Here is a 259071-nt window from a genome sequence, read left to right as displayed (position 1 = left end):
GAAATGCTTCTGGTGGCCAGGTGTATACAAGCAGACAAAGCAATACGTCCTTTGTTGTGACATTTGCCAGCAAATAAAGGGCTATAATATCAAACGCCCACCGCAGACATCCCTCTTAGTGTCCAGCAGGCCACTACAATGTGTGTACCTTGACCATTGCGGTCCACTTCAACCTGATGGTGCATACAAATACATCTTAGTCGCTGTAGATTCTTGTTCTCGATTCCTTTGGGTATGGCCTCAGCGGTCAGCTGACGCTCAAACTGTTATAAAAGACTTGGTGATCTTTACAGATATATATGTGGTTGCAGCATTCCATGCGGACCAAGGCCCTGCATTTGCCTCTAAGGCATTCAGGGACACCATGGGGACGATGGGTGTGGACCTCCATTACTCCTCACTATACCATCCCGAGGGAAATTCGGTCATGGAGAGGCAGAACCGTGATCCAAAGCAGTCCTTAACAGCTAGAGTATTAGGTTCTGGCCGTGTTGGCTTCATCACCTATATGGGGGCCAGAGAGCACTGAACAATCTGCCAAGACGGTACTGGGGAGGACACACTCCTTATGAGGTTCTCTTTGAGATACCTATGAATGTCCCAGATCTTGATGGCCCTGGTTTGGTGGAAGCAGACACACCTTTTAACATAAATGAACGTCTCACTGTCTTACAGGAGCTTCAGCAATTTTGTGATGATAAATCATCCGCCAGTGCTGCCACCTTAGGAATAAGGGATTTACCAACAACTTCCACTGGCTGGATTCCTAGAGTCAGGGATCTGGTTTGTGAGAAGAGCGCTGTGAAAAAGGAATTCGGTCCATCTTACAGAGCACCTGTCCCAGTTTTGGGAGTACAAGGTACCAGAACTGTCATCTTACCACCATTGCCTGGTTCCAAACCAAAGAGATTAATTTCCATTGATGACGTCAAAGTTCACCATGTGGTCGAACCTGCACTATAGAACCCGGAGGTCCCTTGGGTAGTTCACGATCCCCTCTCACTACCCAACAGGACATACCTCTTCAAAGTAGAATTAACAACACTACTTCAGACTACACAACAATGTCCAACAGTGCTATAAAATACCTCCTCGATCGTTGGAAGGGAGGAAAATGAGCTCTTGCTTATTCCAGTTAACACTTCAACTGCCGCACCTGTCCAATATTTTGCTGTTTTTTTTACAACACTTCACAGAGGGATAATACTGTCTACTATGAGCCTCCATGTGAAGTGGATCAATCCACCAGTAATGCACCTGCTCCTGCGGTTGCAGAAACTGCCTCTGCTTATTTCATCGACATTGATGACTTTTCTTCAGACTCATCCACTCCACTGATTGAAAATGTATCAAGGACACGTAAGCTGTATCTATGGCTTACAAATAACTATTTAATCCACCCATGGAACTATTTATGGTTCTGCTTGACATGTTTTGTATTATTTATATGGATTGGTTTTGTGACTGTTTTCCTTTTTCTTATAAATGGTCATCACCTTCCTGAACGCTCTTCAGTTGAGCTCGTGGATGAAGTCTTAACTCAATATCATTCCTCACATAAGGTCCGAAGAGACTTGTCCCTTGTGAACATTTCAGCTGTTCCAATTCCTGAAAGGACAGTGTGGGACAACGTTACATGTGATATATACTGGCCTACTGAGGTCAGTCAAATTCCATATGTATTTAAAGTCTCTATGACAGATGTAATTACACCTGGTGTTGTATCTGATGATTGGGATGTTCAGACAGTTGATTCCATCTTAACGGAAATGAAGGGCTATTCAGTGTTTGAAAGTGATGATGTATATAGACATACAATGAATTATGGGGAAATGTTCTGTTATAATAACTGGGGACATTACTACCTGCACCGTACCACTAGGCACAGACCAGTACTTAACTACACACAGTGGGAACACTGTTCAACACCACTTGTGGGGAGCCCAAAATGTTATTCAGATAAGTTTACTTAATTTTCTGGGCATGACACAAAATTCAGCGTCATACTATTTCAAATTACCTTCTTCAAAATTTAGGAACATTTTGCTAACTGATATAAAGCTGATTTATTCAGACTTCTTTTGTTTCCCATCTTGCATTTGAAGGTTACGAATACTGGAAGAGCATTATTGATTTAAAGAGTGTATGGGGAACACACGATTGGCAAATACAGGGTAGGAAAGCTTTATTTAGAGCATGCCTGATTCCTGTGCAAATGTTTTTTTCTGAATGACACCATTCAACAGCCATCCGGTCTGGGGTTAGCAAAAATAAAATAAATGAACATACCAAGTATCCCCACACTGGCGAAGTTTAATGATTGGCAATTCTTCCCGAATGTCACTACGGAAGAGCTAGATGCGAAGGTTCAGGCTGGTACCTATAATTCTTCACTTTCCAGTCCTGGCGGGGGTTTGAATTGGCTAATAAACACCAATGGATGCTTTTTTAATTCCTCTGGGGGTTTCAAGATTAGCCGGCCAGACTCTCGCTTTGTCTCAGGTCAACACACAGGTATAGTTACAACATACAGTGTGGGTAAACTGCACCAACACTGGGTACAGTCTAACACGTTAGCAGCAGTTTAAGAACATCTTAACACTCTTTCTGTAGATGTAGACTTGCAGGACTTTTTGCTAGGTCCTAAAAAGCTACCTGGTGGTTTCTGACAAATCTCCATGAGATTAATTTTAGTCTACTAGTACCTTAATAGCGACTGCTATATTTCCAGCCAACGAGTCAAGATTGGTATTTGCTTGTGCAGTGGCTGCTGCATTTTATGACTAATGCTACAGGACTATACCACAAGATCAACCTGATTGTGACCATTTCTTCAAGATTCAGTTTGTCCTTGTCAGAGATCTATGTTCCAGGAAGGAGAGATCTGTGAACGAGTTTCTGGTCCTGTTCAAGGGCTTTTTTGTTTTCAGACAATACATTCACAGATACAGAGCAGGATATAATATTAAGTTATGTATGATGTGCATAAGTGCATCTGGGTGTGAGTATAATTTCAGGGGGTAAACAAGTAGAAATTCTTCAATTGACTGCCAGGTTGCCCTTCAACTTTTGAAGTCACTGAAAAAAAGGGTCTGGGAACTTGCCATAGGACTTTTTAATAAAAATTACCATTTATATGTGGACTATTTCTTCACAGGTGTGCAATTATTTAAAAAATAGTTCAAAATGGGCACTGTGGCATGTAGTCCAATCTGCTCTAACCATAAATGTTACCCTAAAGAGCTTGTGTGTAAAACAACATGAAATGAGACAGAGCACTGCTTTGCGTAGTAATGAACTTTTTTGCTTTGACATTTTCAGACAGAAGAGATATCAACATGCAAACAACTATTCATGATGAAAGCATTTCACCTGTGACTGGTTGGCGTACGTTAGAAGGAGTGTGCAAACCTGTGTGTATTTTGGACTACAACAAGCACATGGGTGGTGTAAATAGAGTAGCTCAAAGGATGGAGTCTTGCAAGTCTGCTCAAAAGTCATACATCTGGTACAAGAAGTTGGCTGTTCATTTGATTCACTTGGCTTCATTCAATGAGTATGTTGTTTCCAAAAATTGTTCTCCAGATTCCAAGATGATCTTTATACAGTTTTAGCAGTCTGAAATGGGCATTTGTTCCTAGAATTGGAGTGGTGGAGAATGTAGCTAGAATGTAAGGATGACCACTTTCCTGAATACATTACTCCAACACCACAAAACAAAAACCCTTTCCTTGCTGGAGATGTAGAGTCTGTGTCTAAAGTAGAGTACGAAAGAAGAGTCATATATACTGACCAGTGTGTCCTTCTAATCCTGGCCCATGTGTGGCCACGTTTTAAATTGTATCATACGCAACTCAAGTATTGGGAGCAACCATAAGAGTAAAAGGAACTGACTATAGGCGGAATATTTTCTGTTTAGACTGAATGGTTGGCAGTAGTTTGATGTGCTTAGTTACACATTGTATATGCAGTCATAGTTGGCATTTCATCTTCTACTAATAGGTTTGTTCTTTTAGGAAAAAATAAAACATATCTAAAAACAGCACAGTTTTGTGTCTGTACTTTGTGTATGTGATTTGTTTATTGTGGGAGTGTTTAAGAAATGAAAGCTTCATGGTGATGCGAGGGTCATTTGGCTGGCGGTGTATATGCAGTGGCACGTGTGGACTGGCAGTGACTTGCTGCTGGTCACTACACACACTGGCAGACATATGGCAGGGCCCAAACACCTCCAGCCAAATGCCAGCCCACACACTCTGCCAGCCACCATGTGGTGTGATTGCAGTGTCTGTCCTGTGGGTGAATGAATGTGATGGGCCCTTGGATGACACTGTTTCTAGATGAGAGTGTTGTAGTGTGTTCAACCTGTGACTGGCAGTGTGAATGGGTTTGTGTGAAAGGTGTGTGAATGGCCTGTAAAGCGGGGGTGCCTTTTCATGACTTCACAGCTGTGAGTCACTGATTCAGTGTTCCATCATTTAAATTATATTATTGACAGTGATTTCTATGTTTTCATTTTTGTGAAATATTTTAATAAAATGTACATTCTGAACTTTTCACTCATCCTCGTGCCAAATCAAAGCAGTAGGTGTATGTATTCGAGTAGTAGGTGGTTGTGCACTAACATTGGCCTTCTTTGTCTTTCACTGCCTGGGTGTATATTGTCTGTAGGGGAAACAAAACAATCCCAGATATTTTGTAAACTACGGACCAGGGGACTTGAGGGTGGTGTCTTGCGTGGATCCCATGTTTCCTTATCCAGACACCCTTAACAATCTTAACAATCTCAAACATAGGCTAAAAATACAAATTTTCTTCATATTTCTGAGTCAAAATACTGAAACCTATCACTCTGGGTTCCCACGTCTTCCAAGAAACACAGTACCTTACTTGTGTGGGTGGACCTCGCCCCCGCAAAAGGAGCCTAAGGCGCAGTGTGACAACATCAACAAAAAAAGGTAGCTGTGGTTTTGGTTCCCTGGCTCAGTGATCACCTAGGAAATTCTACCAAACCCAGGCATTCCTGAAAACTATACAACTGGGGCAGGGCAAGGTGGTGTGCCTCATGTGGACCCGACAAAGTTATTTTTCCCGACAATGCCCTGAAAACCTCAAAATTTGCCTAAAATTGCAAATCTTCCCTTCATTTCTGTGATGTAAGCATCTAGAATCAGAAGGAATCCATACAATTCCTACTACCCAGCATTTCCCCCACTTGTTCCGATAAAAATGATGCCCTACTTGTGCAGCCGGACCTAGTGCTTGCAACAGGAACAAATCAAACTAAGGTCAATTGGAGTCCTCACAAAGGGAATCTCATTTACCTTTTTACAGGTTCACCTATGGGTCTCACCCCACTTTCCACCACAAACTGGAAGTAGGCTGAAAGCATATAAAAATAGGAAAATGGGCTCCCTCTTTGAAAAATACCAAAACTGTGGTAAAAAAAAAAACTTTTTTAGATTCAGCTCTGCATGTTCCTGAAAGCTGCAAAGATGGCGACTTTAGCACAGCAAACCTTTTGTTGATGCCATTTTTAGGGAAAAAAGATGTTTCTTTGGAGCATATCCTATTCCCCCCTACCCCCCCCAAAAAAAACATGTAGCTGTATTTTGGCTATTTTGTCAGTCCCCTCCAAGGGAATCCACAAACTCTGGGTACCGTCTTGCCGGGTTGTTGGAAAAAAAAGGACCCACGTTTGGAAAGCCTACCTTATGTAGAACATTGTTATGGAGGCCTAAGCAAGAACTGTCCTTAATAGCCAAAAAGGGACATCGCATTCTGGGGAGAAAAGGCTTAGCAGCCAAGGGGGTAAGGGAAATGGGATGTGTTTTAAACAATGAAATGTGTAACTTTCATTTTATTAATGGTAGGCAGTGGTCCGTAAGAGGACAGCTCCGCTTTTGACTCACTAACCAGATCATACAGCGCTTGTATGCCTCGAAAATGTTTGAAACATGAAGTCTTATTGTGTTTATCAATCGTTACATTTTATTTACAATTGAAAAGTGTAATCTAGGCAAAGGATGACGGTATGGGTAGGTGCGGGTGAGTCTCAGGATATTAACAGTTAGAAGTGTAATTGAAATCCACATTTAGAGCAGGAGACTATAAAATATGCAGGAATGAGGAAAAGTCGCAAAGGAGTTCCTAGAACTCCTAACACTAGATCTTAATGAATGAATGTGTGAGCGAAAAAGGCACCTAGGTGCACCCGATACTCTGCGAGCCCCAGCATGCGGTGAGCGGGGGCTTTCAAAAGCAAGAGGGGTCGACGGTGAAACGTCAAACGGCTTTCCTACCGCCCACCACAAGCGCAGCCAGGAAAAAGCCGTCAGTTCCATCCTTACCCTTTTCCCTCCTACTCCATCCTCTCTGTGGGATGAGCTCCATCATAAGGCTGGCAGGAACCAGAATGTTTTCCTGGTTGCAAATGAGGATGTAGACCATGGAATGGGGGCATAAAAAAGAAAACAGCCAGGCAAAGTGACTTCTGCCCATGCCCTGAAGCCCCTGTATGCAAAAAATACATGCAAGTCTATAGAAAAATGGATTAGACTCACTAATGAGAATGGGAATAAGCCGTTTCCAGAGATACCTATGACACAGAACTTATAAGTAAGCTTAAAAAATATGGATTAAAAAGCTATCTGATGCATATTAATGGGTAGATTGCCTAAACTAGCGCAAACAAAAAGTCTCAAATGCAGAGTATGAAAGGAACCCATGACAGACTGAAATACCTGATTAACCATCCGAAGGTTAGGCTAAAGCTGGTAAACTGCTACTAATACGACGACTCCATATTTATTTCCCACATTACGCCCAAGAAAACAGAATTAGCATAAGGAAGAGGATATGTTAGCTATTTCGAACATACCCATGGCATCCGAAGACGCCAAGGGTGCACCAGTTGTCTTACCCAGATACAGGGCAGCGCTTGCGAGGCAGCCTGTCAGAAGAACAGGCAAATGAAGTGCAAACACGTGCAGTGGATGAGCGAGTACAACAGGCAGTGAAGCACAAGAGAACAACGGCATGAACGCAAGATGAGATGATTACTCTACGACATCAGAGTCCTCCACTGAAGCTTGTTCTCAGTTGGCACCCTACTACTCCGATTCCTGACATTAGTGCAGCAATACAGTAGAGAAAGCAGGCTGATTAAAACTTGGCACAGTCCAAGTCATTCAGAGGCACAGAGTGAATAATTTAAAGAAACTCTCAAAATACGCCCGCCTCAAGGGACATAGGCATTGACAACTCCCAGTATGCCTTTTTCCAACTACAGATGCCCTCCTTTCCTTATGAGGGTTCCCTGGCCCTGGGGCAGGGGGCCATGTTACCCATTATTTCCCATGATCCTCGCCTGATCTAGTAAATACAAAACATCACTTCCCCAAAATTCTTGATAATGCCTAGAAATTCTGTGATGAATTACAGACTGCATTTGAATGTAATAAACCTAGGTGAGCTTATGTAAACCAGGTGTCTCTTATTGTGAAGTGTGAATTTAAAGACCGTGTTATTGAAAGGGGTTATATGCCTTGACAGTCCCCTGCTGATGCAGCTGTTTCCACTGCTGCAACGAATGATCTGATGAATGCTGTAAAAGATGTGTGCGTGGTTGAGACTAACAGAACTAAAATTAATAATTGTAAACAAAGACTAAAGCTCCTGCTGGGTAACTTGCGTCTGAAACACTGTCTGAAGTTATTCTTGTACTGCACAAGCCGCGGAGAACGCACTGCGGAACGTTGGTGCTGCTTTTCTCCAGGGGTTCTTGAACAAGCAGCTCTGTCTGCAGCAGGTGACACACCTAGAGCCTTGCTGAGCTGTTTCAAATTATTGTGTAATGATACAAGAAAGAAAAAAGTCAAATGAATCAAAATTGATGTCTACAAATGTAATCATTTCAACGAGGAACAGGACAGGGAGCAATCGGTAGACAACAAAAATAAAAGTGGCAAAGGCTCAAATGTTGATGCACTGGGAAATTGGAGAAAAGCCAAGGGAGGGGTCCAAAGAGATTCAGCTCTAGCAATCGACTCCTCATATTTAATTGTGGACAGCTCTGACAGTTGAAACAGAACTACCACAACTTACTGTTATAACCTGATGGTGTGATGCATCCTCTCTATGATTACCTAGTTCCAGGCTGCTCAGCCAGCGTGTGTGATGTAATGGAATGTTGATGAGTGCTTGATTGAAGAGTGGTCAGTTTGTGAGAGTGGGCTGAGCAGTAGGATGCTGCTCCTTGTGGGGGCATTTACCCATTTACTTAATTATTTGTAACCTAAGATGCTTTATCTCAATAAACCTACATCCTAACCAATGTAACTGGCAATGTGACTTCCTGCCTACAAGAATGGTATCTTCATTTACAACACTGGTGGCGACTGGAAAATGAACGTACGAGTGAGGAATAACTTGAAGAGAAGGTAGATTGGAGATCAAGCACTTTTAAACTGATGAAACAAAAATAAATATATATCAGCAAACGGAAGCATAAGAAGTGTCTCTGCCCCATCAGAGTTTATTACAACAGACAGCCTACAGACAGATTTATCAAAGACAGAAAGCCTAGAAATGATTTATTGTTAATTTCTGTATGTTTACTGGGCATTGAAAGGATCGCTAATGAAGTGCTCGAGACCCAAGGGTTCCTTTGGAAGTGTGCTTAGAACCCAGTGTGAACGAGAGGCCCCTGAAGTAATCTACAGGACATGGGAGGTACAGATTTTAATTTTGGAGAAGTTTGCAGAAAACAGTGGGAGGCTTTGAGGATTGTGGTGTGGAAACGAATAATGCAAGAGAGCACTTAGTTGTATGAGGTGTGTACTGCTTTTAAAAGTAAACATGAGGAATCGCAGACGGCGATCCAAGTTATAACTGTGCAGCGAGAGCTTAGCTGTTCTTAAACGTGAACGGCGACCTAGGCACTGTGAAAAGGAGAGTTCTAGTGCGCGTGGAACAGGCTGTGCTGGGAGATCAGAGGTGCGAGAATTCAGATGGTGTGCAGTCAAACACCAAGTGTACAGTTTGTAGTGACCCCATAGCTGGGTGACATCTGACGTAAAAAAAAATGGGGGAGGGGCTTGAAACAAGGACTAGAATTGAAAGCGGCATCAAGGATTATAACAGCGTGTAGCAGTGCGTTCCATCAGACAAGGCAGCAAGTACCAATTTGGTGTGTGCTTTCCTGGTAAAACCATGAGGGTCCCTGCTTGGACAGAATGCAAACTGACTGCCAACCAGAGACCCCATTTCGAACAGTCTGTGTCCAACATTTTCTAAGATATGGTACATTAATCTAATGTGCGTCAATCTTTTGGAGGCGATGGGGAAAGTTGTTGCATGTATGGGTTGTTCTGTTGGGAAAGATTTGCAACAGTGCAGCAGACATTTTACACCGCAAATCTTTCCCTCACAAAATGGGAAACCTCAATTTCATGAGACAATGTGTCCCAGGAATAAGACACCTCCTACCACATCAGCAATACAATGAATGTAGTAACAGCCCAGCAACTGAGTTCTAGATCAGTGAAATACATTCAACGATTTTATTACAATTTTTGTTAATGATGCAATACAGTATTATCGTATTATCATAAAGTCATTTATGATCTTAGCAAATAGGGCATTACAGAGTAGTGGAAAATTCAGAATATTTCAAATCCCAAGTAGGCAGCAAAATCAACAGAGTAACAAACAGCATCCCTAGTAGAATCAGAAAGTCTCCAGACTCACCCCCCCAAATCAGGGGTTTATGCAGTATATCTTCTAATAAAACAGATTAGAACGTGCAGATTCTTAATGGTCTGAGACAATGTATCATCTTATTAGCAAATCAGAACATATTTCTATATAACGTCATATTGTTTAGCAAATAAGTACTATCCTACTACATGTATACTGATTCTGCCCACTCTAGGCTAATGTCATCAGTAGATTGTTGGACAATCTTGATACATGAACAACACAATCTATATGAATGAATAGGGTACAGTGAACTAATGGAAAATCTTTGCAAAAAAATACAGTATTAGGATCTTGCGAGAAATATTTTATCAAGAACAGCAAAAACAATGTAAATGGAAATAAACAAACATGACTCTTCTTGACTGTATGCTGTAGAAGTAACAAACAGTGAAATGTGCATGGGGAAAACATAAATTTTGACAAAGATGGCAGCCAGGCCTAAATGAGGTCTAGTTAGCTAGAGTCAGATAAACAGACTTATACAGGTCATAGAAAATGTGCTTCAAAGCAATACTTTATGCTGTTAATGATGCACAAAAAGATTAATGCACACAATTCTTTAACAACTTCCCACAATTATTCTATTATCACAAAAACTCACAAGTACAATATTTATTCCAACACCTATAACAGGCTGCATCACTTTCTGCTTCTTTTGAGTAGGTTCTTCCATTAATTTCAGCTGATTGTAAACACAATCTTTGGCTCCCTTCATCTCAAATTCTCGTCTTCTCCTCTTAGATGGTTCTCTTTTCTCCTTACACTGACATTTTAAAAACAGCAACTCAGAAAATTTGAAGAAAAGAAATAGGGCAATTGCACAAATCAACTCAATAATTATAGGGGTTACAAACAACTAAACATACCACCACACAAACAATAGAACCATTCACCAACCAATCTCTCCGATCTTAGTATTGAGGATCCTGCTGTTTTCCACAAGCCAGGCTCCTCTAAACCTTGGACTTTGTGAAACATATTAGTAATAGCTTGAAGAAAGGCATTAATAGCCCCACTATTATTGGGTGTGAAGGTGCAACACACACCTTCAAAATGCTGAAAACACAGCATTCCTATGCAAGAAGGATGGATACCCAACGCAAAGCGGTTTTGCAAAATCATTGCTTGCACTGGTATTAGTTCAGAATTATTCTGAGCTAAGACCCTGGTGGTGTTAGAAGCAAGCCGGTCCACAAATGTTACATCATTCACAGCCACATCAATAGATGGAATCATAGCTCCTCATATATGTAATACTATCTGCCCAAGACCACATTTTACTCTCTTCAAATCATCCTAGGAGCAGTAAAGCTAAATAACAAAATCCAGTTGCCAGGTAGATTGAAATAAGTAGGCTTACCTCACAAATCATAAATCCCTCTCAAAATTGGTTCTTCACCAACCAGAAAATCACCATTAACAACATAACTTCTTTCACACTCACCCACATTTTCTATAAACATAACTCTAGTAGGTCCATGACGCACCTTATACAACTCACCCTTTCTCTTGTGCTCCATTATTGATCTTGGATGCAAATTTGAACGACTATAATTTTTTTCTTAGCCTTAATCATTTCTCTTGTTTTCTTATCTTTACAAGCTCTATTTTCACTATTCTTTTGTTGTATTTCCTAATAAATTCATGCTCCTTTTCACTCAAACTACATACATCCTCCTGTTTAGTCTTGTTAGTATCAGAGTTAGTTTGTGCATCAGTATTTACAAATTTACTCTATTTTACTTCACTTTTATCATCCTCGAAATAGGAAGCTTTTAAAGTGAGACGTTGATATCTGACCAACATGGTGATAGAAAACCATGCTTATTAAATATACTAATAAACACATTACAGGATAACACACACAAAACTGAAAGCAAAAGTCACACCTTCACCTACAGAAGGGAGAAAAGTACACGCCAAGCAATTTTTCACTTCCATTACGCCACATACTCACCCAACATTTTAGTAGATATTTTCATGAAATTCACTAACAACATTTTCCACAGGTATCAATGTATTAGATACGATTCCATTATGTACTGAGGTTAGCTCAACTTTTGGGGAGTCATTTCCACTCAGAGAAATGAAGTACAACAATAAACCAACCAGGACTACTGCTATCATTATCAAAGAAATAAACCTAAGAATTTTTAAGTATTTACTATATGCCATTTCTGTTGAGAACAAAAACAACAAGCATTTGCAATGCAGTAGGTCTCGCATTTGCTATGCAATAGGTCTCGCATTTGCTAGAATTAGAGCTACTGGTGTTGTAAATGACAATGTTTTTTCCTCATGTGTTTTGGTTTGGAATGGAGTGGATGTATGTGGTGTGGCGTGGAATTATGTGGGTTATGTTGTGTCACATTATGCTATGCTATCTTATGTTGTGTTATGCTGTGTTGTCTTATGTTATGTTGTGTTACATTGTGTTGTTATGTTATGCTGTTATATAGTGTTATGTTTTTTTTAATAAAGATTTTTATTGATTTTGTAAAAGATAAAGGAAAAACTTGGAACGGGGAGTACATGATAATGGACACAAAATAAATAATAAGACACAGGAGCGTGTCTGGGGACGGCTATAACGTAACAATGGCCTGAGGGGCTACACAATCATTGAGTACATGTGCATTGTCATCACCTGGAGCAGGCCAATAAAGCAACAACCAACTTATTTTTAACATGGGTATCATGTCAAGAGGGCCCTGGGCCCCTGCGACAGGTAATCTGAATGGCCTACAGCCGCCACCAATTGCCCAGTCCACGTATGCGTTGGCACCCATGAAAGGCCCCGCCTCCCGACAGGCCACCCACTCTACCCATCTCCCCACCTCCCCCAGATCTTGCCGTACTTGCTTAAGCATCCCCTGGCTTCATATACCGGTTTTTCACATTGCGCGCACCAGTCCACGCCCCTCCTCTATTTGGCAATTGTGGGTGCTGCTCTGGTTTTCCATTCCACCATAATATCTCTTGTGGCAACCAGGCAGGTCACACCTAAGAAGATACGGTCTGCCCTTCTCAGCCCAGTCTCCCCCATAGCCCCTAAGAGGAGCGGCAGTGGAGCCACCTCCAACCTCGATTGCAGGACCCTCGACACCTAACCCATGACCGTCCTCCAATAAGTTGCTATGGCTGGGCAAGCCCATACCATGTGGAAAAAGTAGGCATTAGTTGAGGAACAACGGGGGCAGTCGGGGGATGGTCGGAGACCTGCTTTAAAAAGACTCTCCGGAGTAAGGTATGCCATGTGCAGATAAAAGTCCTGGAGCACTCGAAATTTAGATTACATGGTCAGGGTCCTGGGGGCCATCAATGCCTCCCTCCAGTCCTCCTCCTCTATGGGGCCCAACCATACCTCCCATTTCTCACGCAAACCGTCAAGAGAGGGGGTAGTGTTATATATTGTGCTATGTTATGGTATGTGATGTTATGATATGCTATGTTGTGTTATATTGTGTTATGTTATGCTGTGTTATATTGTGTTGTTATGCCTTTATATTGTGCTATGTTATGCTATGCTGTGTTGTGTTATATTGTGTTATTTTATGCTATGCTGTGCTATGTTATGTTAGGTTATTTTATGCTATGTTGTGTTATGTCATATGTTACGTTAGGTTATGCTAGGCTATATTGTGTTGTGTTATGCTATGCTGTGTTATACTGTGTCATGATATGCTATGTTATGTTAGGTTATGCTATGCTATATTGTGTTGTGTTATGTTGAGTTACACTGTATTATGTTATGCTATGTTGTGTTATGATATGTTGTGTTGTGGTATACCATTTTGTGTTATGTCATACTATGTGTTAGTCGTAGTTTACTAATGGCACACCAATTCCCGGAAGTCATCACAGGGGTCAAAAGACAACTGAGACAACCCTTGAAAGTGACAGCAAGAAAATTCTTAGAGACAATACAACAGATAGTGAGGTGATCCAGGTTCACTTTCTTTAGGTATTAAAGCTGAACATTCAAAATATAAAGACCTTGATTAACAACCTAACCTGTAGCAGCCACGCTGGGAGATGTAGCTATGGTTCTAGCAGTGGTGCGTGGGTCAATGCAGTGAGAGCCATTGTTCACTCTCGTGCCAGTATCACAAATCATAGAAACACCTTCAGTGAGCGAAAAAGAGGATGGATAAAGAGCAGATAACATGCATACGCGTCAACCATTTCCTCCCGGAGGATCCAATTGACCAGCATCATGTGGAGGGCTCAAATGCCTTCATTTTCTAGAAAGCTCAATGTTAGTGGTTGGATCCGTACCGTCAGTCACGGTAAATGGGTAAGGTGAACACAAATCATTCCATCCTCCTGTGAATAGCACATTTAAACAGGCTACATCCCAAAGGGGATTTCCTCATGGAAACCAGCTGTAGAGGACCAACAGAAACTGGGGGGATTTGCCAACTTCCTAGCACCCTGTATGAGCGTCCAAAGCATGCACTCGGAAACTGTATTAATGTTTTCAAGAGGCTGTGACAAAGATTGAACCTGTAAAAGCAACAGCAAAACTCAACACAGCAACTTCACTGCCAAGGAAATCATCAACCTAATTAGCAGTAGCAAAATGAGCAGCATGAAATATAGCCAAACACGAAAAGTTAGTGCGAAGTGACAACAAACTAGGACTAAAAAAAAGATGGACTAGCACTATGAACGCTGTTTGCAAATTATTTTTGAACTGAAGAGCTTCAAAGGAAGGCAGAAGCGGTTGTTTTCTCCTTTGCATGGCAACTGATAGTTGCTCCGTCTGTAAACACATTAAGACAAACTGTCCTGTGTTTTAAAAAAATAGAACGCTTCTCATTTTGTTGAAATTTGAGCGTTGTTCTTGTTTTGCTTCACCAGTCCTCTCACAAGGCGTAAATTAGATTCATGTTCAATGAGTGCCTGCCCAGAGCCAAACAAAAACAAGGAGCAGAGCAGCCTGAGAAGATTTATGGCCCCAACAAGGGAGATAAGCAGTGCCCTGTGTGCAATGTCCTGAGTGCTGGCAGAGAGAGGCCCTGGAGAGAGAGAGAGAGAGACGCAAAGTGATGCGGTGCAATGCGATGTAAGGGCATATTGTGGCTTCAGTGAGCAGTGAGCTAAATGACCAGGGAAAATAAGCTTATTTTAAGAGCCTGAGGTAAACGAGGACAGCATTGGAATAAAGCCAAAACAAATGTCAGCAAAATGCGAGGAGGTGGGAGGAATGGAATGATGCAATAAAATGCAGGCAGCTACCAACCTAAAACACTTAATAGTGACAGGGGAGCACCAAAGAAATAACAAAAATAGTCCATCACAGCAACAGATAAAGAAACCAATGTGGAATAAATACAGTAGATAGTCACAGCTCTGAAACAGAAAAAGGAGGGAGAAAAAGGCAGAACTGACCACTAGTGAGCAAGACTTTTTACAGGACACTGCAACCAACAAATGAGATTGCTTTAAACTCAAAGTGTAAATATAATGAAGTACACACCAAGTTGCACGCTAACGTTTGACCCAAAAATGAACGTGGAATGTCAAAAAGCAGTAGGACTTCTTTCTATTTTTAAAGTAATAACCAAAATAGACTGTATTTAGCTCTCTTGTTCATTGAATGCAATTCCTATTCTGAGAATTATTTTCTTCATGTGAATTATTTTTAAAGTCTCTATTTCCCCGCTGTTATTTTTTTCTCTCATAGTTCCAGGTAGCTCTTCCTTTCTAGCTCATTCTAAAAAAACTTTTGGCAACAATTTTTAAGGAATCAGTATCTGGCTCTTCATGTTCATCAGACACAAATGCTAAATACAACTATTCAGTTCAAGAATTCTTCCTATTTGGAATTCTCTTTCTTGTTGGGTCTTTTGCAACTTCAGAAACTATTTAACCAGCAACTTCACCGGTTTCACAATGTTCTACTCACCCTTACAGAGCTACACTTCGAACATGAGCTTGACTTTGTAAATTAGTGGTTGTTGTTGCCACTTCTTAGTCCACCGGCTTCAATCTTTTCTTGTGGGCCATGTGGATCCACTGTGGGACTCTAGCACACTTTGCAGCACGGTTAGTCACAAGTATGACTTGGAAAGGGCCTCTCCACCGTTCTTCTAGACAACTTTTACAGACATGCTTCTTCACGAGAACCCAGTCCCCTGAATTCAGTGGGTGGCCTTGAATTTGTTTGTTCATGCTGTTGCCAAATTCACCATATCAGCCAGACATCTGCAGAAATTTGTTTTGACTTGCACTTCATGAGGTGAGAGACCTATCTTATTATCTAGGGTACTTCTAATGCTCAGTAAAACAAAAGGAAGAGTGTCTGGCCACTTCAGACTAGTGGATGCACACACCTTGGCCACCTTATTTTTTATTATTCCATTCACCCCCTCCACAATAACTACAACAGAACCTTTGATCAATCTGGAGGGCTGTACAAATCAATTTCAAATCATAAGTCTTAAAGTGGGAGACGCTGTCCTCAATAAAGCCTCACATTCCAAAACAAGGTATTCATTCCCTCAACAAAAGCTTGGCAACCGTCGAGCTGTCTGATCTCTGGGTGCAATAGGCCTTGACCCATTTAGTGAATAAGCAGACAATCACAACAATGGATTTAGGACCATTGTAAACTGGCATCTCTATGAAATCTGCCTGACTTCTTGTTAGTAGGCACTCTGATTTGCCAATGGGGTTCATAAGAATAGTCTTCTTACCCTGATTATTTCTCTGGCAAACAAGGCATCTCTGGCATAAATATTCTGCAACACTTATGAATTAGAACAGTGCTTATTCCTTTCCCCTATTTGACTTATTATGCAAATACCTGGCTGTGAAATTCAACATGGCATCTGGTAAGATATATTTAAACTCAGGAGTGAGCCACACATATTGAAACCCGGCATTTTCCACCTCCTTTTCTCATCCTCCTGCACTTCCTCCTGGAGATCCCTCAATTTACTGAAGGAAGTCAGTATTGAATTCAGCAAGAAAAAAAAACAAATGTCTGCTCCTGCTGCAGATAACCTTGCTTGATTCCTTCCTCCAGTCTCTTGAATTGTAACATGTCCATTTGATCTCCCAGCTTCATTTTCCAGTGCCCAGCACCTTGCTACCTGGTCCGCATATTCATCTCAAAGTATGACCAAATCTCTTCCAGACTTACTGGCAGTGCACTTGACCACTGCAGTTTCTTTTGGTAATGGTATGGCCACAAACAAATCAAAGAAACAAGAACCAATTCCTGAAAGGGGTTTCAGAGGACGTCCTAAATTCCTTTTATAACGATAATTGTCAAAAGTCATGGACCATTCGAAAACCATACTGGCTCTCTGTATAGATTGCCAAATTCAAATCATTTGCAAAGGCAACAAGCTCGTGTCAGTGAAATCAAATATGCCACTTATGCTGAAGTTACATCAGGCATGAATGGTACCAGTAGAAGACTGGAAATTGAACATACTAGGTAGGCTGCTAATGGTTTCAAACAAGAACCATCCACAAATCAAGTCAGATCAGCCATTTCAAGAGGGGTTTTACTGAAGTCTGGTCTTGACACATAACTCTGTGACCTTAATGCATCATTAACATCAGTACTCCGGTCCCTGTTTCCATTGCTGTCCAAGAAATGAAAGAGCACTGCAGGATTCAGAAAACTACACTTTTTGGTAGAGATATTCTCAGCAGCCTGTATGGCTTGTTCATATCAGCTCAGCAGATTGTTTGTCATGTGCAGAGTCCAGGAACAGGTCATCAAAATCTCAACTGAATGTGCAACAAACATAATTAGTGTATGTCCCATCACAATTCCCTCACCTTGTTGAGTCACAATGTAAACTGCTTTCAGACAACCAGAAAGTGCTACAACTACTGGACCTAACACAGCTGACAAGCAATTAGTCTCATGATCCCACCATGATTTTGGGTAAGAACTGACAGAGCACACCCACCTCTCTCATGACAGAAGAGAAAAAAAACTCTTGTACTATAATCAGGCATTCCAAGGGAGGGTGCATTAAATACATTTTCCCTCAAAACTCAGAAAGCCTCTAAGCATTAGTCATCAAATGGTACTCTCCAATATCACTATGGGTTAGCCCTAGCAAAGGCTTTGCAATCAAGGACGTTTTGAACCCACTGACAACAGAGCCTAACAATTCCTAGAAACATCCTCACCTCCCTCTGAGTAAATGGAGGATCCATCTTCAGAATTGCAGAAACACTTTATTGTGAGACTTTCCCTGCCCGCTTTTCTGTGCGATGACCCAGATAAATCACTTCTTTCTTACAGTACTGTGTCACGGACCCATCTTGAGCCCTCTGTTCAGTCGGTTTTGAGCACAGGGCTCATGTCATCTTTCCTCGGTGGCACTTCACAACTCTTGTTTCCCCTCTCAGACCCTTTCACCCCCTTGAACCTCCTTTACCATTGCTTTCCCTTGTAACACACCTGCAAGAGTATAACATGTTTCCTAACTATTGTAATTATTGTGTAACAGGCACCCATCCACGCATATTGCCTGGGAATGTTGTTGTACCTTCTGAAAATGTACCCACTTTAGAAGATTTTGTACAACATTTGTCTGACTCTCAACAGGAGGTCTTAAAACACTTACAGCAGGGCACATCCAATATTGAGAAGAATGCTAACAAACATCGCCAACAACAACCAGCTTACAAGGAGGGTGATCAGATTTGGCTAACAAAAAACCTGCATTTATTAGGTCCCCGTAAACTGCAACAAAAATATGTGGTCCATTCCCCATTGAGAAAATCATTAACCCAGTTGCAGTAAGACTCCAACTACCTGCGCCCATTCACCCTGTGTTTCATGTGTCTCTTCTGAAACCTTATGCCCAAACCCATCCCACTCCTCCTCCACCTCCAATAAACCTGGATGGTCATCCTGAATTTGAGGTACAGAGAATCCTGGACTCTGACTCTTGGCAGCTTGTTTTATCTTATTTTTTGGACAGGGTATGGTCCAGAAGACAGTCTTGGAAGCCTGCCAGACCATGTCCCTCACTTGGTTTGTTCCTTTCATGCTAGACTCCCAAACAAACCACAACCTGTAGATCGTTCCGTGTGGGGCAAAACTGTCATAAACCCCTCTTGTGCCCTCAGTTCAGTGGATTTTGCGCACCTCACAGCCTCCTGCAAACCCCTGTTTCCCTCTCAGAGCCCTTCACCCCTTGAACCTCCAGTACAGTTGCTTTCCTTGGTAACATGTCTTAAAAAGTATCACGTTTCATAATTATTAGCTCAATCATCCTTTATCTGTTGCATGTAGCCATTAGGTGTATATTTCCACTTGCTTTGGATATTAGCACCAACTGGTGTGACCTACTGACTCAGTTCCAGTAGTTAATGAATTGGTTTCCCACAGTCATTTGCACTTGCAAGGGGACACATCAGATAGGTTAACACGTGTTTTCTCCCAGGTTTCCATGGGAACTTTCCAGCTCTTCCATGTGAGCCATATACCCTTCTGGAACAGTCTTCCCATTATATGTAAATCCCATCAAACCCAGTTGGTGCTTGGCCTCGTTCCAGTCCTGAGTAAGCTTGCACTCACCTAAGTTGCCTGGAACCTCCAACGCAGCAGTCTTCCAAGCCTTCTTGTGATCCCATGTCCATGACTTAACCCTTGTCTCCAGTATCTTCACATTTTGAGCTACGATTCAACATCATCCTGTAATTTCTTGCTCTTCAGCATTCCTCCGGATTTCTGTAGAAGAATCTATTTCTCGGATAAGTAGTGTTTCTCAAGTTAGTGTCACTAATTCATCATTCAGGTTTGAGCATGGTCTATGACAGAGTTCCTTAAAGGAAATTCAACCCGTTCCTGGAATATGAATGAATGTGTGCCTATGTTTTAAAAGTCGTAGTGCTCCTAACACTTTACCTCACGGGCACTCCAAACTTTATTTGACTCCGATCTAATGGTCTTCAAGTTTGTACTCTCGAAAAGACTGAGTATAATTGTGATTCTTAAACTTTTGAACTGGATTTTGTTATATTGGACAATCAGTTGAGTGGCAGAAAACTCAAAGTTTTTTACCTTTTGAATTTGTATCTGCTTTCAAGCCTAATTTATGATGAAGACTGTAGGTGTTATTGTTGTAAATAACTGTTAAAACACCATATGCTCACTACCGACTTTAAAGTGCTCAGCAAAGCACTGGCCACTAGATTGCTCCCCTCCATGCAGACCCTCATTCACGAGAATGGGTTCATACCTGTTGTACGTCACACAATCTACGACGGTTCTCTTCGCTACCGTACGCCAATTTATATCCGCCAGACCCAGAAGCAGTGATAGTATTGGTAGACCTAGAAAAGGCCTTTGACAGTGCGTTGGGACTACCTCAATGCTATCATGCTGTAAATGGGACTTGGGCCTTGAGGGGTAAGATGGATCAATTTACTTTAATCCCACCCCACAGCAAGAGTTAAGACCATGATGCATGATCTCAGGCAGCTATGAAATACACAGGGGGACCAGGCAGGGTTGCCCACTGTCGCCACTACTGTGTGCCATTGCCAAAGAACCACTGGCTGAGAGGTTCAACGCAATGGGCCACAAATGGGTAGTGCTCAGAGGAGGAATGCTGCACATTATTTCCCTCTACGTGGACAACCTAATTATTTATCTACGGAACTGGGACGCCACTCTGCCTCGGGTGCTCAAGCTACTAGAGGACTATGATAGCCATTTGGTATATGGCTGAACCCACGGAAGACCTGTGTTTTCCCAATGGTGGAGGGGGTGCCAATCTTGCTCTCCTGCTCAGAAGATGTGACCTGGGACCCTCGAACGTTTCGCTACTTGGGAATCCAGATTTACCACGACACACAGGATCTTCAGGAGGGCAACCTGGGTGAGTCGTGCTGCGCACTGAAGGCGGCGGTGACTTTCTGGCACTTGTTGAGGCTCCCCACCATGGCGCAGATCGCACTTTCAAAGATGGTGATGCTCCCCAGACTCTTTTATTCTTTTACTAACCTGCTGGCAGCCATCCCGGTGTCATGGTTCCAAACCCTGGACGTGCTCCTGCAAGAGTAGTCGTGGGATGGGGGCGCCATTGTGTAGTGCTGGCAATGCTTCGCCTCTCTCCGGAAGAGGAGGACTAGGGGTGCCTGACTTTGATTTGTACTACCTGGCAGCCCAGATCCAGTGGCTGGTGCGTGGCTCAATGGGTTGGATTTATCGGCGATGACCCCCAGACAGGGAGGTTGCGCGGGGAGGTTTTTTTTTTGGCACGTCTGCTACGAGGGAGACTGGTACAACCCCCCAACCCCCAGACCACACATATTAGTTTCAATGGCCCTCACTGCCTGGTGCAAAGCCCTTAAGAGAACGTACACTGTAGCTCCATATGCCCCGGCACTGCCACTAATCAGCCTGTCCCATGGAGACCCCTATTCTTGTTTTACACCCAGACAACTAACACTCTGGACGGATGTGGGACTGCAGACTGTGGGAGATTGCCGATACCGCTTGGGGACCTAATGGAACAGACGGGCATACGCCCTGGTCTATTCTTAACATATGAGGCCCTAGTATGAGACCTGAGAGAGCTCTGGAGTGACAGTGATGAGGATCCCCCCCACAGTTGCGGTCCTTCAACAAATTTTGGCTGTTTCGGGAGGGTGGAGGGGGGAGAGGAGGGCTGGGGAATCCCACATGGATCTATAGAGCCTTGAACAGGATTGGTAAAGAGGTCATTGGGACAACTGAGACTTAAATGGGATACAAACTTAGGGAGAGACATGACAGATGCAGAATGGGCCAGGACACTAGACTACGCCCACAAGGTCTCACGAAAAGCACATCTTAAATATATCCAATACAATACAATTGCACTCACATGACCTACCTCATCCCACATAGAATTCATGTGATACATGGAGGGAATATTAGGGCATGCCCCCTGTGCCAGCTGATGGATGCTGGTTTCTGCCACATGACATGGGGATGTCCAACACTGAGCCAGCAGTATTGTCTGCTGAGCTTTTTTAGTAGGCCATCCCCCAAGGAGGTGGGGAACAAGTTTAATGACCTCGCCTTGGTACTGGCATGCAGGAGTGATGATGGCCTAGAAAAACAAAAACGGGACTAGGCTGGACACGTGGGCGACGGATGTTACGCATTGGGCAAGGGCTGAAAAAGAGCAATGCAGAAAGAAGAAATGAGGAGAATCCGACAGACCGTTGGACCCCTTATGGACAGAGGTGGCTGGGAAACACTCGACTCAACAACAGATGAGGATTCTGACTGGAGCATATCCCAAGGGGGACTGATAAATGACGTCCATACACTCCCATCTCCCTCGTAGGCACACAGTGGGTGACCCACACAGCTGCGACCGCACTAGACATATACCCATGGCGGGGACCACCCTACATTCCCAATCGACACCCCCCCCCCCCCCCCCCCCACACACACACAAGTCGACATGGACATACCGTGAGGAACACACCATGTTGTGGCTTGGCAAAAGCACCTACTCATACCACAGACAGGTCTGACACAAAGGGCAAGTTAATCAACTAGTTTATTGCCCTTCTTCGGAGAGAGAAAAAGAAAAAACTCAGACACTTGACACTTAGATCCTTTTGTTTTACATATTGAGTAAGATGTATCTGTTGGAATATGGCTCCCCATCCCAGGCACCAGTTGGGCTACTGACCCGTGGCTTCCAAGGCACCTACATTGATTTCTACCAAGTGTGAGTTTGGAAAATGCAGCCAATGCTGCACCAAACATGTTGAATCCTACTGTATGTGCCTTTAGATCACTTGCAGACTGAGATGATGCATTGGGTTTACACACTATGTTAGTACGCTATGAATAGTAATATGTATCATTTGAAAAGCCAATATAACAAGTGTTAAAAAAAAAAAAACTGTTAAAACACCGTTTGCTATGGACTGTTAGTAAACTACTCTTCCTGTTGTTTCTAGTGCACCACATTCGCACAACGGCCCAGGGAGTTCAGATCCTCATGTGCAGTGTTGCAAGTCAGTGTTGAAGATACTGTGACACTATTCCATCTTTTTTTCTTGTTTCACTCACTGCCCCAGGTGGGATCAGAGGTCTAGCATAGTCTACATGTTCAGAACCAGGTGAGTGTGTGACATACCATATTTTTTGTGGGGGACATTGTGTGACTATTGTCAGCTAGATGATTCAGAAGTGCAGTAATATCCAGTTAAGAATCTTTTTTAGTCTTAGATGCCACCAATAGGTCATCTATGTATTGCAACAGGATTGAGCTACAGGACAAGAGCAAATTATCCAAGTCTTTCTTTAACCCCTTCGCTGCCAGGCCTTTTCCCCCTCCTGTGCCAGGCCTTTTTTTGTCTATTTGGGGCAGTTCGCGCTTAGGCCCTCATAACTTTTTGTCCACATAAGCTAGCCAAGACAAATTTGCGTTCTTTTTTTCCAACATCCTAGGGATTCTAGAGGTACCCAGACTTTGTGGGTTCTCCTGAAGGAGGCCAAGAAATTAGCCAAAATACAGTGAGAATTTCGTTTTTTTTTTTAAAAAGGGAAAAAATGGCTGCAGAAGGCGGCTTGTGGTTTTTCCCCTGAAAATGGCATCAACAAAGGGTTTGCGGTGCTAAAATCACCAGCTTCCCAGATTTCAGGAACAGGCAAACTTGAATCAGAAAACCCAATTTTTCAACTCAAATTTGGCATATTACTGGGACATACCCCATTTGTAAAAAAATGTGTGCTTTCAGCCTCCTTCCAGTCAGTGACAGAAATGGGCGTGAAACCAATGCTGGATCCCAGAAACCTAAACATTTCTGAAAAGTAGACAAAATTCTGAATTCAGCAAGGGGTCATTTGTGTAGATCCTACAAGGGTTTCCTACAGAAAATAACAACTGAAAAAGAAAAATATTGAAATTGAGGTGAGAAAAAAAACAATTTTTCTCTACGTTTTACTCTAACTTTTTCCTGCAATGTCAGATATTCGAAAGCAATATACCGTTACGTCTGCTGGACTCCTCTGGTTGCAGGGATATATAGGGTTTTTAGGTTTATCAAGAACCCTAGGTACCCAGAGCCAATAAATGAGCTCCACCCTGCAGTGCATTTTCATTCTATACCGGGTATACAGCAATTCATTTACTGAAATATAAAGAGTGAAAAATAGCTATCAAGAAAACCTTTGTATTTCCAAAATGGGCACAAGATAAGGTGTTGAGGAGCAGTGGTTATTTGCACATCTCTGAATTCCGGGGTGACCATACTAGCATGTGAATTACAGGGCATTACTCAAATAGATGTCTTTTTTACACACTCTCTTATATTTGGAAGGAAAAAATGTAGAGAAAGACAAGGGGCAATAACACTTGTTTTGCTAATCTATGTTCCCCCAAGTCTCCCGATAAAAATGATACCTCACTTGTGTGGGTAGGCCTAGCGCCCGTGACAGGAAATGCCCCAAAACGCAACGTGGACCCATCACATTTTTTGAAGAAAACAGAGGTGTTTTTTGTAAAGTGCCTACCTGTAGATTTTGGCCTCTAGCTCAGCCGGCACCTAGGGAAACCTACCAAACCTGTGCATTTTTTAAAACCAGAGACCTAGGGGAATCCAAGATGGGGTGACTTGTGGGGCTCTGACCAGGTTCTGTTACCCAGAATCCTTTGCAAACCTCACAATTTGGCTAAAAAAAAACATGTTTTCCTCACATTTTAGTGACAGAAAGTTCTGGAATCTGAGAGGAGCCACACATTTCCTTCCACCCAGCGTTCCCCCAAGTCTCCCGATAAAAATGATACCTCACTTGTGTGGGTAGGCCTAGCGCCCGCGACAGGAAATGGCCCAAAACACAACGTGGACACATCACATTTTTTCATAGAAAACAGTGCCTACCTGTGGATTTTGGCCTCTAGCTCAGCCGGCACCTGGGGAAACCTAGGAAACCAGCGCATTTTATAAAACTAGAAACCCAGGGGAATCCACGATGGGGTGCCTTGTGGGGCTCTGACCAGGTTCTGTTACCCAGAATCCTTTGCAAACATCAAAATTTGGCCAAAAAAAAACTTTTTCCTCTCATTTCGGAGACCGAAAGTTCTGGAATCTGAGAGGAGCCACAAATTTCCTTCCACCCAGCGTTCCCCCAAGTCTCTCGATAAAAATGGTACCTCACTTGTGTGGGTAGGCCTAGCGCCCACAAAAGGAAATGGCCCAAAACACAATGTGGACACATCACATTTTTTCACAGAAAACAGAGGTGTTTTTTGCAAAGTGCCTACCTGTGGATTTTGGCCTCTAAAATAAATTTGTCCCCCACCCCCCAACCCCTCCCCCGGGAGCGACCCTTGCCTATGGGGTCACTCCCCCTGCGTGACATTGGTGCAAAAAAAACAAATCCCCGGTGCCTAGTGGTTTCTGCCCCCTTGGGGGCAGATTGGCGTAGCAAAAATCGTCCGATCTGCGCCCCAAAAAAAAAGCCCCGGTGCCTAGTGGTTTCTGCCCCCCTTGGGGGCAGACTGGCGTAGCAAAAATCGGCTGAAATGGCCTAAATACAATTTTCCCCTCCAGGGGAGCGACCCTTGTCCAAGGGGTCGCTCCCCATCTGTAAAACAAAAAAAGACAAAAAATCTCTGGTGCCTAGTGGTTTCTGCCCCCTTGGGGGCAGATCGGCCTAATCAAAATAGGCTGATCTACCCCCCAGGGGGGCAGAAATGGCCTAAAATCCCCCCCCTCCCCCAGGGGAGCGACCCTTGCCTAAGGGGTCGCTCCCCTTGCCTGAAATTCACGTAAAAAAAAAAAAACTCCCTGGTGTCTAGTGGTTTCTGTCCCCCTTGGGGGCAGATTGGCCTCATCAAAATAGGCCAATCTGCCCCCAAGGGGGGCAGAAATGGCCTAAATATAATTTGCCCCCTAGGGGAGAGACCCTTGCCATAGGGGTCGCTCCCCACACCTAAAACAAAAAAGTAAACAAAAAACAACAAAAAATGATCCCTGGTGCCTAGAGGTTTCTGCCACCCCCTAGGGGCAGAAAAGGCCTTCCAAAAAAATGCCCCCCCCCCCTCCCCCCTGGGAGCGACCCTTGCCCAAGGGGTCGCTCCCTTATGACAATATCCCCCAAAAAAAAAAAAATCCCTGGTGTCTAGTGGGCGTTTCAAAAGACGGATTGCAAGCAATCTGGCTTTTGAAACGCTTGGAGAGACTTCAAAGGGAAGGAAATACATTTCCTTCCCTTTGAAGCCTCTCTGGCCCTTCCCCACGTGATCGAAAGAAAAAAATGCAAAGCATTTCTCTTTCGATCGCGCTGGAAGCTGAGCTTCCAGCGCGATGGGGGAGGCTCTGTGATTGTGATCCCCTTCCATCCCTGCCTTTTTTTGGGGGGGGGGGGAAGAACACAGAGGGAGCGAGAGCACTCCCTCTGAGCTGTGTGCCGAGGACGTAATGGTTACGTCCTCTGCACAGCAGCACTGTGCCGCAGGACGTAACCACTACGTCCTCGACACAGAACCGGTTAATATCTGACCAAAAACAAAAACAAAAAAAAATCAAAGGACTTTTAGTGTACCCCTGTGGAATTCGACGTCAAATGAAAACTTGGAACTGAATTGCAAATCAAAATTGACTATCTTAAATCAAAAGAGGGTGCTGTTCATATAGAACAGGAGGAAAGACAAACACATTGTAAAGGAAAGGATGGCAGGGAACCCTTAAGATCAAAGAAAGGTTTCCAGGCAAAGTGAGTCAGGGTAGGCCACAGTCACACGTTGCGCCGGACCACCTTTTCTGCAGCAGTGTGCATGACTTTGACCTAAAGGGCATAACAAATCAATCCTATTGGGCTGGGAGATATTTTAGTGAGGTACTGATCTGTTAAGGAACTTAACTCACTATTTCACATCCCATCCAGGTGTAGGATAGGGATTATTATGGTTGTGAAGAAATGCCACAGATCCGTTGTGACCTCTAGGTGAGAAACATGTCTACTCTACATTATACAACATGCATGTAGGCTATCTATGCACCTTGAGCCTTCAAGATAGTACTCTTTTTTGCTTTTAACCTTTTAATTAAAACATATCCGGTATCCCTGATATAGTTTTAATTTACCTTTTCCTTCTTCACCTACCCCACCCTATACATCCCATCCCCTCACACACTCATTATTACGGATTATATCTTAAAAGATGTCTGTTAAAGAGCCCCTTCACGTGGTCCGTCAGGCACTGCAGTGCCGGCCCGACGAGAAGCTTGCCCTATGATGAAGCATGACACCCATTTGGGTGAGTGAGGGCACCTTTCTTTGATCCTAAGGGTTCTCGCCATACTTTCCCTCCCAACACAATCTTCCTTCTTCCTTTACTATAGTAACAGTACCCCCTTTTGATTTAAGGCCCATGATCTTGGAGCACAGGTGCTGGACCTTCCTCTGTTCCTGGTTCCCACCCCCCTCTTTTGTGCATAAAGCAAAATTGACTAACCTCATGCAGATGGAGAAGAACATTTGGTTTAAGTAGGGGACTGTATACCACTCTGCAAATGTTGGAATCTGCAACAAAATTACAGCAGGATTCAATACCATTGGACAACATGGAATCATTATTTCATTTATTTTTCAAAGAACTTGAACAATTTTCCATTTATCACTGTTTATTAATGTCCATCACAGGAAAACTACAAGGACTACCACGTACTTCCCACATAATGAAGTGTTCAATCATTTTTTCAATAACTGGTTTCATTTCTTCTCTTGCCTCTTTTGATAGTCTGTACTGTTTAATTCTAGGAGAAACTGCATATGATTTTCCATTAATCTTCAAAGACTTTGCACTTTGTATTAATCCTATCTTTTATTAATCCTATCTCTTTTCCTGTGAAATCCCATACCTCTTCTTTTACAGTGTGTCTTAAATCCAGAGGTAGGTCATCTTTAGTAAGAACTGAAAATAACTAAACTCTTGAATCTTGTGATTTAATTTCAACATCAAACTGTGTTGGGTTCCAGTGTGCAGCAGATCACAAAGTTTATCTTGCAAAGGAAGTCACTGTCCAACAATCGGACAGGGCTCAAATCACACAGTATGAAACTATTAGTTTTCTCAATTGATCAATTTTAACAGGAACATCTGGTGTAACCTGATTCACAATCTGTTTTTTGCTAATGTCTACAGCTTGGAATTCTCTTCCAAAGACAGGTAGGTTTGAGGACTCTACAGACCAAATTGTAGAGAGTAACTCCTGTGTTTATGAAAAATAACATGGGATGGCTATTCATCTCACCATCTACATAAGGGTCACTTTGGTCTCCCTTCAGGTCTACACCAAGCAGGCAATCCTCCTTTCCTCCCGAGTACCATCACTGGGAATTAATTTCTGTAAAAAACTGAGGAAAATCATTGATCAGTATCAATGGATTCGGCTGGTACCATAGATTGTATGGGATATTTGCTGCCTCATCGTAGCAATGGACAATTTCATGCAAGCTGCCCTTGATTTTGCACATTCTGCACAGACCCGAGTTGTGATGGGGGTGCTGACTGTGTCTGCACCTGATTCGCATTCCATTGCAACTGAGGAACAATATAATTCTGGATTCGACCTGGATTTTGTCTGCATTCCTGCTTCCAGTGCCTGGTTTCAACACAGAAATAACAAGCAGTGCTCTCCTTCAGCAAATTCATCTGCATTCAGTCCTGGAAATATTCACAACTCCTTTTTTATGGCCTTGCATCTGCACTAGCTCATTTCCCATTCTCACACTTTGCGTTGGATGCATTCCATTCATTTCAGAGTAGTCACACAAAACTCCACATCAGAACTTACCATCTGATTCCTGCCATTTCTCTGAAACTACTTAGTCTGGGCAACCATTCGCTATTTTCTATATTGCATCAAATTAATCACTTTTGTTCTTGACATACTTCAGGATCTCATTGATACCCTTAGTCTGCCAGCACATTACATTCTACTAAATATGAATAGATATAAAACTGCCAGCACCATCTTTCTCAGGATATTTGCTTCTACTGTGCTTCTTAAACATCTGCATACGCCTCTCATAAGCATGCACTGACTCATTCGGCTCTTGAGTAGACCTCAGAATCTTTGCTCAATAAATTTCCTTCTCTGGCACCTTCTTTAGCAAATGCTCTACAATTTTCCAACATTCTGTTCACCTCAGGATGATGTAACAGTTGTCTTATGCTTAATTCCTCTCTTTCTCTCACAAAACTTCAGTTTCTCTTGAGGTAAACTGTACCCATTCTTCAATCATTGCCATTGAAATGTTCAATCTGTCATTGGTTTGCTATTCAGTAACAACCTCAGTCAATTGTATCTTTCCCCTTCATCCAGTACTCTCCCTTCAACTGACCTCCTAATATTCATATCACTAACCAAATTACATCATGTTCTAGGAATGCCACAGTGATGCACTTGCTGGCCAATGCAGCAACAAAGATTAACTTGGTCCCTCTGCAGAATTGGTTAGCAGCATTACACTACTACTTTTTACAGTGTTTGTTCAGAAAACCATATTGGAACAGCAGCTTTTCCTCACTTATATCTGCAAAAAAATAGATTTTTTATATATAGAGTGTCTTTATATAAGTGTTAAAGGCACTATAGTAGTTTGGTATTATTTTCTAATAGAATTATTTGGTATTTATGTAACACATTTAGCAAAAAATGTTTAATGCATTTAGATATTTACATCTTGTTTAAAGTAACCATTTGTTTACGATGGAATGTGTTACTTTTAGTGGGGAGAACCTTGTTTTCAAGATGGCTTCTAGGGTCAACAAACAGACACAGTCAGCTTCTGCTCCTAAAAACCGTGCACCTCATGCATTGCATGAAAGTTCTTCATAGGGAAACACAAAAAGCACGAAGGTGGGCGAGCATGACTAATGGGCTGAATTAGAATGTGCGAGAGAGTACTCTGTTGCAATGTTGATGGAGTATCCTCTCTGCCAAACTGAAGGTCTGCCCAGCTGATTTACACTTGAGCAGATCTTAAGTATGTCAGTGGTGGAGACTACTCCGGCTCCGTCGCTCCCATCGGGTAAGGGTCATTAGTTTTTGTTTTTCCATAAACAAACTCCTGCTATGGGATTTTGTTTTTGAAGAAATAAAAAAAAAAATAAGAGTTTGACTGGTGTCTATCACGTTTGGCAGAACTAATCGTCAAACTTTTAACTCATTGACAGGAACTGCTGTGACAGCAGTTCCTGTCAATGACTAGAGTTGTCCACTGGGTCGGCAGACAACTTTAAATTCAGAGGACAGGTAATCTGTCACAGCAACAGAGTATTTTACTCCGTCACCCTGACAGAGTAACTACTATCCTTCGAACTCTAAGTCAGGCCCGAAGTATTGGTGGCTTTAAAACAAACAAAAAAAAAGGAAAAAAAGAAATAGGAACTGAAACATTTGTTTCTGGAAAGGGTTTTAGGATCCTGTCCTCAGGCGGAGAGATATTAGAACATACAAATATTACTGAAAATCCGTGGTCGAGAACCCGCAAACCAGGTTGGTGTCATGGATAGATACTCAGATACCTATTGATCACTTATTTCTGTGTGGCCAGTTCTATTTCCTGAGGAGAAACGAAGTAGCACTGAGCAAAGTTTACATCTTCATCATTTTCAGTTCCTTGCATGATCAATACAAAAACGGCTTAAAACTAAATCAAGTTCTTCCCTGGGTCGGAGTGCTACCATAAATGCTCAAATAATAATAATTGCCAGAATGGCATTTGTGAGGTTTTGCTTTGGATTACTATGGGCAAAAGGTATACGTTCCCTAGCAAATGTGTGCATACTAAGATCTCTTGCTCGTACGGTAATACTGTATTGTGAATCTCTTGATAATGTGTTAATGAATAGTTTACTATGGGGAAATTGCTGTTAATGAACATAGACAACACAATTTTGAGGGAAAACAGTTTATTTTTCAATGACAAAAAATAAAAAATAAACAAGCAGACTGTGCAGAAATGGAAAAGCAACAAAAGGCTCCAAGTTATATAAATTCCATAGTTACAAAGGTTATAGGCCGTTATTTGGAAATTGAAGTATATTGTTTGAATTCCATGCCATTCACAAAATGCCAAAAACTAAAAATGCACACATTAAATTCTAGAGTGATCTGTCAAATGACATCTTCCTGAAAACAAACAGATAGTTTAAAACTGTGTGTGTGTGTTTGAGGGGGGGGAAGGTTTTTGTGTGTGTATGTGTTAACTGAGGAGAATTATACAGGAGTAGATCATTTCAGATATGTTTTCCTTCAGCATTTTATTACTGCATTAATCACTGGGTACTCACTTGTACTACTTCATTCGTATACAGTAAATGTCAAACCTCTATGCAAGGAGAAAAGAAAGTATTTTATTTGAAAATATAAAACTTGTTTGTCTGTAGGACTTTGTCAATACTTGAAAAAAATGCAGAAATTTCAAAGGTGAAATAATTTCATCATGACACTCATGCCGTGAGAGAATAATGAAATCATGCATCATTAAGAAACACATAAGAGGGGTTCATTTTTTAGGTTCTGAGCTCCGATTATGGACTATAGTTAGCAGAGGAATATTGTCTTATATGGTTCAGTGTTCTCACGGCAGGTGCACGGTCCTTGGTCCCAACTTGTCACCATCAAAAAAGGATTTTGCCTCCACTGTCTCGAATGGACAATCTGTGCATGCTTCTACCATATTGTCCTGTGTCTGCTGGGGGCATGGGTTTGGTAAAGGAGTGCACCATTAGCTAATTTATAAAATAAAAAAATAAAAAATAAATCACTCAATCTACCTGAAAAAACATGCATTTTTGTTCATCACTGGAGCTAGTGGTGAAAGTGGCATATTAATTACCACATTATAAATCATAAGCACTTTCGATTATGCTTCTGAAAAGTAGAAGCCACAAAGAATGTGAACACGGCCAACGGTGCCCGTTCATTCCATCTTAATCACAGTTATGTTACGATCTTTAACTTGCCCTGCTACACATTTGAAGGAACAGTTAATGAAGACCTAAGAGCTGCATTATTTTGCAGAGTTGATGATTTCTACAAGGTGCACTCAAATTGATTTATTGAGAAATGTAGTACAGCCTACGCATTTGATAAATGGACAAAAGCATACTTTTTAACATTAGATGTTTTGTTGTACATGCTAGTCCATATAGAATTCTGATTTCATGAAACGTTTTGGCTTCAGTACTTGCATGTCAATAGTGGCCTTGATTTCCAAGAATACCAACAGAAATAAAATAATGAGAATCACTCAAGGGAAGACACCAAACCCCCCCATTTTATTGGTGTATAATCCGCCTACTGACTGCAAAATGTTTTTCCTCGGTTTAAAAGAGATATACTCCCAAAATGCCACCCGAATCTGAAGGTTGCTCAAAGAAACCGCTAAAACATTCTTACATTATGACGGTTGTGTCATATCTTCTGCCAATTATATCAATCTTCATATGTACAGCAGTACCAAGTAGCAAAGTCTTTCATTACAGGAACGGCTTTGTCCTGGGTAATAAGTTCCACCGCTCACCAAGTGACTGATACTTTTTCCTTGCCCAATTTCACGCAAAATCATACTGCTGGAAATATTGCATTGAGAAACAAAGAGGCCTAGAAAGTTGTGGTTCCAATGCCACAAAGACTTTGAAAGCCATATTTGAGCCCACATCAACAATTGTGTGTGTGTGGCACTAGCAGAGTCAAGTTTCAGTAGGCCACATTAACATAGTATAGTTATGAAACCTTCACAGCTGAAACGATAAAACTTACTAAAGCGAAACCTTGCTGTATGATTTCCGCTGAATCAAAAGGCAAAAAAATGAAGTTGATAAAAGAATAACTGCGTGAAGGGACGTCTACCTCTGAAACCGGAAAAGCATACTTCTATGCTAAAGAAGTTAAAATATATATTTTAGAAGTGCCTGGCAAAATGTTGGGTGCTTCACGCACTTAAAGGACACATTGTTTATGATGTAAACTGGGCAGGTTCATGGTTCGAAGTCGAGGAGTATTCAAAACTAAACAGTTTGCAAAGTCTGTTTACATGTGTGCATCCCTCACTTCAAAATGGCATTTCTCAAAATTCTGGAATTAAAACAATATAATTACAAAAAGGCATGGGGAAAACCTTAAAACAGGTTAAATGTGTTTGTCATTGTAAAAATTGTTCTTGTTGGAAAAACATACTGTTATATATTTGTGATATTAAATACTTTTTTGTATTACTTTATGACTTCGCTGAAATAGTTCAAATTGGACTCATTCCTCAGTTTACCACACAAATGTCATTTTGAAAATCAAAGCATGTGGCAAATTTCCTGGAGTTCATGTTTTCCAAAAGAGCGGGTTCTGCGTCATTCTTCGTTGAAAGTTTTCGTACCTAGAAAACAACATGTTTATTAAGGTTTTGCACTGTATACATGTATACGAGTCTTTGAATGTATGTGTTGCATGGTAGCAGGCATAAACAACTATGACTGTGAAGCACAAGATAATGTTCAAGGCACTATCACACATTCAATGCCGTTCTTTTTAATTAATAAAGCGATCAAGCTCAACAATCATAATTAAAAAGTGAATCATGTTACATTAGGAGGAGGACAATTCCAGTGGCGGCTGGTGACATTTGAAACTGGAGGGGTGTAAGCATTGTGGATGAGTGTAGTGTCACGAGTGAAGCGACCGTGCCAGACTGACAAAAGGTGAGCTGGAGGGGCTCTCGCCCCAAGAAAGCAGCTTTCAGAAAGCCAGAGTATTAATAAAGTAATTGGGAATGTGTAGTCTTGAAATAATTAAACACATTAAAAACTGTCCCATATATTACTGCATCCCTGCTTCCATCCAGGCTATCCATTTAGCCTGATTGTAATATTTTAAAATAGTAGGGTTGAAAGTAATCGCCCGATGAACATGTCACCCTTGATTTAGCAAAACAAAGGCTCCTCTGAAGCTAAAAAGTAGCTCACGAATGTCATTGGCGCTCCCTGTAAACGAACCAATGGCCAACATTTTAAGGTGACCTACCTGGAACTAGAAGAAATTCCCAGTGGGCCCTTCACAGCTTATGAGCCCTGCTGAAATCAATAGCCTGTTTTCTTTGAAGCAAAGCATACACAACAACAAAGTGCGGGCCAGGCCAGAGATTTAATTTCAATTAATGTGATGACGGCAGGACTCCACCTGGAGTAGGCAGCAGTATCGGCCTGAGTGGTGAGGGTGCGGCACTCCCCTTGCAACCTCCCTGGGTCTTCTCCAGTGTGGGGAGCAGCAGCAGGGTACAACTGCTGGTCCTGGCAGCCTCTCACCGGGGACTGGGCTTCAGCTGCTGGGACCTTTCTTATTCCACAGGGAGGAGAGGTCACAACAGCGCCGTCGTTGCAAGGAGTGGAGGCCGCCGAGTGTAGGCAGAGCCTCCGGCGCCTTTCTTTGAGCAGAGGCCGCTCCTCTGGTGGCCTTTCAGTGCCAGCCTCTCAGGCGGGCCAGGACACAAGTACAGACTGTCATTCCCTTCACAGGGGTGACACTACAGAGCTCTAGGCAGCTTTCCTCCGCTCGCATCTCAGGCAGGAGACACTGCTGCTACTGGAAGGGACCAGGCCTTAAGACAAAGCAGTCTCTGGAACATGGTCTGCCCAGCTCCCTTCTGAGCAGGGGGTGCCTGGCTACAGTCTCTTTAGGGGGCCGGTGAGGCAGGGAGGAACTGACCCAAGAAGTGAGTCTGTTTCTGCTTCTTCTGGGCGCTAGAACAGGGGTAGCACTGCGAGTGATGAGGGGCCCAGTCACTCATAGCGCTTTCTCACCCTTCCTCTGTACACATAAGAGTTGGCGCTTTGGGAAGTTAAGTGAGTGGCAGAAGCCATCTATCCGGCCCCTCCATGGGGCAGTTGTGGGAGGAGAGAACCAACAGGAAAAACAGTAATTGGCAGGATGACCAGTCGCTGCTGGATCGCGTGTTTATCTACTTGGGCTCTGGTGCGCTGCGCACAGGAGTTCAGCCTGTTACCGTCCATTTTAGAAGGACGTGAAGTCCACTTCCCCATCCTTTCGGTTGTTACCAGATGAGCAGTGCTGAGAGAAGATCTCAGATGGATGTGACAAGCGCTGTGGGGACACACTCTGTGTCAATGCTGTGCCCTGATCCTGTACTTCCCTGGGATGCTTGAAAATATTTGTAGGTGGTAGCCTTCCTACAGCTCCCACTCTTCCAGCCCTTGCCTCTTGTGCTCTGGGGCATACCCAGTGACACTCCTGTGCTCCTCAGAATCCAATATCGAAGTCTGAACATGTCAAATTCAGCAAACACCACCTGAGCCATTAGTGTGCTTTAGTTGATGCTGGAACTTGTGTATAATCAGTGGCCATACTATACTGGTGTCTATGTGACTCCATAACCAATGTCAATCGAAAAAATAAGAACATGCAACAGAAAGAGCACAAATAAATAAAAAATATATAATAATCCTAAAATGCAACATTTAGCGGGAGAGTTAAAAAAAAAAAAAAAAAAACATGCCTTAGAAAACACTGCTGCCATTCTAGGCCCCTTCAGATACCTCCATAAAAACTTGTTGTACAGAGATTTTCATTTTTGATTTGTGTTTTTGTATCATTAAAGAAGTAATTTAGCTTGGGTAGACATTGCTAATCCAGACCTAATTTTTCCTCAATGACATTTTAAAAAATGGCAGATGTGTTGCAGTGATGAAGCAATATTTCAAGAACCATGAGACCCATATACTTTATTTTGGTGTCAAAACATAGGTTTTGGGGGTCAAGTAGTCTCAGAGAGACAGAAAATGACTCCTCAGAGCAACCCTTCAGCCATTTCCCACAATGACAGCTCTAGAATGATATGTTTTAGCCATCATACTGGTAATTTATTTTAATATTGTTTTTGTTTCAGGTTTTCCGTTAATTCAAATTTGGTACACATTTCATAAATATGAGCTAAGTAGGCGGTAGCAGAGAATCTTTACCTCCTGACAGTTGCTAACTACAAAATCTGAGGACTCCTCCAACAAAGAAAAATGTGTCATATGCCAAACTAATTCAAAAGAAAAGCTAATATCAACTGCGGCTGGGAAGAAGAGAGTTTGAGATGCTGCAGAAATATGACATGACAAACTTCACACAAGACTGAAACTGACAAGTGAAGAGGATCAAATATTTTGCTACAAGTTGTATACAATGGAAAAAGCCTGGGGTTGGGGGACTGAGGGGATTGGCAAAAAATAGCAGGAACCAGTGAATCATATCAAGAATCCGAGTCTTCTTAGAAAGTGACAACAACCAAACCCAATACCTATCCACTTAGAAGATCGATGGGTACCCCTCGTCCACCTCTAACAACTGATCAGAAAGCAGAGTATCTTCAATGTGTTATATGTGGTTAAACTAGAACAAGGGCCAAAGGGATTGACAAAAGAACAAAGTACAGGGTATGCGAGTCTCAAAGGACAAACATGTTTTTATCTGCAGATAGTTTCTTCCAAGATGAAGTTTTCAGCCGAGTAGCTGATCTAAACAGCACGGTGAATGTATTTGAAACGGATTTGTATGCCCATCCAAACTACATGCGTGCATACTTTAGAAAATATGAATGTACAACGTGTGCCCAGCAGCAACGTAACCACCAGCTTTCAGTTACTTTTGCACTCTTTGAAAAAGCATATTAAGTTTTAAAGCCACTTTTGACTGATGACTACGGGTTTACACTCTGTGAGATCATAGAACTAATGGTCAACATTGATGACACTGTATTGATCCTTAACAATGACATTAAGATTTTTCTGGTTAGAATGTACTACAGAATTTGTTTTTGTTAGTCTAACAAAAAGAATGAGCCACTTATGGTGCTCTCCGCTGATCTGACTCCTGAAATTCTTGTTGCCAAAATAAGATCACAGGATGCAATAAAATCTGCAGCAACCATTTTAAGAAACGCCCTGAAAATATTTAGATTTTGGACTCAATGACAAATTTTGTGATGACCCAGAGCTCCACAAATCACGGGAGTCAACAACATTCAGCACACGATACTGTCATGGTGCTTTTTCAAGACTGGCTGAGGACATGGATCTTTTTCTACCTTATGCTGCGGTACGCAAAGCTGATTTAACTGAATTTATCATATTGCTTATTTGGTGCGGACTAAGGGATGAAGAAAAGCCACTTCCTCCATGAGCTGTAATTCATGCTCTGATCTCCTAGAAAACCCTTTTACTGAAGAAGGTTGGGTTTTTACCAGTAAATCCATCTCCAGTCACAAACTATGCAACAGTATACACAGCTCTAAAACATTTCCAAAATGTGCATGCTCAGCTTGCAGACCAGCCTATCCTGCCAATTTTCTGCGATTAAGGTGTTTTCCATTCTGTAGCTCACATTTTTATGACCAATCTAGTATAATTTGCTGATCGTTATCCAATGATGGGTGTTTTCCACATGACAAAAGTTGTGTTGTGCAGGAAGTTCTCAGTGCACGTGACAGACGATGCACTTATTGAGGCTGAAATCTTTGGAAGCAAAACTGTCCAGTCAGTACTGAGCAGAACTCATTATGTTCATTCGTTACAAGCTCATCATATCTGAGGCTACAGAAACATTGCATTTGAATGCTTTCTGAACAAGAATGACAAATTAGGCTTTGCATATCTTAGCTCAGAAGTGAACAAGGCATGGCGTGCACTTCATTCGAAAGATATAATGCAAAGCTAGGCAATGTTCATATAGAGTTCAAAATCAGAAAACCAAGTTCGTGGAGTTTGTCAAAGAATGTGAAGAAAAATCAGAACTTTGCAAGTACTGGGGAAATGTTTTTCACAAGATAGAGCTAGTGAAAAACTTGGTATATGCCGATAGGGAATGTGATTGGGAGCTGCGCATGAAGACTGTGGAGTCAGTGATTACTGTGTTTCACTAGTTTGAGTCCATAAAATAACTGAGATACACTCCTGGTATTTGGAAAGAGAGAAGAAGCTAGAGGTGGAAAAACCATAACTCTACAGAAAATTCATCCAAAGACATTTTGTGGTGAAAGACAGCAAGGAAAGGTTCAATGCTGTGGCTCTAGATATGAAACTGGAACTGACGATCCAGAGATCACAGAAAAGCTCCAAGGGAATTGTTGTTTAGACACATAAAAGTGAATATGTTGCTCAATGACAGCTAGTTTACCATGAAGTTCTTTCTATAGGCAGTGTTTTCAGAGAGATGACAAATTCAAAATTAATGGACCATCGTTAAACTGTTCCTCACCACAAACTTGTGGGAAAGAGAGGGGAACATTTTAATAAACATGTTGACAGCCTCCATCATTTCATGCAGCAAGAAGGAAATCCCTTTGAAATGACTGAGCCTGTACGGCTACACAACTTCGTATCCAAACAATATGTGGATACTGAGATAAAGACACGTCTACTACCTGGAACATGTATCAAAACTATACGCAGAACTGAAGCAGGAGATATTTGTATTGAAAGAGAAAAAGCTGTTTGACATAATCACTAAAGCTAAACTTCCACGCTTTAGTTGCCATAGTAAGAATTTTGTCCAACCAGCAACCACAAAACAGGTTATAAAAAAACAACTTTCACAAGCACATAGAGAGATGGATGTAGCAAAAATAAGGGCTGAATTTATCAAGGACATTCGGTTGCATGATCTTCTACCAACAAACACATTATCTGATGGAGTTGGTGCAACCAAACCAGTGAAGCAGAAGCGCATATAATAGCTAAAAAAAAAAACACTTTCACCTGAAGAATTTCAATTTGAAAAGGTGTCCTCATTGAAAACTGCTGTTGTGGACTATATGTCACAATTGCGAAGTCAAGATTTCATCCATGTAGAACTTCAGAGAGGTCGTTCAGACTGTTCTACAGATATCAAAGTCAGTGTGCACCTTTCAAGAACTGCACATTGTCTTACCTTGCCTGCATCAAAAATGCGACATCTATACCTCTGCGACTTGATAAATTCTGGTCATCAACATTGAAGAAGCTGAACTTGGAAATGTTAACTCGCCAAAGCATTGCTGATGCTTCAGTGAACACTGAATTTCCAATTATTGCAAGCAGAGTGATTGTCAATGAGGAGTTGGTGCCTGCAGAGATATATTCAAAAGGTATGGGCCATACTGTTAAAGAAGCAAATTGGAGGAACCGGTTCTTTGTGTTTGAGCGACATGTTAAGTGGGCTGTTGGAAATGGTTCCAATCAATGTCATTGTACTGGCAAATGACACAGATATTATTGTGCTGCTTAGATTTCTTGCAATGTTCATAAGTCAAGGATTGTCAGTTATGGAACAGGTGAGGAAAGACACTTAATCCTGCTTCATATTCTGTACATGAAACCTGACCCAGAGATGCTCAATTTTCTTATCAAGGCACGTATTCACACAGGAGATGACACTATGAGCAAAACTGGAACAAAGCTTGGAGCTTTAACTGCTGAACCTGTAAGTTTCTAAAAGGATTTGCTGAGACAGAAGAAAAATGTGCTTTTAAAGACGTAGAAAAATACCTTGGGCGTGTGTGGAAAATGAGTTCTGAGTGTCAAACATTTGATGATCTTCAGTACAGTGAGTTCAAAAGATCAATCCCACTAAGTGACCTTCCACAGACGTCCTAGTCTGTGCGTGGAAACATTAAAAGAGCGTTTTACTTGATCAGAAGATGTGTACAAGTTTTGGATCATGCATATGTAGAATAAGATCTGTGTGAATTTGGTTGGAAAAGATATTGATGGGGTGCTAAAACCTACCAAGTTTCTAAAGCCCACAGAACTTACACGTACATGTACTTGTAAAGCCTTTTATACAATAAGTTGTTCCTGTCGATATGCTTTTCTCAAATATTCAACATTATGCAAATGTACCATGAGCGACTTCAGAAACAAATAAATAAAGTGAACTATGAAATATATCTAAAACAGGAGTGATAAACATTATTTTTCATAATCATATCATTAACATTGTTTGGTGTGTACATAAAATGATTAAAAGCCATTATTTTGTTGTTCCATTTCTATATATGTCTCTTCTTCCTCTATTACAGCTTGCATTTTGGAAAATGGCGGAAGGGTTATTTTCCGTCTCTATGAGACTACTTGACCCCCAAAACCTATGTTTTGACACCAAAACGAAGTGTATAGGTATCATGGTTCCTCAAATATTACATCATCACTGCAACACATCCGCCATTTTTAAAAGTGTCATCAAGAAAAAATTTGCCCAAATTAGCAATGTCTACCAAGCTAAATTACTTCTCTAATGATACAAAAACACAGTCACCAGCAGGATGCCAGGTAGCCTCAGAGTCATTGTCACCGAAATTCAGCATAGAGGCTGAAATATCGGTATCATAGCCTGAATATCCTGGACTCACCGTTCAGGAGGATAAACCTGAAACTGCCCTGTGTCCAGAACAACTCTGATGAAAGGGAGCATCTGAGGGAATCAGGTTTGACTTCGGTATGTTTATTGTGAACCCCAGTGGATGCAGGAAGTGCGCCACAGTCTTAAGGTGGGAAACGACAGCCTGGGGCAAGCCCGCCTTCAGCAGCCAGTCATCAAGATAGGGGAAGACTGAAATCCTTGATCAGCGCAGATAAGATGTGACCACCGCCACCACTTTGCTGAACACCAGAAGGGTGCTGGTAAGGCCAAAGGTGAGAAAAGTGAACTGAAAGTGCTCTTGGCCTACTGTGAACCTCAAGTAATATCTGTGGTAGGACGAGGATATGGAAATATACATCCTGCAAATCCAACTCTACCATCCAGACACCTAGGACCAGGGCAGATATAACCTGAGCCAGAGTGAGAATTTTTAACTTCTTCTTGAGAAAGAGATTGAGGGACCGATGGTGTAGGATAGGGTGGAGGCCCTTGTCCTTTTTGGGTACCAGAAAGTTGTGGGAATAGCAACCACAACCTACTTCTGGCACAGGAACCCTCTCTATGGCTCCCTTGGCCAAAAGAGCCGTAACGTTTTCTCAGAGAAGTGCCAAGTGATCCTCCATCATCCTATCATCCTATCATGGTGGCATGGATGGAGGGGTAGTCTCGAAGGAGAGGGAGTAGCCCCTCTCTTCTTCGCAAAGCCCACCTGACATCACAGACTGCCAACAGAGCAGGTGATGGCAAATCCAGCCTCCAACTGGTCCCTGGTGGGGAACAGTTAGATTAAGAAGGTTTGGACACATCTTTGGGGGGAGGGAAAGCTGGAGAGGGGCGGGCTGGCCAGACCGCTGGCACCCTGATCCATGAGAACGGTGGATCCCACGTCCCCAGCCAAGCAGAGACTGGGTAGTATGCGCAACACGGTGGCTGGAGGTCAATGGACGTGGATGGGCACCCCTTCCACAGCCACAAAAGGGACAAAAAGCCGACCTGCGAGGCCCAAGGACCTGCCCATAGCACGAGAATCATTTAAGTACTCTAACGCAGAGTCTGCTTTCTCCTCAAAGAGACGGGTGCTATCAAAGGGCATGTCCATAAGATTTACTTGGACATCCCCCGAAAAGCCAGACACCCTCAACCAGAAGGGGTACCTCAAAACCACTGTTGAAGCAACTGCTCTGCCCAGTAAGTGTTGTGTCTAGTTCACACTGGATCGTAAACATTGCTGTGTTTCTCCCATCAGCAACTGCTTGGGAAAGTACAGCCTGGGCCTCCTATGGGACTGGTGACAGCATCTGCGCAACCATATCCCACAGGGTGTGGGAATAACAACCCAAAAGGCATGCAATGTTCACGGCTTGCAATGCCAGGCTGGCAGAAGAAAACTTCTTCCCTAGTGTGTCCAGCATTTTGAATTCCCTCTCTGAGGGTGCGGAAGGGAACGCGCCCTGGAAGGTGAAGGCTTGGATGACCAAGCTCTCAGGGGTGGTGTGCTGCTTCAGGAAACCCGGGGTAATTCAGTGCAGGGTGATGGCGGGCAATTGTCCTATTCATAGGAGCGCCTGCACTGGGTTTGGACCAGGTACCCGACAGAACATCAGTAATGGCTTCATTAAAGGGGAGCAGGTGTTCCGAGGAGGAAGCTCCAAGGTGAAGCACCTCTGTCAGGATATTAGTCCTGACTGTCAACAGAAGGCAGCCGGAGGTCCAGGACTTTGGTTGCTCTCCGCACCACCACTTAATATGACGCTCCCTCCTCTGCAGTTACTGTAGGGGAAGACAGCATGCCAGTATCTGTGGAGGTATCCAGTCCACTGGCTTCACCCAGGTCCGTACGCCAGTCAATGGGGTATTGGTGCCGGTATTCTAAAGGGTCCAGTGACCCCTACCATTCCTCACCGTAACCTAGCCCATAGGAATAAGGCTCAGGTTCTGCCATGGGGGTAAGTCCTGTCTGTGCCAGAGCCGGTGTTGTACAACATCCATCCGGCTCAATGTCAAAGTCAGTAATGGGGATGGGACAGCACTGCCCGGGGAGCATCAACACTGGGAGCGCCAGCGTCTGGACTGGAACCAGGGAAGGTTGAATGGGGGCAACCGACGTCAATCTGGATCCAGTAACAGGCCCATGGGTCCCCCTCGGTGCCGAAGCAGCTGCTGCGGAACCCAAATGTGCCCATTCCAACTCCACAGGGCCCGAAGGTGCACCAGCAGAGTTGTAATGCTCAAAAATGAGGTGCCTGGCCTCATAAAACTCCTTAAGTTGGGCAGGGGTCGCTCAGGCTCTCGGAAACCCGGGGAGGTGCGGACACGGCACAGACGCAGGCTCTGCAGATGGAGGCCTCGATCAATGGCATTCCCACCCCCTCATCTCGTTGGCCGATGGATGAGGTGAAGTCGAAAAATTATTCCCATTCTTCAACTTCTTATGGCTCAACTTACCCGATCGTCCCGAGGACTTGGAATAGGATGCCGAAGAGCGGGCCGGGGGACTCCACGACCGATCCAGAGACCTTCCTCTCGACCGAGATTGGGACTTGCAGAGCTGAGCGACGGGTCTCTATCAACTTTAGGGACTGCTCCCTCAAAGCCTTCGGATTCACGGGCCAGCACTGGGAGCAAGACTTCAGGTCGTGGTCACACTCCAGACAAAGACACAGTAGGTGCAGATCTGTCACAGACATAGCCCGATGGCAGGATTCGCAGAGCTTGAACCCAGTCTTACGCAGACATTCTCAATGCACCAGGAGTAGATATACTCAAAAAAGTTTTGACAAAAGTTGAAAATCAAAAAGTCACTGCGGGGTAGATCTTTTTTTCCGAGGAGCCAGGGTGGCACCTAGCACCTATATAGGACCCACAACGTCATATCTGGCACTGACGCCGACGGACAGGAATCCAACTGACACCAACCAACAGTTTCTCAGAGAAACTGCTCGAGAAAAATCTCCAGATCCAGACTGAGGCCTGGGGAAAATTCTAAGATAAGGAATCTGCAACTAGATCTTTCTAGCAGAGATAAGAATTTCACAGTGAAAACGTAGAAGTTTGTAAAATAAACATTCAAAACTAAATCCTAGAGAAAGGGGGTGATTGTTACGATTCAGCGATGGAGATTATGGGGAAAAACAATCTAGGATCCCACTAATATAAGTGACTATGTAGTGCAAAAATGTGTAACAGTCTGGTTCTGTTGTAAAGTGGGCCAGGTTTGCAGTATTAAAAAAAAAAAAAAAAACCTACAAACAAAACAAAAATGCCTTAAGATACATGCATTTTATTGATAGTTATATTTTCAACCCTACAACGGTGAAAGTTTGAGACAGCGCAGCCAGTATTAATTTTTGTGGTCTGTTTTTCGCTGGACAGGTTTTCAGGTAAATGGACTGTCTTGCAGACTAGATCAGGGAGTACAGATCGGGCGCAAACGATGGCAAAGAATCTCTAAATACCCAAAACCATGCATGAGCCTATGTGTGGTGTTATGTAGTGTACGTTTGAGTACCTTCTGGGCCACTGGGGTGTATATAAGCTACTTAAGAGCAACTGGACTAGCCATCACTGATCTTAAAATGACCTCTTGATAACACCTTAAGTCGTCTCCACACATGTCAAAACTGGGCTCGGTTCATTACCCTGACCGCAAACAGAATCATTTATATTCATTTGTACTAAGTACAGCCCACAACACTATGGAAAAATCAACAGATCCAGGCTACTAGAGTACAAAAACCTACAAATTCCACCCCTAACATGCCTGTATTAGGCAATACATTGATCAAATTAACAAAAGTTAGCTGAATGCCACACACTCCCCAATTTATTGGAAGGTTAATCAATTGAAAGATTGGCTGTCAAGAATGTGTAGCATCCAAAACATAATCTAAGAAGATGTCACAGCCTATTTCACAGCTGATTTCCTGTCAATACAGTGGAGGAGCCACTGAATATCACAATTAAATACAATTAGATAACATTGCAGGGCCCTCATTCAAGTCATATGAATACTCACTAATAAAATCAACTACCTTTTCTGCCCCCTTGACATGTGCTAAATTATTACTCTCCAACAAAGTGCCTCTGCACCATCCCCACTAGTCCTTTTGAGTACAGTGCTTACCAACAACCTTCAGGTTTACTTTTGTTTTGGACAACTTGATCATCTGGGTTAAAGGCAAATCCAAAAGAGAAGAACACTCCACTTGGGCTCTACCCAATTGTCTGCACAACCTACTCGCTCACAAAGCTGTTTCAATGCTGAACTCCACACATTAATGTGCAGTTTAGGAACTTCAGAGTCACTAGACCAATTTACGGGAGAGCGCACAGTATGTACGATACACTCCTGCAGGTAAAAAAAAAAAAAAAAAAAAAAGCATGTTCAATGTCCAAGAAGTTCTACTTCATACTAATATCAATGAACCATATATTTTTCAACAAATGAACTGCTCCAGGTCTACAAAGAGTGCATATCCTTCAGCATCCTCATCCACCATGACTAAAAATGCTGTAATTATTCAACAACAAAATGGACACATGCATGCGTAGCGCCACCTGGCCCTCTTAAACCCCATAAATTCAGACCCAAATCTCGGCACATCTTTGCTGATGAGCACTTCAAAAACATCCTACCTTTACTAAACAAGCGTTTGCAAAGCCAATAGGTCTTGTCTATGTGACAGCTACTGGCTTTGCCAATGTCTTTAAGCCATGTTGTACATTACCGGTACTGCTGTTGCGCATGACTAAATGTTAGTGGCGTTGCATAGAGCAAAATGGAGTAGAGTGGCTTAGCGTGCCAATGAGTGGAGTGATGTATACCACAATGGAATGGCACAGAGTGGAATGGCGTGGAATAGAGTGGTATACAGTACAGGGGCACAGAGTAGAGTGGTATAGATGGAGTGCTATAGAGTAAAGTGGCGCAGAGAGGAATGGAATGGCATAGGCTAGAGCGGAATAGAGTGGGGTGGAGGACAGTGCATGGCGTAGAGTACAGTGGCAAAAAGGAGAAAAGCGGCGTGGAGAAGGGTGGAGCGGCGTAGAATTACAGAGTAAAGTGGAGTGACAGAGTGAAGTCATATTACGGAGAGCAGTATTGTGTAGAGTGGAGTGGCATGGAGTAGAGTGGCATAGATTAGGTTGGTACAGAGTGGAGTGGGGTAGAGTAGAGTGGTGTGCAGTAAAGTGGAGTAGAGGGGTGCAGAGTGGGGTGGAGTAGAGTGGCGCAAAGTGGGGTGGAGTATTGTAGAATGGTGTGGAGCTGGCATAGATTGTCATAGCGAGGAGTCGAGTGCCACAGTAGAGTGGTGTGGTGTAGAGTGGAGTGGAGTGGGGTACAGTAGAGTGCTCAGAGTGGAGTGGCAGAATAGGATGAAGTGGGGTGGCGTAGAGTGGCATGGAGTTGCATAGAACAGAGTGGTACGGAGTGACAGACTGCAGTGGTGTAGTGGATAGTGGTATAGAGTAGCATGGATGACCTGGAGAGATGGGGAGTGGCATGGAGTGGTGTACAGTAAAGTGGATGGCATAGAGGTGTGGGGTGGCATAGAGGTGTGGAGTGGCACGGAGTGGAGCTGAATAGCGTGGAGTGGTGTAGAGTGTCAGAGCTGTAGAGTGGAGTGGCATACAGCAGGGTGGAGTGGTGAGGAGTAGGATGAAGTGGCATAGAGGAAGATGGAGTGGCGCAACAGAGTGGAGTGGAGTAGAGCAGTACAGTTGAGGGTGTAAGTAACTAAAGTCTCAATTGAGATGGCAGATAAGGTGAAAGCAACATAAATAAGAAGCCGTATGCCTATGTTAAAAGCAGGAAAGCGTAGTGCATGTCCAGAGAGGATGGCAAAACACTTTAAAAAATTAAAAATAGTTATTTTAGCAAAATGATGAGGAAGCACAATACGAGTAAGAAAATATGTACTTGGTCCATGCTCCTCGGAGGATCCAAGACAGAAAAGGAAGGAAAGCGTATGGAAGCTAAGCAATCGAAAGATTGGAAATGAGCGTGACAATGAAAACAACTGATGTCATGCTGTAGTGGAGTTGGAAGCCCACTGAATTGTAAACAATAGTCTTACAGCACAGTGCATGCACTGTGTAGGGGAGACCTAAAGAGCAGCTTTCACCAAGATATCTACAGTGGCTGAAACACGACCAACAACAGTAAGATCATAGTTGTGGGACAGTAGCCTTACTTAGATGAAGACCTCTTTCTTTCAGGTAACATCTTGCAGTGAAAGAAATCACTCAATATAATATTGAAGTGTCTGATCACTGCATTAACAACTGTAGCTGGAACACCATCTGATTACAGGAATTCTCTACATCTGGGTCTTTCCACAAAAATAATATGTTTTCTGCAGCCAATTTGAAACGTGGCGGCCTGTTCTAGCACCTAAAGGCAACATGTAATATACTAATTTATTCCTATTGCTAATCTCATGTCAGTAATTCATTTTAATAAACATTTCTTGGAAGATATTTAGAAGTCAAATATTGCTTCTCACCAAACAACCTAAATACCTTCAAATTATACCATGTCAGAACTACACATTGTTAGTTACATAAATGAACAAATAAAACTCGTAGATAACCCATCATTATAGTTGAGCCTACGACAGCGTTTACGCTTTTGAGACACAATGGTTTACAAAAATGGCTTGTACCCTGCCTATCCTGCACCTTTTGTTGGCTTCAGTATCACTCAGCTTTACTTCATCCTAAGTGGCCAGTGCAGGCCAAGCGTCACTTCTGTTCCTTTCTGTGGCACATGAACCAAGCACAGATTGATTAATCTTAATTGGTGTCCATTATTTGCCCATGCTGATTGAGGTACTATTTTTCGCCCCGTGTTGATGCTTCATCTCCCACCCACCACTTTTACATGTTGCTGCCTGCCCCCTTCTCCAACAAACAAATCATCAAATTCCAAGACCTTCACTATCAATCACAAAATAAAAAAATAAAATAAAAACTTAAAAGTAACTATAAATATTACAACTACGTTACTTATCCCTACACTAAGGGAAACTATTAAACTACTACACTACAATCAACCTTGGTACCACCAAACAAGACCAGAGCAAGTTCAAAAAACAATTTCTTCATGTTTTAGGATACTTCAACTGACTCACAAGAGGAAGAGACCAACCAATTGGAGTAAATCACTACCCCAAAAACAAAATATTTAAAGAGGTGCCCAGGGGGGGCGTGGCTAACCACCCAAGATGGTGGACGCGCACTGGTGAGGCTCCCGGGCCAGCCCCGGACAAACTTATGAATATGTTTGCCTAATCACATTTCTGCCCCTGCCTGTGCTGCCACACAGAGCAGAATGTGTGGTGGTCTGGGAAGAGAGTTAAGAGCCGCTTGGAACTCTGGGAAAATGACTGGGCTGCGGTGCTGCAACTAAGCGTGACACAGCCCGGACTGTGCTGTGCGCGGAGGAGGCAGAGGCCCTGGAAGACAAGGACTGAGGCTGGGGCCGCTGCAGGACAACTGCGGTCAGAGCTGCTGAGGGGTGGGGAGTCCCTGTGGCCCCCTGGAAGACCCTGGACCCCGCTAGAGAACAGCCCAAATATTGCAGCTGCTGGAGCCCGGAGGTGAGTGAGTGGGAGCCGGCAGGCCATAACACGTTTAATGAGCAGTGCCTGGACTCTCTTATCGGGAGCCTGATGGTGCAGCCTTCTCTTCCTCTGTGGGTGCAGAGTCGGCTGGGGGAGCAAACGGCTGAGGCTGTTGTTTGCGTACTGGAGGTGGTTGACTGCAGTGGCGCATAAGCCTGACCGAATTGCGTGCATCAATCGCTGAATACATTCCTGCGAGACGTGCACATCTCAGATTGCCCAACACTTTAGCTCCCATCAATAAACCCTCCAACAGACGCTCATCCGAGTAAGCCAACTGGTTCACCCCAGCCCTCAAGGAGTCCAAACAAAAGTGCAGATGCCTCAAAAGGAAATGACGCACCGACAAGACCCCTCCACCAACCACGATGCCTTCAAAAAATCCTTAAACACCCACCATCAGCTCATCAGGACCATCAAGAGAAACGCCTTCCAGGAACGCATCAACAACAACGCACACAGCAGCAAAGAACTCTTCACGATCTTCAGCGAACTGACCAACCCCAGCACGATCTCCACAGACATCCTCCCATTACAAGAACTCTGCAACAACCTCTCCACCAACTTCCACTCGAAGATAGCAGACATCTATGGCAGTTTTCTGACCCAGGACCACCTAACAACGTCATAGCCCCCACCAAAGCTCCACCAAACCCCCACCATCTACTCTGCTACTCCAACATCTCCGACAAGAAAACCCTCAACATCATGAATTCCATCCACTCCGGCTCGCCCTCCGATCCATGCCCCCATCACATCTTCAACAAAGTAAGTAGCACCATTGCACCCAAACTCCGGCACATCATCAACCGCTCCTTGGAACCTACCACCTTCCCAGAAATCTGGAAACACGACTAAATCAAGCCCTTACTGAAGAAACCAGCCGCCAACCCAAACAACCTCAATAACGTCCGGCCCATCTCCCTATTCCCCTTCCCAGCCAAGGTCATCGAAAAGGCTGTCAACAGCCAACTCACCAAACACATCAAACTCTACAACTTCCTTGACCCCTCTCAGTCTGGCTTGGATCACTTCCTTCCTCTCTGACAGAACCCAAAGAGTCCGACTCTGTCCCTTCTACTCAGAGGCCACAAAGATCATCTGTGGCATCCCGCAAGGCTCCTCTCTAAGCCCCACTCTCTTCAACCTCTACATGGCCCCTCAAGCTATCATCGCCAGACACCACGCACTGAACATCGTCCCATACGCCGATGACACACAACTAATCATTTCCCTCACCAACGACCCGCACACAGCCAAAGCCAACTTCCACAACGGAATGAAAGCAGTTGCCGCATGGATTAAGGAGAGCTGCCTCAAGCTAAATACCAAAAAAAATGGAAGTCCTTGTCATCTGCAACAACCCCTCAGTGTGGGACATCTCCTGGTGGCCCTCAGAAGCGCTCCAGCCCTCACCGATCACGCTCGGAACCTCAGATTCATCTTGGACTCTCAATGAACCACCAAGTTAGCGCAGTCTCCTCTGCCTGTTTCAACACCATGCGTATGCTTAGGAAGATCTTCAAATGGATTCCCACCAAAACCAAAAGAACAGTCACCCAGGCCCTCATCAGCAGCCGTTTGGACTATGGCAACGCACTCCTCTACGCCGGAACCACCACCAAGGTACTAAAAAGACTACAGCGCATCCAGAATGGCTCCGCCCGTCTCATCAACAACACCCCCAAACACAGCCACACCTCTACCCTACTGAGAGACCTGCACTGGCTCCCAATAGACAAGAGAATTACTTTCAAACTTCTCACACACGCATACAAAGCCCTTCACAACGCCGGACCAGAATACCTCAACCAAAGTCTCCACTTCTACACGCCCACCAGGCACCTCCGCTCCGCCGACCTCGCACTCGCGCCGTCCCACACATCCGGAAGGCCACAGCAGAAGGAAAGTTCTTCTCCCACCTCGCCAAGACCTGGAACTCCCTCCCGATCCACCTCAGAAGATCTCCCACGCTTTCCCATTTTCCCAATTCAGAAAGGACCTCAAAACTTAGCTCTTCACCTGATCTCCTCTGACCTTCAATTACTGCTCCCCCACCAACCCCCCAGCACCTTGAGACCCTAACGGGTGATTAGCCGTGCTCTACAGTATTAACTGTTTGAGTGATTGATCTAGGAAGCCGATCAGTGTTGCCGCAGCTGGGGCCGCAGGGGCTGTATAAAGGGCAGCATAAAAATCTCAAAAAGCACTGTTAATGTCTACTTGTGTAGTGTCCAAGTTCTGCGTTTGAGAGTGTACGCCCGTTATGGGGGTCAGGAAATGGGGGGGTGGCATATAAGGCAAGTTTATAATGTGCTGCATCTGTCAGTGTTGGTGTGCGTCTGTTGTACATGTGCGTAATAGTCAGTTAATCTCGGATGTTCTAGTCCTTCTGCCTGCCCCACTCTTACCCTCCTGTACCTTTGGATCTACCTCCCCTCTGGCCACTGCTTGTTCTATTGTGGACATATTATTTTAATTTTTTTAAGAGCCGCCAAAGCCTCATTCCAAGCGCCCACCATTGTGCCAATTGTGGCACCACGAATCACTACCTTGAAAGCCTCCCACTCATGTAGTAACAATGTAGCTATTCCTGTGTTTTCCACAAAGTAATTATTTATAGTTTATGCCAACGAGTCTCTAAAAGGGGTATCTCCTAAGTAGGTGGGCTGCAGTCTTCATGTGGGTATGGGTGTCTGTATTTTACCCCACTGCATGTCAACTCCAGGGGGTTATAATCAGACAGTATCTTCGCGAGGTAGGTTGTTTGTACCTCCTCATGCAGGAGCTGCAGGGAACACAGGAATCTATCAGTGAGTGTATGTAGCCTGTGGGGGTATTAGTAAAAGGAGTATTCCTGGTGTCCCACATTTCAGGTGCGCCAAGCATTCACCAGTGACCAACCTGACACCCACTGCTTTAAGGTCGCCACTTGATGGACTGCTGCCGCGCCCAGTAAAGGAGGATGGGAGCGGTCAAGTGTTCTATCCAATATCTCATTGAAATCTCCCCCATCGCCCATGGGCACCGCTGCCAGTCAGGACCATTGACAGGTGTGTCCAGTAGGCCTCCTGACCTGTATTAGGTACGGATATACAGCCCAGTATTAAAGGTTCCCCATCCAGTGTACCCCTCATGAGGACATATCTGCCCTGTGTTTCTATTTGCACCTCCAATGCCATAAAGGGATCTCCCGTCTTAAGCCATATTGCAGCTCCTTGGGCGTAGCCCGAGTAAGACGTGTGAAATAGTTGACCTCTCCACTTCCTCTGTAACGTTTGCGCTTCAGGTCTCAGTAGATGTGTCTCCTGCAAAAAGACTATCTGTGACTGTCTCCTAGGCATTTGTGCTAGTATTCTATGCCTCTTATGCAATGTGCCCAATCACCTTATATTCTGGGTCAGGATCTTGTATGAGGTCACATCAGATGGCATAATATGATGTATAGAGTCCCATTAATGGAAGAAATCCCTCGTACAGCCCCGTGTCCACCTTCTTTATCAGGAGTATCTGCCTCTTGCCTTTTAACATATAACAACCTAATTCTCGGTCCAGCGCTGTGTGGCCGTTTGACCAAACATAGGGGGTCATTACAACCCTGGCGGACGGTGTTAAAGCGGCGGTAAGACCGCCAACAGGCTGGCGGTCTTTTATTCCGTATTATGACCATGGAGGTTACCGCCATGGTCATCCGCCGCTTCACCGTTCCGCCCGCCAGCGCGGAGACGACCGCTGGGCTGGAGACCTGGGTCTCCAGCCCGGCGGCGTCACAATACCGCCGCCGGTATCCCGACCCCCACATCACATAACTCACACACACACAACACGCACGCAGGCACCACCAACACACAAACACGCACACACACCAACATACATGTCTACATCCACACACTCACTCAGACACGCACACCCATATACAGACATACACGCACACATCCATACAGACATACATACAGACATACACGCACTCATTCCCAACACACGCAACACACCCGCAAGCATACACGCACTCACACCCCCCCTCTACATACACAGACGCACACCCCCATGCACCCACACAACACACAACACCCCCAGACCCTCCTCCCCTAACGGACGTTCGACTTACCTTGTCCGTCGATCCACCGGGAGGGGACGGGAGCCATGGGGGCTGCTCCGCCGACACCACACCGCCAACAGAACACCTCCGCACGGAATCACAGGACGTGATTCGCTGGGTGGTGTTCTGTTGGCGTGGAGGAAGAGCAACCTCCACTTCCCCGCCGCCCGCCAGTATGGCTGTTGGCGGCTCTCCGTCGTAAAAAGGAGAGCAGCCAACAGTCATAATACGCCGAGAAGCTAACCGCCACTACTGGCGGTCTTCCGCACGGCGGTCCCTCGGCGGTCTTGTTAAAAGACCGCTGAGGTTGTAATGACCCCCTTAGTCTGTAACAACAACAGCTTGTACAACAAACAATGCCTACGCACATTTGGGGGTTGTTAGCCAGCATTTACGTTTCCAAGCTTCATTCCGTGGGAAGTGGCCGAGCCCAGGACCCAACAACACAATGCACACCTGCCCATGCCGCCTAATACCATGTGAACTTTTCAACCTTGAGGATGGCAGTGTACTACTATGAATTACCGGGCCATCAACACACTCCCCCTGCGCCTCATTAATGGTGAATGTCTGTAGAACCAGTTTGAGAGTTGCAACAGTACTTAGCCCAAGTCTATCCCGGAGTTAAAGATCTCAAGCCAGCTGAGGAGTGATAGAGGGGAATAAGGCAAGGCTACCTGTGGAATCAGAGTCAGTACCCCATCCTGTGACCTGCTGGAGCCTTCTCGATCAGCACAGGCACAAAGCTGTGAGGCCGATCTAAGTGCCACCACACAGCCCATCAGGGCTTGCAGTGAAGAGGGCGCCAGGCCGCAGGCACCCCCCCTCCGAGCAGCTAGGCGAGGGTGACAGCGCCTCCTCTGGGGCTGTGGGGGATTCCAGCTCCCATCTCCCCGCCGGTCAAGATCTGGGAAGGTTTGGTCCAGCCATTCGCGCGCCGCTTCTGAAGTAAAAAAAAATCACCCTCTTGTCATGTCGAATTCGGAGCCTTGCCGGGAATATCAGCGCATAAATGAGCCCAGCCTCTCTCAGGTCTTGCTTAAATCGCTTGGAAGGAAGCACGCCTTCGTTGAACCAACATTGTGTAGTCTGGAAACAGTGAAACCTTTACATTATTTCCTAGGATTGGGGACTCCTCTCGTGCACCCCTGAGCAGTGCATTACAGTCTTTCTAATTCAAGATTTTTGCCACTATAGGTCTGGGTGGCGCTCCAGGGTTAGGCTTTTTGGTTGGAACCCGATGCGTCCTTTCAACCACAAATATATCCGACAGGCCCTCCAGTGCTACCACCGTACGGAGCCAGTTTTCTTTATATTGTGTTTGCAATTGGCCTTCTGTGCCTTCCGGCATACCCAGGATATGGATATTGGTTCTGCTAGCGCGTCCTTCAACATCTTCTGCCCGTGCCTGGAGCCGCCCCAGCTGCTGAGTTAGATTATAGATTTTTGGGGCTTGAATATCATTAGCGGGTCCCAAAACAAAGAGCGTGGTTTCACTAGTTTTGACACTGTCTGCTAGTTTGCGATCTTAGTCCCTGAGGAAAGATACGTGGGTGTAGAGTGCTCCCATCCATGGCTCAGTGGCGAGCCGGGACTCACAGATTTCCTGCAGGATGAGGTCTAACTTGTCCTGGGGTTGTACATCAGCTGTGGGAGGCACACTGGACATCGAGACTTGAGACAAGGAGCCTTCTGAAGGTAGGGAGCTGGAGGGTGCCCAGGATTGTCTGCCTTCAAACTTTGTTTTTGTTTTCCCCATGGCTGTTTATGGTCAGGCCTATCAAGTGTTCATTAGGAAGTGTATCAATAAGAGAGAGACGCTGCACCCTTTGACTGCCACGTTGTACTTCTCCACACATGGCAGCCAGTTGCGCAACTCCAGGGGGAGCGCAGCTGCGATGGTGTCTAGTGGGCATTGCCCCATTTACTGGTGCCAGGTAGATATTGGATAGGGAAGCCCTCAGGCGGTCACATCATGTCACCCACTAAAGAACTATCCGGTGCATCATGCCAGCATGGCGCGTAGACCTCCCACTAGTCTTTGACCAGCTTCAGTGGTTGAGTGGGGGCCGCTCCGCTCTCCTCCCACTCCCGGGTCAACCTCACTGCTGGGTGGTAGGTGAGCGGGATGTCGGTTGGGGGATTCGTTGAAGGTAAAGTGGATTCAGTGGTGGCCGGTCTATTGGAGTTCGGTGATGTGGCTGATGGAGATGTGGTTGCTGGCGGGAAAGATGGGGTCGAGTGTGTGTCCGGCAGAGAGGGTAGGTGAGGTGATGAGTTGCTTGAGTCCGAGGTTGGCGAGGTTTTCGAGCAGTGTCGTGGAGTTGATGTCATTGGTGTTCGCCAGGTGGAAGTTGAGGTCCCCGAGGAGTAGGTAGTCCTTGGAAGCGAACGCGTGGGTGGTGGCGATGTCAGCAATGGTGTCGAAGAGTGGGGGGCGGAGACACGCCTGCCTGTAGATGAGGGTGCCTCACAGAGTGGTGTTAGGGTTGGTTCCAATCTGGAAGTGGAGGCGTTCTATGTTGGTTACGGAGCCTTCGGTGCTGGAAGAAAGGCACAGGGAGTCTTTGTGGACGATGGCGATGCCTCCCCCGGGGCGGTTCGTGCGATCTTTGCGGATGATCTTGTAGCCGTCTGGGATGGCGATGGCAATGTCTGCCGCCAAAGAGGGATTAAGCCAGGTTTCTGTGAGGAGGGCGATGTCCGGGGTTGTGGTGTCGATGAGGATTCAGAGTTCGATGGCGTGCCTGTGGATGGAGCGAGTGTTGATCAGGATGCATCTGAGGTTGTTTTCTGTTTAGTGGGTCTTCGGGAGAGGGCTTGCGTGATGGTTCGACAGGTGAATGGTCCCTTGGTGTTGCCTGGTGATGGGTGCTTACAGTTGTTGTTGTGTCCTTGGTTGAGTGCGATGAGTGCTGATGAGTAGCGGTGGTGGGCGGGAGGTCCAGTGGTCCTAGCTCTGATCGCGGTCGGGTCACGGACGGGTGCAGACGGGCTTGCCTGAGGCATGCCTTTGGCGCCCCAGCAGTCGCCATTAAGTAGGGAGGGGGAGGAGACGACAGCTGGGAGGCAGGAGCAGGAAACAGCATGAAAAAAAGGGGGGGGGTGGCCATAGGGGCAGCAGCGGCAGGAAGAGGAAACGAGAGAAGAGGGGCGGGACGCAGGGGCAGGGAGAGGGGGGAGAGTGAGAGGGATAAGCGAAAGAGCGGAGTAAGGGGGAAAAAAAAAACAAGGAAGAGAGAGTTTAGTATTTAGAATTTATAGAGCGCATGGCGACCCGAAGGCATCCCAGCGCTAAAAGCAACAAGGTACGAATAGGTGGAAGAATCGATACTAATTACAGAATAAAAAAGTTTTAAGCTTTTTCCTGAAGAGGCGCTCAGAGGGTTCATAACGGAGCTCCATAGGAAGGGTATTCCAAAGGTGGGAAGCCTTGCTGGAGAAGGAGTTGATGCCCCAGGCTCTCTTGGACCGAGAGATGTGTGCATACCTAAGAGAGGAGGAACGTAAGTTCCTAGAAGGAATATGCAGGAAAATACGTTTCCTCAGAGAGATGGGACCTTCACCGTGTAGGGCCCTATGGACAATGCAGAGAGATTTAAAATGGATCCGTTCTTTGATGGGGAGCCAGTGGAGATAGCCAATTTGGCGGATTAATATTTTGAGGAGTGAGTGAGAAGCCTGGCAGCTGCATTTTGCACTCTTTGCAGCTTCTTTATAACATTAAGAGGAGAGCTGAGGAACAGGGAATTTCCGTAGTCCAGCCGGGAAAGGATTAAGGCTTGAATGAGAATCCTTCTGGTTGTAGGAGGGAGAAGGGTGAGAATCTTTCTGAACATGCGCATGAGACCAAAACAGGTGGAGGAGACTTTACTGGCTTGGGAATCCATAGTAAGCCGGGGGTCAAGCATCACACCTAGAGTTTTAACTTGAGGCTTGGGGAGAGGAAGAGTACTGAAGGCGTCTGAAAGCGAGGGGAGAGGAAGAGCGGGGGGACCATTGCCCAAGACCAGGACTTCCGATTTTCCATCGTTAAATTTGAGTTTGGACTCAGTCATCCATTTGGCGATGTCACTCATACAGCGGGAGAGGTTAGCCACTAGCTGAGTGTCATCTGCATACGTGACCAGTGACAGATTATGAGGGGCAATTACTTTAGCTAAAGGTGACAAGTAAACATTAAAGAGAGTGGGGCTAAGGGACGAGCCCTGGGGGACTCCACATGCCAAAGGGAAGCGGCCAGAAAAGAAGGTGCGGTCCAAAACTTGGAAGGATCTGTCTTTAAGGAAGGAGGAAAGCCAAGAGAGGGCGGAACCTCCTACCCCAATATCTGATAGAGAGAAAGCACAGAAAGCGAAAGGCACAAAAGAAACTGCACACAAAAGATTAAAATGAGGAGCAAAGAGGGCAGCCTAGCAGAAGAGCAGAGCTCTCCCACTAGACACCAGGAATGAGGCGCAGGCAGACGCCTGTGGGTGGAGGAGGGCCTCGAACTACTGACAGAGGCCAGAGTTTAGGGAACGGAAGGGCTTCACTTGCCGGTGAACTACGCGGTGGCAGAGCAATTCACTGACCAGGTCAGTGAAGTAGATAGGACAAACTTGCCATCAGCCGATCGAGATGCACTGGGTGCTGAACTCACTATAGGAGAAAATAAGGGAGCCATTGGAGAGATGGCCCGCAATAAAACTCTGGAATCGGATGGACTCCCTATTGCGTTCTACTTAACGTATATGCACAAATTAGCCCCTCAGTTAGAAAAATTATGCGGCGTCCCTACAAGTGGGATACTTACCCCCTACAACGTGACAAGCCATTGTTACATCATTGCTGAAACCTGGCAAGGCCCCCTTGAATTAACCTCTTACAGACCACTGTCCCTTTGAACATAAAATACAAAATCCTGAGTAAAAATCTGTTGAGATGCCGAGAGGCCCAAATATTTCATTATATGCAGACGATATGATTCTGTACCTTAGGGATGTGCAATGGGATCTAACCATCGTAGCTGATAGACTGACAGAGTGCATGCAAATGTCTGGCCTACATTTGAATGCTGCCAAATCCTGTATTTTCATGTTTTCTGCTGACTTGGGGCGGGAGGCGGTAGCGTATGGAAGTGCTCAGGTCCCAGTGGCGGCACAAACCTTCCGTTATTTAGGCATTTGCATATACCAGGACCCCCCCAGATATATTAGAAGGGACTCTCTTACGAGCAATTAATTCCCTCAAGCCACAAATAGCCTTCTGGAATACATTGCCCCTCTCTGTGGCGGGCAGACTGGCACTGGCAAAAATGGTCCTCCTCCCAATTATTTTGTTAATCTGCCGGTGGTGGTTTTGGCCTTGGTATTCCGCCAATTGAACACTTTACTGACTGAACTGGCACGGGGTACAGGGTGTCGCAGGGTTAGCCTACCAAAATTGCAATTACCAGTGAAGGGCGGAGGTATGGGAGCCCCAGATCTTAAGGCATACTGTATAGCCACCCAGTTGCAGTGCATGGCATACTGGCTGGCAGGACAAAACTTGCATGAAGTGGGCTTAACGCCAACACAGATGCAAAACTGACACCTACATAAGTTGCTGTGTCCGAATATATCAGCCCCTCATAATGCTCCTATATTATTACAAGTGGCCACACCATACTGGCAAATGGCATTGCGATATACAAAAATACCCATTCCTTTTGACTCAAAATATACAACTAAAGGGTATCCCGCCTGCCTCTGGAAACTGTAACAGCGCAACGGCTGGAACCTTGGCAACAATCGGAAACAATGACGCTGTCCAAGATGTTTACTGATAGAATGCTAATGTCACACTTAGACTTTATACATACGAATCGATTACCTGACACACACTTTCTCATACATGCAGGACTGATTCGCTTCATTCAACAATATTGGGTTCCAGAGGGTACAGAACCTGCTACATTTGAATTCCTGAGTGTATTACATACAATGGGGTACGGCACCCACTTAATTCGCTGGCTGTAAAGGGGCCTGGGGACCCACTTGAAATATCTCTACACGCTCTCCACATACATTGGGAAGCAGACTCAGATCATGCACTAACTAACTGATACCGAATGGAATGCTTTGCTTAAAGCCCCTAAAACGGTATGGAGAAATTCCAGATTCAAGTTTATCCAATTTTCAATACTACAGACAGCATACCTCACCCCAAAAAAAATTAATGAAATGTTCCCTGGTGCCGAAGTGGATTGTCCTCGCTGTCACCAGAAAGACACTGATATATTGCATGTGTTGTGGAATTGCCCCAGGCTGACGCCATACTGGGCAGAAATAACGTGATCCCTTGAGGATTTAACAGGGCATGCACCCTGGCTGCCACCAGACGCGTGCATATTGGGACTTTATTCCCGACCTCGAAAGGCGGGGGTAGCCACAAGCTTTACAGACATGGCCTTACTGTTGGCTAAACGTGCTATTACACTTTGCTGGTAGTTACCAGTTTCCCCTCTGGCATCTCAGTGGCGTGAGGCGCTGGGGGAGTGGAGCTTGGCCAAAAGCGGGGCGTTGCGCCGAGAGAACTACAGAGGGCTGCATAGGACTCCTATTTCCTTAGAATGGGATCTGCTCTTGGAGAGATTTAGAGAGCAGTCGCAGGTGAATGCGGACAGAGGACCCTAAATGAATTACTAATGGTGGGGGGGAGGAAGAAGCAGCAATATCCAGCACACGGCTCTCTCCACGACCCTCTCCCCAAAGTGAGATGCTGTGTATATTTAGTTTACATGGGGCAACATGTGACGGCTTACATACACACTTACTGGCTAATCCTGCAGACTGTTACTTGGTTTCATAACCCTGACATACCTTGGCCCTCATACACTGGGCTTCAGGTACAGACTCCGAGACCACATAAAAAGTGAAGATGGACTGCTCTTGCTAGTTGTTTGGGGTAGAGGTTTATACCATAACGACAGGGAGTGATTATGCAAGGGACAGTATGTCAATTTGTAGCCACATCCTATGATATTGTATACTGAGTCATAATGAATGTCATTGCTTCATGTGCTGATGTATACTAGCTATTGTTAAAAAACAGGGAAAAAAAATGTGTGAAAGAAGAGAACTATTTTATAGAGGAGCCCCAAGAAGGTTGGGGGAAAAGGAAGGCAGCAATTTAATTCAGTGGAAAGCCAAACACAAGCAAGTGGCCACTAGTGAGAATCCGATTTACAATTTTTTAAAATGTCAGTAACAGGCAGAAAAAATCTGTACTTAATAAAGGATTAACAATTAAATTAGCCAATAAAGGCCGAGGGATTGTAATAAAGGATGCAGAGCAGTAAGCATGTAGGTGGATGTTTCGATGGTTGGGTTGCAGAACAACTCATCTTGACTGACGGAGAAGGTCCGGCGTGAGTGGAAAGTGAAGCGGGAGAAGTGTAGAAGCGCAGAAGGTCCACATACCACACTCTTCTTGGTCAATCCGGAGCAATAAGAATGTTGTGAGCCCCATCTTGGCAAATCTTCAAGAGAACTCAAGGAATCAAATGTATTGTGAGAGGAGGGGGTAGAAACACGTAATGCAGCTGAAAAATCCATCTCAGCTGAAACACACCCTCCAAAGCTCCCCTTAAAGGATATTGGAGAACTGCTGGCACTGAGCCTTTCCCGAGGAGGTGATTAGTTCCGACAGTGGACTGTCCTACTGGGCAAATATGTCTTGGACTATTTCTGGTAGGGGACACCACTCATAACTGGTAAGATGACACTGGCTCTGGTTCTGACATCCAGAGACCCTGCTAGCTGATTGGCCCATGGTATTGTGTCCCAGACCACAGTCTTAATGTTTCCAGGCAAAGGTGATGAGAACCTACACCCCCTTGCTTATGTACAACATCTCAGTCTTGTTTTCATCAACATCTGAACAGACTGACCCACGAGGATAAGAAGTAATTTCTTAGGCGCCAGACGAATCACCTGCAGTTGCAGCAGGTTGATGTAAAGCACCTGCTCCTCCGGAGACCAGATGCCCCTGATCGCCAGATGAGCTCCCTAACCTACAGTAGTGACATTCATCAATACCACAGTCAGTGGGGGACTGAGGTCCATCCTGTGAGTTAGGTTTGCCTTGTTCCCCCCACCAAGTCACTTCTGCTGCAGCACTGAAGGAGATCCAAATGGAGACTGAGTGGTCCTCCCCCAGTACTACAACCACTGCCTGCAGAGCAACCATTGCACAGCACTTATGTGTGAACGTGCATGCGTGACTAGGAGACTGCAGGAAGCAAGCAAACCTAGGAATTGTGCCTTAGTGGAAACATGGAACCCTCTTGATTCTCTGTGGAGGAGGAAAGGCACAGAGAAAATGGCTGTCCAGTACTGACCCTATGAACTGGAGTCATTGGGAGGGCCAAAGATGAGATTTGTACTTGTTAATCGAAAAGTCCAGACTCAACAGCAGGGATGCTGTTGCCCGTAGACTGTTCAACACCATCTCCGGCGAGGTGGCTTCGAGGAGCCAGTCATGCAGGTACGGGAAAATGGAGGAAATCAGATCCTTCTAGATGGGCTTTAACCACTGCCATTCACCTTTTTGAAAACTTGAGGTGCCAAAGTCAAGTCAAAGGGTAGAAACCCAAACTAGTAGTGCGTGGAACCTACCATAAATCCCAAGTACTACCAATGTGACCATAGGACAGGGATGTGGAAATAGGCATCCTGCAGGTTGAGGGACACCATCCAGTTTCCAAGCTCCAACGCCAGTCGAACTTGAGCTAGGGTCAGCTTTTTGAAAGTTTCCTTTTTGAGGAAGAAGTTTAGGATCCTGAGAGTCAGTATTGGGTACAGTCCACCGTCCTTATTCAGCACCATTAAGTAAGACATCTAACAACCCTAGCCATCTTCCCCATTTGGCAGCTACTCCACCGCTCTTTTGATAAGAAGTGCTGCCACTTCCTATTGGAGAACAGTCAAATGGTTGGGAGGCAGAGAGGAATATGGGGCATTTTTTGTTTTAAATATTTGTTTGCAGGGTGGGTCCTCTGGGAATCCCTTCAAGATCTGTGGGGTCAGGGTCCCAGTGTCCTGTAACTACTATGCTGCTTCTAGATAGTGACTGATGTTTCTATGGAGAGGCAAAGGGTATAAAAACTTGATCAGATTTTCTAAATAGTTTAGTTCTCTCACTGTAGAATTGTAGGCATCTTTTGACATCTAGAGTATAGAGTGCTCTTTGGTCCGATTTCTAAAGAAAGTTTTAACAATTGTTTCTTTAAATGAAAATCAGAAGGGACTTGAAGAAAAACATGAGGATCTATCCTCAAAATGACTGTTGTCTTGAAAGTTGAATTGAAGGTACAGCTGCTTAATTTTAAAAGCTTGAATTTCATTAACTCTTCTGGCGGAAATGAGAGCTAACAAAGCAACTTTCGAAAAAAGATGCTTTAGATTAGCTTTTTGAATGGACTTAAAATGTCTTCCCATTGTTAGAACTGGATTTCTGACTTGTAGAGGTATGCACCGTGTCCATGCAGGAACCACAATCCTAGCCAGGGTAAATCAGATAATACACCATAAATTAACCTGTGCTCACCCTCTGTTAGCCTGGTACAGAGCAGTCAGGTTTAACTTACGAGGCAAGGGAAAAGTATTTGTGCAACACTTAATACGGTAAAACAGTGAAAACACCACACACAAAAAAAACACACCTGGTTAGTTACAACACAGCTTTTTTTTATGAGCAAAACAAAGACCATAATGACAAAAATCCAATATGTCGAAATCGAGATATGAATCTTGAACGAATAAAATGCATTATGGTGCTTAAAAGCATAAAGTGCCAACCAGGGATAACTGGTTGCACTTGACCGGGTGAAATTCAAAAGTTCAGGCCTACTGTGACTAGGAGTGAGTTGGATACAGTCTCAGACAAGTCCCGCTGAAGTTTTACTTTCCCAAAGTTGAGCCAAGAAGGCCGCTCACAAGAAGAAGTTTGTTGGGTGCGAGGAGAGCATCGTTGGTATGCAGGGGCAGGGAGTAGACCGGACATCACAGACAAGCGGACTAGAAACTCGCAGTTTCAAGGTGCAAACCCTCCTGTGTGGAGAGGCACTCTTCATGCAAGCGGCTGGTTCCGGTGCGAGCGGGCCCATTTGCGGTCATGAAGAGTCCAAAAGCTTGATTTCTGAAGCCACAAAACCATTTTTAAGGGCCCAGGACTGGAGTGTCGCTGGCAGCGGTCCACGGGCGTGACTCAGCCAGGCGTGCTAGAGCTGGCGATGCTGACAAAGAAACAGGCTTGTGGGCCAGTCTGTGGTCGCAAAGAGCCCAAAAGCTCGATTTCAGGAGCCACAAAACCAATTTTAAGAGCCCAGGCCTGGAGTGGTACCTCTTTGGGGTCAGGAGCTGGTTGAAGACGGGTCCAGGAACTGTAGCAGAGGTGCTGGAAGTAGATTGTGTACCCGAGACTCCAGAAGAACACGAGGCAAGTTAGCAAGCCCTTCAAGTCACTCTGGTTCTGGACTGGAGAGATTCAGGTCCAGTCCTTCCCACTACCAGGCAAGGAGGGCATCAGATCAGTACAGCAGCACAAGAGTCCAGCAGAATGACAGTCCTTTCAGCAGCACAACAGTCCTTCTTCATGGCAGAATATCTACAGGTCCAGAAATGCACTGAGTTGGTAAGGTCAGAAGTCCAGTTCTTATACCCAGAGGTGACTCTGAAGTGCAAAGGCTTCGAAGAGAAGCCGCTGAAGTGCACAGAGTCCTTGCCCTTTCTCCAGACACACTACAGGAGGGTATGCACCCCTTTGTGTGGGCTCAGTACACAGCCCTCTCAGGTGTGTCAGCTCCTCCCTCCCATCCTGCCTAGAATGGGCCACTTAGATTTGGATGGCTCATCAGTCACACCTATGCTCCCTATGTGTGTGGCTGTCTGTTGGGAATGCACGCAAGCCCAGCTGTCACCCAACCAGATATTTATTCAGAGACAGGCAGAAGGGACTAAGGGGGTTATTCTAACTTTGGAGGAGGTGTTAATCCGTCCCAAAAGTGACGGAAAAGTGACGGATTTACCACCAGCCGTATTACGAGTCCATTATATCCTATGGAACTCGGAATACGGCTGGTGGTATATCCGTCACTTTACCGTCACTTTTGGGACGGATTAACACTCCTCCAAAGTTAGAATAACCCCCTAAATGTTTAAAGTAAGAAAATGCCAACTTTCTACAAAGTAGCATTTTCAGAACTGCAATTTAAAATCTGACCACCAAAAGTTGCGATTTTAAATTGTGATTCCAGAGATGGCAAACTTTGGGGGTGGGGGGTTGGTCCCCATCTTTTACCAAAAGTGAAATTTCATTCATAAAAAGAAACAAGTCAATACCAATGTTACCTTATGGAAGAGATAGGCCTTGCAGTAGTGAAAAATGAACGTAAGAGATTTTCACTGCCTGGACATGTAATACTTAAAAGTACATGTCTATCCTTTTAATTAAACTGCAACCTTCCCTTGGGGCTACCCAGGGCCTATCTTGGGGGGGACCCTTTATGTATAAAAAAAGAAGGTTTGGGCTTGGCAAGTGTGTTAATTTGCCAGGTTGATATGGCAGTTTAAAACTGCACACAGGCTTGGCAATGGCAGGCCTGAGTCCTGTCTGAAGGGCTACTGAAGTGGGTGGCACAATCAGTGCTGCAGGCCCACCAGACCAGTAGCATTTATTTTACCAGCCCTGTACACAGGTAGTGCACTTTACTAGGGACTTATAAGTAAATTAAAAATGCCAATTGTGGAAAAGGCAATGCTATCAAGTTTTAAGCAGAGAGCACATGCACTTTACCTCTGGTTAGCAGTGGCAGAGAGCCCAGAGTCGTAAAGCCAGCAAAAATGAGGTCAGCAAAACAGGATCTCAGAAGGCAAAAAAGTTAGGGAAGCCCATCAGCAATGCCTTGGTCTGTTCCAGGACAGTGCTCCACTGTAAAGTCAATTTCCTGTAGGGAGATGGACCACCTCAACAGCTTAGGATTCTCACCCCTCATCAGCATAAACTGTCTGCAGGCCTGTGGTCTGTCAGAACCCAGAAGTGAGTACCAAATAGGTATAGTCTGAGCCTCTTTAGAGCTTAGAACACAGCAAAGGTTTCCCTTGCTATTGTGCTTCACCTCTATTCCCTGGAAAGTAGCCTCCTACTGATGACTGATCCAGGCCCGATAATGTCAGAGATTCCAACATTGGATTAACCCCTTTGCTGCCAGGCCTTTTCCCCCTCCTGTGCCAGGCCTTTTTTTGCCTATTTGGGGCAGTTCGCGCTTAGGCCCTCATAACTTTTTGTCCACATAAGCTAACCAAGCCAAATTTGAGTCCTTTTTTTCCAACATCCTAGGGATTCTAGAGGTACCCAGACTTTGTGGGTTCCCTTGAAGGAGGCCAAGAAATTGGCCAAAATACAGTGAAAATTGTGTTTTTTTCAAAAACATTTGAAAAAGTGGCTGCAGAAGAAGGCTTGTGGATTTCCCCCTGAAAATGGCATCAACAAAGGGTTTGAAGTGCTAAACTCAGCAGCTTCCTAGCTTTCAGGAACAGGCAGACTTGAATCAGAAAACCCAATTTTTCAACACAATTTTGGCATTTAACTGGGGCATACCCCATTTTTGCAATTTTTTGTGCTTTCAGCCTCCTTCCAGTCAGTGACAGGAATGGGCATGAAACCAATGCTGAAAAGTAGACAAAATTCTGAATTCAGCAAGGGGTCATTTGTGTAGATCCTACAAGGGTTTCCTACAGAAAATAACAGCTGAAAAAGAAAAATATTGAAATTGAGGTGAAAAAAACATAAATTTTTCTCTACGTTTTACTCTGTAACTTTTCCCTGCAATGTCAGATTATGGAAAGCAATATACTGTTACGTCTGCTGGACTCCTCTGGTTGCGGGGATATATAGGGCTTGTAGGTTCATCAAGAACCCGAGGAACCCAGAGCCAATAAATGAGCTGCACCCTGCAGTGCGTTTTCATTCTATACCGGGTATACAGCAATTCATTTGCTGAAATATAAAGAGTAAAAAATTGCTATCAAGAAAACCTTTGCATTTCCAAAAAGGGCACAAGATAAGGTGCTGAGGAGCAGTGGTTATTTGCACATCTCTGAATTCCGGGGTGACCATACTAGCATGTGAATTATAGGGAATTTCTCAAATAGATGTATTTTTTACACACTCTCCTATATTTGGAAGGAAAAAATGTAGAGAAAGACAAGGGGCAATAGCACTTGTTTTGCTAATCTTTGTTCCCCCAAGTCTCCCGATAAAAATGATACCTCACTTGTGTGGGTAGGCCTAGCGCCCGTGACAGGAAACACCCCAAAGCGCAACGTGGACACATCCAAAATTTTGGAAGAAAACAGAGGTGTTTTTTGCGAAGTGCCTACCTGTAGATTTTGGCCTCTAGCTCAGCCGGCACCTAGGGAAACCTACCAAACCTGTGCATTTCTGAAAACTAGAGACCTAGGGGAATCCAAGGAGGGGTGACTTGCGGGGCTCGGACCAGGTTCTGTTACCCAGAATCCTTTGCAAACCTCAAAATTTGGCTAAAAAAAGACATGTTCCTCACATTTCTGTGGCAGAAAGTTCTGGAATCTGAGAGGAGCCACGAATTTCCTTCCACCCAGCGTTCCCCCAAGTCTCCCGATAAAAATGATACCTCACTTGTGTGGGTAGGCCTAGCGCCCGCGACAGGAAACACCCCAAAGCGCAACGTTGACACATCCAAAATTTTGGAAGAAAACAGAGGTGTTTTTTGCGAAGTGCCTACCTGTAGATTTTGGCCTCTAGCTCAGCCGGCACCTAGGGAAACCTACCAAACCTGTGCATTTCTGAAAACTAGAGACCTAGGGGAATCCAAGGAGGGGTGACTTGCGGGGCTCGGACCAGGTTCTGTTACCCAGAATCCTTTGCAAACCTTAAAATTTGGCTAAAAAAACACATGTTCCTCACATTTCTGTGGCAGAAAGTTCTGGAATCTGAGAGGAGCCACAAATTTCCTTCCACCCAGCATTCCCCTAAGTCTCTCGATAAAAATGGTACCTCACTTCTGTGGGTAGGCCTAGCGCCCACGAAAGGAAATGGCTCAAAACACAACGTGGACAGAACATATTTTTTCACAGAAAACAGAGGTGTTTTTTGCAAAGTGCCTACCTGTGGAGTTTGGCCTCTAGCACAGCCGGCCCCGGGAGGGGGGGGGGCAGAAATGCCCTAAAATAAATTTGACCCCCCAAGCCCCCCCTGCCCCTGCCCGGGAACAACCCCTGCCTACGGGGTCGCTCCCCCTGCATGACATTGGCGCCAAAAAACAAATCCCAGGTGCCTAGTGGTTTCTGCCCCCTTGGGGGCAGATTGACCTAAAATCGGCCAACCTGCCCCCAAGGGGGGCAGAAATGGCCTAAATACAATTTGCCCCCCAGGGGAGCGACCCTTGTCTGATGGGTCACTCCCCATCTCGAAAAAAAAAAAAAAGAAAAAAAAAAAAACACAACAAAAAAATTTGCCCTGGTGCCCTGAGGGTTCTGCCCCCCCCCCTGGGGGCAGAAATGGCCTAAAATAAATTTGCGCCCCCAACCCAACTCCCCCCCCCCCCCGGGAGCGACCCTTGCCTACGGGGTCGCTCCCCCTGCGTGACATTGGCGCCAAAAAACAAATCCCCGGTGCCTAGTGGTTTCTGCCCCCTTGGGGGCAGATTGACCTAAAATCGGCCAATCTGCCCCCAGGGGGGCAGAAATGGCCTAAATACAATTTGCCCCCCAGGGGAGCGACCCTTGCCTGATGGGTCGCTCCCCATCTCGAAAAAAACAAACAAACAAAAAAAAAAACACAACAAAAAAATTTGCCCTGGTGCCCTGAGGGTTCTGCCCCCCCCCGGGGGCAGTTCGGCCTAATATTAGGCCGAACTGTCCCCAGGGGGGGCAGAAATGGCCTAAAATAAATTGCCCTCCCCCACAGGGAGCGACCCTTGCCTAAGGGGTCACTCCCTTTGCGTGAAATTCACGCAAAGAAAAAACTCCCTGGTGTCTAGTGGTTTCTACCCCCCTTGGGGGCAGATTGGCCTCATCAAAATAGGCCAATCTGCCTCCAAGGGGGGCAGAAATGGCCAAAATATAATTTTCCCCCAAGGGGAGCGACCCTTGCCTAAGGGGTCGCTCCCTTTTGTCAGTTTCAATAAAAAAAAAATCCCTGGTGTCTAGTGGGGTTTCAAAAGCCGGATTGCAAGCAATCCGGCTTTTGAAACCCTCGGAGGGACTTCAAAGGGAAGGAAATACTTTTCCTTCCCTTTGAAGCCCCTCCGGGCCTCCCAAGTGATTGAAAAAGAAATGCTTTTGCATTTCTTTTTCAATCGACTAGGGAGGCCCCTGTGACAAATCAGCGCGCGCTGACGTCACAGGGGGGGTGGGGGGTCGGGGGTGGAAGGGGAAGGTCTTCCCCTTCCATCCCGACTTGGGGGGGGGGGGGGGGAAGGGGGGTGCACGGGGGGCGCGCTAGCGCGCCCCCAAGTTCCCCTGTGCCATGGACGAGATGATCTCGTCCAAGGCACAGGGGAACTGTAGCCTTGGACGAGATCATCTCGTCCAAGGCACAGAACCGGTTAACAACCTGAATTTGTTCATTATGAGCATTTCTGGGAGTGGCTTGAAAAGAATGTTGTTCTGACAGGAGAATTAGTTCTGTGATCCAGGAGCTTTCTTGACCTTGCTAGAGTTACCAGGATAATTCAACATGGCTCTCTTATCTTGTTGGGTAGTCTGGGCACCACGGTTGGAGGAGGGAAAGCTTAAGTGAATATCCCTGTCCATGCTATCTGAAAGGAATCACCTGATGATTCATTTTTAGTTATTATTCAAATTGCTAATTGATTGTCTATATCTGGGACATATTATTTCTTCAGCATGATTTGATTTTGCAAAACCCATTTCCAAACTGTCTGAGCTTCCATGGACTGTAGTTGTGATTTTGTTCCTCTTTGTTGATACAGGACATATTGGTTGCGTTGGCAGTACAAACCAGGACCATGGGTTTCTTAATCCTCTGGAGGAAGGCTTGAAGGCCTAATGCGACTGCTTTCAATCCCAAAAGATATATATGCATTGTGCCTTTCCTGATCTGTCCATTTACCATTTACTTCCAGATTCTGCAGATGTCTTCCCATCCTTGTAGGGATGCATCTGTGGTCATTATATTTTGAGACAGAGAACAAACAAAATTTAGACGTGAGGATATGTTGCTTTTCTGCATCCACGGCATCCATGGCTAATTTAATTTCTGGAGTGATTTTCATTATTTGGTGAAAATATACTTGTGTCTGAATCCACTGTTTGTCTATTTCTTTCTGCAGTGTTCTCACCTGGAGGCGACAACTCAAGAGGACATCATCTACAAAAAAGACTTATATGTTCGAACTAAAGTGGTCTTTCTTTGTGAAAGGGAAGAAGCCAGATTCATCAGCCTCTGATCTATTTCTCTTGTATGGAAGGCTTAACATGATGGTGTATTTTAGGATAGCTACCTAAAATATTATCTGTCTGGACGGCTGAAGATAGGATTCTTCTTTGCTGAGTTTGAGTTCAACCCCAGATCTCTGAAGTCCTAGGGCCTTGTCTAGATCTTGTCAGTAACAGTCCTCCTGTAGTATTTTCAACAGAAATCCCTTCCACTTACTAGGCGGTCTGCCCGCCCGATTTAGATGTTGGTGGGCCCACAGGTGAAAGAGTGCCCGAGTCCCGCAGACTTCGCCAAGACTCTGCCAGAAATCTCCAGCCGCCTCGACAGCGGCATTGGGATTAGGGGCTAATGGCGTGACTCCAGCCACCTTTACCGCTGAGCAGATTTGAATGTGCCTTACCGCCAAGCTAACTGTGATGGTCTGACCTCCACACCGAGTTGGCAGAGGGGGGGGGGAGGGGGAAGGGGCACAAAGCGTACCTTTTTCCAAGTTTCCGCTTCCAACTGGACAGCACCTGCCTTCACTGCTGCCACTGGACCATGGAGGACACACAACCCCACCCTGGCAGGACTCGAAGGTAGGGATACTGCATGTACTGTGTACATTGTGTGGGCATTGCAGAAGTATACATGCCACAGGTATTTTGTTTTTAAGATACCTCTGACATTCATATGTCGGGAACACATATGTATCAGTGATTGATGGGCACACACTAGTGCAAGACATATTGCACATACACAATAATGATGGCATCACACTTGTCACCATGTCTATGTGTGCACATTGCAAGTGAATCTGTACTTGTGATACTGTGAGTCCGGCAGTGTATGAGTCAGTCTGTGTGTGTGTGTGTGAGACTGGATTCTCTAGTTGAGGTGGAGGGAACTGGACTGGGTGATGTGGTTGTGTCTGTATGTGTGCCACATGCATGTGGGTCTGATGTCTGTTGTGCGTTTTGGGTTGTGTGCAACATTCTGGTGTTGTTGTGCAGTGGTCGCTGTTGTGATGTGTGCAACTATGCTTTTATTTGTGGAGGTGGGTGTGTCATTGTATTGATTGTTCTGGTTGTATTTTGTGTGTGTGTAGTGTCAGTGATGTGTGTATGCTGTAACATGGATGTACGGCAATGTGTGTTTTCTGTATATAAATGTGTTGTGGTGTTATTGTGTATGTTGTGCAGGTGGACGCATATGGGGGTGTGTCTGACAGACACACACTGACAGTGTGTGTGTCACCTCCATCAGCAATCCGCCACCAGTACACCGCCTGCAGGACTGTAACATCTCAATACGGTCACCGGGAATCTGCCACCCTGACAGCTAGGTAGAGCACTCTGTTGTGGTGGTTTGTAGCTCAGAAACAATACATCTAAATACAGCAGGCAGAACACCATCGACTTGATTATGTTTTCGAGTATGCCTCTGTAGCACATTGGCGGTAATATCGCCAACATCTAAATCAGGCCCTTAGACTTGGAGGTAGGCTGCTGTGAAAAGCTTTGCAGCACTGAACAATGAAATATTTTATGAGGTATTCATTCAGGTGTGGAAAAATCTGGTGACCGTTTCTCCTTAAGTAAGCTGCTACAGGTGCCCTGCATATGGCAAAAACCAAAGAGCAGACTTTAGGTAAAAAAAAAAAAGAACTGATAATGGCATCCAGTCACCTGGTATCTTAGATGTTTTATATGAATAGAGATATGGAAATATGTCTCTTCAAAATCTAGTGACCTCACAAATCGCCTAAATTCACCAACTGCAGGACGTCCTAGAGAATAGCCATCCTGAGTGATTGTTTCTTTAGATATTTGTTCAGCTGTTTGTAGGGAGCCTTTCTGGAATAAGTAAAAGTTGGTGGAGCTCTGCACTTCTGTGGGCATTGCTGGAGGTATCCATGTTGAACCTGGTGGGTATGGTTGGTGTCTGGATATTTTGGTAGTTTCCCCTGTATGAATATTGTCCTCTTACTCTGGCTCCACAAAAGGGTTGAAAAAGACGTTGTTGTAATATCCCCCAGGATCTTGCAATTTATTTTCTGTTTTTATTGATTCTAAGATATCATTGTGTTTTCCAAAACAAGACCTCTCCATCACAGGCTATGTCTGAATTTTTTTGCCAAGTCTTCTGGTCTAAAAGAAGTCATTTTCAGAAATCCCTGGCGTCTTAAGACAGCTGCATCTACGATCTGTCTAAATCTCGTTGAGGCTATTTCCATAGCCAAGTTCTTTAACCCTCCTGCCAGATTGCCATTGCTTCCTTTTGCTTGTCTTCTGGCAAGAATTCTATAAAAGTTCTCAAATCAGACCACATTTGGCGGTCATATCAGTCAAAGATCACCAGGACATTGGAAGCCCTAATGGTTGTGGTAGCCATAGCAGAAAAACACGCCCAACGTTATCTTAACACCTACCCTCTTTTTGCAGAGCAGGGCGTAGTAGGATTCCTGGAACATCTCTGCACTGCCTGCATGACCACCGAGACTGGCTTTGGGTTACCAATTAGGCAAACTGGAGGGTCCTCTTTGGCCTTGTAGTTTTGTCAAGCCAGGGTTCCGCATTAATTAAACCTTCCATCCTTATTTAGAATTAACAGATTTTCTAGATGACTTGTTGAAGTGTTAAAGAAGAGTCCGTCTGTTTCACTGGCGCAGGAAGATCAAATCCCTTGGATGCCCTTTCTAATAGAGTGTGGATGTGCCCGATATCTTCCACTCTTTATGTGACTCCTCAGAGAATAGTGAGTTTATCCAGAATATTAGAGCCCTTAGACATGATTTTTCCTGTCAGAACTCAACAGCCCAGTTGTTATAATTAACAAGTAAAGTCCAATCAAAGTTCAGCAGAGGATGGAAATCAGTTGTCAATCTGAAGGAAACTGAGCATAGTTCGAAGACTCCCTTTACATAACGTGGGGTAAAAAAATCTGAAGTATGGTGGCCATGGAGGGGAAGAGTTATCCAAGTGCTGCGTCCCGGTCAGCTGGTGTTTGGTTCTATACAGAATGATGTGAATAGATTACCTATGTCAAATTTTGAGCATTGCTGTTTAATGTTTTGCTCTGTTCTACTTATTTTATTTATTGTGCGGCTCCCAACTCAATAATGGGAAGATTCAAGCATGTCAATCTATTCAAGATGTAATACGAGACCATAAGGAATTGCTTGCTCTGTATTTCCAGATCCCGATTCAGAAAAATAACCACAAATAAGCTCGCTGTAATGGACTTTTACTAGATGTAGTTTTAAACTGCTATGTATCGTCTCTTTAAAAATTCCTTTAACATGAACAAAATAAAGTGTTTTTCACAAGAGATTGTTCTCATCGGTGCATTACAGGGAGAACATAAGAATGGTTCACCTTTGTAACCAAATATACCTATGCTTTTGTTATTTGCCTATATTTCCAGATCCTGTAACAGGAAGGAGTTTATACAGGAGCTCCTCCATGAGCATGAAAAGAACACGTCTGGGGGGGTGCACAAAGTAAGTCTTTCAGACTTTGACACTTTCCGGATACGTCAAGCAGCCCTTTTAGGTTTACGATTTTGAACAAGTCTTTTAGACATGTAAGGCACAGGGAATTATTAGAGTTGTACTTTAATCATCATATTAGACTGAGGTACCTTTCTTCAAAAGAGATACATTTTTTGTAAGTTTAATATGGTTGTAAATAGAATGTAATCAACACATGTAAATAGAATGTAATCAACACATTAAAGAGGCTACATACAATAAAGAGGGGACAGGAAGGAGGAATGGAAAAGGAAGTAATGAGGGAATAACAATGGTGGTCTAAATACAAGTGGAAACTCAAAATTCTACTAATTTCTACAATGCAATTAACATAAATTTAAAATTGTTGCTGTTGTGCCACAAAGATTTAACACACAGCCTTCCGATTTGCTTAAAACTCTTACTAAATAAGTTGTGTTTATGCATACATATATTGTAAATTGCAGAATTTTAAACAAAATATGAATTGATAAGCCTTTTTCAGCACATTATTGAAAACTGACACATTGTATAGGATCATTTTGATAAGTTACATAAAGGTTCTCCAGTGTAAGAAGAAATATATAAAGCGTATGCTTTAAAGCATATGCAGTGGTTCAGTCATAAAGATAAGGTCAATTCTCTTTAATGATGATCTGAAACTCATCATCAGAAAAAAATATTCTTGCACAAATAATCCAATATTTAAAGAATTAGCAGGGCCAAGTAAGCTCTCCTTTATTGAGATCAGAGAGCTGTCTACTGTCACCCTCACTTTCCTAGGGATTCTTCAAATTGCTGTGCCAGCACTGCATGTTACGTATCTCAGGTGGACATGTCATCTGATTCTGAAGAAGAGATGTGGCATTGAAGTAAAAAGGGTCATATAACAGGATAAACACAGAGCCACTGTGGGTTGTGCAGACACCAGAAACTAACATTTTTGCTATGTACCCAGGAAGTTCAATATTTATATAAATATTAATTACTTTCAGGAAACAGTGCCATTTTTGTACTACCGTGTCCTACTGAAGACACAAGAAACATCAGAAAAAAGAAACACCACCATCACGGACAGGGAGTCCCTCTGAAGGAAATGTCTGAGCATGCCAGATTAGTATACTGCACCATGCTCACAAATTAGATGGCATAGCCTACTGACACCAGAGATACCTTTCACATACGGTTTCTCTTACTCTTTCCTTTCCCACTATTCCTAGTGATACCATTCCAGAAACTTTGGGAGCTGCCACTCTCAATTTTCCAGGGATCCTCCAACTTAATGCATAACTGCTGCTGCATATTCGGTATTATCAGTTATCGGTTTCTTCTCTGCCAGAAGCAGAATCATGCTGAAACGAGCCTGATAAGAAAGTGATTATGCTCTCCTGTGCACTCAAAGGAACTCAGATCAAGTACAGATCCTTGACGCCGCAGGTCCATTCGAGCCCTTAGGCTGGTAACTGCACACAGTGGCAAGCTGAGGGTCGGGAGCAGACCCTGATACAGTATCTGAGTAGCAGCCTTGTGCTACAGCTGACCAAGATGGAGAAGGCAGGCTGTGGCACTTGCAGAGAAAGCATGGGTCTGCTGATTTCAGGCCTGGAAATCAGATGGATGCCCTTACCAGGAGCAAGATAACACAATCAATACCCAATCACATAAAAGGATGAGGGAGTTCTGCACCGGGACAGGAAATATTCCTGTGGGCTAACTAACAACTTCAATGACACTTTCAATAAGAAATGGGTGGAGAAGGCTGACCCAAAGTCAGGTTTTCTAGAGTTCTTTTTGCCGATAAACACTCTGGAAAACAGCAAAACAATCTTTATCCTAAAAATAACTGTTTGCAACACTATTGATTGTTATTTGAAAGCTGGGTTATTGCTTCCCAATAGTATCCAGAAACTGGGGTGATGAGGTTCGGTCATATCTTAGGTGCATGATAAAAATTACATCAAGTATTACCATGAATGGATATCCAAATATGTTTTCTATCGTCCCTCCACAATTTGCAAATCCTTCAATTTGTACACTGTCAACTCTTGTGAGAGGCAACAATAGCCAGGGACTTTGGAGTTATGTAATTGAGATGGCGGCATTTTACACAAAATTATGGATGTACTGAACTTCCCACACAATCCACCATCTGCTGCATAATACACAAAGTACAGCGACAAAAAATAAAATTAATTTGGGTTGTAACTCACGCATATCAAACATCATGCAGAAAGCACCTCAAGGGGTACTGTCCAGTGGCAGACCCTTTGGAAAGGTAAGGTGATCACTTTCCAGTTGCTGCAAGATGTATTCAGATGTGAAACCGGTACTAATGGGTATTAATATTGCTGAAATGGAATTTGTGAGTGTTGAAATGACTACTGCAAAATAATACTGCCACAGAATGTGCAGCAATAGACCACAAAATGTGACTTTTCTTTCTCCATAATTTAGTCACCCCTTCTGCATGCTTTGGTTCTCTAAGGCGGCACAATTCCAACGACCTTGATTAAAGGACTAAAACAATAGCATCTTCGCTAGCACTACACACTGAAAGGTATGTATGTGTAAGAAGCTGCACCCTTACCATTTTAAAACTACATTTGCCGGGATGAACACTTCAGAGGGGTTTGGTGTCATCTGTGCCTGGGATACAGCAAACGATGTAGCAAAATTGTAGAAGTTGTCCAGCATTTTTTGTGTGAACTGAAAAACAGAATTGGTAGGCCAATCAGGATCTTCCTAACCACACAACAATAATTACACTTGTTTATCATCCATGTTATTGTATATAATTTGAGCTACACAATAATAAAACACAATATATTTTTACAATGTAATCAGCAGTTGCTGTAACTAAAATATTTTGTTGACTGAACTAAAATATTAAGGTAAGAACTTGGTGGCCCAGTCTTGTGCAAATAGTCAACACCATACAAAATATAAAAACAGAAGTAATATCCCCTGGTTTTGCTAAAAAAACAAAAAAACTGCACTTTGCTTTAATCATTAAACATCACTCACATAATTACCTCACTAGAGATAAAAACAGCTACCATAAATACTCTAACAGAACCATTTGTTATGTACAAGCCGTTCACACTGATCTAATATTTTAGCCCAAATCTATGGCAGTTTACCAGATGACAAAAGAGAAACAAATACTGGTTTGACTGTTTGTTGGAGGGAGTTGTTTGATATTAGTTGGGCGATATTGTACGTGTTATCCTATGCTGCCCTAAAAATACTTAGCATCTTGGGCCACAACTTATGAACAGACAACATGAGTTGGGGTAAGCTGTACCCGCAAAGAGAAGTGTTAAGAAAAGGAGCCAGAAAACTGTGTATAAGCTATGAACTAAAAAGGAATGCAAAGCTTATTACTCTGGTGTAGAAACTTTGAAAAACAGCTGGCTGCTGGTGTTGAGTTATTCTCGCTGGAGACTGCAAGGACGACTGTGAGGTACCGTGGGATGACAGAGATACCGTGGGAGGCCTGTGAGGTGAGTCTACGTAGACTTATGTGTGCACCTGCAGGAGCCAGCATGCCACTCCCCTATGGTCCTGGGGACCAAAATATTTAAAAAAAAAAGGAAAATGTGGGTTGGTGACCATGGGAGGGTGGCTGCTCATGGGGCGGGGGGGGGGGAGGTAAGTTGGCCATAGGACATGTGCAGCAGGCGCTCCTTTGTTAACTATAAATTGCGGATTTCAGTTTTTTTTTTTGTTTAAAATATTATGTTTAAACTGACATTTTCACCTAACTATAACGTCCCTTTAACCTTTAGTTTGTTATTCAGTTAATTTTGTAAGGTTTTTTTCAAATGTAAAGTGAGACATTATTAACATACCTAATTATAACGTCATCTTAACCCTTGGTTGTTTTAATGAATTTGTAGGATTTTATCGATCTAAAGTAATATTCTAATAACATACATAACTCTCTATGCCAACCGCCTGTACGCAGTATCCACTAAAGATACTTCTAGCCCGTTTCTTAGGCCAGGCTTAAAGACAGCTTTCCCTGTTTTACCAACATATGGCATAAAAATAAATACCGATATAGGGGCTTACATTTCGCCACATTTTGTTCAAACGTCACTCAAATTGTGCTCCCTCCCACTACCGCACAAAGTATAGATCAATGGACCAGCCGAATTCAGTAACTGGATGCTTTCACTCTGAGTGACTAGATTTTTGCCCTTGCACTTGTATAGATACTTGCATGAGCCCAGGAGTCACTTGCTGCTTTCAGCCCTAAACAGAGCAGAGGTGTTTTTTTAATTAAAGTTTTAAATAAAAGTATGTTCTAATTTTAAAAACATGGCACAAATCCTTTAGTACATTCTGTAAACAAATGGCTGCCTGTCTTATTATGCAAGTGCGTTGTGCAAAGGTAAATAATTTTTTTGAATGGATCTCAACAAACAGATAGCTGTGCCAGCAACTGGACACACGTTAAAATGGATTTCGGTCTCTTCGGAACGCCTGTCTGTGTTCGCTGTATGAGCTGTGACGCTCATAGCTTCAGGCTTTGTTTGCGGAGTGTGCGGGAGGCTTGGCTCCCTGCCATTTTCCTCCTTCCCCTCAGCTCCCTCTCTTCCATGTACCAGGGATGGCTTCCTATAGGCGAGAAAAAAAGACCATTTTCTGCTTTAGAGATTACGAAGACATCATACCACTTTTTTTTAAGGAGGGCTGAGTTGGACGTTTATCTCGATTTAGCCATGCTTCATGCTGCTGTACTGCATGACCACAACAAAATTTACAGGCAATACGTATTTGTTGTCATGATTTTCTGTGACACTGACTGGGCCTCAAGAACGGCTGAGCGCTGCAGTGTAGATAAAATGGGTAACATTATCAATGATGACTAAATGCAGAAGAATACAAATCCACAGCCGAGCTATTGTCTACAGTGAGGCGTGCAATACTTACAGATGTGTTAAATAGTAGCACGAACATGTTCATGCATACACGAGTAATTTGAAATATACAAATAGGTAACATATCCTTGCTTGGGGAAAATATTCCATCCTGAGTACAAAACCTGAAATATTTGTCAATATAAGGCAAAAAGAAATCATGACAATGCAAATGAACGAATCTGACTGTGTAACAATTTTGTGGATTAAGTGTGGTTCTCTGGGTTTCATGAAGCATAATTTATCTCATACGTTTTTTGGTGTCGCTGTGAGGAGGACCCTTTCCTGGCCATACTAATCAGCAACGTCATTCTTTCCAACGTCTCACCCCATTTTATTCAATAAGGAAGGTATATTTCAGTCCTTTTGGATGTCTGGTCTTTTGAGATCGCCTCAACTATCAAGCTAGACTAACTGTCCCCCTCAAAAAATCATAAATAATAAACATATATAGAAGGAATTTTGGTCAGCGAGCCGTTAAACGGTCATTCACATTTACTAATTCTGCCCACAACAACATGAGGAAAAGAGTCAAGTCACTTTACCCAGTGGCCCTGTTCACGGCGCCAGAAAAAGTTTATTTTACTTCAGTAACAAGGTTGGTACAAAGTGCACTTTTTATTCAATGTACTTATTAATATTAACTTTAAATACCTCCTATTTTTCCTCACTCCTTGTAACAAAATGTTAAAAATAGTTCAACTTACATTGTAGATGCCTGAAATGAGGGATTTGTTTAAGTGGTAATTTATTCTGCTGTGCGTCACACATATTAAAACAATGCACAGTGGAACTGAAAGGCTGGTTACTTTAAAAGCATGCATTGGCAAAGCCAATAAGTCTCGGCAATGGCCGTGCACCGAGCTTTTGGCATTGTCAATGTGAATGTTTTTATTTGCCATATGTTTGTGAGGTTGCGGATGTGTTGTGTGCCTGTGTTCAAATGTGTGTGATACTACTTTTGAGGAGGTACCAAAGTGCTAGCACGCAATTGGGTGTCATCAGGCTGCCTGTACATATATGTGTTTTGTGTGCGTTTAGAGATGCTCTTCTGATGTGCCAGTGAGTGTTTATCTACGGTGAAGTAAATGTGCAAGCCCAGAAAGGAAGTCACCAAGAGACCTGCAAGGAGTAAATCAATACGTTGTGCAGCACACAGTTCCCATTGTGCACCGTGATTCGTGTGCATTCTTTTAGTGTTACCGTTAACCTTTTAATCAGTTTTGAAATCTTCAGATGTCAAGCTAGATGCCCGAGTGTGCTTGGGGATATGATAATTTGAGGAAAGGCTCCGTTTTGTGGGTGTATATTGTGGTAAGAAGCTTTCAAGTTACGCTGGATGTTATTGCCCACTTTTTGGGTATCCAGTCTTCGGGACTCGGATACTAAAATGGCCGCTGCATATGTTTCGGAGTAATTGGTCCCTGCTCCTGTGGAAGGCTAAACCCTGTAAAATTACACATGCACGCCATGGACAAATGGGGAGAATGAATAATGGAGTGACAACGAAGCCAGCAAATCAGAAGCCTATGGTAGGGCTGAGGCCCACAAAGTAGGTACAACCTATCTCTTTTCGAGAAAGCACATGTGCGCTGTCTAGAGCCAAGACCTAACAAAACTGCGCTATAAGAACAACTGCATTGGTGAATATTAATTACAAAAAATTGTTTGGAAAGCCTAAAACAGTCACAAATATAATTATTTTCGTTGTGTCATATGCTTACAATAAAAAAATAAAAAAAAATTTTAAAAAAAAAATCGACCAAGGCACAAGTTTGCCAATGCTATTTTTAAAAAATATTAGTGCTGACTCCTGTTGGAGCCCCATAGGATTGGACCAGCATATCATGTGTGGAAAATGTCACTTACCCAGTGTACATCTGTTCGTGGCATGAGACGCTGCAGATTCACATGCTGTGCATTATCCTGCCATCTAGTGTTGGGCTCGGAGTGTTACAAGTTGTTTTTCTTCGAAGAAGTCTTTTCGAGTCACGAGACCGAGGGACTCCTCCCTTTCAGCTCCATTGCGCATGGGCGTCGACTCCATCTTAGATTGTTTTTCCCCGCAGAGGGTGAGGTAGGAGTTGTGTATATAGTAAAGGTGCCCATGTAATGGAGTAAGTATGTCTTTACATAATGTGATTATAAGTGATATATATATACACATTTACAAATGTACAAGTTTTTTCAACAATTATATATATATAGTTTTCATCAACTTAAAACGGCTAAAGGCTCCCGGGGAGCCGGGAGGGCGCATGTGAATCTGCAGCGTCTCATGCCACGAACAGATGTACACTGGGTAAGTGACATTTTCCGTTCGATGGCATGTGTAGCTGCAGATACACATGCTGTGCATAGACTAGTAAGCAGTTACTCCCCAAAAGCGGTGGCTTAGCTTGTAGGAGTTGAAGTTGTTTGAAATAATGTTCGTAATACTGCCTGTCCTACTGTGGCTTGTTGTGTTGTTAACACATCTACACAGTAGTGTTTCGTGAATGTATGAGGCGTAGACCATGTGGCTGCCTTACATATTTCTGTCATGGGTATATTTCCTAGAAAGGCCATTGTGGCGCCTTTTTTCCTAGTGGAGTGTGCCTTTGGGGTAATAGGCAGTTCTCTCTTTGCTTTAATATAGCAGGCTTGAATACATTTCACTATCCATCTGGCAATGCCTTGTTTGGATATTGGATTTCCTGCATGAGGTTTTTGGAAGGCTACAAACAATTTTTTGTTTTGCGAAATTGTTTTGTTCTGCGAAATTGTTTTGTTCTATCAATGTAATACATTAGTGCTCTTTTAATGTCTAATGTATGTAAGGCTCTTTCAGCTACTGAGTCTGGCTGTGGAAAAAAGACTGGGAGTTCCACTGTTTGGTTTAGGTGGAATGGTGAGATAACTTTTGGTAAAAATTTTGGATTTGTGCGTAGAACCACTTTACGTTTGTGTATTTGTATAAAGGGTTCTTGTATAGTAAATGCTTGTATTTCACTTACTCTTCTAAGAGATGTGATTGCTATTAGGAAGGCTACTTTCCAGGTTAAGTACTGCATTTCACAAGAGTGCATGGGTTCAAATGGTGGACCCATGAGTCGTGTTAATACAATATTAAAGTTCCACGAGGGAACTGGTGGTGTTCTTGGGGGTATGATTCTCTTTAGACCCTCCATAAATGCTTTGATGACTGGGATTCTAAAGAGTGATGTTGAATGTGTATTCTGCAGATAAGCAGATATCGCTGTGAGATGTATTTTAATGGACGAAAAAGCTAGATTTGTTTTTTGTAAGTGTAATAGGTAGCTTACAATGTTCTTTTGCGGACGCATGTAGTGGTTGAATTTGATTATTATGGCAGTAATAAACAAATCCTTTCCATTTATTTGCGTAACAATGTCTTGTAGTAGGTTTTCTTGCTTGTTTAATGACCTCCATACATTCTTGTGTAAGGTCTAAATGTCAAGATTCTAAGATTTCAGGAGCCAGATTGCTAGATTGAGCGATGATGGATTCGGGTGTCTGATCTGTTGTTTGTGTTGAGTTAACAGATCTGGTCTGTTTGGTAGTTTGATATGAGGTACTACTGACAGATCTAGTAGTGTTGTGTACCATGGCTGGCGTGCCCAAGTTGGTGCTATTAGTATTAGTTTGAGTTTGTTTTGACTCAATTTGTTTACTACGTACGGAAGGAGTGGGAGAGGGGGAAAAGCGTAAGCAAATATCCCTGACCAACTCATCCATAACGCATTGCCCTTGGAGTGAGGGTGCGGATACCTGGACGCGAAGTTTTGGCATTTTGAGTTTTCTTTTGTTGCGAATAGGTCTATTCGTGGTGTTCCCCAGCTTTGAAAGTAAGTTTGTAGTATCTGGGGATGAATTTCCCATTTGTGGGTTTGTTGGTGATCTCGAATTCCTGGGATGTATTGTGCTATTAGGCGAATGTGATTGTGAATCGCCCAATGCCAAATTCTTTGTGCTAAGAGACACAATTGTGATGAGTGTGTCCCTCCCTGTTTGTTTAGGTAATACATTGTTGTCATGTTGTCTGTTTTGACAAGAATGTGTTTGTGGGCTATTATCGGTTGAAATGCTTTCAATGCTAGAAATACTGCTAGCAGTTCCAGATGATAAGTTGGCTCTGTTGATCGTTCCATTGTCCCTGAATGCTGTGCTGGTTGAGGTGTGCTCCCCACCCTACCATGGAAGCATCTGTTGTGATCACGTATTGAGGCACAGGGTCTTGGAATGGCCACCCTTGGTTTAAATTTATAGGATTCCACCATTGAAACGAGGAGTGTGTTTGGCGGTCTATCAACACTAGATCTTGAAGTTGACCCTGTGCTTGTGTCCATTGTGTTGCTAGGCACTGTTGTAAGGGCCACATGTGTAGTCTTGCGTTTGGGACAATGGTTATGCATGAAGACATCATGCCTAGAAGTTTCATCACAAATCTCACTTGAAAGTGTTGGTTTGGGTACATGTTTAGTATTACATTTTGGAATGCTTGTACCCTTTGTGGACTTGGAGTGGCAATCCCTTTTAGTGTGTTGATTGTTGCTCCTAAGTATTGTTGTACTTGACACGGTTGTAGATGTGATTTCTGGTAGTTTATAGAGAACCCTAGCTTGTGAAGGCTTTCTATAACGTATTTTGTGTGTTGTAGACACTGTTGTTGAGTGCTGGTTTTTATTAACCAATCGTCTAAGTAAGGGAATACGTGCATGTGCTGCCTCCTGATATGAGCAGCTACTACCGCAAGGCATTTTGTGAATACCCTTGGTGCTGTTGTTATTCCGAACGGTAACACTTTGAATTGGTAATGCACGCCTTGGATTACAAACCTTAAGTATTTCCTGTGGGAAGGATGTATGGGTATGTGGAAGTAAGCATCCATGAGATCTAATGTTGACATGTAGTCCTTTTGTTTGAGCAAGGTAATCACGTCTTGAAGTGTCACCATGTGAAAGTGATCTGATTTGATGTAAAGATTTAGTGTTCTGAGGTCTAATATGGGTCTCAGGGTTTTGTCCTTTTTTGGAATTAGGAAATACAGGGAGTAAACACCTGTTCCTTTTTGATGGTTGGGTACCAGTTCTTTTGTTTCTTTTTGTAACAGCGCTTGGACTTCTAGTTGTAACAGGTCTAAGTGCTGTTTGGACATGTTGTGTGCTCTTGGAGGCACATTTGGTGGTATTTGTAGGAACTCTATGCAATAACCATGTTGGATAATGGCTCGGACCCACAAGTCTGTAGTTATGTCTTTCCAATTTTGGTAATAATCTGTGACTATCCCCCCCCCCCCCCCCCCCCACCCCCCACACAGGTGTTGTGTGTTGGGGGTTTGTGACGTTGGAGTCACCGTTTAGTTTGTGGGGTTTTTGGGCTTTGGAATTTCCCTCTTGTTTTAGGGAACTGTCCACCCCTATATTGTCCCCGGAAGCCTCCCCTTTGGTATTGGCCCTGGTATGTGGGTCTGGCCTGTGAGGTAGAGGGTTCTGTGCTTTGGGCCCGAAACCCCCCTCTAAAGTGTGGCTTCCTAAAAGTGCCTCTGCTCTGTGGGGAGTAGAGCGCGCCCATGTCAGTGTCCTTCTTTAGTTTGTCTATTGCTGTATCCACTTCTGGCCCAAACAATTGTTTTCCGTTGAATGGCATATTCAGCACAGCCTGCTGGATCTCTGGCTTAAATCCGGAGGTACGTAGCCACGCGTGTCTCCGAATGGTGACCGCCGTGTTTACTGTTCTGGCCGCCGTGTCTGCTGCGTCCATAGCTGATCTTATTTGATTGTTGGAGATGGTCTGGCCCTCCTCTACAACCTGTTGGGCATGCTTCTGGAATTCTTTGGGAAGGTCTTCAATGAAATGTTCCATTTCGTCCCAATGTGCCCTGTCGTATCTTGCCAATAGGGCCTGTGAATTGGCAATTCGCCATTGATTGGCTGCCTGTGCTGCCACCCTTTTGCCTGCAGCATCGAATTTCCGACTTTCTTTGTCGGGTGGTGGTGCGTCCCCAGAAGTTTGTGAGCTTGCCCTCTTTCGGGCTTCTCCCACTACCACTGAATCAGGAGTCAGCTGTTGCGTAATGTATACCGGGTCCGTAGGGGGAGGTTTATATTTCTTTTCCACCCTGGGTGTTATGGCTCTGCTCTTGACTGGGTCTTGAAACACCTGTTTGGCATGTTTTAACATGCCTGGTAACATTGGCAAACTTTGGTATAGGTTATGTGTTGATGACAGGGTATTGAACAAGAAGTCATCTTCTATAGGTTCTGAATGCAATGCTACGTTATGAAAAGTAGCCGCCCTGGAAACCACCTGCTTGTAAGCAGTACTATCTTCCGGTGATGATGGCCTTGCCGGGTAGCAATCCGGACTATTATCAGAGACTGGTGCATCGTACAGATCCCATGCATCTGGGTCATCTTGGCTCATCCCTGTGTGAGTTAGTGACTGCACCATTGGTGGTGTTGCTATTGGGGACAGATGTGGTGAGGGCGGTGGCGATGGCTGTGGAGAAAAGTGTGGTGTTTTTTCTTTAGCCACTTTTGCTTTTGGCTGCATTTCCGCCTCATGGAATGCGAGCTTCCGCTTGATTTTAATGGGGGGGGGGGAGAAGTGTACTTATTTTCCCCGTGTCCTTCTGTATATGGAGCCTCCTCTGTGTATGGTCTGGCTCTCCCATCCCCAAGTCTTGTTGTAATTGTGAGGAGAGGCCCTGTTCCGCCGTATAGGAGCTTCTTTTCGGCTCCGAGGCTGGGTGTTTCGGCACTGAAACTTTTTCTGTAGTCTTTTTCGGCTCCGAAGAAACCTTTTTGGCTTTCGGGGTACCGATTTCTCGGTGCCAGATCTGGTCAGAGCCGGTATCTCGGTGCCGAGTATATTCGGAGCCGGTATCTCGACCGAAGTCGGATGTCTTCGGCTGCTGTGAAGCCTTTTTCAGTGCTGATGCTTGGTCTTTCGGGTAAAGCCATGGCCTGTCGGCGGTGGCGTCCCCTTGGCTTTCATGATTTTCGAGTGAGTTTTTGCCGGGGCTCGTTTACTCACGGTTTGTTGCCTCGTCGGCTGCTCACTCTCGGCTCGTCCGAATCAGGAACAGAGAATTTCTGATGGATACAACTACCTGTGGATTCCTCACCTAATGAATACTCCCATGGCGCCAGCATTCGACGGAAATCTTCTTACTAGTCTCTGCACGTCGACGAGGACGTCACTCTAGCCCACGCGACGCCGTCTGACGTCATACAGGCAATAAGAGGTCCTCGCCGACGTGCCGATGACAGTTCCCTTTTTTCCGTGCATTCGAAACGGTTATCTTCGAGGGAGCTACTGTTACCTTCGTGGTTACAGAGTATTGTCTGCTGCGTAGCCTTCTCTGCGGTAATAATGTCTCAGAGGAAGTCGGGTTTCAAGCCCTGTCGAGAGTGTGGGGGCAAGATGTCAGTTACAGATCCTCACTCTGACTGTCTATGGTGTTTGAGCTCCGACCACGACGTCTCGACTTGCGATTCATGTCAACACATGAATCCGAAGGCCCTCAAAGAGCGTGAGGCCAAGTTATTCATGGCAAAGTCAAAGAAGAAGGAGAAACATCATAAGAAGTCTTCTTCGCCAAAGTCTCACCGGCGTCATCGAGACTCCCGGCGCCGTAGAGACTCACGACGTCATTCCAGCAAGGAGTCTCGTTCGTGGTCACCTTCGGCTCGGCGTCGGAGGACTTGGGTGGTCAGCCCCACGGTCACGCCGCATCCATCGACGCCGTTGCCCTCTCCGGCGTCAGCGACTTCGCCTGGTCAGGCGTCTGTGATTGAGGTGGTGCAGCCTCTTGTGTTTTCTCCGGCGTCGCAGACGTCGAGGCCGGCGTCGGGGTCGCCCTCGATCCAGGCACCCCAGTATCCGGCTTTTCCCACTCCTGGAGCCGATAGTACAGCGTTTCTTAATGCGATGTATACCATCTTTCAGCAGATGGCTCCAGGAGCTGCTCCGGCTGGTCCTTCGGGGCCCTTGGCCTTTTCGTTGGGTGATCCTGCGCCTCTTCGGCCGGCACCCTTTATGCCCTTTCTCCCTTTTGGGAATGTGGGCTCGGCGCCGGTGCCGGCATCGATGGCCGCTCCGGTGGCTTCGGATGTTTCGGCCCCGGAGGTTGCCCTTCCGTCGAAGTCAGGATTTTGCCCTGTGACTCCGGTTGGTCCATCGGCTCCAAGACCTCGTCCTCCGGCTCCTACCTCGGCGCCGAAGCTGCCTGTGGCGCCGGACGCGGTGTCAGACGCTTCTGGAGATCGGCGCCGTTCTTCGACGTCGGCGGAGGCCATGTCGACTCCGCGTATCGAGGAGAGACTTCATTCGAGGAGGCGTGCTCTCCGTCTTTTAGAAGAGCAGGAGTACCAGCGAGTCTTAGAGGAGGGAGAGATTGAGGACTCTGGAGACGGACTACATGGTCTGGATACAGCCAGTGGGTTGGACACTTCCCCTGAGTGGGACCTTTCGTCTCCAGGGGAATATACGGAGGAGGCTGCTTCCTTTCATGCTGTGGTGAGGAAGGCAGCGAGCTTTTTGGACCTGCCTTTGCCGGTGGCAGAGGCGAAGCAGAATTTGCTGACAGAGGTATTGCATCCGGCCTCTGCTGCAGCTGAGCCTCTCTTGCCATTTAATGAGGCTTTGCTGGATCCGGTGTTGGAGGTGTGGAAGAAGCCGGTGTCTTCCTCGGCCGTTCATAGGGCTGTGGCCAGGAGGTATCGAGCTGCACCATCTGACCCTGGCTTTCTCTCTAGACACCCTACGCCGGAGAGCTTGGTGGTGCAAGCCTCCTGTTCCTCAAAGTCAGCGCCTGGTTCCTTCCCGACGGTGCCTGGAGACAGAGACTCCAAGAAACTGGATGCGCAGTCCAAGAAAATATTTTCGTCATGCAGTTTGGCGTTGAAGGCCACCAACGCAACGTGCATTCTGGGGAGGTACATCCATGCTCTGATGGATGATATTTCGTCTTCATTTACGGAGCTCCCCCAGGGTCTCTTGGATGTGGTCTCGGACGCCCAGGCTGCCGCGACCCAGATTATCCAGTCTGGGCTGGACACGATCGACTCGGTGGCCAGGGCGATGGGCACGGCTGTGGTGGCAAGAAGACAGGCCTGGCTCCGAAACTCAGGGTTTTCTGCGGATGTGCAGTCGACCCTGCTGGACCTCCCATTTGATGGGGACAGACTGTTTGGAGCCAAGGCAGATTTGGCCTTGGAACGATTTAAGGAGAGCAGAGCCACAGCCAAATCGTTAGGACTGCAAGCTCCTTCTTCCTCTGCCTCTTCTAGATTTTTCAGGAGGTTTCGGGGATTTGGGCGTGGCTATTCTTCCTCTTCCTTTCGGGGGAGGTTCCAGCAACCCGCCTCTTCCCTCCCCTATAGGTCATTTAGAGGGAGGGGGAGGGGTGGGGCCCGTACCAGAGGAGCCTCTCAACAGCACTCTGCCTCTTCCTCGTCCTCTGGAGGGGTGCAGCAGGGGAAGCAGCCTTAGGCTTCCACCGTTTCCCACTCACTCCTCTCCTGTAGGGGGAAGATTACAGCATTTTCTCCACAAGTGGAAGTCTATCACAACGGACACTTGGGTTCTCGGCATTGTGGGGAAAGGCTACGCCCTTCCCTTTCGGGAGTTCCCGCCCCTAATCCCGCCCCGCCCATCTTATTGTTCAGAAGAACACCTCCTGTTGCTAGAACAGGAGGTTCAAGTCCTCCTTTCAAAGGGCGCGGTAGAGTTGGTCCCAGAGCAGGAAAAGGGTCGAGGTTGTTACTCAAGATACTTCCTGATTCCCAAAAAGGATGGTCAGTTGAGACCAATCCTGGATCTGAGGATCTTGAATTGGTTCCTCAAACAGGAAAAGTTCAAGATGCTGACCCTAGCACAGGTGCTTTTGGCGTTGAACAAGGAAGATTGGATGGTGTCTGTCGACTTGCAGGATGCTTACTTTCATATCCCGATACTCAAGTCGCACAGGAAGTATCTCCGGTTTGTGGTAGGGTCGCAGCACTATCAGTTTGCGGTCCTCCCGTTTGGTCTTACTTCAGCACCTCGAGTCTTCACAAAGGTGATGTCAGTGGTTGCGGCGGAGCTCAGAAGGAAGGGGATAGCAGTATTCCCTTACTTGGACGACTGGTTGATCAAAGCCAAGTCCCCGGAGCTTGTGTCGCATCATCTGCAGTCAACAACCCAGTTGTTGTTCGACCTGGGCTTTTCGGTGAACGTGCCCAAATCTCACCTGGAGCCCTCTCAGCGCCTCCTGTTCATAGGGGCAGTACTGGATACAACATTGAGTCGAGCCTTTCCTCCGCCTCAGCGGATTCAAGATATTCAGGAATTGGTTCCAATGTTTCGAAATGGAGCGGTAGTTCCAGTCCTCAAGGTCCTTCGTCTGCTCGGTCTGTTCGCCTCCTGCATTCTGTTGGTCACGCATGCTCGCTGGCACATGAGGGCTCTTCAGTGGTGCCTCCGAAGGCAGTGGTCTCAACACAAGGGAGATTTAGAAGGTACTGTCAAGATCTCCAGAGATGCTGCTGTGGAATTGAAGTGGTGGATTGCGGGCAACAATCTTTCACAGGGAAAGCCGTTCGCGCAGTCGCCACCAGTGGCCACGGTCATAACGGATGCTTCCACCCTAGGATGGGGAGCTCATCTGGGGGATCTGGAGATCAAAGGGCTTTGGTCTCCAGAGGAACAGGTGTTTCATATCAATCTGTTGGAGTTACGGGCTGTACGTCTGGCTCTCAAGGCCTTCCTCCCATCCCTTCGTGGTCAGTCGGTGCAGGTCCTGACGGACAATACTACCACGATGTGGTACATAAACAAACAGGGAGGAGTAGGGTCGTACCTTCTCTGCAGAGAAGCTCTTCGGCTATGGTCCTGGGCAAAGGACCATCAGATTTGCTTGGTGGCAAATCATCTGGCCGGGGTCTTGAATGTACGTGCGGACAGTCTCAGTCGCCAATTCTCGGCAGACCACGAGTGGCGTCTCCATCCAGATCAGGTCTGTCTAATCTTCCAGATATGGGGGTTTCCTCGGATAGATCTGTTTGCCACTCTAGAGAACGCGCATTGCCCGTTATTCTGCAGCCTCCAGTATCCGATGCAGGGAGCGTTGGGGGACGCGTTTCAGATAACCTGGTGCGACCAGTTGCTTTACGCGTTTCCCCCCATACCCTTGATTCCTCGAGTGTTGAGGAAAATTCGCCAAGACCGGGCCCAAGTCATCTTAATAGCTCCGGATTGGCCAAGGAGGGTATGGTACTCCGACCTTCTCCAACTCTCACTGTGCCCTCCGCTCCGTCTCCCTCTCAGGGCAGACCTCCTCTCGCAGTCGCAGGGGCAGGTTTTACACCCCAACCTCCAGAGTCTGCACCTACATGCTTGGAGATTGAACGGGGCAACCTGAGTTCCTTCTCTCTCCCGCCTGATGTAGTGGATGTTATCTTAGCGGCCAGGCGATACTCCACTAAATCTATCTACGCTAATAGGTGGTCTAAATTTGTTATGTGGTGTGGAGAGAGACAGATTGATCCCTTACATGCTCATCTTTCACATGTTTTGTCTTTTGCACTGTCTCTAGCGCAGAAAGGTTGTGCAGTGGCTACCATTAAGGGTTATTTGTCGGCCTTGTCAGCCTTCATTTGTCTTCCAGACCAACCATCGTTATTTAAATCCCCTATTGTTCTCAGATTCTTGAAAGGTCTTCTGAATCAATATCCTCCAAAACCATTCGTTATGCCTCAATGGGATTTGTCCTTGGTCCTGACTTTCCTTATGGGGTCTCCTTTTGAGCCTATGCATTCTTGCCCCTTAAGGTATTTGGTTATTAAAACAGTATTCCTAGTAGCTATAACATCTGCAAGGAGAGTGAGTGAGTTGCAGGCCTTATCGGTTAAACCCCCTTATATAACGTTTTATGGGGATAAGGTGGTGTTGAGGACCAAGGCTGCTTTCCTTCCAAAGGTTGTTTCACCCTTCCATTTGGCTCAGACAATCACCTTGTCCACGTTTTATCCTCCGCCTCATCCTTCAAAGGAGGAAGAAAGGCTACATCGCCTGGACCCAAAAAGGGCGTTGAGCTTCTATATCGACAGAATGAAGGATATCAGGCTGGAGGATCAGCTGTTTGTCGGATACGTGGGCAAGAGGAGAGGAAAGGCAGTCCACAAGAGAACACTCTCCAGGTGGGTTGTTCTTTGCATTAAAATCTGTTACTCTTTGGCAAAGAAGGATCCGCCTGAGGGCATTAGAGCTCACTCCACCAGAGCTAAGTCGGCCTCTTCGGCTTTGGCCAGGGGTGTTCCTGTGGTCGACATCTGCAAGGCCGCAACTTGGTCGTCCCTTCACACTTTTGTGAAACATTACTGTTTGGACTCTGAGGTCAGAAGGGACGGTCATTTTGCACGGTCAGTGCTGCAGGATTTCTTGGTTTGACCATTTAGGCACCCACCGCCGGGCGTGGTACTGCTTTGGGACTCTATTCATTAGGTGAGGAATCCACAGGTAGTTGTATCCATCAGAAGAACGAGTTACTTACCTTCGGTAACGATTTTTCTGGTGGATACATTAGCTACCTGTGGATTCCTCACGGTCCCACCCGCCTGCCCGTTGCCTTTTTGGTCTCTCCATGCAATCCTTGAGTGTGCTCCTTTTGGTCTTCAAAGTTGCAATACATTTTGCATATATGATATTTGTATATATGTGTATATTTATATATAAATCTATATATATTGTGTATATACATGATTCGTATGTATAAATATATTTATTTGTTTACAAAAAAAAAAAAAAAAAGAAGGTTATATTAAATCTACAGCTATTTTATTGCAATGTTGTGTGATTTACAATATTAAGAGATGTTGCTTTGCTCTTTCATTACATTGGGTTATTATTCTCATGCACGTAAAAAATGTTGGTACTGTCATCGGCACGTCGGCGAGGACCTCTTATTGCCTGTATGACGTCAGACGGCGTCGCGTGGGCTAGAGTGACGTCCTCGTCGACGTGCAGAGACTAGTAAGAAGATTTCCGTCGAATGCTGGCGCCATGGGAGTATTCATTAGGTGAGGAATCCACAGGTAGCTAATGTATCCACCAGAAAAATCGTTACCGAAGGTAAGTAACTCGTTCGTCTCTTCTTCTTCGACATCGGGTTGTCCGGCCGGTGTCGACGCCATTTGAAGTCTTCGAGCTCTCCGGTCCCGCAGCGTCCTCTTCGACCGAAATGCCAGACAGGCCTCGCACGTATCCTCTTTGTGTTCGGGGGACAAACACAAATTACAGACCAAATGTTGGTCTGTATAAGGATACTTAGCATGGCATTTAGGGCAGAAGCGGAATGGGGTCCGTTCCATGAGCCTTGAAGACGCACGCAGTCGGGCCGACCAGGCCCCGCGGAGGAGTGGAAGCCCCGAAGGGCTGCCGGAGCTCTTCTTTTCTTCGGTGTCGATGTGCTATCACTAACCCGATACCGAGCGTAAACAATACCGTCAAATTTTCCGTTTGTTAACTAACTTTTCCAAACCGAAACACGGAGCTTAGAGGAACACGTCCGAACCCGATGGCGGAAAAAAAAACAATCTAAGATGGAGTCAACGCCCATGCGCAATGGAGCCGAAAGGGAGGAGTCCCTCGGTCTTGTGACTCGAAAAGACTTCTTCGAAGAAAAACAACTTGTAACACTCCGAGCCCAACACTAGATGGCAGGATAATGCACAGCATGTGTATCTGCAGCTACACATGCCATCGAACATATATATATATATATATATATATATATATATATATATTCACTTAAAATGGACGTTATATTTAGGCTCACATTATAAGCGTACCAAACCACAGAAATTCACCTGTTCGAGGTTTCTCAAGAACTGTAACTCGTGCCCTAAGGTAGCGATAACCTGCGGTCCCACCATCCACAGTTTATTTCATCACAAAATTGTACTGCAAAAATTACACTGAAATTATCAATTATGTTATCAAAGAAGTCATGAGTGCCATAAGTTGTGGGGTAATTCGCAGTGCATTGTGAGAGCACGAGTTACAGTTATTTTAGAGAACTCTTACTATAACAGGTGGAACTATCGTTTGGTATGCTTAAAATGTGAGCCTAAATACAACGTCCACATAACCTTTGTTTTTTTTAAAGTGAATTTCTATGGTTTTTGAAAAAAAATCTATTTCCTAACTATAACATCTCTGTAACCTTTTCCAGTAAATTTCAATTTTTTTTATTTTTTTTAAGGTAAAGTAATTTTCATTACTATGTTAATCCAACCACCGCTGCTCACGGCCTTCCGCCATGTGCAGTGGGTCATAGTGCCTGGCAGCTGTGGCCAACCCCTAAAATCACCCAACCTGGTTGTGCGCGGTGGGGTTGAACGCAGGGCATGGCCTGCGGCCAGTTGCCGAGAGAGAGTGAGCAAGAGTGAGCAAGAGTGAGCAAGCGAGAGAGAGAGCAAGAGAGAGCAAGAGAGAACGAGAGTGAGCGAGAGTGAGCGAGAGTGAGAGATATTTAGGCTTTGACGAATCATATACTTAGAATGAGGTTTCTGGACAAATTGAAAAGAAAAATGTTTTTGTCAATTAAAAAAAGAGTGAGCTCACCTTTCAGTTTGAACCTTAAACTTTCGAAGTTTAAAATAAATTAAAGAAGGAAAAGGACCACAGACACACCTGGAATAGAACCCTCAACATTCAGTGCGAGAGTCTGTGACTGTGATTTTTAGGCCATAGGTGACTTACTGTGATGCTTCCAGACATACCTATGACAGTCAACCCATTCATGTGATTGGAAAGAAATGTGAATGTTCCAACACTAGGAAGGTTTAACAGTCAAAACACCAGTAAATAAACAAACACACTGGCAAGCGATACAAGGATTTGAACCTGCAGCCTCCTGAGTGACAGCATAAGACTGTGACCATTAGGCCAGAAGTGACTTTGTTCCGCTCTGTGTCCAAGCAAAACTATAACATTCGTACCAAGCATCTTGCTAACACCCTTCACATGTGCACAGTGGGGTTTGGTCTCAGGGTCTGCTTGGACTTGCACTGGGCTTAATATGCTAACTGGCAAATTTCATGGAGATTCAAACAGTGAGTACTGTCCTTATGAAGTTATATCAAGGGTTCATCATAAGCCTTTTGACGGACACTGCCACCATAGACTATGGGTTGCACAGCTGAGGCAAAGATGGTGGATCTACTGTGTCTGCTATATAAGTTTGTCAGTGTACCCCCAATGCTTTCCGGAGTGGTGTTCCAAGAACTACGCAGATGGCTTTCTGACCTAATATGGACACTGGGCAGTTGTTGTGTGGCACTGAAACAATTGGGTCTACCCTTGGCAGCAGAGGTCCTGGGAGCCTCGGACTATGAGCTGTACTACTTAGTCAGACATGTGCAGTGGGTGATAATGTGAAATGCCCCAGAGACACAGCAGGAGGCACGATATATTGGCCCAGGGTGACGTGGCCGCGTGAGCTGGTTGACGTGTTGAGGGCAGATCCCTGGGGAATAGTAAAGTAGCTCTTGCTGGTCTCGATACCTCAGACAATGACACAGCGGGCGGTGTACTTGCTGGATTTGCCTCTAGGGTGTTTCACCTCTGTGAGGGTGGGGGGCGACAGCACACCGGTCACAGCGGTGGCATGTGTCGGCTGTTCGCAGATGGGACCTTTCTCCATTTCTATGAACTACAGACACTTTATTGCATCCTTGCTGAGCAGTTCTTGAAGCACGCAGCACTTAGGAGGGTGTTAGGTCAAGTGTGGAGTCACTCAGCCATTGAACCAGACACTGACCGGGTGTTGCACACAATGTGGAGCCTCACAAGGCACATGATCACTAGTGAGCATACTGCACTGCTCAGGTGGTGGGAACAACACTGACTGGACTGAACGATCACTGGGGCCATCAGGTTGTTGTCTGCCTCCAGAAGGCCAATGATGAATGGCCTATGGCACAATAATAGGTTGTCTGAGCTATCATGAAAAGGGAGAGCAAATGAGGGCCCCCCTTCTTCTGAAGGTAGTATATTGTGGTCTAGTTGTCCATCTTGACCAGGACTATTTTGTCTAGGATAAGTGGTACAAAGGCTTTGAGGGTCAGACGGACTGCCAAAAGCTCAAGATAATTGATGTTGTGGCTATGCTAATGTGGAGTCCAAATACCCTGTACAGTGCTGTGATTGCGGGGAGCACCTCACCTAGCTTGGGAGATGTCTGTGGTAATGGTGACTTGTGGAACAGGGTCTAGAAAAGGCCTACCCTCAAACAGATTTTTGCTGTTTCACCACTGCAGGGACTCTGGCCATTACCAAACCTAGATCTTCAATGAGACCTTCCACCTGTGATCATTATGCTGCCAGGCTGTGGCGCCACAGAAACATGTGTAGTTGGGCAAGGGGTAAGATCGCAATGCACTGAGCCATCATGCCCAATAGGTGCATTACTGTTCTTACTGTGAGGTGACTAGTCTGGTAGAGATGTTAAGCTGACCAAAGGATTTGACTTTGAGGGCTTGCGTAGGCTTTGTCAGTAGTGGAATTTAGGCCTGCTCCAAGCGAGGGTTGGATCTGGAGAGACTGGAGATGAGAACTAGCTACATTTATGGGAAACCCCAGACTGGGGAGAAGCAACAAGTAGCATATGTGTGCAGGAAGTACTGCTGGCTTTTTGCACTCTTGATCAGCCTATCTGCAAGATGCCAAAGGGGAGTACCTTTAATTGATATGAACGGCCACTTATCATGATGCACAAAAAAGGTCCAGCGAGGTATTGGTGAGGAAGTAGGCCTCCTTGACATCTAACGCCACCATGTATTCCTCTTGCTAGATTAGAGGTATGATATCTTGCAGCCTCATCAAGTAGAAATGCTCAGAAAGTACATATCAATGCGTCTGAGAGCCTTATCCTTTTTTGGGATAAGGAAATAGGGTGAGTAAACCAGTGTACCCTGTTGTAAATCTTGCATCTTGTTCTTTAAAGACTAAGGAGAAGCTTTGGGTCCACATCTGAAGGTGAGGAAAGAAAGGAACTGACATCAACATGCATGTGTGGTGCTTATAAGAAGCTACATTTGTCACTTCCTGAGTGGAACCACGTTGGCGCAGAGCTTCACGACACCACCTACCGGCACACAGGGGTACTCCTCTAAAGTTTCCAGATCCAGACTGATGCCTGGGCAATACAAGGTGAGGTATCTGCAGTTAGAAATGTCCATCAGAAAGAATACTCTCTGATGCACTCATTTATCCTTTTTCAGTCCAAAATAGTTGCTTTTCTACTTTTCTTTTGTTTGTGCAACCCTCATTAGGTTGAGCATAGCAGCACGCAAGAGCTTTTTTAACCACACCCACCTCACGTCCTTCACTTTCACTCGTTTAGGGCTTACCTTTCAAAAATCCTTTGTTATCATTGGTAAATGCTTTACATTTGTCCCTCCTTGGGGCGGTTTCGTTACCATCCATGTTACATGGATAATGGCACATCTGCTGATATGTTTGACAGGAAGCAAACTTATTTTTCCTTTTGTGTGTCTCCTTCGTGCTCATGGAGGCCATGGCGATTTGAATCGGCTCGCCTATATCAACTGTTTTACTTATCTTTTTCTATGTATGTGGCAAGAAAAGTTCAGTTAGGAATTTACAACACCAATAGCTCTTACTCGAGCAAATGCAAGACCCACTGCATTACAAATGCTTGTTTTAAGCTGCAGCTACAGACAGCATATAACATTTCATAATCAAAATAAAAATTATTGTACGGAAATGCCTCTTTTTGCATGTTCACCCCCACATTTTTTGGACTGATGCTGCTGATTTTACGACTGAGTGCACTAAGGCCTGCTAACCAGACTTCAGTGCCAGTGTGCTGACCCTATACAAACTGCATGTCAAATTGGATACACCCAATTAGCAAGGACTGACATACTAATAAGTCCCTAGAATATGGTTCCTAGGGAATGTAAGGCAGTGTTCACTCAGGAGTGCAAGCATTGGTTGTGCCATCCTATCTGTGAAAAAGTACAAATTGGCTCCCAGCTTTCCATTGCAGACTGGAAGGACAGTGTTTTTCCTGCTAGTTCGACTTTGCCATTCACACCAATAGCAAAGCTACCTACTCCTTAACAATACATACAAGTCCCCCTTAGGAGGCCTATACAGCCCTGTGGTAAGGCACTGTATTTTGTTAAGCAGGACATATATTTTAGAAAGGTCCTAACTTTCGTTTTGCTGTGAATAAAGTTAGTAGCCCTAATGGCTAACACAGGGTGACTGGTGAGCACCCCAACCTGGCTACTTGCTGAATGGGACTACATAACTGGGTCATGTAAGGTATCAAATTAATTGTGGAATTAAACCCGACCCAACGCCCATGGCGATTTTAAAACCACAGTTAAACAACTTTCCGAAAGCTGCCATTCTGTACTCCAGCTATCCCTGCGGGCCCACAAAGGTTCTGGCACACAGACAGCTTCTGACCACCTGGGGAGATGTGTGAACAACTCCCTGGCCCAGGAACAAAGGCAGCTGCCACAGAGTGAGGAGTCACCTCCTCTTCCAGGTTGGCCACTCAGCCGAAAAGGAAAGCTTCAAAGGTGAAGCCACCTTTCTGAGGGAAGTAATGTCAACACTCCTAAGCAGTATGCCTTTTGTTCCAGCAGACAAAACTGCCCCAAAACCAGTTTTACCATGGGTGTGTAGCCCTCTGGTAGCCATACCTCTAGGATAAGCTACCAAGCTCCTGATGACTGAGGAAGGGTGGTGCCACCCTGACAGGGGCGAGAACGTTGCACTGTGGGATAGTAAGATGACTCACATCACAGGAACTTCGTAACTAGGTAGGAGGGGCCCCAGTAGCCCATTGGCTAGTGATGGTGTGGGTCTCCTCAGAGTACTTTTGTGGGCTAAATATGGCATCCCTGCAACCCTCACCCTCAAATCACACTGGAATCAGAGAGGGGAACGGAGAAGGACTGCCCAGCTTCCCTTGGGCTGCACAGTCGGAAGGACTGCACCTGCTGCACTTGGGCTAGCAAAATTTGTCCTGTGCCTGCGGCTCCTGGCTTGGGGGAAAAGTTGATTCCCAACCTTCAGCAGTGACTTCAAGGATCAGTTGGCTGATCTCCTGCGAGCAGCTACAGGGACAAAAGAGCTGGAGTAGCCCAAACCGACAAGCTGGTAGCCACTGCATAAGTTTTGCCGCTACCAGTTGCAGGGCATCTAAGAGGACAAATCCGAGATAGCCAAAAGTTGCACCCGAGTTTTCCTGGCCCTGGACTGCTATCAAAGTCCGGATTCGTCGCACCGTCAGATTTATCTGTGCCAGATTCTGGTTTTGAGAGAACACATGGAACAATTTCTCCCCAGATTTTAAAAGGGAAAGTGAAGGTCCTAAAGGGGAAGACGTAGCATGTCTCCCGAAGACATGCTGCACATTGCCTAACTCTCCTTGAAGTCATGTAATTTGGCCAAATTCTGTGGGGGCTCCAAGACATTTTTGTTTTGTTAATTATTTAATGCATGTCATAGAGGCTGAGCCTCTCCTAAATAGTTCTGATTGTCAATACAGAGGAGCCAGCAGAGTAAGGGGAGCAGGAGATGCTATTTTTTTTAATGTTAATGTTACTGCTGGCTTGGCAGACTTGAGTAAAAGAAGGATTTTAGGATAGGCTTGACACTTCAATAACCATAATTAAATGATTAGTAGTAAAATTATATGGCAATATTTTGCCATGTTTCTATCTTACGGCTAAAGTGCATCTCTCATTTACTCCAGTATTGGAACTTTCATGCATTCACATACTTGAATCATTCCCAGTCGTCGAGATGGGAGCCCCCGGTACAATTTACACAAGTAGTGTTGAAATAAATTAACAAAAGGGCCCTAGGCCTCTTCAATTTAACAGTCTATCAGAGTCATTTTAGGAAAAGGACCAAAGTTGAGCATCCACCAATCAGACAACACCACCCTCTAGAATCCTCCTGAGAGAAGCTCCAGCACCTCAGATTTTCTACCGCACGTCGTGCTAGGAAGTCTCCTCAGAGCTCTGCTCTTTCTTCACACCTTTTGGATTAGCTTAAAGCTATTTTTTCTCTGCTAAAAACTTCTTTGGACTGATTGGGGTTAACACCTACAACATGTCTGACAAGGAGAAGAAGGGTTTATTCAGAAATTGCAAAACTTGTGGTAAGAAAAGACTACATTCTGAAGACCCTCATCAGGATTGTATATACTGCCTCTATCCAGACCACTCAGCCAAGGACTGTAAGGTTTGTCGTACCTTTTCCTCTAAGACTCTTAAGGACAGAGAAGGCAGGTTATTGATTTGGCTGCAAAAACTTAAGTACAGAGACAATCCAGTCTCTGATTCTGATAACTCTTCAATATCCAAAAAGTCATCGAAAAGGGCGAGATCAGACACAAGATCTCCTTCCCAACAATCGGGAAAAGCCCACAAAAAGACTGCCTCAGGGTCTTACAAGGGCTGCAGCCCCTCTACTTCACCTCAAAAATCTTCCAGGAAAGGGGAGAGAGGTCATGCCAGCAGTTCTGAGAGGCATAAGAAGTCATCCTCTGTATCTCCATCTGTGCCTTTCAAAAGGCCTTCATCTACTTCTACAGTTAAAAAGGTGCCGTCGACGACGAACTCATCGTCGACGAGACCGTCGGTGAGTGCTTTTTCACGGTCAACGACGACTTCCACTGTTCCACCGTCAACGACAGTTGTGACGACGACATAGTCGACGAGTGCCCCATCGTCAACGAGAGCAGCATAGACGACGTCATCATCGACGAAGATCTACACCTCATCATCGTCGACAGCGGTGACGACAGTATTTGCTTTACCATCGTCGACGGTAGACTCTTCGGTAAGGCTGTTGATGATCAAGATCTCCATGCGTTCGTCATCGACGATTCCACCGTCAACAAAGACTATCTGCGCCGTCGATGACATCGTCAATGACACAGTCGATGAGAGAAAAACAGCATAAAACACAAGAAAGACTTACCCCAAAGCACACCTCACCCAGTAAGGTGACCCCTCTCATACCAGTTCACTTGTTAGAGGGGGATGAAGACTCAGACGACAAGGGTCCATTTGGAACAGCCCATAACCCATCTCAACTGAACGTCAAATATCTGGATGAAGACTAATTTGATGAAACCTATGACCCTCAGTTCTATGGAGGAGACCAACAATATCAGGAAGGGGCATACATTCCAACCTCTTTGCTATCTGACCTCCGAGCAATGCTGACTGATTACAGTAGGCATTTTCCTCCTCAAGGGGAGCAACCTCCTCCATCGCCCGTCTCCGGGGTTACCACTCCACATCAGAGACCGGCCTCATTTACCTCTAACAAATGTGGCCACGCCGGATATGACTTTACCTCAGGACACTGACATGTCGGAAGGTGATCACGAAGAAGGGGAGTTCCTTGACAGATTCAGAGTGGGAAGAATACATTATTCCTGCTCCTCCATCTCCTTCCCAGTCAAAGGTGGAGTCCCCTCCAGACGACATCGGAAGATTTCATAATCTTCTGAAGAGAGCAGCTAAGCGTTTCGCTTTGCCAAAGCCGTCAAAACAGACAGATTGATTCCTTTATGATTTTAAAGAGCTGTTCCAGAAATCTGTGCGCTCTATTCCGCTGGTCCGCTACTTATGGGAAGAAGGGGTTGAAAGTGATGCACAATCCTGCTACTGTCACAGCAGTGCTGCCTCGATTGGACAAAAAATACAAGGCACCAGACGATGCCCCAGCAAGTCTAATTGGTCATCCTCATCCGGACTCAGTGGTGGCTCAGGCGGCACAGAGGAAGTCCAAGAATCCGTCTGCTCTGATTTCTGCACCTCCAGACAAGGTAGACGGCTAAACAATATTGGCAAGAGGTTCTCGTAGATGGCTAGCCTAGTGATAAGAGCTGCTAACTCACTAGCGGTGTTAGCCAGGTTTGACAGACAGCTATGGGCAGACATCGCTCCACATATTGACCAGTTGCCGGAGGACGGAAGAACAGAGGCGAGGAAGACGTTGCAGGAAGGTCAGCGCACGTCAGCAGAACTCATAGACTGTGCAATGGACATAGCCACGACTGCATTTCGACAGCTCGCAGGTGCGGCTGTACTTAGGAGACAAGGTTGGCTAAAGGCTACATCATTCAGGCCTGAGGTACAGTATAAGATTTTAGACTTACCTTTCGATGGCCAGGCATTATTTGGTAAACATATTGACGAGGCTTTAAAATCTATCAAATCCGACACGGATACAGCAAGATCATTAGGGGCTCTCCAGTTTCAAAAGCCTTCCTTTCGAGCTAGAGGACGTGGACTGCCTTCATATAGAGGAGGCTATCAGCAGTATAGATATTCAACCTATCCTTCCTCCTCTCAGCAGTTCCATCAATACTACCCACAAAGACAACCACCACAAGCAGCTTATGGTAGATCTGGCACTAGGGGACGCTCAACTCGCCCTGCTAAGGACTCGGCTCGTAGAGCCGGATACATCCGAGGCGCCGGCTACACCCAACTCTCCTCCTCTGGTTCTAGGCAGAAGGATATCACTGTTCCTCAAGCAATGGCAAGTCATCACATCAGACAAGTGGGTCCTCCAATTAGTGAAACAAGGCCACACTCTGGAGTTTATCCAACTACCTCCCTCCAATCCTCCTCGCAGGACTCCTTCAAGGTATCCAGAACAACTCAAAAGGGAGATCAGCAAGATGCTCCTCAAAGGAGCTATAGAGAAGGTACCTCTGTCACAGCGAGGAAGAGGGTTTTATTACAGGTTCTTTCTCATTCGCAAGAAGTGGAAAGATTGGAGGCCGATCCTCGACCTAAGGGAACTAAACATCTACATCAGCAGTCGTTACGCATGATAAGCCTGCAGGATGTCCTCCTGCGTCTGAACCAGGGAGATTTCATGTCTACACTAGACCTAAAAGACGCTTATTTCCACATTCCCATCCACCCTACCCACCGGCAGTACCTGAGATTCATGGTAGCCGGAAGCCATTTTCAATTTCGTGTCCTCCCTTTTGACCTAAAGTCAGCTCCCAGGATATTCACCAAATGCCTAGCGCCAATCGCAGCTTTTCTCAGGAGGAGAAAACACCAGATATTTCCATATCTCGACGATTGGCTGATAAAAGCAAACACCTAGACAGGAGCGCGCAGATCAACAAGAAGGTGCGTTTCCTTGCTAAGCAGTTTAGGCCTCACCATCAACTGGGAGAAGTCCAAACCTCTACCAGCATGCAGTATCACCTTTTTAGGGGTGAAACTGGACACGCAGTCCACCATGGCGTGTCCCACAGTAGAGAGACAACAGAAGTTACTGACTCTAGCAAAGTCAATACAGGGAAGAAACTGCGTTTCTGTTCGCCTGTTCAAATCCTTGTTGGGCATGATGTCGTCATGCATACCTCTGGTTCCTCTCTGCAGACTAAAAATGCGACCGCTACAGGAGCAACTCAACCTTCAATGGCTCCAGATTTCAGCAAGCTTCGAAGATCGGATAAACATAACCCCAGCAATAGCCAAAGCTCTGACATGGTGGTCTCAAAAGCATCATCTGTCCATTGGCTTTTCCTTTCTACATCGTCCAGCTCTGTGGACCATCACTACGGACGCATCTCTGGAGGGCTGGGGAGCCCTGTTACAAGATCTTCAAGTAAGTGGCAAGGGGCCACTAGAGTCGAGAGTGATGCACATCAATCTGCTAGAGCTCAGAACAGTTTATCACGCTTTGCAGGCTTTTCTTCCGAAAATAGCAGGATCAGACGTAGCAATAAGAACAGACAACACCACTACGATGCATTACTTCAACAAACAAGGAGGCATGAGATCTCTCACCCTCTCCAGGGAAGCCCAAAGAATTTGGAATTGGGCCTCACAGCAAGGCATCAGACTCACAGCAGTGCATTTGCCGGGTATAGAGAACAAGATAGCGGACTCGCTCAGCAGGCAAAGATCGAGCTGCCACGAGTGGGAGCTGGACCAGTCCACAGTGGACTACATCTTTTCCCAGTGGGGAACGCCAACAATCGACCTGTTTGCCAGGAAGTGGAACGCCAAATGCCAGTACTTCGCAAGCTGGCATCACCAAAAGGGATCTTGGGGGAATGCGTTTTCCATAGTTTGATCAGACATCTTTGCTTACGCCTTTTCTCCAACCCCATTGATCCCAAAAGTACTGACGAAGATGAAGGCAGAGCCGTGCATCCTGATATTGATAGCTCCGTACTGGCCTCGCCAACACTGGTTTGCAGAGCTTCTTCTTCTATCAATGAAGCCTCACATTCCACTGAAACCGTCTCCGCACTTACTAACAATGAACAAAGGGCAAATATCGCACCCGGATTCTCAGTCGATGCGATTGTCAGCATGGCTCCTGGGCAAAGGGAGTTTGCACATCTGAATATCCCACAGGAATGTAGGGACATTTTGTCCAGAGCTAGAATAGATAGCACTAATAAGGCTTATTCTTGCAAATGGAAAATATTTTGTTTCTGGAGTCACCAGCGGCAAATTGATCCACTGTCCTCACCGTTGGAACAAATATTGCCGTATTTATTGCATTTAGCACAATCAGGCCTGGCGCATTCCTCCATAAAGGTGCATCTGGCGGCAATAGCATCATACAGGCGTTCAGACTCTTCACCTTCGCTGTATTCCTCTCGGTTGATCAAACGGTTTTTGAAAGGACTTTTCAGGGTCTTTCCTCCATTCAGACCTCCTCCTCCCTCGTGGAACCCGAATATTGTTTTAGCACAGTTAATGAAGCATCCGTTTGAACCGATTCATGGAGCCTCTTTGAAATGTGGAAGGTTGCTTTATTGGTGGCTCTCACATTAGCCAGACGGGTCAGTGAGATACAGGCCCTCTCCATGCAGGAGCCGTTCTTGCAGATTAAACAAGACAAACTACTGCTGCGCACAAACCCGCATTTTATCCCGAAGGTCCCTTTGGGCTTCCACATGAACGAGCCCTTAGTTTTTAAAACCTTTTTTCCACATCCATCTACTCCTGCGGAAAGAGCATTACGCTCCTTAGACGTTAAGAGATGTGTTCAATTCTACTTGGACAGAACTAAGTCCTTTCGCCGCTCTAATCATTTGTTCATAGCTTACAGTGCACCCAGACGAGGTCAACAGCACTCCAAGCAGAGTATAGCCAGATGGATCGCCTCAGCCATTCGATTCTGCCATCAAGCAGCGGGCAAACCACTGCATTCATCGGTCCGTGCTCATTTTATGCGGGCAGTCTCTTCCTCAGCAGCGCTGTTTGCGGGGGTTTCCCTGCAAGACATTTGAAGAGCAGCAACATGGAAGCGCTGCCATACATTTACAAGACATTACTGCTTGGAAGCACTATCTCAGGGAGAGGTAGCAGTAGGTCAAGCAGTCCTCTGGAACCTCACAGGTGAAGGTGAGCCATCTCTTTCATCCCTCCATCCTAGATCAGGTATGCACATTGTTTAGGTCTGTTATTTTTGGATACAGATCCAATGCTTTTCATGTTTTTGAAAAAAGAAAAAAAGAAAAAAAACAAAAAAGAAAGAAACAGAGAAAAGTGAGAAGTAAAGATGGGGTTGACAGACGGTATTTTGTTTGAAGTATTCATATATATATATATGGAAAATGTCACTTACCCAGTGTACATCTGTTCGTGGCATTAGTCGCTGCAGATTCACATGCTGTGCACATCCCGCCATCTGGTGTTGGGCTCGGAGTGTTACAAGTTGTTTTTCTTCGAAGAAGTCTTTTTTCGAGTGACGAGACCGAGGGACTCCTCCCATTTCAACTCCATTGCGCATGGGCGTGGACTCCATCTTAGATTGTTTTCCCCGCAGAGGGTGAGGTAGGAGTTGTGTATGCTAGTAATAGTGCCCATGCAATGGAGTGAATACGTATGTACATAATGAAGTTTAAAGTAATATATTTACAAATTTACAAATGTTCAAGATCAACTTCTAAACGGCTACAGGCTCCCGGGGAGGCGGGTGGGCGCATGTGAATCTGCAGCGACTAATGCCACGAACAGATGTACACTGGGTAAGTGACATTTTCCGTTCGATGGCATGTGTAGCTGCAGATACACATGCTGTGCATATACTAGTAAGCAGTTATCTCCCCAAAAGCGGTGGTTCAGCCTGTAGGAGTTGAAGTTGTTTGAAATAATGTTCGTAGTACAGCTTGACTTACTGTGGCTTGTTGTGCAGTTAACACATCTACACAGTAGTGTTTGGTAAATGTATGAGGCGTAGACCATGTTGCTGCCTTACATATTTCGTTCATTGGAATATTTCCTAGAAAGGCCATGGTAGCACCTTTTTTTCTGGTTGAGTGTGCCTTTGGTGTAATAGGCAGCTCTCTCTTTGCTTTAAGATAGCAGGTTTGAATACACTTAACTATCCATCTAGCAATGCCTTGTTTAGAAATTGGATTCCCTGTATGAGGTTTTTGGAAAGCAATAAATAGTTGTTTTGTTTTTCGAATTAGTTTTGTTCTGTCAATGTAGTACATTAGTGCTCTTTTGATGTCTAATGTATGCAGTGCTCTTTCAGCTACAGAATCTGGCTGTGGGAAGAACACTGGTAATTCTACCGTTTGATTCAAGTGGAACGGTGAGATCACTTTTGGTAAAAATTTTGGATTTGTCCGTAGAACTACTTTATGCTTGTGTATTTGAATAAATGGTTCTTGTATGGTAAATGCTTGAATTTCAGTCACTCTTCTTAGAGATGTGATGGCAATTAAAAATGCAACTTTCCATGTTAAATATTGCATTTCACAAGAGTGCATGGGCTCAAAAGGTGGACCCATGAGTCGTGTTAAGACAATGTTGAGGTTCCATGAAGGAACTGGTGGTGTTCGTGGTGGTATAATTCTTTTTAGTCCTTCCATAAATGCTTTTATGACTGGTATCCTAAATAATAAAGTTGAGTGCGTAATTTGCAGGTAGGCTGAAATTGCGGTTAGATGTATCTTTATTGAAGAGAAAGCTAGCTTTGACTTTTGCAATCGTAGTAAGTATCCTACTATATCTTTGGCAGATGCGTAAAAGGGTTGAATTTGATTATTATGGCAGTAATAAACAAATCTTTTCCACTTATTTGCATAGCAGTGTCTAGTGGTAGGTTTCCTAGCTTGTCTTATGACCGCCATACATTCTTGTGTGAGGTCTAAGTGTCCGAATTCTAGGATTTGAGGAGCCAAATTGCTAGATTCAGCAATGCTGGATTTGGATGTCTGATCTGTTTTTTGTGTTGTGTTAACAGATCTGGTCTGTTTGGTAGTTTGACATGAGGTACTACTGAGAGGTCTAGTAGTGTTGTGTACCAAGGTTGTCTTGCCCATGTCGGTGCCATTAGTATGAGTTTGAGTTTGTTTTGACTCAATTTGTTTACTAGATATGGAAGGAGTGGGACAGGGGGAAAAGCGTAAGCAAATATCCGTGACCAGCTCATCCATAACGCATTGCCCTGAGACTGATCTTGTGGGTACCTGGATGCGATGTTTTGGCATTTTGAGTTTTCTTTTGTTGCAAATAGATCTATTTGTGGTGTTCCCCACATTTGGAAGTAAGTGTTTAGTATTTGGGGGTGAATCTCCCATTCGTGGATCTGTTGGTGATCCCGAGAGAGATTGTCTGCTAACTGGTTCTGAATTCCTGGAATAAATTGTGCTATTAGGCGAATGTGGTTGTGAATCGCCCAATGCCATATTTTCTGTGTTAGGAGACACAACTGTGTCGAGTGTGTGCCTCCCTGTTTGTTTAGGTAATACATTGTTGTCATGTTGTCTGTTTTGACAAGAATGTGTTTGTGTCTTATTATGGGTTGAAATGCTTTGAGCGCTAGAAATACCGCTAACAGTTCTAGGTGATTTATGTGAAACTGTTTTTGCTGTATGTCCCATTGTCCTTGGATGCTGTGTTGATTGAGGTGTGCTCCCCACCCTATCATGGAAGCATCTGTTGTTATTACGTATTGTGGCACTGGGTCTTGGAAAGGCCGCCCTTGGTTTAAATTTATACTGTTCCACCATTGAAGCGAGATGTATGTTTGGCGGTCTATCAACACCAGATCTAGAAGCTGACCCTGTGCTTGTGACCATTGTGATGCTAGGCACTGTTGTAAGGGCTGCATGTGCAACCTTGCGTTTGAAACAATGGCTATGCATGAAGACATCATGCCTAGTAGTTTCATCACCAGTTTGACTTGTATCTTTTGATTTGGATACATGGTTTGTATCACATTGTGAAATGTGTGAACTCTTTGTGGACTTGGAGTGGCAATCCCTTTTGCTGTGTTGATTGTTGCTCCTAAGTATTGCTGTGTTTGACACGGCAGAAGGTGTGACTTTGTGTAATTGATTGAGAAACCTAGTTTGTGGAGGATTTCTACGACATATTTTGTGTGTTGTGAACACCGTCTTAGCGTGTTGGTTTTGATTAACCAATCGTCTAGGTACGGGAACACATGTATTTGCTGCCTTCTGATATGTGCAGCTACTACTGCTAGGCATTTTGTAAAAACTCTTGGTGCAGTTGTTATTCCGAATGGCAACACTTTGAATTGGTAATGTATCCCTTGGAATACAAACCTTAGGTACTTTCTGTGTGAAGGATGTATTGGTATATGGAAATATGCATCATTTAGGTCTAGTGTTGTCATGTAGTCTTGTTGTTTGAGCAGTGGGATTACGTCTTGTAATGTAACCATGTGAAAGTGATCTGATTTGATGTAGGTATTTAATGTTCTGAGATCTAGTATAGGTCTCAGACTCTTGTCTTTTTTGGGTATCAGAAAGTACAGGGAGTAAACTCCTGTGTTTATTTGTTGTTTTGGTACTAACTCTATTGCTTCTTTTTGTAGCAATGCCTGAACTTCTAGTCCTAGAAGATCTATATGTTGTTTTGACATATTGTGTGTTTTCGGTGGGATGTTTGGAGGGAATTTGAGAAATTCTATGCAATAACCATGCTGGATAATTGCTTGTTATTGCCTCCCAATGTTTGTAAAACTTGGTTAGTCTCCCCCCCACAGGTGTTATGTGTTGGGGATTTGTGACCTTGAAGTCACTGCTTGTTTGGAGGAGTTTTGGGACTTTGGAACTTTCCTCTATTCCTTTGAAATTGTCCCCCTCTATATTGTCCCTGGAAACCTCCCCGCTGATACTGGCTCTGGTAAGTGGGCTTTGTTTGTGAGGTTGTGGCTTCTGTGGTTTGCCCTCGAAACCCCCCTCGAATTTGTGTCTTTCGAAATGTGCCTCTGCTCTGTGGGGAGTAGAGTGCGCCCATGGCTTTGGCCGTGTCAGTGTCTTTTTTAAGTTTTTCGATCGCAGTGTCCACCTCCGGCCCAAACAACTACTGTCCGTTGAATGGCATATTCAGCACAGCTTGCTGTATCTCTGGTTTAAATCCTGATGTACGCAGCCATGCATGTCTCCTTATTGTTACAGCTGTGTTGACAGTTCTAGCAGCTGTGTCTGCAGCATCCATTGCTGACCGTATCTGATTATTGGAGATACCCTGTCCTTCTTCTACTACTTGCTGCGCTCTTTTTTGGAACTCCTTGGGTAAATGTTCAATAAGGTGTTGCATCTCATCCCAATGGGCCCTATCATATCTGGCTAGCAAAGCTTGCGAATTTGCAATACGCCACTGGTTTGCTGCCTGTGCCGCCACCCTTTTGCCTGCAGCATCAAATTTTCGACTTTCTTTATCTGGAGGTGGTGCATCTCCTGAAGTATGAGAGTTGGCTCTTTTGCACGCTGCTCCCACTACAACAGAGTCTGGTGTTAGCTGTTGTGTAATGTACACTGGGTCTGTTGGTGGCGGTTTATATTTTTTATCTACTCTTGGAGTAATGGCTCTCCCTTTAACAGGCTCCTCAAACACTTGTTTGGAGTGTTTTAGCATTCCGGGTAGCATAGGAAGACTCCGATATTGGCTGTGTGTGGACGACAGTGTATTAAAAAGAAAGTCGTCTTCAATGGGCTCTGAATGAAGGCTGACATTATGAAATGCAGCTGCTCTTGACACCACCTGTGCGTAGCCTGTACTATCCTCTGGTGGCGATGGTTTAGCTGGATAGCATTCTGGACCATTATCTGACACTGGTGCGTCATAAAGGTCCCATGCGTCAGGGTCATCTTGACTCATTCCTGTATGAGTTGGGGATTGCATCATTGGTGGAGTGGCTACCGGTGATGGTTGCGGAGAGTGATGTGGGGATGGTGGCGGTGTTACTTGTTTAGCCACCTTTGCGTGTGGCTGTTTGTCTTTGTCTTGGAAGGCAAGCTTGCGTTTCATTTTGACTGGAGGAAGAGTGCTGATCTTCCCTGTATCTTTTTGAATAAAGAGCCGTCTGAGTGTGATCTGGCTCTATTGCCTGTAATTCCTGTCCAAATCTATGTGTCTTCATTTGTGTGGACAGTCCTTGTTCCTCAGTGTAGGAACTTGTTTTCGTTTCCGAAGCCGGATATTTCGGTACCAAAACCTTTTCGGCTGCTTTTTTTCGGCTCCGACGAAACCTTTTTTACTTTCGGCGTCGTGCTCTCTCGGTGCCGACCCGTTTCGGTGCCGCTGTCTCAGTGCCGAATCTTCTCTGAGCCACTATCTCGGGCCCGAGATTGCTGTGTGCCGGTATCTCGACTGGAGTCGGATGACTTCCACACCAGCCCGCCCTTTTTCGGTGCCGATGAACGGTCACCTACTTTTCGGGTTAAACCATGGCCTGTTGGCGGTGGCGTCCCCTGGGCTTTAGCGCTTTTCTCGTGAGTTCTTGGTTTCGACGTCTTACTCACGGTTTTCGGCGTTTCCTTGGGATCGATCTCCTCAGAGTCCGACTCCTGGGGGGAGAATGTTTCTTCCTCCTCCTCGAAACGCTCTTGTCCTGTCGGCGCCGACGCCATTTGCAGTCTTCTTGCTCTTCGGTCCCTGAGTGTCTTCCTGGACCGAAACGCTCGACAGGCCTCACAAGTATCCTCCTTGTGTTCTGGTGACAAACACAAGTTACAGACCAGATGTTGATCTGTATATGGATACTTGTTATGGCATTTTGGACAGAAGCGGAATGGGGTCCGTTCCATCAGCCTTGAAGAGACACGTGGCCGGGCCGACCAGGCCCCGACGGGGATGGAAGAAAACCCCGAAGGGCCACCGGAGCTCTTCTTAATTCGGTGTCGATCTGTTGTAACTAACCCGATACCGAACGCAAACAATACCGACGATTTTTCCGAGATTCTAACTAACTTTCCGACCCGAAACATGGAGCGAAAAGGAACACGTCCGAACCCGATGGCGGAAAAAAACCCAATCTAAGATGGAGTCGACGCCCATGCGCAATGGAGTCGAAATGGGAGGAGTCCCTCGGTCTCGTGACTCGAAAAAAGACTTCTTCGAAGAAAAACAACTTGTAACACTCCGAGCCCAACACCAGATGGCGGGATGTGCACAGCATGTGTATCTGCAGCTACACATGCCATCGAACATATATATATATATATATATATATATATATATATATATATATATATGGAAAATGTCACTTACCCAGTGTACATCTGTTTGTGGCATGTTCCGCTGCAGATTCACATGCTGTGCACTGTTTCTGCCATCTAGTGTTGGGCTCGGAGTGTTACAAGTTGTTTTTCTTCGAAGAAGTCTTTTCGAGTCACGGGACCGAGTGACTCCTCCCTTTCGGCTCCATTCCGCATGCGCATCAACTCCATCTTAGATTGTTTTCCCGCATAGGGTGAGGTAGGAGTGGTAGAATGAGAATAGTAAAGATGTCCATGAAATGGAAAAGATATGTATGTACATAGTTTGTGCTAAAGGAATGTTTATTTACATATATACAATTTCTAATTGCAACTTAAACAGCTACAGGCTCCCGGGGAGGTGGGAGTCCACATGTGAATCTGCAGCGGAACATGCCACGAACAGATGTACACTGGGTAAGTGAGATTTTCCGTTCAATGGCATGTGTAGCTGCAGATACACATGCTGTGCATAGACTACAAAGCAGTAATCCTCCCAAAAGCGGTGGTCAGCCTGTAGTAGTTGAAGCTGTTTGAAATAATGTTCTTAGTACAGCCTGTCCTACTGTGGCTTGTTGTGTTGCTAACCCAGAAAGGCCATTGTTGCCCCTTTCTTCCTAGTGGAGTGTGTCTTTGGTGTAATGAGTAGCTCTCTTTCAGCTTTTAGGTAACAAGTCTGTATGCGTTTAACTATCCATCTGGCTATACCTCGTTTGGATATAGGGTTACTAGCACGGGGTTTCTGGAAAGCGACGAACAACTGCTTAGTTTTACAAAATGTTTTTGTTCTGTCTATATAGGACATTAGTGCTCTTTTTATGTCTAATGTATGCAGTGCTCTTTATGCTATCGAGTCTGGCTGTGGAAAGAAGACTGGGAGCTCCATAGTTTGGTTTAGGTGAAACGGTGAAATGACTTTAGGCAGAAATTTTGGATTTGTGCGGGGAACCACTTTATGTTTGTGTACTTGTATAAAGGGTTCTTCGATAGTGAATGCCTGTATTTCGCTAACTCTTCGTAGTGAAGTGATGGCTATTAATAAACGCTACGTTCCAAGTTAAGAATTGGATTTGGCAAGAATGCATGGGTTCAATAGGTGGACCCATGAGTCGTGTAAGTACGATATTAAGATTCCACAAGGGTACCGGTGGGGTTCTTGGAGGTAAGATCCTTTTTAGTCCTTCCATAAAGGCTTTAATAACTGTTATTCTAAATAGTGATTTTGTGTGTTTAATCAGCATTAAGCAGAGATTGCAGTGAGATTAATTTTGATGGAAGAAAAAGCGAGATTTGCTTTTTGTAGGTGTAGTAAATAACTCACAATGTCTTGTATGGAGGCATCTAACGGTGTGATTTGGTTTGCTTGGCAGTAGAAAACAAACCTTTTCCATTTATTAGCATAGCAATGCCTTGTGGTAGGTTTTCTTGCCTGTTTAATGACTTCCATACACTCATTTGGAAGATTTAGATAGCCAAACTCTAAGACTTCAGGAGCCAGATTGCTAGGTTGAGCGTTGTTGAATTGGGGTGCCTGATCTGTTGTTTGTGTTATGTTAACAGATCTGGTCTGTTTGGGAGTTTGATGTGAGGTACTACTGAGAGGTCCAACAGTGTGGTGTACCACGGCTGGCGTGCCCACGTTGGTGCTATTAGTATTAGTTTGAGTTTGTTTTGACTTAGTTTGTTGACTAGGAAAGGAATGAGTGGGAGAGGGGGAAAGCGTAAGCAAAATATCCCTGACCAATTGATCCATAGAGCCATAGAGCATTGCCCTTGGACTGAGGGTGTGGGTACCTGGATGCGAAGTTTTGGCTTTTTGCGTTTTGTTGCGAACAGATCTATGGTGTCCCCCAGTGGTGAAAGTATTCTTGTAGTATCTGGGGATTCATATCCCACTCGTGAGTTTGCTGGTGATCTCGACTGAGATTGTCGGCTAATTGTTTGTGAGTGCCTGGAATATATTGCGCTATTAGGCGAATGTTGTTGTGAATTGCCCAATGCCAAATCTTTTGTGCTAGGAGGCATAGTTGTGATGAGTGTGTTCCACCCTGTTTGTTTAGGTAGTACATTGTTGTCATATTGTCTGTTTTGGCAAGAATGTGTTTGTGAACTAGAAGAGGTTGAAAAGCTTTTAGCGCTAGGAAGACCGCTAACAGTTCTATGTGATTTATGTGTAGTTGTCTTTGTTGACTGTCCCATTGCCCTTGTATATTGTGATTGTTGAGGTGGGCTCCCCACCCAATCATTGACGCATCTGTTGTGAGAATGGCGCGAGGCACAGGGCCTTGGAAAGGCCCCCCTTTGTTTAAATTTACAGGGTTACACCATTGAAGCGAATAGTGTGTTTGGCGGTCTATCAACACTAGATCTTGGAGTGGACCTTGTACCTGCGTCCATTGTTTTGCAAGGCACTGCTGTAAGGGCCGCATGTGTAGCTGCACATTTGGGACAATTGCGATGCATGATGCCATCATGCCTAGGAGTTTCACGACAAATCTGACTGTGGAGTGCTGATTTGGTTGTATGTATGATACCATGGTTTGGAATCATTTAACTCCATGTGGGCTTGGAGTGGCAATTGCTCTTTTTGTGTTGAGTGTTGCTCCCAAGTATTGTTGTAATTGGGATGGTTGTAAGTGAGATTTTTGGTAATTTATAGAGAACCCTAGTTTGTGTAGGGTATCTATTACGTACTGTGTGTGATTTTGACACCAATGTTGAGTGTTGGCTTTTATTAGCCAATCATCGAGATATGGGAATACGTGCATGTGATGTCTCCTTATATGAGCTGTTACTACAGCGAGGCATTTTGTAAATACTCTGGGTGCTGTTGTTATACCGAAGGGCAATACCTTGAATTGGTAATGTTTGCCCTGTATGACAATCCTGAGGTATTTTCTGTGAGATGGATGGATGGGTATATGGAAATACGCATCGTTTAGATCCAGTGTTGACATGTATTCTCCGTGTTTTAGTAAGGGGGCTACATCTTGTAGTGTGACCATGTGGAAGTGTTCTGATTTGATGAACAGGTTTAGAGTTCTGAGATCTAAAATTGGTCTTAGTGTTTTGTCCTTTATGGGAATAAGGAAATATAGGGAATAAACCCCTGTTCCTTTCTGTTGGCGAGGTATTAGTTCTATGGCTTGTTTTGTTAATAGTGCTTGCACCTCTATTTGTAACATGTCTAGATGTTGCGCTGACAGTTTGTGCGCTCTTGGGGGAATATTTGGAGGGAAATGTGTGAATTCTATACAGTAACCATGTTGGATAATTGATAGGACCATGTGTCCGTGGTTCTGTCTGACCAATGTTTGTGGTAAAATGTTAGACTTCCCCCCACTGGTGATGTGTGTTGGGGAAGGGTGACAGTCAAGTCACTGTTTGTTATTAGTGGCCTGCTTGGTGGGCTGAAACTTTCCCCTTGATCTTGGGAATTGTCCCCTGAAGGAGCCGCAAAACCCCCCTCTCTGATATTGGGATTGGTAGGAGGGTTTTGCTTAAGCGGTGGATGCCTCTGAAGGCTTTTGTCTGAAACTTCCCCTGAATTGCGGTTTCCTGAATGTCCCTCTATATTGGGAGGAGTAGAGCCCGCCCATGGCTTTGGCCGTGTCAGTGTCTTTCTTCATCTTTTCGATGGCTGTGTCAACTTGTGGCCCAAACAGTTGTTGCTGGTTAAATGGCATGTTCAGTACTGCCTGCTGTATCTCAGGTTTGAACCCTGAGGACCCTAGCCAAGCGTATTGTCTAATTGTGATTGCCATGTTCACAGTTCTTGCGGCAGTATCAGCGGAATCCAATGCTGAACGAATTGGATTGTTGGATATCGCTTGCCCTTCCTGTTGAGCCCGTTTTTGATATTCCTTGGGGAGATGCTGGATGATATCACTCATCTCGTCCCAGTGAGCTAGGTCATAACGTGCAAGGAGGGCTTGTGAATTTGCGATACGCCACTGGTTGGCAGCCTGTGACGCCACTCTCTTTCCCGCAGCGTCAAATTTGCGACTCTCTTTATCTGGAGGTGCTGCATCTCCTGATGACTGTGAGTTGGCTCTTTTCCTTGCAACACCAACCACTACAGAGTCCGGTGGCAGCTGTTGCGTGATGAACACTGGGTCCGACGGAGGTGGTTTGTACTTTTTCTCCACCCGCGGTGTGATGGCTCTTCCCTTTACCGGCTCTTGAAAAACTTGCTGAGCATGTTTAAGCATGCCTGGGAGCATAGGCGGGCTCTGGTATGAGGCATGCGTGGAGGCCAGGGTGTTAAAGAGGAAGTCATCCTCCAATGGCTCTGAATGCATGCTATATAACCACTAAGGGTGTGGGTTAGTAGGGGTTGAGGGTGGAATTGGACCAGTGTTCCCTCAATTGGCAGTATCGATTAGGTCACGTTTTAGTAAGAGAGGGGGATGAATGTGTGGGGAGTGTCTCAGGAGCGAAGGGCTGTGTTTTAATGAGAGGAGAGGGGGGGAGTTCCCTTACGGACTAGGTGGTCTCACCCACATAATAGTGTCTTGCTTCATCATATGACCACCTAGCCCGACCCAAGTAAGATGGTACTACTTGGGCGGACTCAACCTCTTAGTTAAAAGAACAGGAGGGAGTGCTGAAATTAAACTGGCTGGATACATTACAGGGATCCAGATGAGGTGGAATGAAAATGTCACTTACCCAGTGTACATCTGTTCGTGGCATCAGTCGCAGTAGATTCGCATGTTCTGCAATAGCTCGCCATCTGGTGTTGGGCCGGAGTGTTACAAGTTGTTTTTCTTCGAAGAAGTCTTTTGAGTCACGGGACCGAGTGACTCCTCCTTTTGTCTCCATTGCACATGGGCGTCGACTCCATCTTCGATTGTTTTTCCCCGCAGAGAGTGAGGTAGGAGTTGAATTGTAGTAATAGTGCCCATGCAATGGAGTGACTAAGTATGCACCTATTTAAGGTTGAGATGATACATATATAAATAATTGAAGGTAACTTCCAAACTGCTACAGGCTCCCGGGGAGGCGGGTGGGCACATGCGAATCTACTGCGACTGATGCCACGAACAGATGTACACTGGGTAAGTGACATTTTCAGTTCGATGGCATCTGTCGCTGTAGATACGCATGTTCTGCATAGACTAGTAAGCAGTTATTTCCCCAAAAGCGGTGGATCAGCCTGTAGGAGTGGAAGTAGTTTGAAATAATGTCCTTAATACGGCTTGACCTACTGTGGCTTGTTGTGCGGATAACACGTCTACACAGTAGTGCTTGGTGAATGTGTGAGGCGTAGACCATGTGGCTGCCTTACATATTTCTTGCATTGGGATGTTTCCTAGAAAGGCCATGGTAGCACCTTTCTTTCTGGTTGAGTGTGCCCTTGGTGTAATGGGCAGCTGTCGTTTAGCTTTAAGGTAGCAGATTTGGATGCATTTAACTATCCATCTGGCTATACCTTGTTTTGAAATTGGGTTTCCTGCGTGAGGTTTTTGAAATGCAATAAAGAGTTGTTTAGTCTTTCTGATGTTTTTTGTTCTGTCAATGTAATACATCAATGCTCTTTTGACATCTAATGTATGTAGTGCCCTTTCAGCTACGGTATCTGGCTGTGGAAAGAACACTGGAAGTTCCACTGTTTGATTTAGATGGAACGGTGAAATAACCTTTGGCAAAAATTTAGGATTGGTCCTTAGGACGACTTTATTTTTGTGTAGTTGTATAAAAGGTTCCTGTATAGTAAACGCCTGAATCTCGCTTACTCTTCTCAGGGAAGTAATGGCGATGAGAAATGCCACCTTCCAGGTTAGGAACTGTATGTCGCAGGAGTGCATGGGTTCAAAAGGTGGACCCATAAGTCTAGTTAGGACAACATTTAGGTTCCATGAAGGAACAGGTGGTGTTCTTGGTGGTATAATTCTCCTAAGGCCCTCCATGAATGCTTTAATGACTGGTATTTTATATAGGGAAGTTGAATAGGTAGTCTGCAGGTATGCAGATATTGCTGCAAGGTGAATCTTAATGGAAGAGAAAGCTAGGTTAGATTTTTGTAAGTGAAGCAAGTAACCCACTACATGTTCTGGAGTTGTGTGTAATGGTTGTATTTGATTAATATGGCAGTAGCAAACAAACCTCTTCCATTTACTTGCATAGCAGTGCCTGGTGGATGGCCTTCTTGCTTGTTTTATGACTTCCATACATTCTTGGGTAAGTTGTAAGTGCCCGAATTCTAGGATTTCAGGAGCCAGATTGCTAGATTCAGCGATGCTGGATCTGGGTGTCTGATCTTTTGGTTGTGCTGTGTCAACAGATCTGGCCTGTTGGGCAATTTGATGCAGGGTACCACTGATAGGTCTAGCAGCGTTGTGTACCAGGGTTGCCTTGCCCAAGTTGGTGCTATCAATATGAGTTTGAGTTTGCTTTGACTGAGTTTGTTTACCAGGTAAGGAAGGAGAGGGAGAGGAGGAAAAGCGTAAGCAAATATCCCTGACCAGTTCATCCATAGGGCATTGCCTTGGGATTGTTTGTGTGGGTACCTGGATGCGAAGTTTTGGCATTTTGCGTTCTCCCTTGTCGCAAACAAGTCTATCTGAGGTGTTCCCCAGAGTTTGAAATAAGTGTTCAGAATTTGGGGGTGAATTTCCCATTCGTGGACCTGTTGGTGATCTCGAGAGAGATTGTCTGCGAGTTGATTTTGTATCCCTGGTATAAACTGTGCAATTAGGCGAATTTGGTTGTGAATTGCCCAATGCCAAATTTTTTGTGCTAGCAGGCTTAACTGCGTGGAGTGCGTCCCTCCCTGCTTGTTTAGATAATACATTGTGGTCATGTTGTCTGTTTTGACGAGAATGTATTTGTGAACTATTATTGGTTGGAAAGCTTTTAGTGCTTGAAAAACTGCTAGAAGTTCTAGGTGATTGATATGCAGTTTTGTTTGATGTACGTTCCATTGTCCTTGTATGCTGTGTCGATCGAGGTGTGCTCCCCACCCTGTCATGGAAGCATCTGTTGTTATTACGTATTGTGGCACTGGGTCTTGGAAAGGCCGCCCCTTGTTTAAATTTATGTTGTTCCACCACAGAAGCGAGAGGTAAGTTTGGCGGTCTATTAACACCAGATCTAGAAGGTGACCCTGTGCTTGAGACCACTGTGATGCTAGGCATTGTTGTAAGGGCCTCATGTGCAGTCTTGCGTTTGGGACAATGGCTATGCATGATGACATCATGCCTAGGAGTTGTAATACCATCTTTGCCTGTATCTTTTGTGTTGGATACATGCGTTGTATGATGGTGTTGAAATTTTGAATTCTTTGTGGACTTGGAGTGGCTACTCCCTTTGATGTGTCTATTATGGCTCCCAGGTATTGTTGTACCTTGCGTGGCAGAATTTTGGATTTTGTGAAATTGACGGTGAACCCGAGTTTGAAGAGGGTTTGTATGATCTGATTTGTGTGATTTGAGCACTGTATGAACGAATGGGCTTTGATTAGCCAGTCGTCCAAATATGGGAACACATGTATTTGCTGCCTTCTTATGTGTGCAGCGACTACCGCTAAACATTTGGTAAAGACTCTTGGTGCGGTTGTTAATCCGAAAGGCAGTACCTTGAATTGGTAATGTATACCTTTGAATACAAACCTTAGGTATTTCCTGTGCGATGGGTGTATTGGTATATGGAAATAAGCATCCTTGAGGTCTAAAGTTGCCATGTAGTCGTGTAGTTTTAGCAATGGCAATACTTCTTGTAGTGTGACCATGTGGAAGTGGTCTGATTTGATGAAAGTGTTCACTACTCTGAGGTCTAGGATTGGTCTCAGCGTTTTGTCCTTCTTTGGTATCAGAAAGTACAGTGAGTAAACTCCTGTGTTTATTTGTGTGGTTGGCACTAATTCGATTGCATTCTTTTGCAATAGTGCCTGCACTTCTATCTCCAGGAGATTGGAATGGTGTGTTGTTAAATTTTGTGCTTTTGGTGGTATGTTTGGAGGGAATTGTAGAAATTCTATGCAATAACCATGTTGGATAATTGCTAGAACCCAAGTATCTGTAGTGATTTCCTCCCATGCTTTGTAATAATGACCTATTCTTCCCCCCACTGGTGTTGTGTGGAGGGGGTGAGTGACATGTGAGTCATTGTTTAGTAGTAGGGGTTTTGGGGCTTTGAAATCTCCCTCTATTTCTAGGGAATTGCCCTCCTCTATATTGTCCCCGAAAACCTCCTCTATACTGTCCCTGGTAAGTGGACGGTGTTGCTTGTGAGGTGCTGGCTTGTGTGCTTTGACCCCGAAACCCCCCTCGAAAGGGCGTTTTACGGAATGTGCTGTAATTCCCTCTGCTCTGCGGGGAGTAGAGTGCGCCCATGGCTTTGGCAGTGTCCGTATCTTTTTTGAGTTTCTCAATCGCTGTGTCCACTTCTGGACCGAACAGTTCTTTTTCATTAAAAGGCATATTGAGAACTGCTTGTTGAATCTCTGGTTTAAATCCAGACGTTCGGAGCCATGCATGCCGTCTGATAGTTACAGATGTATTAATTGTCCGTGCAGCTGTATCTGCAGCGTCCATGGAGGAACGTATCTGGTTGTTGGAGATGGTCTGTCCCTCCTCAACCACTTGTTTCGCCCTATTTTGGAAGTCCTTGGGCAGATGTTCAATGAGATGTTGCATCTCGTCCCAGTGGGCTCTGTCATAGCGCGCAAGTAGTGCCTGGGAGTTCGAGATGCGCCACTGGTTTGCAGCTTGTGCTGCGACTCTTTTACCAGCTGCATCGAACTTGCGGCTTTCTTTATCTGGGGGTGGTGCATCTCCAGATGTGTGAGAGTTGGCCCTTTTCCTAGCTGCTCCTACAACAACAGAGTCTGGTGGCAGCTGTGTAGTGATGAAAACCGGGTCCGTAGGAGGCGGCTTATACTTCTTTTCCACCCTTGGTGTGATTGCCCTACTTTTGACCGGCTCCTTAAATATGTCTTTTGCGTGCCGGAGCATACCAGGGAGCATAGGCAGGCTTTGGTAGGAGCTGTGGGTGGAGGAGAGTGTGTTGAACAAGAAATCATCCTCGACCTGTTCTGAGTGGAGGCTTACGTTATGAAATTGTGCTGCTCTAGCCACCACCTGAGAGTACGCGGTGCTGTCTTCTGGTGGAGATGGCTTTGTAGGGTAGGCCTCCGGGCTGTTATCTGACACTGGGGCGTCGTATAGGTCCCATGCGTCCTGATCTTGGTCACCCTGGCTCATGGTGGTGTGAGCTGGGGAGTGAGATGGAGTTTGTGCTGGTGAAACGTTAATCACGGGTGGAGGAGAGGGTGGTGGTGTAATTCTTTTAACCACTTTTGGTTGTGGTGCTTGTTCCGTCTGGAACTCCAACCTTCTCTTTCTCCTAATGGGGGGAAGGGTGCTTATTTTTCCTGTCCCCTGCTGAATGAAGATACGCTTTTGCGTATGGTCCACATCAGTTGCTTGTAGCTCTTCCTCAAACCTATGCTTTTGCATTTGGGAGGTTAGCGAGTGCTCTTCTGTATAAGAGCCTGAAGCTGGGTCGCTTGCAGTTTGTTTCGGCGTCGAAACTTTGTCTGCGTGTTTTTTCGGCTCCGAGGTGACTTTTTTCCTTTTCGGGGCCGAAACCTCTCAGCGTCGATCTGTTTCGGTGCCGCTGTCTCGGCGTCGAGCCGTGTCCACACCGGCATCTCGGTGTCGAGGCTTGTCTCCAGCACTTTCTCGGTCCCGAGAAGGCTGCGTGCCGGTGTCTCGACCGGAGTCGGACGATCTCGGCACTGTTTGGGCCTTTTTCGGTGCCGACGGTCGGTCACCGAATTTATGGGTGGAGCCATGGCCTGGTGGCAGTGGCGTCCCCTGGGCCTTGTAAATGTTTCTTTGTGTGGTTTTCGACGTCTTACTCACGGTTTGTGTGTCGTCGAATCCTTCGGAGTCTGAGTCTTGGATCGAGAAGGTACCTTCTTCTTCCTGTTCCTCGAACTCCCGTTGGGCTGTCGGTGCGGACGCCATTTGAAGTCTTCTGGCTCGACGGTCTCGGAGTGTTTTTCGGGACCGGAACGCACGACAGGCCTCGCAGGTGTCTTCGCTGTGCTCAGGTGACAGGCACAGGTTGCAGACCAAGTGTTGGTCTGTGTAGGGGTATTTATTGTGGCATTTGGGGCAGAAACGAAACGGGGTCCGTTCCATCGGCGTTCTTCAGCACGCGGTCGGGCCGACCAGGCCCCGACGGAGGATCGAAAAACTACCCCGAAGGGCACCGGAGCTCTTCGATCTTCGATGCGGTGTGGAAGCTAAGTACGCCGATCCCGAACGCAACAATACCGACGAAAATCTTCCGAAATTAGCTAATTTTCCGTTCCGAAACTCGGAGCGACAGGAACACGTCCGAACCCGATGGCGGAAAAAAAACAATTGAAGATGGAGTCGACGCCCATGCGCAATGGAGACAAAAGGAGGAGTCACTCGGTCCCGTGACTCAAAAGACTTCTTCGAAGAAAAACAACTTGTAACACTCCGGCCCAACACCAGATGGCGAGCTATTGCAGAACATGCGTATCTACAGCGACAGATGCCATCGAACATAAAATTACCATACATGTCACCAACTACTATTAGTTACATTTTAATGGGGGTGCATGTTGGTAAGGTTAAGAACGGGGAAGGAGGCTCACTAGAGGATAATGTCTCTTAGAGTCTTAAAAAAGGAATACGTATGACCAACATATTTCTGCCCTCTCGAAGTGCTGGTAGGTCAGGGGCATTCGTCAGGGTCTAGGATCCCGAGGCACTAACAATAAGTGAAGTGCTCAAAAAGTGAATGTTAAAAAGCCTACTTGAACAGGTGGTTCATGGTATGGTAGGTCCCGGAGTTAGGGGCGAATGGCCTCTGGTCTGGATAGCGCCGGGGGAGGGGTATTTCCTTGTAGTCACACTCACTCCAAAGGGATTACCGTGGAGAGTACCTAAATGCTGGTGCCAGACCGCTCTGAATGCACGCTAACATTATGGAATGCAGCAGCCCTGGCCAAAACTTGGGTGTACAAAGTGCAATCCTCCGGTGGAGACGGTTTTGAAGGGTAGCACTCAGGGCTATTGTCCGAGACCGGGGGGATCGTAGAGGTCCCAGGGGTCTACATCATCTTGCGATTGCACCGTGTGTGTTGGTGACTGTGCAGTGGGCGTGGCAATAGGTGACCCTGTCCTTTGTGGCGAATGCGGGGGAGGAAGTTCTAGCGAAAAATGACGAGTTGGCGATTTTTCCCTGGCCACTTTAGCTCTTGGCTGATCAGTCTCTGGATTGTGGTTGGAAAGCCAGCTTTCCCTTGAATTTGAGAGGAGGGGCAGTTTGGATCTTTCCAGTATCTTTATGGATCTGAATCCGTGCCTGCGTTTGGCCAAACTCTTCAATTTGAAGCTCCTCTTCAAATCTGTGCCTCTCTTTGAGCTGTTTAGAGAGCCCATGTTCCTCGGTGTACGAGGTCTTTTTCGGCTCCGAAGCCGGTTTTTCTTGGCACCGAAATGCCCATGCTGATGGAAGGCCTCGGCTCCGAAAAGGCTCTTTCGAGGCTTAGTCGATTCGACAAGGCGAGTCCGAAGACTTTGGCACGATTTTGGCCTTTTTCGGTGCCGCTTTGTTTTTTATAGGTCGAGCCATGGCCTTCAGGCAGTGGCGTCCCTGAGGCCTTATGTTTTTTCGGATGACTTTGGGGTTGGGTCGGGGCAGGCGTACTTACTTTTTGGCCTGCTGTAGGAGGTCGGTCTCCGTCGGAGTCGTCTGAGTCTGATCCCTGGATGGAGATAGCCATCTCCTCTTCGGCGTCGAGGTGTTCCGAAGTTTTCAACGCCATCTGCGTCCGCCTCGCCCTCCAATCCCTCAAGGTCTTTTTTGATCGAAAGGACTTGCAGGCCTCGCAAGTATCTTCTCTGTGCTCCGGTGACAGACACAGATTACAGACCCGATGCTGGTCTGTATAGGGGTACTTAGCGTGGCACTTTGGGCAGAAACGGAAAGGGGTCCGGTCCATTAGGCTTCAACGACGTCTGTGGTCGGGCCGACCAGGCCTCAGCTGGGTGCGGAAGCCCCGAAGGGCCACCGAAATGGTTGTCTCGTCGGTGTAAGATGTTTCCCGATCGCAAACAATACCAACGCTTTCGAGGATTTATAGTCTTTTTTCCGATCCGAATAACGGAGCGAAGAGTAACACGTCCAAACCCGATGGCGGAAAGAAAACAATCTAAGATGGAGTCGATGCCCATGCGTAATGGAGCCGAAAGGGAGGAGTCACTCGGTCCCGTGACTCGAAAAGACTTCTTCGAAGAAAAACAACTTGTAACACTCCGAGCCCAACACTAGATGGCAGGAACAGTGCACAGCATGTGTATCTGCAGCTACACATGCCATCGAACACAGGTGTTTTGTGACATACATGGCTACAATGTTACAATGTGCATAAGTACTGCTCGCTACTCTGATTCAAGCATGTGAATCTATGAAAGATTCACATGCTGCCCACCCACCTCCCCGGAGCTCATTTTCACCTTTTTCTCTCTCTCTCTCTCTCTCTCTCTCTCTTTTCCTATCTTTAACGCACTTGTGCTTGGAAAATCTGAGGTGCTGGAGCTTCTCTCAGGAGGATTCTAGAGGGTGGTGTTGTCTGATTGGTGGATGCTCAAGTTTGGTCCTTTTCCTAAAATGACTCTGATAGACTGTTAAATTGAAGAGGCCTAGGGCCCTTTTGTTAATATATTTAAACACTACTTGTGTAAATTGTACCGGGGGCTCCCATCTCGATGACGGGGAATGATTCAAGCATGTGAATCTATGAAAGATTCCAATACTGGAGAACTACAGTTACAGGTAAGTAACTAATTTTCTTCTGGATGTTTCTCAGAAATTTGAGTGCAATGTCTTGACTGTCAAATGATGTGCCAAAGGAGAAAGTAGCAAGCGTCTGTAAGACAGAAATAATAAACTGCAAAAAAGTACGATTTATAGTTTTAAAAAAAACAACAACAACAAAAATCACACAACACACCAGTGCTTAATCCGTACAATAATTACTGCTGGTGCCCAAAGTTTTTCCTGGTGCTGACTAATGCTGGGATTACCTAATAAAAAAAAAGGTTCCATTGATTTGGTTCCACTTCATCCATCTTCCACCACCATACACTTTCTTCCCTTTTAATTTACTTTTGCTGGTTCTTTATCATCTTCCTTTCCCTTGGTCATTGTTTTTCAGCCTTTCTCTTACTTAGCCTTTACTCCCTTTGTGTTTTCTCTCTTCACTGGGTCAAAGTCTGATGAGGAAAAGCAAGTCTCAGAAAATGAGTGCCAGAGGGCCCCACTTGCAACCTCAAATTCAAATTAAACACTGTAAGAACCCCTTTCAAAGGGCCACCGGGCAAGCAGGGGTTACTGGCCCAAACATGGGGTCTGTTGCCTTTTACTCCTGATGTCCTGGGATAAACTATGGGTCCTGAGCAACTAGGCCAAGTACTACTCCTTCAGCACTTAACTCTACGTGGTAGCAGAGGTCAAGCACTCCAATGCTCTTCACGGGGGAGGCAGGTAAAAGGTTAGCAAAGGCACAAGAAACCACGCAAACGCGATCACACCTAAGTTGATCGTGCAGTCCAAGTTTTATTTTTTATAAGAAAGAAGTATTTATTACACAAGCAAAGTATGCTATGGCACACTATAGAATACACTACAGTTGATCAGGGTGAGCATTCCAGTGCTGTCCTAAGCAGTGTCCCCTCATCTGTCCCCCCTAACCCCCTCTCCAATGCCTCCTCCATATTAACACGTTCCTAGACGTTTACTGGAGGCAACTCAAGCAATGCACAGCACAGTCTTAATTTAGACCTGACGTTTCAGCTCGCTATGCTGTTGATATACTGAGTTCATCCAAATCTCAAAAGGTCAACTAGCGTTCCTCTAACCTTACCCAACCAGAGCCTGAAGAAGTGGTCTGGAGCCGGAACACGTTTTCCCACACTCCAGCAATGTGCAAGAAGCACTTTGTCTTCAGACTAAAGTGGCCAGAGTCTGTGATGATTTACTGGTGCAGCAGGTGGTTTCTACTTTGTGGCTCGTGCAGGTAAGGTGATTGGGCAGTGCCGGGGATGCAAGGTGGCCTTTGCCCTTGTTCTCGAGTCCCTCTTTGTCAGGGGGACTTCTCTGATTCGGGCAAAAGTCTAATCAGTCCTTGTGGCCTCCTTCCGGCATATAGTGGTCAAGGGCATGGGCAACAGCCTCAACAATGGGTCTGTCCACAGGTGATGGCTTCAATGGTCCCCTCCTCGCACATGGGGTAGTCACAGGCATGTTGAAAAGCACCAAACTTCACAGTTGACAGTCCCAATGGTCCTAGTGTTTTCCTCCTGCATTACCGAGGGGAGAGGGGGATTTATCTGGTAGAAACATATTTTAGTTGCAGATTCCTTACCTTAGAGTTTTCCCCAGGCGTCGGACTGGATCCGGAGATTTTTCTTTGAGCAGTACCCTTGGGCGCAGTCAGGTCTCGTCAGTCGATTCCGCGTGCGTCGTTGGTGTCGTGATTGCCATGATGACGGTGCGGTCGTATATAGGCACCATCCCAGCGAGCTGACATCTCTTTTCATGACTTTCTATGCCAGTATCGCAGAGTCATGAAGAACACTAAGAATGGTGTGCCACAACTAGGGCCCTTAAAAGGGAATCCCCGTCCCTAGAAACAAGTTCCCAGTGAGAGGAGGATGGGTGGATCGGTAAGAAATCTGAAACTCAAATAGGTCTCTACCAAATAAATCGTTACCAAAGGTAAGTAACGTGTTCATCTGAGAGAGACTTTTAGTTGCAGATTCCTTACCTTAGAATAGATACCCAAGTAATACTACCCTCGGTGGTGAGCTGCGAACCAAGATCATACTAGAAAGCTCTGCAGGACCGAACAGCCAAAGTAGCCATTCCTGACCTCACTGTCCAGGCAGTAATGTTTAGTGAACGTGTGCAGATATGCCCACTTTGCTGCCTGACAGATATCCAGGACAGGAACTCCACGTGCCAGTGCTGTGGTGTGGTGTCAGCAGTTGCTCTGGTGGAGTGAGCAAGCAAGCCCTCAGGGGGTTGCTTCTTTGCCAAAGAGTAGCAAATTTTGATGCAGAGCAGTACCCATTGGGAGAGGGTACGCTTATGCATCGCCTTCCCTTTCTTCGCACCTACATATCCAATAAAGAGTTGATTGAACACCCGGAAATCACCGATTGAGGTACAATGCTAACAGATCCAGGTGGTGGAGTCTCTCCTCTTCATGAGAGGGATGTGAGGGTGCATAAAAAGTAGGCAAAGTGATGGATTTGCCTACGTGAAAAGGCTTAACAACCTTAGGAAAAAAGGAGGCCCTTGTACAGAGTACCACTGTCAGGGTGGACAGACAAAAATGGTGGCTTGGAAGAAAGAGCTTTAAGCTCACTTACACTGCGAGCGGAGGTGATGGCAAAAAGAAAAGCAGTCTTGATTGTTAGGCGTCACAGGGGACAATTGTGCAGGGGGTCGAAAGGGGCACACATGTAAGTAAGGACCAGGTTCAAGTACCACATGGGTGAGTTCCTTAGGGAACCTTCCAACAATGGGAGACTTGAATAAAGAAAGGCGATCTGGCAACATAAGACGGACCGAAATTTCTGATAAGTAACCTTTAAGCGTGCCCAAAGCAGAGCCCTGCTGGGCCAAAGAAAGAATTAACAAGAGAACCTTGTAGAAAGGTGCAGAAAGGAGATCAACAGACTTGTTGGTACACCATGCCACAAATTTATGCCAACAACAGGCGTATACTGTTTTGGTGGAGGGACACCTGGCTGCCAGAATAGCATCACAGACTTTGGGTGGAAGGTCGAACGCTGTTAACTGCTGCTGCTCAATCTCCACGCAAGAAGGCAAAGACTGGACAGGTTCGGGTATAGAAGCGTCCCCCTACTGCTGTGACAGAAGATCCTCGCAAAGGAGCAGTCTGATCGGAGGATCCATAGCCATGCTCAGTAGCTCTGGATACCATAATCTTCGTGCCCAGTCTGGAGCCACAAAGATTACTTGGGCCCGGTCGTTCTTGATCTTCAGAACTCTGGACAGAAGTGGTATAGGCCGGAAGGCGTAAAGGAGGGCTGAGTTCTACTCCAGACGAAAGGCTTCGCTGAGCGAGTGCCACCTTGGAAACTCCAACGCGCAAAACAGTAGACAGTGCGCGTTCTCTGCAGAGGCAGACAGATCTAACCAAGGCTCTCCCCACTGCTGAAAGAGGCCATGCGCCACCTCCGGATGGAGACGCCACTCGTGATAGACTATGCATCGACGGCTGAGTTAATCTGCTCTGGCATACAGAGAGCCTGCCAGATGTTGAACCACCAAAAATATGCCCTGATGTTCCAGCCACGTCCAGAGGTGCAGAGCCCCTTGACAGAGTCCACGACCCCACTCCGTCCTGCTTGTTGCAGTACCACATGGCAGTAGTGTTGTCCGTGAAACCTTGCCCAGTTTTCATTTTAGAAAGGGAAGGAATGCTTTCAATGCAAGCCTGATTGCCCAGAGCTCCAAAAGATTGATGTGGAGTCTGGACTCCGCAGAAGATCAGAGAAATCCGATCTCCGCCTCTCCCATGTGGCCTCCCCATCCAGGAGTGACGCATTTGTCACTACTGTAAGGTCTGGTTCAGGAAGGGAGAGGGATCTGCTGTTGACCCAATCGCGATTCAAAAGCTACCACTGCAGGTCTTTCGGAGTTCCTTCCAAGATCTGGACCATGTCAGAGAGATTTTCCTGATGCTACGCCCACTGGAACTTCAGGTCCCACTGCAGAGCCCGCATATGCCATCTGGCATGTGGTGCCAGCAGGATACAGGAGGCCATGAAGCACAGCAGCCTCAGTCATTCTCACCGAAATCTAGGATAGAGGCTGAAACATCAGAATCATAGCCTGAATATCCTGGACTCACTTTTCGGGAGGATAGGGTCGAAATTGCATGGTGTCCAGAATAGCTCCGATAAAAGGGAGCATCTGAGAAGGAGTCAAGTGTGACTTCAACATGTTTATAGTGAACCTCGGCAAGTGCAGAAGGCTCGTCATAGTCCTAAGGTGAGAGATGAATTTCTGGGGCGTGTTCGCCTTCAACAGTCAGTCGTCGAGGTAGGGGAAGACTGAAACCCTAGCCTGCACAGATGAGCTGCAACCACCGCCATCACTTTCGTGAACTCCCGAGGGGCGCTGGTAAGGCCGAAGGGGAGCACAGTAAACTGAAAGTGCTTGTGACCTACCACGAATAGCAAGTAGCGCCTGTGGGCAGGCAAGACGGGTACATGGAAGTAAGCGTCCTGCAAGTCCAACGCTACCATCTAGTCTCCGAGGTCCAAGGCAGACTGAACCTGAGCTTACACTTTTTCTTCTTGAGGAAGAAATTGAGGGCCCAAAGGTCTATGATAGGACATATTGTCCTTTTTGGGCACCAGAAAGTAGCGAAGATAACAACCACAACCTAATTCTGGGACCCTCTCTATGGCTCACTTGGCCAAGAGAGTCATGACTTCCTCACGGAGAAGTGCCAGATTATCCTCTGGTAAGAGGCCCCAGGATGGAGGCATGGCCGGATGTACACTCTCGAAGGGAAGGGAGTAGCCCCTTCAGACTATTTGCAAAACCCACCTGTCCATCATGATGGACTCCCAGTGAGGCAGGTGGTGGCGGATTCTGCCCACAACTGGTTCGAGATGGAGGAACAAACTAGGAGGGTTTAGAGGCTGTGTAAGGGGTGGGGCTGGACTGGCCAGACCTCTGGTGCCCTGTGCCATGAGCCCGTGGGATTCCACGTCTCTACGGCCGCACATTGGCTGAGTAACAAACGGCTCGGTGGCTGGCAGGGAAAGGACGCAACAGGGAGCCCCTTCCGTGATCACGAAAGGGGTGAAAAGTTGATTGTGTTGGGCGAGGGGCAGCCACGAGGACAAGGGACAGAGCCGCAGTCCAGGACTCCTTGAGCTTTTCGAGCGCCGAGTCTGCTTTATCTCTGAAGAGACGGGTGCCATTGAAGGCCATGTCCATGAGAGACTGTTGGACATCCCCCGAAAAACAAGACTTCCTCAACCAGGCGTGGCGCCTGAAGGCCACCGTCGACCCAACCGGTCTTCCCAATGAGTCTACTGTGCCTAGCCCACAACCAATAGTGAACTCACTGAAACATGGCTTAACCCTTCCTTGGCTCCTGACATCGCCATCGCCTTCCCAGACAGCTACAAGATAATCCGCAGAGACGGCACAATTCATCCTTGGGGATGCATCGTCATCGTCCACAAAGAGTCCCTACGCCTATCCCCTAGCACCAAAGACTCCACAACCAACATGGAACTCCTCGACTTCCAGATTGGAACCAACCCTAACACCACTCTGCGGGGTACCCTCATCTACAGGCCGCTGGGCCCCTGTCCCCCATTCTGTGACACCATCATCGACCTAGGCTCCACCCACACCCTTACATCCAAGGACTACATCCTACTGGGGGACCTCAACTTCCACCTGGAAAACCCAAACGACAACAACTCCACCGCCCTGATCGAAAACCTCGCAAACCTCGACTCAAGCAACTCGTCATCACACCCACCCAATCGGCTGGTTACACTCTGGACCCCATTTTCTCCGCCAGAACTCCGTCAGCCACACCACCGAACTCCAATGGACCAACCATCACTGCATTCATTTCACCTTCAACAAACCCATCAGTCGACACCACACTGTCCAACTTCCCCGCAGAAATTGGAACAAAGTCACTGAAGCCCAGCTCACTGCCAGCCTCAATGCAACACGCCCCCAAGCCGACGACGCCAACATTGCCGCACACAACCTCCACGCATGGATGACCTACTGCGCCAACACCCTCGCCTCCTCTTAAGACGCCCCACCACAGAAGCACAGCCAAGAAAGCAAACTAGTTCACCCCGCACTCAAAGAATCAAAACAGGTCTGCAGATGTCTGGAGAGGAAGTGGCGCACCAACAAGACCCATGCAAATCATGAAAACTTCAAGAACTCCGGAAAACATCACCACCAGCTCATTAGGGCCACCAAGAGACTCGATCTGCAACAACTGAACTTTTTTCCGTCAAAGAGTTCACCAACCCAAACTCCACCAACACCCCCCGTCGCAAGAACTGTGAGAAAACCTCGCCAACTACTTCCATCGCAAGATTGCAGACATTTACGACAGCTTCCTCACCCAGGCCCCCCCCCCCCCTGCTCTCACCACCAGCCCGTCGACCAAAGCATCACACCCCCACCCTCCTCTACTGGAACATCATCACTGACACAGAGACCTGTGACATCATGGCAACCATCCACTCAGGAGCTCCCACCGACCCCTGCCCTCATTACATCTTCGAGTCAGCAACACCATTGCACCCAAACTCCGGCATACCATCAACCGTTCCTTCGAATCTGACACCTTCCCAGAAAGTTGGAAACACGCTGACATCAAACCTCTACTGAAGAAACCCACCGCCGACCCGACAGACCTAAAGAACTACCGGCCCATCTTCCTGCTTCCCTTTCTGGCCAAAGTCATTGAGAAGGCATTCAACAAACAACTCACTGCTTTCCTGGAAACCAACAACATCCTGGACCCCTCTCAGTCAGGATTCAGAAGCAACCATAGCACTGAGACCGCCCTCCTCACCTCCAAAGACTACATCCGCACCCTCCTTGACAGAGACAAAACCGTCGCCCTGATTCTCCTGGATCTGTCTGCTGCCTTCGACACAGTCTCTCACGACACACTACGCACCCACCTCCACGACACCGGCATCCGAGACTCAGCACTGAGATAGCTCTCCTCATTCCTCACCGGCAGAACACAGAGGGTCCAACTCCCCACCATTTCTCTCAAAACCCACCAAGATCAACTGCGGCGTCCCCCAAGGATCCTCGCAGAGTCCCACCCTCTTCAACCTCTACATGACTTCACTAGCCGCTATCGTCAGGAGCCACGCACACTCAACATAGTCTCCTATGCCGACGACACCCAACTGCCAACAACCCGAACACCGCCATAAACAATTTCCACGAAGGAATGAAAGCAGTCACCGCCTGGATGAAAGATAGTTGCCTCAAACTGAACTTGGACAAAACAGTAGTCCTTATCCTCGGCTTCACACCCTCCGCCTGGGACGACTCCTGGTGGCCCTCCGCACTAGGAAACACCCCCACCCCCACCAACCATGCCCACAACCTCAGCGTCATCTTGGACTCATCGCTCTCAATGGACCAACACCCTGTGCATGCTCTGAATGATCTACAAATGGATCCCCACCAAAACCAGAAGGACAGTCACCCAGGCACTGGTCAGCAGCCCACTCAACTACAGCAATACTCTACGCCGGAACCACCGCCAAGACCCAGAAAAGACTGCAACGCATCCAAAACACCTCTGCCCAGCTCATCATTAACGCCCCACGACACAGACACACCACCACCCTCCTAAGAGACCTACACTGGTTGCCTATCGGCAAGAGAATCACCTTTAAGCTCCTGACCCATGCCTACAAGGCCCTACAAGATGCCGGACTAGCCCCACAGACTCTCCTTCTACACTCCCGCCAGATAACTCCACTCCACCAACCAGGCGCTTGCTAAGGTCCCCCGCATCCGGAAAACCACAGCCAGAGGAAGATCCTTCTCCCACATTGCCAAGACCTGGACACCCTCCCCATCCACCTCAGGCAATCCCCCACCCTGTCTCGGTTCAGGAAGGACCTCAAGACCTGGCTCTTTGACTGATCCTTCCTTGTCTCCCCCCTTCCTTCCTTTCCCCAGCGCCTTGAGATCCTCACAGGTGATTAGCCACCCTATACAAATCCCCTGATTGATTGAACTTAGCTGCATCCCTCCCATCAGCAACCGATTGGGAGAGGATAGCCCAGGCATCCACCAAGATCTTCGGCAATACCTGTGCGACCGTATCCCTCAATGAATGAGTGTAGTGGCCCAAAAGGCATGCGGTGTTCACGGACCGAAATGCCAGACTGGAGAGAGAAAACATTTTCTTCTCAAGTTGATCCAGTCTTTTTGATTCCCTATCCGGGGAGTGGATGGGAATGCGCCAGAGGACAAGGAAGTCTGGATGACAAGGCTCCCAGGCGTAGGGTGTTGGGACAGGAACTTAGGGTTGTTCTGAGCAGGCCGATGGCGGCGGGCGACTGTCCTATTCACAGAAGTCCCTGTGCTGGGTATGGACCAAGTACCCAGGAGGACATCCATGAGGGCTTCATTGAAGAGTAAAAGGGGTTTATAATTGGAAGCCCCAGGCTAAAGCACCCCAGTCAGGAGGTTAGTCCAGACCGCCACACAAGGAAGCTCGAGGCAGAGGACCTCAGATTCCCTACTGATCACCATAGAATATGAGGCTCCCTCTGCCGTAGCCACGGTAGTGGAAGAAAACATGCCAGCGTCTGGAGAAGTATCCAGACCACTAACCTCGCCCAATTCCTATGCCCAGTCCATGTCAGTGTTGTCAAACTGGTATTCCAGAGGGTCCAATGACCCTTCCAAACCTTCCCCATATTCATACCCATTGTAAAATGGGTCATAATCCAACCTGGGGCGAGAAGAGCCCCCCATTGAAGTTGGATCTGACACTGAGCGATGCCCTTCCAGGCCGCCTGGAATGAGGACTGGGTCGACGTCGATTGTAGGCTCAACCAGCATTGATGTCTACGCTGGTACCAGGGAAGTTCATGTTGGCCCAACCGGCGTCGGCACGGATCCGACAACAGATCCTGAGGGGTCATCAGTGGCTAGAGCTGAAGCCACAGGCACTGAATCCAAGGGGCCCCTTTCTGATCCCCCGGACCCTAAAGGCACTGCAGGGAGGCCGGTCTGCCCAAAATGAGGCGCATGGCCTTGTAAAACCCCTTCTGCTGGGAAGGGGTGGCTTTGGCTCACAGGACGTCGGGGAGGCGCAGAGCAGACACAGAAGTAGGCTCCGTGGAAGGAGGCTTAGAGCGTTGACACTATTCCTGTGTCGCATCGGCCGAGCGACAGGGAGAAGTCTAAAACGTTTGGCCTTCTTTGACTTCTTATGACTCGAGTGTCCCGAAGATTTAGAATGGGACGACGAATTGTGGGGATGACTTCCTCTCTAATGATACTGGGAGCATTGCGGAGTTGAGCACCGTGCCTCCATGAGCTTCAGAGACTGCTCCCTCAAAGCCTTGGGGTTCATGGCTCAGCATTCGGAGCATGACTTTGGGTCGTGGTCATGCGCCAGACACCATAAACACACGAGGTGCTGATTCGCTACCGACATCATTCGCTGACAGGAGTCCCACGGTTTGAACCCGGTTTTCCAGGACATCCTTGATGCACCACAAAGTCAAAAACAAGCATTTTCAATGCAACAGGTCTCGCATTTGTTCGAGTTAGAGCTATTAGCGTTGTAAAGCCAAAAAAAAACGCAGCCCGATCGCGCTATTTAAAATGCAGCGCTATCGAGCTGCATGGAAAATAAACCGATAAAGTAGTCCGGACTCCAGGCTGAAAACATCGAGACTCGTATGTTTTTGGTACTTTACTGGTGCTGTGTAGGTGGGCTAAAACACCGGAAAAGGCATGACGTATGCACGTCTTTCACAAATGAAAGCAAGCGGATTTTAAAAGGCAAGCCCACGAACCAAGTTACTGATGTGGCATGGGCGTGGTTTCAAGCCCAAAGAGAGATAACTGAATGGACGGAACACTTCGTGATCGCCCATAATAATGACAAAGCGGTCTAAGCTTGTCAAAAATCGAGGTCTTCTGTGGCCCTTAAACATGCTGTGTTTGTACTTAATCAGGAGCAGAAACCTGTCTGAGTAGGATGAAGGATGCAATTGGCTTCAAAATCTTCTGCAAGGTGCCCATTTATAATCTTCTCCAGGATTTTAATAAGTCAGGGGAGTAGGGATATAGGTCTATAATTTTCCACTACCTCCGAATCTAAGGTGGGTTTTTTAAGTAGCAAACGGCAAATGGTGTCTTTCCATTCCTCTGAAACACTGCTGTTCTTCAATGACAGATTATATATATATATCCATCAGAGAAGAAAGCATTACATCTCCCCCTTTCAACAGAATTTCTATTGGAGCAGGATTGAGAGGAGAGCCTGATTTCACTAAACTTTCACTAAACTTGCCACAACTTCCTCTCTGATCAATTGGGGGAACGTGTAGAGTTAGCTAAGGTATTATTATTACTTGTGATAATTTCACCAGTCTTGCCATTCGGACCTGCTGATTAAGTAAATATTCCTTGCTTCCCTAAGAAAGTGGTTTGCAGGAAATTCACAGTGCTCTGCTGTTGGGAGGAGGACCGGCAACTATGGCCTTAAATTTGATGAAGGAGTTTACTATATTATAGATTTTCTTTGAGGAGTTTGAGGAATGCTTAAACCGCTCTGCGGAATCATTTATTCAGGTGTTATGGATGGTATGCTGATAATTTTTCAGGGGCGCTTTGTAACCCTGTTTGTATCAGATGTCGTAGTTAACTCTCCACGTTCTCATGCATTTTTTGCATTCCATTTTCAAATGTAAAAATTCCTAAGCGCACCAGAGCATTTTATCCTGTGATTGCCTTTCCTTGACTGTTTTTAAAGGGATAAGTTAATAATGAAGGGACTTGTTAACCACTTTTTAGTACTACTTACTAGGACTCAGAAACTTCTGCTGTCAGGTTAGGTATTGACTTACATAGTGCCTGTTCCCAACTGGCTGTATCCAATTTGGACCAATGACGAGTGGTCGTAGGAAAGCTAGCTTTAGATGTGTGTTATTCTACTTTAGGAATAGAAAATGGGATCATATAGTGACCTGACAAAAACAATAATCTGTTGTCTTATTGGAGAGGTTCTTAAAATTGGGGTTAAAAAATGTAGCCTTTAATATGTGTTGGAGAGCTAACTAGCTGGGATAACTAGGATCACAGCCAAATACTTCAAAAGATTGGGTGCCTGAGTACAAGTCAGATCCTCAGCATAAATGTTCAGGTCACCCAGCAGCATGAAATTCGCTGACTGGAGATTATAGGTAGCGAGTACATCTGGGATGTTCTTTACGAATTCTGAAGCTGATCCCTGAGAACAGTAGATGTACAGAAAAAGTGTGGAAGCGTTTGATGGAATATGACAAGATCTTGCAGCCTGGGATTGAGATTGGAGTGCACTTGCACTCCAAGTTCTTTTTTTTTTTACAATAATAGCTACCCCATCTCCCATTTTTCCAGTCCAGTCGCGTCTAGCAATAGTATAGCCTGGAAGTAGGGCTACTGCAATATCCGATTCACCGTCCTCATTAAGCCAGGTTTCTGTTAAAAAGAGTACTTCTGGCTGGGCTTCTACTAGGAAAGCAAACATTCCTACTTTGTGCTTAGGGAGGGATCTGCAGTTAATTACATATATATGCTACTGATTAGTTGGCTACCTTTCTGCCCCGATTCTCTCCTGTGGACAACGCGCATAGCTTCAATGCCGCCTTTGTCTTGTCCCTAATGAATGTCCAATTACATAAAGGACATAACTCAACAAGCTAGCAGGGTCTAAGGCATGACAACACTCCTCCTTAAGAGGCTTGTTAAATCTCATATCTGCAAATCTATAGCTTATTCAGGCTGCCTTGAAACGGGCAGGGTTCCTAGCCCTGGCCGCACCAGGGGCGCACCCGCTGCATGTCAACGCCCCAGTCACCATTAAAATAGTGTGGCTTTCTGGGGTAGACCGCTATCCTAGAGGTGACTAATAGTGAGTGTAGAAAGACTACAGACAATGTAAACGGCCGGGAAGTCAAGTGAAAGAAATGCCATCAAGCGTATTCCCAAATGATTAGCATAGTCATGAAATACAAAATGCAGGATGGCAAATGCTAAGGTTAACAAGTGCAATACAAAGTAAAGGGTGCCAGGTAGGTCGAAATTAAAATAGTTAAAACATTTGAAGCAAAAATGGTTAAAACAGAAGTGAACAAAGCAAGAACTCACTCTTCTAATAGTGAGTGTAGAAAGACTACCTGCACTGAACACAGGCGGGAAGTCAAGTGAAAGAAATGCCGTCAAATGTATTCCAAACTAATTAGCGCAGTCATGAAATACAAAATGCAGGATGTCAAATGCCAAGGTTAGCGAGTGCAATACTAAGTGCAGGGTGCCAGGTAAGTCAAAATAAAAACAGTTCAAGCAAAATTGGTTAAAACAGAAGTAAAAATAGCAAGATCTCCCTCGTCTTCCTTGTAACTGAACATTTCACCTAACTACAATGTTACTTTAACCTTTGGCTTTGTTCTGTAGGTCCTTTTTTTAATTTTAATGTAAAGTAATATTTAATTACAATACGTAAATCCAACCCATTGCTGCGCACGCCAGAGAGTTTGCCAATCCCCCACATGCAGCTAAAACTCATGCCTTTAGCCATGTGCAGCCTGGTCACACAGCCATTTGTGGGCCCAAGCAGGGTCCCTCTGGGACCCCACCGTCAGGCCTTGTGGTCAGGGTATTCCTACCCTGCCCCCTTTGTGTTTTTTTTCTTGACTTGTGACTGAGTCCTAAGATCTGCCACCACTTCCTGGTTGAGGTGGTGGCAGCCAATTAAATCTCAGTCTGAGATCTGTTGGGATTTGCAGAACCTCAGTGTCCCTAGATATACAAAGGTTTTGAGCATTAAAAAAGCACTATTTCTGGACCTAGATTTAGCTTTCTGCCAAATCTGGTGTAAATCCATCCAGCGGTTTAGGCTGTAGCTGTGTCTGAAATGTTTATGGGAAAATGAATGGGGAAAATGTGTTTTGGGACTCCCTTTTTTCTCCGCCCCTGCTGGACGGATCACCCCGAAACCTTTCACGTGCAAACTAGACACAAAGAGCACTTTTTGGAAAGTTTTGTGAATATTTGTCAAATGGCGTCAACATTATTAGAAACACACAAAAATGTATCCCTCCGATGGAAACACGATCTTAACTGTAACTACCTAGTGGCAATATATACAGATCTATATACTTTCACTGAAAAAAAAGGTTAAAAGGACATTATAGTTAAGAATTAGCACTTAAAAAAACCTTAGAAATGAATTTAAAAAAAAAAAAAAGTTACAGGGATGTTGTAGTTAGGATCAGAATTTACATGTACAAAACCATAGAAATTCAGATGTTAGAGATATTTAAAGTAACTATAATACGTGTGCCACGGTAACTGTAAGTCACGCCCATGCCGTGCACAGTCTTCAGATCAATAATTCTACTGCAAATGTTGCAATATTATCAATGTCATAGAAGATGTAATTACTGATGTAATATGTGGGGTAATTAGCACTACATGGCGAGGGAACTTCAAAAATGGGTAAAAAAAAAAAGCAAGGGGAAAGCAGTGAGAGCAAGGGAAAAACAAGGAGAAGGCACACAAAAACGTAGGGAAAAAGCAAGGAGATAGCAGTGAAAATGAGGGAAAAACAAGTCGGCACATAAAATACAAGGGGGAAAAAGCAAGGAGAAAGCAATAAAAATTAGGGAAAAGCAAGGAGAGGACCCACAAATAACGAGGGAAAGAGCAAGGCAAAAACAGGGAAAGCAAGGGAAAAGCAAAGAGAAGTACACAAAAATAGCAGGTGAAAAAGCAAGGCAAAAGCAGTGAGAATGAGGAAAAGCTAAGAGAAGGCATATTTAGGCCGCGGGGTGGGTGGGGTGGGGGGGTTCACGTGGGCCCTCTCCTTTTTATCAATAATGCCCCGGGGAGGTGGTGGTCCGCATGGCTAAAAAGAGTCCTAGGAGAGGGGCCCTGTGCGCCCCTTCCTAATTTTTAACAGATTCATCTAACCCCCGGGACCTGGCCCACCTGGGGGCCAAATAGTTAACAAGCACAGGAGACAACGCTTTCATTTTTTTGATTTTTTTTCTCCTTTTTGGCGATAATTAGCACATCCACCGCAATTTTGATGCAACTTTTTTATTTTATTTTTTTATTATTTTTAGCCCTGGTGGGGTCCCAAGGGGACCTTGGCACCAAGGCTAGGGGGTGGGTTATAGTTAGGCTCACATTTCAAACTTAGAAAACAACAGAAATTCAGCAGTTATAGTTATTTCAAGTAACTATAACTCATGCCATAAGGCAACTATAACTCGCCCCCCCCCCCCCGGCGTGCACAGTTTCCGCATCAATACGTTTATTCCAAATGTTGCAGTGTTAATTTCAATGATGCCATAGAAGAAATAATGACTGATGTAATATATGGGGTAATTAGCAGTGCATGGCGAGGGTATGAGCTATAGTTACCTTTACGGCACGAGTTATAGTTACTTGAAATACTTAACTATAACTGCTGAATTACTATGGTTTCGTACGCTTGAAATGTGAGCCTAACTATAACGTCCCTGGTTTTTTAAGTGAATTTCTAGGAGTTTTTTTTTTTTGTTTTTTAATTCTATTTGCCAACTATAATGTCCCTGAAACCATTGTTTTTTTAAAGTGAATTGCAATGGCTTTTTTGACGTTAAGTAATTTTCTTTACTTAAAGTTAACCCAACCACAGCTGCGCATGACCTTCAGCTGTGCGTGGCGGGGGTTGATTGCAGGGCCAGGCCTATGGCCTGGCCCTGCACCAACCATCTATAAGTACCCAACCCCGTGCCATACACGGACATGCCCTGCAGCCTACCACCTATAAGCACCCAACCAACACCACCCCACGCACAGCCTTCGGCTGTGCACATCATGGGGTTGGCCAACCACCTATAAGCACGGCCTTTGGTAGGTGCTGGCTGCAGGGACTGGCCAGAGGCCTGCCCCTGTAAGCACCCAAATCCCGCTACACGTGGCCTTCAGCCGTGCACTGCAGCCAGGCCCTTCGTCCTATCCCCCTCTCCCCCATAAGCACTACCCTCTATAAGCACCCAACCACGGCCTTCAGCTGTGTGCAGCCAGGCCCTGCAGCCAAAACCCCAGTAAGCAGCCAACCCTGTGCCACGTATAACCTTCACAAACAAGAGGAAACGAGGTAGGATAGGAACACTCTGATCCAACAAGTCTTGGTGACCCCGCCAGGGCAAAATAGCATTTTAAAAAAAACAAAAAAAAACCCATTTTGCTGTGAAATTGTGGCGGATTCCCGAATCTGTAGTAAAAAAAAAAAAATATATAGAAAGAGTGGTCTCCTGCACTTGTTTTCAGTTTAGCCCTGCGTGGGCCAGGTCACAGGGGCATTACACATAGAAACAAACAAAAAGATAAGAGGAGGGGGCGTATATTCCCCCCCCCACCCCCGGGGCTCCTTTTATCCCCAGGGAACCCCACCTCCCAGGGCCTGTAATAAAATGTACAAACCAAATGATGGAAGAAATGCTGTTGAAATCAAACATTCATCCCCAGTCACGGATCTGGGTTTAATCCATCATTTATTTTGCTCACCCCCCCTCCCTTCCCCGTTTGGACCAAGCCATATGCAAATCAGTCTTGATTCCCCATGTTAACAGTCCAGCCTGAACTGCCAGGCCAGGTGCTCCCTGTACCGTAAACAAGCATCCTGGGACCTGGTTTGGGGTATCAACCCTCGTCAGCATGGCTAGCTTGAATTCAGTTGTATAGTGAGCCCGGAACCCATGTCTGGGCATGCCGGGCGCACTTAGGGCAACAAAGCAAACAAACCAAATGATGGATGAATGCGGAACAAATCAAACATTCAGCCCAGTCACAAATCTGGGTTTAATCCATCAATTATTTTGCTCACTACATTTGTTCTGCGTTCCGTCGATCATTTGGCTTCATACACACACTCACTGGACTTGTGTGTAGTACCACATCACAAGCTCCCAAACAGACCGGATCTCTTAACTCAAAACAGAGGACCAATCATACACCCAAATCCCAGCACCCTCAACCTGACGATTTGGCTCCTGAGGTCATAAAGTTTGGCTAACTACAACTTCCATCTGAATGTATGAATATTCTAAAGGAAGCACGCAAACCCACTACTAGACAATGTTATTTCTGCTAAATGGAAGCGTTTGGTCTACCGCTGTCAACCGAAAAATATTGATCCACTTAAGACTTCAGTACAAGATACTGTTTGCTATTTGTTACATTTACAAAAAGCAGATCTAGCATACTCCTCAATTAGGCATCATTTAACAGCGATAGCTGCTTACTTGCAAAACAGACAACATATTTCCCTATTTAGGATTCCTGTTATAAAAGCCTTTATGGAGGGTCTTAAGAGTTATTCCTCCTAGAATTCCTCCAGCTCCTGCATGGAGTCTTATTGTCGTACTCAGAAGACTTATGGGGCCACCATTTGAACTCATGCATTCTTGTACTCTACAGTTCTTATCATGGAAGGTGGCTTTCTTAAAAGCAATCACTTCTTTAAGAAGAGTTAGCAAAATTCAGGTGTTCACCTTAGAAGAACGTTTCTCAACTTCATAAAGACAAATTAGTTCTTAGAACAAATCCAAAATTCCTACCAAAGGTAGTTTCACCTTTTCATATCAACCAGTCAGTGGAATTGCCAATCTTCTTTGCACAACCAGACTCAGTTGCTGAAAGAGCTCTACACCCCTTTAATGTTAAGCTCTCATGTACTATATAGACAGAACAAAAGATTTTAGGAAATCAAAAACAACTCTTTGTGGTATTTTCAGAACCTCACAAAGGTAATCATATCTCATAAAATGGTCTAGCCAGATGGATAGTGAAGTGGATTCAAACTTGCTATCTTAAAGCTAAAAGGCAACTATTAGTAACTCCTAAAGCACATTCCACTAGGAAAAAAAGGAGCTTCAATAGTATTCTTAGGCAATGCCAGACATTTGTAAAGCTGCTACTTGGTCTACACCACACACATTTACAAAACATTACTGTGTAGATGATCTCGCTCGTCAACAAGCAAATGTTGGCCAGGCAGTCCTTAGGACATTATTTCAAGCTACTCCAACTCCTACAGGCTAGGCACCGCTTATTTGGGAGGGAACTGCTTTACAGTATATGAAAAGCATGTGTATCTACAGCTACACATGCCATCGAACAGGAAATGTTACTTACCCAGTAGACATCTGTTTGTGGCATGTAGTGCTGTAGATTCACATGCACCCTCCCTCCTCCCTGGAAGCCTGTCTGTAGTCATTGCAGTACAATATACTGTACATATGTATATACATTACATGGACTCTTTACTTCATCCTTCTGCGGGAGAACAATCTAACAAATGACTTAATGCCCACGGGCACTATCACCGAGAGGAGGAGTCACTCGATCTCGTAATAATGTCATTAACCCCTCCCGTGCTGGGGACAAAACAGAGTCAAGCTTCTGTGCCGAGGACGGCTCCAATTCGTCCTCGTCCAGCAAGTCAGGAACTGATGCAACCGTGGTCAGTAGGAGTCTCCATACAAGGGCTCCCATTGTCCTTGGTTTGATCTGTACCTGTCACAGAGCGGTACTAGGCCCAGCCACACAAGTGAGGCAGTGTTTTTATTGGCAAAGGTGGGGCAATGCTGGGTGGTAGGAATGTTTTGGATTCCTGCGGCTTCCAGATGTTTCCATCATAGAAATGTAAGGAAAATGTGTCATTTCAGGCAAAGTTTGAGGCTTGCAAAGCATTGTGGGTAACAAAAACAAACAAAAAAACTAATGGGATCCACGTAATCCTGGATTCCTCTAGGTGTCTAGTTTTAAAACATTTGTTGAGAGCACAACAAATAGGAAAAATTGGCTACCAAAACCCTGTTGCGAAATTGTTTTTTTTTATTCAGATACACACGTTCTTGAAAGCTGGAAAGCTGGTGACTTTAATACAGCAAACCATTCGTGGATGTCATTTTTGGGGGAAAAATAGACAGTTATTGGACAATTTTTTCCTATTTTGCTTTAAAAAAAAAAAAAAAAAAAAGTTTGCTACTATATTGCCTATTTTCTTCTCAGTCCCCTCGAGGGGAATCCAAAAACACTGGACATCTTTAAAACCCTGGATTGTGAAAAAGAAAAAAAAGACACTATTTATGTGGAGAAAATGGTATGGAAGCTTAAGTGGGAACTACCTCAAATAGCCACAATAAAAGGCTTAGCACTCGGGGGAAGGTGGGATTTGGCAGGCAGCTTAGCAGCAAAAGCGTTAAATAGATTTCGAAAACAAAGCAGTCTTGGAGATCCCCAATGGTGTTTTTTTTAGGTACAGGTCTACATAGAATACATGATAAAATCAGCTACCTACGAAAAACAGTCTATTTATTTTCTGCTTTTAATTCATTCTGACTTTATTTGTCCACTCAGTTGTCCTTTGTTTAAGAGTTGCTGCGTTTTAAAGACTGCATTATAGACAAAATGGGACAGTGCTTAAGGTGCTTAGGCTAGCTTTCTTTTTGAGCCACTTCCCATGGACACAGGATGAGCCAGAATCAGATATTTGACTCAAACCAGGCTCTAGCTTTGCTTGGGTTTCCCACTTCCACTATTGTAACGCACAAAAGAGAGCCGTTTCTGGTATTAACCTCCTGATATGGACATTAATACTCTGCATGACTCATGAGAACGACACTCAAAGTGTCACACTCAAGGTACTAAAATGTCACATATAAGCAGAGTGCAAACTTAGAATAGTCATACATAGCAAGATGAAAATGTGTCAGATATCACTTTTACACCAAAGCCTCCTTTATTAACTATCATTTACCTTGCTGAATATGTGAAGTTAAGGTATCTGCAAAAGCAAAAATTAGAAGAAGTTTTGCCGGCAAGTCATGTAGCTAAGAAGTATTGACATACAAGTCCAAATGTTAAAAAAAACAACAACAAAAACCTGAATGGCCCAAAAATAATGCTGTTCTCATGTTTGAAGGCCAGTCAACATTTTCCTCAAAGTATAAGCGATGCGTGAATAAAAAAAAACACTCTATAATCAGTGTCCACACATGCCACATGGTGGACCCAGTACTTTACTCTGAGGCTGCACTCTACTGCATTTGCTTCCAACAGACACTGAAGGTTCACTGCACAAGAGTACAGCCATGGAAGGACAGCAGGGGCACAAGGAGACAACATGAGAGAAGAATGCGTGTATTATATGAAGCAGAAGTCCACAGGCAGCAGACGTTCAGAGACACAACCCTGAGACATGTACACAACCATAGAGTAGCCAGGGTCATTTTTCGCACTGCTCCTTCACGACAGGGCATCATGGTTGTCCAAGATCAGCAACTGGAGGAAGGGGCATACACTCTTAATGAAGTGGCTTAAAGTTTTTATTTTATTTTGTGCACAGGTCATCCAGTGGTCACTGAGAAGCACTATGACAATGAAAGTCCTTTCATAACCTTTGTTGAGCTACTTTTAGTAGACAAACAAAATTATGTGTCAGGTAACCTACTGCCGAAGCAGGATTTAATTTGGATTGCAGTGCAATGTCCCAACGAAAGTTGGGCTACAATCTTCTTGCTCATTTTCGTCAGATAAACACATATATACAAGCCTTCCGTATGTAGAGGTCCAGAGGGCCTTCTAAGTGCAATTTCCCGCAAAATGAATTCTCCCCACTTGTAGTACTGAAACGGGCCGTGGAGTAGAGGGTGGCAAACTGCATTGGGTACAGTTGGAGAGTGGTGAGCCTAAAAAGGTAGTGAAGTCTATGGCCCACTTTGGTAGCCTTCTTCATTATTCCAAAAACTAATGGTGTTGCCTATAGGTCATCAGTTTAAAGGGTAGTCATGCGACTCAGGTACACGTACGGGGCAAGGGAAACAAATAATGGAAACATTATGAAAGCATGACATACCTAGCAGTAAAACAAACCTTGTCTATCAGTCCATGAAGATTTAAAAAGTTAACTAGACTTGGGACTGGAAGAAGTTTTGTGCACTGAGGGCAGACACTGCTGATGAAAGAAGTTCATTCAAAGGGAAAGACAGGGTGAAAAGAAGAGCCATATAGGCATACTTTCAAGGGGAGCAAAGCAGAAGTGTTGAAATGCAAGGTAAACTAATCACCATACAATTCAGATATTTACAAAATACCCCAAAGAAAGTTAATTACAAGCAAAGTGATTAAACTGCTATGTGTGCACTACTTCATTTATTGACGTTGGAGAAAATAGGTGGCTTAAAAAATGGAAGCTCAGTATAGACAACTGCAGCTTTGCTTTGGGTAGTCAACTGCAAAGTCACCTTCTTTGGGCTCATATAGCTGTCAGGGAACTGGGAGAGAGGTCTTCAAGGATATTGAAGGAAACAAACCGGAGTCGATGTGGGCTTGTCAGACCTCAGTGATGGAAAAATATTATATGGCCTGAGGGAAATGCACTATAGTAATAGCAGAAACATCAGAGGTTGTGTACCTTTGTACAAACCAGAAATTACCATCTGGAGTTTGTCAAGCTACGGGGCCCTTATCTTCAGAAGGGTAATACGTAAATGGACTGCCACTGAAACTTGTAAGGAGGACATGTAAGTGTTGTGAAAAGGAGTACTCCAAAAGCCTGGTCACGTGATGAATCTTCCCCAAAAATGTTACTGAATATAAAGACCAACCTCATAGCATTAGTGATGGATAAGACACAAGTGAATTCAACCAATTAAGCAAGTGTTAAGCAGGATATCATATAAGATTTAAATGTCATGAGCCTGCTGGGAGAGGCCAGAATAACTTGGGAGCTCTCATCCACCATTAAACTCTATAAATACCTGGGTGTATGAATCAACTGTTGATACAGCTGCACTGGCAACAGGAGTCTGTTGTGCTAACTGCTCCAATAATTCAACAGAAATTCCGATTTGGGCAACAGATGGCGTTTGAGGAATGTTCATTGCTCCAAATGGATGCTGGCTTCCTTCTCCTAAAACAAATATAAGAACATGTTAAACTAGTGCAGAGGAGAAACTGTCTTCATACAAGTCACAAATACCATACTATACTATTTACTTGCCTGCAACTCACTAGTCCTTAATATCCTATGTTGACACATAAATCCGGTTGCAGATGCTGCTAGATGCATGAAATGGTCATTGTAAACTCTATTTTTTAACTAAGAGGTCTTTCTATGGTCGTTTCACAGTAGGCAGCAACCAATAGTACTCTGCAGACACTTTCTAATAACTTAATTTGTGTCACTTTACCACATTTATTCTACAGGTAGGACTTATAAAAAAAAAATATTAAAAGCACTCCAGGCTATCATTTAGCACTAAGCGGGCTTTCTGGATAAGGAAATCTACAGTTCATCTGCCTAGCAGTCAGAGCTTTAGAATTTGTGGGTATTTTCTGAATATCAGAGCGGGGACGCTCTCTGGGAAACCAGTGGTTTAAGTACTAGTCCTATTAAAATGCATTATTCAGACTCTGGGGATCACTCAGAGGGCGGCAGAAATGGGACACTTGATAAACTAATGGTGGATGCCCTGTCTGCCACTCACTCAGCTCCTCAACTCATTTAAAGAATCAGGGAATCAGTTTTTCCTCAATAGTAGAGCCACAGTCGTCTCCGCGGTCAGGAAAACCCTAGCATGTGACCCCATTCTTACTATAATGACTACATTAAAGCACAACCTCAAATGCCAAGCATGATAAAATTCGGCTGTGTCCAAACCACCATATCAGTGATTGTGATCCCAGACAAAAAAGGCCCAAAATACCGCAAAAAATAGAGAGAATAAGTAATAACATTGTCGAAGATGTGCAGCTACTTGGGGAGGGGGGTGTTCAGAAATAAGGCTCAATTAACACCTAAGTGATTCTGGTAAGAGTCTGTTGGAGATGGGGCATTCCTCAATAGGCTGTTAGCAAGGCTTACTGATTCTGGGGGAATCAAGAGCCCTCCAAAAAGATGACTGAGCCACTTTGGAAGTGAGACCACTAGGTAGAGAACAGAACTACAGTCAAACAAACTTTGGCTTGGAGTGTAGTCACTGCAGAAGACCCTTGAAACTGAAAAAGATTTCTAATGGATATTCCAATAATTGCAAACCACACACGGTGTGCCAAAAGAATGGATAAAGGTACTGAGCACAGGTGCACAAGTACACGTTGAAATAAAAAAAAAAGATGCAGGGACTATTACCAGGGACAAGGAAATGGAAGGGGTGACTTGCTGAAAACTCAGATAGGAAAGGAGTAAAATCTTGGTGAGAATGCCTGAGACAGATGACTACATGTAATCGAAAAATATTTTAGCATACATAAAGACAGAACCATCGGCCCTTCATCAGGGAAAGCAGAGGGGAGATCCTATAGGAAAAATGTAAAGCTGGTGAAGGTTCAGGAAGTCTAAAAAGGAAAGGACCTCTAAAAGGCCAAGGAGTGAGGATTTCTTACTGAGATAGATGCAAACAAGCTTTCCAGTTACTTTATTAAATAAAGCATATTCGACGTTAAGCAAAAAAAACTTTAATACCTCCTTCAAAGAGCTATGACAACTTGCTTCTTGAAGAACAAGTTACTTACCTTCAGTAAATAGCACTCTTTCTGCTGGTTACTCTAACCGCAGATTCATCACCTTGTGAATATTCGCCCAGGCATCTGACTGGATGCAGAAACTCAAAAGCTACAAGCGCTACTCAGACGCAATTAAATCAGTTGTGTTCAAATGGGTTTCAGCAGCCTCAGAAGCAGAGTCCATCTGCAAACTGGCCTAACCAGTGTGCAGTTCCTCAATTTGGACCTTAATAGATGGAAAAAAGCCTGCTTCACAGAACTGGTAGATGGAAGCGTGGTAAGGAATCTGCAGTCAAATCCAGTAGGGGGGCAAACAAAGTCAGAAGGGTGATATCCTTCCTGACATGAAAAGGTATTACCACTTTTGGCTGAAATGCTTATCACAATTTGTACACCAGTGTGTCTGGAAAAAATGTAGTATAAGGCAGATTAACCAAAAGTGCCTAGTGCTTCTCAACAAGTCAACGTTACCATAACCAGAAAAATCATTTTCAGGGTCAAGAGATGTAGCACACAACTGCTCAAATGTGATGCATTAGAAATATGAGAACTAAAATCAAGTCCTACTGTGGCATCACAAAGTACCTGTGGCAGCTTCCCCTTGATGAATGATCATAAGGCCTTCAATGCCAAGCAGATTGCCTGCAACTCCAACAAATGGAGACAACAGTGAGTCATAGATCAGAGGCCTTTGATTACAACCTCTTCCAGATGGCCCCCCCATCCCAGTAGTGAAGCATCCCTCACCACTGTCAGCTCTGGGTGGGATAAGGAGAGGAGTCTGCCACTGGCCCAATCATGTCTAGCATTCACCACTGTGGATCCTATGAGACCTGGACGGAATCCCCCGGTTCCCTTGGTGCTGTGCCCACTGGTACTTCAGGTCCCACACAAAAACCCACATGTGCTATTTGGCGTGGTTTACTAGCAGGATATACAAAGCCAATAGACTTAGCAGCCTTAATGCCATCTTCACTAAGATTCAGGACAGAGGCTGAAACATTGAGATCATAACCAGAAAGTCCTGGACGTTTCGCTTCTGGGGGATGGAAGGGGCTGCACTGCCTCCAGGATGGCTATGAGGAACAAATGCATGTGTAAAGGAGTCAGGGGTGAATTTGGAATTCAGATAGCAAACCTCACAATGCTAGGAGGTTGGTCATCTTTAGGAGGTGGTCTACAACTGCCTAGGGCGAGCCTGCCCTTAACAGCCACTCCTCAAGGTAGGGGGAAGACTGAAGGACCAAACTTTCAAAAGGTATGCCATGACCACTGGCATCACTTTCATAAAACACCAAAGGGGCACTGCTAAGGACAAAAGGTAGCACCTGAAAATGCTTCTAGCCAGCTGTGAACTGCAGATTAAACCTGCGGGCCTGCACAATGGAATATGGAAAAAGGAAGATGGAAACATGTACCTGCAAGTTCACGGCAATGTTTAATTTAGTCTCCAAGACCCAGGGTAGACAAGACCGGAGTCAGCATGAGCATCTTGAATTTGCCCTGCCACAGAAGTAGTTGAGAGGGTGGAGCTTTAAAATAGGACTAAGGCCTCCACTTTCTTTGGTATAAGGAAGTAGAGGGATTAACACCCAATTCCTACTTCAAAGGTTGGAACCCTCTCTAGGACTTCTTTGGCCAAAAGAACCTGCACTTTCTATGCAAAACGGACGTGTTCCTCTGTCAGCCACACTGATGAAGGTAGAATGTGCGGCAGGGTAGGAAAAAAAAAACAGGAGGAGGTTGCCCTTTGAACACTTTGGCAAATCCATGAGTCCGATCAGATGTCTCGCCACTGACTCCTATAGGGTGAGTGGGTGTTGAAAGGGACACACTATAATGGTTTGTCAGTTGTGATCATCGGAGAGGAGAGAGACTGAGCTCTGATGCCCTGAACATTGTCTCTGGGAGCCACGGCCTCGGCCATGAAATGGCTGAGAAGATTGTTGTGTTGGCAGTGTGGTCTAGCTGAGAGCTAACTCGCCAGCAGGACCCTGACTGGAAGCCTCTGCTGATCCTTGGGGTCCGAAGGCATGTTAGATGGAACTGGAAGCATGCAAAATATGCACAGGTATGGCCTCCTCAAAGGCCTTGATTTGCTGCCAGGATGCTGATAGACTCAGGAATTCGGGTTGCAGTGAGACCAGATGTAGAATTGCTTCTGCAGGAGTTCGGGAGCAAGACTGTTTGGCACGTTGATGTCCTTGGACCCTCTCTGGAGTCAGAGTGACAGGAAGGGGCAGATTCCCACTTGGACATTTTGTGTTTCTTCTTCGATTTACTTGAAGACTTTGACAAGGATCTAAAATGGGGACACGGAGTTCTGGGCTTCCAGCTCTCTTTCCAATTTTCAGCATTTTTATTACATGAATTTGATGAAAAGTCATACTACAAAATGATAGGAAGCAAGGGTACGCGAGGGTACATTTCTGCATTTACGCAATTATTATTTTCAGGCTACATGCCTATTCGTTGAATTAGTAAAAAGAATGTTGCCAAATCTACAACTGCAGTATTTCCTACTTATTTCTACCAGGATGAAGGTACCGCCCAAAGGAAACTTTTTATTTTTTTTATTTTTTTTAAACCAACATGGAAACCTCAGACTGGGCTGGAAAATAAACAAAGGGAACACATCCAGAGAACGAAAGATTAAAAAAAAAAAAAAAAAAAAAAAAAAAAGGAAAAGGAAACCAGATCAAAGTGAAAGAGGAAAGACTAAGATGGCAGATGGGGGTCAGAGTGACCCTGAAGACTGAACTGGGAATGAGCACAAAGGATTGGAAAAAAGCAAAGAAGACAGGCATGGGTATGGTAGAAGAGAAGGTAAGAGCTTGTATACATTAGTGGGTGGCCAATATGCAGCACTTAAACTGAGGTGATGCACCAAATAAGGAAGAAATTAATGAGAGGTATGAAGGGACAGATTAAAACAATAAGCCTGACCACGTAGTGGGTGTGTGTTACCTTAGGCCTTTTAAAAAGTATTGGATGGCAGCAGAGAAAGCGTATCAAAATATGAAATTTTAGAGTGGACAGAGATACCTAGAACTGACATGCATGACTTGTCTGCAGGTGTTTGTGCTGCCTAGCATGGATTATGCAACACTTTTCAGACAGGTCTCCTGAAAATCTGGATTGCCCCTTAAAAAAAAAAAAAAAACACAGCCAATAAAACGGCCAGCAGCCAAGCTGAAATGATGGAGCCACCTTATCCACATCGCCATGGGCATGTAGATTTCTAAACTGAAGACTTGAAGCATTACTAAAGCCATTTTCATAGCTCTCATAATATCCCCATGCTTCCTTTCAAACCACATTCATTTGCTCTAAGCTCCACACCCACTTAGGTAAGCACCTCTGGTACTTCCTACATGGCCTCGGAAAAAGATCTGAGGCCCAAGTGGATACCAATGGTTTATAGGTTTGAATAAAGTTTTAGCTGAAAGAGCTGCCCACTAATAAAGTCCAATTATTCATGGAATGGGTCTTATCAGTAGGAATGCAATCAACAACAATTATGTGTCACATGGCAAATATAATTACAAATTGACATGAACTAATAACCCCAGAGCTACGTTTGTTCTTGTTTAGCTGTGTTCACCTCTGCTATTTAAGTATCGCCCTACAGTAGTGGTTCCCAACCTGATTTTAGGGGACGCCTGGGGGTCCTCGAAGCCTCCTCCGGGAGTCAACAACTACTTAGAAAATTCACTAATATTAACATATTAATAAAGTGTATATAAAGTGGCGAAACGTACGACTGACATTTTTAAAACATAATGTAAATGTCACGGAATTTGAAATTGAAAGCTAAAAATTAAATTAATATCCTCAGGTTGATTTGTGGGAGCAGTGCACGTGCATAAAACAGGATATAGTATGGACGATGTGTGACTTCAATTGATTTTAGAAAAGCTCCAGTCTTCCTATTAAAATTAAAAAAAATATTTTTTTTGTTTGCAATTAAAATAAAATGTGTTATCATTTGTTTGTGTGTTTAATGGGATGCTTGGTTCTGTATGTTCTGTGTATTGTTTTCCAATACAAATCATCGACAATAATGAAGCCCATGCCCCCGACTTCCAGTATTGACTCAGGGGGCAGAGAGGGGTCCAGGCTCCAATAAGGATTCTGTGGGCATCCCCGGGTTCCAGTAATGATCAAGTTGGGGTCCACAGAAGTCAAAAGGATGGGAACCACTGCCCTACAGCTAATCAAAGGATCATATTCACACCAAAAACACCAAATAAATAAATGAAAGGGATTGAGGCAGGAAATAAGCACAGGAAATTTAGATACCACAAGATAGTGTATAACCAGCATGTATAAAAGGATGCGAAAGACAAGATTCAAGATGAGATGACATGTGAGGACAGGGACAATGGAAGGGGTGTAAAAAAAAAAAAAAAAAAAAAAAAAGGGAGAGAAAAGTGAAAAGGCCATCGAAAACACTGGCCAAAAGAAAAGAAGCATAAATATGACAGAACTTAAGGTACATAACACCTGATCCTTGACTAGCGATTCCCCGAACAAGTGGGAGGTTTCAAAGGAAGACAACAACCCATTTAAGTGGGTATAACATAATAGCCTGACAAGACAGACTTTGAATATTTGGGGGAGCGGGCTGGATAAGGGAGATTACGGAGACCTTTTTTTTCCAGATACCAAATTAGGATTCTCTTATCTTAATAAGGCAGCAAAGGGAGTGCTGAACATTAGAATATTGTAATTAGCAAGCTTTGAAGGTGGGGAGGAGGAAATTTGACAATATTCTGTTGGCATGCACTAAAGGAGTAAAAGAAGGAGAAAAGCGGTTATCTTTTCTCGTCAACGTCTTCCATCAATATAGAATTGTGGTATATCCTGATTTTGAAGGAAAAGATAGCGGACACGGGATTTGCAATAGTAGTTTACCACCTTTCTTTGCTGGTCTCATGTTCAGAGAACAGTAATGCTTCTCAGGATTTCTTAATAGTATCAGGTCTTGAACTGCCATCCACTCTAGCTGTTAAGGAAAAATAGATAGCTAAGAATTGTCTGAAAAAGCAGCGCATTCATGACAATGTTCAACAGAGGCACTACTTATAGTATGAAATCACAGACAGAATAAATTACTCACAGTAGTCATTGTTACTTACCATAGTAACTTCTTCTTTCACAATTTGTCTTTCTTCAAATGGACAGAGCAGGTTCCACTGCCTAATCCAATGGATGAAGCCCTTCAGCAGCCTTAAACCACACATGCATGTATGTGTCTCTCTGAATAATTTATTTTTTAGCTCAACTAACCAGAAAAGGGTAAACAGATTAGTACCATGGAGACGGATAAGTGCTGGGCTAGTTCAGAACAAAGTGAGTGTTAAGGTCTAAGACTAAATGATTTTAACTCCAAGCACCTCCAACTAAAACTGTGCTACATTCAATCCCCTGGGAGACAGAAAGGGAGAATGATCTGCAGCGCCCAAAACTAAGGCCCCAGCACATACTGGCTATACTAGTTCCCAGGTGTGACAAATATAGTTGCATGACAAGGGGATCCTGGGACAGTGGACTTGTGTGATTACAGGGTGAAAAATGTCCTGACACTTGTATTCTAATGCAGCACCCTTGAAACACAAGGGGCGTCCCTAAGCTTAATACATGGAGGAGAGTGGCTGCTCAAACTACCGGACAACATCAGCTAGAGTTGTTATTTAACAACATGTGGCCAATATCGTATTGCAGTTACATTGAAATGGAATAGGGCCTTAAAAGTCAGATGTTGCCTTGACTATAACTTTGTAAGTATGAAGGCATAAATGTGGTGGTGTAGACTGAATGGTTTAGCACTCTTAAATAAAGGTATATACAAAACGATGGACCACGCAATCAAGATAAACTAGGATTTATACAAGCACAAACTGTGGAGTGGTTTATATCTCCAAAGGCGTATAGGCAAAGTAATCAGAAAAGAGCTAGTACTGACTTATATGAAACGCAAACAAACATTTAGGTTAAGCAGTTGAGTAATATGATGAATTTCAAAAAGATGTAAGCAAAGCTGTTTTCACTCACATTTCTGTGGGGTAGAAGTGCTTTAGTAAGGTTGAAGCGATGCCCTCCGCCTTAACTGGAACGTGCATGAATAATTGGAGGAAAGTTCTACATTTCATAATTGATCAGGCCATTTACCTGCTGTCAGACGTCATGACAGCTTTCCTGCACCGTAGGGAGAGGTATCCACAATTTGCCTCCATTTTTGTTTTGCTCATATTTATGGCTTATATACCCAGGTATACGGTTATGTCTGACCACCTGTACTAGTTTTATATTTCAGGTATGTTCGTCGTCAGAACAGATCACCTGCCCATATGAAAAAAGTGATGGAGGAAGGTAATGCAATAGCTCATGTAGTTGTGCACACTAATTTACAAAATGGGACCTGTAACCCAGAAAATGAAGATACTAATGTATTTAGATGCTAGTAAAGTGGGAAGAGCTGTTGGAGAATGTTTGCCATTTTGACAAGTTTCACAGCAAATCTCTGATTTGTGGTCTCCTAAACAGAGAGTTTAGATGCTTTTTTGCCCTATGTCAATCTCCATTACAATTAATTCAAAGACAGTACACAAACAAACCAGACTGGGCTATCGTACCTGTGGAAGAGCATTATCATCAGTCTTAAGTGACTGATTCAAGAGACAAAAAAAGAAGAAAAAAAAAAAAAAAGTCTTGACGAACAGTCACTGGTATATTGGTTAGAGGACACCTCTGGATGGCTCTGAAAACGTGATGTTATGAAAAGTGACAAGCCTATTAGGGGTGCCCGCCAATTTATTTGACTTATTTTGTATGAATTAAATAAAGATACTTCTTGGTTCACTATGCTAATGTTAGCCCTACCCCACCCCACATCTTCTCCCTAAAAAGAGATAGTGCAGCCACCATTATAAGCGTTCTGGCGTGGGGTAAAGGACCAATAGATTGAAAAGAGCCCACCATTCCTGCACTGGACATTCCTTATTCGCGCCCGCTTTTGTGCGCACACACATCTTTCCTGCTCTTTAGCCCTCCTTTCCCCGGGTGATTTGGGGGAGGGGTAGGGGCTCAGGGGGGAAAGGGGCAGATGGGGTGGGGGCTGAGACCAGAAGTAAGTCACTAGACACCGGGGATTTTATTAATTTACTTGTCGGGTTTCTTGTATGTGGTATGTATTTTGACCATTCTGCCCCCTTTTGGGGCAAATTGGCTATTTGTTAGGGGGGGGACAGGAAACCACAAAGTAGGAGAGAGAGAGTGTGAGAGAGAACAGGAGTTTGGCTGATGCCTGCGTGTATGGGCTAGCGCTTTGCTGGCGGTGTGCATGGACTGGCGCGGAGTGTGGACGGACGTTTGGATGACAATGTGTGTGTCTGGCATTTGAATGCTGATGGGAAAACTTCATATTGTTCTATATTGGCAACTTATTTCTTGTCATCATTTGTGAACTTAATGTTTTATTTCTCCTTTTTTTCTAGAATAAAGCTTGTTTTCCTTTGCTGCCACTCCTACTGGCGGTTTTGGCACTGGTTGATCTGCACTTGCATGCGTTTGGTAGGAAAAAGTGTTTTGTACTGTTTACTCCAAATGAGTATCATTGCTTTGCATGAATGCGTTGTTTGAAAATGCTGTAATAATAGCAGCATATTTAGCTTCTGTTTGCTTGTGTGTGAATTCATCTTTGGGTTTGTGCTCAATGTGTATTGTGTTGTCCTTTGTGTAATTTTCTTTTGTGTTTGCTTTTTCATGGGATATCTTTAGTTCTTGTTGTGTTTTTGCAGAGTAGGTGCTGGTGAGTCTAGCTGTCTTTATCAAGTGAGTGGTGATGTTTTTGAGTATATAGGTCTTTGTGATAAAGCCACACTTTATTACGGATTTTACACAGTGTTGGTTGCTGGTTAATTATGTGTCAAGTTACTTTCATTAGTACGGATCATGGCTAGCCGCAAAATGACCACTCTGCAGTATGCTGGTAAACTTTTTGAATCTTACTCGGACTATGGCCATGAGACTCACACTGTATCTGAGGCAGAGAGGAGGAAGGGGAAGAGTCTGGCAGTTAATTTTCTGTCCAAGAGGAATCATCTGATGATGGAGCCACTCTCAGCGCTGATGAAGTGCTGATAATGCAGTAAGGAGCATCTGGATTGCAACCTAGGGCTGAAAGGCTTCCCACTGGAAGAACTCAACTGTGGGTTGTCCCAAACATTGTGCAGCCGGTGTCGCCTGCCTTTAACTGTTGTCAAAGTTTGTAGAGCGCATACTCAAACCTTTTTGCCTATAAACATTTTTTCAGTTGTTTATGGATGATGTATTTTTGGATGAGACTGTTGAACATACAGATCTGTATATTGAACAGTATTTGAGGGACAACAGTGCCAGACGTAGGCCCTGTTCTAGATCTACCCAGTGAACTCTCACAAACCTGGATGACATGAAGTTTTTGGGTTTAATTTTTTTGATGTGACTGATATGGAAGCTGTTGCTGTCTTCATATTGATCTACTAGTCCCTTGATAGCAATGGCTATACTTCCTGCAACCATGAGTTGTGATCGGTGTTTGCTTCTGCTGCTACATTTTGTGGATAATGCTTTGGTGTTGCCACCAGATCACCACAATTGTGACCTTCTTTTTAAAATTCAGCCTGTCCTTGATCACCTTGTAGATTGGTTTTCCAGAGATCTATGTTCCAGGGAATGAAATAGCTGTTGATGAGTCTTTGGTCCTATTCAAGGGCCTTTTCTTTTTAGGCAGTACATTCCTAGCAAGAGGGCACGTTATGGAATTAAGATGTATATGCTGTCTTAAAGTAGGACTGGATATGTCTATAATTTCAGGGTGTATACTGGTAGGGATTCCAGTATTGACCCGTCTGGTTGTCTGTCCACTTTCTGAGTGAGAAGATTGGATGGGAACTTGGTAGAGGACTTTTTTAACAAAGGTCACCATTTATATGTAGATAACTTCCACACTGATGTGCATTTGTTCAGAGAATTGTTCAAAGCAGACACTGTTGCTTGTGGCACAATCCAAGGTTACCCAAGAGAACATGTTTAAAAAACTTGAGAGGGACAGTGCAGTGCTTTGCATAGTGATGAACTACTAGCTGTGAAATTTGGAGGCAGGAGAAACATCTACATGCGGACTACCATCCATGATGAAAGTACTCCACATGCAACTGTTTAGGGTAAGGTTGCTGAAGTGTACAAACCTGTGTGCATTTTAGACTATAATACGCACATGGGTGGTGTTGAAAGACTAGATCAGAGGTTGGAACCTTACACCTCTGTAAGGCTTACATTTGGTATAAGAAGTTGGTTATCCATTTATTCCACTTAGCAAACTGTAAGGAAATGCCTCCTTGGCATGGTTGCCCCCTGACTTTTTGCCTTTGCTGATGCTATGTTTACAATTGAAAGTGTGCTGAGGCCTGCTAACCAGGCCCCAGCACCAGTGTTCTTTCCCTAACCTGTACTTTTGTATCCACAATTGGCAGACCCTGGCATCCAGATAAGTCCCTTGTAACTGGTACTTCTAGTACCAAGGGCCCTGATGCCAAGGAAGGTCTCTAAGGGCTACAGCATGTCTTATGCCACCCTGGAGACCTCTCACTCAGCACAGACACACTGCTTGCCCGCTTGTGTGTGCTAGTGAGGACAAAACGAGTAAGTCGACATGGCACTCCCCTCAGGGTGCCATGCCAGCCTCTCACTGCCTATGCAGTATAGGTAAGCCACCCCTCTAGCAGGCCTTACAGCCCTAAGGCAGGGTGCACTATACCATAGGTGAGGGTACCAGTGCATGAGCATGGTACCCCTACAGTGTCTAAACAAAACCTTAGACATTGTAAGTGCAGGGTAGCCATAAGAGTATATGGTCTGGGAGTCTGTCAAACACGAACTCCACAGGACCATAATGGCTACACTGAAAACTGGGAAGTTTGGTATCAAACTTCTCAGCACAATAAATGCACACTGATGCCAGTGTACATTTTATTGTAAAATACACCACAGAGGGCACCTTAGAGGTGCCCCCTGAAACTTAACCGACTATCTGTGTAGGCTGACTAGTTTTAGCAGCCTGCCACAAACCGAGACATGTTGCTGGCCCCATGGGGAGAGTGCCTTTGTCACTCTGAGGCCAGTAACAAAGCCTGCACTGGGTGGAGATGCTAACACCTCCCCCAGGCAGGAATTGTCACACCTGGCGGTGAGCCTCAAAGGCTCACCTCCTTTGTGCCAACCCAGCAGGACACTCCAGCTAGTGGAGTTGCCCGCCCCCTCCGGCCAGGCCCCACTTTTGGCGGCAAGGCCGGAGAAGATAATGAGAAAAACAAGGAGGAGTCACTGACCAGTCAGGACAGCCCCTAAGGTGTCCTGAGCTGAAGTGACTCTAACTTTTAGAAATCCTCCATCTTGCAGATGGAGGATTCCCCCAATAGGGTTAGGATTGTGACCCCCCCCCCTTGGGAGGAGGCACAAAGAGGGTGTACCCACCCTCAGGGCTAGTAGCCATTGGCTACTAACCCCCCAGACCTAAACACGCCCTTAAATTTAGTATTTAAGGGCTACCCTGAACCCTAGAAAATTAGATTCCTGCAACTACAAGAAGAAGGACTGCCCAGCTGAAAACCCCTGCAGCGGAAGACCAGAAGACGACAACTGCCTTGGCTCCAGAAACTCACCGGCCTGTCTCCTGCCTTCCAAAGATCCTGCTCCAGCGACGCCTTCCGAAGGGACCAGCGACCTCGACATCCTCTGAGGACTGCCCCTACTTCGAAAAGACAAGAAACTCCCGAGGACAGCGGACCTGCTCCAAGAAAAGCTGCAACTTTGTTTCCAGCAACTTTAAAGAACCCTGCAAGCTCCCCGCAAGAAGCGTGAGACTTGCAACACTGCACCCGGCGACCCCGACTCGGCTGGTGGCGATCCAACACCTCAGGAGGGACCCCAGGACTACTCTGATACTGTGAGTACCAAAACCTGTCCCCCCTGAGCCCCCACAGCGCCGCCTGCAGAGGGAATCCCGAGGCTTCCCCTGACCGCGACTCTTTGAACCTAAAGTCCCGACGCCTGGGAGAGACCCTGCACCCGCAGCCCCCAGGACCTGAAGGACCGGACTTTCACTGGAGAAGTGACCCCCAGGAGTCCCTCTCCCTTGCCCAAGTGGAGGTTTCCCCGAGGAATCCCCCCCTTGCCTGCCTGCAGCGCTGAAGAGATCCCGAGATCTCTCATAGACTAACATTACAAACCCGACGCTTGTTTCTACACTGCACCCGGCCGCCCCCGCGCTGCTGAGGGTGAAATTTCTGTGTGGACTTGTGTCCCCCCCGGTGCCCTACAAAACCCCCCTGGTCTGCCCTCCGAAGACGCGGGTACTTACCTGCAAGCAGACCGGAACCGGGGCACCCCCTTCTCTCCATTCTAGCCTATGTGTTTTGGGCACCACTTTGAACTCTGCACCTGACCGGCCCTGAGCTGCTGGTGTGGTGACTTTGGGGTTGCTCTGAACCCCCAACGGTGGGCTACCTTGGACCAAGAACTAAGCCCTGTAAGTGTCTTACTTACCTGGTTAACCTAACAAATACTTACCTCCCCTAGGAACTGTGAAAATTGCACTAAGTGTCCACTTTTAAAACAGCTATTTGTGAATAACTTGAAAAGTATACATGCAATTTTGATGATTTGAAGTTCCTAAAGTACTTACCTGCAATACCTTTCGAATGAGATATTACATGTAGAATTTGAACCTGTGGTTCTTAAAATAAACTAAGAAAAGATATTTTTCTATATAAAAACCTATTGGCTGGATTTGTCTTTGAGTGTGTGTACTTCATTTATTGTCTATGTGTATGTGCAACAAATGCTTAACACTACTCCTTGGATAAGCCTACTGCTCGACCACACTACCACAAAATAGAGCATTAGTATTATCTCTTTTTGCCACTATCTTACCTCTAAGGGGAACCCTTGGACTCTGTGCATACTATTCCTCACTTTGAAATAGTGCATACAGAGCCAACTTCCTACACAAACTTTAATGCTTTTGATGTATTCAAGGATTGTTTACCAGAGTCAAAGATCACATTTGTTCAGTTTCATCAGTCTGTGACACGCAGCCTTGTTGTAGTGGAACAGGCAAGTGTTCCTAGGGTTGGAGTGGTGGAGGATGTGGCTAGATTGAAAGATTGCCACTTTGCTGATCACATTCCTCCCACACCCAAAAAATGCTTTTCCCAGTAGGAGATGTGGAGTCTGTTTTCAAAGAGGTCTGCGGAAGGAGAGTTATATGTACTGCCCGACTGTCAGTCTAAACCTGGGGTGTGTGCCTACTTGTTTCTGAATCTACCACACCGATAAGAATATTTGGAAGCGATTGTGAGTGTAAAAAGTGAACATACTGTTCTACATTGTTTTATATTTTTTGTTAAGTTTCACAGCTGGCATTAGTGTCATGTATTTAGGTAGAGTTTTGGGTTTGTAGTTTAGTATTTACTCACAATCAATTTGTGTTTTTTTGGTTTAAAAAATGTGATTGCAGTGCGTGTGGAGTGGGGCTAAGCTAGAAATGTGCGTGGAGTGGCACTTGGCTGGCGGTAATCGTCGAGTAGGGCTTGGCTGGAGGGGAGCGTGGAGTAGAACTTGGCTAGTAATGTGTGATTAGTTACTTGCTGCCGGTCAATACACACACTGCTAGCCAAACCCCAGTCCCCACACTGCTTCAGCTGGGTGTGATTGCTGAGTCAGGCATGTGGGCGTATGAAAGTGATGCGCACTTGAATGGCACAGTCTGTTGATGTGAGTGTTGTGATGTGCTGGGACCGCTGCTGGCGACATGAATGGTCGTGTGTGTGTGTGTCAAATATGAAAGGTGTGTGAATGGACTGTAAAGCGGTTGGTGCCTTGACGCTGCTTTACAGCTCAAGAGCTGTAAGTCATTAGTTCAGTTTTCTGATGTTTCAATTATTAACAGTGCATTTCATTTCTGTGAATTCTCACGTTAGTAAAGTTTGATATATTGAACCATCACTCACCGTTGTGCCAAATCTAACCAGTATCTGTGTGTACTTGATGAATATATGGTGTGCAGTAATTATTGTCACAAGACATATTTATTGTACTTCTCCTCTCAGTTGGAAATTCAACTCACAAAGAAAACCCACTGTGCTGTAATCAGGCCGCGAAGCACAACCTGGACACGCTAGGTGTCTCGGGTGGGACCCCAATGATGAAGAATGCCACCAATTAGGCTGGTGGGTGAGGGGTCTTTTTAACAAAACCCAAGGGAGTTTTTTCACAAATTGAGTGTTTGGGACATCACAGAAGTAAGAGACTTGGTAATGTGCTAGCTTCTTGTCTAGGGGAAATCTACCAACTCTAGATATGCTCCAAAACTAGACACCCAGGGAAGTACAGGGTGGTATGCCTCTCGTGGATCCCAACAGACTTTCCTACTCACAATGCCCTGCAAATCTCAAAATGTGACTAAATCACACATCTTCCTTGCATTTCTGTGCCATATTCTTCCAGAAACAGAAATAAACCACAAATTTCCTACCACGCAGCGTACCCCTCCGGGCCCCTTCACAGTCGGAAAGTATCAGCTCCGAGGACACCGTGTTTAATTAGACGCGCGGAGCAGTATGTAAGCTATTTAAAATCCAGCAAGCACTGTCCAAGAAAAGCAGTGCTAGATATGCGTTTGATGCCGGTTTCCAAAAAGAACACTGGATACTATTTTGAAACAGAAGGAAGTCCACAAAGTAATGGTACTTGCTTTGAATAAATACTCTACGAAAGGAAATTCCATCTCTAAAGATAAGGCACTGGTTTTGATGTCCTGAGGAAGCCAGAAGTTGAAAGGCCGAAACGCGTCGACCACACTTTTGAAGAATGTCATTGAAATTTTGGAACAATGAAACAATTTAAATGAGATGGTATCTAGTATGAGTATTAGGAACAAAGAACCTTAAAAAAGACGATACCAAATACCATTACCTCAAGCTATAAGACTGTTTGCCCATAAAGGTTCAGCAGCTTATTGAAGAAAAGATTTCAGTGCTGAAAGAATTATTTTTCCTAAAGTTTTGAATATTGGTTTGTGTTATATGTATAGTGTTGTCAATTTTATTTTTTTGATGAAACAAAGAGAGACAAAAAACTAAAAAACATTTGGAATAAATAGGACAATAATTGTTTCCAGTGATCAATTGATTTTTTCACTGAGGATATACACTTTGATATACATATTCATCCCTTCTGTATAATTATAATGTTATATAGTAATCAGGCCTCGGTGGGTGAGGGGGTCTTTGTAACAAAACCGAAGGGAGTTTTTTTCACAAATTGAGTGTTTGGGACATCACAGAAGTAGGAGACTTGGTAGTGTGCTAGCTGTTTGTCTAGGGGAAATCTACCAACTCTAGATATGCTTCAAAACTAGATACCTAGCGAAGTACAGGGTGGTATGCCTCTTGTGGAGCCCAACAGATGTTCCTACCCACAATGCCCTGCAAATCTCAAAATTTTACTAAATCACACATCTTCCTTGCATTTCTGTGCCATGTTCTTCCAGAAACAGAAAAACACCATAAAATTTCCTACCCCTCAGGCCCCTGATAAAAAAATTATACCTCACTTGTGTGGGTGCCCAAAAAGCAGAGTCAGCCTAAAAACGTAGTAAAAAAACTGCACTTATGAACACTCTTTGGTGCCCCCCTCAATCTCTTTTGGCCCTTACCTGTCGCAGGTACTTGGCCCACCCACACAAGTGAGCTATCATTTTTATCAGGAGACCGGGGAGGGGGTGGGGGGGGGGGGAGAAGACACTGAGCGGTAGGAAATTTGTGTAACCTCTTAAATTCCAGAACTTTCCATCACAGAAATGTGAGGAATTATTATTTTTTTTTTTTTAATATAAACTGAGGTTTGCAAGGGATTCTGGGTAGAAAAATGTGGTAAGAGCCACACAAATCACCCCATCCTGGATTCCCTTAGATGTCTAGTTTTTTTTAAAGTACAGGTTTGGTAACTTCCCCTAGTTGCCGGCTGAGTTAGGGCCCAGTTAGGGCCCAAAATCCACAGCTAGATACATTGCAAAAAAAATAGTCCGTTTTCAGTGGAAAAATGTGATGTGTTCATGTTGCATTTGGGTTGTTTTCTGTCGCAGGCGGTATATCTACCCATACAGGTGAGGTACCACTTTTATTGGGAGACTTGGCGGTACACAGAATAGCAGAACAAGTGCTATTAACAATTGTCTTTCTCTGCATTTGCACCTTCCAAATGTAAGGTAGTGTGTAAGAAAGATGTCATTTTGGTAAATGCCCTCTGAATTCACATGCTAGTATGGCTATCCAAAAATTCAGAGATGTGCTAATAACCACTGCTTCTAAATTTCATATCTTGTGTCCATTTCAGAAATACATAGGTTTCCTTGATACCTATTTTTCAATCTTTATATTTTACTAAAGGAACTGCTGTATTCCCGGGACACAATGGAAGCCCATTGCAAGGTGCAGCTCGTATATTGGCTCTGGGTACCTCGGGTTCTTGGTGAACCTACAAGCCCTTTATATCTCCACAACCACAAGGGTCCAGCGGACGTAACGGTACACTGCTTTTGAAAATCTGCCACAGCTGGAAAAAGTTAGATGAAAACGGAGACAGAATTGGCTGTTTGGCAGCGAAGGGGTTAACAACCCAGTGCAATCTGGTAGATGTGGTTTATTTGAACTGAACCAACAAATGGCATGCCTGCATATAATGATTTGTAAGAGGAAAACGGACTAGAACTATGGTAACCCTGATGGCAAGGAGCCATCTGGTAGCCTGTCAACCCCTCACTCCTGCATCCAGACAAATGATCAACATTATCCACACCCAACATTCCAACCGTATAGCTGTTCTCTTTTCTTAAATTCTCAGTAATGTGAATTTCCAGTACTACACTCCTCTTGCTCCATGCCATATCCCAGTATGCAGTAGGGCCAGTGGTTCTCCTCTCACTGCTATTAAACACTGCTCCTCCCACTGCTTTTAAGACAGGAAGTCAGTTATAACTGTGCTGCTTCCAGAGGAGTCAGGCAGTGAATTCAGTCTCCAAGACAAGGTGACTGGAGTCTCTTTGAACTTGTGGCAGCAGAGTTCGGCCCCTTCTTGCTCAGCGTACTGTAACCTTTGCTCAGCCTAGGAAGGAGAGTTGAGACCAAGATGGTGGAGGACTGTGGAGGACTGGGTAGGCAGAAGAGGTGAGTAAAGGAGGAAATTAAGAGACACTCTGAATGAGATAAACATGGGCGAGGAAAGTAGAGGGGCTAATGAATATTCTAAACTTGTTTGATGATATAGGGAGTGGGTAAATGGTGGAAACATTGTGTTGATTAGTATGTATATTTACCTTTCCATAATCCCTCTTGGGCCTTAAAATACATATGCTGTAGTAAACTACACAAACAGACACTCCTGCCCCCTTTATCCTCTTACATGCCATTTAACCTGTGGAACTTCATATCAGTTTTAACACACACAGAACCATAGGCTATATCAGTTTACTTTGGGGATGTCCACTATTTACCTATATTACAAGACAAATTCACAATAATGCCACAATCTGAAGACATCTTTACCTTAACCACAGGTCTTTGAAAGGCTACATGAAATGTCCCCAAGACATGCTCTGCTGTCTCAGGCAAGTTTCGATCTGATTGGTGCTCTGGGAGAGAATAATTTAAGTAAATGAGAGAAAATGATTTAGATGGTCGAAGTTTTGGAATCCATGGATGAGGGCGGGCGGACCTAGAAAACATACAGAAGTGACAGCATACCATTGGCAAGCAGAGAAAACCCCATGAAAGTTAAGTCGGTGTAGCTTTATGCTTAACACAGTCAAACCTAAATCAACTAGACACACGTCCAAAGGGAAGACACTACATACCCTGCATTACTTCTCCTTTAAACTAAATATATGATTTATAACAATCAGTCCAAAATACAGCATTGTTTTGTTAATAGTGGAAAAAAAGGTTTGTCTATTTTGAGGCTTAGACAGCTGAATAAACATCGATTTCAAAAGGTTTAGAAAACACGGAGGAAAAACACACCACTTAAATCCACAAAAACAAACCCTGAAAACAGGAGGGCGTAGTCATTTGTTTCTCTTTCATGGAGGGCAAGGGGAGCGGGCTGCTTGTTGGAAAGGCTTACAATGATGTATTTTGTGAATCAAGGGATATGGGTACTGAATATAAACTCAAAGTCACCAAGAACACTCTCCCAGTTATTGCTAAAGCTGGGGCAGTGCTAAAGAGGTGGGGCAGCGGGCCTGCGTTCCTGTACCCTCTTCAGCATTTTAACTTCTCTGGGTACCAGATGTGTATCCTGGCTGGAGTAATGTACCAGATAAGAGTTTGTTGGGTTTTGGACAGCAGTGGTTTAGCATTCCCTTTTGTCAAAAGGCATATCTCAAAAGTGGTCAATGGTCTTGATATAACTGGTTTCACTGTACTCTTATTCACCCAGTGGCTGCAACTGATGCATTTTTCTGTTGCTGGCACAGCCTACTCTAACTTAAGTTGTTCAAATGGGATGAGCCCTTCTGGATAACAGAGGCTGCTTATATTCTTAAATCCCAGTTATTGACTTTTAATAAACTCTTCTACTTTTTGACACCCTTTCTCAAACTGCCAATGTGGCATTTTGTCGCTGGGGGAAGAGTACAGTCCTGTTGTCCCAAGTCCTGTGTTTATTATCTAACCATGGCACTTTCCAGAAATGGATTTGTGCCACAATTAGTCCACAAAGCAACAGTGCTTTTCAGACTCGTCTTTGCCTGAACTGTGCTGCTGGGGGTATTGTGCAACCACGCCCTCCATCCTCTGGAGGCCCATATGCTACTTTACAGGCTATATGCAGCTTTTGGCCTGCCTAAATGATACTCATCATTTTCCGTAGATCTGACGCACTGGGGGAGGCTTCAGACAACATTATTAGAAGATAAATAGTATCTTACTCCAGTCGCACTATGGTACATGTACCAACCTCAGAGGACATCATCCACCATGAACAGAATAAATACAGTTCTGTAGGACTATATTGATGTAACCTTCTCACATTGAACCATACAGTAGTGCTGCAAATTGTTGTAGAAGGGATTCATGTGAGGAAATCAGCACAGACCAGTCATCTGGGGAGTAATTATGGCCCACCGTTGCCTGCCAGTTAATTCTTGCGGAATCTAAGGTTGGTGAAGAGTACATATGGTCTATCAGAAGCCACTTTATGCCTGACAGGGCCCCTCTAAATGCCCTCCATTTTTCCAGGTAGTACCGTAATGAGGAGACCAAAACAGACAGGGGATGTCTGTCCAGTCGAGCACTAAGCCAGCGGGGAAATTGTATATATTTCCATTACTGCGAGTGGTCGAGGTAATGCTCTCTGCTAAAGTCTGCAAAGGGTTGAAGTGTATCCACCAACAATAGTTGGGCAATAGTATGCAAGCCCTCACCTCCCCTCACACAGCTTTAAGGTCACTTCTGAACAGCCCATTATCAAGCCTGCATTGTTTTGTATTTGTGTTGACAAGTTAAGCCAGGCATTCATATTTAGCAAGGTATGCACCTATTTCCATAAAGAGTAACATGTTCTTGACTATGGGGTTATCTTCAGCAGTAAGTGTGGGTTTAAATTTAGACATCCTCAAGTCAGGTAATTCCATTTAGAATGTCTCTTTTCATTGCAACCCAAAGCGGGTGAATCATGGACATTGATTAACGAAGATAATAGTTGAAACAGGAGGTATGCCCAACAGTAAGATCCCATGTGGTAACTGAAGTCTTCCTCTAGCCTCAGCAGTCACATAAAGTTTGGTCATCTTAATTTAAGGCCTACCCGGTCCCCATACAAAGGTATTCATTTCTAAATTTTTCTGAAGCAGAAGACAGCGTCTTATGAAAATGTGTAGCATGCCTAGGACAAAATTGTACAGAGGCGGTGTTACTATTGTCACTACTTGTACCTTACCCCACAATGATAGCTGAAGGTTGGACCACCTCGCAGTCTAGCTTAGCTATTACAGGTATTATATTGTCTTCCACTATAAGTGCATGCCTTTACGCAGATATATAACCAGGAACTTCATCACTTTTGAGACATATAGCATGTTGATGCCCTTTATGCAAGCCCTTGTAATCTGACCTCTGTTATTGAATCTTTCATAGATTCACATGCTTGAATCATTACCTTTGTCGAGGTGGGAGTCCCCGGTACCATAACAAGTAGTGTACATTATGCTAATAGGCTTTAAAAAGAAATGCAAAGTTCAATTTACCAGCCGATCCATATCCTTTGTTAAAAAAGAACCAAAGCTATGCACTGACCAATCAGGAAACAGCACCCTTTAGAACCCTCATCACAGAGGCTCCAGTTCCTCAGATTTTCTACCGCACGTGAGGTGATAGGAGTCTCCCTGAGCTCTGCTCAGTTTTTTCTCTTCAGAACAGCTAACTTCAACTGAATACTTCTCAAGTCAGCTTTAAATGTTATTTTATGACAGCCTAGGACACTCTTGACTATATCAGGATGTCCAAGAAAAGACCTTTTTAAGCCATGTAACACCTGTGGCAAAAAAAGGCTTTACTCAGAAGACCCTCACAGAGAGTGTATTTATTGTCTCTATCCAGAGCATAAGATTGTGGACTGCAAAATCTGCAGAACTTTCTCACAGAAAAGACCCTAAAAGACAGAGAAGGAAGACTCCTCTTGTGGTTACAAAAACGTAAATCAAAGGCACAAACATTCTCTGAGGAAGAGAGTGATGACTCTTCTCAAACTGAGAAACCCCACAAGAGAGAATGTTCTTTGGGAGTGGAGACTTCAGACCCCAACAAAAAAGCACTTAAAAAAAAAAAAAAAAAAAAAAAATCATGGAAAAGAGATGGTGCCACATAAGAAATCTTCCTCAAAAGTCTCTTCTGAGCCTTCAACACCGGCTTTTAGAGAAAGGTCTGTCCAGAAAATGTTCAAATCACTTCCTTCTACATCAAAAATGAGTTCTGATAATAAAAAACAAAAATGTAAAAAAAAAAGTCATCACCATCGATGACAGTCTCGTCGACGATATAGTCGAGGACATCTACTACCATAACATCGACGTTCACAACGGCGGCATCGCCTATGATAATGTCCTCATCTCCATTGTCGTCAACGACCACTGTATCCTGCAAGATTCCGACGAGGCCTTCGTCGACTAAGAAAATGAAGGCACTATCATCAACGAGCTCAGCGACTAGCGCTACAGCTACAGTTTTATCCTTGCCGTCAACGATACCACCGTCGACGAGGGTTATCAAAAAGACATCTCCGTCACGACACTACCATCAACAATCTCATCGTCGACGAAACTGTCGACGACTCTACCGCTGACAACCTCATTGTCACGAAACCATTGTCGATTATACTATTATCATCACCATTGACGAAGGTACCAACAACAACCAAATTGCCTTCAACACCCTTGATGCCTTTTACTGGCCTGTCCCCTGCAGACCAACTATTACGTACGGAGTACACCTCACCAAGTAAAGTCACATCATTTCCACCTCATCATCTATTAGACGACAAATCGGAGGATGAAGGACCTTTTGGAGTAGGATACAGCCCCTCCGAGTTGCAAGTTAAGTACCAGGATGATGAACAAGGTGATGACCAGTACTATCATTCCAACATTTAAATGACTGAGAACGTACAACAGAGCTACCAGCCCTGCTTACCACATTATATACAAAATCAAACAATCCAGATGCCACAGGACTTGGTATTTAACCTGCAAGCAATGCTGAAGGACTACTGTAAGTGCTTTCCCGAACCTGCACAATCTGCACCTCCATCGCAGCTTCAAACACCGGAGAGATCAACTCTGCAAATGCCGCCTACTCGCCCTACCACACTATCTTTTTCAGAGATTCCGCTATCTACAATGCCATTAGTGGATCCACCGTGAGATGACCAACATACCTCGCAGGATGAACAAGAAGAAGAAAGAGAAATAAGAGACCAAGCCTCCACGTCTTCAGAGTGGGACAAGTATGTCATACAGCCACCATCACCACCACAGCTGCCTCCTGTTGACTGTCCACCAGATGATATTGGTGGCTTTCATAGCATAATGGAGCATGCAATGAGAAGGTTTCAGTTACCTGGAAGGGGGGGGGGGATTTGTTCAGCCCAATATCAGCCTTTTTAAGGACAGTACCATTCTCAATACACTCAGCAGTATAGACAACCACCTACTGCAGCCCACAAACAGCCAACTAGGGGGAAACAACCCACCAGAGGTCGAGACTCTTCAAGGAAACAATGACCTAACACCAGCACAGGCTACCCCACATTCCCAATTGCCACACAAATTAGGAGGTGAATCTCCCAATTATTACACCAATGGGCTACTATAACAACGGACAAATGGGTCCTAGATGCCATAACTCGAGGGCACACTCTCGAATTTATCAACAAACTACCAAATCACCCACCCAAGGGTACACCCCCTCCACATCTAAAACAGCTACTAAAAGAAATTTCCCACATGATAACAAAAGGAGCAATAGAAAGAGTACTGTAAATTCAAAAGGGAATGGGGTTTTATTCCTGTTTCTTTCTGATCAGGGGAAAAAAAAAAAAACAGGAGATTGGCGTTCAATATTGGACCTTCGTAAACTGAACAAATATCTAAAAAAAAAACCACTCCTTTCGGATGGTTACATTACAGGACATTTTGCACCTTCTAAACCACGGCGACTTTATGACATCTATCGACCTCAAAGATGCATATTTCCACATACCCATTCATGCAAATCATCTAAAATACTTACGATTCCAGGTAGCCGGCGCTCATTTTCAGTTCAAGGTGCTACCCTTTGGTTTAAAATCAGCCCCTTGAATATTTACAAAGATGCTAGCCCCAGTGGGAGCACATTTAAGGCAAAAAGGAGTTCAAGTATTCCCATCCTTGGACGATTGGTTGATCAAGGCACCATCACAACAATCAAACACAGAGCACACAAAAATAGGTCACAAATTGTTCGACAAGATGGGTCTCACTATAAACCTTCAGAAGTCTTCCCTCATTCCAAAGACAGAAATAACCTTCCTAGGTGCAGTTATCAGCACCAATACAGACACGGCAACTGCCTTATTGGACAGACAGACACAAATGCAACAATTGGCCCACAATCTGATCAAAAGAGAGTCTGTTTCAGTTCGAACATACAAATCATTCCTATGAATGCGGTCTTCTTCCTTCCCTTGAATCCTGAACTGCAGACTTCGCATGAGACCACTGCAAAAAGCGTTAGACAGGCAGTGGAAACAATCTCAGGGCTCATTTTAAAACATCATACAAATAACGGTAGCAATGAGATCCTCCATACAACAGTGGACGCAGAGGAAGAACTTGGCAGAAGGTCTAACATGTCTGTCCCCAGTAACGGACTACGTAACAACAGATGCGTCCCTACAGGTCTGAGGCGCTCACTCACAGGATCTTTCCATCAGCGGAAAAAAGGGACAATCCTGACTAGAAAAGGAACATCAACTATCTTGAACGCAAAGCCATAGCTCTAGTGCTCCGTTCGTTCCTTCCCAGAATTGCAAACTCATCCGTGCTCATCAGAACGGACAGCACCACGTGCATGCACTACTTAAGCAGGGGGCAATGAGATCACCAGCACTGTCGCATCAACACAAGAAATTTGGCAGTAGGCAATACACAACAAAATATGAGAGCGGAACATTTACCAGGAGCATCAAATGTGCTGGCAGGCACACTGAGCAGATGGTCTTCAACTTGCCACGAATGGGAACTCAACCATCAAACATTACAGAACATATTCATCCAATAGGGCACGCCGAAGTTGGACCGCTTCGCCACCAGGAATAACCGCAAATGCCAGTACTACACAAGTTGGCATCACCAACAAGGATAGTGGGGAGATGCATTTTCGATCAGATGGTCGAAGATATTTGCTTATGCTTTTCCCCCCCAATTCCTCTAATCCCTCAAATACTTCGCAAACTCAAGAGAGAACCATGCAGGATCATCCTCATAGCTCCCAAATGGCTCAGACAGCTCTGGTACACTGGGCTTCTCCTGCTATCAGAAAGCCCACACATACTGTTAATGCCCAGTCATACATTGCTAACAATGAACAACGGCAAGATCTTGCATCCCAATCCGAAGCATCTACACTTGACGGCTTGGCTCCTGAACACCATGAATTTTTAAACCTAGACATTCTGTCTGATTGTCGAGAAATTCTAGCTAAGGCAAGAGCAGATTCTACAAATAGATCATATAAATTAAAATGGAAGCGTTTTTGTAATTTGTGCCAGCAGAACAACTTGCACCCGTTTTCTTCAAATCCTGAACACATTTTACCATACCTTTTACAACTAGCAAAATCTGGACTCTCACACTCATCCATAAGAGTTCATTTGGTAGCAATATCCCGATTTAGAAGAGAGGACAGAACGCCTTATCTCTGGTCCTCAAGAATTATCAAACCATTTATGAAAGGGCTTTTCAGAATTTTTCCCTCAGTAAAAAGACCACCACCTAGGTGGCATCTTAACATTGTCTTGACTCAGTTTGATGAAAGCCCTTTTGAGCGTATACATAAAGCAGAACTAAAATATCTTACAGGGAAATCTGCGCTGCTACTAGCGCTTACATCTGCTAGAAGACTGAGTGAAATACAAGCCTTTATTATAAAACAGCCCTTCATGCAGTTCAGAAAGGACAGTATTCTCCTTAGAACACATCCGAAATTCATACCAAAAATTCCATCGGATTTTCATTTAAGCGAACCCATCATGCTAAGAACATTTTTTTCCAAACCGTCAGTCGCCCGTTGTTTTGCTGGAATGCACTTCTTAGTTTAAAGAAGACATTTATTATTATTATTACTTCACCACGAGGTTCCTGAAGACGAGATTAGTAGGTTGGAAGCACACGTTTAAAAGTAGTTGCAGCAATGAAAGCAAAATATATCAAAGTACTTCTCATTTGCAATGTACACAGCAAATACATGTGATTATATTATAGCATAACTTCAAAGCAAAGAATAAAAGTCAAAATGTAATCACCGTAGGGCCTATCACTAGGGCCTATCACTGCTCGTCATCCTTCTCATGCCTGCAAGTTTATGACTCCTGTTCAACTGCAAGAGGGAGATTCTCCACCCAAACAGGAGGCCAGGCAGCTAACGTCCGCTCCTGACTGAAGTCCTGGAGAATCTCTCCTTGCTGCTGTCCAGGGACACCGTTAAAAAAGCCTGGCCCCTTCCTCTCAGACCTGGGAAATAAAACAAGCCATTGGAGATTGGCCAGATCTCATAAGCCTCTCCTCTTCCCAAGGCTGAGCAGGAAGGAAAACACCAAATATACGCTCTCTTATCACGTTAGGGTTCGTGTGAATCCAATTTGAAAAACACAGCTTGGTCTACCATGTGGAAAAACACAGCTCATCTGCAATGTCTCAACTGCAATGTCTAACTCTATGTTAAAGCCAATAGGCATTTAACCTAAATACCAAATGTAATGTCTAATGCCACGTTAAAGCCAATAGGCAGCTAAACTGAATACGGAATGTAATGTGCTCCTGATGAACATTGAACAACTAATATGCGCAGTGGTGAAACACAAAGTCATTGGTCAAACACAATTAAACAAACACTTCACATCTTAAATGTTAAAATGTGTATCAGATTCTATTTACATAGAACACAGCAATTTCCTAAGTCATACCAGTTATTTGTCACTTAGGGTAATTTCAAAAAAGTCTTTCCAGTAACCAAGGCCACAATCGGAAGATGGATTGCAGAAACCATTCAATTCAGCTAAGGCAGGGAAACTGTTAGCAGATAGAGTGAAAGCTCACTCTGTGAGAGCTTGTAATACATCAACAGCTCTGTTTGCGGGTGTGTAGATCCAACAGATCAGCAACATGGTCTAACAGACACACCTTCACGCAACACTACTGCCTGGATGAAGCTGGCAAATTGGATGCAGCAGTGGGGCAAGCAGTTTTACACCATCTATTCCAATAAGGTGAGCCATACTATACTTTATTTACCCACCATCCGCTTCTAATGTATATGGATAAATTTGGTAATTGTAAACTGCCGACTGCTCTGATACTACTGGAGAAGAAAATATGGTACCTGTAAATTTAGTTCTCCGGTATTGTAATCTTTCGTAGATTCACATGCGACCCATCCTCCTCCCCAAAGAGGCTCCCCTTTATTGTATTTACAGTATAAACCACCTTTGTGCGTGAAAATCTGAGGAACTGGAGCCTCTGTAATGAGGGTTCTAAAGGGTGCTGTCACCTGATTGGTCAGTGCATAGCTCTGGTTCTTTTGTAACAAAGGATATGGACAGGCTGTTAAACTGAACTTTGCATTCCTTTTTAAAGCCTATTAGTATAATGTGCACTACTTGTTATGGTAGCGGGGACTCCCACCTCGACGACTGGGAATGACTCAAGCATGTTAATCTATGAAAGATTACAATACTGGAGAACTACAGTTACAGCTAAGTAACTTATTTTCATCTACATTATCTCGCATTTGTCCCAATCAATCTTGTATCCTGAAAAATCACAGGTCTTCAACAGGCTCATCAGATTAGGAATAGAGGTCTACAATTTCACGAGTGTCATCAGTATATGTTCTGCGTAAAAAAACAAATGTATCCGTCAAGCTTTCGACACAACACCCAGAATTTGTGGGGAAAGACCCGATAGCAATCGTTCTAGTGGTAGCAGGAAAAGGAGTGGCAAGAGTGGCCAACCATGACATATACCTTGTTGTATTCGAATCATTTATAAGATGTCCCCCCACTATTACATTTGTGCTGCTGGTTCACCGTATAGCTATTTGACTTTGTTAATGTAGTCCTGATCTAGACACTATATCCAATGCTTTGAACAAATATGGCCATTCATTCCAGTCAAAGGTCTTCTACGCTTCTGGAGAAATGGATACCATCTCTTTCTTCATGTGTCTGAAGTCCCATGACAAATGTGTTAAAGTCTGCATGTGGTTAGTTGAAGAACAGCCTGGGACAAAGCCTCCAGGGAGGCATGGATAAAGGAGGGGATCGCTTTCCAAAGTCAGTTAGTCAACACTTTTTCAGTATTTTAATATCTGTTGTAAATTATAAACAGTTGACAAGGACTGTATATTTTGTTGTTGGGTCGTCCTCTCAGTGTCATGTTTTTTTTTTTTATTACTAAAGAGTCCCTCATTAGAAGACCTCACCGGGCAGCCTTTCCCACCGCCCATACCATCTGTTTGGAAACAATCAGTTGCTCATTTACTAACCTATATTATCCTTATATGGCCATTTAGCAAGTGTTTCTCCTCTTGCAACTATTACCTGAAAGCCTGCATTCTGCGACATGGGTAGGTTTGCAGTAGACAGACATGTTCAGTGTTACATGGCTATGATCCAATAACCCTCCAAGCAGTATGTCAGTTTAATGAAGGAAGCTCAAAACGGCATGGTGAAATTGATTCTAGACGACGTATGGTGTACTGGCAAAAAGAAAGTATAATCTTTGATCAATTTTCAATGTGCCCACTAATAAGCAATCTCTGAAAAGATCCTGTAATTGTGCGGCCAGACGCATTCCATTTATCAGCTGAGCCAGTTTTATCAATCATGGCCATGGAGGCCAGATTTCAACCCCATCCTACTATCAATTTAGTTTTGCCAGTCAGTGAATATCCTTTTTTTTATCCCAAAAAATAAGTTTTACAACCATTGGGTCAGCATACTGAGCCTATAAATAGCATGTAGTTCCCCATATTTAGTTGTACAAAAATGACTGCCTTTTGAGCCTGTATAAATTTTAACAACCAAGTGAGGCAGGGATTTCTGAATGTTATGTTATGTTACACAATTTATAGAGCGCATGGCTACCCTCGGGTTTCCCAGCGCTACTAAACCCTAACCACAGAGGGGAAGAGAGTGATCCGCAACAAGAAAGGAATAAAAACAACTGGACCTAGAATAACCAAGTTTTCAGGCCTTTCGAAATTCCAGTTCTTGCTCCATCAGCCGAAGATTAAGAGGCAGCGAGTTCCACAATTTGGCTCCTAAAAACATCAGAGAGGACCCACCCCATCTTGCTTTCTTTATTTTTGGTATAGTTACTAAAGCAAGAGTAGTGGATCTCAAATTTCTATTCGGCCTATAAAAAGTGGCCAAGTTCCTAAGGAGCATAGGTCCTCTATCATGCAAAGACCTGTGGATATGACATAGAGCCTTAAATTTGATCCGCTGTACAACAGGCAACCAGTGCAAGGAGGCCTATCCAGCTTTCACAGAAGAACTTCTTGGGATGTTCAGTAGTAAACGAGCCGCAGCATTTTGAACTCTTTGTAATTTCTTTTTAACATATACTGGGAATCAGTACGGCTAATCTACATTTTCTGTAGGGAGTGAGCTGCCTTTTGGGGTCAGTCTTAGTTTGTGAGCTGCAACTGCTCACTACCCTATGAAGGCAGTCCCTCTTAGGTTTAGCTACCTCAGTAGGGGGGATATTAATCTCTTGCAACAGGGCAATATCTTTTACGTGGTAATGCAAGTATTTAATTTTTAGGTTGCGCGCCAGCGCTTTTCGACCTGTTGTAAGTATTTTGTGGGCTTTTAACTACACCCATCGCACGCCCATCACTTTCACTCGTTCATGGGCTTGCCTTTAAAAATCCCTTGATGGCATTGGTAAATGCTTTATGTTTGTCCCGCCATGGGCGGTTTTGTTGCCGCCTTGCAGACTGACCCCGTTACATGGATTACTGCACAACTGCCGATGTTTTACTGTGAGCGAACTACTTTTTTCTTTTGTGTCCCTCCTCAGCAGTCATGCTCATAGTGGCCATGGTGCTTTGAATCAGCTCGCACTCTCATCCCCCAGCACCTCCTGCCCGTCCCTGAGTTTCCTGTTCGTGTCCACCCATCCCCAACCACCCCTCCCACGTAATTGTTTGTTTTAATTCAGGGAGCATTTTTGGTGCCTCGGATCTGTAAATGGCAGCACACACTCTTAACTAGCCTTAAACTTGGCCCTAGTATCGTCAATGCCCTTGTTCCACCAGATATTAAGCACTGGCAGCAACAGACTTTTGGGGTATGGACATTCCCTTCTAAGTACCTTTATTGAACGTAGGTCGCGTATTACGTCACAGTTGTGCATAATTTGGCACACTTGTCACTGTTTTCAGCAGGCTGGTTAACAATGAACGTTGGGTACATTTTGGTGCACAAGTGAATTGAGAGTAGTTTTGATTGCTGCAAGCTTTTCGGATGTGCTGTAATTAAGCCCAATTTTTTTTTTACGTCCGGAAATGCATAATAATTACACCCATGGGTTTCTATTCTCATTAATGTTGTACTTGGCTAACTTTTGAAATGGTTTTCATTAAGAAGCTGTTTCATCCTGTAATCCTGTTAAACCGGATGTCACCCTAATTTTGAAAGTCATTTAAAGGCTGCGCTAATGTCTGGAAAATGCAACGTGTGCTTAGTTTTACTAGCCCTATCCACATTTCTTGACCCAGTACGACGTCTTGTCAGAGAGGGCCGGGACATGTTTCTATGGCAAGGTGCCTGTTGTAAACTGCTTCTGTTTGGTTGTAGCCTCTGAAAAAAAATGTTGCCTCGGAGTTCAGCACGAGGCCCAGCAGATATCGCTGCCCTATTCTGAAAAGATTTGACACAGTGTTTGGCAACTTTGTTTCTTGAATCTATTTAAAAACTGTCGCGAAAGGTTAACCCAGCAAGGGATTTTGAACTTGTTTGAAAGAAAAGAAATAAGTAATTTCTTTACTGGCTAATGTCTGACATTGCTTGATTTTAATTATTTGTTTTTGCGATTTGTGCCCTCAACAGTAATATAAAAAAGTGTAATAAATAACAGCAATATTTTCATTTTTTGGTGCAGATAGAGGAAGAAGGTAAATGGAAGTATTTCTGGTATATGCAGGGCCACTGGAATTATGTGGCAGGAAAAGAACAAATTGTGAGGCAGGGTTGATTAACCGATGTGCCAAGAAAAGTCCAGTTATGAATTTATAACGCCAATAGCTAACTCAAGCAAATCTGTGACCCATTGCATTGCAAATGTTTGTCTTTTTTCTCTTTACAAAGTTAGTGAGTCGATTCACATTAATTGGCAAAATATGCAGGGACTGACTACGTGTCGTTCCCTTTGTCAAGTCTCTTGGCTTATTCTACCACTAATGTAAGGGACGGTAACTATATCTGTAGGGTTTGTGGTGTCCGGGCTAGGCAATCGAGGGTTGGAGGATTGAAACGGCTACTTAGGTCCTGTCTTGTGTATGTGTCAACAGCTGAAGTCACTAGCCATATGAATGGATGGCTTAGTCGTATTGTATCAAAAATCTTTATTCGGCTTAAGCTTTTAACATTAATAGGCACACATACATAATAAAAAAACAATGTAGAGGATTACCAGCACTCATCTATAATTACAATACATATTTCATAAGCTGTGCTGATCAACAGCTGTATGTAAATGAAAAGTTCATCAAAACAATAGGTAGAATTAAACTGAACTATATCAAAATCAAATTAATTGGATAATCTTAGATGAGTCCTCATTCTTATTGCAATCTGGATAAACCTTACAACAGCCCAGCACATATAAAGTGATGGTAGGGACTGAATAAAAAAACAAATCAATGGTTGTCTGCACAGCGAAGATTAGCATGCCTAAAAATAGGAATGAGATATCTCCTCCTAAGGGGTGCATAAAATTTACAAAAAAAAGCAAAAAGTGAATCATTGATTATGAAAAACAAGAATCACAGGAGCACACAGGCGAGTGCCTAATATAAGGCAACTGTGTAGGGAAGGTAATGAGAAGATATACTACGTTTAATCTCATACAAGTCAGTATAACTGTGTTGGTATTAAAACGATCAGGCTCACAATTTAGGTTTCAAATAATTCTGCATGTGAACTGCAACGGTACATTTGCCTCTTTGAATTCTCTCTTTTCCTCGTACACAGAGAATTTTAATTAACTGTATGTTCACAGATTGAGGAGAGAGACTCTGGGTCACTGTACAGTCTTAGCATGTTCAGCTCAAGGCTGAGATCCTTTATGTATGCTAGCCAGAGCATTGTCTAACTGCATGCAATTGAGTAGTACCAGATGACTGACGAAACCTTTTTCTTTGGCCAAATACTCAGTCTAAGGATAAATAGGATGTAACCTGTTGAAGTCTATGTAGTCTAGCTCTAGGTGACGGGCAATGGGCAGCAGTACTCTAAGGGGCCCCCATCAGCCTTTTGATGAGCATATCTTCAACCTTACTTATGACATCAGATGCCTTGGTGCCCCAAACCCCATACTATAGGTGGTGATCGATAAACATTTGGATTTATATACTGCAACAAGCACTCTGATACCGTTTACTGGCCAATTTTGTAGCAACATCCTCTACAGAGTTCGCAAAGGGAGCCGTCCTATTTCTTACTACCAGATTCTAATTACCCTCAACATTGAGCAGGACCCCCAAACAAGGAAAGGCCAGAACAGAAGTAATTTTGATTCGATTCAGAGTGTAAAAAAAAAAAAATCACATTTTTAATTTCCTTGAAACAAAACCCATTATGTGTGTCTTGGACTGGCTTATGGTATGATTTAGATCCTCCATACATGAGTAGAATTTATCCAAAAGCTTCTGCAGGCCAAGCAGAGTCCAAGTTAATAAAACCACATCATCTGGCTGGAGTAGAGCTGGTATTGGGAGGGATTCTACTCTTGGTACATGATATCCAAAACTTTAAAGAAATTTATGAAGTCCATTAATTTAAAGGATGAAAAGAAAAGGGGCGAGTTCACAATCGTGACAAACTCCACTGGCAAACAAAGGGCTCGGTAGTCTCACCGCTTGGGCCATATCTGACATTAGGGGTCACCCCAGGATGAAGTTGTGAGTCCTCAAACCCTCACCAGACGACATCTCCAAAAGTTTGGAGCATCTAAAACTAAAGTCTGTGAACACCAAGGGCACACTACTACCTCATGCTACAAAATATTTACTAATCACTAGATGAAGATTTAGGCATTGTTCAGAGGTCATGAGGCCAGCTCTAAAACCATATTGAAGGTCCGACAAGATGCTATTCACTCTAATCCACTCCTCCAGCTTTTCTAGGAGGAGCCTGCCCATGATTTTAGCTGTAGAATTTATCAAAGAGATCGACCAAAAGCATTTTGGGTTCTCAGTACACCCCTTCTTGAAGATGGATACAATAGCTGAATGCGACCATGAAGCTGGTGCACCTAAACATTCAGTAGAATGGGAACCCACAAAGAATAGTTATCTTTAAGTAAGTCATAAGGAACCCCATCAGGACTAGGTGCTCTGCCACTAGAACACGTACTGAGGGCTACCAATACATCCTTGAGATCGATTTCTAAGGGATTCATATGCACCGCGCGGTCTATGGAGTTGGCAACGGAGATGGAGTTGGCGACAAACTTCATCCTGAGTGTAGGATCACCATAAACCCCTGAATAGTTTTTAATCCAGCTGTTGGATGATATTACAGCATCCTGCCCTGTGGTAGGAGAGTCCTTAAAATGTAAGGCGTTAACCACCTGGCAGAAAGTTCTATTGTCTTTACTGGCACTAGCTGCATTGTGATTTATAGGTCTCCTATCTTAGGGTTGTCTTTCTCATACCAATGGCATTCCTGATAACATACAATATCAAAACCTTTCAAAAGAGCCAGCCAGTCTGGATTTTGGAGTTTGGCTCCCAAAACCTGCAACATTTCAGGAAACAAACCTATATGATGAGTTGAAATGCATATTATCTAGCATTGAATACAGCCATTATTACCCAGACTTAAGGACAAGCTTAAACAAGGCACAATTGAAAGTAATGGGCCCCCGTTAGGTACATCGATCAGGTTAGTAGGCACCACAATCTCACTTCGTGATGGTCTATCAGCAGACACAAGGTAGGTTAAACCGAGGAATCTATTCCTGGTTGAATTAGAAAAACATGGTTGTGAAGTTTTATTCTGCCCAACATCATATGCAACAGAAGCAGAATCAGATATATTTTTTAACTGGGTCTATTAAAAAAAAAAACCACGTGAAAGTGCCTCGATCCTGCTGTAAGCCAAAAAGGGCTGATTTGACCTGAGAAGTAAGTTATGCATAACAAACGAATTCTTAAAAAGAATAACACAGTAATTAGCATCGGATTTAGGTGTGTTTCCTATCCATTGAACTCTCCGCACCATATTACCCTCATCATGCAGTGGAGTACACAGCCCCTGCATGCCCCTAAAGTCACTGAGTAACTTTATTCACTAATAGGGCATGCCTGTTTCGTGTATGTGTCAACCGCTGGTCAACAAATGTATTAATAGATAGCTTAGTCAAGTCTCTTTCTATTACCGCATACCCACTGAGAACAACTACAATTGCTATCTCATAGCCGCCTGTGGACCCCACCCAATGAATAATGGCACTAAATATGTGGTCTAGTTTCCTCTGAAGTCCCACATGCCCCTGAGCAAAAAGGGACTTATCTAATCTAGCACACAGAGTAGTCCAGTAGCACCCTTCAGCCTAGCAGTAGGGCTGTTCCCTGGCAGATCTCGTGAGTGAGCACCAGTTAACACTTGCCAACAAAAACAGTACGATTATGTAACAAGGCATATCCACCTGTAACAAAATATTCAAGTCAAGTATATCATTTAGCAATGAACAGTGCAAAAAAAAGTATATACCCATCATTAGTGGCCCAAGTATATCCAAAAATCATTTCTTCAACAGAGAACAAGACTTGTATATCTATCTCTCTCTTTTGGACTCTTACATCAAGCACCTTGTCTAGTCCTCTTCTATCTGTGCGTCTGTAGTGTGTATGGCAACTGTACGGGCTTTAGAACTTATTGTTTATGGCAAAAAGATTCAGATCCCATTATAGTTGCTGCTGGAACCTCTCCAGTGTTCTGAACTAGGCTGGCCTCCATCCGGCCTCCTACATTACCTAAAAAGACCTCCAAATTCTTTGGTTCTTTCAACTCGGTTGTATGGCCTTGATGTGTCACAATCATTGGCGCTGGGTCTAACAAATTAAATTGGGCTCCCTCTTTTCCCAGTCTAGGGTGCAGTGCAAGAAAGTTCTTTAGTTTGATTGCTGTATCATGAGGGAAGTCGGCTGTAATGTGCAACACAAGACCTTCTTGTTTAAATGGGCCTTCATCCTTCTTCACTGTCCGGAGGATGTGTTTTGTGTGTTGGTGCCTCAAAAAGCATGCAATAATGGCTCTAGGTTTGGTCAGTGACCTAGCTAATAGGATAAGAGCCCAATGTGCCCTCAAATATTCTATGCTGCCGTGGAATGCGGCATGTAGAAGATGCGGCTGAAGGATTTCAGGAATGCAGCCATTTCTTCACCTTCCATTACCGCTGTGAAACTATAAAGTCTAATATTGTCCCACCATGAGAAATCCTCCAAATCCGAAGCCTTCGGTAATCCTCCCAGTTCCGTGCCCCAGTCTGGTGGAATGCTAAACAGTCGGTCTATTTCATCAAGGCAGTTATCGCAGTTGTCCAGTCACAGGTACATAGTCTTGAAGTCCGATCTGAGGGACTTTAACATCAATGGCTAAGTTTGTCACAGTAGTTCCAAGCCAGGTGTCCTTACTGCTCATGGTAGTTACCTCTTTCAGGATTGTGCTCAGAGTATTTTCAGCCATCTCGCTGGATTTGGTATAAAGTTGAGACGCACCACCAGAGATTGCTTCAGCCAATGACAGCTGCCTCAATGTTTTCAAGACAGGCATGAGGACACAGTCAGTGGTTCCATTCAGGGCACTCACAAGAAATGTGGCAAGTAATGAAAATGTCACTTACCCAGTGTACATCTGTTCGTGGCATCAGTCGCTGAGATTCACATGGTCTGCATAGCTCGCCATCTGGTGTTGGGTCGGAGTGTTACAAGTTGTTTTTCTTCGAAGAAGTGTTTTCGAGTCACTGGACCGAGTGACTCCTCCTTCTGTGCTCATTGCGCATGGGCGTCGACTCCATCTTCGATTGTTTTCCCCGCAGAGGGTGAGGTAGGAGTTGTACTATAGTAATAGTGCCCGCGCAATGAAATGTGTAAGTATGTACCTATTAAAGGTTTAAATAATATATATACAAATGTACAAAATTGAAGGTAACTTCTGAACTGCTACAGGCTTCCGGGGAGGTGGGTGGGCCCATGTGAATCTCAGCGACTGATGCCACGAACAGATGTACACTGGGTAAGTGACATTTTCAGTTCGATGGCATCTGTCGCTGTAGATACACATGGTCTGCATAGACTAGTAAGCAGTTATTTCCCCATAAGCGGTGGTTTAGCCTGTAGGAGTAGAAGTTGTCTGAAATAGAGTTCTTAATACAGCTTGACCTACTGCAGCCTGTTGTGCGGATAGCACATCTATACAGTAGTGTTTGGTGAATGTGTGAGGCGTAGACCATGTGGCCGCCTTACATATTTCATGCATTGGGATGTTTCCTAAAAAGGCCATTGAAGCACCTTTTTTCCTTGTTGAATGTGCCCTTGGAGTAATGGGCAGTTGTCTTTTTTGCTTTAAGGTAGCAGATTTGGATGCATTTAACAATCCATCTGGCTATACCTTGTTTTGATATTGGGTTACCTGCATGAGGTTTTTGGAATGCAATAAATAGCTGTTTAGTCTTTCTGATGTTTTTTGTTCTGTCAATGTAGTACATTAATGCTCTTTTGACATCTAATGTATGTAGTGCTCTTTCAGCCACAGAATCTGGCTGTGGGAAAAAAACTGGTAGTTCTACCGTTTGATTTAGATGGAACGGTGAAATAACTTTTGGTAAAAATTTTGGATTAGGTCGTAGGACGACCTTATTTTTATGTATTTGTATAAAAGGTTCCTGTGTTGTGAACGCTTGAATTTCACTTACTCTTCTCAGAGATGTAATGGCGATGAGAAAGGCAACTTTCCAGGTTAGGAATTGTATTCCGCAAGAGTTCATGGGTTCAAAAGGTGGGCCCATGAGTCTTGTTAGGACCACGTTTAGGTTCCATGAAGGAACAGGTGGTGTTCTTGGTGGTATAATTCTTTTAAGACCTTCTATGAATGCTTTGATGACTGGTATCCTATACAAGGAAGTTGAATAGGTAGTTTGTAGGTATGCAGATATTGCTGCAAGGTGTATTTTAATAGAAGAGAAGGCTAGCTTTGCTTTTTGTAAATGGAGCAAGTAATTTACTATATGTTTTGGAGTTGCGTCTAGTGGTTGTATCTGATTATGATGGCAGTAACAAACAAATCTTTTCCACTTACTTGCGTAGCAGTGTCTAGTGGATGGCCTTCTGGCCTGCTTTATGACTTCCATACACTCTTGGCTAAGTTGTAAGTGTCCGAATTCTAGGATTTCAGGAGCCAGATTGCTAGATTCAGCGATGCTGGATCTGGGTGTCTGATCTGTTGGTTGTGTTGCGTTAACAGATCTGGTTTGTTGGGCAGTTTGATGTGGGGTACTACAGAAAGATCTAGCAGTGTTGTGTACCAGGGTTGTCTTGCCCACGTTGGTGCTATTAAAATGAGTTTGAGTTTGTTTTGACTCAATTTGTTTACTAGATAAGGGAGGAGAGGGAGAGGAGGAAAAGCGTAAGCAAATATTCCTGACCAGTTCATCCATAGGGCATTGCCTTGGGATTGCTTGTGTGGGTATCTGGACGCGAAGTTTTGGCATTTTGCGTTCTCTTTTGTTGCAAATAAGTCTATTTGAGGTGTTCCCCAGAGTGTGAAGTAGGTGTTCAGAATTTGTGGGTGGATTTCCCATTCGTGGACTTGCTGGTGATCTCGAGAGAGATTGTCTGCCAGTTGATTCTGGATCCCTGGAATAAACTGTGCTATTAGGCGAATTTGATGGTGGATTGACCACTTCCATATGTTTTGAGCTAATAAGCTTAACTGCGTTGAATGTGTTCCTCCTTGTTTGTTTAGATAATACATCGTTGTCATGTTGTCTGTTTTGACAAGGATGTATTTGTGGGTTATGATTGGTTGAAAAGCTTTTAGTGCTTGAAAAACTGCTAATAATTCTAGATGATTTATATGCAGTTTTGTTTGATGTAAGTTCCATTGTCCTCTTATGTTGTGTTGATTGAGATGTGCTCCCCACCCTGTCATGGAAGCATCTGTTGTTATTACGTACTGTGGCACTGGGTCTTGGAAAGGCCGCCCTTTGTTTAAATTTATACTGTTCCACCATAGAAGCGAGAGGTAAGTTTGGCGGTCTATTAACACCAGATCTAGAAGGTGACCCTGTGCTTGAGACCACTGTGAGGCTAGGCACTGTTGTAAGGGCCTCATGTGCAGTCTTGCGTTTGGGACAATGGCTATGCAGGAGGACATCATGCCTAGGAGCTGTAGTATTGTTCTTGCTTGTATTGTTTGATTTGGAGACATGTGTTGAATGACTCTGTTGAAATTGTGAATTCTTTGTGGAGTTGGCGTTGCTACTCCTTTTGTCGTGTCTATTATGGCTCCTAGATATTGCTGTACTTTGCTTGGCTGAATGTTGGATTTTGCAAAGTTGACGGTGAACCCTAGTTTGTAGAGGGTTTGTATGACTTGATTTGTGTGGTTTGAGCATTGTGTGAGCGAACTGGTTTTGATTAGCCAGTCGTCTAGATACGGGAATACATGTATTTGCTGCCTTCTGATGTGTGCAGCGACTACTGCTAGGCATTTTGTGAATACCCTTGGAGCGGTTGTTAAACCGAAAGGCAATACTTTGAATTGGTAATGTATTCCTTTGAATACAAACCTTAGATATTTTCTGTGTGATTGATGTATTGGTATATGGAAATATGCGTCTTTGAGGTCTAGGGTTGTCATGTAGTTGTGTTTTTTGAGCAATGGTAACACTTCTTGTAGTGTGACCATGTGAAAGTGGTCTGATTTGATGAATGTGTTTACTACTCTGAGGTCTAGAATTGGTCTCAGTGTTTTGTCCTTTTTTAGTATCAAGAAGTACAGTGAATAAACTCCTGTGTTTATTTGTGTGCTTGGTACTAATTCTATTGCATTTTTTTGCAGTAGTGCTTGAACTTCTATCTCTAGAAGCTGTGAATGGTGTTTTGATAAATTTTGTGATTTTGGTGGTATGTCTGGAGGGAATTGCAGGAATTCTATGCAATAACCATGTTGGATAATTGCTAGGACCCATGTGTCTGTAGTTATTTCCTCCCATGCTTCGTAATATTGACCCATCCTTCCCCCCACTGGTGTTGTGTGGGGGGGGTGAGTGACGTGTGAGTCACTGCTTGTTGGTAGTAGTTTTGGGGCTTTGAAATCTTCCTCTATTCCTAGGGAATTGCCCTCCTCTATACTGGCCCCGAAAGCCTCCCCTGTACTGTCCCTGGTAGGTGGACGGTGCGGACTGTGAGGTACTGGCTTGTGTGGCCTGACCCCGAAACCCTCCTCTAAAAGGTGTTTTGCGGAAGGTGGTATAAGATCCTCTGCTCTGCGGGGAGTAGAGTGCGCCCATGGCCTTGGCAGTGTCAGTGTCCTTTTTGAGCTTTTCTATGGCTGTGTCGACCTCCGGACCGAACAGAAGTTTTTCGTTTACTGGCATGTTAAGTACTGCCTGCTGAATTTCTGGCTTGAATCCAGACGTTCTGAGCCATGCGTGCCTACGGATGGTAACCGACGTATTAATGGTCCTTGCGGCTGTGTCTGCTGCATCCATAGAGGAGCGTATTTGATTGTTGGAAATGTTTTGACCCTCCTCAACAACCTGTTTTGCTCTTTTTTGTAGATCTTTTGGGAGATGTTCAATGAGATGCTGCATCTCATCCCAGTGGGCTCTGTCGTATCGCGCTAGCATCGCTTGTGAGTTTGCGATGCGCCACTGGTTTGCTGCCTGGACAGCGACCCTCTTCCCGGCTGCATCGAACTTTCTGCTTTCTTTATCTGGGGGAGGTGCATCCCCAGAAGTGTGTGAATTTGCCCGTTTTCTGGCAGCCCCTACCACCACAGAATCTGGTGGTAGCTGAGAGGTGATGAATACAGGGTCCGTAGGAGGCGCCTTATACTTTTTGTCCACTCTAGGCGTTACTGCCCTACTTTTAACTGGCTCCTTGAAGATCTCCTTTGCATGGCGTAGCATGCCTGGGAGCATAGGCAGGCTTTGGTAGGAGCTGTGGGTGGAGGAGAGGGTGTTAAATAAAAAGTCATCCTCTACTTGTTCAGAGTGTAGTTCCACATTATGGAACTGAGCTGCTCTAGCCACCACTTGTGAATAGGCTGTGCTGTCCTCAGGTGGTGATGGCCTAGTTGGGTATGTGTCTGGGCTGTTATCAGACACTGGTGCATCGTACAAGTCCCACGCGTCTTGATCTTGGTCGTCGTGGCTCATGGCGTGTGAGCTGGCGAATGTGACGGGGTGTAAGTTGGCGAAGCCGGAGTTACAGGTGGAGGCGAGGGAGGAGGTGTTACCGTCTTTGCTGTTTGTTGCTGAGGAGCCTCTCGTGCTACAAACTGAAGTGTTCTCTTTCTTTTGACAGGTGGAAGGGTACTGATCTTCCCTGTCCCCTGCTGAATGAAGATACGCTTTTGCGTGTGATCCACTTCAGTGGATTGCAGTTCCTGTTCGAATCTGTGTCTTTTCATTTGTGAAGACATAGAATGTTCTTCAGTATAGGAGCCTGAAACTGGGTCTGTTGGTGCTTTTTTCGGCTCCGAAAACCCTGTTGTTTGTTTTTTCGGCTCCGAGGTAACCTTCCTCTTCTTTTGTGCCGAAAAATCTTGGCCTCTATGGTCTTCGGCGCCACTGTCTCGGCGTCGATCCGTGTCGACACCGAACTCTCGGTGTCGATGCTTCTCTTTAGCACTCTCTCGGTCCCGAGGAGGCTGCGTGCCGGTGTCTCGACCGGAGTCAGACGATCTCGACACTGAATGGGCCTTTTTCGGTGCCGATTGTTGGTCACTGTGAATTTGGGTTGAGCCATGGCCGGTTGGCAGTGGCGTCCCCTGGGCCTTTTTGCCTTTTTTAATTTCTGATCTCGACGTCTTACTCACAGTTTTTGTATTGTCGAGTTCGTCGGAGTCTGAATCCTGGATGGAAAAGGATTCCTCCTGTTCCTCTTCTGTCTCGAACTGTCGATGCTCCTTTGGCGTGGACGCCATCTGCAGTCTTCTCGCTCGACGGTCGCGCAGAGTTTTTCGGGACCGGAACGCCCGACAGGCCTCACAGGATTCTTCGCTGTGCTCGGGTGACAGGCACAGGTTACAGACCGAGTGTTGGTCCGTATAAGGATATTTGTTGTGGCATTCAGGGCAGAATCGAAACGGGGTCCGTTCCATCGGCGGTGTTCTCCACGCGGTCGGGCCGACTAGGCCCCGACGGTGTGCCGAAATCTACCCCGAAGGGCACCGAAGCGCTTCGATGTTCAATGCGTCGTCGTATGTGTTTATCTCGAAACGGATCGCAACGATACCGTCGAAAATCTTCAGTTTTCAGCTATCTTTCCGTTCCGAAACTCGGAGCGACAGGAACACGTCCGAACCCGATGGCTGAAAGAAAACAGTCGAAGATGGAGTCGACGCCCATGCGCAATGAGCACAGAAGGAGGAGTCACTCGGTCCAGTGACTCGAAAACACTTCTTCGAAGAAAAACAACTTGTAACACTCCGACCCAACACCAGATGGCGAGCTATGCAGACCATGTGTATCTACAGCGACAGATGCCATCGAACATATGGAAACTTTGTGCCTTAGTGTACACTAAGGGTGCCAACCCAGTATCCACCATGTATCCTCTATCTGAAGATCCAATCTCAAAGTGGTTTGCAACGATTGCTGTAGAGGCAATTTCTTTATAGGGCCATTTCACTGGATTGCAGCCAGTCTACTGCAATGGAGTCAGGTTAACAACTGGTCATTTAGGCTGCAGATTTTAAATAGCCAGTAGTGCTTGTGCCTCTCAACTACATGGTTGTCAGGTGCCGATTGTAGAGAGTAACTAACCCCAGTATTATTTGGAGTATTTACTGTTGAGCGAACAGTAGGCCGGTCAAGCTTCTCCATGCACCAGACTAGAAGCACCTGAGATTTACAAGGTATGGCACAAATGCAAGTCTTGTATGACTCATGCCAGTCATCTTGGCCTCAGAGGCCCTCTCTCTGTTAGGACGGGGACTTCAGCCGCTCACACTGCATGACTGTCCTCTGTATAAGTGGGAATAAATGCACAAAAATCAACTTTTTATAGGCCAAGACCTTCCAATAGTTTTAGCAGCAAGTCTCACCTCTGTATCCCTTGCATCGGTTGGGGGTGGGCGGTAAAGGGGGGGGGGGGAAGGGGGTTGGAAATGAAGCATCCTTCTGTGTGCCCTTGTCCACCTCGTATCCATTCACAGTGGTACTGCAGCCTTTCAGAACTGCTATTACTGTCCATACTTGTCTGTCAGGCCTAAGCACTGGCCTACGGGTGGGATGGGCATCATTAATGCTCATGATATTGTCCAAAAATGATCAAATGGCGCACTCTGCTATTACGGTCGTTGTCTGCAGCCTTTCCCTACCTTCACACATTTCCTCCATTCACATCAGGCCATCGAAAACAAATAAGCAGTTCCCTGACATCCGAAGCTCATCACCACCTGGCTATCTTGGATCAAGGCTAAGCCTCACCTCCCTCGTGAAATTTTCTAAACCCATCTGCTATGCTCATATGGTCTGAGTATCCTTCACTCGTGGTTTAGAACACTTGACTTTCTTTAGTAATTTTGGCTCAGAGTCTGCTGGCAAGTAATTTCCTTCCCTATCCCTACCTCAGAACTATTACTGTTTAGTATGAAGAATTGCTTATTCTGCGTTTTACATATCTTCCTTCTTCGGTTAAGAAGGAGCAGTGGTCAATTTGTAACACATTGTAGGTGCTCTGTCCTTTTGTGAATTTTTTCTAATTCTTTAGCAAGCTCTCCATTTTCTTCTTTCTTATTCTGTTTTCTTTGGCTGAAATTGCGATTTGTACACTTAAATAATAGTTTTTAAGAGATTCCCAGGGTACACTTCAGGGGCCACCTTCTATGCACCATCCTTTGCCAGATATTTGGTGACTGCCCCCTCTATTGCTTTCTTATTCACCTTTTTCCCCCTAATGGTACTGTTTCTCGGTCCCCATTATCTCAACATACTCTGTGAACCATAAAACAGGGTGAGAGATACGGGGGCATGATTCAAAAGTGACATTGCTTTAATCCTGTTGGCAATGGGAACTTTTTGATGGGTCACCCTGATTATTTTTTCGCTTTTGCTGAACCCTATTTTTGCTTGTTACAGAACCTTGTGTACTTTACTCCTGTTAGCCAGTGGTAAAATGCTTGTGCTGCTCCTCCCAACATGATATAACTGGTATACTCCGGGTTTGCATTATTTAACTTACCTACGTGTCTGTAGTATATGGTACCCACAGTGTACACAAGGCACGGTAAATGTTACAGTGTCACAGCACTCATTGTGCCACCAACTGCAATGGCAATGCAAACATGACTGCAGGTCCACCATCAGTAGCCTGGGTGTGCAGGTTTAAACTGCAAATTTGACCTGACAAATACTTTTGACCGGCCTAAACCGTCCTTTGAAACATAAGTAAGTCACCACTAAGTTAGGCCCTATTGCACATAGAGTAGAGTGCATGGTATTTAATAGTAGGACTAGAAGCTTAACATACCACACATCCATACAGCAAAAAAGCATAAATTCTATGTTCAATGTAGCAAGGCTGGCTGCTTCCATAGGGAAACGTTGGCTTACATTATGAGACCACATAATGCTAATTTCATATTGGTTATTTAGAGAAAATGAGGCGTACCACGTAACCCTAGAACCTGGGTAGTTAAATAAGCAATTAAACAATGATCCTACAGGGGGAAGTAAAACCCTTGTCTTTCTGGTAAACTATTTTTAAACAATTTTCAAACATGCAAATTTTGTCAACAATTCACATTGTATTATTTACTTTAAAAAAATACAGTCATTCTTGATTTTGAATTCAATCCTTACGGTGCTCCTAAACTGATGGTGCAGTGATAGTGAATGAAGTAAAAAACGTTTGTGCAAATGTGCCCTGTACAATATATACGCGATGTGGTTAAAACATAAATTCTCTTCGCTCTTCTATAAGCGGACTCATATTACTCCAGAGGTCCAGAAGCCACTTTTTAGTCTCTCAAGAAAAAATTTAACTATCAAAATGTCGACATTTCAACCCCATTTATGTTGATCAATCTATCCAGGGTCACCATCAGGACTGTTAGTTTGCTATAGGTAGCACCTAGAGTAAAACAAACTTCATTATTCTATGCCTTTAAGGGCTAGTTTCATAATTTATCTTTATGGGTATAGACCCATATTTCTAGGTGATTCAAAATACTCACCTGTCAGTCATCGTATTCTGTCTTAGGGTGATGGTTTAATCATCTCATCCTCCATTGACTTTAGATCCTAGTAGTCTGTCCACTTCCTGTACCTCCATATGGTCTATAAGGCACAGTAAGTATTGAATTCAAAAATCAAGAATTACTTTATTATTTACTAAAAAACACAATGTGAATTGTTGACAAAATGTGCACGTTTGAATGTGGTTTAAAAATTGTTTACCAGGAAGACAAGCGTTTTACTTCCCCCTGTAGGACCATTGTTTAATTACTTAATTTCGAATTGGTGACAGCTAGAATAATATTTCAAGGACACATTATTAGTTGATGAAATGGATGAAAACTAAATGCCTGAAGCTCAACTCCAACAAAATGGAAATCCTGATCTTTAGGAAACATCCATATCTTTATATATAAATACACCCCCCCCCAACCCCAACTGAAGTGGGTTACTGAAGGTGCTACATTCATGACTACCACAAGCTAGTGGGTGGGAATGACCATTGGGGACGCCCTAACCAAATGCTACCCTCATAGTGGCGGAAGGCTACACCCTTCACCAGGAGTTAAGCAACACAAGTGCAGTGGGGGAAGCATACTTTGTAGTGATCAGTAGTAGTAAATGGGTGCGCTTTTTAAATTGCATCACTGGAGTGAGGCCTACAGGCCCACTTACCTTTTTAAAGGTTCCACTGTTGTGTGAGTAACGCACCCTTGCCCTATATCAAGTAAATGCAGAGTGCTGCGCAGTGCAGGAACAGTAATTCTGCACTGGATTTATTTGTGCCTGGGAAGGGCACAGTACAGGGATAGAGTAGTGCTGTGCAGTATGTATGGAGAGTGCATCACTGGGTGTATATTTACTTGCGAGAAACACACTACATGTAAGATGTAGTGCCGTGCAGTGCTTGGGCAATGGAAGCATGTGCTGGGTTTATGTGCGCTTGTATGAAGTACAATACATGAAAGGTGAAGTGTTGTGCAGTGCACACATGGTTAGTGTGCGGGCTGGAAGAATGTATGTTTGCAAATAGCACACCCTGGTACAGTATAGAAAAGCTTCAGTGCTGAACAGTGTGCACAGACTGAACGTATGTGTACTTATAACAGTACGATGGATGGAGGTTACAGTGCTGGACAGTAGGTGTCCTGTGAATATACACTAAGTAAGCATGCCTGCATTGACACATAACATGGAGTTCCATTTTGGGAAGCCCAGGATAGACCACTGGTAAAGTTACTGCTGAAGGAGCGCCAAGACTCAGAACCACCATGGTGGATATATTTACATCAGAGGAGTCTGGGCTCGATTTACCAAGTACCTCTGCAACCTTGTATGCCAGGAGAAGCTGTCGGTCGGTATCTATGTTGCCAAGAAGTTTAGGCCATCATCTGTGGAAAAGATAGAGGCTGCATTTGGCGTGTTGAGCCTGCACCGCAAGAGAACTGTCCCCAACTGACCCCAAAGGATGCTGCACCTTTGCTGGACTCTAGTTAGGAGCTGAAGAAAGGATACCCACCCCAACGCTGGGGGAAGGTTAAAATGTCTTTGCAAGTAGGGAGCGGATCTGATAACTGGAGAACCTGGCAGCATCGCGGGCAGCCTGACTTCTCTAAGCAGGATCTGAACTCGCCAGCACCTGCACAGATGACACCTGCTGCAATGCAGGGCTACCTTGGGCTGCAGGAGCAGGTAAGACATGAACTAGGGCTGGGGGGCCAAGGGGACTCGCTACTGAAGGTGCTATGGCATCATAGTCGCTTTTGACTGATTCCTCAGAAGTCAAAGTAGAACTCTTGAATACGGCCTATTAAGCAAGCATTCCCTGGATGTGGCCACCCGTGAATGGGGAACGATCCCGAGCCGGTTACAAGGAAGAGGGTGGGACGGGGATTTGCCTGACAACTACTAGAGTCCTGGCTTCAAATGAACTGTTATTTCTTGTGCATACAGTTATTGCTTTGCATGTGTAGAGTTAGAAATAAAATATGTATTTTTCTTATAAAAGCAAGAATTCAAATAGACACTAATTTATTGTTTATAGTGTTGCACTTTGAGTTACGAGTCTTGTTTAGTTACCTGTATCTACACTTCTGTGCAAAAGGGACATACTTGGCCCAGCTGCTCAGAACCCATAGCAGGTCAGGTACAGAGACATCAGGAGTAAAAGACCTCAACCACCACGGTTGGACCCAGTAGCCCCTGCATGCCCCATGGCCCACTGAAAGGGGTTCTGACATCTCCTGAACGAATAAACCGGTTTCTTTCTTACAAATATTTACTCCTATTATTCTGCCTTGAGTCTGAATGATGCTCTAGGTTTCCACTGCTCCACCAAACTCTAGGACCTGTGAAACTGCAGAGTGAGAAACAGGCATAATCCAAAAGCGAAATGGCTTCAAGGTCCTCCTATTAATATACTCTGAGTTTGTGGGAGTGCCCAAAAAAATAGGCCAGTCTAACATAATGCAGTGTGCTGCAGAGCAATGGGTAGTCTTGCTGAGTACCCCAAACATCCTCCAAGGCTACCTCCTTTAGCTAAAGTTTCCCAGCTTTTGTGACGGCAACCAAATGGCACATTCTCTGGCCAAATCTTTCCAGGTTATTGTCCATCGCCAAAGTGAAATTCCCTACATTTGGATCTCTTTGTCTGATTACTGTAAAATATTGGATATTACTTATTTCCAAACGGTTCTTGCTCTTTGTTGGTGTTGGCTTATATATTTGCGAGTGTGAACGGTACTGATACTTGTATCAAGCAGTGTTAATACTCTTTCTCATACCTTATCTCTGGTTACACTGTAATGTGCTGGTTAATAAGACAGCAACTCATTCCGTTTTCGCAAGGACGGAAATAACCTACTGCCTCGGAAACCAACACAATCACAATCTACGCAAGTCTTCCGAGAGTAATTGTGTCTCTCAGAAGAGGCAGATTATCACACCCTAAATTATGTAACATAGATGGAACTCTTAGTCGCTTTGGCAGACAACTAAGACACCAGGTGTTAAAGCTGATGGCTTTTACAGAGAATGGGTTAATTTGTTGGACTGTCGCTTTACAACTGCAGACAACTGGGGTCGGTATTCATTATGAGAGGGATCTTGTTGTGAAGGTAGCATTTACCAGTATCGCCCTAAAAGCATGTGATGCGTCTTTATCTTTGGACGATAATGTATAAAATCTCTTGAGCATACAAAACTCTCATGATAAGCTTTCCCCAAGATAAACTTATTTGATTCCCAGTTCAAACTGTGATGCTCACTTAGAAACCTGACATTTGGGTCCAGTCCAGATTTGGGGTGACCATCCTCAATCTGCGGTTTCAAAGCCATCTCCCTCCCCATCCTGCCCGACCTGCCACCTGTTCTGCTGGGTTGTCAAATCCTACCTATATTGATTGGCTCTTCCCCTCAGGACGTCTATCACAGAACAGAACTATTTTGGTTTTTGAAGCGTGGTCATGAAGAGTTCATGGTAGAATAAAATATTGTGCCCTTCAAAGATAACAGCCTTTGCCTCTAGAGCTTCCATGATATCCTCCTTCACTTTGAAGTTGTGGACGCAGGTGACAAAGCCTGGGGCCCGCTTCCTTTGTTGACCAACCCACCTGCGATGTGTTCTGTCTAGTTTGAGTTTGGCAGTTTCTCCCTCAGGACGTATGTCAGAAGAATACTATTCAAGAGCACTACAGGGGCTTGAGGTGAGAGGGTATTGGGCAGGCCCCAAAAGCCCTCCCCTCTAAACACAATCTGCTATCTCCAATGCACAACTTGGAGAGTTGTATTGTCCAGTCTTCTATGTTTGACCCTTCATTTTCAATGGAATCCCTTGAATTCTTATGCTTTGCTACAAGACTGATTTTCAAAGTCTTCTGCGTGCCCCTGAAAGTCACTGCAATGTTCTTTCATTTATAGTATTTCTTGTTAGAGCATTTCCAGCTCCTCCTCCTCCGCCCAAGTGCTGGTTGAGTTTTCCAATGAAGACAAGTATTCCCAGTGTCCTTTAGGTGGTTTATCAATTTGTCTAAATGAATGGATTGATCACTAAGCAATTTCAACTTGAAAAGCTGCACCCCTATAAACACACAAGTGAATAAGAACTGTTTAAATTCATGAGACACACCGATTTCCAAAACAATCCTCACTTCAATAAGGAGCCATTTGAGATTACTCGGACTGTGGTAATGTGATCACACCATTCAGGACCTGAAACTAATCTTGCTGCGGCATGGACAGCAGCCTTTAGAGGAGCTAGTTGTAATTCCGGATTAACTCTAAATTCTGCATTTTATAGCTTGATAAGACCAATAACAACAGTATCACCGTTTTTAAAAGTCCAATTCTGGTAGTATGAAGATTTTAGCACCTTGAAGAAGAGCAGTATGTAGTGAGTGAGTGAGTGTGTGTGTTTAAGTTCACATTTTTATCTAGCATGAGGCCCATCAAGTTTGTGCATTAAAAGAGTTTTGTAATAACAATTTTAAAGTTTGAAAGAATAAAAATACACAAACCACTAAATATTTCACACACAAATTTAAGCAGCACTGACACAAATAAGTACCTCTTATTCAAGGCCTTTATAGAAGAGAGAAAGTAACAAAACAACTTTGAGTGTGTGTGTGTGTGTGTGCATCTGTGTGTTCAGTAAATTCAAACTTTAATCTAGCACGAGGCCCATCACGTTTGTGCATTAAAAGAGTTTTGTATTAAAAGTGGTAAAGTTTGAAAGATTGAAAATACATAAACCACTACACATTTCACACACAACAACATGGCTTAAATCTATTTACCAGATTTTAGACCAGATATCTTAAAAATGGCACTTGGTTTCTCATTGGTGATGAATCCTAGGAGCTGCCACACAGGTATCCCACTCTGGTCAGGGTATGATATGTAGACTGATCCCCCCATTCCATCAGGGAAAGGTATCGTTCCCAGCATGAAAACAACAACATGGTTGATATTCTCATAATCCGGCAAATTAAAAACAAATTTGTCCTCGGCGATTTGCTGTACAGCAGTCTGCACCTGTGTAAAGAAGCAAGAAACAATTTGGTTTAGAGTATACCTTTTTAGTTATAGTACATTTGAAAAAGAAAGAAAAAAAAACGATTTTGCTGCGTTTACAGTCCTTAAGATTCTCCAATTACAAATAATTTTATCTCAGGGAGCGCACAGAGACCATGTCCCTCTTAATTTGAATGCGACCCCCCTAAATGGGTCAGGTTTTCTGTTGTTTCCTCGCTGTCGCCCACACATTATCTAAGCATGCAATTAAAAAGCTGAAGCGGACTTTGTGTTTATCACAGTGGTCCACCGCAGCATTATAAATGCATTCTTTGACTACGCATGTCTAGCATGCGTGATGGCGCTTAGAAAGTAAAAGCGTGGTGCGCATGAGGGTGGAGCGGGCCTCGGTAAATAGGAGAGCTGGCATACAGGTACATGCAGACGACGCTGTATTCTGTTGTCTGTTCCTTGTGTTAATTACAAGAACTGGTGGGCAAAAAGGAATGATAAGAATCACAGAAACCTTTCCAAATTTAGAAGCTCTGCCTTGGGAAGCAAATTTTGGACAACACACGAGACAGTGTGTTAGTTTGCTTTTATTGATGAAAGGTGAAGCAGAGCTCTCAGTGTAATGAGATGAGGGGTCTCCGAACGTAGGCAGATTTTCTGTATTCAGTTGCCCTGCATCTCCATTTAACTGATTAAGTCAGAGACATTTTCAAGCATGGGCAAAGTGGGCTCTGGACCGGGGTCCCAGCCTGACAGTGGCAGCTCTGTTGTGCAGGGCTTTGCCCTGATGGCACTGAATAATTCTTACACAAATCTGACCTCCACTTAAAATATAATTGTGAAGTTTTGCAGAACGCCTTGGTTGAGCAGTTCCATACACTCAGAGTAATGTGGAAAAAAGTGCACAACAGATAGGGGGGCAGGGTCCGGTTTCAGACTATCAGACATGCACAGCTTGTGTTGCTATGATCTCTGATGAGCTGGTGGTCTGTAAAAGACAAGGGGACTGAAACATATTTTACACAGCTCTCTACAGCCCTCCAAAGCCAATGAAGGATTTGTGTCATGCTTACCGTGTGACTGACAGCTCATGGCCTGTAACTGCTAGCCATTATGTGAATCATGCAGCATAGGCTGCAGTACAGCCACTGAGCTGTCAATCACAGTGGGTCTATGAAACAAGCCCTGCCAGGCATTGAGAAAGGAATGAGCACAGTGATTTGGAAAGCAGCTAGAGGGGACTTGGTGGCAGAGTGAGTTCAGGGTCCAGGGACACCTATCCATCAAACCAATCCATCCACTCAGTCATCCATCCTTTCACTTATCCATCCCCTATTCATACATCCACCGATCCTAATACCTCATCCATCCACACTTTTGCTCCATCTATCCATCCTTTCACTCCATCATCCTCCCTTTGGCTCATCCATCTATCCATGCTTTCACTCAACCTTCCATTCTTACACCCATCCATCCACCCTTAATCCCACCCATACATCCCTCCACTTAGCCTTTCACTCAGTCATCCTTCTGTTCAGTCACACATCCATTTATCCATCCATCCTTTCATTCACCCATCCATCCTTTCACGCACCCATCCATTGTTTTTATCATCCATCTTTTCATACATCATTTCACTCATCCATCCTTTCACTCCATCCATCCAACTTTTCACTCATGCATCCATCTATCCTTCACTCATTCTACCATCCATCAACTCATCCTTTCACTCCATCCATCGTCGCCTTCACTCATTCACCTTCCCTGCCTTTCACTCATCCATTCTTACATCCATTCTTTCCCTCATTCATCCATGCATCTACCCATTCACCATTTCATCCACCCATTCTTTCTTTCACCCTTCCAAAAATAATTTAGGGTCTAAAATATCAGTTTACACTTCATTTTTTTGGAAGCTACCACATTCAACTTGCCCCTTCTTCACCTCGAAAAAATTTCCTTGTCATTGATGGGGGCTGCCCCCCCTCCTCCCCACCCCCAAAAAAACAACATACACTCCTGGCCTACGGCGCTGCCTCAAGACATGATTGCCGCTTTAGTTTTCTCCATTTTGTACTTGGGTGTCTCCTGGTCACCCAAACAAACAAGCATTGGCAAATGCATTAGGTTTCGCCTATGTGATTAATATTTTTTATTGTAAGTTTTAAATTGGTGAGCAGTTGTGCAATATAAGGGGAGGTGCAGGCGAAACCTGATTACAAGCACAGTGCAAGCACTGTGCAGGCGAAACCTAGGAAGTAGGCCCCTTCAGTGCCAGGAACAGCCCATTCTTACATTTTAGAGCTATAATCATAATTAGAAAGACACTGCCAGTCGTCATTAAGGAGCACAAATGCTGCAACAGGTCACAAAACATGCCTTTGTTGAAACTGATAATTGTTGTTATTCAAATTATAAAGACACGTGTAAAATTAATTTATATTATAATGATCCCTACTGCATTGAAGAATGAACTGGCGTCATAGCTTTCCCATTGCTGATTGGCGAAAAATATTAACCTATCTACTTGTGTATATTGTATACACAGAGCAATGTGTGACTAGAGCTAGTGATATTTCTCTTTTAGGTGTACACAGAGCCACACAAATACACACACACATTGAAAAAGGCATGCAAAGTAGAATCAGGCGCAGACACACGTATACCTTTAGCCGTCATCATTCTGTTCAATGTAAGCGAGGAATAAACCCAGCCATTTTATCTAAGCCTTAGATGCCCATTTCACTCTATGTCGTTTTATTCACACATAAGTTTGCGGTCATTACAGAAAGGGGCATTGTGTTTGAAGGTGTTTGTTTTCACCCAGGCTGGGCTCACGTGGACGTGCTCCGGGGCTGCAGTGCCTTGTACAATCTGCTTGTTGTGTGCAGGGATTCTCAGCTTGGTCGGATACACGAACACAGAAAAGCTTTGAAAGCTGTCAGTGCCACGTGTGTAGGAGACAACAAATAGCCACTAGCTTTTCCAGCTGTTAGAAAAAGAAGATGTAATCGACTTACTGTCTCAAGGGCATTGTGGTACACACTTCCCATAAACTCACCAGCACAGGTCCCATTCGTAGACAATACGGCTGGCCTTGGCCCTGGTGCAGACTCAGTGAGCCTCAATTTCATGTAACTCGGAGTTGTTCAGTAAACAAGTACTGAAGTGGATGCCTGCTTGTGCTCCGGGGGATGGTAGAGTGAACCCGATGACCAACACACTCAAGTGGGTCCCTGCTTGTGCCCCCAGGGAACTAAGTAGTGCATACTTCATCCATAGCATGGAGAAGGAATAAAAGGCAGGTCGGAGGATCTCCACCGGGATAATAAGAGCGCGCTCTGCCCACGGCATTCAGGCAGCACTGTAACTTAAAAGCAAGGGTGGCTGTTAGGTTTGAATTTGTTTGTTTTCCCGATCGTTGCTTGAGACACTTAAAATAACTTCCACCAAAGCAGATGAACAAAGTATTCTGCAGACGGGAAACTGATGGGAGAAACATACACAGAAGAACAGACATAGACTGCCTACAACCAAAAGACACGAGGAAAAGCGAAATGACAAGCACAAGAACCAATAAGAAGTGAAGGGGGGGATGCAAGTCCCTTATGATATATTCTATACAATAGATTTCACGCTGTGCAGGCAAAACCTAAAAAGTGTCCTTTAATTCCACTCTGATAGTGTGTGGTACAGAACTAGCTTTTGGAGCCAGGGTGGCATTGGTTAAAGTCTTCCCATTCCTCCTGTCCTATCACTTCTGCAACCTTAGTTCTCAGAGTGACCATACCCAGCTCCTGCAGCAAGTCAGATACACTTAACCGTGTCACTGTGATATTAAGTAGAAAGCATCATTCAGCATTACAAACAGAAGGGTGGTCAGGTTCATGTCCCAGCCACAGCATATCAGTATAAAAAGCAGCAGTGTGATCCCTGGACAAGGTAAACACTCGCCACCAGGCACAATCTTCTGAGGGCCACAGACAGTTTGCCTCCTTCTGCCAACCACTTGTGATGTAGTTAGTCACACAGCCTGGACTCATTCCATTTCCATCACTACTGCCCTCATTTTGCACAGTATTGCAGGTGCTCTAAACAGGGCAAAATATGCCACAGCAGGATGGAACGACCCATGGATCCTCGATTATCTGTCAGGGGCACAGACTGAATCTGTAGTTTGAAGTGTAAGGCAGGCTTGCAAGAAGATGGCCTCTACATCAGATGGTGGAATAGCACTTCTCACATTTGTTGGCGCCTATTCTCGATTGCCATGAGGGCACATTTGCCCTCACTTGCCGTTTGTAGTCACTCGTGCTCAGCCACTCTCAACGCCAGCCCCACCTCAAACTCTCCAACCCACATCTCCCTGAAGGATCTCTGCCACTGGGGATAGCGCACTCATGTCAGTATCCATGCTGCTGCCTGTCCACAGTTGCTCATCCACTTGAACTCTCATCCAGTGGGTCTTTTATGTATCTCATGCAGGGGATGTCCAGCACTTTCCCCTAGTCTGGGCTAGAGCTACTCCCCAGCTCCTTCCTCCATCATTCTAGGGCATTGCTTCAGTTTCAACCCATTGTATACACCTCCTCAGCGCACCTGCTTATGTTATTTTTCCTACCTGTTTCTCTGCTGTATTACAAATAAAGAGGAGGGATCGGAGGATTTTGTGGTCCAGTGTATATCCTCCAGTCAACCTGATAATATAATATAATACACTGTTCCAAAACTAACAAGAGGAAAAGGAAAGGAAAAGGAGTCCTGATAGTCAGGAGCAAAAGTCCTCACACACCGCATTTGGTGTCATGCTTCATCATCGGACAGCTCCTCGTCAGGCCGGCGCTGCAATGCCTGACGGGCTCCCCCCGAAGGAGGGCTCTTTGCCGGAGATCTTTTTGTTAACGATGATGCCGCGGAGCCAAGTATGGGTCCAAGAAAGAGGACGGAAAAATAAGAGGAAAAAATAAAATTGGCTCAAGACCCTCACTAAACAATTTATTATTTGCTATTGGGAAATGGTCAAGATTAAAAACTAACAGCGGAGTGACACAAGAGGTAATGCTCAGACACTCACACACGAATTAGAAGAGAGGGAGATTATCCGAAATCCCTCAATATATGGTTAGTATACGGTCGACATGTTTCGCGTCTCTCATGGTCCAACAGGATCCCCTGACGCTTCTTCAGGACCTACTTAATTATTAGAATTTTCTAAGTGAAAAAAAGACAAGACAAAATTACAGCTCCTATGATCTAGTGCTCACAGTCAGAACGTCATCAGTCACTTACTGGAGGTCAACCGGACTGGCTTTCCTTTCCTATCAGTCACCCATCTCCATTAGAAAAGGGGCTTCATGGGATCACGCAGGCCTGTTGCCCGGTTCACAGTGAATTTGTTTAACTGCCGGCTTTTAGAGAAGCACCTGCCCCTGCGTCTGCGTTCCCGGATGTTGATGACGACCCATGGATCCTCAATTATCTGGCAGGGGCACAGACTGAATCTGTAGTTTGAAGTGTAAGGCAGGCTTGCAAGAAGATGGCCTCTACATCAGATGGTGGAATAGCACTTCTCACATTTGTTGGCGCCTATTCTCGATTGCCATGAGGGCACATTTGCCCTCACTTGCCGTTTGTAGTCACTCGTGCTCAGCCACTCTCAACGCCAGCCCCACCTCAAACTCTCCAACCCACATCTCCCTGAAGGATCTCTGCCACTGGGGATAGCGCACTCATGTCAGTATCCATGCTGCTGCCTGTCCACAGTTGCTCATCCACTTGAACTCTCATCCAGTGGGTCTTTTATGTATCTCATGCAGGGGATGTCCAGCACTTTCCCCTAGTCTGGGCTAGAGCTAGTCCCCAGCTCCTTCCTCCATCCTTCTAGGGCATTGCTTCAGTTTCAACCCATTGTATACACCTCCTCAGCGCACCTGCTTATGTTATTTTTCCTACCTGTTTCTCTGCTGTATAACTTCAAGACTTCGCCTTGGTCCCCTTCACCTCCCCCTCACTCCTTCACCAACCCCTCCACCCTTGATCCTCCTAAGTTGTTGAGTTCCGCTAAATATGAATGGCTGTTGTAGAGAATGTCTTACAAGTGAGGGCACAAAGCTTGAAGCAGATCCTTGCTTGAAGTCATGGGGGAGCTTATGGAGATCATGGAGAGTATGAGTTGTGCTTTATTTATTTTTTTACTTTGTGTTCAATCTTGCAGCAGAGTGAGCAACCACTTTGACTGGAGTCAAGAGTGACCGTGGAGCTCCAGTCAAATACAGCATTTACAAAGTCTCATCTCACAATGACAAGAAAATGCACTGCTGATTTTAATGATTTGGAAGCAACTTGAGGCCTCATTTTCTTTAACATGTAAATATGACATATTGCAACTCTACCTAACATATTAAAGAGCACAGTAAGCATGGGAGAAGGGTTAATAAAGAATCCCAATGATCTGACTGATGGTGAAGGTAACACAAAAAAGCCTTTCAGGTTCAACAGGGTTAGGAGGGTCGGATTATAATTTTTGCCCATACTACGTACTTAGTTTCTCATATGCACATGAACAGATTGATATGATTCAGATTGTGTGGTATACTTCTCATGAGGTTCTCACTCATTTCAGTGTAACAACCTGTTACTTCATGAGTAATGCCTGATAGCAAGCATATTAAAAACACAGAAGTTGGTTTAAATATTTAAGAGTGATAGAAGATGTATCATTGATGCTGCATATGGGGCAGGGTGGCTGCATGCTAAGACAGATGAAAACAAAGACAGGCTGGATACTTTTGGGAACCGTGACAGAGTTCCACAATTTCAAATTCTAGAGCAGTTTCAATAAGCAAATTAACACTATGTTTGCAAGTCAGGCGTCACTGGGATGAAGGCCCTTTGCCCAGCTTGAAAAAGATGTCCTGTTGAGCACAGCATGTTCCGATTGGTTGAGGCGAGGCCCTAGCGAGGCAGAACCTACCACTGCAGTCAGGGGTGGGTGATTACACTCATTGTATAACCTGCACTCGCCTTTGTGTAGCTTGGCACGGAGTAGTCCGGCTTATCACAAGGGCAATATGTAAAGCATTGGCATAGCACTACCACATAATAAAAACACTGAGTGTCATAGAAAAGACTCTACACGAGGTGTATGTAAATAAAGATTGTATTCAACACACATTAACACAACATGAACTTCATGTAAATCTGGGCATAAATAAGATTTAGATATATCACTAGTAGTATTAGGCTCAAATGTGTTATAACAACATTACCAGCATGTACACGTGAGAAAAATAACTTTCCCTCCCAGCACCCTCATGCGGTGCCAACATGCTGTCAGCACGAGATCCACCCTAGCTATTTCCCCAATTCAGTGTCACACGATTTGTCAAGCACAGGGGGGGTGTCACTCTGGAACACATGCTGTTCACAGTGGCACCCAGCCCAGCCAGGCACTCCAAAGTACAAACAGATACCTATTGTGCAATATCTGGGACGCAATTTCTTGAGTCGCCCCGGCCAGTCGCGGTTGCACACATGAAAAGTTTCAAATCCACACCTCCCTGGAATAAGGCACAAAGGGGGTCATTCTGACCCTGGCGGTCCGAGACCGCCAGGGCAAAAATGACTAAAGCACCGCCAACAGGCTGGCGGTGCTTTTTTCCCGATTCTGACTGCGGCGGTACCGCCGCGGTCGCACCGCCGGGGCCGGCGGTTTCCCGCCGTTTATGCCCCGGCGGGGATAATCCGCCAGGGCAGCGCTGCCCTGGGGATTATGACCCCCTCACCACCAGCCTGTTTCTGGCGGTTTGCACCGCCAGGAAGAGGCTGGTGGTAAGGGGTGTCCAGGGGCCCCCTAACAGGGCCCCGGCCAGCTTTTCACTGTCTGCATAGCAGACAGTGAAAAGCACGACGGGTGCAACTGCACCCGTCGCACGGCCGCAACACCGCCGGCTCCATTAGGAGCCGGCTCCTGTGTTGCGGCCTCATTCCCGCCGGCCCGCCGGGAATGTCGGAATGGGGGCCGCGTGAGTGCGGCCGCATTGGCAGCCGCATGGCGGTTTCCGCCTGGCGGGCGAAGGTCGAAAGGACCCCCAAAGTCTGGTGCGCGATGAATTGAGTCGCACCAGACACATCCGATCACACACAGAAAGTTACCAATGCTGTACCTCCCTGGAATTAGGCACAACGTCTGGTGCACAATGACTTGAGTCGCACTAGACAAATATGGTCACAAAGACGCAAGTTCAGCAGTGCTGCACAAGGCAGAATGTGACACTACTCTGGTTACACCCCCACATCCGAGGGTCGCAACCAGTAAATCAGACACCACACATAATGAGCATGTAGTTGGATGTCGTACAAGAAAAATGCGGCACGCTTGACAAAGGCGGGCCACGCAACCAGTGAATCCACTACCAACCAGACAGTTATTTGTGCCCCACAATGAAGGGCCACACTCCTTAAATGCAGGCAGTACTTTGAAGGCTCTGCACCAGACAAATCCGGTCTTCAGGCGCAATACTTAGTGCTTATGACAGACTGGATACATATTCAAACACCTCATAGCAACAAGTGCGCACCCAGGCCTGCCACGACAGGTCCAACACGTTTAATGTGCCAGTGGGTATACGCATCAGTGCCACTTCCTCATATATGTAGGAAGATGCACCCACTTCCACACTGTACTGACAAGGGGAAAGGGCCCTGTGCCCTAAAGCCACCAGGTAGGGAACCAGACAAAATCTATGGGAAGAACTGACCCCTCTAGGTAGCAAGAGCCCACATGGGGGGTTCTTCCCTTCCAGGCATGGGACACCAGGTGTAAACTTTTTTACAGGGTACAACAACTGAACTAATCAGGCAAGTGCCTCCTCCTAGCATGTATCAGAGAAGCACGCACAGTCCCACTGCAGTACAGTGGGAAAGTGCGCAGAAACCTAAGGCCACGCAAAGAGAAACAGCAAAAGACCGGGAGGAAAAAGCAAAAACATTTTAGAGAAATCCCCTAAAAAGGGCCATCTCCAACATGTGCCTACTTTCACAGAAAATAACTTTTTGCTGAGAATATCCAAGTTTACAAAATGGAAGCCTAATAACTGGAGATTTTATAACCATCTTGCACTCTATCATTGGTAGATCCCCGCTCAGACACTCCACTAGTGACGCCTTGCCTTCATTACCCAGAGTGTCAAAGAGCTAAACCTCGTAGACATCTGGAGACACCAACGTACAGAAGACAGGGATTCCACTTTTTACTTCAACGTACACACAACCTACTCACAAGCTGATTTCTTCTTGATCACACAAAACTTGCTACCCAAATTCTACATTCTGCTATCTGTTTATAGCTGTGTCAGATCATGCCCCTACCTGGCTGCAAATGGATTCCTCGCATTCACAACAACCATACTCATGCCTCTTGACAGGTAACGAGATACCCTTACGTGATTCCACACTGAGATAGTATAAAGGAAGCGATACATCAATACTTCTTTGAGAATGATAACAAGGAAGAGAACCAATTCACGATTTAAAAGGCAGAAAAGGTGGTGATCGGGAAAACCTAACCAAAACAAGTAGACCTCAAGGCACAACTTTGGCAAGCCAAACAACGTCACAAACAAAGTGGCTCACATTGTACGCTGAGGAAGTGAGGAGAATTAGAGCTGGGTTTTTTTTAGGACAGCCACAAAAAAAAAAAAAAACTGTTATACATTACGCAAACCTACTATGAGAAAGAAGAGAAGGCAGAAAGGCTTCTAGCGAATAAATTAGGACAACTTAAAATTAGAAACTGTGTTAAAAACAATTATTGATGGCGAGGAACACAGAAACTGAGGATTTATTAGTATCATACTAGTCTTCCTTCTTTAACGGTCTGGCAGTAGATCCAAGCAAGATGATTATCTCCATAGCGATTCCCCGCCAGACCTGCAGGGATACATGGCAGAATTAGCGGAAGAAATTACTTTCTCAGGAGTAAAAAAAAGTAAAAAAATATAGACATCCATAGTCAGAAAGCTACATGGTCAGATGCTTCACATTGTTGTACTAGAAAGCCTATGTCTCCATTCTAGCTGAGCCTCTTGTAAAAATGTAACTACATTCTGATATCCAGAGTAGTATCAAATACCATGCTTGTTTCCCACTTCTTTCTTTTGCTTAAAGATTCTTGGATCTTCGGCTCCTACCTCCCTAACGCATTGTTAAACTGTGATATCAAACTATTTGCTTCTATCCCGGTAACAAGACTTCACATTGTATGGTCCAATTTGATCTCTGTACAACACTCAGCCAATGCTCCTTCTCTTGCTTAATGCGGAGAAGGCCTTCAACGAGGCTGACTAGGCTTCCTTGATGAACGTGCTTGATAAAATTCAAATAGGACAAACAAACATTTTCCTCAAATGTGATTACAAAGGCCCTACACTTAGAGCAAAATTAATGGGAAATACTCTACCAATATTCCAATAACAAAATGAACTGCTCATTCTTGATGTTTGCATTCACAATGGAGCCTTATAAACAACAAATCTTCTGCAACCAGGATATCAATTGTATAAGGATGGGAACCGCTGAGCACAAACTGGAGTCATTGCATATGATGTCCTTTGCTTTAGAACCATTCCTGGATCCCTCCGCTAAAGCCTTGCTAAATGAGCTAGACCAGTTTTAGGGGGGTGGATTTAATAAACAACTACTTGTCAATGGGACAGGTTACTTCATAAATCTACGTGTTCCGTAAAAAAAAAAAAAAATCCTTTGGTGCCATGTAGTGCGGTGACTAATTATGGAAGTAATCTCATTATATACAAGTCTTTATGATTATGCCAGGGCTAGTGCTATAGTAGGGCCTGAATCCAAACAATCTCTACATATTGGGCTGGAGGTACCGTTAGCAATGGTTCAAATGCCCTTTTGAGTCTGTGCATCTGTCAGCTGGCTTCACTGTGAATGATTGCAATCTGCATCACAAGGAGCATATCAGCACACAAAGTATTTTGTTTTTGTTCAGTGCCAGGAACTACTATGGCAATGTGTGCTTTTTGAGACCAAAAAATATTTTTGCTTCTTGCCAATGTTTGTTACAATATTGAGGGCCCAACAGCTCTCACAACAATAAAGTTTAACAAAAGCCATATCAAAACAAGACATTCATTGACAAAACCAAAAGACTGACCACAATTGTCGAAACTACTGGCTTTGTCAATGCTTGTTTATTTTCATGTTTCCCATGAGCTTGTTGAAACTGGTTACACTGACTTTCCATTATGAATATTCTTTGGAAATACTAGCATACATCAACGCATTTTACTAAATGATACTCTAAAGAAGGGGTATCCAAAATTTTGCAGTAGTATAGTAAAATGTTTTTTTTCCTAGTTGAATTCTTAATGACCTTTTTATTTTGAAAACAAAGAATCATCAATAGTACTTTCAAACTTTTACAAATATTTTCATCTGATCAGGGAACGTTCTAGGAGAGTTAGACACAGCATCTTAATGTTAAACTTTCCAAAAGCATGTGCACATTTTTTGACTGCAACTACTGTCAGTAGTGCAGTTTGGGCTTACAACATTTATTCAGAGCACTCGCTAATAATAAAGGCTTTGAATTAATGAACCATAAATACAAGTTCCAACAGCATTAATATATGGACACAAATATTTAAAATTAGCAGCCAAAGGGTTTGTGCTGTAGGGGGGTTGGGCCTACTTGTCATAAGTACAAAATAAACATGTAAACTTGTTGTCCTGGACTCCAAACAATAGGTCCTGGGCGTCATGTTATAGGAATTCCACACCCTGCATTTTGCTGATGTTCCTGAGGTTAAAATCAACTATTATAAATCACATGGAAATAGGATCATGCCTCCCCCCTCGGCTTTGATCCTATTGCCCTGTGATTTATAATAGTTGATTTTAGCCAAAGTAGGCCAGGCACTAAGACGAATGCAGGTGGTCCCAAATTGTAATACAATAACATTGTGTGGCTTTATTGATATTGTCAAGAACCCAGACTGCAATACAAACACAATTAGGCACAGAAGTGAGAAGGGAGCTAAGGATAGACATATCAGTGAGCAATTAATCCACAAAGTGGGAAAAAAAAGAATGGCCAAATAAAATGCATGCAAACTTAACTAGGTGGTATCTCTCCCCTACGAGGCTGAAGGCAATGTCTGGAGAGTCTGACATATGATGGAAAGGATGTGGCGAGTGGCACACTCCTATATATATGATGGTCTTGTGCCCATATCCAGACATACTGAATCGAATCCCACATTAGATCAGCAGAAGGCATGTTGCTATCACAGAGACCGTTAACGTTATTATGGGAAACCCGTGTAAGAACAACATATACATACCCCTGAACACCCAGGTTGGAAAACAAATCTCACACTTTCTCCTGGTATTTAGATAAGCTAGTTGGGGAAAGTTATGGTGCATTTATATGATGGAAAAGATACTGGCTAATGTTGACGACAGAGTGGAAATAGAATAACCCTCAGCCGTATAGAGGAAAAGTCAGCGGACGCACATTGGCCGAAAAGCTTCCACTTTCCACAACCAGGAGCTCTCTTTACAAGATCCTCGAACCAAACTGAAACAACTATTTCCATTCTAGGCTACCTACCTGGAGACCGTATGCATTTCCTTAATGACAGACTCGACAGTCTATTTTAACGAAAATGTATAGATTGCAAGGATCGTGTTTGGTATATGTGTTCCAAAATATGCTTCCAAAAATGGTTTTGTTTGTACTTTTCTTTACTGAAGTTTAATAGTGAACAAACGTTTCATCTCGTCTTCTATTGTACTTATGTTACTTTCTTATATCCTGCATGGTAGTCATGCCCTGGCCAATATACAAAAAAATACCAATATATGTATTTATGCAAATGATGTTCAAATAACTAGTTTAAAAAAATGTTTTGGTTCATAACAGTTAATGACTAGTTTGTGATTACATTGACTATTTTATTATGCTAGCGCTGTCTTTCGTTTATACATCTATGTCAAGCCAGTCAATAGTCGTCTATCCGTGAAAAGGCCCACATGACTTATGTCATGAGCGCCGATTAGCTACCTAGTTATAGTGTTCAGCCCACGTTGCGACTTAAACGCTAACGTGCTTAATGGGAAAGTGAAACTACAACTCCCAGCAAGGCGACGGCCGTTTGCGGAAAAAACAAATGCCAAAAAGTCACCCTACTAATAAACAGTATGCAGTTCGACGAGTTAGTGTTTCTCATCATGCCTGCGATGTCAGTACCTCGGTATCTCAGTTGGTCGTGCAGTCAGTGCTTGTGTCACTGTTGGTTGTGCAAACCCCGTCCTCCACCCCTGCTTTCCCCGGTCTCTCACCAGTCTTCCGGCCACCAGACACCCGAACATGTTTGTAGCTAGTCCTGCAAGCTTTGCTTGGGCTTAGATGTCACCCCAGAGATCAACCGAAGGTGCCACCGAAGTTTCCAGAAGGGGCAGTAATCAGAAGACGCCCACACCATCTGCAGGAAGCCGAGGCATTACAACCGGAAATGCTCCAGCTGGTTGGCAAAGAAGAAACACGGTTGGCATAAAAGTAATCATCGATTGGTCGTTGATGTTCAAGGCTAACCGCGATTGGCTTAAGCTATCACCGAGGGCGGAAGCAAACCTTTGTGTACATATCGGAGGGGCGGGGTCAGATCCTTGTAGTGGGCGGAGCAAACGCTTTGTGTATTGTTTACTCGATCTTGCCCCAGACCCCCCCACCCTCCCTTGCATAGCTGTGGGTTGCCAGTTTTGTTTTTTCGCTGTTCATATTTCTTCCCTCTGTCCCATTCTCAAAGATTTGATTCGCGGACTAAGTAGAGACATCTGTCGCGTGGGAACATGTTTTTTTGTTCCGCGAAACATCACTGCTTTTTACTGCAGGCGAGTTTTATTTGGCCAGGCACAACTATTGCAACTCCTGTTATAGTGTCCGTTTTGTTCTCGATGCGACAGGACTTCTTTCTCTCCACAAATAGCTAATTTTCTTCCAGTGACGAGTCAAAAAACAGAACTTTCAACATTCATCATGTTAGTTTCTGCAGTCCATACACACATGCCAATAGACTTTATTCAGGCGGAAGACCCCCGATTTTTTATGCCAAAATATTGCTTTATTTTATTTTAGATATCCCCTGCCTAAAATTGCCTCTGCGTTAATAGAAGTCATGCGTTAATAGAAGTCAATAGAGAAAATCAATTCGCCCAATATATTTTCAAAATCTTCCACTTCCCTTCTTCCAAATGATGGCATGCATGCGCAGTTCTACATTTTTTCTTTAAAGTCTTGCATATCTAAGTTGCTTACGTTTGTAATGGTGTAAAGCAAAACTAACAGTAGAATGCTAGGAAAATCGCAGTGCAGACTGAATAAATTACACACTCCTGATATGAGGCATGTTCAAAGTCACAAGAGCTGTTGTTTCTTTGTTTGTTAAGCATTTAGTCAGCAAATCTTTGCAAAAAAAACAAGAGTGAAAACCATAAGCCTGTAGAGGTATTGTAGCCGCTTATCAGACCACTCACCATGTACATCAAGGAGTGACAGAGGTTAAGTACTTCTTTATTCACTACAATAAGCACACAATATATGTCTCCATGTAGCTTAGAGAGTACTATCGATTATTCTGGTGAAGAGCACATACTCGCTCCGTCCAGCCTCTGCGCAGTTTGCTCTCGTCTTACTGGCACTGCCCAGTTCTCGCACACTTCACCTCCCTGTTATGGAACAGTGATAATGTCCCACGCTAAGAGCGACATAGTTTGAAGTCCGCCAGAATGAGAACATTACATCTCCCCACAACTTATTCTGGTAGTCCACATCAGTCCATTACCACCATGACGCATTCAGGAGGACGGATCTTCCTCCTTAGCTTTGAAGGGTGAGTAAAAGAGGAATGAGATGAAATAGAAAGGATAAGGGAGGGAACTACTTGAACTGGCTGATATCATAGGTTGATTATGGAAAAAAGAGGCAACAGCAGGGTCCAAGGAAGAAGAGGAATGGGCTGAAGAGTGACAGAAAGCTGGAGCGTCTGGGGCAATGAAGGTTTTACCTGGGATTGAAGTGTCTGTTTTACTTTGTTCTCTAGAATCTAAACCTGAGACGGAGATTCCATCTCAGAACTTTACACCGGGCTCTATGTAGTGTCCTACAATATAAAGAATTCCAAATAATTGTGTCTCTTCGTCAGGCCGTGATCACTGGCCCAGAAAGGTCAGTGACTATGTGTGGCTTGGGATCAAAATAGGGGTCATACTTCTGACTCCCATGGGATTTGACAAGCAGTATGCTTCCTTGCATGAAATGCGCATGTTTATCACATCCTTGTTGGTCTGCGTATTACTTCATCTTCCCTTTTGCGGCTTGACGTTGTATCGCCAGTTACCCCATTGTCAGAGTTTTCCTCCATGTAAGGGACAGTAGTACAGATAATTCTTCTAGACATTAGCTGAGCAGGAGATATACCTGTGGTATTACGAGGAGAATCACAGTGGATTGCTTTAGAAATGGAATAGTTGGTGATCCTTGCAACTTTAAAAAAAGTTTTGCCATGAATTGCTCCACAAGTCTGTTAGCTTAAGGCCACAATGGATTTATTTTTCAGTGGCTGTAACCCAAGTGGCCAGCAAAATCCTGACACTCTCCCTAAGAAAGTTGGGCCATTGCCTGACTTTACTGCATTAGGAATACCAAATGTGGAACAATTCTCGTTGAGTCTCAATATGGTTACTTCAGAAGGAGTGCTCGGAATATCCATCTCTTATGGGAATCATGGACACTCATTGATGACAAGCAGCAGATGTTGGTTGGTTGCAGTAGGTCCAAAGAAATCCGGACTCCATACTTGTATGGGTAATCGTGACATTTACAGAGGCTCAGTCTTTGCTAACAGTTTAACAAACATTATGTTAATTTAGTTTCTTGTTCAAATGCTTATCTAGTGAGGGAAACTATGCTTTTTGTCTGAGCAGTCTTTCATTTTTCTTTTTTTTTTGACTCTTGAAAATTGGCCATATCTCGGGTAGGTCCCTCAGCAGTGCACTACCAGATGCAATGTCTAGTATATATCAGGAATAGTAGCTGGTTAGACCTATAAATGCGTGAAGAAAAGACACCTCACACTGTCTTCAGTAAATTAACGAGGGGGGACTACAATGGAGAAATTGTGCCCCCAGATGGTCAAGTAGTTGTGATATTCTGGTCTTTTATTCACTTAGTATTGTGTATTTGTTTCATTGTCTCAGGATTTTCTCTGCATTCTCATAGATTTCAGGTGCTAGAATTGAAGTTAGCTTTAATTGGAAAGTGGGCGGTATTAGATAAATGTATGTGCTTTTCAGTTATGTTCTCTGTATATCGATGTTCATACAACAAAAGGCGAAGGTCCTAAATCCTCATTCTATACTTGTAGGTGTACCACAACACTTGAACACTGAAAGAATCTACCATGCGGAGAATTGATGCAGTCACCTTGAAGGGACCATAGGACCCCACCTCTGTTTTTTTCCTCCACTTCCCCTTTGCCCTGGGTGCTGTGATTGCCTGGAGTTATATCATGTCTTGGGTGGTAGCAGGGCTTTGGTGGCTTAGAGAATCAGCTCCTAATATTCTCATCTTGCTCCCCGAAGATTGCACAGTCAAGGCGAAATTGGTTGTGTCTGCTCTAGACATTACAGATACTCTACCTTGTGGGATGTGAACGTAGGTCTGAATATGCTTCGCTCTTTGCAAGACAACAAATTCCTATCCAGGAAGGAATTTTCAGCAAAACTAGCTATGCTGTTTTGTATGAGTTCATGTAAGAGGGTATCCGATCTCAGGGCTCCGGACATTTACAGTAGGATATTCACCCCAGCACTAGTTTAATATCTTCCCCAGCCTTTTTGGAAAAGCCTAAACTGTGCGTGGTCAGATGCCATAAAGCACATAACAACATGATGACAGAGGTAAGACCACCAGGAAAATAACAATTGCTTAATGAATTAAAGAAACCATTCAGTTCAGTGAGTTCTCCATTGATCACTAGATGGGTAAAATAAAGACAGGAATAGACACAACACAGTTCGGAGCTCATTCAACAAGAGGGGCCATGGCCTCTAAAGCAATCGCAGTTGGAGAGAGACTAGGGGATATCATGAATGCTGCTGACTGGTCATCTGACTCGACCTTTAAGCAATTCTACCTTTACGCCCATTTCAAAGCAGCGTCTTTGTTGATAAGTAAGGTTTAAATATGCTTAATCTTATCCTCCAGTCCTGACATCGAATATAAAATTTCCTAGCTTTCGAGAAGGAAAGTTTCAGTTCTGTTAAGGACACTGAGGCGAAGATTATCCCATCCAGGAGCATTTCAGAAAAAAATAATTCCTTCCCTTTTTCTATAAACACAGTCAAATGTAAGTAGAAGTTTTCAATTAGTGAAACAAATGTTGTATTTCTGTTTACATTTTAAGTTGAATAATGTCATTTCTGATTGTGTGTGAAAGGAAAAAGTGCATATGTCGGTTTTCTTTACAATAAAATGTGTGATTCATATGATGGTCAAATGGAAGTATTTGCTAAGTACTTAGGAATTAATCATACAGTACTTGTATAGTGCGGCTTATCACCAAATGAGGGTATCCAGGTTCTGGGCTGCGGGATTCAGTCAAAAAGCCAGGTCTTGAGTTTCTTCCTCAAGTCTGTCAGTGAGTGAAGTTCGGAGGAGGAGGGCTTTCCAGGACTTGGAGGCAAGGTGGGAGGAGCATCCTTTGGAATGGCAAATGCTTGGAGTATTTGCGAGGGTAAGGTGAGTAGAGCAGAGGTTTCTGGATGGTTGATGGAAGTTCAGGCGGTGGTTCATGTAAGCAGGTTCCTGGTGGTGGAGGGCTTTGCAGGCTTGGGTCAGCAGCTTGAACTGGCATCTCTTCTGAATGGGGAGCCATTGGAGGACTCTGAGGCGCTGGGCGATGTGGGCCCTTTTTGGTAGGTGGAGGATCAGTCTGGCTGCTGCATTCTGTATCGTCTGGAGTCTTCTCATTAGTTCTCTGGTGGTCCCTGGATAGAGTGCATTGCCATGGTCTAGTCGGCTGGTGATGAGGGCCAGCGTCACTATTTTTCTGTTGCTGATGAGCCATTTGAAGATTCTGCGGAGCATGCTGAGAGTATGGAAGCAGGCTGAGGAGATGGCGTTGACCTGTTGTTTCATGGAGAGTTCACTGTCCAGGATGATGACAAGCTTCCGGTCGTGGTCTTTTGGTGTGGGGGTGGGTCTGAGTTACAATGGCCACCAGGTGTCGTTCTGGGTGAGGTGTGGCTTCCGAAAATTAGCACATCGGTTTTGTCCATGTTGAGCTTCAGGCAGTTGTCCTTCATCCCGGTGGAGACATTTTTCATGCTGTTGTGGAAGTTGGGCTTCATGGTGGTGGGGTCAGCTAAGAGCAAGAGGATGGGCTGCGTCTCGTCGACGTAGGAAATATGTTGATGTTGTGGGCGCTGGTGATGTCTGTTAGCAGGGACATGTAGATCTTGAAGAGGGTAGGAATGAGGAATTAACCTTGAGGGATGCCCCAGATGGTGCATTTGGGCTGTGAGGTGAAGGGGGAGGGAGACGGATTCTCTGGGTGTGCCCCATGAGAAAAGATGCCATCCACCTAATGGCATCGTCTTTGATTCTGATCTGGTGTAGTCGTTTGGTGAGTGTGAGGTGGGAGATGGTGTTGAAGGCTGCAGAGAGGTCAAGGAGGATCAGGGTGGCATATTCTCCTCTGTCGAGTAGGGTGCAAATGTCGTCTGTCGCAGTGATCAAGGCCAGCTCGGTGCTGTGGTTGGCTCTGAATCCTGATTTGGGAGGGGGTCTAGCACGTTGCTTCTCTCCAGGTGTTTGGTGAGTTGGAGGTTGATGGCTTTCTCTAGAACTTTGGCGGGAAACTGGAGCAGCAAGATGGGGTGGTAGTTCTGGAGATCGCTGGAGTCTGCAGAGTGTTTCTTGAAGAGTGGTCTGATATCTCAGTGTTTCCGGAAGCCGAGAAAGGTGGCTGTGGTAATGGAGGCATTTAGGATGGTGGTGAGCTGGTGACTGGTTGTTGCTTCCGAGGTTGAAGATTCGGTGGGGGCATGAGTCATAGGGTACTCCGGAAAGGATGGAGTTCATTAGGACCATAGTGTTCGGTGTACTGAGCTGTTCCCATGCGGTGTGAGGGTAATTGCTGGTGGTCTTTATGGAGGTGGGGAGAGAGAGGAGGTCGGTGGGCTGAGGATGTAAGTTTCTGTATATGATGGCTGTCTTTTTGTGGAAGTGATCTGCTAGAGTGTCGCAGAGTTTCTGTAAGGCGGGGATCAATGTTTTGGTGGCCGATGACCAGGTGAATACTCTGACAACGGTAAAGAGTTCCTTTGTCTGGTTGGTGCTTGCCTCGATGTGGCTTGCCAGGGCCACCCTTATTGTTTCTTTGAGATTGTAGTGGTAGGTGTTGAGGGCCAACATGAAGCTGGCTTCATCAGTGTCACTTCTGCCCCATCTTCTTTCTAGGTGTTTGCACCTGCTTTTCAACGTGCTGAGTTTTGGGATGTACTAGCTGGCTCGTTTGGTGAGTCTGTGCATTTTGGCTAGTTTGGTGGGGGCGACTCGGTTGGCGGTGCAGGTGATCCAGTTGTGGAAGTTCCCTACTGCTCGATTCAGGTTGGCAGAGATCTCATGCTTCGTGATGGTGAGGTCATTGGTCCGTTGGTGCTGAGTGACTTTAGCCCAGCTGTAGAAGGGGGCGCTGTGGTGGTTGGGGGTGCTGCAGGGTGGTCCATCGATAGTGAAGTGGACGATGGAGTGATCAGACCAGGTGAGTTTGTGGTGTGGCTGTGTCTGACTCTGTTGCTGAACATGAAGATGGGGCCTAGCGTGTGTCCTGCTCTGTGTGTGGAGTCTGAGACCAGTTTTGAGAGGCTGATGTTGTCTATTCGTTCCAGGAGGTCTGTGGAGTTGCTGTCTGTGGGGTTGTCTAGGTGGAAACTCAGGTCTCCCAGGAAGACGTAATGTTGGGATTTGATGGCGAGCTGAATGATGAATTCTGTGATGGCGTGGGTGAGGTGGGTTCAGGGTCCTGGGGTCTGTATCAAAGGGTGCTTTTGAATGTGATATTGTCCTCGGTGAGGAGTTGGAAGTTGAGGTGTTTAATGATAGGAGTGGTTTCATCTTTGGTGGTTGTGCTGATGATTGATTACTTGTGTATGATGGTGATGCCACCTCTTTGTCTATTGGTGAGGTCCTGGTGTTCCATCTTGTAGCCAGTTGGCATGGTGGTGGTGATGTCAGGGGTCGATGCGGGGTGAGCCAGGTCTCTATGATGAAAGTCACATCAGGGGCCAGGGTGGAGATGATGTCCCAGACTTCAGTGGTGTGTTTGCAGAGCGATCTGGCGTTGATCAGGAGGCACCGGAGTAGTTCTGTGGGAGTGGTGGCTGGCGGAGGGGACATGGCACGGGTTTTGGCGGGGGTAGTCAGTCCAGGGATGGAGGTGAGCCGACAGTGGAGGCAGGTGAACGGTCCCACTGTGGAGGGAGGAGATGCTTGGCAGCAATTGTTGCGTCCGGGGTCCATGGCACAGAGTTCAGAGGTGGAGTATCTGTGGTAGTCAGGAGGGCCAGGGATCCTGGGCGAGGGCATAGTCCAGGCATGGACGGGCACAGACAGATTTGCCATTGGCGCACCTTCAGAATGAGATAACAGTGTTTTAGGCTGTTCTTCTTTAGGCATAGACAAGAAAAATGATGTTTAGGAGATCCACCGGTTATGATGCTAGCATAGAGGAAGGGGTGTTAATGTCAGTTCTAACATGTTGGATTATGTGATTGGTGGGTATCTGAATACTTTGTTACTTCAATCCTAAAGTTTTATGGGAAGTGTAGTTTTTCACGTTTTATTGATGGAACAAACTGTGAAATGATTTCTATTCAATTGAAGTGAAGTGAAGAAAGTGATGCATAATCCTCACCTTCAATTGAAACTTTATATCCCGTTAGCTAGGAAATTATATATTACAGCACACAAGGTCAGATGTTTTTTTAGCCACAGGGAATTACGTGATTTGCCCAGAATCACAGGTGGCAGACTCAAACTTGATTTCCCAGTTCCAAAGTCTACATCTCTGGCCATTAGGTCACAGTTGGATGTTTCTGGTGGCACACCCCCACACTATTCAGCCACTGTTGACTCAGCTCTCTAGCAGGTCCCTCTAGTTTTTGGCCTCCACTTTCACCCTTGGGCCGTAGAGGCTCTGATTGGCCCGCACTTTCCTTGCTCTCATTTGACAAACTCAGGCAAGCGTTTAGATTGGGGAGTCAAGCTCCGATTGGCTGCAGCTGACAGATGGTAGTGCTTCCTTGTGGGCACAGAACAGCTTGATGCTCTGGTGACTTTTTTTTTATTTTCAAAAAGTGCTTCAGTGGCAACAAATGCACAACTTTACAGAGCACTCACAGACAGTCTACAAAAAAAGGTGGTTACAATGGGGAACTCCAGCCAGACCTTCCAGCTCTCACTGTGCCACCCACAATATCAGCTCCCATCACACGGTTACCCAATGAGGAGCTGATATCATATGGTGTGCACACTATTAGCTGGAAAACCTTGTTGAGAGCAGATTTCCAGGGTTTTCTATCTAACTGTTTGGAGGATCTTTGCATCCAGTCTCCATTACGGGGTGTGAAACCTCCCCAGAACAGCAGCAACAGCATCAGAAAGTTTGTTTTTTTGGTGTTGGAGGGTGAAGACAGTGAATTTAAAGTGCCCTGGGCTGTGCTCAGCACTAAGCCCCACCTCCTCTTCACACAATGAAAATGTTTCTTAAGTTGGCAAGCCTGGGACTCGTGGTAGCAAACTGAGACAAAAGGGAGGTAAGGGCTGGGACGGAAGAAGGTGATAAGAATATTTAGGGCCCTCGGTAACCTGCACTGATGAGGGCATGAAGGAACATGAAGGAAAATGGATAAGAGGAAAGTGATAGAGGTGTTCAGTGGTTTTGAGGGTGAAATCAATGCAAATTCAATATTTATTAGCAGAATGAGCGTAATAAAAGTAAATTTGTTTAATATGTGAAAATGTTTCACCTTAGTACATCAGATTATATGACTGCATTGAAAGGCATTTCTGAAAATTGATAGTTTTTAAACATGGGCTTAGAACATTCATGCCTCTTGCCCTAACAATGACATTAGTGAACTAAGAGACATGTCAGAAGTCATGTGATGTGCATCCTGTATGTTGCCAAGATTCTTAATATGCAAGGCACCATTATAATCTATTAAATCAAACACAAGTGAGGTTTTTGTACAGCGCACATGCTAAACTCATATTTATTTAAAGATATTCTCATGGGCAACAATGAAGCAAAAGGAAGCACTTCAAAATACAATATTTGCACAGGATCACACAATTTGGTCAAGTAAGAAAGCTGGGATTGAAACCAGGTTTTCTGGTTTTCATATTGTGCAAATCAGGCACTAGATGGGTATCTCTTTCTTTGTCCTGTTTACATCAAAGGTCAATGCCATTTCTTTAATTGTTGGCACTTGAGCTTACAGCTTGCATGGCAGGTAAAAGCCACATGAATGACTGGCAGATTTTGGGCTTGAAGTTCCAGCAGGATATTGGGCTAAGCCAAGCCAAGCATCTGTCTTAATCCTTCAGTGGCTTGACCACCTCTAGGAAACAAGTGTTGTAGGGTGAAGCATAAAGGAAAGTGTGCTATGGGTGCTGTGAGAAACCAGGGTAGACAGGTAAGGAAATTGCCAAGTACTGCCCGGCTGGGAGTGGATAAGGGGGAGACAGTGGAATTAGTGATGGGCCAAAGTTCATGCGATTCCCAGATTAATGGGTCTGTTTCTGATCCAGTCCAGCTTTGTCTTTGCATTGTCAAATATACAGTTCTTGTAGTACCATTAGATAGTACTGCAAGTTTCAGAATACAATGAAAAAGCCTAGCGTGTATTAGCTTTCAGGCATGGACTTTGAAAATTTTAAAACTCTAGATGCCCTCAAGGGAAATGGGGTTCTGAGACCCCCTCAGAACACAGGGAATATGAAGAATGGTTTGTTGAACACCATCCACCTCCCTACCCTCAAAAGGACGAATAAGGGCACAGAGGGGGTGGAATGATGACTCATTAGGCAAAAGGAGTGCAAGCTCCCTCCAGGAATATAATGGCAGTCAAAGCACAAGGAGCAGCAAAACTTTAACATAACTGGGTTTTCTGGGCAACATGGTGATGATAAGCCCCTGTACAAAGAAGCATTTTTGAGAGGACCAAAAAGTTGGGCTCCGGGGTACAAAAGTGCAGTTACCAAGGTCCCATGTGGGAAGGAGTGAGGACTGGTGCATTGGTCTGTGAAGGACCTATAGAGAATCACGATGCATCCATGTGGTAAGGGGTTCACAATTGCTGGCAAAAGGATGCTCACAAGTAGCAAAATGAGGGCTTCGGAAGAAAGGAGTGATAAAAGCTTCTAGTGGAAGGCAAGGATGAAGTCACAAAAGAAACTTCCTCATGTCTCCTAATAGAGGCGTATATCACCCATGGAAGGTGGACCCTGTGTTTTGAGTTTGCTGGGTACAGCACCAGGAAAGCCAAAAGAGCTGTGACAAGGCTGGTCTCTATTGGGCCCTCTTTTTCTGTCCTAAACACCTTTCCTTAATATAGATATTGTAAGTGACAGACTTCCAAGTGGCATGTGGGGTTGTTTGGAGTGATGGAGGACCAGGTAAGCAGGAGAACCAAGAGGACAAAAATGAGCTCCAGCAAGAGGCAGAGAACCAGAAGGATGATGGTAAGGCCCAGGAGGACCATGTGTTGAGGACCACAGTTTGGGTTGGTCTAGACGAAAGACCAGGAGAAAGAGGAGGATCAGGAGGAAAAAAGCACCTAGAGGAGGAGGAGAATGATTGGGTGGAATACCCGAAAGCGTACTAGGGTGAGAAAAATACCAGGAATAGGAGACGTGGAGACCAAGTACAGAAAAGGGAAGGACATGGACTAGGAAGATCGGCACTAGTAGAAGAGAAAAAGAAGAGAAGTAGAAATAGCCGAAAGACAGGAACGGCCAGGAGGATAGTATTTAAGTACCAGCCAGGAGGAATACTAGGAAGAGGAGGAGGAGGACCAAGAGGATGACTATGAGGATGTGAACCATTGGGACAACCATCAGGAGGACCACCATTAATAGAAATGTGTCTCGTAACAGGAGACAGAGTATCTGTATTAGGTATACTGGAACCCTTTGTCCCTTGACAGATGATTAACTCCCTGTACCTCTGATAAGCAGCATGTAGCAGTTGTCACAGCAGCACTGGACATGGCCTACCATCACACATGGTTCAGTCGTTTATGTTGATGGGTTCTATTGTCTAGTTAGGCAGTCTGACTGTTGAGTCCTGAAATCTGACTAGTGGAACCTGAGATCTTGCTGTTGTGAACGTACTTCTGACTGGAGGATTCACAATTATCCAGTGGGGCCTTATACTTGAAGGTGGGTCCAGATGTCCAACATGAGGGTCCTGAGGTATGCAACACCTGGGTGGGTCTTAAGAAGTAGTGGGTGAGAGAGGACGTTCTGTGGAGGCTGCAACATTGGGTCCTGTTCCAAACAGCCATATTGATTTGAACTCTGCAAGTGGCTTGCTTTGCATTCAGGAGCTATATTCAAGTCCTGCTCAGGTAGATCCTTTGGACTCTCACCATGGACAATATGTCTCTCTAGCATTAATAAACATATCTCATATATAAATTCTTATTGGGTCCTATTGTGAAGTGCATGTTGAGGACCCTGTTTTGTTGGAGTACTTTCCCTTGGAAGATAAAGGTGTTTTTAATGACAAGAATTGGCTGAGGAAGGCATGCTTGAAATAGCCTGCTGCTTCAGGTGGGACGGTGGAGGTGGCCCAGGTCTCGCAATGTTTGCCCAGCCGTCCATCTCTGCCTCCTCTATATAGCAGTACACCTTCCTTGAGGGCCTTTTCACTGAATTCAATGAACTCGGAATCATTTTTGTCCTCTAGGGCAGCCGTTTAGTCTGGAAGGGATGGGGAGGTTGGGGGAATAGCCTCATATGAAATTATCTCCTACCTGTATTTCTGTTTTTTAATAATGGGGTAACACTTTCTGGTTGTGCTCTTACCCCTCATGGTCGATCTCCTGTTGTCTTACTTAAAGCGCTCACTAATGGAGACCCCCAGGGGGTGGGGGCCACCTCAGAGAGTTTCAGGGCAAAACTTCTTAAGGGGAAAACAAAAAAAAAATGTTGCATTCTGAAATGTAGTTAAAAAAATATGATTTGCAAGTATCCCGGTTGAGTTTGTATCTCCTGATCAGTTAACAAATACTGAAATGTTGAATAATGTTCCCTTACATCCAGGTTTGGTGCCTGATTGTTTGGAAACTTCTATCCTACTTCCATCTTCTAATATATCTGAGGTGCTAGGTTCCAGTATTTCACATCTGGAAAAGGTGCCAGTTCCCATTAATGGGGTAACTACTTATGAGATCTTTGATGGCATGGATGAGGTTTGTCAAAAGGGTGGTTGTGGGAGAGGAGCAGAGAACCATAGCAGTTTAAGGGCTGAAGTAGGGCATGGGGGGCTCCCAAGTGGTAGGGCGGATTTTAACTGTGATAGTTTAGTGTTGGATTCTCAGGGTAACACAAAGGACCCAAAACAGAGGAGGGGGTCTGTCAAATTGAAGGACATCAATATTTCTGTTGGTAGAGGCATGGGGAGAAGAGTTATACATGTTGTGGAAACAGAGGATCAGAGTGCTTGGAAACCTGTGAAAGGAGATAAGCTATCTAATTGGAGTTGGGTAGCTGGCATTCTGAATGGGACAAGGAATAATGCAAAGCTTCTGGTGTTGAGGAGGTAAGCCTTGGGGTAAATAAGTATCCTGGAACCTGGTGGGCCTAGGTCAATCTAATTTGAAACTGAACTTTATAGCACCTTAAGCCATTAATTATTTGTCTGCAGGAAACATGGGTTGGGTCTGTTCTGACTTTATCTATGACAATTATTTTGTATTTTTCATGTGTAGCAAAACCTTCTGTAAAAGGCCACGGCAGTGGAGGAATCAGTGCTTAATGTGTGCTTGTTGTTTACGGAGCAGAGCACCGGCACTTATTTTTGAGGACCGGTGCATCATTTTCTGCCTTAAGCATTTATTGCAATCAAAAGACACATTTGAGAAACGCAGAGGAAGAGAAAAACTAAAAAGCATCACAAAGAGAGAGAGCAGAAAGCTGCAGGAGTGAGCCGCAGGTGCAGGGAGGGGATGCAAACGGATTAAAGATGCCCGTGATGGCTTCAGTATTAAGTCGTCTGAGTATTTCATGTTTGCACATTTAATTGCAGCAGCCACGTATTTAAGAGGAGGGCTTTGGGCATCGGCACGTTTTTATTTACAAATTAAGCACTGGGAGGAATACCTATTTTACTTAGCAACAATCACAATTGGAATTAAAAGTTATTTGTTCATCCCTAAAATCTTTGCATTTGCTTAAAGCTAGCATTGGTTAAAGAGAATGGAGGGATGTCATTTTTTTGCTTGTAAATGCATATATCCCTCCTGGTAAGTCTCAGGCTATCCTAGTTGATTCTATGCTGTTTTCTGTAGCATCAGTCTTCTGGAGGAATGCACCTTGGTTATTATTGTAGGGGATTTTAATGATAAAGTATCAAATTCAGCCTGTATGACCTCAGGTTATTTACTGTGGCTGAATTACACAATGTGAGACCAGAAAACCTGGGCTAAATTTCAGCTTGCCCACTTGACCAAAGTGTGTATTCCTAAAAATTGTCTTATTTTATCCTGCCTCCTATTTTTTTATTATTGCATACGAGAAAAGCTTGAAATACATGATGATATGTGCTGTATAAAAATCTCTCTTGCGTTTGGCTTAATGGACTATAATGTTGCTCTTTGTAAAGTAAGAATATATCCCACATAGACGATGCACATGACAACTGACTTGAATCTTAGTTCATTAATGGTATTGTTATCAGATTGGGGTTGTAAAGTATCAGAAATGCTTTTCAATGCAGTCATATAATATGAAGTACTAACGTGAGACACTTGTCAAAGAATTAGGCTTTTGGAATTTTTAAGATATTGTCATATTTTTACATACTATTTCTTGCATGATTTCTATGCCAAATGATTCCATGGCTCAGCTTGTTTCTGGGCTCTTAGAGCCAAGAAAGACCCTTAACTTTACCTGTTAATTTGTTGGTTCACCCACCTCTACTACACACTACCGTGTGTATACATTTCTCCCTCTCTCAGTATCTCCTTCTGGGGACCAATCTCTTGTTTTCAAAGATTCTGCCTGGCTTCCACGGATCGCAGAAAGATATTCGTACTTCTGGTTTTAATGAGGAATAATTGTACATTAACAACCCCAATAAGTTATTTAAACTCACCAGTGCATTTTGTAGCATAAAATTAATTTATTTTTTTATCTAATGTTTCAAGTTTTGGGTATAGTAATAAATAATAAATTTTTTAATATATAAATAGTGTGTGACATGATTTTATATGTTAATGTTTAATTTTAAATATATAGGTTTTTAATTTGGGTTACTCTAGCTTCTAAATATTTTATTTTATTTTATACATTTTGTATGTGTGAGTATGGAGTATTGATTGTGTGTATAAACATTTTAGTGTTCAAAACCTTCCCTAAAATAGTTTAGAGTGGAAATAGTGTCACCCCTTTAGTGTACAACACCTTCCCCAAATACTTTCGTTTGGAGTGGAAATAGTAAATTATACCCATTTAGTGTCCAAGACCTTCCACAAAATGGTTTAAATTGGATTAGGATTAGTTAATGTAACTTCTTTAGTGTCAAATACCTTCCCCAAAATGGGACTAGAACTGAGAGGGGAATAGTAAATGCCACCCCTTTAGTGTCCACCAGCTTCTCCAAATTGGTTTAGATTGGAGTGGGAATAGTAAATTAAACTCCTTTAGTCCCCAGCACCTTCACCAAATGGTTTATATTGGAGTGGGAATAGTAAATGTTACCCCTTTAGTGTCCAACCTCTCCCTAAAAATGTTTTAGATTGAAGTGGGAATAGCAAATGTTACCCCCTTTAGTGTCCGACAGTTTCTTTAAAATGGTTTACGCTGGAGTGGGAATATGTAATTTAACCATTTTAGTGTTAAAATGTATTTCTATGTAGAAGGAGTAGTTTATGTTATTTAATGAGCATTGTTGATGTTTAGAAAGATAATTAACATAGTAGTTGGTTGTATATTTGTAATAAGTGTCATTTTTATTTACATATTTTCATAGAATACTGATATGTAGCACATTTTTCAATTGTTCTTATTTTCAAAGTTTATTTGATGAATATTTTTAATTTTTTTAACATATAGTTATATTTTTGAGCTATTTTACATACATTTTTGTTATTAAATAAACAGAATAAATCATATTTGTATATAATATGTTTCATATTTGACAGGTTTTTTTCTGTTGTTTAACCTTTTGTTAACATTAATTCAGTTATTTCATATACATATTAACATATTTTTTACATAACTTATTAGTATATATTTAATAATTGTATATTTGTATACAATTATTTAATTTATAATTTACATTTTTTTCAATAACATTTTTTTTATGTTTTCCATGTTTAATTATTATAATTTTGAAAGTATTTTTGAAATATTTTTAATTAATTTTTCCATTCATTTCTGTGGGGAGATACTCCTTTTGGTTTAATTTGATGACCTTTTTCACTGTACCTTCTATTTTGTAGTAGATTTGTGTAATTTTTAGTCTATCCTTTAGGATGCAGGTAGCGGGAAGGTGCTGCTGTTCATCTGAACAGGTAATTCCTTTTTAAAACAAAATAGGGTTTTGAGTGTAGGGAGGTTATAGGGGTAAACATCTGGAGGTTAGTTATTGTGTTTGTGGGTTTTCAGTGCTTTTAGTTGTTGTAGTTTTTCATCAGTGTTGGTTTTTGTTTTTGTAGAGTGTTTTAGTAATGCATCCATATGTAGTATTATATTGTGTTATGTGTACTTGATTTTTGATGATTAAGTATAATGTATATGTTTTTTCGATTTTACTATTTTTTGCAGGTGGGTTTTCTCTTTTACTTTGCATGGTTTTCTTTATGAATGCCCCCTGTGGGCATCTAGATTTAGTGTTTTTTTTTTTTTTTTAAAGGAAATCTGTTTTTGTTTTATATAAACCAATATTTTTACTTTCTTTTCCATTTTTTTTTTAGGTTTCCAGGAGAGTTTCGTTTTTTAAACACTTTTTTGAGTTTGTGTGTTTCCAAGATACTTTGGAATGCTTTGATAGCTCTCTATTGGATTGGTTTAAAGTTTTCATTTTTTGGGGTATTTGGGGGATTATACTTTTTGAATACGTGGATTCAGAGGATGATCTGCAGCTGCAGAACAGTAAGTCAAATTTAGGGCCTCATTACGAGTTTGGCGGTCTTATGGCAAGACTGCTGTGGTGGCAGCCGCCAAAAGATTGCCATGTTGCCAAAAACCAGCCAAACTTCTGAAACCACCAGGACACTGGAGGGTGAGAAAGAGGCGGTCCCACCACCAGCTCACCAAAAAATGTCCGATCTATTACCATCCAGAAATCACAATAGGGGTTCTTTCATGGTGGAAGACCAATTGCTGTGCGAACAGCGGCGGTCGGCAGCCACAGTAATACACCACACCACATTGGATAATTTAAAAACCCCACACCTGACATACATCCAAACATCCGACACACCTACACACTGCACTATAAAACACACCTGTTCACACCCCACAATCCTTTGCAACCAGAACACTATACACAGCTTAAAAAGGCCGCACTCAAAAATCTGAATCCATAGATTAGGCACCCCCACACACATCACATAGCACACATCACACACCTGCACAACACACACAACACAACAATTAGTACCCCACACATTAGATACCACCGGTCATCCACTCACATCACACACCCACAATTCATCACCAATTCAATTTTCCTTTTTCAGGGGCGAGGGCAAAGCGCTCCATCCCCTGTAATAATCTTTCTTTGGGCTTCCAACCACTCCCATGTCACGTCAGTCACTTTCATTGGTTTGTGGGCTTGCCTTTTGAAATCCGCTTGCTTTCATTTGTGAAAGGCATGCATACGTCATGCCTTTTCCAGTGTTTAGCCCACCTACACAACACCGGTAAACTACTAAAAACATACAAGGCTCGAAGTTTTCAGCATGGTTTCTGGACTACTTTAGCTGTTTATTTTCCACGCAGCGTGATCGCACTGGGGTTTACATAGCACGATTGCACTCAGTTTTTCCGTTTTCAGTTTCAGCACGATCGCTCTGCATTTTATATAGTACGATCGCACAGAATTTTTTTTCTTTTAATTTGTGTGGCAAGAAAAGTCTGGTTACGAGTTTACAACGCTAATAGCTCTAACTCGGGCAAATGCAAGACCCGTTGCATTGAAAATGCTTGTTTTTCTTCCTTACCATCTCGTCCACCACTACCATCTCCCCTCAAAAACATCCCAGTTTCAGAGATAATGAATTGAGGGTCTAGAAGGATGAAATCATCAGAGTAGAGCCATACCTATTTGGAGCACAAGTCCAGCAAACATCTATCGTCAAGAAAATGCAGATGTGGCAAATAATAGTTGACAGGGTAAATTCTGTAGCCATCTATCCACGCACAAGGGAGGACATCAGGAAGGCGTGGAACGACCTCAGGGGTAACATAAGTTCCATGGCCACCAAGCATCAGCTGGCAGTCCTCAAGACTAGCGGTGGAACCCCACCTTCTCCCTCTACTTTCACATCATGGAAGGAGAAGGTCTTGGACATCCTGCATCCTGAGGGCTTGACAGGATTCCTGGTAGAGTGGAGTCGAGTAAGTCACAACACCTATGATGTCACCCTAAACTTTTGTCTTACATGATCACTGATCACCTTTTGACATCTTAATAGCCAACCCGCTTACCACCCCTGTGTCCAACTGTCAAAATACCCCTCTCTGCTATCCCACATGTCAACTATACTCACCTGGGGCCACAGTGTCTGTATATGGCTGATAGCACTACAACTCCCAGCAGGCACTGTTCCACCATTAAGAAAACCAGAACAGTGTACTACAATTAAAATTGCCTTACATGTTAAACTAACAAACAATTCAACCCACCTGAATGCTCCACAATTGTACAGTCTATGGCAATGACATGGGCATCTGCCAGTACAATATCATCCAAAACACAGCTACAGCTGTGTTCCCTGCTAAACTGGCCCTTAAATCACCATTCAAACAATATAATGTACTCACCTGGGCACACACATATAGGAATCTGGATATACTTGGAGTACATCCATACAGAGGCCTAGGTTACACCGATACTGTTGGCCAGCTCTGTTTCCATAGTACATTGTGCAGCTGTTAGTTGACTCAACGATGCCACATACCGAACTTGGAGATAACTTTAAAATGTAAAGTAATTTAGCAGACAAAATATGAGTCTATGAACAGACATCTAACCACCAACATACTCCAACATCTTGTAGCAAGGTATATGATATAGGAAATCTATTTTTACCATATTGCTCTAACCCAGATTCGGAGGCAGGTGTCAATGCCACATCAGGGGATCAAGTAAAGGCTTTGTGTGCATGTCACATAGCATGTCTACGTGTCAAAGTTTGATATCTCTTGTTGCATTACTTTCAGTAACTGTGTGTTCCACTTCTCCTACAAGTAACCTAGCCATTGTGACAATGGAAAGAACACCAGAGACAGCCACTTCCCTACGCCCCCTCTGGATGAAGCCCTAAGTGAGGAAATCACCCCTGGATTTGTGGACATTGAGGATGACTCTGTCTCATCTGGGATATCTGGGCAGTCAACAACTGTCAGCCTCATCCTGCCTACATTGACTCCTCCTAGCCCTGTTGCTTCAACATCTCAGGCAACCATTTGCTCTCAATCCTGTGTTCTAAGGACTGTGTCAACCATCATGTGCCCCCAAATACAGGTACCAGTTGTAAACCGAGACAATGATGGACCTGGCACCAGCGGGAGTGGGCAAATAGTACCAGGGGCACAGGCCCTATAGGGGTAGGGTGCGTGGGAAGGATGGTTTGGGCCTGAGGATGGAGGCTCCTAGAGATACAACTGGCCAGGACACCATTTCCCAAGTCCGAGGAGGTTACCAACAATCGCAAGGTGTGATGGGCCAGGTACTTAACATGATGGGGAAGATCAAGCAGCTGCAGAGGGACATCCATCAGGAAGCGATGCACCAGTGGTAGGCCCAACATGCTCATTTGGCTGCCGTTGCAGGGGTGTGGAAAGACGTGAATACCACCCTGAATAGGTTATGTTCACAACAGCTGGCTCCTTCCACTAGCAATGTGACATCTGCCCCTTCTACATCTGTGGCAGACAGTGGATTGGAGGCCCTGGCAGGGGAAGTACATGCCTCAGAAACTCCTGCCTCTGTAGCTGATGAACTGCCCCTCCTGCAAATGCGGACATCCACCTAAACATCCAGGAGGAGCAGATGCCAAGACTTCAACCACTGTCAGAAAGTGAACCTCTACTGATTGATTCCCCTTGTGTGTCACTAATACACCCTGTTGACTGTCCTACAACCAATCACCATTTTTCAAAGGTACACGAACACTGGACTTGAGACTCCATATGTTGTAGCAGTTACCCTTATGATTTCATCCACCATGACTGAACTCTTCACAGTTTAAATTAATTAGCTTTGATTTAATTCCCACTTATGAATGTGCACTCCTTAATAAACACTACTAAACCACAAATCATGTGTGGGAGTCATTTTTCAGCTATATGTAACTATTAACTTTAATACCTCTTGCACATAAAAGATATGCAGAAATGTATCAAGTAAAGTCCCATCTCACATGCACTGTTTAATCAGTGTACAATTTGCAGTTGATGATACCAATGGACAAACTTCTATTCACATTCATTGCATTTTCCAACAAATAGGTTGGGAAATGCCAATGATCACACAGTGAAGTACTGCTGCTCATTTTAGTGACTCAGCATAGGTATTAATTACTAGTACCCCACAGACCACTGAAGTTAGGGACAAGTCAGCCTTTCACTATCCGAATAGGCAAACAGATTAGTTCAATGCATCATCAGCTAAAGCCTTATCAAATACCCATACCGTACCTCCCAAATGACCATACCCCATAATACGGACATAAGTCTGTACAAATACCCCCAGTCATGGAACCTTCCATTTACCATGGTCAGGTGTCAGTAAGCATGCTACTCGCCTATATCAGTCTTGATACACATGCACAGTGGCCTGAAATGAGGAAACACAGTGAAAGCTACATACAAATAAGGTATCACCAAAATCAAACCATTAGGAAGGTTGAGGTTATGGATTGCACAGGATGACATGTGTCAAAGACACAAGACCAAACACGTGGCACCACTGGGCCCACCTCCTCTGGCAAACAGGTCTATACCGTGGAATAGGACACTACCATCCCACTGTCCTGACAGTCTGGGCATAGAACTCACACACCACAAATCTCATGCCTGGCAGTACCTGGTTCAATCCATGTTTACCTCACAGGCCAGTCTGCAAATCCCACCTGCCCATGACACTGTCATATATTGCCAAATGAGGATGACCTTGTGAAGTAATCTGCAATTAAAAATATCATACATAAGGTATAGGCAGGAATTGATTGTAAAACCTCATACAGCTATGTCCTATATACAATGGTAACTCTGATTGTGCATTGTGACAAACTTAGAATATGGTGATCAAAAACCTGCACACTACTCCCTGTAGTATTCTGCATGCACACCTGCGTAATGTGCTTTGAAGCTACTTCTGACCTGTCTGATGCTCATACTAAGACCCTTATCAAGCATCCATAACTCCCCCAAAGTCCCCCCGAGTTAGTTAAATTACAGGACATCATACCTACAGTCAGGTGAAGTACTGATTGATGAGATCTGCCCAGATTTTCCCAGCTTTATCCTCATCACAGTCATCTGGCAATTCTGCATTCTCACCCGCTGGAACTGCTGGCACCCTCTCATCTGGTATAAATGGGATTTGACCTCTCAGGGTGAGGTTGTGGAGCATGCAACAGGCAACAATAATTTGACATACTTTGGTGGGCCAGTAGAGGAGGGCTCCACCAGACTTATGTATGCTACGGAATCTTGCCTTCAGGAGCCTGCAAGTCCGCTCCACAACACGCCTTGTCCTTCTGTGGGCCTCATTGAAGTAGACTTCCACTAGAGTGGTTGGGTAACTCACAGGTATCAACAAACAAGGATGGTTTGGCTAGCCAGAGTCCCTTGAAGGAACAGTTACAAAAATATAAGCATAAATCTTGGGAATCCTAACATTTGGTAGCAGATAAAAGTTACAGACACACATTACATTTATATTACTTACCAACCAGCCAGACCCTCTCTATGCACTGTTCTGTCAGCAGCAGTGGGATATTGCTGTTCTGCATAATGAAGGCATTATGGACTGATCTCAAGTACCTTGCACGAATTTGAGAAATGTAGAGGTCAGACAAACAGACTACTTGGACATTAATGGAGTGGAAGTTTTTCCTGTTCCATTATACCCGTTCCTTGCCATTTGTGGGATCCAAGGCTATATGAGTGCCATCAATGGCTCCCTCCACATGTGGGATGTGTGCCAAAGCAGCCCTCACATGGGCCAAATCTTCACGTTGTCTAAATCATATCTAGCTGTCCAGGTGTTTCAACAATGCCGACAGTACAGCCTTCAATATCAGGCTGAACATAGGCTAAGACATCCCTACAGTTAGGGCCATAGTATTTTGAAAGTAGGCTGTGGCCAGGAAGTGCTGCACTGACATGACTTGTACAATGTGTGGTATGCTACAGGGATTACGAATAACAGGCATCAGATCTGGTTCCAACTGACGACAGAGATCCATGATTGTATGCATATCCAGGTGGTAGATTTGGATGATATGTCGATTCTCCATGGTCTTCTAGTGGACGGTACACTGGAGGTTCTCTCATTCTTTTCATGCGAGGGGGACTATGTGAGATAAAAACCAGGATGTATGTGTATCTCTCATTCTGTCTGTTGTAAGTATTAACATAAATATGTTACACATAATTCTCGAACATGCCTTATGAAAATGTAGAAACATTGTACACAGCACTTACCTAGGTAAATAATGGATTATTACTGCAATCACATCCCCTTTCCTCAATCATGATATAGAAATGGATAAGCATGTCACTAAACGTCTCTGTGATAATGACATTCTTACCATGTTTCACATTTATAAGACACAAATACTATATTTCAGATTGCCATTGGTGTGCTGACAATGCCACTAACGTAACAATATTTATAAATCATCAAGTTTACAACCTGTACATTAATCCTGCATATTCCTATATGTTTGCTCAAAGCCAGCAGTAAAAACTGTCGTAGATATGTTTCACAGCTTGTGACGCAACTTTGATTAACTTTACAGATCACCTGTGAGCCTTAAAATGCCTGCTGCCTGACCTACTGTACTGGACATTAGGAAATGACCTATCTCCGCCGGCGGAAGTCATCATGGTGGTAGGCAGATACAACCGCGGTGGACATTGCCAGTGGAACACATTGCTACCTTTGTCAGTCTTGCGCCAGTGGTGATGTCCGCCGGCGGTGACGGTCTCGTACGTGATGGATGTGACTGCCATCTCATACTTCATCTCTCACTTGTCTCCTGACACTGCAGCGAGAAAGACCTCCACGACCTGAGCTGTTGTGTACTGCCTCTTGGAGCAATCATGCCACATCCTACAGGTGATAGGGCTCCTGTCTTCTCCCCGAGGAACTTGATAGGCTGGTGGAGGAGGTCCTACCCCTGAATGAAGATCTGTATGGTGCACCATGTGCACAAATGTATATTTGGTCATCTATTCGTTGTTATGACAAACAATGGTTGATGGATAAAGTTTTTGATCATGTCTAGGAAATGTGGAAGAATGAAGAGTTGTGGTAATATGTGTGCCTAGATGGGCATGTGCATATGTGTTTTGATAGATTTTGAGTCCTGAGACATAGCACCTCTGCCCCAGCCTGTTAGCCCGCTGTGCTCAGTGAGGAGGCTACTGACCTCCTCAAGTCGATCTCTGTGGGTGAATCGAGCATTTTAAATGCCATCCAGGGACCGGCAACTCTAATGCAACAGAGTAATGCATTCCTGGAGGGTATTCACAGTGCTCTGGCTGGCCTACAGAGGTTTTTCAGGCTCTGGCCTCCGCACTGAGAGCAGCCAGTCACCCTTTGTCTACTGTCCCCCTCCACCTTTCTTTTTCCCAATCTAAATCCCTCTTCCCACCCAGACAAAGCACACTAACAGACTTGCATGCATTCACCTCAACATCCAAGGGTAGCACAGACAAACTTAAGCACCACAAAACACACTCCTGGCATGCACACAAGCAACATCCACCTGCATACACAGCAACAGTCACTACCTGCCCTGACACCCACACCACTCCCAGCATCACAGACACAACACCTGACACACCTGCAAACACAACACCAACATTCACTGATCCAGCCACCACACCTATCCTACCCACAGACACCATCCCAGTAGACCCTCAGACATCCACCCCAGTCACCACACCCACAGACACCTCAACCACAGACACACCTATATGAAGCACATCTACCATACCTGCAGTCAAAACCCCAACAGCCAGCCAACCACCCACCAAGGCATCCCCCAGCAGCTCCACCTCAACTCAGCCCAAGACACATAAACACCCTCATTCACCCACCCAAGAGACACCCACACCCACAAGCATACCTCCCACAAACACGCACCCAAGACATCCACACCAGCACCTCTTACAACCACTCCCTCTCCCTCCCCACCCAAACCCTTTTGTTATGACCATCCCTGTGTGTGCAAAAAGGCTTTCCTTTCGGAGTTTAACCTTTTCCCTACTCTTCCCCCCCATGACACCCCTAAAAGATCTGTTTCCCTCCCCAAGGACATCCCTTCCACCTCCAAAGTCTCCCCTACCCACCCTGCCAGTACCCATGCCCCTCTCCCATTAAGAATTCAACCACTCCTCAGAAGACCCAACCCTTCCCGAAGCCAAAACCCAAGCCCCCCCTCTCAAGCCTAAGCCCAAACCCTCCCTCCCCAGCCTAGGCCCAAACCCCCCTCCTCTACCACCTCCCAAAATTCCCTGAGGTGCCTGCCTGCCCCGTTGATGCCCCTATCTTTGGAGGTTACATGGCAGCCAGGAGTCAAGCTGGGGCACCATTTTGTACGTTTGGTGCAAAACCATGTTGTTATTTTGAACTGGCAAATGGCTTTGGACTTTTATATTATTTATTATCAAAGTATAGTATAACCAACTAGTTCTTGGTTTTCTGTTTACATCTTTGTCCTGCATTTGCTTTCCTAAGTTTGAGTTGTTCCTGGCTGACATTGGTTGTGTGCCAGTATTTGTGTGTTTGGTGCTTGTGTTTCTGTAGTGAATCCTAGTTGGTTTAACCCCTTCGCTGCCAGGTCTTTTCCCCTCCTGTGCTGAGCCTTTTTTTTGGCCATTTGGGGCAGTTCGCGCTTAGGCCCTCATAACTTTTTCTCCACATAAGCTACCCATGCCAAATCTGCGTCCTTTTTTCCCAACATCCTACGGATTCTAGAGGTACCCAGACTTTGTGGCTTCTCCTGAAGGAGACCAAGAAATTAGCCAAAATACAGCAAAAATTTCATTTTTTTCAAAAAATGGGGAAAAAGGGCCGCAGAAGAAGGCTCGTGGTTTTTCCCCTGAAAATGGCATCAACAAAGGGTTTATGGTGGTCACATCACCAGCTTTCCAGCTTTCAGGAACAGGCAGACTTGAATTAGAAAACCCCATTTTTCAACACAATTTTGACATTTTACTGGGACATACCCCATTTTTACAATTTTTTGTGCTTTCAGCCTCCTTCCAGTTACTGACAGAAATGGGTGTGAAACCAATGCTGAATCCCAGAAGGCTAAACATTTCTGAAAAGTAGACAAAATTCTGAATTCAGCAAGGGGTCATTTGTGTAGATCCTACAAGTGTTTCCTACAGAAAATAACAGCTGAAATAAAAGAATATTGAAATTGAGGTAAACAAAATGCAATTTTTCTCCACATTTTACTCTGTAACTTTTCCCTGCAATGTTAGATATTTTAAAGCAATATACCGTTACGTCAGCTGGACTCTTCTGGTTGCGGGGATATATAGGGCTTGTAGGTTCATCAAGAACCCTAGGTACCCAGAGCCAATAAAGGAGCTGCACCTTGCAATGGATTTTCATTCCATACCGGGTATACAGCAATTCATTTGCTGAAATATAAAAAGTGAAAAATAGGTATCAAGAAAACCTTTGTATTTCCAAAATGGCCACAAGATAGGGTGTTGAGAAGCAGGGGTTATTTGCACATCTCTGAATTCCGGGGTGCCCATACTAGCATGTGAATTACAGGGCTTTTCTCAAATAGATGTCTTTTTTACACACTGTCTTACATTTGGAAGGAAAGAAGGTAGAGAAAGACAAGGGGCAATAACACTGGTTTTGCTATTCTGTATTCCCCCAAGTCTCCTGATAGAAATGGTACCTCACTTGTGTGGGTAGGCCTAGCGCCCACGACAGGAAATGCCCCAAAACACAACGTGGACACATCACATTTTCACAAAGAAAACAGAGCTGTTCTTTGCAAAGTGCCTAGCTGTGGATTTTGGCCTCTAGCTCAGCCGACGCCTAGGGAAACCTTACAAACCTGCACAGTTTTGAAAACTAGACTCCTAGGGGAATCCATGATGGGGTGACTTGTGGGGCTCTGACCAGGTTCTGTTAGCCAGAATCCTTTGCAAACCTCAAAATTTAGCCAAAAAACCCACTTTTTCCTCTCATTTCGGTGACAGAAAGTTCTGGAATCAGAGAGGAGCCATACATTTCCTTCCGCCCAGCGTTCCCCCTTGTCTCCCGATAAAAACGGTACTTCACTTGTGGGGGTAGGCCTAGCCCCACGACAGGAAATGCCCCAAAACACAACGTGGACACAGCACATTTTCACAAGGAAAACAGAACTGTTTTTTGCACAGTGCCTAGCTGTGGATTTTGGCCTCTAGCTCGGCCGGCACCTAGGGAAACCTAGAAAACCTGTGCATTTTTTAAAACTAGACACCTAGTGGAATCCAGGATGGGGTGATTTGTGGGGCTCTGACCAGGTTCTGTTACCCAGAATCCTTTGCAAACCTCAAAATTTGGCCAAAAAAACACTTTTTCCTCTCATTTCGGTGACAGAAAGTTCTGGAATCAGAGGAGTCACAAATTTTCTTCCTCCCAGCGTTCCCCCAAGTCTCCCGATAAAAATGGTACCTCACTTGTGAGGGTAGGCCTAGCGTCCACGACAGGAAATACCCCAAAACACAACGTGAACACATCAAATTTTCACAAAGAAAACAGAGCTGTTTTTTGCAAAGTGCCTAGCTGTGGATTTTGGCCTCTAGCTCAGCCGGCACCTAGGGAAACCTAGCAAACCTGCACAGTTTTGAAAACTAGACACCTAGGGGAATCGAGGATAGGGTGACTTGTGGGGCTCTGACCAGGCTCTGTTACCCAGAATCCTTTGTAAACCTCGAAAGTTGGCCAAAAAGCACTTTTTCCTCTCATTTCGGTGACAGAAAGTTCTGGAATCAGAGAGGAGCCACAAATTTCCTTCCACCCAACGTTCCCCCAAGTCTCCCGATAACAATGGTACCTCACTTGTGGGGGTAGGCCTAGCGCCCGCGACAGGAAATGCCCCAAAACACAATGTGGACACATCACATTTTCACAAAGAAAACAGAGCTATTTTTTGCCAAGCGCCTCGCTGTGGATTTTAGTCTCTAGCTCAGCCGGCACCTAGGGAAACCTAGCAAACCTGCACAGTTTTGAAAACTAGACCCCTAGGGGAATCCAAGATGGGGTGACTTGTGGGGCTCTGACCAGGTTCTGTTACTCAGAATCTTTTGCAAACCTCAAAATTTGGCCTCTCATTTCGGTGACAGAAAGTTCTGGAATCAGGGAGGAGCCACAAATTTCTTTCCACCCAGCGTTCCCCCCAAGTCTTCCGATAAAAATGGTACCTCACTTTTGTGAGTAGGCCTACTGCCTGTAAAAGGAAATGCCCCAAAACACTATCTGGACACATCAAAATTATCAAATACAAACTACCTGTTTTTGCAGGGGGGGGGCACCTGTGTTTTTTGTCCTGGGCTCTGCAGCCTTTTAGGGAACCCTACCAAACACAGACACTTCTGAAAACTATACACCCAAGGTAGTCCAGGGAGGTGTGACTTGCATTGATCCCCCAATGTTTTCTTACCCAGAATCCTCAGCAATCCTCAAATTTAGCGAAAAAATCTAATTTTCCTACATTTCTGTGTGGGATCACCACACCGGGACAAATTTGATACCACCCAACTTTCCCCTCAGTCTCCCGGTAAAATGATACCTCATTGTGTAGGTGGGCCAAGTGCTTGTGACAGGGAAGAGCCAAAAACATGTTGAAATTGAGGGGGAACCAAAGCGGGTCCAAAAGGGCAGTTTGAAAAAAAACATTTTTAGGCTGACAAGTTTAGCAGACTTTTTATCGATATAGATGAGACAATGCTGGGTGGTAGGAATTTTGTGGATTCCTGCAGATTCTGGAAGGTTCCATCACAAAAACGTGGGAAAAATGTGTGATTTCCAGCAAAGTTGGAGGTTTGCAGGGCATTGTAGGTAAGAAAATGGTGCAGAGTGCATGTGAAACACTCCACCCTGGAATCACCCAGATGTTTAGTTTTCAGATGTGTCTCGGTCTTGTGGATTTTTCTACATGGCAGCATCCCAAAGTCCATAAAGTGCAGCCCTCACCATTCCAAGTGGGACGATTTTGAGAGTTAGCCAAGCTCTCATGGTCCAAATGCAAAACCAAAACCCAAAATAATCAAATGTCTTCTTGCTTGCTGTGGGATAAGATGTTTTAGAGTGCGGGGGAGAGCTGAAAGACTGTTACCCCCTTCAGCTGGGGTGGGGGCATAACCAGGCTCATACTGGTTAGTAGCCACCACCCCACTATTTTTTTTTTTTAATTCCCTGGCATCTAGTAGACTTTTTGCCCCCAGGGTGTGGATCATGAGTAATTGCCCCATCTGCCCAATGGTACCCCACCCTCTTATTTTGGAAAAAAAACTTTCCTGGTCTCTGGTGGGCCTTCCAAAAACAGTAATGTGCCCCCATGGGGAGCGACCCTTACCCAAGGGGCTGCCCCCTAAAGAAAACACACACATACACACACACCAATCCCTGGTGCCTACGCTGATCTGCCCCCAAGGGGAGCAGAAATTGCCAAAAATAAATTTGCCCCCCCAGGGGAGCAACCCTTGTATAAGGGGTCGCTCCCCACCTCTAAAAAACAAAACAAAACAAAAAGAAAACAACCCCAAAAAAATGATCCCTAGCGCCAAGAGGTTTTGGGGCAGACTGGTCTCATAATTATAGGCCGATCTGCCACCAAGGGGAGTGCCCCTTGCCTAAGGGGTCGCACCCCAAAACTAAAAAACAAAACAAAAATAAAAAGAGACCCGGGGGCCTAGTGGTTTCTGTCCCCCCGGGGCAGATCAGCCTAACAACAATAGGCCGATCTGCCCCCAGGGGGGCAGAAAAGGCCTTGAAAAATATTTCCCCCCTGGGGAGCGACCCTTTCCCAATTTCCTTTTACAAAATAATCCCTAGTGTCTAGTGGGCATTTCAGAAGCCAGATCATTTTACGATCCGCATTCTGAAATGCTCTGAGAGACTTCAAAGGGAAGGAAATTCCTTTCCTTCCCTTTGAAGCCTCGCAGGCCCCCATCACATGATCGGAAGAGAAATGCTTTGCATTTCTCTTCCGATGGCGCTGGAAGCTGAGCTTCCAGCGCGATGGTGAAGTGGCCTCTGATGAGGTAAGCGCACGAATGCGCGCTGACGTCATCAGACGTCACTGGGTAGGTGGGGGGGTCGGGTGTGGAAGGGGAAGGGCTTCCGTTTCCATCCCTGCCTTGGGGGGGTGGGAGGGAAGCCCACAGAGGGATTGCTAGCGCTCCCTCTGAGCTTAGTGCCGAGGACGTAATGGTTACAAAGCCACAGTTTAAAAAGAAAAAGGTGGCAGCACTGTCAATTAAAAATGCCAGTACACTAGAGAACATTGCTGAAGAACAAGACGTGGGCAGTGACACTGTTAGACAGAGCAGAAGAGGTCACAATATGTCGCCAGAGTCTGAAAGATCATCTGGATGCGACAGCAACTAGCGATTTAATTGCAGTTGAGACTGCGGTCGGGCCCGTACTACCACCTGACAGGGCTTACGATTTAAATATCCAAATTGAGGGAGACGTAGAACGCACCATTGGTGTGATATTTTAGGATGAACTTAGATGTGATATCCTGCTGGCCGAAAGGCACTGGCCACCCGAGCACGTCCGTAAGCTCCCACATGGGGAAGATGTAATTTTGCCTTCTTTCTCTGATCTTGTTCCAGAAGTGGTAAAACAAGCATACACTGTCAATTGGGCTTTAGCAAACATGTAGGTTGGCACAAGGATTCTCCTTATTATGTGATACATATCAGGTCTACACCCCAACATCAGCCACAATATCCTGTTAAACACGAAGCAAAAGCTCACTCAGCTCGAATACCAGGGAGTAACTGAGCCCTGTGTCTCTGCAATGAATAACCCTTTATTCCCCATTGCAAAACCAGACCATTTCTACAGAATAGTCTTAGATGATAGACACTTAAACAGTCATACACGTATTATATGCTATACAACATTCACATAGCACATCCTAATTTACAACATAGTGCGCAAAAAAATACAAAACAACGTTGGATATTTCCAACGGGTTCTTCTGCCAAAACTTAGCACACCAAAGTCGGGACCTGAGTGTATTCTCATTTGGCTCACAAAAACGCTTTTGCCCCAAGGCTACAAGAACAGCCCAGGGCTGATCTCAGTCTGTGTAACATCAATATTACATGATATTGACCCCGAGGCATTGTCCTACGTGGGTGACATCTATCTCACAGATGACGACCTCAACATTTTTCTTGCCAGGGTCAATCAGATTGCCTTAGGATTCACAGCACTTGGCTCCAAATTCAATTTTAGAAAAACTAAAATAGCCTTTCTCAGCGTCCTGTTACTGGGATACGAGCTTTCAAATGTGCACAACTTCACCCACCTAACACTCTCAAGAAACTGCAGTATTTTCTTGGTTTCTTTAATTTTGGCAGCACTTACATTCCTGATATTTACAACGTATCAACCATAAATATAAGTGGTACAATAATAGGGATAAATTGAAAAATGTAATTACTCACAATGAACTTGTAAATTGATCATTGGTAATGTGTTTTAATTACAGCTAAATTGTTCTAATGATTTTTTTGGACATGTAACCCAAAATTGTGCACATACAACATATACAGAAAGACTTACATTACACTTATTTACACACAATATATACAAACATATACAAATGCCCTCTTCATCAATCTCCACAACTAATTATAGGGAAGTGGTTGTCAAGATATATTAAGACTTTCATCCACATGACAGAGATGGTTGCAGCAGCTATCACATCTTATATATCCACTTTCCTTAGACTTTAATTCAAGAAAAGATGTGAGCCAAAATCATAGTCCATGCACTAATTATTTTTTGTAACCTCCTTGACAAATAGGTCGACGTGTTTCGGTGGTTTTACCTATGGGCCTCATCAGGACTCATGGAGTGATAAAGACCTATAAACAATATACAAAAACCAATTCATTTTCTCTGTAAATATTTAAATATTTTAAAAATTCTTCAAGGAGTACCTTCACCGTGACATATAATCACACACCCCAAATGTGATGTGAAAAATCTTCTACCAACACTATGGTGGTCATTACAACATTGGCGGTAAAAGCCGCTTACCGCCAACACACCGCCGCAGCCACGGAATTCCGCCACGGTCATTATGACCCAAAGCCCGGAATCCGACAAAATCTAGACACCCACACAAGTCCGCCACACCAAAGGTCAGTGATAAACTGGCGATAAGAAATCCTTCACCGTCACGGCAACAGGAATACGCCCACACTATCACGACCCACGAATCCATGCGGCGGTCGTTCAACCGCGGTATTCCATTGGCAGTACACACTGCCGCGCTCAAAATACAAACACATTTACAAAACACATCCACATTGGACAATTCAAAATACACACACCGGATACACATACACACACCACTCCCACACCTCCAATACAATATAAAACACACACCCACATCACCCACAAACCCCTACGACAACAATTGCGACTGAAGGCCAGAGAGAGACACCACTATCTACAAACGAGCATCCACAGGCACTCAACACCATCACCCACATAACATCCACGAACCTCACACAACACACCACTAAATATCACCCCACACATCACAACACACACCACCCCACATATCACCCACACCACCCCATGGCACGGCAAAGACACCCCAGGTTCTCTGAGGAGGAGCTCAGGGTCATGGTGGAGGAAATCATCCGGGTAGAGCCACAGCTATTTGGATCACAGGTGCAGCACACCTCCATAGCTAGGAAGATGGAGCAATGGCGAAGAATCGTGGACAGGGTCAATGCAGTGGGACACCACCCAAGAAATAGGGATGACATCAGGAAGAGGTGGAACGACCTACGGGGGAAGGTGCGTTCTGTGGTCTCCAGACACCACATTGCGGTACAGAGGACTGGCGGCGGACCGCCACCTCCTCCCCCACAACTAACAACATGGGAGGAGCAAGTCTTGGCTATTCTGCATCCTGAGGGCCTCGCAGGAGTAGCTGGAGGAATGGACTCTGGTAAGTCAAATGTTTACTACTATATCCCCCACCCTACCTGCATGCCATCACATACCCCCACCCTCACCCTCACCCCATCACTCCTACTCCTCACACATGTCCCAATATCACAAACCACCCATCCCAACACCAAGCCCTGCATGCAACACCAAAGTATGGACACCCATCACCAAAGCATGGCCACTGCACATACCCGTACACCCCCCTAAACCATCATCACACAAGGTCCTACACAGGAATGCAAGCACTGGGGTACACGGTCACCCACCCATTAAACACCATGGCACACACAGATGCAATAATCATGCTTTTACACCCCTGCATGACCCCTACCCAACGTCACCGGATAGGAAGGTCCAGACATGTCCACTCCACCCACAGAAGAGGACCACAGTGATGACAGCAGCTCTGTCCAACTGGATCTAGACGACCAGCCCAGGCCATCTGGGACCTCGGGACAATCGGTTCCCCTCACACTGGCACAAGCCACTACAGGGCTTCCCCACTCTGGAAACACCAGCACAGCACCCACCCAGCGGGCCCATACCTCTGTCCCCAGGACACGTCAATCAGCAGTGTGTCCACCACTACAGGGAACCCAGGCTAACCCACCACCCCAACAACAACAGGGACCTGGGGGCAGTGGCAGTGGGCACACGGTTCAGGGGACAGAGGCCCAGGAACACAGGGGAACTGGGAGGGCTGCTGTGCGACAGGGGGAGGACAGGCCCAGGGAACCCACTCTCCACGAGGCCCTCTCCAACATCATGGGAGCCTACCACCATTCCCAGGAGAAAATGACAACGGTACTGGCCAAGTTTCAGGAGACCCAGCGGCTGCAGGAGGAACAGTATTTGGGTTTCAGGGAGGAACTCAGATCCATCAATTCCACCCTGGGAACCATTGTAGGGGTGTTGAAGGAACTTGTCAACACCAGGAGGGACACTGTGGCACAACAAGGGGCCCCTGACACTAGCCTGGACGATGAACTGCCTACCACCTCTGCCGGCGCTAGTGGACAGGAGTCACCGCCACAGGACCACCACACCAGCACCCCACCCCCTGCAGAGGGAGAACCACCCCGCAAACGGTCCCTGAGATCCAGGACGAAGACAGAGAACTATGCCAAGACCCTCGCCAAGAAATTAGACCACCCTGATTGTCATCCATTTGTCCCATCTTGTCACCCTGTCCATCCTTAAACTGCCCCAGCTCCACTTCCTATGCCCCTTTGGACAATGTACCTGTGAGACTAAGAGACTGAGACTAAGAGACTGGACTCTGCCATGGACATTCCTCCACCATCACCCCTCACCATTTTACAACCCCCTCCAATATTGAGCACTTAAATAAACTCCCTTAAAGCACAAAACAATCTGGAGACAGTCTGTGATTTCGAAATAGTGTATTAGCAATTACAGTGCCAAAAACGCTCTTTCAAATGTAATGTCAACATACCTATGTCACACAGCTCTAATCCATGAGGAAACAAAGCAGATGTCACACAGTGGGACCCACATCTGTGAAATCGTAAGGAAAGTGACAACTCAGTGACCATACACTGGGTGAAAATGACAGACAGTAGAGAGGTAGTAGATTTAAATTAGATGTAGCAGGCAGTGTTGTCTTCTTACCTGTGTCTCACTGGAAGTATTGCAGGATCACTGTGTTCCTGTTGTCGATGTCCTCTTCTTCTGCTTCCTCGTCTTCACTGTCCACAGGCTCCACAGCTGCCACAACACCTGCATTTGGACCATCCTCCTGCAGAAAAGGCACCTGTCGTCGCAAAGCCAAGTTGTGAAGCATACAGCAGGCCACGATGATCTGGCACACCTTCTTTGGTGAGTAGACTAGGGAACCACCTGTCATATGGAGGCACCGGAACCTGGCCTTCAGGAGGCCGAAGATCCGCTCTATAATCCTCCTAGTTTGCCCATGTGCCTCATTGTAGCGTTCCTCTGCCCTTGACCTGGGATTCCTCACTGGGGTCAGTAGCCATGACAGGTTGGGGTAACCAGAGTCACCTGCAAATGGCGAGGGACAACTGTTAGACAAACACTAACTCATAGGGACATCCACAGACCCAGACAACTATTCCCACTGATTTGGGTCCATGTGCTCACCTAATAGCCACACCCGGTGCCTCTGTAGTTGCCCCATCACATAAGGGATGCTGCTATTCCGCAGGATGTATGCGTCATGCACTGAGCCAGGGAATTTTGCATTAACATGGGAGATGTACTGGTCTGCCAAACACACCATCTGCACATTCATGGAATGGTAACTCTTCCAGTTTCTTTACACCTGTTTACTCCTGCGTGGGGGGACCAAGGCCACATGTGTCCCATCAATGGCACCTATGATGTTGGGGATGTGTCCCAGGGCATAGAAATCACCTTTCACTGTAGGCAAATCCTCCACCTGAGGGAAAACGATGTAGCTCCGCATGTGTTTCAGCAGGGCAGACAACACTCTGGACAACATGTTGGAAAACATAGGCTGGGACATCCCTGATGCTATGGCCACTGTTGTTTGAAAAGACCTACTTGCTAGGAAATGGAGTACTGACAGCACCTGCACTAGAGGGGGGATTCCTGTAGGATGGTGGATAGCTGACATCAGGTCTGGCTCCAACTGGGCACACAGTTCCTGGATTGTGGCACGATCAAGCCTGTAGGTGATGATCACATGTCTTTCCTCCATTGTCGACAGGTCCACCAGCGGTCTGTACACCGGAGATGCCACCATCTCCTCACATGCCCCAGCGGATGGTGCCTATGGAGGAGAACAGCGAGCAACTCTGAGGTACGTAAACACAGCTTACTCTGAAAATAATCATAAATCGAAATTTGCCTGTATGAGTGTTTAGGCAAGGTCTAGGTATGTGTGATGCAGTCAAAAATAAAGCCATGTGGGCCCCTGAAATGCCGGCTGCCTGACCTGTAATGTGGGACAAGGGGATATGTGGTAACTGCGCTGGTGTTGTACACCATCGCGGTAGGCGGTCGAAGACCGCGGCACAATTCTGCATTGGTTAACATTGGACCCTATGCGTCCCAGGAACCAATGATGATGTACGCCGGCAGTGACGGTACGCACCGCCGCGGACGTGACCGCCATTTTCTCTCTGTTCAATCACTCGATACCTGATCTTTGACAGGAGAGGACCTACACTGCAAGTGCTGCTGTGACCTCAGTCTGGAAGAGACAATGGCTCGTGTGTCTGGGGAAAGGGCCCCTGCCTTCAGCACAGAGGATTCGGAGAAACTAGTGGATGGGGTCCTACCCCAGTACACGCTACTCTACGATCCTCCAGACAAACAGGTAAGTACACTGTGAGCATGCTGTATGGGCAATGCCTGTGTGGAGTGGGGTGGATGAAAGATAGGGGGGGGGGGTGAGAAGGAGGCGTGCATGAAACGACGGTGAGTGCAAGTGCGGCATGGCAAGGTTAGGGACGCGGGCCAATGACTGTGACGGTGCTGTTGGTAATTACTTCTCTCTTTCCCCTGTACAATTCCTGTAGGTCAGCGCCCACCGGAAGAAGGATATCTGGCGTGCCATCGCCAAGGAAGTCTGGACCCTGGGGGTCTACCACAGACGCAGCACCCACTGCCGGAAAAGATGGAAGGACATTAACGCTGGAGCAAGAAGACGGCGGAGGCCGAGCTGGGGATGACACCCTGATGTTCAGGATCCTGGCGGTGGCGTACCCGGAGTTGGATGGGCGCTTGAGGGCATCACAGCAGCAACAAGGGGGAGAGTACCCTCTCATTCTGCTGATTCTGACATTGTAGGTGTCTGGGTGGGGGAGGTGGGCTGTGGGTTCCCCTAGGCCAGGGCGAGTTTGGTAGTTAAGTTCTCTTCTTTAGGCAGGCCCTGTGGCACCCCACCCCACCTGTGTACAGTGCCAACTACACCTAGTCAGGCTCCTGTGACATCCAGTGTGCAGAAATCGGCCATAGCCTTGTAAGCCATGTCCCAGAGATTGAATAGTGGACCCCAAGTGCGCGGCGTAGTGCAGGGGGCTTCTGTGTCTGTCGTGTCCGCCAACGGTAGCGGTATTGCATGCACTGAACATGTCTTTCTTCTGTCTCCCCCCCACTTTTTGTGGTCTCCCTGTTCTTGTGTGCGTTAGCATCATCAGGCGGAGGAGCAGTGGCACCAGAGCAGGAGGGAGCTGCATCCCACATGGCCCTGAGGGCGAGACTACGGACTCCGAATTCACCAGTGGGACAGAGGGCGAGGGGAGCTCCACGGCGGGGACAGGAGCTGACACCAGCGATACGGACTCCTCCTCTGATGGGAGCTCCCTTGCGGTGGCGGCCCCATCTGTGCCCCCCGGATCTACAGGTACAGCCGCCACCCCCCCTACCAGCACTGCACTCCTAGCAGCCCCTCAGCGTTTGCCCCGTTCCCGCTCACCCAGGAGGGTGGCCATCACCTTCGCCCCAGGCACCTCAGCCCCTGCCCCAGTCACCCCTGCTGCCCTCAGTGAGGAGGCCATTGACCTCCTCAGGTCCCTCACTGTTGGGCAGTCTACCATTTTGAATGCCATCCAGGGTGTTGAGAGGCAGTTGTAACAAACCAATGAGGGCATTCACTCTGGTCAGGCGGCCCTTCAGCGAGCTTTTCAGACTCTGGCCTCAGCACTGATGGCAGCCATTGTCCCTGCCTCTAGCCTCCCCCTCCAACTTCCTCCACCCAGACCCACACCCCTGTACCTCAGCCCATCCCAAGCACACCATCAGACCAGCATGCACACACCTCAACACACAAGGGAAGCTCTGGCAAACATAAGCACCACACATCCCACAGGCACTCACGCAAGCATCACACACATGCAGACACAACAACATCCACTGCCTCCACTGTGTCCCCCTCCTGCTCGTCTCCCTCCTCCCTCCCTGTCTCGTCTCCACTCACACCTGCATGCACTACATCCTCAGCCGCTACGTCTATCACCAGCACACACACCACCACACCCCGCTCACGTGCAGTCACCACCCCCACTACCATTCACACATCCCCTGTGTCCTCTCCCAGTGTGTCTGTGAGGACACCTCCCAAGGTACATAAACGCAGTCACACACCCACCCAATAGGCCTCCAGCCCATGCACCTTCACCCAAAGTAAGCAAACGTACACCTCCTACAACCACTTCCTCCACTCCCAAAGCCCCTCCATCTACCCGTCCCAGTGTTCCTAAGAAACCTTTCCTGGCCAGCCTTGACCTCTTTCCCTCACCTTCCCCACCCCTTCAGTCTCCTAGGGCCAGACTCTCCAGGTCCCAACCTAGCACCTCAGCCACAACATCGGCGGGACCAGTGGTGCCAGTAGTCACCGGATTATGTAGTGCACCAGGCAGCAGGGCAGCCAGTGTGGCAAGGAGCCACAGCACGGACAGTCCCCCACCTGTCAAGCATAAAAAGTTGGCCAGTGCCCGGCGAGAGAGGGGAAAGAAATCAGCCACCAAAGCCGCTCCCAGGGGTACAGTTGGGAGTGTGGAGAGAGCTACGACACCATCCAAGGCGGGGAAGGGGAACAGTAAAACCGGCAAGTCTGGGAAGATCAGCACGGCGGACAAGACCGCCAGCAGCCCCACTGCCCAGGAGACGACCGCCAGCAGCCCCGCTGCCAAAGACAGGACCGCCAGCAGCTGAACCGCTGCCCAGGACACCGCCACCAGCTGAACCGCTGCCCAGAACACCACCGCCAGCAGCATCGCAGGCCAGGACAAGACCACCACCAGCTGAACCGCTGCCCAGGACACTTCCGCCAGCAGCACCGCAGGCAGCTGAGCGCCAATGATTACGACGCTACTGAGTCCGCCACGGGCAGGATGAAGCACTCTGGGCACAATGCCCCCTCCAGAACCAGTGGAGAGATACATCCACTACCTGAGTCCTTGGCAGGATGAAGCACTCTGGGCACAAAGCCCCCTCCAGAACCAGTACAGAGATACATTCACTACCTCAGTCCTTGGCAGGATGAAGCACTCTGGGCACAAAGCCCCCTCCAGAACCAGTACAGAGATACATTCACTACCTCAGTCCTTGGCGGGATGAAGCACTCTGGGCACAAAGCTCCCTCCAGAACCAGTGGAGAGATACATCCACTACCTGAGTCCTTGGCAGGATGAAGCACTCTGGGCACAATGCCCCCTCCAGAACCAGTGGAGAGATACATCCACTACCTGAGTCCTTGGCAGGATGAAGCACTCTGGGAACAAAGCCCCCTCCAGAACCAGTGGAGAGATACATCCACTACCTCAGTCCTTGGCAGGATGAAGCACTCTGGGCACAATGCCCCCTCCAGAAACCAGTGGAGAATGTTATCCACTTGAGAGACTGTGGCTTTGCACTCCCCAGGATAAAGCAGTGGGCAAACCACCCACTGGAGAGACTTGAGGGACTGTGGCTTTGCACTCCCCAGGATAAAGCAGTGGGCAAACCACCCACTGGAGAGACTTGAGAGACTGTGGCTTTGCACTCCCCAGGATAAAGCAGTGGGCAAACCACCCACTGGAGAGACTTGTGAGACTGTGGCTTTGCACACCCCAGGATAAAGCAGTGGGCAAACCACCCACTGGAGAAACTTGTGAGACTGTGGCTTTGCACTCCCCAGGATTGAACAGTGGGCAAACCACCTACTGTAGAGACTTGAGAGACTGTGGCTTTGCACTCCCCAGGATTGGACTGTGGGCATGGAGCCCCCTCATGGATCTGGCGTTGTGCAGTCAACCGGCTGAGGTGCCCTCCTTCCCTTCCCCCTGAGGTGCCTGTTTTATTTCTAACGGATGCCCCTGCAGTGTTCTCTTCGTCTTGTTCGGGTATTGAGTTCCCCATGCTCTTCTACGTTCTGCTCCACTAAGAACACCAACACCGGCGAAGACAACCAAAGTGAGTGCTGCCGCCTAGCACACAGGGGAGGGGGGAGGAAAAAGAGACTGACACACACATGCAACACGCAACACCCCCACCCCCAACACCATACACACAAGCAGATGCAGTAACATTAAATATTCACCCAGTAGCCATCAGGAATAATGCAAGGACAAGTACTATCGATTAAAAAGAGTGTAATAAGATAAATCTAGTAGTAATACGTGCAGCCAAATCAAAAAGTATATACATATTCACAAATAAACGGACACTGCCTAGTCCTCAATGTTCGTGGGCACAGGGCCACATCACAAAGTCCAAGGCCCCAACTCACTCCTGCAAAAACACGGAGAGAACACTGCCGGGGCATCAGGTCGAAAATAGCCAGGCACCTCAGGGGTATGGAGAATGGGGGGCACCTCAGCCAGAAGATGGTACAACACCACTGGCCCTGGAGAGGGCAAATGCCCATCACTCTGTCCTGGGGAGTGCAAGGCCACAGTCTCTCAAGTGAGTGACTTGCCCACTGACTTTTCCTGGGGAGTAAAAGGTCACAGTCTTTCAAGTGGATGACTTGCCCACATGCTCTGGAGATGGCAACATGCCCATTACTCTGTCCTGGGGAGTGCAAGGCCACAGTTTGTAAAGTGGGTGACTTGCCCACATGCTCTGGAGGGGGCAACATGCCCATTACTCTGTCCTGAGGAGTGCAAGGCCACAGCCTCTCAAGTGGGTGACTTGCCCACATGCTCTGGAAGGGGTAACATGCCCATTACTCTGTCCTGGGGAGTGCAAGGCCACAGTCTCTCAACTGGGTGACTTGCCAACATGCTCTGGAGGGGGCAACATGCCCTGTACTTGGTCCTGGGGAGTGCAAGGCCACAGTCTTTCAAGTGGGTGACTTGCCCACTGGTTCTGGAGGGGGCATTGTGCCCTGTGAGTTTCATTCTGGGGAGGATGGGGTGTGTGGATGGCTTCTCCACTGGTTCTGGAGGGGGCATCGTGCCCTGTGATGCAGATCTTGGGGAGTGCAAGGTCACAGTCTCTCACTTGGGTGTCATACTCACAGGATTTGCAGGGGCCAGGCTGCACAACAGCCCATGGACGAAGGACTACACACTGTCTGCTGGCGGTGATGGCTGCTCAGTGGTGGCAGTGGTGGTGCTGGTAGCGGTGCTGGCAGTGGTCGGGGGAGGCTCCAGCCTATCACCTGCAACCTCGGACGGTTGCCCACTGGGGCTGTTGCATCTGGTGGCGGTGCTGGCAGTGGTGGGGGGAGGCTCCAGCACATCCCCTGCAGCCTTAGACGGCTGCCCAATGGGGCTGCTGCTGCTGGTGGCAGTGCTGGTGGTGGTGCTGGCAGTGGTGGGGGGAGGCTCCAGCACATCCCCTGCAGCCTCCGACGGCTGCCCACTGGAGCTGCTGCTGCTTGTGGCGGTGCTAGTGGTGATGCTGGTGGCGGTGCTGGCAGTGGTGGGGGGAGGCTTCAGCCCATCACCTGCAGCCTCGGAGGGCTGCCCACTGGGGCTTCTGCTGCTGGTGACGGTGCTGGTGGCAGTGCTGGCAGTGGTGGGGGGAGGCTCCAGCACATCCGCTGCAGCCTCGGACGGCTGCACCACCATGGTTGGTTGCAGGCCCCTTGCTCTTACTTCCTGCAGCTGGGGCTTCATCCCTGCCCTTCCTTTCAGGCGCTGGGGCAGCCTCCTTGCCCTTCCTTCCAGAAGCTAGGGCTGCCTCCTTGCCCTTCCTTCCTGTAGCTGGGGCTGCCTCCTTGCCCTTCCTTCCTGCAGCTGGGGCTGCCTCCTTGCCCTTCCTTCCTGCGGCTGGGGCTGACTGCTTGCCCTTCCTTGACACACTTGGGGCGGGCACCCTTTCCGTCTGGCTGGCTGGTGGCCAGGATGCTTTCCCACCTGGAGTAGCTGGGGACACTACTGTGGCCATGGACTGGGTGGCTGAGGTGCTTGCCTGGGTTTTGACCACCCTGACCTAACGTGAGGGACAGGGGAGGGCTAGGGAAGAGGTCAGTGTTGGTGAGGAAAAGCTTCTTAGGGACATTGGGGTGGGAAGCGGGAGATGGTTTGGGAGTGGAGGAAGAGGGAGTGGTGGTAGGAGGTGTCAGTCTGCTGTGTTTGGGTGCAGGTGCATGGGCTGGATGCTGTTGTGAGGTGGATGGCTGTTGGGTGTCTGAGTGCTTGCATTTGTGTACTTTGGGAGGAGGGGGCACAGACACAGTGGTAGAGGACACAGGGGACATGTGCATGGATGTGGGGATGGTGACTGCCAGTGAGGGGTGTGTACTGATATGTGTCCTGGTGATGGTGGTAATGGATGAGGATGTGGTGCATGCAGGTGTGAGTGTAGACGCAACTGGGAGGGAGGTGGAGGATGAGGAGGAGGGGGACACAGTGGGGGCAGTGGATGTTCGCATGTCTGATTCTGGATGTTGTTTGTGCGAGTGCCTATGGGATGAAGTGTGGTGCTTGTGTTTGCCATGTCCACTCTTGTGTGTTGTCCTGGGTGCCTGCTCATATGCCTGTGTGCTTGGGATAAGTTGGGGTTGATGGGAATGTGATTGGGTGGAGGAAATTGGAGGGTGGAGGGTGGAAACAGGGACAATGGCTGCCATCAGAGAGGAGGCCAGAGCCTGGATTGATCTCTGTTGGGCCGCCAAGCCAGTGTGAATGCCCTCTAGTAATGCATTGGACTGTTGCATTTGGGCTGCCAGCTCATGGATGACATTCACAATGGTTGACTGCCCAACAGAGATAAATTGCAGGAGGTCAATAGCCTCCTCACTCAGGGCAGTAGGGCTAACTGGAGCAGGGCCTGAGGTGCCTGGGGCGAAGAAGATGCCCACCCTCCTGGGTGAGAGGGCACGGGAAACTCGCTGAGGGGCTGCTGGGAAGGCAGTGCTTGTATGGGGGTGGCGGCTGTGGCTGGGGTGGGCACAGAGGTGTCCGCCACAACCAGGGAGCTTCCATTGGAAGAGGAATCTGTGTCCAAAATGTCCCCTCCAATCTCTGCTGTGGTGCTCCCCTCGCCCTCCGTCTGCCCTCACCGTCAGTGGATTCGGCCTCCTAGGTCCTGTGGGATGCAGCTCCCTCCGTCACCGGTGCCTCTGCCCCTCTGCCAGATGATGCTAATGCACATAAGGACAGGATGACAAAACAAAAAGGGGGGAAGTGAAAAAGGATACACTTGGTCAATGGCGGCAACAACACCACCGTTATCGTACACAACACACTCACACACAGGAAACAGCCCTACACATTAGACAATGTACTACCAGTCACAATGCTAGTCACCAGCCCATGTATAGGGACATCTAATGCAAATTGCAGCATACCTGAGACCCACAGACCCCTGCCCAGTAGTGGATGCCTACTAGCTGGGTTGGAGAACTTTCACATCAGAATCCTGCACAACGTGGGACCTACTCTGCAATGCCAGGCCTGGCCTAGGGGCACCCACAGGGCCCACAATCCCCACCCGGATACCACCCCACCAGGCGTACGTTGTAAATTAGGGCACTGTACTTACCCCCTTGTGTCTGCTGTGATGCCCCCAAGCGCCCATCTAGCTCCAGATAGGCCACCGCCAGTATGCGGGCCATAAGGGGGGTCAGGGTTCGACGGGCACCCCTTCCTCGTTGGGAGGCCATCCCCAGCTTGGCCTCCGCCATCTTCCGTGCTCAGCGTCTCAGGTCCTCCCACCATTTCTGACAATGGGTGCTCCACCTGCCGTAGACCCCCAGGGTCCGCACGTCCGTGGCACGCCATAAACCCTTCTTTTGATGGGTGCTGACCTGCAGGGAAATAGACACAGGGAAAGGTATTAGTCCGACCGTCCTGCTTGTTACACTCATGGCCCACCATGCCCCTTCCCATCCCCATTAGAACAGACATGGCCCACCATACATGCTCTATTCTGCCCAGGGCCCATCCACCAACCCCACCCACATGAGGCCTTCACACACAGCACTCCATGCATTCACGCCCTATGCATAGTACTCACGGTGTATTCACCTGTTGGTCTGGAGGCCCATACAGCAGTCGGTACTGGGGTAGGACCCCATCCACCAGTTGCTCCAACTCCACTGCAGTAAAGGCAGGGGCCCTTTCCCCATTAACAAGGGCCATGGTCAGTTCCAGACACAGGTCACAGCAGCACTTACAGTGTAGGTCCTCTCCTGTTGAAGGTCAGGCAGCAAGTGAGTGCACAGCTAGAAAATGGCGGTCACGTCCGCGGTGGTGCGTACCGTCATCCCAGGTATACATCACCATTGGCTACTGGACCCCATAGGGCCCAATGATAACCAATGAGGAGTTGCACGGCGGTTCTCGACCGCCTCCCGCAACGGCGCAGAACATCAGTGGCATTACCTCATTTCCACCTGTCCCTCCATACAGGACAGGCAGACGCCATTTCAGTACACAAATGCACTATTTGGACATCTCCAACAAGATAATGTTACAATCACAATATGCATTGAACTGTAGTGGTTGGAATGTAGAGATAATGACCAGCTGCTCACTCTTTTGCCCCATAGATTGCAACCTCTGCGGATGAATAGGAGATGGAGACATCCTCCATGTACAGACCAGTGGTGGACTTGGCAACAATGGAGGACAGGCACATTATCCTCACCTATAGACTTGACAGGGCCACAATCACAGAGCTGTGAGCCCAGTTGGAGCCTGACCTAATATTTGCTATCCCTCACCCAACCGGGATCCCCCTCTTGTGCAAGACCTATCAGTGCTCCATTTCCTGGCAAGTGGCTCTTTCCAAGTGACAGTGGGCTTGGCAGCAGGAATGTCACAGCCAATGTTCTCAATAGTGCTGACCAGAGTGTTGCCTGCCCTGATTAAACACATGTGCAGCTACATCGTTTTCCCCCAGGTAGAGGATTTGGCCACAGTGAAAGCTGATTTCTATGCAATGGTACATATCCCAAAATCATTGGGGCAATAGATGGAACACATATTGCATTTGTCGTCCCCCCCCGGCGAAATGAACAGGTGTTCAGAAATAGAAAGAGTTTTCACTCAATGAATGTGCAGATAGTGTGCCTGGCGGACCAGTACATCTCCCATGTCAATGCAAAGTATCCTGGGTCTGTGCATGATGCCTTTATCCTGCAGAATAGCAGCATCCCAAATGTGATGACCCAACTCCAGAGCCACAGGGTGTGGCTAATAGGTGAGCCCTGGTTCCCACCCAGTGGATGTTGATGTATGGTGTGGGCCCTAAGGGTGAGTGTGTGGCTAACAGTTATCCCTTGATATTTGCATGTGACTCTGGTTACCCCATCCTCTCATGGCTACTGACCCCTGTGAGGAATGCCAGGACAAGGGCAGAGGAACATTACAATGAGGCACATGGGCGAACAAGAAGCATTATAGAGAGGACTTTCAGCCTCCTGAAGGCCAGGTTTCGTTGCCTCCATCCAACAGGTGGATCCCTGTGATACTCACCCAAGAAGGTCTGCCAGATCATAATGGCATGCTGTATGTTGCACAACCTTGCATTGCGTCTCCAGGTGCCTTTTCTGCAGGAGGAGGAGGCTGGAGATGGCCATGTGGCAGCAGTGGATCCTGTGGACAGTGAAGATGAGGAGGCAAAGGATGAGGATGGGGACAACAGAAGTGCAATTACTCGTCAATACTTCCAATGAGACAGAGGAAAGACAGTGTTAATACACATATAATTGACAGTTTGATGTGTGACATTGTCACTGGCAGGCTGTGTATTCCTACTTCTATGCCCACTCACTGTACCCTTTGGCATCTGTTTTTGCAGATGTTGGTGCCCCACTATTGCTCCTGGTGTGTTCAGTGCAGCCAACTACAGGTCTTTCCAATGTAAACATTACTGTACAGTTGAATTGCAATGTTTGAACCTTGTTAAACGAATACACTGCCACTGACCCCAGGTCCCTGATTGTCCTGTGTTTGTGGGGTGGCCTGGGGACCCTGTAGTGGTGGACACACTGCTGATTGACTTGTCCTGGGGATAGAGGTATGGGCCTGCTAGGTGGGTGCAGTGGTGCTGTTTCCTGAAGGGGGAGGCTCTGTGGTGGTGTGAGAGTGTGCCTGGGTAACCGACTGTCTGGAGGTCCCAGATGGGCCAGGTTGGTCATCCAGATCCAGGTGACCAGAGCTGCTGTCATCACTGTGGGCCTCTTCTTTGGGGGGACTGGATGTTGCTGGCACCTCTTCGCCTGTGACATTGGCTGGGTTACCTGTGGGGATGTAAACACAGTGTTATTGTTTCTGTGTGTGACATATTGTGTATACAGGGAGTGCAGAATTATTAGGCAAGTTGTATTTTTGAGGATTAATTTTATTATTGAACAACAACCATGTTCTCAATGAACCCAAAAATCTCATTAATATCAAAACTGAATATTTTTGGAAGTAGTTTTTAGTTTGTTTTTAGTTTTAGCTATGTTAGGGGGATATCTGTGTGTGCAGGTGACTATCACTGTGCATAATTATTAGGCAACTTAACAAAAAAAATATATATACCCATTACAATTATTTATCATTACCAGTGAAACCAATATAACATCTCAACATTCACAAATATACATTTCTGACATTCAAAAACAAAACAAAAACAAATCAGTGACCAATATAGCCACCTTTCTTTGCAAGGACACTCAAAAGCCTGCCATCCATGGATTCTGTCAGTGTTTTGATCTGTTCACCATCAACATTGCGTGCAGCAGCAACCACAGCCTCCCAGACACTGTTCAGAGAGGTGTACTGTTTTCCCTCCTTGTAAATCTCACATTTGATGATGGACCACAGGTTCTCAATGGGGTTCAGATCAGGTGAACAAGGAGGCCATGTCATTAGATTTCCTTCTTTTATACCCTTTCTTGCCAGCCACGCTGTGGAGTACTTGGACGCGTGTGATGGAGCATTGTCCTGCATGAAAATCATGTTTTTCTTGAAGGATGCAGACTTCTTCCTGTACCACTGCTTGAAGAAGGTGTCTTCCAGGAACTGGCAGTAGGACTGGGAGTTGAGCTTGACTCCATCCTCAACCCGAAAAGGCCCCACAAGCTCATCTTTGATGATACCAGCCCAAACCAGTACTCCACCTCCACCTTGCTGGCGTCTGAGTCGGACTGGAGCTCTCTGCCCTTTACCAATCCAGCCACGGGCCCATCCATCTGGCCCATCAAGACTCACTCTCATTTCATCAGTCCATAAAACCTTAGAAAAATCAGTCTTGAGATATTTCTTGGCCCAGTCTTGACGTTTCAGCTTGTGTGTCTTGTTCAGTGGTGGTCGTCTTTCAGCCTTTCTTACCTTGGCCATGTCTCTGAGTATTGCACACCTTGTGCTTTTGGGCACTCCAGTGATGTTGCAGCTCTGAAATATGGCCAAACTGGTGGCAAGTGGCATCGTGGCAGCTGCACGCTTGACTTTTCTCAGTTCATGGGCAGTTATTTTGCGCCTTGGTTTTTCCACACGCTTCTTGCGACCCTGTTGACTATTTTGAATGAAACGCTTGATTGTTCGATGATCACGCTTCAGAAGCTTTGCAATTTTAAGAGTGCTGCATCCCTCTGCATGATATCTCACTATTTTTGACTTTTCTGAGCCTGTCAAGTCCTTCTTTTGACCCATTTTGCCAAAGGAAAGGAAGTTGCCTAATAATTATGCACACCTGATATAGGGTGTTGATGTCATTAGACCACACCCCTTCTCATTACAGAGATGCACATCACCTAATATGCTTAATTGGTAGTAGGCTTTCGAGCCTATACAGCTTGGAGTAAGACAACATGCATAAAGAGGATGATGTGGTCAAAATACTCATTTGCCTAATAATTCTGCACTCCCTGTAGGTGTGTTGCCCTCTTTGGTTGTATTTGCCCTGGCATCTTTTTCTTGTGTGAGTTGTTATTTGGTGGGCTAGGTGATTCTCTCTAGTGTGCATGCTGTGGTGATAGGTGTCCATGCAGGTCTGTGAGGGGTGTCCATGCATTGGTGTTGCATGCAGGGCTTGGCATTGGGATGAGTGGGTTGTGATGGTGGGGTGTGTGGGAAGTGGTGGAGTGATGGGAGTGAGGGTGAGGGTGGGGTATGTGATGGCATGGAGGTAGGGGGTGGTAGTAATAGAGAATTGACTTACCAGAGTCCAGTCCTCCTGCTGCTCCTGCCAGGCCCTCAGGATGCATGATTGCCAAGACTTGCTCCTCCCATGTTGTTAGTTGTGGGGGAGGAGGTGGGGGTTCACCACCAGTCCTCTGTACAGCGAGTTGGTATCTTGCTGCTATGGAACATACCTTCCCCCGTAGGTCGTTCCACCTCTTCCTGATGTCATCCCTTGTTCTGGGGTGATGCCCCATGGCATTGACCCTATCCACGATCTTCCGCCATAGCTCCATCTTTCTAGCAATAGATATCTGCTGCATCTGTGATCCAAATAGCTGTGGCTCTACCCCAATGATTTCCTCCACCATGACCCTTAGCTCCTCCTCAGAGAACCTGGGGTGTCGTTGTGGTGCCATGAGTGTGGTGTGAGTGGTGTGGGTGAGGGTGTGTAGGGTGATGTGTTGGGGTGTGTGTTGTGAGGTGCGTGGGTGGTGTATAGGTGATGGTGGTATGTGGCTATGGTTGTGTGGGTGCTCTTGCTGTCTCTCTTGGCAATGGTTTGTAGTCGTAAAGGGTTATGGGTAATGTGGGTGTGTGTTTTACAGTGGTGTGGGTGTGTGGGTGTTTTGTGTTTATAGGTGTCAGGTGTGTGTTATTTAAATTGACCAATGTGGTGTTGTTTTGTATGTGTTTGTGTATTTTGAGAACAGCGGTATGTACCGCCAATGGTTTACCGCCATTGAATGTTCGCCGTGGTGATTCGTGGGTCATAATGTTTTGGGCGTTGTTCTGTTGGCGTAACAGTGTGGGTTTGGATACTGCAAGTTTATCACTGACCTCTGGGCTGGCGGACTTGTGTGTGTGGCTGTATAGTGACAGATTGGGATGTGTGTGTCATAATATGGTTGACGGATATCCGTGGCAGCGGCGGTATGTGGGCGGCAGTTGCCATGGCAGTAAGTGGGATTTACCGCCAATGTCATAATGAGGGCCATGGTGTCATCCGCGATTTACATCATTCAAACAGACATGTCCCTTTTATATCACGGACAAAGTAAGCTGCGTTCCATCATGCAGTTAGGTTGGACGTTACAGACTTTGAAAAATGGCCGAATTCCATGGAAGTACATTAACAGTAGTCAATTGTTCACTGCTTTTAATTTATCCAGGGAACAACAGACAGTGTCTAAAGGGAAGCGAGTTTCACCATGCTTCACATAGAGAAGTTAGAAAAGTTGCCTTTCACAATTACAGAATGTCCTTCAACAGTATGGCTTCTACATGGCATCATTAATCTGCCAATTTCCACTATTTGTTTTTTGAAATGCCTGAAACATCTTGCTGTGGGCAGGAACAAGTGACTAGACAATAGCTATACTAAAGAAGAGTGGGAATTGCCCTTTGAATACAAATGTCTGAACGGCGAAACAGAGGTTTTTCTTAGTGGAAGCGAATGTGAGACTACTGTTAGTCATTCAATGATCTACAAACAGATGTCACTTCACGGCCTTTGCGATGCAGGGGTCACAAATTTGGCCTGGTTTTCTGAAGGGTACTCCCCTCCCTTTGATTCGGCCAGCATTTCATGTACTTATGATGAACGACCAAAGCCCACGCAATTTCAGTCTCTAAGGTTGTTACGTGTTTTGGACAAGTTTTATTCCCCCCCACACAACAGATAAAAGTATCAGAAATGTAGCCTCACATTGATACTGTTAATGTAAATTATGACAAGCTGAGCAGACTAAAGGTGCTACTGTTTCAAAAACAAGTCGCGTTGACATCAGCGAGAGAGACGTATGCACTCCAGGTTGCGAGATCATCAGTCGAGATACAATCCCTAATAAATACCAACTTCCCCAAGTAGGTTGGAGAGCTGGTAACCAGAATTTTCAAGCCTCAAACACTACTGGGATTGTCCACTTCTTTAAGGCTGTTGCGTCTGGATTTGTGTCTATCTTCCAGACTGTCTTCGGAGTCATTTCATCGGCCATCCATTCACTCTTTTCCAATGTGTTTGGCAGCTTTCCTATAATTTTGGCATTGATTGGCGGAATACTGCTGCTATTTCTTCTGATTCGCTATGGTTGTGTCTTTACAGCTATAGGAAGCAATGGAGCCACTGCCACCAGCTCAACTGTGCTGTGAAAGCATGGTTCAGGTCTTTAATGCTTCATTGCTGGAGGAATTGGAGCATGATTGGTCATTGTCATTCCGACCACTCCTATGGTGCATACAAACAGTCTTTTGCTGCGTATGGTACCTCTACGAACACTTGCCTACAGTGTGTCCTGCTGTTATGCCAGTGCCTCCTGTGGACCAAGCACTGCTGATGTCCCCGATGAGGGCTCATTCAGCGTCATGCCCCTTGAGACTTAGGCTGATTCGCGAGGCCGCTTATGAGCCACCGTTGGTGAACAATCTGGCTCTTTTTTGCACTGTGGAGAGTGCCACTCCTGCAGGTGAACCTGTACAAGGGACTACTATGCACTACTGCTCCGTGGATCCGTCTGCCTATCCTGTGATCGATCTAACATCTCTTTCCTGAGGTCCTTTCCATTCAATGGCTTTGAAGATGCTCTTCAAGATCATGACTATTGTTAGAAAAAATTGATGATTGGCTTATTATACCAAATTCAAAGTTACATTTATTGCCCTTACTTTGGCCTGCTGTGCTTGTCATGATTGACATTGTGGCCCTCATTACAACCTTGGCGGGCGGCTTCGGACCGCCGGGCGGCCACCAATGCAGCCGCACTCCTGCTGCGGTTATTTTGAGATGGCCCAGCGGGGATCACGGCCGCAACACAGGAGCTGGCTCCAAATGGAGCCGGTGGTGTCGTGGCTGTGCGATGGGTGCAGTTGCACCCGTCGCGCTTTTCACTGTCTGCATAGCAGACAGTGAAAAGCTGCACAGGGCTGTGTCAGGGGGCCCCGCGACTCCCCCTACCGCCAGCCTTTTCCTGCTGGTTCAAACCGCCAGGAAAAGGCTGGCGGTATGGGGACTCGTAATCCCCTGGGCAGCGCTGCAAGCAGCGCTGCCCTGGCGGATTAAAACCGCCGGGACTGAAGTGGCTGTAAACCGCCGGTCCCGGCGGTGCGACCATGGTGCTTCTGCCGCGGTCGTAATCCCATCAAAAGCACCGCCAGCCTGTTGGTGGTGCTTCCGTTGAAACAGCCCTGGCGGTCTTTGACTGCCAGGGTTGTAATGACCCCCTATATCTGTTTGTATGTTTTTAGCTATTGATTTTTAACACGTTTTTAGATGTGAGTTTTTTATTTAGTTTTTATGCTTTTAGCTTTTAGTTCAGTGCACTTTTTAGAATTTGGATTCATTCACCTTCGGTGATGTCAAGTTATGGCGTCATAACTTGTTATGGCAATGGGGAGGGTGTAGTGAATCCTAGTTTGTTTTCATGTGATACAGGAGTTAGCTTAGCCTTTGGCTTGCAGACCCATGGCCCCGTCACCTAGTGACTTTTACCCTACTTAGTTTGCTCTGTTTTAGCACGTTTATTTAATAATATCCTTTAAGATGGCTGCATTGTTTTTAGTTAGGCCCATGTTTTAGTTTTGCGTTTTCAGTGCCACCACGCTAAGGCGTCAATATCAAGCGACAGAAATAAACAAACTGTAGGTGTTCACATTAGGTACTTTCCCTCTTCACGCTTTCGAGGGAATTGTTTACATAAATTACCGTTCCAAGCATGTCTTGTAATCTGTTGTTTGCAAACAGACCTACATCAGGGGTCCAAGCAGATCTGTATAAATACTCCTCACTTAAACACGATAGTCAGAGGGATTCCAACCAGATGCCATCGCTGCTATCGATGCTGCACGTCGCCCTCATTCCAAGGTAACAAGGGTTGGGGGCTCTTCTCATGGACATGACATTGGCAGATTAGGTTTAACATACCTAGCTCTCTTTTAGGTTAGAGGTTAGGCTCTTTATGCTAGATCTCATGTCATTACATGTTATTGCAAGATGGTGTGGGTTTTTGTATTAATGGTTCTTGTCTTTACCATTCTGTTTCTTGCACTGTTCGTTATCGTCATCATTGCAGCCCATGCAACTTATCGCAGATTGCAGTTTTGCTAACTAAAACCTATTGACACTTTACTGCATCTTCTTCATTGCCTGTGTTTGATTGGGACACAGGCCCTCATTACAACATTGGCGGTACATCCCGCTTACCGGCGAGCAGAAGACCACCAACACACCGCTGCGGTGGCGGAATTCCGCTACTGCTTTTGCGACCCACATCTCGAAATCCTCTAAAATCTAGACACCCACACAAGTCCGCCACACCAAAGGTCAGTGATAAACTGGCGATAACAAGACCTCCACAGTCATGGCAACAGGAATATGCCCACACTATCACGACCCACGAATCCACGCAGTGGTCTTTCAACTGCGGTATTCTATTGGCGGTACACACCGCCGTGCTCAAAATACACACACATTTACAAAACACAACCACATTGGACAATTCCAAATACACTCACCTGATACACATACACACACCACTCCCACACACCCAGTACAATATAAAACACACACCCACATCACCCACAAACTCTTACGACCAGAATTGCGATAGAAGGCCAGAGAGAGACACCACCATCAACAAACTAGCATCCAGAGGCACACAACATCATCACTCACACAACATCCACTCACCTCACACAACACACACAAACACATCCCCTCACACATCACAACATACACCACCTCACACATCACCCACACCACCCAATGGCACCACAAAGACACCCCAGGTTCTCTGAGGAGGAGCTCAGGGTCATGGTGGAGGAAATCATCCGGGTAGAGCCACAGCTATTCGGATCACAGGTGCAGCACACCTCCATAGCTCGGAAGATGGGGCTATGGCGCAGAATCGTGGACAGGGTCAACGCAGTGGGACAGCATCCAAGAACACGGGATGACATCAGGAAGAGGTGGAACGACGTAGGGGGGAAGGTGCATTCCGTGGTCTCAAGACACCAGATTGCAGTTCAGAGGACTGGCGGCGGACCCTCACCTCCTCCCCCACAACTAACAACATGGGAGGAGCAGGTCTTGCGATCATGCATCCTGAGGGCCTGGCAGGAGTAGCAGGAGGAATAGACTCTGGTAAGTCAAATCTTTACTACCATATCCCCCCCACCCCACCACCATGCTATCACATACCCCCACCCTCACCCTCGCCATCACTCCAACACCTCACATATGTCCCACTATCACAAACCACCCATACCAACACCAAGCCCTGCATGCAGCAACAAAGCATGGACACCCATCACCAAAGCATGTCCACTACAGATACTCACATAGACCCCAAAACAATTATCACACAAGGTCCTACACAAGAATGTAAGCACTGGGGTACAGGGTCACCCACCCATTGCACACGATGGCACACACAGATGCAATAATCATGCCTTTACACCCCTGCAGGACCCCTACCCAACGTCACCGGACAGGAGGTTCCAGACATGTCCACTCCCCCCACAGAAGAGGCCCACAGTGATGACAACAGCTCTGTCCAACTGGATCAAGATGACCAGCCCGGCCCATCTGGGACCTCGGGACAGTCGGTTCCCCACACACTGGCACATGCCACCACAGAGCCTCCCCCCTCAGGAAACACCAGCACAGCACCCACCCAGCGGGCCCATACTTCTGTCCCCAGGACACGTCAAGCAGCAGTGTGTCCATCACTACACGGAACTTCCATTGTCAACAGGTCCACCAGCGGTCTGTACACCGGAGGATGCCGCCATCTCCTCACCTGCCCCAGCGGACGTGCCCTATGGACGAGAACAGCAAGCCCAGAGTCAACCAACACTGAGGTAGTAAAAAAAGAATTTATTGCACACATTTGTCAATCCGCTATGTGCCTGTCTCTGTCTGTATGCAAGGCCTAGATAAGTGTGACGCATTAAAAAATAATGCCATGTGGCCCCCTGAAATGGCGGCTGCCTGACCTGTAATGTGGGACAAGGGGATATGAGGTAACTGCGCTGGCGTTGTACACCGTCGCGGTAGGCAGTCGAAGACCGCGGCACAATCCTGCATTGGTTAACATTGGTCCCAGGAGCCAATGACGATGTACGCCAGCGGTGACGGTAAGCATCGCCGCGGACGTGACCGCCATTTTCACTCTGTTCACTCACTTGATACCTGACCTTCGACAGGAGAGGACCTACACTGCAAGGGTGGGAACGTGGGCCAATGACTGTGACAGTCCGGATGGTTAAAGTTTTTCCTTCTCCACTGTACTATTCCTCTAGGTCAGCACCCACCAGAAGAAGGATATTTGGCGTGCCATCGCCAAGGATGTCCGGACCTTGGGGGTCCACCACAGATGGAGCACCCACTGCCGTAAAAGATGGGAGGACATTCGCCGCTGGAGCAAGAAGACCGCGGAGGCCCAGCTGGGGATGGCCTCCCAACTACCCGGACTTGATTGGTTGGTGTACATAATTGTTTATACTGTATATAAAGTTTTGACTAATGGATTTTTATTGATTTCAATTGTTCAATTCAATTCCTTTTTTCCTTGCGTTATTCAAGGAGGGGTGGGGATGTAATGTAATGTTGCAGCATGTATTGGTGTGTATGTTGTTGTGGGTGAGGGTGGGGTGGGGTGGGGGTGTTGCGTGTTGCGTGTGTGTGTCACTCTCTTTTCCCTCCTCCCTCCCCTGTGTTATAGGTGCAGTACTCACCGTGGTCATCGCCGCCGTCTTTCGTGCTCCTGGTAGAGGAGCAGGAATACTATCACAGGGAGTATTTGGAGTTCAGGCTCCATGGCGTCCTGGTTCCTCATGGGTTGTGTAGAGGTGAGTGTTTTCCCTTCCAAGTCCTGTTTCCGCCGTGTTTTTATTCGCGTTGAATCGGCCCCAGAAAAGGTGGCGGATTGGCCTGTCATAATAGTGTGGGCGGTACATTGTCTTCCGCCTGTCTGTTGGCGGTGACCGATTCTGTGTTTGTTTGTACCGGCGTGGCGGTCAGAGTGTTAAAGTAGCTGTCTATGTTGGCGGTTTCCGCCACGGTCGTGATTCAATTTTTTTACCGCCAGCCGATTGTCAGTCTTACCACCGCCTTAACACTGACCGCCAGGGTTGTAATGAGGGCCATAGTGTTTATGTGAGAAAGGGGTAATCTCCATTTAACCTCGACACTCTCTGAAATGTCACACTCTTGAGTCCATGCGTAAAGGCTGCCACAAGTCACCTTTCACTATTTGAGTTTTTGGTGAGGTGCTCCTTGTGAGCCAGGAGGGTTAGGATGACAGTTGCGACTTGATGTAGGACTGGCATAGTCGCCTACAAACATAAGTACTGTAATCCTTGAACAAGCAGTCTTGCCTAGAGCAAGATTCAAACTACGACACTTCCTGTATTCTTTGAGCAGTATGTAAGAGTTTGTGCAGTGTTTTTGTCCCCAGGGATAGGGTGTGTGTTGTGTGATGGGCATGTGTATGTTGCAGACATGTTGTTGGCATGGTATTGTGTCACGTTTGTGTTGACATGTGTTTGTTGTGGTGTGGAGCTTTGTGTGCTTTGACTGTGTGAGTCTGCGTGTATTGTGCATTGTATGATAGTTCTGATGTGCTGTGTGTATGATCTGTGTGCCGATTGCTAAGCTGCATGGTGGTGTAATTCTGTGTGTTCGCTCCCAGTTGTTTGTATATTGTGTGTTATGTGTGATAAGTGCCTGGCCAGTGTCGGTTGTGAGTGCTTGACAGT

The 259071-nt window shown here is 45.2% G+C and overlaps 1 protein-coding gene across 2 annotated transcripts; it reads right to left on the bottom strand.

Annotated features, from left to right (window-relative positions):
- Positions 1 to 30666: 30666 nt before the first annotated feature.
- On the bottom strand, positions 30667 to 204857 carry HIKESHI (heat shock protein nuclear import factor hikeshi). 2 transcript variants are annotated; one of them, XM_069203989.1, is made up of 6 exons: positions 204684 to 204853; positions 201172 to 201245; positions 191087 to 191324; positions 141991 to 142142; positions 74433 to 74551; positions 30667 to 33148 (listed from the first exon to the last, which is right to left on the bottom strand). In XM_069203989.1, exons 3-6 carry the CDS (start codon positions 191235 to 191237, stop codon positions 33094 to 33096), a joined length of 477 nt encoding a protein of 158 aa, XP_069060090.1. In that variant the 5' UTR covers positions 191238 to 191324; positions 201172 to 201245; positions 204684 to 204853; the 3' UTR covers positions 30667 to 33093. The 2 variants fall into 2 exon arrangements, with proteins under 2 accessions (XP_069060090.1, XP_069060089.1); XM_069203988.1 differs by lacking the exon at positions 201172 to 201245 and having other exon boundaries at positions 204684 to 204857.
- Between the last annotated feature and the right edge of the window lie 54214 nt (positions 204858 to 259071).

The sequence above is a fragment of the Pleurodeles waltl genome, chromosome 8 (assembly GCF_031143425.1).
Source record: "Pleurodeles waltl isolate 20211129_DDA chromosome 8, aPleWal1.hap1.20221129, whole genome shotgun sequence".
In the NCBI taxonomy this organism is placed as follows: domain Eukaryota; kingdom Metazoa; phylum Chordata; class Amphibia; order Caudata; family Salamandridae; genus Pleurodeles; species Pleurodeles waltl.
The sequence above is the reverse complement of the archived record's forward strand: the minus strand, read 5'-3'. Positions and strand labels throughout refer to the sequence as shown.

Bases quoted from the DNA above. Each gene is read 5' to 3' on its own strand.
- HIKESHI (XM_069203988.1), bottom strand. From the start codon at position 204,713: ATGTTCGGGTGTCTGGTGGCCGGAAGACTG. The intron at 191,325-204,683 runs GTGAGAGACCGG...TTCTTTACACAG, and splicing joins GTCTGGTGGCCGGAAGACTG to GTGCAGACTGCTGTACAGCA. The intron at 33,149-74,432 runs GTAAGGGTGCAG...GTTGTTTTCTAG, and splicing joins GCAAATGTAGTTTTAAAATG to GTACGAAAACTTTCAACGAA.